General features: G+C 47.8%; 5 protein-coding genes across 15 annotated transcripts; 3 read left to right on the forward strand and 2 right to left on the reverse strand.

The window, feature by feature from the left end:
- Positions 1-4,177: 4,177 nt before the first annotated feature.
- On the forward strand, positions 4,178-15,563 carry CDKN3 (cyclin dependent kinase inhibitor 3). 8 transcript variants are annotated; one of them, XM_083516093.1, is made up of 8 exons: positions 4,178-4,326; positions 8,001-8,068; positions 9,392-9,444; positions 9,689-9,733; positions 10,449-10,671; positions 12,380-12,411; positions 13,683-13,783; positions 15,153-15,563. In XM_083516093.1, exons 1-8 carry the CDS (start codon positions 4,303-4,305, stop codon positions 15,237-15,239), a joined length of 633 nt encoding a protein of 210 aa, XP_083372219.1. In that variant the 5' UTR covers positions 4,178-4,302; the 3' UTR covers positions 15,240-15,563. The 8 variants fall into 8 exon arrangements, with proteins under 8 accessions (XP_083372219.1, XP_083372218.1, XP_083372215.1 ...); XM_083516092.1 differs by having other exon boundaries at positions 4,182-4,326; positions 13,680-13,783; XM_083516089.1 differs by lacking the exon at positions 4,178-4,326 and adding an exon at positions 4,361-4,539.
- A 2,924-nt stretch (positions 15,564-18,487) lies between these two features.
- On the reverse strand, positions 18,488-28,278 carry CNIH1 (cornichon family member 1). 3 transcript variants are annotated; one of them, XM_083516274.1, is made up of 6 exons: positions 28,044-28,234; positions 25,548-25,616; positions 25,258-25,305; positions 21,849-21,961; positions 20,610-20,753; positions 18,488-19,433 (listed from the first exon to the last, which is right to left on the reverse strand). In XM_083516274.1, exons 1-6 carry the CDS (start codon positions 28,122-28,124, stop codon positions 19,406-19,408), a joined length of 483 nt encoding a protein of 160 aa, XP_083372400.1. In that variant the 5' UTR covers positions 28,125-28,234; the 3' UTR covers positions 18,488-19,405. The 3 variants fall into 3 exon arrangements, 2 of the variants coding, with proteins under 2 accessions (XP_083372400.1, XP_083372401.1); XR_014529008.1 differs by lacking the exon at positions 25,258-25,305 and having other exon boundaries at positions 18,488-19,779; positions 20,029-20,753; positions 28,044-28,272; XM_083516275.1 differs by lacking the exon at positions 25,258-25,305 and having other exon boundaries at positions 28,044-28,278.
- Positions 28,279-32,309: 4,031 nt separating this feature from the next.
- GMFB (glia maturation factor beta) lies at positions 32,310-58,957 on the reverse strand. The gene is made up of 7 exons (XM_083516310.1): positions 58,758-58,957; positions 52,931-53,027; positions 48,360-48,409; positions 46,628-46,677; positions 44,360-44,442; positions 42,692-42,765; positions 32,310-35,804 (listed from the first exon to the last, which is right to left on the reverse strand). Exons 1-7 carry the CDS (start codon positions 58,758-58,760, stop codon positions 35,733-35,735), a joined length of 429 nt encoding a protein of 142 aa, XP_083372436.1. The 5' UTR covers positions 58,761-58,957; the 3' UTR covers positions 32,310-35,732.
- Positions 58,958-61,591: 2,634 nt separating this feature from the next.
- On the forward strand, positions 61,592-72,177 carry CGRRF1 (cell growth regulator with ring finger domain 1). Its single transcript, XM_083515947.1, has 6 exons — positions 61,592-61,865; positions 63,560-63,699; positions 65,049-65,226; positions 66,948-67,095; positions 68,897-69,004; positions 70,734-72,177. The coding sequence occupies exons 1-6, from the start codon at positions 61,762-61,764 to the stop codon at positions 71,025-71,027; spliced, it is 972 nt and encodes a 323-aa protein (XP_083372073.1). The 5' UTR covers positions 61,592-61,761; the 3' UTR covers positions 71,028-72,177.
- Positions 72,178-86,351: 14,174 nt separating this feature from the next.
- On the forward strand, positions 86,352-222,057 carry SAMD4A (sterile alpha motif domain containing 4A). Of its 2 annotated transcripts, XM_083515123.1 has the most exons (13): positions 86,352-86,589; positions 88,522-89,304; positions 163,277-163,798; positions 179,986-180,249; positions 187,373-187,482; positions 188,727-188,813; positions 194,379-194,673; positions 197,643-197,728; positions 200,976-201,094; positions 204,103-204,304; positions 209,131-209,257; positions 210,627-210,710; positions 213,720-222,057. In XM_083515123.1, the coding sequence occupies exons 2-13, from the start codon at positions 89,043-89,045 to the stop codon at positions 213,746-213,748; spliced, it is 2,187 nt and encodes a 728-aa protein (XP_083371249.1). In that variant the 5' UTR covers positions 86,352-86,589; positions 88,522-89,042; the 3' UTR covers positions 213,749-222,057. The 2 variants fall into 2 exon arrangements, with proteins under 2 accessions (XP_083371249.1, XP_083371250.1); XM_083515124.1 differs by lacking the exon at positions 179,986-180,249 and having other exon boundaries at positions 86,367-86,589.
- The last annotated feature ends 17,971 nt before the right edge of the window (positions 222,058-240,028 follow it).

Raw genomic sequence — 240,028 nt, forward strand, 5'->3', positions numbered from 1 at the left:
TTGTTAACCATTTCGGTAGCCCAAACTATTTCCATTGGCAACGAAGGCGCCAAAGACATTTGAAGAGAGAGACTGCAGGCAAGTCTTGTTGGTTTTTCTGTTACCTTGAATTTAATGACATGCTCTGCATTTTGTATATTTGCATTTTCAATGTTCTCTCTTTGAATGTTTTGAATGTTTGCAGTAAGTTGCTTTGGACACAACTAGTTCTGGTTATAGCTATGGTTTTCCCAGTAGCGATGTACGGAAGTGAGAGCTTGACCATACAGAAGGCTGATCGCCGAAGAATTGATGCTTTTGAATTATGATGCTGGAGGAGACTCTTGAGAGTCCCATGGACTGCAAGAAGATCCAAACTCTCCATTCTGAAGGAAATCAGCCCTGAGTGCTCCCTGCAAGGACAGATCCTGAAGCTGAGACTCCAAGACTTTGGCCACCTCATGAGAAGAGAAGACTCCCTGGAAAAGACCCTGATGTTGGGAAAGATGGAGGGCGCAAGGAGAAGGGGACGACAGAGGACGAGATGGTGGGACAGTGTTCTCGAAGCTACCAGCATGAGTTTGACTAAACTGTGGGAGGCAGTGGAAGACAGGAGTGCCTGGAGTGTTCTGGTCCAGGGGGTCAGGAAGAGTCGGACACGACTAAACGACTAAACAACAACAACAACAAGTTCTGGAAAAACAGCATATAAGAAAAGCCAGTCAATCAATCAATTAATCAGTCAATCAAGTGTTTATACACTAATGCTAGAAGCCTCTGAACCACCTTTACTGGAGTGCTTGGTTTCAGAAGATGGCATTGATCTAGTAGGCACAACAGAAACTACAACACCCAGAACTGGACACAGTATTCCAGGTGTGGTCTGACCAAGACAGAATAGAGTGGTACTATTATTTCCCTTGATCTGGACACTAGACTTCAGTTGATGCAGCCTAGAATAACATTAGCCTTTTTGCTGCTGCATCACACTGTGCCACCCTGCTCCATCCACCATGACAGAGAAATTATCCCTCCATCGGCAGTAATTTTGGGTGAGATTTTGCCGATTCTGTGTGAGCAGAGGAAGACAGTCAAGATCATGGGTAGGCAAACTAAGGCCCGGGGGCCGCATCCGGCCCAATTGCCTTCTCAATCCAGCTCGCGGACGGTCCAGGAATCAGCGTGTTTCTTCTACATGAGTAGAATGTGCCTTTTTATTTAAAATGCATCTCTGGGTTATTTGTGGGGCATAGGAATTCATTCATTATTTTTTCCAAAATATAGTCCGGCCCCCCACAAGGTGTGAGGGACACTGCTAAAAAAAAGTTTGCTGACCCCTGGTCAAGATGATCAAGGGTCTGGAAACCAAGCCCTATGAGGAACAGTTGAGGGAGCTGGGTATGTTTAACCTGGGGGGGGGGGGGAGACTGAGAATAGATTGAGAGGAGATATGATATCCATCTTCCAATAACTCAAGGACTGTCCCATGGAGGAGGGAGCAAGCTTGTTTTCTCCTGATCTGGAAGGCAGGACTCGAGCCAATGGCTTCAACTGATTCTACAAGTTTTTTTAAATAATTGCAACAGTTCTGACTTTGGATATGGGCTAAGGTGGTGTAGGGCTAGGCGATATCTGGTTTTCAACATTGTGCTATATCACCAGCTAAATGTCGTGATATAAGCCCACGTACCTACAGGACCGCCTCTCCTGGTATGCCCCACGGAGGACCGTAAGGTCCACAAATGACAACACTTTGGAGGTTCCAAGTCGCAAAGTGGTTAGATTGGTCTCAACTAGGGACAGGGCCTTTTCGGTACTGGTCCCAACTTGGTGGAATGCTCTGTCACAAGAGACCAGGGCCCTGCGGGACTTGACATCTTTACAAGTCAGAGCTGTTCCGCCTGGCCTTTGGTTTGGACTCAGTCTGACCCTTATGTTTCCCTCCCCTTACGGTTTTGATTTATGGGCTACTTTTAAAATGAGGCTGCATTTTAAATTGCATTTTAACCTGTATTTTAAATTGGCTCCCCCCCCCCCATTGTGTTTTTACTCTCCTTCCTTGGAGGTTTTTACGCACAAGTTTTTGGATGGCCATCTGTCCTGGACATAGCTGTCAACTTACAGATTTGAAAATAAGGGACCAGCAGCCTTGAAAATAAGGGACCAGCAGCCAAAATAAGGGACCTGCAGCCTCACCTGTTCCAGGCACTCCAGTCTTCCTGTCCTCCTGCAGTCTGGTCAAACTCATGCTGGTAGCTTCGAGAACACTGTCCAACCAACTTTGTAACCAGAGGTTCAACTGACTAGAATCTGAATCACATGCACCACAAGGCCTATGCAGCCTCAACTTAAGATGGCTCCCCGGCCTGGCTTTGCACTGCAAAGTTTGCAGCAGCACGTGCAACAAAATGGCGTCCAGCATTCAAAAACCCGCTCAGCTTGCATTAACTAGCCACACACAAGGCATGCAAGCTCCACCCCCCAGTCGTTCTTAGACTTCTTATTGGATGAGCAACACAGCCAAGCAACACAGTTGGAGCCTCCCTCCTCCCTGGCCGGCAGGGAGGGAGGGAGAGGAGCTGCTTCCTTTGAAATTTAAGGGACATCATTTAAGGGACATTTAAGGGACATCCATCAATAAGGGACAGCAGCAGGACATGATGCTGGAATAAGGGACTGTCCCTTCAAATAAGGGACACTTGACAGCTATGGTCCTGGGTGCTTTAGCTAAGTTTCCTGTATGGCAGACTCTAAGATGCTATGATTCTAGTAACATTTTTTTAACAAAGGAGGAAACAAACAGGCTCCCCAGAATGGCTGGGGAGACTCAGCCAGATGGGCGGGATATAAATTATTATTATTATTATTATTATTATTATTATTATTATTATAGGTATGTATAAACCATTCCAGTTTTTACACCCTGCTGTTCAAGTACATGATGTGCAAAAAAAGGACTGACAATCCCGGGACCGGGGGGAGGGGACGCTGGAAGAAGATTGGATTGTTTTTATTCTCTTTTTTTATCATCAGAAATGTTTTATGAACGTTGCAAAAATGTTGAAATGAAATTACTTGGCTCTTGTAAGAATGTTTAAAGAACTAGGTAAAAAGGTAATGGTTATGAGAAGCTGGTAAAAATAAGATTTAAGTTTTAAGTTTTAAGGTTTTTTATAAGATAAGATGGAAAATAGAGCAAGGTAATGTAATGACAGAATATTATGAATTATGGAAAGGATTTGCTGTGACAATTATTAATCAAGATACAAGAGATGGGAGGAGGAGGAGGTCATGGAAAGAAGGTAATGAAAGTGGAGAATTTGAAAATGATGGTTTTAGTTTTTCTTTTTTCTGTTTTTGTCTTTTTTCTCTGTAATTTTGCCTTTTTTTTCTTTGTGATTTTAAAAATTCTTTTTTCAATAAATATCATTATTAAAAAATACAAGTACATGATGTGCAAAAGGCTCACCGTCAGTGGTGCTTTATCGATCACATTATTATTTTGCAGGTGCATAATGTGATGCTAACAAACATATTTTTAGAAAGCAGATTTTGTAAAGAGCGTTTTGCATTTATAAAGCAAGGGTGCCCTCTACTGCTGCAGTCGTGTTTTACTAAAACTCAATTTTTCCCCCTCACAGCCCTGTACCCACTTACAAGGGAGTAAGCTCTGTTGAACTCAGCGAGACTTACTTCTGAGTAGGCACATATAGGGCTGTGTTGTCCATTGACAAAAGGAAGGGTCACTCCAAGGAATAAATCCCATATTCATAAAAACGTGGAATTAACACAATGCCTTATTTGTATCTTAGATCCTCTGTGCTAGCAAGGGACCTGAAACTGTCTTGTAAAATCATGTGCATTTCACAACAGCAACTGTTTTTGCAACTGAATTATGAGAAATAGAAAAATGACATAATGAAATGTATCTTTTTAATTTTAATGGAATTTTAATGTGATGCTGTGACTACCTTTTTTTAAAAAAAAATCCACTGAGACTTAATGTGAAAAACTGAAATTGTTTCATTGTGGGTTTTAATTATGTGCTGTTATCTTTTCGTTTTTGGTTGTTTTATACTTGTAAACCGCTTTGAGTTAAGAGCAGGCGGGGGCGGGGTCTTCAAAGCCACTGTCCAATAAGAAGCGTCCTTCCAAGAAGCCCTAGCAAGGCGGGAGCTTTGTTTATTCCCCGCCGGCTGATAGGCCGCCGGCAAAGGGGCGGTAGAAAAAAGGGCCAATCCGCGTTCTCGGCTGCGGCGCGAACTCTCTCTTTCGAAACCGTTGGCGGCCGGCGGCGGTTTGTTTGTTTTTTCAGCAGAGAGGATGGCGCGAGTCCGCGCAGCTGTGGTGAGGGGAGGCTGTATCCTAGCAACGCAGGAGAGCGGGAGGGGAACTGCCAATCCTGCGCCGTTTTCTGGATTTTGGGCGGGAAAAGGGGGCTTTGCCGCTACCTCGTTCTCCTGTGACGGACTGAGCGCGGGGCGAATGGGATCCCTTTCTTCTCAGCCTCTCCCCGCCTCCCCTTACCAATCTCGGTTTTCCACGCCGTCCGCTTTAAGGGTGCCTCTGAGCACGTGCAGAGTGAATTTACCTCAGCGTTACCCGACGCATTGGAAATTAAGGGGGATAGGGAGGGAAAGGAGACAGAAGGCAAAAATTGTTCAATGTTAATGCGCCCCTCACAGGCTTGTGGGACCTATATTTATATGTAATAAATAAATAAATAAATAATGTGTGTGTGTGTGTGTATAATATTATTATAAATAAATTATATTTATTATATATATATATATATATATATATATATATATATATATATATTACACACACACACATATATATATAAGCAAGAAACAAAACAAAAACCCTTTGGTAAAGGGATTTATTTCTGCTATAACCATTTCTGCAGGAACTGCTATTATTGTATTATTAATTGTTATTATTGCAGCATTTTCTATTGTGCTCTTGGGTAGAATTCTCCAGGGAGGTTTACATGTAAAAGAGCAAACCCACAAAAAAGCAATTAAAGCGTTTAATATTAAAGTCAGGGTTGGGGTAGTTATATGAAATGCATGATACAATATGTGGGTGCTCAGTTTTATATATCATTAACACAATCCACTCCATGCCTTCAACACAGATTTATGGCTCGTGCAGGAGGAATAATCAGGGAAAATACTCAATCCCTAATAATAATAATAATAATGCATACAAAGGTGGAAAGTGGGAGACCCAAGAGCTTTATTACTTTCAAGGTGAGGGGAAGTGATCTAGCGAAGGTTGGCAGGATAGCTTATTCCATGGTCTTAACCCCATCATCCATTAATTAGCCTTAAGCGTGAAGCTCAACATCAAAAAAACGAAGATCATGGCTACTGGCCCCATCACCTCCTGGCAAATAGAAGTGGAAGAAATGGAGGCAGCGAGAGATTTTACTTTCTTCAGCTCCATGATCACTGCAGATGGCGACAGCAGCCACGAAATTAAGAGACGCCTGCTACTTGGGAGAAAAGCAATGACAAACCTAAACAGCATCTTAAAAAGTAAAGACATCACCTTGCCAACAAAGGTCCGTATAGTAAAAGCCATGGTTTTCCCAGTAGTGATGTATGGAAGTGAGAGCTGGACCATAAAGAAGGCTGGTCGCCGAAGAATTGATGCTTTTGAATTCTGGTGCTGGAGGAGACTCTTAAGAGTCCCATGGACTGCAAGAAGATCAAACCTCTCCATTCTGAAGGAAATCAGCCCTGAGTGCTCCCTGGAAGGACAGATCCTGAAGCTGAGGCTCCAAGACTTTGGCCACCTCATGAGAAGAGAAGACTCCCTGGAAAAGACCCTGATGGTGGGAAAGATGGAGGGCACAAGGAGAAGGGGACGACAGAGGACGAGATGGTGGGACAGTGTTCTCGAAGCTACCAGCATGAGTTTGACCAAACTGCGGGAGGCAGTGGAGGACAGGAGTGCCTGGCGTGCTCTGGTCCAGGGGGTCACGAAGAGTCGGACACGACTAAACAACTAAACAACAACAACAAATTTTGGTTATATGAGACTGGATATATCCCAGCCCTTCGTGGCCTCGTCTCTCTGCTCTTATATCCCGTTGCAACCCCACCAATTACATTTGGAGGGTGGCCACTTACGCAATGCCAAATAAAAATAGGACAAGGGCACGCGTAACATTTGCACATGGCCATTTAAATGCACAATTGCAACATCTGAAAGTCGACAGTATAATTAAATGAAGAAACTGTAACCTTTTATCCTAGTGTGGGGCAAACTGGGTGAGTGACCCAAGGAACCTGTTTGTTCTCCTGTCCAGGTGTCTGCAACTTCAAGGCACATGGTGATCTTCCTTCTTAGGGTTCTTTATCTTTACCAGGCATGGCCAAACTTGGCCCTCCAGCTGTTTTGGGACTACAATTCCCATCATCCCTGACCACTGGTCCTATTAGCTAGGGATGATGGGAGCTGTAGTCCCAAAACAGCTGGAGGGCCAAGTTTGGCCATGCCTGCTTTAAACCAAACAGTGCTTCATATATTATTATTAATTAAATTTCTTAATTGCTTTAGCCCAGGGCAACCCAAAGTAACTTACAACCAAGCAGGCAATAAACCCCACATAGATACATTAAAACCGATATAGAGGACAGTTCTCTGTAAAGTAGACCCCATGGCAGTGGCGTAGCGTGGGTTGTCAGCACCCGGGGCAAGGCAAGTAATTTGCGCCCCCTAACCCATGGAGCGCGGCCCCCCAGATGTTGCGCCCGGTGTGGCCGGCCCAGCCTGCACCCCCCACGCTACGCCACTGTAGCACAGAACACCATCCCTAATCCTGCAACTGCAAAAAGTTCTGCAACACAGCACAACAGACCGTGCAAAAGGATCGTTGTTGATGCTTTTATTAAAAAAATGTAAACAACAGCCATCTTTATTTACACTATGAGCTAACTGTCTGAGATGGGTAAAACCAATCCCAAAGGGCCCTTACAAACAGTAGATTATGCTACATTTTCCTTGTTTAAATCCACAATGTTTTGGTTTTTTTAAATGCGCTCTACCTCCCCACCCTTATACCCTTTCCACCCAAGACGTACACCTGATGCCTTTGTCACACATTACATGCACCCAACCCCTTCCCTGCAGTCAGCTAGATTTCCCTCACAATAAACGTGGGTGGGTAGGTACCGGAGAAGGGAAACCTGAAAAGAGGAAGTTGCTGCTTTCCTGCATTCTACCTCAGGGTCTTACTGCCCACCCTGCTCTGTTTCCTTGCTGGGTTTGCTCAAACGGAACAAAGAGCAGGGAAAGCCCCTCCCCTCCAGGCAGAGAGAGAGAGAGAGGGGCGCCCTCCACGAGGTGTCGAGCTTGGGCAACGGCTGCGCGGCCGACGGCGAGGCGCTAAGGCGCCGGCTCCCCAGGCTGCAGCGCTTGGCCAGGCGCTGCGCTTGCATGCCTGGCCGCGCCCAGCTCGCCTCAGCGCAGCGGAAAACAGAAGCAGTGGCGGAGACGACGACCCCCCACCCCAACCAAGCCTCGATTGCTTGTCCCTTCCCTCTGGACTCGCGCCTCCCCAGGTGTTGCGCCCGGTGCGGCTGGCACCCCCCACGCTACGCCACTGCCCCATGGCCACCCTAAATCTTTGCTCCATCACCCTCTGACGCCTGGAACTGCCTCACCCACCACCCTGTGATGACACTGTGTCCTTATTTTCAGCTTAAATGCTGGAGGACATGTCACTAGACTAAATGTCACAATAAAGGTAGATATGTAAAAAAAAAACCCCACAATTCTGCTCAAGGCATTTAGCTGGACAGGTTGCAATCCTAATTTTAGTGGATGGCAGCCAGTTATCTGGAGCCTTTCATGATACATTTCCTGGCCAGCCAGAATGAACAATAGTCATGAAGCAGCTATACAGGTATTGACAATTTATTAGACGTGTGGGGTGGAGAAGTTGATTTGTACCCCGAGGTGTCGTGTGTGCAGTAAGTGGGCTGATGTTGTAAAATCTTGCAATGCAGGCAAACGAGTTCGACTCATCAGACGAAGAACCCTCGGAGGAAGAACAGGTACCCTTTCAAGTATCCTGGTAGGTCCAAATTTCCTCAGGGGACCCCTTCCAGAATTCCTTTGGAGCAGCTTAGTATTCTGGCCACTAGCCACATTTCACAGCTTGCTTAATTTTCTTCATATGGGGTATCTGAAGAAGTGTGCATGCACACGAAAGCTCATACCAAGAACTAACTTAGTTGGTCTTTAAGGTGCTACTGGAAGGAATTTTTTTATTTTGACTATTTTTTATTTTGACGGCTACCTATCTGTAACTTCATATGGGGTGTTAGGGGAGGGGTAGTTGTGCTCATTCTGGGGCAGTTTGTCCACCTTTGGTCCCCTGCACCCTGCACTCGGCTCTCGCCTGTGGCTCCTGGAAACTGGCAGTATGCAACAGCAGCCACACACCAGGAACAGCTTCGACTGGCCAGCTAAACCAGGTGATGGTAGCCTATGAGTCTCAAACCCACAGTGAGTTGGGGACTTCCCCTGCATGCGAAGACAGGCTCTGGCAGATTGAGCGGACGAGACCAGGAGTGGGTTTCTGCACATGCTGCAGAGGGAAGTGAGGGGCAGATGGGGTTCATTATTCTGTGAAAGTAGCCCATATAAGATAAGGAAAACAGTGATCCTAATCCTCTGCTGCCTTATGGGATATCTTCGGGAGAAGAAAAGGCTAAGGAGTAAACCCTACACAAACCCAGAATGGAGTCCCCAGGAAACCTTGTACGCCTCCTTCCAGCAACTCCTGCAGCCAAGCTGGTACCAAACATTTTGCTCTGTTTTCCTTTGGACCACATCAATGAGTCTGGGATATGTGTCTTGTCATCTGAGCAGCTCAGGACCTCCATACACATTGCCCAGGCCTGCACCTCGGAGAGGACACTTTGGTACTGCTAATGAATTCACCCCGAGGCACACACCATTGTCTCTTGAGACAGACAGATGCCAACAACATCAAGTTGGGATGGGTGTGTTATTCTGCTTTAGCTTGTTCTGTGGTGCTTCCTCATTTTGTTGTTGGTATTCATCTGTCTCGGGAGACAATGGAGGAGTGCGCCTTACAGGATTTCATGTTGTGTGATATGCACTGGCTGTAAATGAAGCAGTGTAACCGTCCCCAGAACTGTTGCAGGCTCAAACAGTGTTGAAAATGGGGTCACATGTAACCACCCCGATAGCATCATGAGCACAAACTATGCATGTGCAATGAAAAGGACATCTAGAGAAGTTGTGAGCTAGATTTGAAACTCCTCTCCTGTCGACGATGTAGCAGACCTGTAGTTGTAAAGAGAGCTTGCTGATTGCAAATTTAAATGCCATTGTAAAGGTTTTTAACTTTCTTTCTTGCTTTCTGTAGGTTAGCCCTATCACCAACCTATTCCCAGTTTCTTGGAATTTGCTCACTACCAGGTATGCAATAACAGCTTAAAAACTGATTTAAAAGCTCATTCATTTGATGGGGGGCGAATCTTAACTTACCCCACCCCACATTAATCTGCCTATGTCACTACATGTGAGGTAAAATGAAACATAGCTGAATAAGGTGGCCTGTTGGTGGTAAATAGACATAGATGTCTTGTATTTAACAAATACTTGTTATATTTCTAGCAGTACTTGATATGTTCTTTCATGTATCCACACTGCATCATTTTAGGTTGCCGATTCAAAAGTATTAGAAGAAGCCTTCAGAAAGATATAGGTAATTATATATCAGTTCCCTGGGGATCTTTCAGCCTTCCTTCAATGCCTGGTTACTCCAAGTTTCCCTTTTCTTATATCTTACAACTGGCATAGGATTCTGGGATAAGCATTTTTGGTGTTCTTATTTTTCCTTATTCCCTTCTTTATGTAACATCTTTCCTGATAAAAGGTTCCAGAAGAGACATTTCCTCTTCCCTCTCACTTGAGAGAATAGCTCTTAAGATGGCATTTACCACCTGCAGTTTGTATAACATTATTGCTTTAAGAATGATTTAAGATTTTTATTTTAAATGAATTGTTTTTACATTTTAATTTTAAAAAATTACAATTAAAAAATGATTTAAGCATTTTAAGAATTTAGTGTCTAATTGGGGGACACCTTTTTACTGATCATTTTTTTAAAAAATAGTTAATCAAAAAATTATTAAATGTTGCTGCTCTCCTTGGAACATTTATTTTCCTTGTATCCTGAGCCAAGCACTAATTCCACCCTGCCAGAGTATCAAATTCCAGGGCAGTACTGCAATTTCAGTTGCTAAAATTAGGCGAGCTTTATTAGGCGAGCAACCGTGGTTTGCCTAATAATCAGGTCATGGAACGCACAAATTCCTTGTTGTAAAGTCAGTTTGAATTGTTTTCTGAATTAGGATTCGCAAGGCTTTTATGGTTTCGTGTAGCCTTTTAACAAGGCGAACAGCTTCGTTCCTTTGCAGATGAACTGAAGAGCTACGGGGTGCAGGATGTCTTTGTCCTCTGTACCAGAGGAGAGCTTTCAAAGTACCGTGTCCCACACCTCCTAGAGGCATATCAGAGCCAAGGGATTGCTGTGCACCATCACCCTATACCTGATGGAGACACTCCAGACATAGCCAAATGCTGCCTGATTCTAAAGGAACTGAGAAGCTGCCTCGAAGGCGACCGGAAAACCTTAATACAGTGAGTTCCAGTGCGCCAGGTCTTTTGTCCTCTCTCCACAAGTGAAGATGGTCACAACCTGTATACACCCACCAAAGTTTCCTGCTAACACCACAGTTCAGAAATTTGCCTCCCAGCTTCTGCCACCCTCTTGAATGCTGCCACCGTTCCCATGTAGGTGGGACAAAATAAAATGCAGATGTGCCCCATCCTAGAGAATCTTCCTAAATCAAGAAAATCCTAAAACTGAATGCTTTAGGGCATGGGTAGGCAAACTAAGGCCTGGGGGCCGGATCCGGCCCAATCGCCTTCTAAATCCGACCCGTGGATGGTCCGGGAATCGGCGTGTTTTTACATGAGTAGAATGTGTCCTTTTATTTAAAATGCATCTCTGGGTTAGTTGTGGGGCATAGGAATTCGTTCATTCCCCCCCCCAAAAAAATAGTCTGGCCCCCCACACGATCTGAGGTACAGTGGACTGGCCCCCTGCTGAAAAGGTTTGCTGACCCCTGCTTTAGGGAAAAGTGCAAGAAGAATTCTCAGGGACGATTCACACCCTGGCCAGCACCTCTTTAATCTTCTATCCTCGGGCAGGAGATATAGAAGTATAATCAGTCGTACCAACAGGCTAAAAAACAGTTTCTATCCGTGGACTGTTAGGCTGCTGAACAGAAAATAATATAGTGCAACTGACTTACGGGGTTGGTGTGTTGTGCGACAAGCACACAGAGTGCAATGAGATTGAGTGGGTGGGAGAGGCTCAGTTTATTTCATTGTACACAGGTTGTACATTGACAATAAAGGTATTATTATTATTATTATTATTATTATTATTATTATTATTATTATTATCAGTGAGCTTGCGAAGTCAGGATGACAAGGAAGATGTGTGCCATTCCCAAGATTTGATTTTAGATTTTTAGTAATTATATTTTATCCTGCCTTTGCTCTAAGAAGCTTCTTCTTCTTTGATGAAATCCAGCATCGCCTGAGCTCTGCGAGTGCGGCTTTCTCCCGATTGAAGCGCAGAGTGTAAGAAGCTGAAAGGCAGCATTCAAAAGATTTCCAGCACTCTCCCATGCGGCACCCAGATTCGCTTAGCTTTAAAAAATGGTGCCACAGAGAAGCTTCTGTCCTATGCAACAATAAGGGTTCATTATAAGAAAACTGGAGAGTCCTTATACACAGTCATCGTAGGCTAGGACTGGGTTTTTGAAGGGGAGCTCAAGAAACATAGAGCTATACGGAGCCCTGAACAACGAGCCTACGTCAGGGCAGCTTTCCCCAACCTGACACTGATGAAAGTCAAATGCCCAAACATCTGAACTGTACCAGGTTTGGGGTGGCTGTGTTAAGGATATTGCCTCTCAATATCAGATTGGAAACCTTTTTCTGGGACAAGACAGAGCTGGTTCGTTGTGACTCTTGATACTATCACAATGTACAGTGGTACCTCGGGTTAAGTACTTAATTCGTTCTGGAGGTCCGTTCTTAACCTGAAACTGTTCTTAACCTGAAGCACCACTTTAGCTAATGGGGCCTCCTGCTGCCGCCCCATGATTTCTGTTCTCATCCTGAAGCAAAGTTCTTAACCTGAAGCACTATTTCTGGGTTAGCGGAGTCTGTAACCTGAAGTGCACGTAACCTGAAGCGTATGTAACCCAAGGTACCACTGTACGTGTTCTGTTTTTGAAAAAAAAATGCCCAATCCTTTTTTCCCCACTTTCAGCTGTTATGGAGGGCTTGGAAGATCCTGTCTCAGTAAGTAAATACTTTTTCTAAAAGCATTAATTAGTTTAATATTGGCATTTTCCTGCATAAATCCATCTGATCGTGAAACTATGTCCTCTAGTATGTTACACAATTTTCTCCACCAGTAGTCTCAGATTCATCTTTGCAGATGTAAAAGGCGGAAGCTCTTTCACAGCTGAGTTGTAGGAATACTCCTTGCCTTCTACTCCCTAGGTATAACAACAACAACTCTGGAAGAAGAGCATCACTGGCAGAGCGCATTTTTTCCCCCGCAAGTTGCGAGAACTATTAATCTTTTATTTTTATTACTGAGGTGCCCATGAAATGCCAAGATGGGCAATAAAAAGAGGAAGGTGGAACTGCCTTGCAAGACCTGTGTCATGGTGAAGAGTATGAGGTTGGAGCTAGAAGTCCTTGCTTTAAAGCTCAAAGATTGTTATGGCACCTGAAATACTCACAGATGTATTATGGCAGATGCTTTCATGACCAGTTATTCTCAGCTCGCAGGTTATATACCCATTGGTGACAAAGGTCATGAAATGCAGAAGGCATAATATGATATTTCTGTGCTGTCCTGTAGCTCAGCTGTGACTTCCCTGGGGTTCCTTAAGCAAGCCACTCTCTTAGCTTCAGCCTCAACAAGTGTAAGGAACGCTTCACAAGAAAATGTGCTCTGAGCATGTATAGCAGGAATGGAGAACTTACAGCTCTCCAGATGTTGGGACTACAACTCCCTCCATTCCTAACAATTGACCACATCTGGACAGCCAGATGTTGCTCATCCTTCACATACAGCATAATCCCTGGCATATATAATCGGAAGTAATCTCCCCTGAGTTCAGTTGGACTTGCTCCCAGGTAAATGCATATAGGATTTGCAATCTTAAAACGTATTAATGTGAAGTTACAGGGAACCAGGCAGAGGGCGCCTGCCCTGTGGAATGCCCTCCCATCAGATGAAAATGAGATAAACAACTACATGACTATTAGAACATATCTGAAGGCAGCCCTGTATAAGGAAGTTTAAAATGTTTGATGTCTCACTGTGTTTTTTATATTTTGGATGCTGCCCAGAGTGGCTGTGGCAACCCAGGCAGATGGACAGGGTACAAATTATAACATCATCATCACTGTTACTATTACTCTTATTATTATTATTATTATTATTATTATTATTATTCACTCAGGCTTTCAAGCAGGTTCTGCCTCCTCACTAAATACAACTGGTTTCCTTAAACAGAAAATCTCTTAGGTTTTTTCTTTTTCTTTTTTTACAGTAGCAGCTTGTCTCCTGCTTCAGATATCTGACACAATAGGCCCACAGCAGGCCATAGACAGCCTGCGAGACTTGAGAGGTTCAGGAGCTATACAAACCATAAAGGTATGAGGGAAGGCCATGATGGGCCGGCTTGGTAGTGGGAGGACAAGTTAAAGGGCAACAGCTGACTAAAGGCAGTGTTTTCTTTGGCACTGAAAATCTTTCCTGGCTTTCTAAGAGTTAAAGAAGGATATCACTGCTGCTGGTTCCAGTTACAGATAGGTAGCCGTGTTGGTCTGCCATAGTCAAAAAAAACTGCTGCTGGTGACAGTATCCATAATTCACCATTTCTGCTCTTGACCACAAGGCCATACCAGAATCCTGCATTGCCCTTACAGAAAACAGGCTTTCTAGACACGAGAAAAGCAAAAGTGTGGATAAGCCCTGAATATTTACAGAGCATTATTATTATTATTATTATTATTGGGTGGAATTCAACATTGTGCTCTTCCAGTCATTCCATCTGCGCAAGCCTTGCAGCTTCCCAGGTGGAACAACCCCCCCCCCTTTCCTATCCTCCCCCATGTGCTGTTCTGTGGGTTGTTCACTGGACCCCCTTGAAGCCAATTCCAAGGTGAGGAGAGGGCAGGAAATCCCTGTTGCACAAGTGGAAGTCCTTGCACCAGGCTTCTGCTGATGGTGCTGGTTTAGTGAATCCTACCCAGCATCTCCCATTGTCCTCTTATTCAGGGAGCTTGCCATTTAATGGACTGCAAAAAATCAAGGACATGTGAGCAGATTAGGAGGGATCCTGCTGGAAGGTGTTTAAAAGATACTTGCAAAATCATATCGAAAAATCAGAACTCCTATTAGAATAAACAAGTTCCGTTTCAAATACTGAAATATCAAATAAGATGGAAAACAATGTGTAATAGAAAAAGAAGTATGAAATTAGGGTAAAGGTGTGTGAAAGAAAGTAATAGAAGTGGAAAGAAATTGTAATTGAGTAGATTGGAAGTCAAGCACAAAGGTGGGGTGAAGGGTTGGTGGATGGTGATGGGGAAAGGAACTATTTGTGGGATTGAGTGTAAGTATGTTTGAACATTTTTAAGGATTGTATGAAATGTATGTTTGTATGCTTGTATATGTGTATTAATGATGAATTTAAATTAAATAAATTAAAAAAAGAGAAGGGGGAAAAAGGAAGGATCCTGGGCCTGATCTCTCTAAGCAAGTTCAGCTGGGAGGGAAGAGAAATTGAAAGATACTCTAGGACCCTGCATTCCCAACAGACAATGCTTTGTAGAACCTGAGAAAGGAAGGGGATCTGCTTGACAGCTAAGAAGTGGATTGGTCGGGAGTCAGGAGTACTTCCTTTGGGCTTTCAGAAATCTGTTCTCACAACCACCTTTCACAACTGTCCTCTACTCATTTTAGCATCTGTGATTAGAGAACAGGTGCTGCAGCTTAGCCACCCTGCTTTCCCTTGCAGCAATACAACTACCTGCATGATTTTCAAGAGACTCTGGCTGTCCATCTAGCAACAGAAGGTGCAACAGCAAGATCAGTATCACGATAAACAGCGGCAGTGGAACTGAGCTGCTTCTTACATGACCATGCTGCCAATTGCCTTTGCTTGGTGCATGCAGGTGAAAATGCACCTGTCTCCAACGTCTCATCGGAACTTAATTAGTCAGGCTATCCTGGCACTGTCTCCCTGGCAAGCTGTCTGATGCAAAATACAACAAATATAAGCTGTGAGGGTTCTCTGTGAGCAAGAGCAATACTAGAATGTTTTCACAGCATAAATTCGCGTTTTAAAGGGTACATTTGTCGATGGATTCCTGAAACATAACATTCTCAATATGTGGTTGAATTCACAATAAATATGATTAGTTTCAAACCTTCTGTTCATATTTTTAACTCTCCATCCCACGTCTTGTTTTCTGTGCTTTGGTGGGACATGTTTGTTCTCTGTTCTTGCATCTCCCTGGTTTGTGGGAAGCCCTACAGAAGAAAACAGCATCTGGCATTTTTAAACTTTAGGGTGCGTCAGAAGGTTTCCTGCTATGTCCTAGGACACACCCGCAACAGCTGGCATTCTGGATGATGTCTTTAACATGGGCTGCCTTTCCAAATGTCTCTCTCCCATGAGGTTTGAACAAATATTGCACAAAATAGTGCCCCTGCAAGCTTGCACCTCACTTTCCTGTTCACTTCTCTAGAAACCTATGGGCTGTTCCCGTAACTGCTAGGAAACAGTGTGTATTAAAAGTGATTGTCCTCCAAGCTTGCATGATTGCCTAATCTGACTTGCCCCCCAGTGGTCGCCTATCCTGAAACAATTTACTGCTATGCAGGCTTTCTAAAAACCAGCTGGTACCTGTCAAACCAGAAGTACCTCCTGTTGCATTTGAATCCCCCCACCCCAGTCTGAAATCATCAAGGGCAATATTGCTCTATTTGATGTAGCCAGCCATATCAAAAGTTAGCTTAGGCAGCAACCCTAGTTGATGTTAGCTTGGATGGGCTGCTTGTTTAGCGCTTTTGGAAGCCTCTGTAGAAGTGGAAGTGCCTTTTTTTTGTTTCAGCCTCAGAGATACCTACATATGCAAGTCATGCTGTATATCCATCTGGTCCATTGCTGTCTACTCTGACTGGCAGTTGATCTCGAGGGTCTCAAGAGTTCTTTCCCATAAACTGCTACCTGATCTTCAAAAAAAACAAAAGCCAACCCAATAAAAAAACCCCAGGAGATATCAGAGCTGAGGAGCCGTTATCGCTATCCCATGTTTATGGGATAGGTAAAGGGACCCCTGACCATTAGGTCCAGTCGTGACCGACTCTGGGGTTGCGGCGCTTATCTCGCTTTATTGGCCAAGGGAGCCGGCGTATAGCTGTGGCCAGCATATAGCTGCGTATAGCTGGCGTATAGCTGTGGCCAGCATGACAAAGCCGCTTCTGGCGAACTAGAGCAGAGCACGGAAACGCCGTTTACCTTCCCGCTGGAGTGGTACCTATTTATCTACTTGCACTTTGACGTGCTTTCGAACTGCTAGGTTGGCAGGAACAGGGACCGAGCAACGGGAGCTCACCCCATCGCGGGGATTCGAACTGCCGATCTTCTGATCTGCAAGTCCTAGGCTCTGTGGTTTAACCCACAGCACCACCCGCGTCCCTTGTTTATGGGATACCTGTATATTTATAGGATACCTGTATATTATAAAGAGATTCACACCTCTGCAGTTTCTTCAGTTTCTCCTGCACTTACACCCTAGTACCTTATACAGTGGTACCTCGGGTTACATACGCTTCAGGTTACAGACTCCGCAAACCTAGAAATAGTTCTTCAGGTTAAAAACTTTGCTTCAAGATGGGAACAGAAATCGTGCTCCGGTGGCAGCAGGAGGCCCCATTAGCTAAAGTGGTGCTTCAGGTTAAGTACGGACCTCCGGAACAAATTAAGTACTTAACCTGAGGTACCACTGTATGTAAAAAAAAAAGGACCACAAAGCAAGCTTTGACTTAAAGCCGACATCATATTTTAAGAGAGGCAAAGGCAGTTTGATGACAGCACCAGTATCTTATACACAAATGTAATGTTTCTCTCCTAGAGAAAGTTGTGGAAATCAAATGCTACACACCCATCGTGGGCAAAAACCTCGTTTGCTGTCTTAAAAGCACACATACTAAAAGAAGCTAATATGGCTGCCAGCTGTATAAAGATGTAAAATATCAGTCACAACACAGAAAGTAATAGGTAATCTTTTTTACGTGAACACGTGAGCCCGGCTTTGGCTGGGGAGGGCGGGATATAAATAAAATTTATTATTATTATTATTATTATTATTATTATTATTATTATTATTATTAACATACTATGGACACTGCATGCCATTAAAGCTATGACAGGCACAATTTCAGATCCTTCAGCAAATACTAAAGCTAGAGATGCAGGATCAAGTGAACATAATCTACCCAAACATGTGACACTCGTCGCCAATAGATAATGATGGTTTTGAATATGCCAAATGAGATGAATACCTATTTTTAAAACTGCACAGCTGTCAGAATAAGGACTTGCAGCTTCTTATTATCCTGATGTACTGAATTCATTTTAAAATCAAGTTTCATAGCTGTACAATGCAATCAGAAAATGTTTTGCAGGATCTTGAAAGCTTGGAATATGAGGTAAGGACTGGCTGAAATTTCTTCATTTCCATTCCTATTTCATCCACCCCATGGACTTAGGTCGGCAATGCTCATAGCTGTCTTCCTTGGACCTATAATAGGTATCAAACCGACCTGTTTGTGAATAAAAAGCAGCTCCGTTGTGCTCTTGAAGTCCTTTGTTCCAAGGAGAATGAACCTCTCAGCAGCTCTTGCGGCAGAGTTGACTTCCACCAGCAATGGGCATAAGATGCTCAACGGGAGTGACCAGTTTCAGTCTGGTGTGATTGACTTCCCCTCTAAAGATCCAAAATGTTTTGCTTTACAAACCAAGATTCCATACTTGGAATCTCTTATAGAGTGAAAGCCTAGCTTGTCCCTGCTCCTGCCTAAGAACAGAGGCAAGTATTTTCCAGGATCAGGCCAGAAGTCTGGCTTTGCAAGAATCCATTTGAAACTGACCTGCTGCCCCCTGAAGGACATTGGTCTAGCTTCTAATCACCTTTGCTCTAAAGGCAGCCCTGCTGTTTAGCAGAAGGTGTCCTTTTTCAAGTTATTGCTTTACCTTTAAAACTGGAACAGTATTACCTAGCAGCGGCTGGCTAAAGTCAGCAGTTCCAAAGCACTTTGAAAAAGCCAAAGCAGTAGAAGAAAATGAAGTTTTATCCGTCTTTGAAGTTTTTATTGTATTGCACTAAGGAACAGCAGGAATATTCACCCAAACTTGTTGAACAAGTGTCTCAAATTGTATGCAATTCTACCTGCAAACTCACAAACTATTTTTATTACCACGCTTGACCCAGGTTGTATGGTAATTTGAGACCGCTACACAAGGTTTTTTTTTTTTAATAGGGTGGTTTTAATATGTACTCTTCACCAGTAATTCCCTCTTCCCCCTACCATATCCACTTAGTGTAGAAAATTAAAGCAAGGGACATTCAATGTTTGCCGTAAATATGGGAAGTTTGAGCCATGCACATTATAGGGAGGTAATATCCAAACGGTAAAAAATAGAACTACAATTCTTCCTGCAGTTGTTGTCATGTATTCATCTATAAGACACACAGAGGTTACCTAAGAGATAACATACAGAAAAGCATTCAGTCTTTCAGGAGCACTTGGTACCTACAGGTGACAGCTAGATGGCAGTCCACAACCCAAATGATCCACTACGAAGTCAATTGAACAAAAACAAAATTCTATTATACTAAGGACAGCAATTAATACTATTATAATTGAGGGAATGGGCTGTTCCTTATGGAGTGCAGGGTCAAAACTGTCCAAAGCCAGAGGTAACCGCTTTACATTAATTTATATGTGATTTTCATCACTTTAAACATCCCAGTAAAATTTAGAAAATGAAACCATCTTTCCATGAGTATTAAAGTATGGGCACAATTTAAAGGGGCAGGAGAAGAAGATGTAGGAGTCGTCTTTCCCCCCACCAGTTGCAACTGTGATCGTCAGATTCCACTGCTAAATCTTGATACTAGATTCTTCTTTGAAAACAATCCTTTCGTCTTGTGGCTTTTCTGCATGCACTTCGCTGGAACCAAGTCTGCTGGATGCCATCTTTTAAGAGCTCACCAAGACATAAATCATGCTGTTGGAAGAAGGATAAACAGAATAATATATACAACTCTTTTAAATTTAGCAGAAATATTTCTGCTTTGTTGCATACTAGGAGTACCTTCTGTGTTCAGCCTTTACCACTGAGCTCATTATGTACCACCATAAGCCAGAGCCAGATACTCACTGGTACAACCACAAGGGAAGTAGATATCTGCACACAGTTGTTACTGCTGCTGGCACTCACTCTTATTATAAACCGAGTGCTTGCAGTGGTTATTTATTGCCTGGTGCCCTCAACACAAAAACATGCATATCCCCCAGCAAAAGCACCACAACCTGGCGCCTCTGGTTGGCAAACCTGTCTCTTTTGCCAAGGCCTAAAGTAAAGGTAAAGGGACCCCTGACCATTAGGTCCAGTCGTGGCCAACTCTGGGGTTGCGGCACTCATCTCGCTTTATTGGCCGAGGGAGCTGGCGTACAGCTTCCAGGTCATGTGGCCAGCATGACTAAGCCGCTTCTGGCGGATCAGAGCAGCACACGGAAATGCCGTTTACCTTCCCGCCGGAGCGGTACCTATTTATCTACTTGCACTTTGACGTGCTTTTGAACTGCTAGGTTGGCAAGGCCTAGCACAGTTCTAATAAACAAACTCAAGTGGCAGTAGCAAAAACTTGCTTTTCTGGCAATTCAAGCAACCGTTGTGCACAACTTTACTTTGCTTACATTTTAAAGCAACAAAATATCTGAAGAGCAGGGCACTTTTTTTAAAGAAAGAAGTTTTGTACAAATTCCACGTCAGATAGCAACTTCAGAAAATGCATCTAAATGGTAGGGATTTGCTTTCTAGTTAAGAGCTGCTTTGCCTTTTAGGATCCAGTGGCAAGGCCCTGTTCCAGGCCGCAGCTTATCAAGAGGCGTCTCTCATGCAGACTCCGGGCAAGGCCTTCTCAGTCACACCAATCCAATTACGGAACTCCACCCGCCCCCTGCTGAAAAGGAGGCAGGTCATGAGACGAATTCTGGGTAACCTTGAGACACGTATGAGATGCCTGGGCTCTTAGTAATTTTTAAAAACCCAACTATTGATACTTAATAACAAATTCTGTAGAATGCTTATCTTACTTTCCTAAATCGTCAACCACCCTGAGTTGCTGGAAAGACAGTATGAAAAGTTCTGCAACAAATAAAAATGAAATTTGTGACTTACCCATATAGGTAGTAAAAAAAAGATAGAAGGTAGAATGCTAGTTTGCACCATCCTTCCTTCTGGCAATATGCTAAAATATCTGCATTCATGATGGTTGTGGGATCATAGAGTCCTGGGCCGCTCATTACAGGCCTGCTCATATACCTGGAAAAACGAATTTGCATTTTTAAAAGGTACAAGAAAAGAAATTTTGGTATTCAGAAATTCAGCAATGAGAAGAAATAAAAATGCAGTTGCATTCATGGAACTGGAAGATCTCTCTTCACCTTCTTCCACCTTTCAAGGTTTCTGACTTATCAAAATGTATTGATTTATTAGACTTGCATTCCACCTTTCCTCCAGTATGGAGCCCAAGGCAGCCTATAAGAAACCTAAGCCTAAAGGAATTGCACCAGTTTAGTGAAGTGCATGACAAAATCCAAGCTAACCAAAACATTCCCTGTGATCCACTGCAACGCTGACATATCTAGATCGCACTGAAGGAGGTGGTGCCAGACATTTCAGCTTTAACAACTAGCTACTGACCTGATTGCTCTGATCTTGACTTGTTTTTGTTATTGGTTTGACAGTGAAAAATAAAATGTCCCTTGCAATGATTTCATGAAGCAAGGTGTTTGGGGCCAAAAAGGCAGAATACTAACAGTATATATACTGCATTCATCAGCAACAGCTCAGTACAACATACCTATGATTACTAGATAGTAGGGACAAGCAGCAGATGGGTTATCTCCATCCTACTCTGCGTCCAACACTGGACAGAGCACTGGACCAGATGAATTCTTGGACAGCTCTTTACACATTTATAAAGGCGAAAGCAGGCTCAGGGCAGAACTACGGAGTTTATCTGTAAGTAAGTATCAGAAAAAGGAATCTCCCTCTACTTTGCAAACAGAAGTCATGGAAATGGCAGAGAACCATGTAGGACACTGAAGATTTAATTTAGATCCAAGCTTGCCTCCTTTTCTGATTTCCTCTCTCCCAACAATAAGAAGTGGAAACTTGTTTTGCTTTAGATTAAGGCCAAGACTTCCAGAGCCCAATCGATGTGCAACATACACACTGAACAGCTTTGGCTGTTGTATTATTCATTCTTCGACAATCCTACGTGAAAAAGGCTTCATCTGCATCGTTAACCCAATTCCTCCGCAGGCTTAATTTCCACAGGAAGTCTACACCAAACTGTACAGTAAGAAGTGCATTTCCATGAATAAATTGAGACTGAACCATGCCCAGCATTACCTCCAAATATGGTAAGCCAACAACGGCATATTGAGACCCAGCGTGAGCCATTCTGTTGCACACAGAAACATAACACAGAAGAAAGCGTGGATGAGGTACTCCGGAAGCACAAGCTGCAAAGGAAGACACACAAGTCAAGGCAGTTCTGCTTCCACATTTAGTGTATTTTACTTGCGTTACAGTGACAGGGGGTGTACTGCGTCAAAAGAAAAAGTAAGGGCCAATAAGCAAAGCCAGCATTAGACAAGAGAAGCCAACATAATAGTTTCAACGTACTGTGTCATGAGTGTGTAAAACGTGCAAACAATACTTGGTACAATTTGCATAAAACTGGCTACTGCTCACATTGAATACCATTTATACAATCTGCGGTATGAGAATAAAAAAGGCAAGTTTGCACATTTTGGAGAGGGTCATCACTCAAACTGAGGACTCGTATATATCTTCCATTTTACAACTTACATCCCAGGGAAAGTTAGATTTTCCATAGGCAATGCCCATCTGTCTTCATATTAGACTGGCAGATGGCCTTACAGCAACCCTCCAAACGATTTTTGCTTACAGTGAGCTACATCCAAACCACAATTTACAGGTGGGATTTCAGCTACCTAACCAGGTGCCCTCAAACTGTTTGAGATAACTCCCATCAACCCAATTGTTGGAAATGGTGGAAACTGTGCAAGTCTACACATACAGCAAAAGAGGAGGATGTTTGGTATTTCTTTTATATTTTATTTGGGGTGGACACAGAGATCTCTGGTCTTGCCCACTGCATTGTTTAATCAAGTAAGGTGGACACTCACTCAACTAACTTTTATTTCCTTGAAATCCATCAATGAACCTCTCCCTTCAAAATCAATTTAGCAGATTTCAAAGCAATTCTGAACTGTGTTTGCTTTCTGCACTCTGTGGTTTTAGAAAATTTCACTTTCAGGTTCACTCAGTTACATCTACAAATTATCAGGACTAGAAACTTACATAAAATCCTGAGAATTTCTGTATTCAAACCAAGACTCAACAACTGCACAATTCCTTGCTAACCTTCTATTGCTCCATTTCTACAAATTTTGGATGTCCCAAACTATTCAGGTGAAGCTGTGTACTACTGGTTGTCTAAATCCTGGAACTCTAAAATGCTGTGTATGTTATAAACCAAATGTTTTCTTTAAAAAGCATTTTTTTTCCTTTACAAATAATTGTGCAGAGATAGGACCAATACTCTAACATAAACAATGTACACAAATATAAACAGCACAAATCCTGCTGTGCAGAAGGGAACAAACAGTGCCTAGAATCAACTTAACAGGAGCCCATTTCTTACGTTCTACGAAAAGCAATTTACATTTCTAATATATTCACTTCTTAACCATCATACTTTCCAGTGAAAACCTACGAAGACAGTGCACCCTGTTTATATGGGAGCCTGTTATCATAGACAGCAGTTTGTAGCCAAGAAAAACTGGAAACCATCAACCACAGATGGTAACAGAAACTGCTGTTGATCTGATATTCCTCACTCTGTCTGAACTTGCAGTCATTGTTGTATCCAGTATGAAAGGAGGAAGAACTGCAGTTAACACAGACTATTCAAATCTGCATGTCCCCAAATACAGGTTGAGATTCCAGCTGTGCGTCTGCTAAGCAATAGGAGACCTAAACACGAAAGTTATTACAAGCATTCAGCCACAAAGCATTAAAAACTAGACCATCTTGTGGCTAAAATTATTGTCAACTTGCTGGCCATTTCCTAATCTTGCACGTTAATCCTGCTTTTAAGAGTCCTGCACTTCTTTTAAACCTATTGCATCCCTATTGGGAGGAAAGCATTTATAAGGACGCTCTTTAGTCACGAGAAAGTCTGCAGACTCTCACCTGTATATTTAAAACATAGTTGTCCAACATGCATATGGTAGAATCTTTTTGATTAAAAGTCTGTGATAAGGGAATGCATACATGTAGTGAACATTTTCTCACCCTCCCAAATCAAATGAGAGATGACCGAGCAGGGTAAACTGTTCCATGCGCAACCACTATCCAAGCTTGCGACATTCTCTCAATTCCACGAATCTGCTTTGTGGAAGCAGCTTCTAGCAGTTGTACCCATACATCCCATGACCTGCTTCTAGCTGATCGGTTTACATTCAGCACTGACACCCACTGGCTCAAAGTTAGCAGGGCAATACTGAAAAATCATCGAGCTGGAGGTGTAAACCCCATTGCCCTCCAGGTGATGCTTGACTTCAGCTCACATCAGGATCCCTGTCCAATGGCCGTTCTGACTGGGGCTGATAGGAGATGGAGCCCAAACACATCTGGAGGACCAGAGGTTCTCCATTCCTGCTCTTGCTGAATTTTGTTTCCCCCCAACTTTCTCAAGCACCCCTGATTAATGGAGTAGCTGAAGGCAAAAGGGAAACACTTCGAGTGAAGGCAGAGGTTAACACCTGAGAAGTTGTTTCATTTATTTTAGCTCTCCAATCTGCTAAACAAGTACATGTACAGTTGAAATGCTACATATATAAAATGAGTGTCTGACATCTTTTGCTCTCTATTTAAACAGTGCAACCTGTTCCAACAGCTAACAGCAGTGTCAGTAACATCTCCTGAGGCTGTGGCAACAATTTTTCCTAAATCACAAAATGTAGGGATTAAATCCCCCACCAGGAAGGGCCACCTCAAATTAGGAGTCCACAGACTGCAGGTTATCCAGCTCTGGTTTAAACTGAAAATCTTTTAAAGAACATGGACTACGCCTCTCACTAAGGTCTGGTGCAAATGTAACAGCAGCTACCTACAAACCCTGGGCTGTATCCGATGCAAGCCTGACTGAGAGGACACCCACTGAACTTAATGGACATAAATTAGTCTTGTCTTAATTTCAGTGGGTTTACTCTGAGGAGGACTGGCACAGGACACAACCCCATGTATAAAAAAATATATATATCAAGGGGCCAGACTTGGAATAGCACACTCCTGTATCCCAGTCCCCCGACTACCCAACATGAATTCCCATAATTATGGTTTTGTGATCTGCACCAACACTAAACAGGGTTCACATCAGAACCAGAGTTTGAAGCCATGTTTTGAACTAGATTTGCAAACTCTGGTTGAGAGGAAACCTGGCATTTTCCTCGTTAAACAACAAGTGTCAAATCTATTGGATTCTTGCCAGCCTAGCTTAGTTATAGAAGAATTTAAGCATGTAACAGTTTTCCCCATCTCTTATTAAGCAAGCCAACTCACAACGCACAAAGTCCATGAAGTTATTACAACCCCTGAATAGACAAAAGACAGGCAAATGAGCAAGCACACCGAACAAAAAGAAGTCAACAGAAATAATACAGATGTTCCTAACAAAATGAAAAGTAGAGAGTGGCATTAAAACATTAAACTAAAAAGCAGTACACACCTTTAATGCAATTTTGACTCTCTTAATCTTTTTAACCTTTTCAACTGTCTTTGTACCGAAAATGTAAAAAGCAGATTGAAAGAATGTTAGTATGACAGCTGACAAGATCACCAGCAGACAAGCAAGTCAGAACTTCAAGCTTAGAGGAAAAGAGAAAGAAATCTGCCAAGAAATCTTAGATCTATTACATATTATCAAGTAACATTTTACTAATGCATCGTAAGTCAATATTAATTACCAAAAACCTGGCTAAGAATGAATGCAAAGAGATCTCTCTCACGTAAACTTACAGGATTGAGTGTATTACACTGGTCTATGGGATTCTTGTAGTCAGTCTTCAGCTCATCAAAAGCTATAATCTAAAATAAAATTAGAACAGTTGGACAGCAGGGTGAGAACAGCTCAAATGGATTGTGTAGCCCTGTTCAAAAGCACCACGCCCTGAAGAGACAAAATCCTAGTTTCAAGTTTACAGGAAACCCTCCCAAGGGTTAGATCCCAGCCAGCTAGTCTCTTAAAATGTATGGAACAGCTAGGCAGAGTCTGGACACAATGTGAAAGAACTCAAAAGACATTTCCTGTCGCCACAAAAACACTCCCTGACCTGCGCAAGACAGCTCAATTCACAGGTTTCTTCATCCGGTTTCTAGGGCTAATGAGGGAAAGCCCAAGCTCTCCTTTAACTTGGAAGCAGGCAACGCTCCTTGACACAATTAGCTAGTCCAGTGAAATACGATAACGACATCTTTTCTATAGGCAAAAGATTGCTAAAAACAGTACGGCTATTTCGTAGCACTCTCATGACCCAGCCACATGGACACATTTTATCCTGATGCTACTTAGTTAACGCTTCCCACTTCTGCACAGTGTAACCCCAGCCAAACATTTGCTGAAGGGAAGCAGATTTTGCAGTCGTGTCAAGTTAAGAAATTGGTAGTAACTGGAAGAAGGGGGGGGGGGGAGAGGTCTGAGAGGAAAGTGCCCTTTGTTCTATCAGGCTCCAACCTCCTGAGCGAGCTCACTTCTGATGGGCAACAAAAATACTCGCCATCTCCCTTTTGCTAATACCTGGGCAAAGTCACATTAATTCACCCCAGGGCTGGAGTATTAGGAGAGAAATAAAACAGCAAGTTGCCGCAAGATTCTGGTTTGGCAACTCCTGGTTGACCCAAATACCTCGAACCCACCACTTCAGTGCCCCACAACAACTCCTTCCTTTACCACCTGCGAACAGGTCCTATTCCCCCCCCCCCAATATGCATCCATCTCTGGCATACTCCCCCCCCCACCCAGAAACCCCCTGAAATCATACGTTCATGCAATCACCCACTTTTCCCTCTCTTATCTCCTCACCCCCAAATACATACCACCCTCCTGGGGAGGAGCACCTATTCGCCCCCACACACGTAGCTCTCCCCTGCTAAGCCCCACAGATTGCCTATGCAATGCCATGGGTAAACCACTAATGCAAACACCCGGAATGCCCTTCCTCCTTCCCACTTCACCCCCAAACCCAAGCTGCATCCCCACCCCGTGTCTCCCTCACCCCATGGATCATAAACCCGTTTATTTCCCCCCAACACACACACCAAGCTCTATCCCATGAGAACCCCACTTTGCTCCTCCTCAACCCCAACACACAGCCCCCTCCCTCCCTTCACGAGGAGCCCCCCTAACCCCATACACCCCCATGCAACCACCCCCACCCCCCATTCCCCATGGCTGCCCCCTAACACAGCCCTCTCCCTCCCCTCATGAGCCCCCTCGACCCATGGACCGCCTCCCATACAAACATCCCCAGCTCCCCTTTCCCCCATGGCTGCCCCCTAACACAGCCCCCTCATGAGGGCCCCCCTCTCCCCACGGACCCCCCTAACCTTCACAGCCCCATTTCCCTGCCCGCATGAGGAGTCCCCCTCACCCCATGGACCCTCATGCCCCCCTCTCTCCCCAGGGACCCCTCCCCAACTTCCCTAACTCCCACAGCCCCATTTCCCTGCCCCCCTCAACCCATAGACCCCCCATGCAAACACCCCCATGGCTGCCCCCTAACACAGCCCCTCCCCCCCACAGACCCCCCTAACCTTCACAGCCCCATTTCCCTGTCCCTCTTGACCCATAGAGCCCCCATGCAACCACCCCAGCCCCCCATTCCCCATGGTTGCCCCCTAACACAGACCCCTCCCCTCATGAGCCCCCTCGACCCATGGACCGCCTCCCATACAAACACCCCCAGCTCCCCTTCCCCCATGGCTGCCCCCTAACACAGCCCCCTCATGAGAAGCCCCCCCTCTCCCCACGGACCTCCCGAATCTTCACAGCCCCATTTCCCTGCCCGCATGAGGAGTCCCCCTCACCCCATGGACCCCTCATGCCCCCCTCTCTCCCCAACTTCCCTAACTTCCACAGCCCCATTTCCCTGCCCCCCTCAACCCATAGGCCCCCCCATGCAAACACCCCCATGGCTGCCCCCTAACACAGCCCCCTCCCTCCCCTCATGAGCCCCCTCGACCCATGGACCGCCTCCCATACAAACACCCCCAGCTCCCCTTTCCCCCATGGCTGCCCCCTAACACAGCTCCCCTTTCCCCCCCTCTCCCCACAGACCCCCCTAACCTTCACAGCCCCATTTCCCTGCCCCCCTCGACCCACAGACCCCCATGCAACCACCGCCACCCCCCATTCCCCATGGCTGCCCCCTCACACAGCCCCTCATGAGGAGTCCCCCCTCTCTCCCCACTGACCCCCCCACCTCCACAGCCCCCTCCCCCCCCCCATCCACTCACATGCCAGATGGCGAAGAAGATGAGCGCGGCGGTGAGGAGCAGCGCCAGCATGTAGCAGAAGGCGGCGAACGTGAAGGCCATGGCGGCGGCGCTGGCGGAAGACGAGGCCCCGGCCGAGCGGCGCGCGGGGGATGCCGGGCCGGATCATTCAGGGCGGCCGCCAAGAGCCCGGGCAGCGACGGCGAGGCCGAGAGGGGAGCGCCACTGCGCACGCGCGGGCCACGGTGACGGCGGCGGCGGGCGCCTTCCCGCCCCTCCCTCGAAGGCGCCCCGCAGCGGCCACTCGCGGCCGGCGCCGGAACTGCAGCGCCGCCCGGACCCGCTTTTGTTCTCCTGTCCCCGTTTCTCACGACCAGGGCCGGATTGAGGTTCAATGCGGACCTAAACTACTGGAAGTAACGGGGCCCTTTTTATGTCCAACTGTCAACAACAAATTGTCGCTGTCTTTTGTGTGGAATATATGCTATATGGTAACTTATGGACCTAATAAGTATCTCAAGCCATTTGCACATGCAGAATGTAGGCACCCTATATATGTTGTTGTTTAGTCGTAGTTACAGATAAAATTCTTATCTCATTATACATGACTTAGCCATTTCTCACCTTCTCACCCCTTGCCTTTTCCTGTAAGACCTATTGCATTCGTTAAGAGTCGTCAACAGGCTCATCTCAGCTACCTGCCAATCTCCCATTCCCACCACCCTTCTGAGTAATACCCCTCCCCACCTTCTCACTATATAGAAGGATCTGGCAACTTCTGTTTCAGTGTATCTGAAGAAGTGTGCATGCACACGAAAGCTCATACCAAGAACTTACTTAGTTGGTCTTTAAGGTACTACTGGAAGTAATTTTTTATTTTGTTTAGTCATGTCCGACTCTTCGTGACCCCCTGGACCAGAGCACGCCAGGCCCTCCTGTCTTCCACTGCCTCCCGCAGTTTGGTCAAACTCATGCTGCTAGCTTCGACAACACTGTCCCACCATCTCGTCCTCTGTCGTCCCCTTCTCCCTGTGCCCTCCATCTTTCCCAACATCAGGGTCTTTTCCAGGGAGTCTTCTCTTCTCATGGGGTTGCCAAAGTCTTGGAGCCTCAGCTTCAGGATCTGTCCTTCCAGTGAGCACTTAAGGTTTGATCTTCTTGCAGTCCATGGGACTCTCAAGAGTCTCCTCCAGCACCAGAATTCAAAAGCATCAATTCTTCGGCGATAAGCCTTCTTTATGGTCCAGCTCTCACTTCCATACATCACTACTGGGAAAACCATAGCTTTTACTATACGGACCTTTGTTGGCAAGGTGATGTCTCTGCTTTTTAAGATGCTGTCTAGGTTTGTCATTGCTTTTCTCCCAAGAAGCAGGCATCTTTTAATTTTGTGGCTGCTGTCACCATCTGCAGTGATCATGGAGCCCAAGAAAGTAAAATCTCTCACTGCCTCCATTTCTTCCCCTTCTATTTGCCAGGAGGTGATGGACCCAGTGCCCATGATCTTCGTTTTTTGAGCAAACCAGTGATCTTTGAGGGAGCAGGCTAGCAGGCGGGGCCCATGACTTACATCATAGGACCCTACACAACACAAAACACTGTTACTGTATGTAGGTTTCATTTTGTTTTTTATCTTATATTTTAGAAATGTACATCCAGGGGGTTTTCCCCCCATCGCATGGCAACATGGGCAAATGGCTTGAGATACCTATTAGGTTTTACCATATTGCATATATTCAATACAAAAAACAGCAACAATTTGATGTTGTTGTTGACATAGGACAGCTGGACATATCAAGGGCCTCATTACCTTCAGTAGCTTAAAAGGTAAAGGGACCCCTGACCCTTAGGTCCAGTCGTGACCAACTCTGGGGTTGCGGCGCTCATCTCGCTTTATTGGCCGAGGGAGCCGGCATACAGCTTCTGGGTCATGTGGCCAGCATGACTAAGCCGCTTCTGGTGAACCAGAGCAGTGCACAGAAACACCATTTACCATCCCACCAGAGCGGTACCTATTTATCTACTTGCACTTTGACGTGCTTTCGAACTGCTAGGTTGGCAGGAGGAGGGACCGAGCAACGGGAGCTCACCCCGTCGCGGGGATTTGAACCGCCGACCTTCTGATCGGCAAGTCCTAGGCTCTGTGGTTTAACCCACAGCGCCACTCATCAAACCTAAATCTGGCCCTGGGTCCAGCATCCTGTTCTTACAGGAGCTGACCAGATGCTTGCAGGAGCACTCCCTGCACTGCCTTTTTCACTCCCCCAGCACACAGGGACGACTTCCCCCCTTCCCAGTGTGACTCCCAAGCTTTCTTTCCTGGGAAAGTGACAGCCAATTTGGACTTCACCTAGAAGTTCTCTAAAGAAAGGACCCAAAGTCTTGACTGCCGCACAGGCCGCTGTGTCAAATTGAGCCCTGGATCAAAGGACTTGCAGATGCCAGGGGAGAAATCAGATGCCAGCCTGAGTCACAGCGGAGATGGCCTCATCCTGGAATCTCAAGGTCTAGGTCTTGTAAAGCGAGAACAGGATGCTTCTGAGCATGCACAGACTTCCATTTTCCATCTCGGTGAGTTACTAGTGTGCCCCACAGGCAGTCTCTCCACATCCTGAGATCATCATGTTGTTTAGTCATTTAGTCGTGTCCGCCTCTTCGTGACCCCCTGGACCAGAGCACGCCAGGCACTCCTGTCTTCCACTGCCTCCCACACTTTGGTCAAAATCATCATCCGAGGCCCCAAACCACCTGCTTCTTCCGCAGGTCCAGAAGGTGGTGATGAGAGAATGAGCCACAGGATGCTGCCTTATACAGAGTCAGACCCTCTGCCAGAGCTATGGCCTCCTCTGCAATAGCCCATTTAAGGAAGACCTGACTGGCACCAGCCCTTACCCTCATTTCAGCACCAATGATATGATTAAATTTTATTTTTGATAACATTCGCGTGTATTTTTATTGACTATTTTATGTTAGTTGTAAATCACTTTATAAATTAAATAACCCCTCTGGGAGAGGAACCCTGCCCCTTTTATGTACATACTTCTGCCAAACCCTAAAAAATATGCTGTGCAATATCCCTAGTATATGAGCTCAAATGCCTGCGCTAAACAGGCTTTCGAAAACTAGCACAACCGCATTGCCAAGTAGCCAGTTTGCGCACCACACTTCGTTTGCAACATGCCAGTAGTTCGATGCTGCCTATTGATCTGCATCACATGCGAGAGCCAACTTTAATGTTTCTAGGTCGAAACGTTTTCTGAGCAGGGTGGGAAACAAGGCAAACGGGGGATCAGTGAACGGGAGGCGGAGGAAGCAATGGAAAACAGCAATTTTAAGTAGGATTCCACACATTCAAACCCAGGTCGAGAATTCAACTTAGCCTTAACTAGGCTCTGGAGGGTAGGACTCGAACCAATAGTTTCAAGTTACAAGGAGATCCCGACTAAAGACCAGGAAGAGCTTTCTGGTGGTAAGAGCTGTTCGGCAGTCTGGGGTGGCAGACTCTGCGTCCTTGGAGGTTTTGTAGGCAGAAGTTGGATGGCCACCTGTCATGGATGATCTAGTTGAGATTCCTGCATCTTGGGGTTGGACTAGATGACCCTTGGGGTCCCTTCCAACTCTACAAGTCTATGATTTTATGGTTTCTTATCATAACAAAACAAAAACGAAAAAACCCCTCACACCTTTCAAACAATGGTTAAGGTTGCACTGGGAATGGATGGAAAGAAATTAATTTAAGGGAAAGAAAAGGTGGACAGGAGGAGACTGCAATCCGCCACATTACTCCTGATCTTAGAAACGGGGTTAATAATAATAATAATTTATACCCCCGCCCTCCCCAGCCAAGACCGGGCTGGCTAACACCAAATATAAAAATAATTGATTAGAATACAGCTTAAAAAAACAGAATTAAAATACAACATTAAAACATTAAAATGCAGTCTCATTTCAGTGGAACTCAATCAAAAACTTTTTTGGGGATAAAAACGTCAAGTCTTCACCCAGGCAAACTATCCAGACTGCTCCTACATGGGCCAGAAAAAAGCCAGGGAATCCACTTGGAAATGGCCATTGTAGCTCCGTGTTTCTGGTACTAAATGTGCTTGTGCGAAGCCCCCAACCTTGGTTTGCTGGGGACGCCTATTTTGCAAATTCCCTCAAGCGGAAGACCCACATGAGAGCCCCACTGACCCACCAATAATTTTGCAGAGGACTTTTGCATTCTGCAAATACAAGCTTATCCATCCTTTGTGTTGGCTTCACGTCATCAAATAAAGAACACACTCCTTCAGAGCATACAAGATTTATTTCAGTTATTTACAGCCTGCTTTTCAATTTGAGAATGAGAACTTCCATGGCACATTTTGTTTTCTCCCCATGGAAATTGCTCTTTATTATTTATTTGCATTTATACCATGCTCTTCCACCAGGGGAACTCAGGGCAGCTTTAGGCAATGCTTCCTCAATAAATCTTTTCCAAGTTTATAAATCGAAATACTGTTAAAAAGTGTAATTTTTGCAGACTCGGTTAATCTCTAGCAAAGAGGAATCCTAAACTACTACCATATTAAAAAGGGCACACTGTCAATAGAAAGGTTACTTTATTTACTCCGTTAGAAAAATTATAGTTTTCTTATGGGAATGTCGACTGTTTTCCCCGCCGTGCCCCAATTGTGTGTTTGTGTGTTGGTCTTTCTTAACACGGTTGATAATAGGTATGCAAAAACTAAAAATCCAAGGCTGGAATGAATATTCCAAATTGAACAAAGTTAGACGATTGTCATTTAGTCTAAAAGTAAAAAAAGAAGGAGGAAAGAAAGATGCTCAGCACAACACTTTAGAATAATGCCACTTACAAAAAGGACAATAAGGTCTCCTAAACGTTAAGAGAAAGGAAAATACCAGGCTTTGTTTTTATCACCAGTGTCAACTGCTCTCTTAAGTGTTTTAACAGCCCAGATGTATCATCAGCTACTGCACAAGCTCAAAAACTTGTAGGATTAGGCAGCCCAGAAGGGGCTCAAAGCCAACAGCAACTAAACTGCCTGATTATCTTGCCAAGCTGGGCAAGGTTCCAGGGAGGTGCAAAAGAAGGGCAGCCCATCCATTCTCCAAGGCAGGAGCAAGCAGTTTTATGGCCCGTGGGCTAAATCCAGGACGATTGAGTTTCCTGCTGCCCCAGGAAACAGAGGAGATTGCTGCCTGGCAACCCCCGACCCAGAGCCATCTACTCGTGGCCCTGCCCGGTTTTAAGCAACACTAGGCAAAAGAGTTTCCTGCCGTCTCAATCCAAAGGTGAAAAGCCAGTTTGCTCCCAAAAGTCAACAAGAGATTTCACATTTTAGTGTCACCAAGAGAGATCTATAGATGCCCTCTGCCATGCAGGAGAATGTTGTTCCAGAAATGGTGCGAAGCGCTTGCTGCGGAATGGAACAGAGATGGCAAACCTGTGGCCATGCAGGTGTCGCCGGGACTCGGCCCCAGCCAATGTGGCCAATGGGCAGGGGATGATGGGAATTGTAGTCAAGGAGTGGGGAACCTCCAGCCGGCAGGGTGACACTGGCTGATGAGCTCATTTTCCCCAAACAGTGCCCAATTCACCCATCCGATGACATAGCTGGTGATGTCAGCTGACGGGCAGGGCTTTCTCCTTTAAGCGAGCAAGAGCGAAAAAGGTTAAAGGAACCTGTACAATGCAGATTCTTTCCCTCCTACCCACCCATTGCTTGCTTCAAAGGGAAGCACTTTAAGCTAGTCCCCAAACGCAGACACGGTAGCGGGGACAGCCTTAAAGCAGGCGCTGTTTTGCGTTCAGCAACACCTGCCCCCAGGTAGAGAGCTGGATCAGCTGGGAGGGAGATGAGCCCAGTAAGTGGCCTGAGAATGGTTGCTCATCCCAGAGCTTAAGAAGAGCAGGTCAAGGCTGTACAGAACAGACAGGGAAAATCCACCGGCAGGCCAGGCCTGTGTTCTCTGTTGCCAACCCCTCCCGCAGGCAGGGCGATTAAAAGTTCAAACACCGAGTCCTGCACCCAGGCAATTCAAGTTGTGCGCCGAGAAAGGTGGGCTGCTGTGACCTGCGCACAACTGACTCAACCCTAGGAGGAAAGGGAGGAAATGTGCAGGGCACCAAAACCCTGCCTCTCCCTCGCTGTTCTCAAAGAGGCAAGCCATAACTGCCCCACATGCTTCTGACATGATCGCCTTTGCAGCTGCAAGGAGCTAGGGGCATTCCTTCCCCAACGTGGTGCCCTCCAAGTGCTGTTGGGGCTGCCACTTCCATCATCCCTGACCGCCGAGCTAGCCGGTTTTAGGCTTAAGGGGAGCAAATAGGCCGAAACAATTGGAGAGCACCAAGGTGGGATTGAGACTAGCTTGAAAGAGGAACAGGTCAGGAATTCTGCAAGCGGAATTTTGAATGTGTGCTACCTGCAGAATCACAGCATGTATTACACAGTCCTGCCCGTGGGTCACAGAGCCCAGAACAGAGCTGTGCTGGACATTCAAAATACTAAGGAGCAGGGTTTGTTTTCGTGGATCTTTTTGGGTTTTCACCAGCCAAAGCACCCCGCTTTAAATCGTGGCAATAGCAGCCGCAGAATCTGCCCCTCCAGATGAAATTGATCAGACACCGTGTGCCCTCATCTTTTAGGCAGAGTCGGCCTGTGTATCAAGTCTAGTGTTTAAAAACTGGCAGCATAAGATTCTCTTACAATCAATGGAGAGATAAAGAAATGTAAAAAAGAAAAGAAAGGCACACAGAGAAGTGCTTGTATAAAAAAGACAAGAGAACAGTTAATAAAAACTGTGTATAAAGACTTAAGGAATGGATGTTCACCAGAGTGTTACTGAGCCCTTACGGATTTTTTGATTATTATTTTTAAGAAATCTACTTCCCTTTGGACTAGTAAAAGAAGAAAGAGGGACTATCTACTACACACAGAGAGAAGAAAAATAGACGGGTCAAACTTTTGACCCGAAATGGAAATATGCTGATGCAAGATCAACTGAGAATATCGTTGGAATTTTAAAGAGGAAAGGAAGCAGTCCATTCTGAAAAACTGAAGAAGCGAGGGTGTGATTAATACTTCAGAAAAATTGCATTTGAGATTGGTTCTAAACCCTTTTATGTCTAGAAGATTCAAGTCACTTAAGAAAATGCTGTTTTCACATACAAGCCATTAAGTGTCCAGTTTCTGTCCAACAAGGATGCCTCTGCAGCTCAGGCGAAGGGGGAAGAAAAGGCTAAACATTTGACTGGCAACATCCTGCAAACAGAGCCCACGGACACAAGCAAGAGCGATACAGAGGGTCCCATTCATCTTAAGCGGGGCTTAAGGGAAACTGTGCCACATTACCTGTCACAGTTACGAGTTCCAGATTAAGCCATATAGAAATATTAGTCACAAGAGGGAGGGGAGGTGGAATCGTCCCTGCAGGAGAGCTGTTCCCTTTTAAAACAGTTAATAAAGAGAGGGAAGGGAAAACGACCCCTTGGGCAAAGTTTGGTTACGCAGGAACTGCCGCATCTCCCCACGCTTGTATAAACTTTGCACGCACAAAAATATATATGTACATACATACACACACTGCAGGAAACGACTATAAATACAGTGCATCCTTTGTGGGTCTAAAAAGGAGGAGTCGGAGGAGGAGGAGTCGCCGTGTCTTGTTCCAGTTCACGCCAGGCTGGAATGCTTAAAGAGTCTTTCAATGGAAGAAGCCAAGTTTCTCATGCAGCCACTCCTCAGTGAGGTCTTCTGTATTCCTGATTTCAAATACCTTTAGTAAAAAAAAAAAGGGGGGGGGGAGAAAAGTATTCTGTTAGCAACTATGGTCTCAGCTGATACAACAACAACAATAATAATAATTTATTTATACCCCGTCCATCTGGCTGGGTTTCCCCAGCCACTCTGGGCGGCTTCCAAAAGAATATTAAAATACTGTGATACATCAAACATTAAAAGCTTCCCTAAACAGGGCTGCCTTCAGATGTCTTCTAAAAGTCTGGTAGTTGTTGTTCTCTTTGACATCTGCTGGGAGGGCGTTCCACAGGGCGGGTGCCACTACCGAGAAGGCCCTCTGCCTGGTTCCCTGTAACTTGGCTTCTTGCAGTGAGGGAACCACCAGAAAGGTTAGGGTTAGGGTCAGCACCAACACTTTGAATTGTGCTCGGAAACGCTTTTCTGCTTGTGTGGTGGCACCTCGGTAAAACCACGTCTTACTGTTTGTAGCAGAGTTTTCCCCGGAGGCAGAGGACAAGAACAGGAGTCATACTCAAATTCACAGTCAAGAGCTTCAACTGCTTGACTGGTTGCACAGGCATTTCTGTTACAGTGGTACCTCGGGTTAAGTACTTAATTCGTTCCGGAGGTCTGTACTTAACCTGAAACTGTTCTTAACCTGAAGCACCACTTTAGCTAATGGGGCCTCCTGCTGCCGCCGCACCGCCGGAGCACAATTTCTGTTCTCATCCTGAAGCAAAATTTCTTAACCTGAAGCACTATTTCTGGGTTAGTGGAGTCTGTAACCTGAAGCGTATGTAACCTGAAGCGTATGTAACCCGAGGTACCACTGTACTATTATATACAGGCTATTTATATTCCCTCTTTATCTCTCCAGCACGGTATAATCTGGAGTCCAGTACAGTGGTGCCTCGCAAGACGAAAAGAATCCGTTCTGTGATTCTCTTCGTCTAGCGGTTTTTTCGTCTTGCGAAGCAAGCCCATTGACGGATTAGCGGATTAGCGCTATTAGTGGCTTTTAGCGGCTTATCGGATCAGCTGATAAGCGGCTTAGCGGCTTAGAAAAAGGGGGGGAAGGGAAAAAAACCCGCAGGAACTCGCAAGACATTGTCGTCTTGCGAAGCAAGCCCATAGGAGATTCGTCTTGCGAAGCACCTCCAAAACGGAAAACTCTTTCGTCTAGCGAGTTTTCCGTCTTGCGAGGCATTCGTCTTGCGGGGCACCACTGTAATTAACAATCCTGACACAGCAAAACTCATAGTATCAGCAGCACACATTGTCTTACTTCCAACCTTGTTGTCAGCATGCGTGCTGAGTGAGTGAGTGTGTGTGTGTGTGTGCTTTCCTCGTGCGGAAATTGCAGCCTGCAACTTCCTCCCTTTATTTGCACCTCCAGCTGACACCAATCAAGCCTAGAGTTGCACTCCTACACACTAAAGAAAAAAATCTGGAACCCTCTTTAAAGCTTCCAGGAACTTTTATCTGTGTCTTAAATAATGTTTTCCAAACAGAGAAACCTTTGCAGAAGTAGAACGCTTTGGTAAGCTGTCAGCATGCGACGACACAACCCAGGAACAGATTTGACTGGCCTGCTAAACCGGGTGAGGGAAGCCAATGGGTCTCAAACCCTTGGTGACTTGGGACTCCGGAGGATTGAGCGGATGAGACCAAGAGTGGGTTGAACGGTCAAGAAGGCAATTCCTGCACATGCTGCAGCGGGAAGTGAGGGACAGGTGGGGTTCATTAACCTGGGAAAGCAGCCCATGTAAGAGAAGGAAAAACTGATCCTAAACCTGGCTTCCCTTCAAGACAATAAAAAGGCTCAGGAGTAAATCTGGAGTAGAGTGCCTCCTCCTGGCAACTCCTGCCAGTGTGGTGTAGTGGTTAAGAGCGGTAGTCTTGTAATCTGGGGAACCGGGTTCGCTTCCTCACTCCTCCACATGCAGCTGCTGGGTGACCTTGGGCTAGTCACACTTCTCTGAAGTCTCTCAGCCCCACTCACCTCACAGAGTGTTTGTTGTGGGGGAGGAAGGGAAAGGAGATTGTTAGCCGCTTTGAGGCTCCTTTGGGTAGTGATAAAGCGGGATATCAAATCCAAACTCCTCCTCCTCTTCTTCTTCGTGTCTTGTTTATGTAGTGACCGCTCTCCACATTAAATGGGGGGCACCCTTTGCATGCGCAGCCCCCTGGACCCTATGCAGCACCATTAGCACAGGCTTGGCTTTGCTTTCCCCAGGTGGAATACCTGGAGGTCTCCGCCTACCTCAGCCAGTTACCCAATCCCGCCATGGGAGGCGTTGCCAAGGTGATCAGGCCAGGTAGGGGGAGGGACTACCTGGCCACACAATAGGGGAGGATCTTACCTGGGAATCATCAGTTGGCTCCCACCCTACCCACCCTCAGTTAAGACTTCTTTTGCAGGTTAACCTTTTCTCCACAGGTACACAGGGGCTGCTATGTCAAGGTAGCTGTCAAAGGGCTGGAAAGGAATCCCTATGCATTGGCAGGTTTGCCTTTCCCATAGCAAAACGTCACAACTTGACAGACAAACATCACAGCTGGTAAAATGTGGTTTTGACTATGCTACCACTCAGTGGATTTGTAACTGGCTGACTGACCGAACCCAAAGGGTGCTCATCAACGGTTCCTCTTCATCCTGGAGAAGAGTGACTAGTGGGGTGCCACAGGGTTCTGTCTTGGGCCCGGTCTTATTCAACATCTTTATCAACGACTTGGATGATGGACTCAAGGGCATCCTGATCAAATTTGCAGATGACACCAAACTGGGAGGGGTGGCTAACACCCCAGAGGACAGGATCACACTTCAAAACGACCTTGACAGATTAGAGAACTGGGCCAAAACAAACAAGATGAATTTTAACAGGGAGAAATGTAAAGTATTGCACCTGGGCAAAAAAAATGAGAGGCACAAATACAAGATGGGTGACACCTGGCTTGAGAGCAGTACATGTGAAAAGGATCTAGGAGTCTTGGTTGACCACAAACTTGACATGAGCCAACAGTGTGACGCGGCAGCTAAAAAAGCCAATGCAATTCTGGGCTGCATCAATAGGAGTATAGCATCTAGATCAAGGGAAGTAATAGTGCCACTGTATTCTGCTCTGGTCAGACCTCACCTGGAGTACTGTGTCCAGTTCTGGGCACCACAATTCAAGGAGGACACTGACAAACTGGAACGTGTCCAGAGGAGGGCAACCAAAATGGTCAAAGGCCTGGAAACGATGCCTTATGAGGAACGGCTAAGGGAGCTGGGCATGTTTAGCCTGGAGAAGAGGAGGTTAAGGGGTGATATGGTAGCCATGTTCAAATATATAAAAGGATGTCACATAGAGGAGGGAGAAAGGTTGTTTTCTGCTGCTCCAGAGAAGCGGACACGGAGCAATGGAGCCAAACTACAAGAAAGAAGATTCCACCTAAACATTCGGAAGAACTTCCTGACAGTAAGAGCTGTTTGACAGTGGAATTTGCTGCCCAGGAGTGTGGTGGAGTCTCCTACTTTGGAGGTCTTTAAGCAGAGGCTTGACAACCATATGTCAGGAGTGCTCTGATGGTGTTTCCTGCTTGGCAGGGGGTTGGACTCGATGGCCCTTGTGGTCTCTTCCAACTCTAGGATTCTATGAACTTTGGCGGTATCAGGCCTTGGGCAGAATCCTTTAGTTTATCTTCCCTAAACTCCTTTGGGTAGTGATAAAGCAGGATATCAAATCCAAACTCTTCTTCTCCTCTTTATCTGGTCAGCCCAGGACCTCCATACACCCTGCCCAGGCTTGTGCCCCAAGATGTCACTTCGGCAGGTTCGACTTCACCCTCGGAGGCACACTCCATTGTCTCCGAGACAGAGGGAGGCCAATGACAAACACTGAGCACATCCCTGATACGTAATCCAGAGACGTCTGCTGTTGGGCAGTGTGGTTTGGAGGATACAGCCTCCCAGGCCAACTTGGACCCTGTGGGTGGGTCAAAACTGGCCCGCTGGCCTGAGAGTCACCCACCCCTGATCTGCAGGATCTCTCAGAGGGGCAGAAAAAGAGGAGCTGCAGCTGCTGCCCTGCCCTAGAAATTGCAAATTGCCTGAGGAACAGGGGAGCAGAAGAGGGGTGCATTAGCCACTGCGGTGTTATTTAATGCTTCCTCTGAATGCAGGCAGAGATGTCAGCTCAGACCGCTATTGATTCATGCATCGATGTAAAACGGAAAGATGGGGGGGAGCGAAGCTCCATCACACAGTACAGATTAGTTACTGCACTCAAAACCACAGTAGGGCGATTATGGAAAACATGGTGGGGTGGAAGGAAGAGTCTCCTCAGGGGAGCGATGGAAGGGCCAGGCAGGAGAACACAACCCTGCTCAGGAAATGCCAGCTAGGAAGTGCTGCTGCTTGCTCAGAGGATTAAGGGCACAGTAGGAAGCTAGTTAAATCAGAGAGCCAATCAGAAGGTTGGCGGTTTGAATCCCCGCAATGGGGTGAGCTCCTGTTGCTCGGTCCCTGCTCCTGCCAACCTAGCAGTTGGAAAGCACAAAAGTGCAAGTAGATAAATAGGTACCGCTCCGGTGGGAAGGTAAACGGCGTTTCCGTGCGCTGCTCTGGTTCGCCAGAAGCGGCTTAGTCATGCTGGCCACATGACCCGGAAGCTGTACGCCGGCTCCCTCGGCCAGTAAAGCGAGATGAGCGCCGCAACCCCAGAGTCGGTCACAACTGGACCTAATGGTCAGGGGTCCCTTTACCTTCACCTAGGAAGCTGAAGGGTACAGTCAGCTGAAAGTCTAGGTTTGCCCTGCCCTAGATGCCTGGGGCAGAGGGGAGCTGTGGTCCAAACCATGTGGATGGCACCAGGTTAGAGAAGGCTGGTCTAATTCTTGTCTCCCTTGGAAGCTGGAGCACACAGCTAGAAATCCAGTTCCCCACAGCAGATTTGCTCTGCAAGACTGTGAGCCAGACAGCTTGCGCTGGTCCCTGTCCACCCTGAATAGGCGTGAAGGCAGGCGAGAGCAGGCGCCCCTCTGTTGCCCGCCTTCCCAACCCATCTGAAACTTACAAGGGTTATCCAGAGGTGAAAGGATGCCATCGGCCAGGGCTGTCCGTGTGCATGCCTGGGTGTCCCCATCCCTCAAACCACAAAGCACACCTGTGAATTCATGCGCATGTAGCTGAGTGACCAGCCCTTATGAAACTGGAAATGGAAAACCAACTTCTTAATTTTTTCCCTCTCTTTCTTCTCCTTCCACTTTCTCTTTTAATTCCTTTTCTATTCCTCCCTCCCTCCTCTCTTTCTTTCTCTCTAGTTCCCCCATCCCTCTTCTCCATCTCTTTTTTGCCTCTGGATCAATGTTTTCTTTTGGACCACACACAAAAAAGGAGATATTTGACAATAATCTTTGTATTTTTCTTTATAAACTCCAATAACTTTTTTTTTTTTTTAAGGAAGTGGAAGCCCAGTGAAGTCTGAAGCTAGCCACAGGATGCCTTTCCCTCCACATGCCAGAGGATCTCTTGCACAAAAAGAGACAGTGACTCAGTGCCAGTTCTCTGCCTCTCTGCACAACTAGCAGAGCAGAGTAATTTTGTCTAATTTATAGGGGCAGATCTGTATACTGCGCACAGAATTTTATGGGCACCACATTACAGTGGTACCTCGGGTTACGAATGCTTCAACTTACTTTTTTTGGGTTACGAACGATTGTAACCCAGAAGTAAGTTGTCCAAACTCTCTGAGGCCTCGCCGCTGCCTGGAGGGTTAGGGTTAGGGTTAAACCTGGACATCGGCGGGGCCTACGGAGCTCTCTGAGGCCTCTGCGAATGCCGGGAGCCAAGCCCCGACATCCACGGGGCCTACAGAGGCTCTGCGACTGGGCTCCAGCCGCAGGAGCTCTCCGAGGCCTCCATGAATGCCGGGAGCCAAGCCGATTGTGATTGTGGAAGAGGACCCTGAGCCCCCTCCAAACAGTGAGTTTGGAAACAATTTTTTTTCATCTAAAATACTGTCTTATTTATTTTATAGTACAGTACATTGATTATTGCCTTCATTTTATGGATCAATGGTCTCGTGAAACAGTAAAATTCGTGTTAAATTGCTGTTTTAGGGGGTGTTTTTTCATCGTCTGGAACGGATCAATCCACTTTCCATTACTTTCAATGGGAAAGTCCGCTTCAGGTTAAGAACGCTTCCGGTTAAGTACAGACTTCCGGAACCAATCAAGTACTTAACCTGAGGTACCACTGTACACACATGCCCTGATAATAGATTTAAAACTGACAGAAGAGTTTAGGCAATGGGGAAAGCATCAAGTTAGCATGACGAATCAGACCATTGGTCCATCTAGCTCTGTGCTGGTTACACCAACCGGCAGCAGCTCTCCGGAGTCGGGAATCTACCCAAGGACCCCTCTGCACGCAAGGCAGATGCTCTAGAACACATACATAATTTCATTTGCACGCCACCTTTCCACAGTTCAGACCATGCTCAATGCATGAAACATGAAAAAAACCACGTCACTGTAACATAACAAAAGTAGTCGTGAACAATAAATCAATCATTTAAAGTATGCAACCAAAAGGAGCAATTTGTGTGTATATATATCACAACAGGATTGAAAATGATACAAAACAACAACAGCACCCGCACCCAAGAAAGAATCCAAAACAACACCCCAGCTCAAGATTCTGCCCAGCAGCCTCAACTTTTGCAGCTGGAGTCAGTCCAAGGTCCTGCCTTCCAGGCCAGGTGAGAAAAGGCCTGCAAGCAGGAAGCAGATCTTCCAGGACTCATAGCTAAGATAGACTTCAGCAGCCTCAGCTTTTGCAGTTGGAGTCAGCCAGCAGCCTCCCCCCCCATTAAGCCACAACCCTTCCCCCCAATGCAGTAAGTTAGTACCCGGCAAATTCTGGGCGCCTTCCACTCTTACCTTTGTGAGTTCCGCCGTCTGTACGAGCTTATTTTTGCTGCCGGCGTACATCATCTGTTGCTCAGGCTTGCACCCTGCAATTATCGGGAGGAAATCGGGATCAGGAGCCAAGCAAGACCAGAATTAAGGCAGTCTTGTTCAGGAGGAACGGGGCAGGGGTACAGATGGAATAGGCCAGCCGTTTTATTGCCTGCCTGCTGCTTCTCCCCACTCGCTACTGGCTCCTTGCTCTGCTAAAGCCTTTGCCAACCTGTCAGATGCTCTGGACTGCAACTCCCATTGGGCCGATGGGAACTGTAGTTCTGGAGGGCACCTGGTTGGCAAAAGCTGCTCTACTAGAGTCTCGTCCCTTGCAAGTCGCCCCTTTCCATTTATTAATTGATTGCATTTCATAGAATCATAGAATCATAGAGTTGGAATAGACCACAAGGGTTATCGAGTCCAACCCCCTGCCAAGCAGGAAACACCATCAGAGCACTCCTGACATATGGTTGTCAAGCCTCTGCTTAAAGACCTCCAAAGTAGGAGACTCCACCACACTCCTGGGCAGCAAATTCCACTGTCAAACAGCTCTTACTGTCAGGAAGTTCTTCCTAATGTTTAGGTGGAATCTTCTTTCTTGTAGTTTGGATCCATTGCTCCGTGTCCGCTTCTCTGGAGCAGCAGAAAACAACCTTTCTCCCTCCTCTATGTGACATCCTTTTATATATTTGAACATGGCTATCATATCACCCCTTAACCTCCTCTTCTCCAGGCTAAACATGCCCAGCTCCCTTAGCCGTTCCTCATAAGGCATCGTTTCCAGGCCTTTGACCATTTTGGTTGCCCTCCTCTGGACACGTTCCAGTTTGTCAGTGTCCTTCTTGAATTGTGGTGCCCAGAACTGGACACAGTACTCCAGGTGAGGTCTGACCAGAGCAGAATACAGTGGCACTATTACTTCCCTTGATCTAGATGCTAGACTCCTAGTGATGCAGCCCAGAATTGCATTTATATCCCACCATTTCCTCTAAGGAGCTCAAGGTGGTGTACGCTGTCCCCCCCCCCCAATTTAATCCCCACGACGACACTGTGAGGTAGGCTGGGCTGAGAGAAGGCAACGACTGGCCTAAGGTCACACCCAATGAGCTTCGTGGCCCAGTAGGGATTTGAAACCAGGTCCTAGCTTGACACTCTTAAGCGTTGTACCTTATGGGCTCCGAAATCTAAGCCTGGCTTTGTCGGCCTGGCTCCCTCCAGAGGGTGTTGGACTACAACTCCCATCAGCCCCTGCCAGTGCACGATGGGAGTTGTAGTCCAACAACAATTTCTGGAGGGGGCCAACGAAGGCGAGTGTCAACACTTAAAATTGAGAGCATGGGGGTCCCGAAAAGGGCAATTCACAAGCTTCACCAACACCACCTCGCCCCCATGTGGGCTGTTCTTAGGGCTATCCTAAGACGTGTTTGTGTCCCGTCCGATCAAAACATGGCTCCCAGCGGAACTTGCTGTCCTTATGGCAATCAGCCGTTTCCATCTTGAAGCCCAGCAGGCGGCTGTGTTTTGCTTCGCAGAACTGTAGAGAGCTGGAAGGGCCCTCAAAAGGTCATCAAGCCCAACCCCCTGCAGAGCAGGAATTTGTACGGGAGAAACTGCCCCCATCATCCATCCAGCCGGAGCTTGACTTACCGACGGGGCTGGAGAAGATGAAGCAGAGCGGGTAAGAGACTCTCCCGTCATCGTGCTGGTACTTGTAGCTGTAGACGATGAACGTTTTCTCAGAGTTAAGGAAAATGGAAGCAGGAGGGGTGGGCAAGAGAGGATCTTGAAACCTGCCCGTTGCAACGTGCTCAGTGTATCTGAGTTTTTAAGCAGAGTTTACAGGTGAGGAGGGCAGTTCATACCTGGGGCTGCTACGTTCGGATCAATGAAACGCTAAAATGGACTAAAGGCAGCCATGATTGTACCAGACAGCTGGAAGCACTTCCCAGGGACTCTTGTTTGGTCTGAGCAGCGCCTCCCCACCCCCACCCCACTCCGCTTTCCACCGCGAGGTCCCATCCGCACTATGCATTTAAAGCAGAATCATCCCACTTTAAAACAGTCACATCTTCACCCTAAGGAACGCTGGGAAATACAGTTTTGTTTGTTAGATTCTTTACAGAAAAATAAGAAGTACAAAATTTTAAGTGCACCAGGTAAACGAAAATGTGAAAATAAAACAAAGTAACACCCGTGTAAAAAACAAAAAAACTATAAACATTATATGATTGTTACGGTAGTTAACCTAAAACTTAACCTAATAAAGGTAAAGGGACCCCTGACCATTAGGTCCAGTCGTGGCCGACTCTGGGGTTGCGCCGCTCATCTCGCTTTATAGGCCGAGGGAGCCGGCGTACAGCTTCCGGGTCATGTGGCCAGCATGACTAAGCCGCTTCTGGTGAACCAGAGCAGCGCATGGAAACGCCGTTTACCTTCCCGCTGGAGCGGTACCTATTTATCTACTTGCACTGGTGTGCTTTCGAACTGCTAGGTTGGCAGGAGCAGGGACCGAGCAACGGGAGCGCACCCCGTTGCGGGGATTCGAACCACCGACCTTCTGATCGGCAAGTCCCAGGCTCTGTGGTTTAACCCAGTGTCACCTGCATCCCCCCCAAAAAAACAAATAAATAAAACAAAAAAACACCCGTTTAAGAAACAAAAAACAAAAAATTATTAACATTACATGATGGTTATGGTAGTTAACCTAAACTTAACCTACTACAGTGCTCATAAAAATGAATTCCAAATATTGTTAAATTTGCCCATGGCGAGTCTACATTTGTAAACGGCTTTTTCATGTGTTTCAGGTTTGTACATATATTCTATCCACTCATTGAAGAGAGCTGCATTTAAATCTTTCCAGTTCATCAATATCTGTCTTTTTGCCTTGGTAAGGGTGTGGACACTCCATTCATATTTTCCCTTTCCTAGGTTCAATGTCCTGCTTATCCATTGAGGCTCCAGCTCTTACCTAGCTTATAATGGGCACTCTACAGACAGCTTCTCACCCCTAGTGGGCAAGAACTGTAAAAAGGGGCCTTGTACCAAGCCAGAACATTGGCCCACCTATCTTAAAATTGTCTACGCCAGTGGCTCCCAAAATATTTGCACCATGGACCACTTGAAAATCGCCGAGGTTCTTGGCAGACCACTTAACTGCTTTTCTGCCTAGTGTAGCAATTGTAATACACCATAGGGACATGGGTGGCGCTGTGGTCTAAACCACTGAACCTCTTGGTCTTGCCGATCAGAAGGTCGGCAGTTCGAATCCCCGCGACAGGGTGAGCTCCTTTTGCTCGGTCCCTACTCCTGCCAACCTAGCAGTCCGAAAGCACACCAGTGCTAGTAGATAAATAGGTACCGCTGCAGCGGGAAGGTAAACGGTGTTTCCGTGCACTCTGGTTTCTGTCATGGTGTCCCGTTGTGCCAGAAGCAGTTTAGTCCTGCTGGCCACATGACCTGGAAAGCTGTCTGTGGACAAACGCCGGCTCCCTTGGATGAAAGTGATATGAGTGCCACAATCCCATAGATGCTTTTGACTGGACTTAACCAACCAAGGGTCCTTTAGCTTTACCTAATGCGCCATGCTAGACGCTGTAGGGTTTTTAATTGCACTTTTACAGACATGCTGCAGACCACCTGAACGAAGCTCGTGGGGCCCCAGTAGTCCATGGAGCACAGTCTACACTATCTGGCAGTAACTCTCCAAGGTTTCAGGCAGGGGCTGTTCCCATGTGGGGATTGAACCTGGAATCGCCACCACTGACCCATTGATTTGTACACCTGTTTGGTGGCCCAACCCACGTGTCCAGGCAGAGCCGAGTGTGCTAGCTTGAGGCTTTTGCAAGCACCAATATGCAGACCAGAAATGGGTTCTTCTAAAGCAAAATATTGCCGCCGCCAAAAAAAGGATATCGAGGTTGCCTCTCGGGCAGCTCGTCTTTTAGCTCATCTGGAGAAATGCCCTGGTAGAATTAAAAATAAAACAAGAGACGGGGTTGTGCACACAGGAATCCCACAGATATATCCAACAGCTGTATAAAATGGTATACATAACAGTAACTAAGTTATCTAAGCTACACTGGCTCCCAGTACGTTTCTGAGCACAGTTCAAAGTGTCGGTGCTGACCTTTAAAGTCCTAAATGGCCTCAAAGGTCCAGTATACCTGAAGGAGCATCTCCACCCCCATTGTTCTGCCCAAACACTGAGGTCCAGTGCCAAGGGCCTTCTGGTGGTTCCCTCACTGTGAGAAGAGAGGTTACAGGGAACCAGGCAGAGGGCCTTCTCGGTAGTGGCGCCTGCCTTGTGGAACGCCCTCCCACCAGATGTCAAAGAGAATAACAACTACCAAACTTTTAGAATACATCTGAAGGCAGCCCTGTTTAGGGAAGCTTTTAATGTTTGATGTATTATTGTATTTTAATATTTGGTTGGAAGCTGCCCAGAGTGGTTGGGGAAGCCCAGCCAGATGGGCGGGGTATAAATAATTTATATATTAATTATTATTATTATTATTATTATTATTATTATTATTATTATTATTATCTGAAGCATGTTCCCTTAAAGAGCCCTTGACCATTTTATTCTGTGAACCACCCTGATATCTTATGATGAAGGCTAGTATATAAATCATCACCACCACCACCAGGTGCTGTTCAGATATCAGCTCCACCCAGCAGGGACGAATCATACTGTGGCTGATGGGAGTTGTAGTCAAAAACATCTGAACAGCACCACCTTGGCAAAAGCTAGGAAATAAAGCCCACTAAACTCAGTGGGGTTTGTTTCTGAACAGACATGCCAAGCGCGACGTTGCTACTTCTGCCAAGACCACCCAGGCGTGGTTTCAGAGCATCCTGCAGGAACCAACTGTGATGGCCTGGGAAACCGATTCAGAGGATGAACCGGAGGAATCCCAGCCTGCACAGGAGTCCCCGCCTCCAGGGCCGGCTGAACTGGGGCAGGGCCTTGATTCTGAAGCGCCTGCACCTGTGCCGGATCCTCAGGAGCAGGCACCAGGTGAATCCACTCTGGCTCCGGAGGTGCTGGAGGACTCAGTGCCTACAGGTGAGTCTCCCCCTGGGCCCAGTAACCCTTCAGCCTCTCCTGAACTGCAGAGGCTCAGGGCAGAGAGGCGAAGGGAACTGGTTTCTCCCGGGAGGAGTGCTCGCCTTAAGGCCAGGAGAGGCGGGTCTCCTGGGGGCCGGGGCCGCCTCTGGCCTCAGAGAAGATAAAGGCCAGTCAGCCCGGTCCCAGGTTGCGGGAGCAACGTTGTTGTTGAGTACCTGTTCCTGCCCGGACCCAGACCTGACCCTCCAGTGTTCCTGTCCCCGCCCGGCTTCCTGCTTCGGACCTCACCTCGCTCCTTGTGAACTGTTTCCAGCCCAGTGACCCAGGACCGGACTTTGACTACGCCAACGGTAACCTTCCCTCCGGGACCAGCACACCAACATTGTAAAGGGCAGAGCTGGTGTGGCGTGGAATACAGACAAAGAAACGATTTTCCAAATGGCGCAACGGTTCACTTTCAAAATCCAGCAATAAGAAAATCTTTGCTGTGAGAAGTTGCAGCCCCAGCTTGGAAGCAGTTTGTAGCTGGAGGCGAAGACACAAAATCCACACCATATAAATAGACCATCCACAAACCTCATGTTCTTCATCCAGAACCACCAGCTGCTTATCCTTGTCGATCTTCACTATAATAAAAGGGAGAAAGAAATTGAAATGAACCCACTGAAATTAATGATCACGACTCAGCTAGGACCACTGATGTCAATGGTTCTACTGCTTCTTTTTTTACAGGGCTGCTCGCCCTGCCCTTACTCTCTGGCTGCAGCCAATTAACAGTAAAAATCTCCAAATGGGTCCAAACTCCAATGTTTAAAATCTCTGGTAGAGGACAAAGATCCAGAGATCACGTTAAAGGTGGCCAAATTCTGTGCGATTGCCATAAAACTTAGGGAACAAGCTGTGATACCACCACGATTAAGGTTTTAAATGACAACTTCAGGTTATATTTTAGTGAGTAAGATGTAATTTATATATTTTAATTGCTGCTGCATCTGTACTGTCCCTGTTATACCGCACTGCAAATTTAAATGCATCCCTATTGTGTTTCGTGACTTCCCTGATTTTGTATGTGAGCTGGAACTGGTCTGTGCCCAAAATAATAAATTAATTCAATTAACAGTAGCACAATTAACGGGCCAATGTTCGGAGCAACTCTCAGCTGACCCACCAAGAGGATTCTGGACACTGTTCCAAGGGCTGAATGCTAGACGTTGGCAGGACCAGAGGCAAAAGGAGGAGGAGGAACGACAGGTACGTATGTTTTCCTTTGTGCAAGAGGATATTTCCTACACCTATTTATGTTCCGCACCCAGTATGTTTCCGAGCACAATTCAAAGTGTTGGTGCTGACCTTTAAAGCCCTAAACGGCCTCGGTCCAGTATATCTGAAGGAGCGTCTCCACCTCCATCGGTCTACCCGGACACTGAGGTCCAGCGCCGAGGGCCTTCTGCCAGTTCCCTCACTGTGAGAAGCCAAGTTACAGGGAACCAGGCACAGGGCCTTCTCAGTAGTGGCACCCTCCCTGTGGAACGCCCTCCCACCAGATGTCAAAGAGAACAACAACTACCAGACTTTTAGAAGACATCTGAAGGCAGCCCTGTTTAGGGAAGCTTTTAATGTTTGATGTATTACAGTATTTTAATTTTTTTTGGAAGCCGCCCAGAGTGGCTGGGGAAGCCCAGCCAGATGGGTGGGGTATAAATTAATTAATTTATTATTATTATTATTATTATTATTATTATTATTTGGAAACCCTTCTCTGTCCTCCATGTAGACAAGCAGGGGAAATTGTCAAAGTTCAAGGGCAAATCCCAGCCAGGCAAAAACACTCAAGGAGGGTGCAAAGCAAGGCTGACGAGGGGTGAGGCCCAGGGAAGAGTTCCAAGGGCCAGAGAGAGAGGTCTAGAGGGCTGAATGTGGCCCCTGAGTCTAAGGTTTCCCATCCCTGCTGTTGAGCATCACCCTCTGCCACAAAGACACTCAGAAAAGGAGTGTCTTTGTGGCAGAGGGTGATTACAGGGTAACACTGACTCCTCACTGGCGACCCACCTGCACGCACTGTGTGCTATTAGCAACATGGGTTGCTATTAACAACATGCTTTAAAAAAAAAAAAAAAGCTTTTATTAAGACCTTGCTCTGTTGTTTTACCACAAGGGAAGGTTTCTCACCATCCTGGAAGAAAGGTGGCAAGTGGGGTGTCACAGGTTCTGTCCTGAGCCCGTTGTGGTTCAACGTCTTTATAAATGACTTGGACGGAGGAAAAGAGGGGATGCTCATCAAATTTGCAGATGACACCAAACCGGGAGGGGGAGCTAATGCCGCAGAAGATAGAATCAGGATTCAATACGTAGCTGTCAACGTTTCCCCTTTTTTTAAGGGGAATTCCCTTATTCTGAATAGAATTCCTCACAAGAAAAGGGAAAATGGTGACAGCTATGATTCAATATGATTCCCTTTCAGGGAAGTTTTTAATATTTAATGCTGTACTGTTTTTAACACTTGATTGGGAGCCGCCCAGAGTGGCTGGGCAAACTCAGCCAGATGGGCGGGGTATAAATAAATTATTATTATTATTATTATTATTATTATTATTATTATTATTATTATTACTGTCAGGGAACTGCCATCGGAGGGACAGGAGGTGGAAGGGCTCACAGAGGTTGGGAGAGACTCAGTAGCTGAAGAGGGAACCAGCAGGGGGAGAGAAGGAGCTCCGAGGGAAAGTGAGCGGGAGGGATGGCTTAGACACACTTCCAGCGAAGGTAGTGGGGAGGTTTCAGGACCTCCTATAGGGACACCCACTCCGCGCCAGAAACTGTCGCGTCGTGAGTCCAGGAGACGCGTTTCCGTCAAGGAGCTTTTATGTTGGAAGAGATTCCGGAAGCAACCACTGTCGGAATCTGCCAGCGACTGACGGAGCCATGCTTAAGGGGCTCCGTTACACACAGAGGTTTGCGGACTTTGTCAAACTCTGAGGGACTAGGATTTTACGCACAAGTAGCTCATCATTCCATCACAATTACCTTAACAGATTGGAGAACTGAGCCCAAGGTTACAAAATGAATTTCAATAGTGACAAATACAAGGTTCTGCACTTAGGCAGGAAGAACCAGGTGCATAAATTTAAGATGAGGGACACCTCAGCAGGGACAGGGCCTTCTCAGCCACAGCCCCCCCAAGTTACAGAACTTGCTTTTTTTCCAGGATGATATTCTTGCTGTTTGGAACCAGACGAAAACTGTGCTTTTAGATGTGTTTTTGCCTGGTGGCTGTTAAGCAATTTTTCTTTTCTTTTCTTTTCTGCTAGCTAGCTTGTAACTTGTGTTTTATTATGGTGGGCTATAAATAGTTCATCCACCTGCACACACACATAAATACTGCCCAACGTCACCAAACCACCCATAGCAAATGCCACGACGGCAGTTTCTTGTAGTTAAGAGACGTCTGCTCAACCAGGGCAGGGAAGGAGAATCAGGAGAAAGAAGAAACATTTGGAAAAGAACATAAGCCGCGATAAATCCACTTATCTTTGTAGCCATGAGGGCAGTAATCTCTTTCGATCTCTTCTTTTTAAAGGGATCCTCAGGATGATAAAAGAGGCTCCACGGAGGAGCCACTGAAGCCGACAAGGTCAGCTCTGGACAGACAGACCCAAAGCTTAATTACGGTGTTGACATAATTTGGGACAACTTGGAGAAGCTGCCTCCAAGACCCTGCTGGCCATTTAATACCCTACTGCTTTGCTACACCAGGAATGGGGAACCCCAGGGCCAGAGGCAACCCTCAGGCCTCCCTCTAAGCCACACCCCCTCTCCTCAAGCCCCTCCCCCTGTCCCCAAACCTATTTGACTGGCTTGTGTCCTCCAACCAAGAATACCTTTTGCTTGCATGGAATGAGGCTTATATACAGTCATACCGCAGGTTAAATATGCTTCAGGTTGAGCATTTTCAGGTTGCGTGCTGCGGCAACCCGGAAGTAACAGAACGGGTTACTTCCGGGTTTTGCCGCTCGCACATGCGCAGATGCTCAAAATAACGTCGTGTGCATGTGCAGAAGAAGTGAATCACACCCGCACACAGGAGCGTTCCGCTCAGGATGCAAACAGGGTTCCGGAACGCATCCCGTTCGCATCCAGAGGTACCACTGTATACACAATGTGTGTTTGTGTGCAGACAAAATGTGAGAGAGCCCCCTTATCTTTGAACGGCTGGAATCTGGCCGACTGAACAAAGGCAATCGAATTGGCCATTGCTCCACCCACTTCTGCCTCTAGCCCGCCCACTACTGGCTCATCTCTCCCCCCCCTTTCCCACCTCAATACTTCTCACCGCCAGCATTCGAAATTAGGCAGGCGCCGGGCTCATTTTGCACCTGGCTATCGGCCACTTGTGACCAAGTGAAGATGACCGGGCGCCAATATAGTGCTTGATCTCTCCACCATCTCAAAGCACCTGCCTGGGGATCACTGGATCTTGGCTGTTTTCACACACTAATACCACGTCCTGTAGAATTTTGTATTTTATCTGCACAACCAGAATGAATTTCAGGGAGCAATTTTGAGCTGCCTGGCCCCAAAATGGCAACTAGGCATTCCGCTTTGGCTATCGTAACCTCGGTTTAAGGAGCCATTTACCGCCTAGCTTATATATATGAGTTTCTAACACTGATCACTACCTTCCAACAACATTTCTCCCGCTATACAAAGTTGGGACTGAGTGCCTGCATCCTGCCTCTTGCCACTCAGCGGACTCACAAATCCACAAGGAGAGCTCTGCTGGATCAGGCCAATGGCCTCCTCTAGTCCATCACCCTGTTCTTACAGTGGCCTGCGGGAAACTAGCAAGCAGAATTCAAGCACAAGAGTTCTCTCCCATCCGGTGGTTTCAACCAACTGGTAACCTGTGGCAGACACAAAGGTTGCCACTCAACCAGCTCTCCAAATTGCCTAGGACAGAGGGTTTTTTGTTCGTTTTTTTGCTGACATCCAAATGCAAAAGTTCTTTCAACTGTGCTCTCAGAAAGCAAAGGGCAAGGAGGCCTCTGGCCAAATGCAGAGTCCGCAATGCCCTCTGCTCTTACTCAGCAGATCCTTCCCCGCCCCAACCCAGCGCAAGGCCTTGAAACCCTGGTGGGCAGACGTCTTACTGATAATCGCAGCATTGTTCGTCTCTTTGCGGAAACGGAATTTTCTCAGCTTCTCCACAAGGTCTTCGGCCACGTCACAAACCACGAGGGATTCACTCTGCGGGGGGGGGGGGGCAGGGAAGGAGAGACAAGGAGGGAGGTGAATAAGACATTCTTATTAAGACATTTAAGTCAGCCACAGCTCTCTGATCCCCAGCTGTTGGAAGGTCTGGCGCAAAGCCCCAGAAACTAATAAGAGGAAACAAGTAACTACAGTGGTACCTCGGGTTACAGACGCTTCAGGTTACAGACTCCGCTAACCCAGAAATAGTACCTCGGCTTAAGAACTTTGCTTCAGGATGAGAACAGAAACCGTGCGGCAGCAGCGGGAGGCCCCATTAGCTAAACTGGTACCTCAGGTTAAGAACAGCTTCAGGTTAAGAACGGACCTCCAGAACGAATTAAGTTCTTAACCCGAGGCACCACTGTATTCTGAAATGCTTTGTGCTCTGTGATCCTGCAGTGAGAACAGAGGAAGCAGCCTTGCACAAAGTCCAACCATTGGTCTATCTGCTCAGTACAGTCATACCTCATGTTACGTTTGCTTCAGGTTGCGCGTTTTCAGGTTGCGTCCCACAGCGACCCGGAAGTAACGGAACGGGTTACTTCCAGGTTTCGCAGGTCTCGCAGACACACAAAATGACGTCACGCACATGCGAAGAAGCGGCAATCCGCAGGCGCGGGTTGCTTTCTTTTCAGGTTGCGAAACGGCCTCCAGAACGGATCCCGTTTGCAACCAGAGGTACCACTGTATTGCCAACGCCAGCCTTCCCCAACGTGGGACCGGGGGCTGATGGGAGTTGTAGCCCCAGTATGAGGAAGGTTACTGCAGACCAGGAATAGGGAACCTGTGCCCCCTCTAGATATTGCCAGGCTGGCTGCAGCTCCCTTTTCCCTTAACCATTGGTCATGCTGGCAGGTGGGAGTTGGGAGTCCAGGCACACCTCCCTATTCCTGCTGCAAGCGGAGAACTTGAGGAAAAGGACTTTTCTGCTCATGCCACTGGGAAAGTCCAGAAATAGAGGTGATCTGGCTGGCCACTGATGGTGGATGAGATAAGCCAGGTATAGGGAACATTTGGCTCTCCAGGTGTTGCTGAAGCACAACTCACAAGGTTTCTACAAGGATAAAATGAGAAGGGGAGAATTGTGTATGCCTCCATGGAAGAAAGTTGGGATATAAAAATAAGCAAATAAAGGGACAAGATGAAGTTATCCCCCCGCCAGGACTTAGACCACACCAGAGAGTTTCTGGATATACATCACTGCCTCAATGTTCATCTTACACTATACAGATAAGACAAAAGAAAACCTATCCTGCAAATTCCTTTGCTCTCTGCAGTGAAATGCATCTCAGATAGTCAGTGGCGTAGCGTGGGTTGTCAGCACCCGGGGCAAGGCAAGTAATTTACGCCCCCTAACCCGTGGATTTGCGCCCCCTAACCCTAACCCCCAGATGTTGCGCCCGGTGCTGCCGGCCCCCCCTGCACCCCCCACGCTACGCCACTGCAGATAGTCATTTCCAGCATGGAAAGGCCAAGCTGATGCAAGTGGAAGGACCGCAAAGAGCAGAAACAGGAGAGAAAAGGCAAATCGTTGCCGCAAAAGACGTCCTTCGTTATTCCAGCCTGAGCTTCTCTGCTCAGACAAGTAGCTTTGTGAAAATGTACTCCTGGCGGTTACACTCACAAATAAATGCAGCTCAGCGATTGTGTCAGGCGGAGGCACAGCCCAGTTCCCTGAATAGGCTGCTTCCAGGTACTTGCACCACCCAGAAATCATTTGCTCATCATAGGAGGCCCTGAGCCAGCAAGGCACCCGTAAGCACCAGAACAGCTTACTGCAGCCCTGTTGCCAAGGAAAAGAGAAGGAAAAGCATTTGCGAGTCTCTAGCTTGCATCTCCCTGCCGTGTGGGGATTTGGAATGACTTCTGTGCAAGGATTTAAACCTGTTTAAATGCCAGAGGGTTTTTTGGGGTGGGGAGCAGATGGACTCCACTTCTGCCGCTGCTGTTTCAATTGTAAGCTGCTTGGGGCAGGGACCATCTCATTGTTTCTTTTGCTGGAACTAAAAATAGTTTTTATTCAGAATCTAGTAGAGGAGCTTCAGCTCCTGTGCAAACCCACAAAGTACCTAATTCCTGGGGTGGGGAGGAGGCAGAAATCTTGACAGTAAAACTGGATTAGGTTTTGCAAGACAGACATGCCCTACTTTTCTCTTCTTCTTTTTTTACTCACAGCCAGACTTAAGGCTAAGAGCTCTCACAAACAAAGAGCTCAAGGCCTCTAAAGTCTAACCGAAGCCTGTTGAAAGAGGCTTTCAGCACACAAGCCAATTTCCTTGAGAACTAGCCTTTTGAGCATCGCAAGGAGTTAAGAATTTAAGAGAGGTTGGGCAGGGCGAGCGAAAAACTTACAAAGGGGATGTGGCCATGGCTCAGCTGGCAGAGAATCTGCTTTGCACACAGAAAGCTCCAGCTTCACTCCCCAGAACATGCAGGTGTAGCTGGGAGAGACCCCTGCCTGAAACCCTGGAGAGCAGCTGCCAGTCAGTGTAGGCAGTGCTGACACACTGGCCTGACACAGGAGAAAGCAGATTCCTTTGCTTCCAAAGTGCCAAGACCAAGACCCAAGGCCATCTAACCGAACTGCCCTCCCTGCACAAGCACCAGCCCCCTCCCACCAGCTGACACTGATTGCTTCCAAAGAATGGTTATTATTATTATTATTATTATTATTATTATTATTATTAATGTGCATACTGGCCTTCTTCGTCCATAGATCTCAGGGCAGTTCACGCCATAAAAATACAGTGGTACCTCAGGTTACATACACTTCAGGTTGCAAACCCTTCAGGTTACATACACTTCAGGTTACACACTCCACTAAACCAGAAATAGTGCTTCAGGTTAAGAACTTTGCTTCAAGATAAGAACAGAAATCACGCTCCGGCAGCACAGTGGCAGCAGGAGGCCCCATTAGCTAAAGTGGTGCTTCAGGTTAAGAACAGTTTGAGGTTAAGTATGGACCTCCGGAATGAATTTACAAAATAAAAACAAAAAATTCATAATAAGAACAGTAACAAAGACGTGATGATGGTTGGAGGGTGAACAGAGAGTTAGACATAAGCAGCAGTGGTGGGTGGGCAGAAAAGGAACAAGAGGATGTTTATACTGGTGTGAACTTCCCCAAGAGACTAGAGGCAGATAGCAGATTCAGCCCTTTCTGGGCTCCATGAGTGGGTTTTGGGAAAGAGGGGAGAGAAGGCAGTCGTGGGTGGGGTGGGCACCCTTACCTCAATGATTTCCCAAAGCAAAAGCATCCCATTTTGGAAAAGTGCAACTGTTCTACTTTAGCTTTCTCCAAGAGAACAATTAGATGGACAGAAGGAGCCAAAAGGGAACTTAAGATGTATGCATACACAACCTTTTACACCAGATTAGCCAAACACAACAGCCAGCCCGGTTCCAATTTACCATTAACGGAAGCAGATTAGAATGACTAGGCAAGGGTGTGCCTTGGAAGAGATACCAAGTAAAAATTCCATCCTCTCACAGCTCTTTATATTTTTTTTTCCAGGGTGGCTAAAGTGCATAATGACACACAGGCAAAAATCACAATTGGTGTTGATGTTGATCCAGATCGTACTTAAAATGAAGGAGTCCCATTGACCGCAAGAGAACTAGCTTCCAAGTATCAATAAAATAATAAATAATAATAATAATAATAATAATAATAATAATAATAATAATTTACTATTTATACCCCACCCATCTGGCTGGGCTTCCACAGCCACTCCGGGTGGTTTCCAGCAGAATATTAAAATACAATGATTCATCAAATATTAAAAGCTTCTCTAAACAGGGCTGCCTTCAGATGTCTTCTAAAAGTCCGATAGTTGTTTATTTCTTTGACATCTGGTGGGAGGGCATTCCACAGGGCGGGCGCCACTACCGAGAAGGCCCTCTGCTTGGTTCCCTGTAATTGGGAGCCAATATAGGTCTTTTGGGACCAGTGTTATGTGGTCTCGGTGGCCGCTCCCAGTCACCAGTCTAGCTGCCGCATTTTGGATTAGTTGTAGTTTCCGTGTCACCTTCAAAGGTAGCCCCACATAGAGTGCATTGCAGTAGTCCAAGCGGGAGATAACCAGAGCATGCACCACTCTGGCGAGACAGTCTGCGGGCAGGGAGGGTCTCATCCTGCGTACCAGATGGAGCAGGTAGACAGCTACCCTGGACACAGAATTGCACTGTGCCTCCATGGACAACTGTGAGTCCATTAGTGGGAACAGGGTTGAAGTATTCTGGGACAATGCAGATTACATGCTCCACTTTAGGAATAAACATTTACAGTGTAACTTCGGGTTAAATTCTTAATTCGTTCCTGAGATCTGTTCTTAACCTGAAACTGTTCTTAACCTGAAGAACCACTTTAGCTAATGGGGCCTCCCGCTGCTGCTGCTGCCACGCCACCGGAGCACGATTTCTGTTCTCATCCTGAAGCAAAGTTCTTAACCCGAGGTACTATTTCTGGGTTAGCGGAGTCTGTAACCTGAAGCGTCTGTAACCCGAGGTACCACTGTATTAAGGGGAAAGAGTCCTAGCATCAACCCCTCCCATCACAAGGACAAGGACCCAGGCTGCGATCCTGGACAGACCTATGTGGGAGTGAGTTCAGTAGGGCTTTCTTCCAAGTAGGCACACACAGGACTGCACTTTCCACATCGCAGAATGTGGATTTATCCCCGGGGGAGCATTTTTCAGCCACTCATCTCCACACCCTCTCCAGTCAGGCTTGCAGTGAGTGAGGAGGGGAAATTTAATCCACATTCCTGGTGTGAGTACAGACATAAAGTATACTCATCCTGGATTAGGGAGTACAGGAAAACACACTTGCACATGGCACTTAAGTGTGGCAAAGAGAAACAAGCCCAGATCACTCTTTGGAATGCACCCCTGATCCTGCCATTTCCAGAGGGAGAGTGGGTCGGGGTGGGGCAGTAAAAATAAGACAAAAAAGAGGGTGCGGGGCAGGGAGGCAGCCTCGCCAGCGCCTTTTCCAAGCACAGTCCCACTAAATGCAAAGTGGGTAAAATAATAATAAGAAATTTTATTTATACCCCGCCCTCCCCAGCCAAGGCCAGGCTCAGGGCGGCTAATAAGTAATAATAAAAACAAGCTGAATGAATACAACTTAAAAACAAGATTAAAATACAACATTAAAACATTAAAATCTGGCCCTTTCCTTGCAACGAAGCATCACAGTTTTGGGGGTTTTTTTTCCTTTGAGGGACAGGAGTCTTCTCTAGCCTTCCCAGAGGTCTGGGGAAATGTATTGTTTTAAGTTTTAACTTGGTGTGTTTGTTTTATTTATTAAATTTGCACACCGCCCTTCCTCCAAAGATCTCAGGGCAGTTCGCAGCATAAAAAACACAAAATAAAGATAATGAGAACAAAAACAAAACAAACCTGTAACAACAACCCCCCCCCCCAAGATACTCACAGTTACATAGGCGGTTTAAACAAATACCAAACCATCCCTGCAGCGGGAGGCCATCGCCACAACTATTTTTTTGTGTGTCAAAAGTCATATTTATTGCTCAAAATGTCATATCTTCCTCTCCCTCCCCCCCCCCCACCGACGACGGAGACCCCCAGCAGGGACATGGGAGGGGTTTTTAGACACCCCACCTCGGACTCTAAGGGCACACACCTTCCCGGGAATGTGGAAGCGGCGAAGGAGGCAGCCGGGGCCTCCCCTCGCCGCCCCAGCGATCCCCCCGCACTCACCATCTTGCTCCCGCAACAGCCTTCCCCTCAAGTCCCTTCAGCAGCGCGGCCCCTTTAAGAGCCCCCGGGTGCCCTCCCCGGATCCCTTTCAATCCGGCCTCAGAACCGCTCAGCGCGCATGTCCGTCCCGGCCGCCGAGCCAATCCGAGGCGCAGCTGGGCAGGGTTCGGAGGCGTCGCCTGAGCTACGGCGAGCGGAAAGGGCCAGTCCTTGTTACCGTTTACTTTTTCTTCCCCCCCCTCCCTCCCACCCTCTCATGTGATTATCCTCCTCCAAGGCAGGCATCCGTCCAGCCGCCCACGCCTAGAGAGGCCCGAGACTGTGAAGGCGCCCCCGCGGCGTCCCCGGCCTCTCTCGGTAGCCCGGGGGCGGGGGCGGGCGGGGATTCTACTTCCTGCCCCCTCCCGCCTTGCCCGCCAGGAAGCGGCGTTCCCATGGCAACCAGAGGGGGGGGCTGAGAGAGAGAGAGAGAGAGAGAGAGAGAGACGTTGATAAATTTAAAACGCGCAGGTGGCTGACAAATAATAAAAGGCATGAGAAACTGAAAAGCGACAGCCGCGTGTTTATTGGCAGCAGGTTTGCTGCAATCGAACAAACAAATTTTATTTTATTTTATTTTTACATACATTCATACATACTGCACATACATTTGTTGTTTAGTCATGTCCGACTCTTCGTGACCCCCTGGACCAGAGCACGCCAGGCACTCCTGTCTTCCACTGCCTCCCGCAGTTTGGTCAGACTCATGTTGGTAGCTTCGAGAACACTGTCCCACCATCTCGTCCTCTGTCGTCCCCTTCTCCTTATGCCCTCCATCTTTCCCAACATCAGGGTCTTTTCCAGGGAGTCTTCTCTTCTCATGAGGTGGCCAAAGTACTGGAGTCTCAGCTTCAGGATCTGTCCTTCCAGTGAGCTCTCAGGGCTGATTACCTTCAGAATGGAGAGGTTTGATCTTCTTGCAGTCCATGGGACTCTCAAGAGTCTCCTCCAGCACCATAATTCAAAAGCATCAATTCTTTGGCGATCAGCCTTCTTTATGGTCCAGCTCTCACTTCCATACATCACTACTGGGAAAACCATAGCTTTTACTATACGGACCTTTGTTGGCAAGGTGATATCTCTGCTTTTTAGAAGCTGTCTAGGTTTGTCATCGCCTTTCTCCCAAGAAGCACGCATCTTTTAATTTCGTGGCTGCTGTCACCATCTGCAGTGATCATGGAGCCCAAGAAAGTAAAATCTCTCACTGCCTCCATTTCTTCCCCTTCTATTTGCCAGGAGGTGATGGGACCAGTGGCCACGATCTTCGTTTTTTTGATGTTGAGCTTCAGACCATATTTTGCACTTATTTTATCTTTAAAAAAATTGTAGTATAAACACCGACAATCGGGAAACACTTGCCTGTGAGTGCTCCAGTTGGAGAACAGCCTTTACCAAAGGTGTCATGGGCTTTGAAGAAGCTCGAACTCAGGATACAAGGGAGAAATGTGGTAAGAGAAAGGCATGTTTGGCAAACCCTCACCATGATCAACTCCCACCTAGAAACCAATGTCCCCACTGTGGAAGGATGTGTGGATGCAGAATTGGCCTCCACAGTCACTTACAGACTCATTGTTAAAACTATGTTTATGGAAGACAATCTTACTTGGCTACAAGTGATCACCAGAAAAGAAGAAAAAGCCAATAACAATGATTACCATTTTATTTACACCACTCCTGCTCCCCTGACACACACACATATGCATACACCCCCCCCCATAAAATGTCAGTTGATAATACTGATTAGGTTAGAGGCTGGTGCTGGTAATGCCAAGGTTGCAGGTTTGATCCCCACACGGGACAGCTGCATATTCCTGCATGGCAGAGGGTTGAACTGGATGATGCTCAGTTCTCCTTCTGAATGATGTCATGGCCTATGGCTAGTGCAATAAAAAGTTTAATTGGTCTAATTGGAAGATGCTCAGGGTCCCTTCCAACTCTACAATTCTACGATTCTATGCTCTCAAGGAAATCAGCCCTGAGCGCTCACTGGAAGGACAGATCCTGAAGCTGAGGCTCCAAGACTTTGGCCACCTCATGAGAAGAGAGGACTCCCTGGAAAAGACCCTGATGTTGGGAAAGATGGAGGGCACAAGGAGAAGGGGATGACAGAGGACAAGATGGTGGGACAGCGTTCTCGAAGCTACAAACGTGAGTTTGACCCAACTGCGGGAGGCAGTGGAAGACAGAAGTGCCTGGCGTGCTCTGGTCCAGGGGGTCACGAAGAGTCGGACATGACTAAACTACTAAACAACAACATGCTTCTCTTCCCTTTCTTTCTTTATTTCTTTCTTTCTCTCATACACAGGACTCAGCTAGACTGCTAAAGAAAAAGCGATTTACGTATATACCTTGTATATGCGATATAACATGGTGCCAACAACTAACAGACTTTTAGAAGACATCTGAAGGCAGCCCTGTTTGGGGAAGCTTTTAATGTTTAATAGACTATTGTGTTTTAATATTCTGTTGAAAGCCGCCCAGAGAGGCTGGGGAAACCCAGCCAGATGTCCAGGCTATTAATAATAATAATAATAATAATAATAATAATAATAATAATAATAATTGCCACCAGATGGCGACGTGGAGTCCCGGGTTTTTCTCTACCTCTTTTCCCTGTTCAAATTTACAGCGCCTTAAAGTGAAACGCTTCTTCGATGTGTCCCGATCTGCGCTATGCATTTCAAGCTCTATATGATGCCCCGGCTTCCCCCTTGGAATTCTGGGAGCTGTAGTTTGTGAAGGGCAAACTACACGCCCCGCCCCCACGCCGAGGCTCCGCCCCCCACGTTCCGCGTAGCGTTTGACGGAGGAGCGGATAACTAAGGGCAAAGAGGAAGGGAAGAAAGGGCATCTGCGGGGGCTTCGCTGGCCCCTGGCGGGCATGCGCGTGGTTCGTTCGCGCAGGCGCTGTGGACCGACAACAAAGAGGGACTGAGGCGGCGGCGGCGGCGCCTCTCCCTCCCCGATGGCTGCCGCGTTTCTGGTGGCGCTGTACGAGTACTCGCCCCTCTTCTACATCTCCGTCGTCTTCATCTGCTTCCTGGTCACCAGCGGCCTGGTCATGGGCTGGTCAGTGGGGAGCGGGGGGGGGGTCAGAGGTCACGGGGGGAGGGGGAGGGGGAGGAAGGAGGAGGGGGTCCAGGGCTTGGCTGGGGGGGGGGAGATATTTATTCCAGTGAATGGAGGGGGGTAAGTGGGAGATGGGGAGCTGTGGAGGGAGGGAGGCATATTATTATTATGACAGTATTATTATTATTATTATTATTATTATTATTATTATTATTATTATCATTATTATTTATTATTTATTTCTCTCCTCCCAGACAGAGACTCAAGGCGGCTTTCAAAAATTGAAAATAAACACAGATTAAAAGGGGGAAAGCCATAAAACACATAGAAAAATAGTCGTTAGAGGCGTAATAAAGCTCTAAGGGGGTGAGGGGGTCTGCATCTGGGAAAGTGGGGGGGGATGCTGCTATAATAATAATTATAATATAATATATTATATTAATAATAAATTTATTTATTATATTTAGCCCACCCTGGCTGGGGTTCCCTAGACTTCCCCAGACTGGGTGGCTTCCAACAAAAGATTAAAAATACATTAAACCATCAGTCATTAAAAACTTCGCTATCCAGCACTGCCTTCAGATCTCTTCTAAATGTTAGGTAGTTGTTTATCTTTTTGACATCTGGTGGGAGGGCGTTCCACAGGGCGGGTGCCACTACCGAGAAGGCCCTCTGCCTGGTTCCCTGTAGCTTTCCTTCTCGCAGTGAGGGAACCGCCAGAAAGCCCTCGGCGCTGGACCTCAGTGTCTGGGCTGAACGATGGGGGTGGAGATGCTCCTTCAGGTATATTATTATTATTATTATTATTATTATTATTATTATTATTACTTCTCTCCTCCCAGACAGAGACTCAAGGCTGCTTTCACAAATTGAAAACAAACACTGATAAAATGAGGAAAGCCATAAAACATGTAGAAAGATAGTCATTAGAAACGTAATAAAGCTCTAAGGGGATAAGGGGCTGCTACATCTGGGAAAGTGGGAAAAGGATGCTAGATTGTGGTAGCATAGATTGTGGTTGTTGTTGTTATTTATTGTTCCGATACCTCCCTTTAGCTGAGGATCATGGGGTGGTTTACAATATAAAAACACAAAAATACATATTTATACCCTGCCTTTCCCAATGACAGGGACTTTCCCCATGCCAGGCAGCTTAGAAGCAAATGTAAGAACAACTGAAAACATGAGAGGGGAAACACTAATTTAAAAGCAATTTGAAAATGATACAATATATCTACACACTGACACAAATATATATAAATCTATGAAATCCATACATTTAGTGCGGACAGAGGGGCATACTGTAACATTTAACATGAACCCCACCTGAAGTGTCCAAGGACCTTGACCCTAGCCCACAATATGCTATTCCAGTCAAACTTAACAACAGTCTTTTGAGTAGGATAATTTTGAGACCCACATAGCTGCAAAACATGGAGGTGCACAATTTTATTTTTCATTACGGGGGGTGAGTGGATTGCATTTTTAACAGGAGGGAGCAAATAAGAGTGGTAGCCCAGCCCTGTGGTAAAATCCACATGCAGAGGGTCCGTTTCATCGAGGAGCAAATACAACAGGGTTGAAGATTGAGTCATTTTGTTTTAAGACAGTTGTTGCTTTTTGGCTGTACCTTCACCAGATTTGACTGTTGTTAATATTAAGCGTTTCTGTTGATTTTATTTCGTGCTGCTTAGGTTTGGGTGGGACGTCCCCGTGATTCTGAGAAATTCAGACGAAGCTGAATCGACTGTGAAAGTGTCCCAGAAACAGATGCGACAAGTGAAAAACCCATTCAGCTTGGAAATAAAAAACCTGGAAACGGCTTCAGTTGCAAGTCAGTAGATTGTGTGTTTTGGTTGCTGTTCAAATTTTCTCCCTCCTCCCCCTTCCCTGCTCTGCCAAGCGCTGGCTATCGATTTAGCAACTATCCCTGTTAGACCCTTTTAACAGAAATGAGCTGACCCAGTTTAAGCTGGCCCCTGCAAAGAGATTATTGCTTCCTTGATCTGCTTGACTATATTTATTTCTTCTAGCATATGGTCATGTAGAGGAGATACACCATGTACTGTGAACTGGCATTCTTGCTCTGAACGTGGCAGCATGAAAACGCCACTAATCTCATGGATACCTGTGCTCTGTGCCAGAGGGATGACAGGATGCAAACCCATTAACAGGGATCAGAGCAAAGGCCCCTTTATTCCAGCATCCTGTTCTCCGGGTCTGTGTGTCACAGCTGCGCAGAAGAGCTCCCCTAGTGAATTGTTAGATAGCTGCCACCAAGTGACAATCGCAACGCATTTTGGGCTTGATCGTTCTTCTCCAGGAGACAAACAATCTAAATGTGCTTCGAACTTAGTCCCACTCAAAGAAGTTGCATGTTTTATGAAGTTAAAAAGGTAAAGGTACCTCTGACCGTTAGGTCCAGTCGCGAACAAATCTGGGGTTACGCGCTCATCTCGCTCTATAGGCCGAGGGAGCCGGCGTTTGTCCGCAGACGGCTTTCCGAGTCACGTGGCCAGCATAACTAAGCTTCTTCTGGCGAACCAGAGCAGTGCACAAAAACGCCGTTTGCCTTCCCGCTGGAGCGGTACCTATTTATCTACTTGCACTTTTGGGCGTGCTTTCAAACTGCTAGGTTGTCAGGAGCTGGGACAGAGCAATGGGAGCTCACCCTATCACAGGGATTCAAACCGCCGACCTTCTGATCGGCAAGCCCTAGGCTCTGTGGTTTAGATCACAGCGCCACCCGCGTCCCCCTTTATGAAGTTAGTTTCTATGAAATAAGATTTTGGGTGCTCCTCACACATGCAAGTTTTCTGTGGTGGTCTCACCAAGTCGCTGGCTTCCAAATGGCAAACTGTTTATTTTTCCCATCTAATCTGGATTTACTGTTTACGGGGGAAATCCAGTAAAAAAAAAAAATTTTTTTTTTAATCCATTGGCATTTCAAAAACCTGGTGGCAAATTCATCCGTTGTCTGGAAAAGCCCTTTCATCGCCTGAAGAATTGCTGTCAAGCATGAAAGATTTAGGGACTTGGTGATTTTCATCAAAAACGATGCTTTTCCTGCTACATAGTTATTTGGAATTGACATAATGGGTTTCCCCCCAACCTTTGGACCTTTCAGTTTTCAAAACTCCTGTTTGTGACTCCATGTTCTTTTCTTTCCCCTCTCTTCATAAGATGGCATAACGCTGGTGCCTGATTGCCTGGAAGACTGCCTCCTTACGTGCTACTGGGGCTGCAGCGTGCAGAAGATCCACGAAGCTCTGCAGAAACATGCTTACTGCTTTCGAATAAAAACGCCACAGGCCTTTGAGGATGCAGTGTATGACGAGTATCTCTACCGCCAGCAGTATTGGTATCCTTTGATCAGAGTCGCGTATCTTTGGCTTTGTAGAGTTGCAGAATCTTGGAACAGCTCTGCTTCTAAGCAAATCATCTAAAGCAGGTTTCTAGCCCCAATGGATCTAGCAAAAAGTTGAGAAAGCCAGGAGAGGAGATTCCAGAGAATGGGTGTCTAGTGCCCTTACTGCCCATCAGTCTTCCTTGTACTTAGTCTATTTAAAATCAACAGCCTCATTATTTAGAATGTAAACCTCATTCTTGAAAGGTTTTGAGGTCCATTTCCCCTTTCACAGGACAAGAGTGGGCTGCAGTTTGGAAGTCTTCCTTTTCGCTGCACATAGAAATGAATGTGTAAATTGGAGAATTAACTTGAATGCAAGAATACCTTTTGGCTCTAGGTACTTAATTCTTTGGAAGCTGCCTGCCATAGCTCTCTTTCCTCTTAACTCGCTGCTTGGCTGCCACTAAACAGCTGATCAGCAGAACGTAAAGCAGCCCCTTTGGCCATATGCCCTGCTACTACATGCACTCCTTCACTATCATGGAAAGCCAATGGACATGTTTAACTATTGTATTCTCTTGGTCTGCTTTGGGGGAGATAACATAGCTCAGTGGTAGAGGGTCTGCTTTGCATGCAAAAAGTCCCAGGTTCAATCCATGGCAGCTGCCAATCATTGTCAACAGTACGGGACTAGATGGACCAATGGTTTGGTTCGATGCAAGACAGCTTCCTTTGTAGCAGTTGCACAATCAAAGGAGCAGGATAACTCCTCAATCTTTTGTCAGCCCTTGGATGCTGATGGTTGTCTGCCATAACAAATGTGGTCTAAACCACTGAGCATCTTGGGCTTGCCGATCAGAAGGTTGGCGGTTCGAATGCCTGCGACAGAGTGAGCTCCCGTTGCTCTGTCCGAGCTCCTGCCAACCTAGCAGTTCAAAAGCACACCAGTACAAGTAGATAAATAGGTACCGCTGCAGCGGGAAGGTAAACAGCATTCTGTGCGCTCTGGCACTCGTCACAGTGTTCCATTGCACCAGAAGCAGTTTAGTCCTGCTGGCCACATGACCCGGAAAGCTAGCTGTGGACCAACGCCGGCTCCCTCGGCCTGAAAACGAGATGAGCGCCGCAACTCCATAGTCGCCTTTGACTGGACTTAACAGTCCCGGGGCTCTTTACCTTTGCCATAACAAATATAAATTCTAGTCCATAGTAACTTAGATCTTGCACTAATAAAAGGCAAATTGTGATTGGGCCCAATTTTGTAAACAAAGCAGATTTGCCTGCATTTGCTAATCTTCCATAATTCATTCTTGGTTTTTGCATAATTTATTCTCTCCACGTTAACCACAGGGAGTGGCAGTCATGCAGAGCACAGAGGCCACCTCCCTGTGGCTACTGGAAATCTTAAAAAGTGTGGCGGGGGGACCCAAACCCTTGAGATTAATCAGGTATAATCTGATCCCTACTCTCCATGCAGCAAGTTTCTCTGAAGTCAGTGAGACTTTGAAATACACATGTGTAGGATTGCCCTGACAGAGGCTGAACTTTGTAACAAATGCTAAATTCCGTGCTTGTAACAGATGGAACGCAACACAGTTCGTCTGTGCCGGGTAAAGCCAAGTTTGATGCTAGATACATGAGTGCATCTTGAGCCTCAGCCTGTCCAAGAACATCTGTGACACAAACATTGCATTTGTCTTTATTTGCGGTTCTGTTCCTTGACACAAACAAAGCATCAAGACATCTGACAAAGCAGGGAAGCACTGCCAGGTACCCGAAGAGACACAAATCATTGACTTTGGCCCCGTGCCCAGATCTCGGTACCCGCTAGTTGCACTGCTGACGCTGGAGGATGAAGGCAACAGAGAAATATATGACATTGTAGGTAACCTCTTTCTTGAGAAAAGGAACTGGGACAGGAGTTTGCTTTGAATTGTCTGTGAAAAATTGCCGTCAAACAGAGTTGGCAGGGGACTTGCTTTTGCTTTTCGTCATAGCTGTTGGTGTGTGCTAATATTATTCCTTCTTTAAAATGACATCTCCTCCTGGATCCTTGGATTAGATAAGGGAAAAAATTAGTTATTAGAGAGCTTGCCACATCCCACAGATTGAGAAGCTAGGTCTGTTTTAGTCTGCTGGAAATAGTCACAAAGTTCATTACCCATCACTTCACATGCATAAGTTTTACCTGGGTGGACCTGAAATTTGGGTAGGCGATTAATGAAATTGAACTGGTTTACTTAATTTGCCTTCGTATAAGGCAGAATTACTACCATCGGGGATTTCACTAGACTCAGAGTAGGAAACCTGATGACTGCAATGATTTCTGTATGAAGTAATAAAATGAAGGTTGTATAGTTCACTTTTAAAATCATCCACTCTGAGGTGCTTTAAAAACAAAACAAACTTTTAGATACAGTTGTATTCTATTTGGAACATTTTTACAGTGGTGCCCCGCAAGACGAATGCCTCGCAAGACGGAAAACCCGCTAGACAAAAGAGTTTTCCGTTTTGGAGGTGCTTCGCAAAACAAATCTCCTATGGGCTTGCTTCGCAAGACGACAATGTCTTGCGAGTTCCTGCTGGTTCCCCCCCCTTTTTCTAAGCCGCTAAGCCGCTTATCAGCTGATCCGATCAGCAGATAAGCCGCTAAAAGCAGCTAAAAGCCGCTAATAGCGCTAAGCCGCTTATCAGCTGATCCGATCAGCAGATAAGCTGCTAAAAGCCGCTAATAGAGCCAGTGTGGTGTAGTGGTTAAGAGCGGTAGTCACGTAATCTGGGGAACCGGGTTCGCATCTCCGCTCCTCCACATGCAGCTGCTGGGTGACCTTGGGCCAGTCACACTTCTTTGAAGTCTCTCAGCCCCACTCACCTCACAGAGTGTTTGTTGTGGGGGAGGAAGGGAAAGGAGAATGTTAGCCGCTTTGAGACTCCTTAAAGGGAGTGAAAGGCGGGATATCAAATCCAAACTCTTCTTCTTCTTCTTCTAATAGCGCTAAGCCGCTTATCAGCTGATCCGATCAGCAGATAAACCGCTAAAAGCCGCTAATAGCACTAATCCGCTAATCCTTCAATGGGCTTGCTTTGCAAGACGAAAAAAACCGCTAGACGAAGAGAATCACAGAACGGATTCTTTTCGTCTTGCGAGGCACCACTGTATAATTGCAATGATTTTATTCGTTTCTGTAACTATTGTATATCATTGTAACCATTTCTGGGACTTCATGTTAAAATCTTTCTAGTGGTTAATAAATCTTTTGAGATTTATCACTAGCCCTTAAAAACAGGCAACCTAAACAAAGACGTGTAGCAGCAAATAAAATCAATAGTTAAGGCAAGCCATTAAAATTGAGGAAGGAATTTTGCCCCTCCGCTTAAAATGATGTAATATGAAAGGCCGCGTATAAATTTCAATGCTCTCGGGGTGGGTTTGTATGCGCTGTGTAATATATTAGTAAAAATCGATGGCTGTGTGGCAGAACGAATATTGGAATATGAACCCAAAGTGATCAAGGCAATTCTAAACAAGATATGGGTATTAGCTCCTTGGAAATGACGATTAAGGACTGTTTGATTATTTCACCATCTACAATGCCTTGTTTTTAAGTTCTTCACAGTCGGGTTGGATGTTGTTTGAATAATAAGCAGCATAGAATTCAAATGTTTTCTTTTCTTTTCATAGATTTCTATGGTATCTATAATTCACGTTACTGATGACAGTTACAGGCTTTCCTGTCGAATCCTGTATCAGTATCTCCTCATGGCCCAGGGTCAATTTCATGATCTAAAGGTAAGCTTTGGGATTTGTGGTGCGTTTTACATCTCAAAAGGGGCTGGAAATAACTGCTTCGGTTTGTATCAGGCCAGTTGCCCATCCTGTCCAATATTAACGCTGTTGAGTATGATAGCCATGTTCAAATATATAAAAGGATGTCACATAGAGGAGGGAGAAAGGTTGTTTTCTGCTGCTCCAGAGAAGCGGACACGGAGCAATGGATCCAAACTACAAGAAAGAAGATTCCACCTAAACATTAGGAAGAACTTCCTGACAGTAAGAGCTGTTCGACAGTGGAATTTGCTGCCAAGGAGTGTGGTGGAGTCTCCTCCTTTGGAGGTCTTTAAGCAGAGGCTTGACAACCATATGTCAGGAGTGCTCTGATGGTGTTTCCTGCTTGGCAGGGGGTTGGACTCGATGGCCCTTGTGGTCTCTTCCAACTCTATGATTCTATGTTTCTATGAGTAGCAGCAGCTCTCCAGAGACTTAGGCAGATCATTTCCTAGGACTGCTAACGCCGTTCTTGGGCTTGGGAGATGCTTGGGCTTGGGTGTAGAGCAGGGTGCCCCTGGGTCACCGATCTGTGCATTTTCCTCTAGTTTACTTCTGCAACCCAGAAATGCCAATTCCGCAACTGTAGAGTGATCAAAACGCATTTTTGCAAATGCAGTTGGTTGCAACCCAGGCATGCAGCAGAACGAGATGAGATAATGGACTGTAGGTGACTCGTCACATTTTTGAATTCTCCCCCTTTGTAAAACACTACCTGCAAGTAAAAAATATAGAATATTCATAATAATTTTATTATTTATACCCCGCCCATCTGGCTGGGTTTCCTCAGCCACTCTGGGAGGCTTCCAGTAAAATAGAAAACCACAATAAAACGTCGAACGTTAAAAACTCCCCGATACAGGAATGCCTTCATGTGTCTTCTGAAAGTTGTGTAGTTCTCTGTCTCCTTGACATCTGATGGGAGGCTGTTTTATTATTAATAAAATAAAATTATAATCTCCTTAGGAAGATTTTAGCCTTGGTCTCCCTTGCTTCCTGTTTGTAGCTTTCCTCTTGCACGATCCTTTCCGCATAGGGGAACACTTAAAAAATAGTATTGCCTACATGCAATCTGAAGTGGTGCAGGCTGTTTCTATTACCTAATCCTACAGTGCATGGAGGCCAAGTTACATTTCTCTTGCTAGAAACCCGGGGAAATTTGGGAAATGTTATATACATGCACGATGCAGTTTTTTAAAGCACAATTTTGTAAGCAATGTGAACTAAATCCTCTTCTGGGACCTCTCTAGGTTAGGGGACCTGAAGCTTAAGTTTCATTAGTTTCAAAGCAGAGTCTCCCCATGGCATATTTTGAAAATATGTAACTTCACAGATAATTCTTAACGAGCAGTTGATAGATTTATAGTCCTTTTATTACAGCGTCATGCTGCAAGCACAAGCACACAGCTCTCCGCAAGGAGGGCAGTTGGCTAGTCTAATCCGACTTCCGCAGCATTTTAGGCACCAACAGGAAGTTCCTTCCTCCCTCTGACTCCTTTGCTTTAGCTAATGGGGCCTCCCGCTGCCACCCCACGATTTCTGTTCTCATCCTGAAGCAAAGTTCTTAAGCCGAGGTACTATTTCTGTGTTAGTGGAGTCTGTAAGCTGAAGCGTCTGTAACCCGAGGTACCACTGTATTGTGCCTAAACGTTTATCTCTTTTCTCCCTGCCTCTTCCCGTTCCCAACCCCTAGCAACTGTTCATGTCTGCCAACAGCAACGCCTCATCTTTAAGCAGCCCTCCCTCGGGTGACAGGACAGAGGACCGCGTCCTCCTTGAGAAAGCCGGGCTGGCTGAGGACGAGGCGGACCTGCCAGATGAAAACAGCAAGGACTGCATCGTCTGCCAGAACAGGGCTGTCAACTGGGTGCTCCTCCCTTGCCGGCACACCTGCCTGTGCGACGAATGCGTGAAATACTTCAAGCAGTGCCCAATGTGCCGGCAGTTTGTTGGGGAGTCCTTTCCCCTGTGCGGCCGAGAAGTGTGAAGAACTGGGGGCAGAAGGACAGAGCGGTGTGTACTTTTATCCAGGCAGAGAGAGAGGAGAAATTCATGTAAAGAGTTGACAAGATGAGTTTGGACCTTCTGGAATAGTACCGAAGACCTTCCCTTCCCTTCCACTTGAACTTTGGTGGCTGGTTGTCTGGCCAGCTCTAAAGCAAGGTTGGCACTGTCAGCATTGCCCTTGAGCCAGTGCCACCAACTGGACTCACACATTTCAGCCCCGAGTGGGCTAGGCGAGCTGGGTAGCACTTCCAGAGACCACCTTCTGCACAGGAACTGGTCAAAGTGCTGTGAATTCACAGCTTAGAGTTGTGAGCACCGAATTCACTCCCACAAGAAGACAGTCGTCGCACAGCAGAGTATAGCAGAGCATAAACGACTCGGAAAGCAGCTCTGTAGTATATCTTCTTTATTCTGTCTACAACTATAATACACAACTATGTGCAGAGCTAAATGAGGTCTAAACGAAAATGCTGCACTGCACTGAGTGTCTGCAGCTGCTCTTAGCAGCAACCTTATCTATACACACGATCTCTCTCTAACACTCAGTCTCTCTCTCTCTCTCTCTCTCTCTCTCTCTCTCTGATGTAAGGCTGGAGCGGAATAAGTAGAGAGCAGAAACCGCCCCCTCCTCTCTGGAGAATCAGCAGAGAACATCAGCAGATTCTTGGATATGGGAGGGGTGAAATCTCCTCAGGCACCTTCCTTTAGCAGTGGATTTGATTTGGAAGCAACGGCGATGCTAAGGCTTGGGTTGCACTGCTGCCTCCACCTCCCGCAACAGTGCAAACAGTGTAATGCCTGTGCGCATTACAGGCAGAAACAGTGCTTTGAACTCTGTAGAAAGGATATCTCTTTGTATGTGCACATAAATTTATTGGGTATTTTCACGACACTTTTCACCGAGAAGTTTCTCTCAACAGACTGATGTGGAGAAAGAGGAAATATCCCCTGACAACACTTAATTTGTATTTATGTTCTTGTGTGTGTGTGTTTTAAATTGCTGTCAGCCTGGTTTTCTACTTGATAGTAATGCTGCTCTTTTCAGTTGCAGCAAGTGGGGAGGGGGGGCAGAAGCAAATAAATAAAATAGAAAAAGAGTTTTTCTTGCAACTCTTCAGTAGGTCCACATATATTTTGTGTACAGTATCTCCTTGTGTCTGGTGTAAGCTGGGCAGTCAAGACTCGGGAGTCACTGGCAGGAATTGCAAAATGCTTGGGAGCACGCAAGACTTCATGTGCAGAGATTTGTTAATGCATGCGTAGTGCCAAACGTGAGTTGTCCCACCAATGATGAAAGTCTCCAAAGGGCAGTAATGACACAAAGGTGACATTGGTTGAAGATGAGATCCCGTTTTTGTTTGTTTTTGAGCATGGGACATTAGGTTGCCTGGACAACTGCAGATCAGTTCTGCTTAAAAGATGAAAGATCTTATGGAGTTCCTGTCCAATATGATTATTGTTTCCCAAGTCACAGTCCCTGCATAGGTCTTTAAAGCAGGTGTGGAAGACTTCTTTTTTTTTTTTTTAAATAAAATTTTTATTGGTTTTACAAAATTTTTTTAAAGAACAAACAAACACTTAAAAAGACAAACATACACGTATAATTTCATAACATATTTTCATAAACCTCTTTTCTTGGACTTCCCCATACCCCCCCCCCCTTTCTGCATCCCAATGTCCATAATTTTATAGCAACTCCCAATTGTTACTTTCCAACCTCTGTCATCTTAGTCCTTTATATTCTGGCCTTATATCCCTGTACCCCTTTGTTTCTAAAAACCACAACACTTTAACATTCATTAAGTTTATAATAGTCCTTAAGATAACTTTTAAATTTTCTCCATTCTTCTTCCACCGTCTCTTTTCGTTGGTCGCGAATTCTGCCTGTCATCTCGGCCAATGTCATATAGTCCATCACTTTCATCTGCCATTCTTCCAGAGTGGGTAGATCTTGTGTCTTCCAATACTTCGCGATAAGTATTCTTGCTGCTGTTGTAGCGTACATAAAAAAAGTTCTACCCCTCTTTGACACCAATTGGCCGACAATGCCCAAGAGAAAGGCCTCTGGCTTTTTAGGAAAAGTACATTTAAGTACCTTTTTCATTTCATTATAGATCATTTCCCAGAAAGCCTTAATCTTCGGGCACGTCCACCAAAGGTGGTAGAAGGTACCTTCAGTCTCTCTGCATTTCCAACATTTATTATCGGGCAGATGATAAATTTTTGCCAGCTTGACTGGGGTCATGTACCACCTGTAAACCATTTTCATAATATTTTCCTTTAAGGCATTACATGCCGTAAATTTGATACCAGTGTTCCATAACCATTCCCAGTCCGCTGACATGATGTTATGCCCAACATCCTGTGCCCACTTAATCATAGCCGATTTGACTGTTTCATCCTGTGTACTCCATTTCAGCAACAAGTTATACATTCTAGATAAATTCTTAGTATTGGGTTCTAACAATTCAATTTCTAGTTTTGATTTTTCCACCTGGAAACCAATTTTCCTGTCCTGTTTGAAAAACTCCATTATTTGACGATATTGAAACCAATTTTGCACTTTATGTTTCAATTTCTCATGACTTTGTAATTTGAACTTATCTCCATCTTGTTCCAAAATTTCCCAATACTTCGGCCATCCGACCTCCATATTGAGTTTCTTCACTGCTTTAGCCTCCACTGGTGACACCCATCTAGGGGTTTTGTTTTCCAACAGATCTTTATATCTTATCCAAACATTAAATAGTGCTTTTCTAACAATGTGGTTTTTGAAGGCACTATTGTCATACCATAGATATGCATGCCAACCGAAAGCATTGTTAAAACCTTCCAGATCCAAAATATCTGTGTTCTCGAGGAGCATCCATTCTTTCAGCCAGCAAAAAGCTGCTGCCTCATAGTACAATTTTAAGTCCGGCAGGGCAAAACCCCCTCTTTCTTTAGCGTCTGTCAATATTTTAAATTTAATTCTGGGCTTTTTGCCCTGCCAGACAAATTTCGAAATGTCTTTCTGCCACCTCTTAAAACATTCCATCTTGTCAAGGTGTGGAAGACTTCTTCCCCAAAAGGGCTGCATTCCCTCGTTGGCCATATTCTTGGTACCACATACTGGGGGTGGGGGCAGTGGCACAATGCCAGTATCTGCAGAACCCCATGGATGTGACTCCAGCCTTTGTATATAGTGGGTTGCAGTCTAACCATGAAGAAGTGGGCAGTTTCCACCCGTGTGCCCCCTTTCCATCTTCCTTGCAAGAGTCATTTTTGCCGTTTGGCTGCCCACCATTTTTAATGTTGCATTTCAAAATGCTGTAAGCTGCCCTGGGACCTTAGTGCCAAAGGCTAAATAGGGGCGCATTTAGTCCCCATGCTTGCAGTTCTTCACCTCTGCTTTCAAGTAATAAAATCAGTACCCTAGAAAACATCCTTTAACCATACTGCCAGATCCCTTAGAACTTAAAACGATGTGCTTCCGGGGGCTTTTTGTAACCTTCAGTCCAGGGCTGCTAGCTCTACACTTTATCCAAGACTTCTATTTCTACTTTAAGCCAAGCTGTTGTGGGCATCCGTCTGCCTCGAGAGACGGTGGAGTGTATCTCTGGGAGTGATGTCAAACAGCTGTGGTAGCACTGAAGTGACCTCCTTGGGGCGCAAGCATGGGTAGTGGGTCTGGAAGTCCTGGGGTGCCCAGACAACGAGATCCCCCTCCTGGCCTTACTGATGTGGTCCAAAGGAAAGCAGAGCAAGACATTTGGCAGCAGCTTGGCGTCAGGAGTTGGCCTTCTGGCGGTTCCCTCACTGCAAGTGATGTGAGGTTACAGGGAACCAGGCAGAGGGCCTTCTCGGTGGTGGCACCCACCCTGTGGAACGCCCTCCCATCAGATGCCAAGGAGATAGACAACTATCTTACTTCTAAAAGACACCTGAAGGCGGCCCTGTTCAGGGAAGTTTTTAATGTTTAATGCTGTATTGTGTTTTTAACATTCGGTTGGGAGCTGCCCAGAATGGCTGGGGGAAATCCAGCCAGATGGGCAGGGTATAAATAATAAAAATTTATTTTTATTTATTTGCATTGTACCACTGCCCACCTCCCCAGTAGGTGGTAGCTGGAAGATTGCCCACAAGGAAATCTGGCAGAAAAGGCTCTCCACACCTGCTTTAAAGACAAAAGCAGAGACTGAATTGGGAGACAATCAGCATATTGGACAGGAACTGCGTAAGACTTCAAGGCGTGCAAAACTGCTATTATGATTCCTCAGTGAGGCAGAAATCATCACCATCATCATCATTGTGTGTGTGTGTGCGTTTGGCTTGTAGTTCCTTGCCCCTGGTAGCATTCCCACATGTCGGGTGTCGCCAGCTGCTGATACAGCCCTATCCGTCTGCTGTTTCGGCAGCCTCTTGGGGCTGCACCTGAGCTGTCGACGTCTAGGCTCAGGAAACGGCTCCTTGCTTGCAACATGGCATGAGAGAATGAGCTGCAGCTCCTCCAACAGATGGCTGCCGTCATGTTGGCAAGGCAAGGTTTCATGTTTGCGTAATTAGTCGCATGTCATATTGAAAGGGAAGGCCTGTTTGCATGCAAGAGACCTTCACGTGGTTCTTGGAGTTAAGAGGCAAACTTGTTTGGGGGAGATGCGGCTTCTTTCCAGTTCCTCCTGAAAAAATGTCGACAGGGCTAAGAATAATAATAATAATTTATTCATTCATTCCCCGCCCATCTGGCTGGGTTTCCCCAGCCACTCTGGGCGGCTTCCAACAAAAGATTAAAAATACATTAAAACATCAGACATTAAAAACTTCCCTAAACATAGCTGCCTTCAGGAAATAAGGTGGCAAGAAGTTGTCAGTCGCGTTCCCATCATGGAGGTTTATATGATAGGCTTCCAATAATAAATAATAATTTTTCTTTATATCCCGCCCTCCCCAGCCGAAGCAGGGCTCAGGGCGGCTAACAACAATAAAATAGTACAACATTCTAAAATCAGTTCATTATAAAATTAATTCAACTCAAATTGATGGCAACCATTAGGCTAAAGTTCTATGAAGATTGCCAAAGGAAGGAGTCAGGCTGTGCCCTGACCAAAGGCCTGGTGGAACAGCTCTGTCTTGCAGGCCCTGCAGAAAGATGTCAAGTCCCGCCGGGCCCCAGTCTCTTGTGACAGAGCGCTCCACCAGATTGGAGCCACAGCCAAAAAAGCCCTGGCTCTAGTTGAGGCCAGCCTAACCCCTCTGTGGCCTGGGACCTTCAGGATGTTCCGGTGACACCTTGCCGTCCCCTCGGAATAAGACAGCACTTGGGGACATGGCTCAGTAGCAGAGCACATGCTTTCCAGGTGCAGTATACTGTCAGATCTTCAGTTAAAAGGGTGAAGCAGAAGACTTCTGCAAGAATGCCTAGATAGCTACTGCCAGCACCTCTCAGGTGGGCGCCATTGCCATTCTAAGAGAGGGAGGCATTCACAGGGGAGTTCTTTTTCTGGGATATGCCACCAAAGCTCGCTTCTTGTGGTTTAGTCATGTCTGACTCTTCATGACCCCCTGACCAGAGCACGCCAGGCACTCCTGTCTTCCACTGCCTCCCACAGTTTGGTCAAACTCATGCTGTAGCTTCGAGAACACTGTCCCACTATCTCGTCCTCTATCATCCCCTTCTCCTTATGCCCTCCATCTTTCCCAACATCAGGGTCTTTTCCAGGGAGTCTTCTCTTCTCATGTGGTGGCCAATGTCTTGGAGCCTCAGCTTCAGGCGATTCAGTCCTTCCAGTGAGCACTCAGGGCTGATTTTCTTCAGAATGGATAGGTTGGATCTTCTTGCAGTCCATGGGACTCTCCAGAGTCTCCTCCAGCACCAGAATTCAAAAGCATCCATTCTCCAGCAATCAGTCTTCTTTATGGTCCAGTTCCCACTTCCATACATCACTACTGTACTGGGAAAACCATAGCTTTAATGATACGGACGGCAAGGTGATGTCTCTGCTTTTTAAGATACTGTCTAGGTTTGTCATTGCTTTTCTCCCAAGAAACCTGTCTTCCCAAGTGATATGTAGCACTTTTCTCAGGCACCATGGATGGAATCTTTCAAGGAGTTGGAGATGGCGTTTGTAAGTGGTCCATGTTTCACAAGCATACAGTAAGGTTGGAAGTAAAATAGCTTTGTAATCAAGCATTTTTGTTTACCTGCAAATCTCATGGGCCTCAAACACTCAGCACTTCAATCGGGAGAAAGCTGCACTCACAGAGCTCAGGCGATGCTGGATTTTGGCATCAATGTTGCCCATTGTGGCAAGATAAATGCCGATCAACACTTCCCAATGCTACTCCATTGAGTTGAATTTTTGTAAGCTCCTGCGAAGATATTTAGGATGGTTTGGAGGTCATCCTCTGAGTGTGCACACGCTACGTTGTCATCAGCATATTGAAGCTCTTTGATAGAATTTACAGTAACCTTACTCTTTGCTTTCAACCTACACTGATTAAAGAGCTTTCCATTTGTTCGATATATGATTTCTACTCCGGTGGGGAGCTTCCCATCGACAAAGTATAGGATCATGGCGATGAAAATAATAGAGTTGGGGCGATAACCCGTCCCTGTTTAACACCTGATCCCGGTGTGAATGGTTCACTTTGAGAGCCATTTTTATCTGGGATTGTTGCTGTCATATCATGGAGGAGCCGAAGGATGTTCACCAATTGATCTGGGCAGCTGATTTTCAGAAGGACAGTCCACAGGGCATTACAATTTACAGTGTCAAAGGCCTTAGTCAGGTCAGCAAATGGTAACAGGGACAGGACCGTGAAATTGGTCCAGTTGCCTCATTACTGTTTACACCAGGGGTTGTCAACCTGGTCCCTACCGCCTACCGTTTCTGTTTTCTAGGTGGGGCGGGAGGGGGTTCTGCGACACAAGCTGGGGGGCGGTAAGGAAATTTTACCATCAAGAAAGATGCATTAGTGGGTGGTGGGTATAAAAAGGTTGACTACCCCTGGATTTCAGACTAGGTAGACTGCAGCCCCATCAGGAGATATCAGAGATGGAACCATGTTCTCTACCACTGAGCCAGTTACCATCTCATTCCACAACCTGCATTTTGCAAGGGCCAAGAGTGCCAGAGAAGGACCAGAGTGACCCAGGTTCAAAGCCCAACTTGGCCATAGAATTTGGCAGGTGAGCTAGAGAAAGTCAGGTCAGCCTAAGCCAGGCATGGCCAAACTTGGCCCTCCAGATGTTTTGGGACTACAACTCCCATCAGCCCTAGCTAACAGGACCAGTGGTCAGGGATGATGGGAATTGTAGTCCCAAAACATCTAGACGGCCAAGTTTGGCCATGCCTGGCCTAAGCTATCCTGCAGGAATTCTCAAATATGGCACTGTGGTTCTGACAGTTACCCACTAGATGGCACTTTCCTCTTTACTTAGGAGAGCAGCTATAGTTTCAAATATGCACTTTCCCCCCAAATGGTGCTCATCTACTGCTGCACTTGACATCTGCAAACAAAAGGGCACAAAGTTTCAAAAAGCTTGATCTGTCTGCTTAGCCTTGTGAGGTTCCTCTAGGCTTTTCCCCGCCTTGCAGCCACCTCCCAATTTAAGACGACCCCATTTAGTTGCTGGCATCCGCCTGTCTTGGGAGACGATGGAGGGTGAAGCCTTTAGGGATGAAGTCGAACTGTTGGAGAGTTACAGCGCCTGCTGTGGCTGCAGAAACCAATGTGGGAGAGACATGCTTTGTTGCAGCTTGGGCAGATGAAGGCGTCCTGTTGGGTTGCTGCAGATGCACTGTAGAATTTATTCTCTGTGCTCTCCTCCCAGCGGTCATTCCTCCTCTGGTCATTGCTGTAGATGCACAACCTGACTGTCCATCTCCAGGCACTGCGGTCATCTGCAAGGGATTCCCACGCAGCGGGGTTAATGTTGCCAACCTTCATGGCAAGTTTGCAGACATCTTTGTAACAAAGTTACAGAATTGATTCTAGAATGTGTTTTAATTAATTGACTGTGCAATTTTATGTACACGGTGCTACTTTTACCTGTTGTTAGCCGCTCTGAGCCTGGCTTTGGCCGGGGAGGGCGGGATACAAATAAAAATAACATTATTTATTATTATTATTATTATTATTATTATTATTATTATTATTATTAAAGTTGGTCTGCCAGTGGGCCTGGTGCCTTAAGCCAGCTCCTTGCAGAGCACATCCTTGGGAATCCTGCCATCTTCCATTCTGTGGACACGACCAATCCAGATATCGCTGAGACAGAAGCGCGAACTCACTGGGAATGTGGGCTTCAAAGAGCACATCTTTTGAGACTCTCCCGTCATGTGATGCCCCAAATCGTCCTGACGCAGAACATATGGAAGGCCTTGAGGCGTTGCTCCTGGAAGCTGCGAGTTGCCCACGACTCACTTCCATTAAAAAATCCTTCCAGTAGCACCTTGTTGTTGCTGTTTAGTCGTGTCCGACTCTTCGTGACCCCCTGGACCAGAGCACGCCAGGCACTTCTGTCTTCCACTGCCTCCCGCAGTTTGGTCAAACTCATGCTGTTAGCTTCGAGAACACTATCCATCCATCTTGTCCTCTGTCGTCCCCTTCTCCTTGTGCCCTCCATCTTTCCCAACATCAGAGGCTTTTCCAGGGAGTCTTCTCTTCTCATGAGGTGGCCAAAGTATTGGAGCCTCAGCTTCAGGATCTGTCCTTCCAGTGAGCACTCAGGGCTGATTTCCTTAAGAATGGAGAGGTTTGATCTTCTTGTAGTCCATGGGACTCTCAAGAGTCTCCTCCAACACCAGAATTCAAAAGCATCCATTCTTCGGCGATCAGCCTTCTTTATGGTCCAGCTCTCACTTCCATACATCACTACTGGGAAAACCATAGCTTTAACTATACAGACCTTTGGTGGCAAGGTGATGTCTCTGCTTTTTGCAGTAGCACCTTAGATACCAAGTAAGTTAGTTATTGGCATGAGCTTTCATGTGCATGGTATCTGAAGAAGTGTGCATGCACAAGAAAGCTCATACCAGTAACAAACTTAGTTGGTCTCTAAGGTGCAATTGGAAGGATTTTTTATTTTGTTTCGACTATGGCAGACCAACACGCCTACCTACTTGTCACTTCCATAAAGCAGCGTTCTCAATGTGCAAGCCTGGTAGACCTTCATCTTGGTATTGGACATTGGCACTGAGCATGCAGGATGCCTGCTTTTGAAGAATCAGCTTTGCTGCAACTGCTACAATCGGGTCACAGTTAACAGCAGCTCTCATTCAAGGAACTGAAGGCTGCATAGCGATGCAAACCATTGGTTTATCTGACTCAGCGCTGTCTGCACTGACTGGCAGCACCTCTCCAGGCTTTCTGGCAAAGGGAGACATTCCCAGCTCTACCTGGAAATTCTGCAAATTGAACCTGGAACCTTCTGCATGCACAGCAACAAGGATAAGGTTAGGTAGCCTACTGGTCTGGACCTTTTAAAGGCAAAATATGATCCACCGAATAAGAGTTAGATGAATCCAACTCTACAGTTCTGGGAACTGAGAAAAACGAAATGTCCACCTAATCAATGGAGTTATGGAATCACAGAATCATAGAGTTGGAAGGGACCCAATGGTCATCTAGTCCAACCCCCTGCAATGCAGGAAACTCAGCTCAAGAATCCATGGCAGGTGGCCATCCAACCTCTGCTTGAAAACCTCCAAGGAAGGAGAGTCCGCCAGCTCCTGAGGAAGACCGTTCCACTGTCCAACAGGTCTTGCTGTCAGAAAGTTCTTCCTCATGTTTAGTCGAACTCTCCTTTCTTGCAACTTGAAGCCATGGGTTCATCCTGGAGAAGAGTGACTAGTGGGGTGCCACAGAGTTCTGTCTTGGGCCCGGTCTTATTCAACATCTTTATCAACGACTTGGATGATGGACTCAAGGGCATCCTGATCAAATTTGCAGATGACACCAAACTGGGAGGGGTGGCTAACACCCCAGAGGACAGGATCACACTTCAAAACGACCTTGACAGATTAGAGAACTGGGCAAAAACAAACAAGATGAATTTTAACAGGGAGAAATGTAAAGTATTGCACTTGGGCAAAAAAAATGAGAGGCACAAATACAAGATGGGTGACACCTGGCTTGAGAGCAGTACATGTGAAAAGGATCTAGGAGTCTTAGTTGACCACAAACTTGACATGAGCCAACAGTGTGACGCGGCAGCTAAAAAAGCCAATGCAATTCTGGGCTGCATCAATAGGAGTATAGCATCTAGATCAAGGGAAGTAATAGTGCCACTGTATTCTGCTCTGGTCAGACCTCACCTGGAGTACTGTGTCCAGTTCTGGGCACCACAGTTCAAGAAGGACACTGACAAACTGGAACGTGTCCAGAGGAGGGAAACCAAAATGGTCAAAGGCCTGGAAACGATGCCTTATGAGGAACGGCTAAGGGAGCTGGGCATGTTTAGCCTGGAGAAGAGGAGGTTAAGGGGTGATATGATAGCCATGTTCAAATATATAAAAGGATGTCACATAGAGGAGGGAGAAAGGTTGTTTTCTGCTGCTCCAGAGAAGCGGACACGGAGCAATGGATCCAAACTTCAAGAAAGAAGATCCCACCTAAACATTAGGAAGAACTTCCTGACAGTAAGAGCTGTTTGACAGTGGAATTTGCTGCCAAGGAGTGTGGTGGAGTCTCCTCCTTTGGAGGTCTTTAAGCAGAGGCTTGACAACCATATGTCAGGAGTGCTCTGATGGTGTTTCCTGCTTGGCAGGGGGTTGGACTCGATGGCCCTTGTGGTCTCTTCCAACTCTATGGTTCTATGATTCTAAGTCCTCCCCTCCAGAGCAGGAGAAAATGAGCTTGTTTCCTCTACCATGTGACAGCCCTTGAGATATTTGAAGATGGCTATCATCTCTCCTCTCAGTCTCCTCTTGTAAAACACACCCAGCTCCTTCAAGCGCTCCTCATAAGGCTTGGTTTCCAGACCCTTGATCATCTTGGTCACCTTCCAGCTTGTCAACATCCTTCTTAAATTGTGGTGCCCAGAACTGGACACAGTATTCCAGGTGTGGTCTGACCAAGGCAGAATAGAGTGGGACTATTACTACTGCTTTGGTTAGGTTATATAAAACAGCGAGCACCATAAAAGAAATACGGTAAGTGGGGAGTGGGAAATGATAGAAGATCAAATATTAGGTTAAATAGAAGTTCCTTAATCCTACTTGTAGAATAGATTGTGTTTTAAAGAAAGGCATTCTGAATCCTAAAATACCGTTTATGGGGGAGGGGGTAATTAATGTATATATTTAAACTGTAATCCGTATCACTTTTGTAATACGGTTTGGAATGAAAGATAAAAATTAGAAAACCAAAGGCTACTTGTTAACAATGGCTCAGTAGGTAGAGCATGAGACTCTTAATCTCAGGGTTGTGGGTTTGAGCCCCACGTTGGGCAAAAAGATCCCTGCCTTGCAGGGGGTTGGACTAGATGACCCTGGTGGTTCCCTTCCAACTCTACTATTCTCACAGTGTAGGAATCACAGATAAATAATCCCTGCTAAAGGGGCATAGAAGCTCTGCTTAGAAATCTCCAAGGAAGGAGAGTCCACCAGATTCCAAGGGAGTCCGTTCCACTGTGTGTATTTTTTGTTTTAATTGAATTCTGATTGTATAGTTTTTCTTATTATTATTAAAGATTTTCTTGTTTTATAGAAGTATGTGTAATGTCTCTCGTATTTTTTTCCATGTAACATTTTTACAAATCAGTTTCATTTGTTGAGACGTTGGGGGGGGAGTTGGGGGGGTCGGGTGGCGATGTCTCTATTTTACTTACTATATGTAGGGTTTGGTGTCAGCGTTGTTTGTGCAGGTTCTTTGCTGTTCGCTTGTGTTCCTTTGGTGGTGAGAGAGGTTGGGGTTGGCCTAGAGTGAGGTTATTCATTTGTGGTTGGCTGTGGTGATCTTTGTTTTCATGTGTGAGTGGGGTGGGTGGTGTTTTGGATCAGGTTAGCCATATTCATTTGTATGCTTTTGGTGGATTATTGTCATTGTCCTGTTGGGCTGTGTATGTGATAAATGGGAGCCATACCATAGGCGCCGACTCCATGGGGCCTGAGGGGGCCCGAGCCCCCTCAAAAATTCGTTTGGGGGGGCTCTGCCCCCCCAATAATTTAAGAAAATTATTAGTTATATTATGCTTTGTAAAATCACAAAATTATGTTGGTATTTTTTATTTTCCTTGTTTGACGATAGTTACCTTTTAAAATACATTCAGTAATGAGTTAAAACAAATAATTATTACGGTAGTAAGCAGGTTAACTGAAAAGAGTGGTGTGAATCATGATAGTGTATCTCGGGCGCCCCTCCAGCAGAGCGCCGCCGCCATCCCCCGCCTCCTCCCCACCTGCTCCCTCGCCAGCCAGCCAGCCAGCCGCGCGCCCTAGCCGGAGAGCCCCGGCCGTCCCCGTCGCGCAATCGGCTGGATCTCCCTTCAGCAGGCCATGCTCACAACTCGGCCCAGGGACCCCCCAGCAGCGGATCTCCGGCCCAGCTGAAGAATCCGGCAACAAGCCCCCTCCTCCCCAATCGCTCCGCCGAAATATGCTCCAAAACCCCCCAGATAGGCCGCCGGCCGCCAAGTCTCGTGGCGCCCTGAGCGAGGGTCTCTCCCCAACACCGCCACCTCGAACTGCGTTCTCCCGGCTACCCGAGCGAACCAGCGGCAGGACCCCGCTATGGGCCCCCCCAATATTTTTTATAAGTCTGCGCCCCTGGCCATACCGGGGTGAAGGCGTCTTCTTCTGTTTGTCCCCGTGTCAGTTTCAGTTTATTGGTTAATTTTTCTAGTAAGGCTGTTTCCCATACTATTTGCTACCATTGGTCCATGCTTACTCCTGACAGGTCTCTCCAGTGTCTGGTTATGGTGTTTCTGGCTGCTGAAAGTTGGTGGGTTATGAGTTCTTTGTGGTGTGAATGGGCCTTGTTGTCTTGGAAGAAGTCCATTCCACTGCTGAACAGCTCTTACTGTCAGAAAGTTCTTCCTGGTGTTTGGTCAGGATCTCATTTCTTATCATTTAAATCCAATGCAGATACGGATTTAGAGGGGCATGAGCTGTTTGGTCGCACTGGGCACAGAGCCTATGGGGCACTGCGACTATGATGCAGAATGGAAGGCGAGAGGCGGGTGGCACCAAATTTTGGCATCGCATAAACAACAGCTGCCAGGGCAGTGACTGCCACTAAATGGAAATCTCAGGACACACCAACAAAGGAAGAGTGGATATGTAAATTAAGTGAGTATATAGAATTGGCAAAATTAACTTCAATTATAAGACATCAATCAAACCAAAAGTTAAGAATGGAGTGGAAGTATTTCGAAGATTATATGTCAAAATGTTGTTCTAAAAATGACACGCTAATAGGCTTAGAATTAAAAAAGTAAGCAATAACAAAACCAGTAAAGAAATAAGGAAAACTCAGAATTTAGCAATAATAATTTATTATAGGATGCAAGGGGGAAAAGGTAGAAAGAAATATAAAGAAGTCGAATTGCTGTGGAAGGAAGTAGAGGGTGGGAGGTGGGTTTTATAATTAAGTGTATAATTATGCAGCTGTTGTAATTTAGATATAATATTTTATGTGAGGGAATCATTGGGAATTTTGGTTATTATGTATATATGTTAAGTTTCAATAAAGATCTTGGGGGGGGGGGCAAACGATTTTGGCGTTGCATAGGTCCGTTCAGGTCCTGCTCTCTGGAGTGGCAGAAAACAAGCTTCCTCCATCTTCCACCGGGCAGCCCTTCAGATATTTGAAGGCATCTATCAGAGCAGGTGAAGAACCATGTGGCCCTCCAGATGTTGATGGATTCCAACCCCCGAAGTCTCTCACCACTGGCTAGGCTGGCTGGCGCTGATGGTTGCCATCCAACCACATCTGAAGGTCCCCCATGGCTGGAGCAAAGAACATCCCTTAATGGCCTGGAATCTCTCTCTCTCAGCCTTTGGAATGCGACCCCCATCAAAGCTAGTGGGAGGGGCAAAAGGGGAAAGTTTGCAGGGAGTCTGCATCTGGGGACTTGGAGAGACCCTGAGAACTAGGCTGAAGGGGGAAGCACCCTGGGGTGCTGTAGTGCCATTCGATGCAGCCATCTGGGTTTGGACAGCTGTTAGAAAGGGGAGAGTAGTGATGTATGGAAGTGAGAGCTGGACCATAAAGAAGGTTGATCACCGGAGAATTGATGCTTTTGAATTCTGGTGCTGGAGGAGACTCTGGAGAGTCCCATGGACTGCAAAAAGATCCAACCTCTCCATTCTGAAGGAAATCAGCCCTGAGTGCTCACTGGAAGGACAGATCGTGAAGCTGAGGCTCCAAGACTTTGGCCACCTCAGAAGAAGAGAAGACTCCCTGGAAAAGACCCCGATGTTGGGAAAGATGGAGGGCACAAGGAGAAGGGGACGACAGAGGACGAGATGGTTGGACAGTGTTCTGGAAGCTACCAGCATGAGTTTGACCAAACTGTGGGAGGCAGTGGAAGACAGGAGTGCCTGGCGTGCTCTGGTCCAGGGGGTCACGAAGAGTCGGACACGACTAAACAACAACAGAAAGGGGAGGCGTTCCCTCCCCTCCTACCGCTGCTCACGAAGTTCCCCTTGCTCGGAGAAGTGGGGAACGACCCTCCGCAGGAGACTCCGCCGCAGGCATTTCCCTGGCGCGCCGTGCCAAAAACCTGGACGGCGTTTGCTCTCCCGGGCGCGCAGGTTGGGGTCCTCGGTTGCAACGCCATTCTTCCCACCTACCCGCCGAGGAGAAGCCTCGATCTGCAATGCAGCAGCGTTAAACGGGCGCGGGGGGGGGGGGGCTGCGCTCGTGCAAGGCTCCTCCAGCGCCTTTCCGCGGACGCGCAGCAAACTCCGGCCGCCAGGTCGCGCCTGCTTGCAAGGCCAGGTCGGTTGCCAAAAAATAAGGAACACCCCACCCGTTTCCAGCTCAGAGACACCCCCCAACCTGTAGGCACGCAGGCAGGGCGGAGATGCCTTTGGAGACGTTGCAAAGGGGCCGCCTTGCTGGCTTATTTTATTGTATTTTTGCACCAGCCCCCCCCTCCCCAAAACCACCCCATTGCATGCATGCAAGCAGGCATCTTTTGCAGCGCGCCCCGTGCGCCTCGCCTGCGGCTGAGTCAGCGGCGGAGGAATGCGAGGGGGAGGGCGAGCAGGAGGCGCCGCCCCCCCCGCCGCTCCTCGGGGGAGGGGGCGTTGCGCCTCTCGGCGGCCATGACGTCATGGCCTATGCAAATGACCCTCCGGTGGGGAGCGGGGGCTCCGCGGGGCGCGCGGCTCAGTCGCGCCGAGGAGGCGAAGCGGGCGCCACGAGGGGACGCAGCGCAGCAGCCGCAGCCGGAGCCGGGGAGGGTGGGCTGGGGGGCGCTGCCGGGGGCGCTGCCGGGGGCGCTGCGCGGGCTGCAAGCCATGGCCCAGCCCGGGCACCGCCAGGCGCCGCCGACGCCACCAGCAGCGGCGCCCCCTCCCGTCCAGCGGGAGCCAAGAGCGGACGGCAGCCAGGTGGGCATCCCCCGGGCAGGGCTGGGACGGGGCGCCCGTGGCGCGAGGGGCGCGGGCTCTTCCGCGAGGGGCGCGGCGTCGGAGGGTGTCCTGAGAGTGTAGCCCGACGTCTTCCCTGGAGTTCCTTTGGAGAGGGTCTCCTGAAGTGGGGGAGACTTTTTTTGGGGGGGGGTCCAAGCCCTGACTCGGGACCCTTCCGAGGCAGTGGCGTAGCGTGGGGGGTGCAGGGGGGCGGCCGCACCGGGCGCAACATCTGGGGGTTAGGGTTAGGGGGCGCAAATTACTTGCCTTGCCCCGGGTGCTGACAACCCACGCTACGCCACTGTTCCGAGGGCGCGGGGTTGTGGGATCTAGTGGAGGGGGACTCCACTTCTCGTGGGATTCAAGGGTGCCAACTTGAATATTTTTTTGGGGGGGACACCATCTCAGTGCCATTGCCCATCAACTTGGGGGCCCTCAAATATTTTATTGGGGCCCCCAAAAGGCCCTCTGCCCCCTAGGAGCTGGCTTCTATGCTGGGATCCCCATCTCAGGTCCCCAGGCGCCCCCCACCCAAGCAACCGCCTGGCCGCAGAGGGGCGGGTGGGCGCAGCCCGTCGCGCCGCTGCGGTTTCTCCGACGGGGTTGGGGGGTCGGGAGCCCAACCCCGGACAGAAAACCCTTCTCCCCTCTCTTTGCCCCCTTTCTAATCCCGAGTTCAGTTCAGGAATCCCACCTGCCTTCGGGAAACTTTTCCTCCCCTTTCCCAGCACCCACAAACGGTGCTTGGATAATTAAAGGCTTTCCCCCCAGTCTAAAATAAAAGTGGGCTGTTTCGTTTCTTGTGAACGCTTCCGCGAGAGAGAGAGCTTGGGCAGGCGGACCCCCCAATATTCGCGTGCGCGCGTTAGTTTGTGCGAAGTGCGAGTTGCGCTTGTTCACGCACACGCAGGGCCCCCCCCTGTGGGCTCGAACAGCTGATCGGAGAAGGAAAGGGGGGGTGGCACGGCGACTGGAGCCTGCTTTTTTTCGGATTTTATTTTAGCAGCCTGGAAAGGGATCCAGGCAGAGCGCCTCCTCCTCTGTTGAACTCTGTGCGCCTGTGGTCTTGGGAAAGGGGAGGGGGGCGCACACTGACTGGCAGAGTTTATTTTTGTCTCCTGCCTGCTGGAGCTGCCAGTGGGGCCTAAATCCAGGAGTGGGGAGGGTCTGGCTGGCTAGCTAGCTGCTTAGGAGATGCTAGGATCTTGTCGGGAGAGCTGCAGTGCTTCTTCCACTGCTTCCTGGTCCAGGAGAGAGGAGAGCAGAGGACCAGGGCTTGGGGCTGGTTTGCACCAGCTCTCTGTAGCCGCAGTGTTAAAGTGTGTGTGCTTTCCTCCCCGCCCCCCTTTCCACTTCCCCCTCTTCTGTCCTCCCTGCCTTGAGTGATGGGATTGCAGTCCCTTGCTCCTCTTCCCCCTCTGGCCCAATCCAGGTAACATTCCTACCTTGGGAGAATCTGCTCATGGGCTATAGAAGCAACAGGGGAAGCTCCCTACTTTCTCCTCCTCCTCCGCACTGTGTGGGAGGGAGGTTCCTTCTAAACCTCTGGAGGATGCAAAACCCTCACCTGCCGCTGTGTGTGGGCTCCATATTTAGTGTCTGCTGTCTCTCCCCGCACCCTCAATTGCCTGACCTGTTATTTTTTGGGAGGGGAAGGATTTTTTCAAAATCATAATAAAAAACCTTGCAAAACATCACACTGCCGCTTCCCCTTGTAAAATGAAGAAGGAGCGCGCTCCCCCTCCCTGCTGGTTATCGCAGATCCCAAATTTTCCCTCTGTCATATTAGGAAGTGAGCCGAGGGTTCTGTCGTGCTGAATCATAGCGCTGCCTTGCAAAGTGTGTCATCGTTACCATCACAGCAAAATTCTTCTTTCTCTCCCTCCCTCCCTCTCTCTCTCTCTCCAACAGTTGTGAATGCTTCTCCTCCTCCTCCTCTTTTTTCTTTTTTCTTTTTTTACCCCTCCTCGGCAAGGAATGTTGCGGCTGTGGATGGTCCAGAAAGCTTTCCCGTGGAAGGAGCCAGGAGCCAGCGACGACTGGGCTAAAATAACCAGACTGGGAAAGGGAGAGTGACGGGTGGCGGCTGTACGGCGCAGGGACCTGCATGATCTCCACACATTGCTGTGCCTTGTTGAGAAGTGGAGCGATAGAAGTCCCCTTGGCTTTCTGCGCTGCATGTCGTCGTCTTGGGAAGAATTAAGAGGCAGCCACCGGCATCTCGGCCTGGAAAGAGAGAGCGAGAGAAAGAGGGAGCCTGGGAGCACCAGGAAAGCAATTGCACGTCAAGATCCGTCCGCAAACATCTGTCTTATTTCTGCAATAACAACACCATCGTAAAGTAGACTTTGGTGGGGGTGGGGGGGGGCAGAGAAGAAGCAGGAAAGACTCCTAAGGAGGATTTTCTTCCTGCAGTTTTTCCGCCCCTGTATATGCACACATTTTCCCCTTCCCCACGCACACAAGCGCATTCACACACACACACAGACACGCCAACCATGATGTTTCGAGACCAGGTCGGAGTGTTGGCAGGCTGGTTCAAGGGCTGGAACGAGTGCGAGCAAACTGTTGCGTTGCTCTCCCTGCTGAAGAGGGTGAGCCGGAGTCAAGCCCGTTTCCTGCAGCTCTGCCTTGAGCATTCCCTGGCGGACTGCACCGAACTCCACATCCTTGAGAACGAGGCCAACAATCCTGGTAAGATCCTTCTCTCTCTCTTTCTCTGTCCCTCCCTCCCTCTCCGCCCTCCCCTTCGCCGCTTGGTGCATCCAATCCGTCTTGAATGCCACATTGTTCTCTTGAGTGACGGCTAGAACAGGCTGGTGCACAGCGCTTGGAGGGAGTTGTGGGGGGCACCCCGTAGAAATCACCCTGGTTCCACACAAGGCGCGGCAGCAAAAACTTAAGCGCTGCTGGGATTTTCTCTCCTCCCCCCCTTTCCTTTCCTCTCTTTTGCTGCAAGCAGAAAAAGCTTTGGTGTAACTCCGGTAGCATGAATGATTGATACTCCTCCTCCCTCCCTCGCACAGAACTTCCTGTCACATAAGTAACTCAGGTCACGTAGAGTCTGGATTTCCTAGGCTCCTTTTGGGCAATGTTGCTTCTTTGCTCTGCCTCTTCAGCAGCATGAAGAAGCAGAAGCAGCCGAGGGGTGGCCTTGCGCAGGTTGCTAGATAATTCTCCCACCCAGCCACCCACTTCCAATTTGGGAGGATCCGGGAGCCAGTGAGAGATATCTTAATTCCATGTGTGTGTGTTAATGGCAATTGCTGTTTTCATATATGCAGTATTCCTAATATAGGTCAATTTTAGCAGTTCGTGCCGCTTCGCAAGAAATCTTTACTGGAAACGTTTCAGAGAGGAAATATGTCATTTTGTTGGAAAGTGCTGTGTTTTGCTTCATAAAATTAGATGTGTGGTTAAATGGGTAGGCTTGGTTTTAATTTTGGGACAGTGGTACCTCGGGTTAAGAACTTAATTCGTTCCGGAGGTCCATTCTTAACCTGAAACTGTTCTTAACCCGAGGTACCACTTTAGCTAATGGGGCCTTCCTCTGCTGCACTATTTCTGTTCTCATCCTGAAGCAAAGTTCTTAACCCGAGGCACTATTTCTGGGTAAGCAGAGTCTGTAACCTGAAGCATATGTAACCTGAGGTACCACTGTATTCTCCCTTGTGTGCTGCATAGTAGCAACTCTCTCGGTGTTGGTGGTAAACTGACAGTGGCATGAAGGAAATGAGTGCAAATATTTCTCATTGCTTGGGTTAGAGCAAGATAAATTCCAGACACCTGGTCTGCCAGGTGCCAGAGAGTTTGCTGCTGGCAGATAGAGACTTTTTTGCATGTTTGTTTCTCGTTTGAAGATCAGCATGCTTCTGGTGGGAAAAAAGATAGTGTAGTTAACAAATGCTCAGTGTTCATTACAATTTCGGATGTTGCAAGGCTAGCTTTTGAGAGGGCATCAGATTGCACAGTAACAACAAGTTGTTGTTTAGTCATTTAGTCGTGTCCGACTCTTCATGACCCCCTGGACCAGAGCACGCCAGGCACTCCTGTCTTCCACTGCCTCCCGCAGTTTGGTCAGACTCATGCTGGTCGCTTCGAGAACACTGTCCCACCATCTCGTCCTCTGTCGTCCCCTTCTCCTTGTGCCCTCCATCTTTCCCAACATCAGGGTCTTTTCCAGGGAGTCTTCTCTTCTCATGAGGTGGCCAAAGTCTTGGAGCCTCAGCTTCAGGATCTGTCCTTCCAGTGAGCACTCAGGGCTGATTTCCTTCAGAATGGAGAGGTTTGATCTTCTTGCAGTCCATGGGACTCTCAAGAGTCTCCTCCAGCACCAGAATTCAAAAGCATTGATTCTTCGGCGATCAGCCTTCTTTATGGTCCAGCTCTCACATCCGTACATCACTACTGGGAAAACCGTAGCTTTAACTATATGGACCTTGGTTGGCAAGGTGATGTCTCTGCTTTTTAAGATGCTGTCTAGGTTTGTCATTGCTTTTCTTCCAAGAAGCAGGTGTCTTTTAATTTCGTGACTGCTGTCATCATCTGCAGTGATCATGGAGCCCAAGAAAGTAAAGATGGTGATGATGATTTATACTGTCCTTTATCAAAAGATCTCAGAGCGGTGTACAACATTAGAAACACATTACAAAACATCAATGATAAAAACATAGTAGAAAGCATTCTGACAGACAGCTTAATACAGTGGTACCTTGATTCTCAAACTTAATCCGTTCCGGAAGTCCATTCCCAAACCAAAGCGTTCCAAAACCAAGGTGTGCTTTCCCACAGAAAATAATGCAAAACGGATTAATGTGTTCCAGACTTTTAAAAACAACCCCTAAAACAGGAATTTAGCAGGAATTTTACTATCTAACGAGACGATTGATCCATAAAATGAAAGAAATAAACAATGTACTGCAGTCACACAAACAATCAATCAATCAATCAATCAGTAGCTGAACTGGGTTCCACACAGTCACAAAAACAAAACAAAAAGAGCCACAGAAACACAAAATGAATAGCAAATACAGACAGACCTCAACACAACACTCAAAGCAGAAGTGTGGCGCTCAAAACGGAGCACGTTCAGCTTCCGATAAAAGTTCGCAAACTGGAACACTTACTTCCGCGTTTGCAGTGTTTGGGTTCCAAGCTGTTTGAGTACCAAGGCATTTGAGAACCAAGGTACCACTGTAGTAAAATAATCAACATAATAACAGTCTGCTTCAAATGCTGAATCTGCCATGAACTCATCAGATGCCCTTAGACAAGCCAGTCTCAGCCTAGTGGCCTACCTTCCTGGGTTGTTGTAATGTATGGAGATAGCGTCTGCAAGGTGCTTTGAACACTGGAAAGAAGAAGAAGAAGAAGAAGAGTTTGGATTTGATATCCCGCCTTTCACTCCCTTTAAGGAGTCTCAAAGCGGCTAACATTCTCCTTTCCCTTCCTCCCCCACAACAAACACTCTGTGAGGTGAGTGGGGCTGAGAGACTTCAGAGAAGTGTGACTGGCCCAAGGTCACCCAGCAGCTGCATGTGGAGGAGCGGGGAAGCGAACCCAGTTCACCAGATTACGAGTCCACCGCTCTTAACCACTACACCACACTGGCTCTCATTCTATATAAATGCTCAGTGGTTTTAGCCACCAGAAAAGGGCACATCTTAGGATCAGCAGCTGCTGGTTTTAAGAATGTCTCATAGTAGCCCTTTAAAAAAAATGCAGCCGAACATGGTGCGTAACAGCTGCTCATGAGTAGTCACGTCACAGGAATGCAAAAGGCAAAGGAGTCTCTTGAGTGGGGAGAAGGGATTGTGGGCTTGTGGTCTCTGCTTTGGCGCTGCGCTGGTTTTGCAGATGCAAGCCCAGGTCCACTTACTGTTCTGTTTGCTTGTTTGTTTGTTTGTTTGTGTATAGGCATTTATAACCCGCCCTTCCCATTGCAATCTCAGGACAGGTTGCATATATCTCCATCCAGTTAAGCCAGGGGTAGGCAACCTAAGGCCCGGGGGCCGGATGCAGCCCAATCGCCTTCTCAATCCGGCCCCCGGACAGTCCGGGAATCAGTGTGTTTTTACATGAGTAGAATGAGTGCTTTTATTTTAAATGCACCTCTGGGTTATTTGTGGGGTCTGCCTGGTGTTTTTACATGAGTAGAACATGTCCTTTTATTTAAAATGCATCTCTGGCTTATTTATGGGGCACAGGAATGCATTCATTTTCCCCCCAAAATATAGTCCGGCCCCCCAAATGGTCTGAGGGACAGTGGACTGGCCCACGGGTGAAAAAGGCTGCTGACCCCTGAGTTAAGCCATGCAAGATCTCCCACCCGCAAAAGTTTTTTGAAAAAAGATGTATTTTGAATTGATATTCGTTCTGGCTTCTCTAGGGACCCCTTGTTGTGCATGCTTGGTCTTGGTTTTGGAGCCAAATCACAGAATTGTAGAGTTGTAAAAGACTCTGAGGACTCTCTTAAGTCCAACCCCCAGCAATGCAGAAATATGTAGGTGTCCCAAATAGGGATCAAGCCCGCAATCTTGGTGTTACCACCCCTGTCCTCTTGACCAACTGAGCTATCCACACAGTTGATTTAACTCCTCTCCCAGATCTAAGGAGTCATGGCTAGCAGCCCGTTGGAAGCAAATGGTGAGAATGAGTGACAAGCTGTCTTGCTAGAGATGCTTTTGTATATGTCACTTGCTAAGTTTTCCTTCTAATATTAGAAGCGTGGAGCTGTTGGGGAAAGGCGCTCTCTGCTTCTGCTCAGAGGCTCTTTGTTCATTGATCTGTACTTAGGTTGAACTCTATCCAGCTTTGGAGTGTGTGTGTGTGTGTTCATCTTCAGATTCTTGTGTTGCAAATTAAATGTGTCTTGGGGGGTAGGGGAAGAAATTCTTTGATCTTAGTTGCCTTGAACATAGATCATAAAACGGTCCAATATATAAGCGATTTTCTATTCCTTTTTTAAATTCTGCACTTACAGTCAGAAGCTGTTGTGTGTTTTATTTTTTTTAAAAGGGAAAAAACACTCGCAATATAAGAGCCAGATGATTAAAAACGACCGCACTTTGTGTATTTGATCCTTGCTTTCAAATTCCTGACCCACGAGGTAAGGACGTTCTACGTATGCTCAGAGGTTAGCGCAGGAGTAAGAGCCGGTGCGTGACATTAAACTGGGAAGTGCCCAGTTTGCAAAACATCTGTGCCACAAACTTGCTAGGTTGGCTCTCAGTGGCAGGCAGCTCACATCCTGACATGGTCATGCACTGCAACATGGGGGAGGTGATACTGCCTTACTGTACATGGTGATGTCTGAAGCTGCTTGCAGAAGTGGAAAACAGCTCAAAGGAGGACTGAGCATGCTCAGAGACTGCAGAATGCCGAATATTTGTTTAGCGGAGTGCGGGGGATGGAAACCCAGGAGAGGATTGGAGTGGTGGTGGAATAGAGTGTCCCAGAGGAAGGGCTGGCTGGCAGGCAAGACCACTGAATAGAAGCACTGTATACAGTACAACATGGGACGCAGGTGGCGCTGTGAGTTAAACCGCAGAGCCTAGGACTTGCCGATCAGAAGGCCGGCAGTTCGAATCCCTGTGACAAGGTGAGCTCCCATTGCTCTGTCCCTGCTCCTGCCAACCTAGCAGTTCGAAAGCACATCAAAGTGCAAGTAGATAAATAGGTACCACTCCAGTGGGAAGGTAAACGGCGTTTCCGTGCGCTGCTCTGGTTCGCCAGAAGCGGCTTAGTCATGCTGGCCACATGACCCAGAAGCTGTATGCCAGCTCCTTCAGCCAGTAAAGCAAGATGAGCGCCGCAACCCCAGAGTCGGTCACGACTGGACCTAATGGTCAGGGGTCCCTTTACCTATATGCAGTACAACAACATTTTACTGCAGGACCCACCTGGGCAGGGAAGTGTCAGGATTTGAGCCTGGCTGGCAGCTCTCCTCCCTGACATAATCCTAAGTGTGTGGCTGTTTATTTGCACTGGAGGCAAGGGCTCTCTGCGTATACTCAGAGGCACTCTTCATCCTATCGCAGGATTCTGCCTGCCTTTTCAGGCACAGCCCTGATACAAATGGATGCTCCGTCAAAGACCATTGCAGTTTCTATCAGCTCTGGGAGTTGCTGCGTGAGGCTGATGGGAGTTGGAGTCCAAAACATCTGAGGACGCCTGGTTGGCGGTTGCACCCGCTGCCTGTTCCTGTTTGGAGATTTCTTGCAGGTATTGAGGGGAGCAAACTTGGCTCTGCTTCTTGGTTCCCTCCTGACTGCTGCCAGGTGAGGGGCGCAATCTAATCTCGTTCCCGCCCTTGTTCACACAGGTGACGCTATTGGGGTGTTTATTTATTTTTTAAAGCCGTCATCAATGCCGTGGTATTCTTAGAATATTTTAATGCGGTCAAACAATAGGCAGGCAGCTGACCAGCATGCCAACCCTGGCGTATGAATGAGATGGGCTTTGTTTCTGGTATGTGTTTATGCTTAAAATACTCTCTGGAAGGAGGGTCTCCCCCCTGCCCCTGGGACAATTCCTTGTCAATGGGGGGTTGCAAACTGTTTCAGCTTTTTTGCAGGAGGGAGGGGGACCCTCTCTTCCCAGCTCTTTCCCTACCTTTGCTGTTTCTTGAAGGAGAAGGAGCCGGACTGATGCTGGCTGAGGATGAAATGTTTGCACCCTGCGGTTTGCACGTGGCTTGTCGTGGGAAGGGGGGGCTGGGGGGCGGAAATGCCTGGGCCGGTCCCCGTTTTGGGGGAGGCCTCTTGCTTTCTGTCCTCCGCTCGCAGGAGTCCCAGCTGCAGCAGGATTCTGAACAGAGCCCCCAGTGTTTACTCAGAGGGAAGAACTCGGCGTGTCCTTCCAGTTCCCGTTGGAACACGGAGCTTGCGAAGTTCCTTTGGCAGCTGTTCCCTCCTGCCCTCCGAGAGCAGCTTCCAGCCGGTTGGCTGCTCAGAGGCTGTGCTGAAGTTTGTGTCTCCCAAACCTATCTGGTGGGCCACCCCAGAGAAGCAGTGGGGTGGGGGGCTGGGGCTGGGTACATTTCCTTTTGGCCGGGGGGGGGGCAGGCATCTGTCTGTCTTGAGCAGGAGTCAGCAAACTTTTTCCGCAGGGGGTCAGTTCACTGTCCTTCAGATCTTGTGGGGGGGCAGAACTACCGTATTTTTTTGCTCTATAAGACTCACTTTTTCCCTCCTAAAAAGTAAGGGGAAATGTGTGTGCGTCTTATGGAGCGAATGCAGGCTGCACAGCTATCCCAGAAGCCACAACAGCAAGAGGGATTGCTACTTTCGCTGCGCAGCAATCCCTCTTGCTGTTCTGGCTTCTGAGATTCAGAATATTTTTTTTCTTGTTTTCCTCCTCCAAAAACTAGGTGCGTCTTGGGGTCTGGTGCATCTTATAGAGCGAAAAATACAGTGTATTTTTTGGGAGGGTGAAATCCCCCCCACAGACTCTCCCTTCCCTTCTCCACGGCACCGAACAAGCCCTGGTGGCTGCTTACCTGTGCCTTGCGAGTGGCGGTGGAGGGACGATGAGCGGCACGAAAGGGCTGGCCCCGGAGAGGGGCTGCTTAAATTGGCACTCAGCCAGCTCAGCCCAGCCCCCCTTCCTCCTCTAGGCAGGGCAGGGAGAAGCCAGGAGGAGGGAGGGAGGGAGGAAGGAGGCGCTGCCACAGTGTATGGGGGGGGCGGGAAATGGCACAGCCTGAACGATCAGAATCCCCACACCGATCCACGCGGTGATTCCCGGACTGTCCGCAGGCCAGATCCAGAAGGCAATTGGGCCAGATCTGGCCCCTGGGCCTTAGTTTGCTGACCCATGGTCTTGAGAGGCAGTGAAGTCAAACCACTACATCAAAATGACCTCCTCAGGGTGCAAGCCTGGGCACTGTGTCTAGAGGTCCTGGGCTGCCCTCTCGGTCTCGCTGATGGGGTCCAAAGGAAAGCAGAGCGAGACGTTTGGCACCAGTTTGGCTGCAGGAGTTGCCGGAAGGAGGCGTACAAGGCACCACCAAACCGCCTTAGGGACTCCGCTCCAGGTCTGCGTAGGGTTTACTCCTGTAGATTTAGTAGCCGAAATTTCAAAGGAAAAAGGCCAGCGCTCTCCGGCAACAGCTGTGCAGCTTCACTCCGTAGAAGTAGCGATCCGCTCTCAGCACCGCGCCACGCACCCCGTCTCACTCCGGAGCTTTTTGCAAAGCTCCTTCCCAAAACGGGGGGAGGGGCAAAGGTGCCCACCGAGTCCCACGGTCACAGGCTTCACCCGCCTGCGATTTTCGATAGGGTCCCCCGCTTCGCTGTAGCAGGAAGACCCGATTCCTGCGGAGCTTCTCCCTCCGACTTAGAGGGATTCCGCCATTGCCGATGGCGCCGCCTCCGGAAGTTCTGCTTAGGGTTTACTCCTGACCCTTTAGTCCTCTCAAAGATGTCTTGCAAGGCAGTGAAGGTTTAGGAGCAGAGTTTCCCTTCTCCAGAATGGGCTCCCTTCCCAGGTTGTCAAGCACCAGGCAAGCCTCCTCCTGCCATGTCATGAAGCACACTGGATGCACATTTAAAGCACACGGTCTCTTTCCCCGCCGCCGCCAAATCATCCTGAGAACTGTAGTTTGAGGATGCTGGGAATTGTAGCTCTCTGGGAGTAAACTACACTTCCCAGGATTACTCGGGAGAAGCCATGTGCTTTCAGTATGTGTTTGAATGAATAGGGTGGGTGTGGCCATAGCTGTTCCACAAATAAAGCTGGCAGCTGTCTTTAACCACAGGTAGGAGTTTTGGCACATAGGACTGTTGGCTGTCTTCTCATGGGCAAATCTCCCCATTTGGCTGAAGAATCCCGACCCTAGCAACCCCGAGATCACTGGATGAAATAATGCTTTTAATGTTAACTGATTTCAAAATGCCTTTTTTCTTAAAGAGAAAACAAAAGAAATTGTTTGCCATCTTTGCCATCCTGGGCTCCTTCGCTCCAAAGGGTGGAATATATATCCTGTCAATCAACTGAACATCTGACCGCTGCTGGCATGCCCTGGACGGTGGAGTCCCGGCTGAGGCTGTGACCCCGTTTGCGCCTGCCTGAGAGTAAGTCCCATTTTGCTGAGGGAGACTTGCAGGTACAGTCATACCTCTGAAGTCAAACAGAATCTGTTCCGGAAGTCTGTTGGAATTCCGAAACGTTCGACTTCCAAAGCTCCTGCAGCCAATCGGAAGCCCCATCGGACATTTGGCTTCCAAAATAACATTCGAAAGCCGGAACACTCACTTCCGGTTTTTGGTTGTTTGGGAGCTGGAACGTTCAACACCCAAGGTGTTCAGGAGCCGAGGTACGACTGTGCAGTGGTACCTCTGGCTAAGAACTTAATTCGTTCTGGAGGTCTTTTCTTAACCTGAAACTGTTCTTAACCTGAAGCACCACTTTAGCTAATGGGGCCTCCCACTGCCGCCACACGATTTCTGTTCTCATCCTGAAGCAAAGTTCTTAACCCGAGGTACTACTTCTGGGTTAGTGGAGTCTGTAACCTGAAGCGTCTGTAACCCGAGGTAGCACTGTATAGCATTGCACTGTCTAGTAGACTGAACCAGTAATGAAGTTGGGTTTCCTAGGAAGATTTGAGACACACAGACTTGGGCTTGCAAAAAGGCTGGCTTGCTCTGTGGGGAAAGCATTCTTCTTTACTCTGTGTGGAGGTGCACAATCTTCGTGTTTATTTGTCCGTTCTGTCCCATATTGGGGATGGATTACTCAGTCTGGGCTTGGCTCCCGTGGCATTTTCTCAGACCATGTCTGTGCCGGACGCCAATGCAAGTGTGGGTAACCTTTCCAGGCCTCTTGATGGTTCATAGAATCCTAGAGTTGGAAGAGACCACAAGGGCCATCGAGTCCAACCCCCTGCCAAGCAGGAAACACCATCAGGGCACTCCTGACATATGGCTGTCAAGCCTCTGCTTAAAGACCTCCAAAGGAGGAGACTCCACCACACTCCTTGGCAGCAAATTCCACTGTCGAACAGCTCTTACTGTCAGGAAGTTCTTCCTAATGTTTAGGTGGAATCTTCTTTCTTGTAGTTTGGATCCATTGCTCCGTGTCCGCTTCTCTGGAGCAGCAGAAAACAACCTTTCTCCCTCCTCTATGTGACATCCTTTTATATATTTGAACATGGCTATCATATATATTTGACATGGCTTTTGTATATTTGAACATGGTTGCTGGACTACATCATCACCACTGGCCCTGCTTGCTGGGGCTGATGGGAGTTGTAGTTCAGCAGCATCTGGAGGACCAAAGATTCCTCACCTGCAGTGCAATGGTTTGCGTCATTAACTCTTGCCTTGCTGAGCCTCGCTATGTCTATCTGTGCATACCTGTGCATGTGTATCGTGAATATCAGGCATCCCCAAACTCGGCCCTCCAAATGTTTTGGGACTGCAATTCCCATCATCCCTGACCACCGGGCCTGTTAGCTAGGGATGATGGGAGTTGTAGTCCCAAAACATCTGGAGGCCTGAGTTTGGGGATGCCTGGTGAATATATATCTTTAAAAATCCACCAACACATTCATTTTGGGCTTTGGGTCACAAGAGCTTCCGTTGCAATTAATTGCTTGTCTTTTGGAGTGTGAGGCTATGCTGCAGCTTTCCTTGGTGAAGTTTCCTCTTCCTTGGTTTTGCTCTGAGTTACGCCCTCTGGGAGCTGACATGTCCTTCAGAAGAAAGCTGCCATCCAGCCAGGGTCCCTGGAGTGATGTATTCTGTCCCTGCTGTTGGAAAATTCAGGACACATAGAAGGAAGAACTTCTTTATGCAGTGCACAGACGGCAGTGCACAGACCAGCAAGCTAGCATGCTTACTTTATTATTATATTCATTCATTATCTGGCCTTTCCCCCAGACAGACAGCTTACAGATAGAATAGGAACAGCTAAAAACATAGAGAATAAAAACCTCAATAATTAAAAAGGAGTTAAACACTGGTTGGAACCTAGCTATGGGATGACTTTAAAAGCCATCAGTGGCAACTAGCTGTGTTCGAAATTAGCCAGGCGCCGGGCGCATTTTGCACCTGGCTGTCCGCCACTTGCGACCAAGTGGAGATGCCCGAGTCTTGGCTCCTGGTGTCTCCACCATCTGGAGTTGTATGCCTGGGGATCCTTGGATCTTGACAGTTTTTAGGGACGCAGGTGGCGCTGTGGGTTGAACCGCAGAGCCTAGGACTTGCCGATCAGAAGGTTGGCAGTTCGAATCCCTGCGACGGGGTGAGCTCCCGTTGCTCAGTCCCTGCTCCTGCCAACCTAGCAGTACGAAAGCACGTCAAAGTGCAAGCAGATAAATAGGTACCGCTCTGGCGGGAAGGTAAACAACGTTTCCGTGCACTGCTCTGGTTCGCCAGAAGCGGCTTAGTCTTGCTAGCCACATGACCCGGAAGCTGTACACCGGCTCCCTCGGCCAGTATAGCGAGATGAACGCTGCAACCACAGAGTCAGGGGTCCCTTTACCTTTAATAATAAATTTTATTTATACCCCGCCCTCCCCGGCCAGAGCCGGGTTCAGGGCGGCTAACACCAATGAAATCACAGTAAAAACATAATGGGGGGAAAGAGAGGGGGGGCCAATTTAAAATACAGGTTAAAATTCAATTTAAAATGCAGCCTCATTTTAAAGTAGCCGATAAATCAAGACCATAAGGGGAGGGAAACATAAGGGTCAGACTGAGTCCAAACCAAAGGCCAGGCGGAACAGCTTTGCAGGCCCTGCGGAAAGATGTCAAGTCCCGCAGGACCCTAGTCTCTTGGGGCAGAGCGTTCCACCAAGTCGGGGCCAGTACTGAAAAGGCCCTGGCCCTAGTTGAGACCAATCTAACCACCTTGCAACTTGGGACCTCCAAAATGTTGTCATTTGTGGACCTTAAGGTCGTCCGCGGGGCATACCAGGAGAGGCGGTCCCGGAGGTACGTGGGTCCTAGCGACATGCCATGTGGAATTCTGCCTGCGATGTTTTATCTGCGCAATCGGAGCGAATTTCAGGAACCGAAAGGTCGCCTTGAAGAAAAAGATGACTTCTGAGCCGCCTGGCCCAAAGATGGCAAGCAGGCGTTGTGTTTTGGCCACTGTAACCCTGGTTTGAGGAGCCATTGGCGGCTGGCTTATATATCTGAGTTTCTAACCCTGGCTACAAGCCCCAATGGCTATGCTGTGCCTTCACAGATGGCGGCAACAATGCTTTTGAATGCTCTTTGCTGAAAACCACAGTGGGGAGAGGGCTCTTATTCTCAGGTTCTGTTTGTGGGTTGCTGGACCAGGTGGGCTGTTTTGGACTTGCTGGACCACCGGCTGGGACTTCTACTGCGTTTCTTGCCTCCCGGTTACAAACTCTGCCTTAATCCCACCCCCAGATTTATTGCCGCCTTCCACAACCTCCCTCCCTGCTATCTTTCGTGGTCCTCCAAGGTGAATTTGACATTTGCTTCCCGCCAGGAATTGCACTGCGTCTTGCAATCAGCCCGAGTAACTGAAATAATAATTAGTCTGAATGCTTTGCTCTATTTTTAGGCCACGTTAGTCAGCGCTTTTGCTTCTCCCGAATCGCACTTGCCAGCTGAAACGCTTCTGTTCCGAAGGGGTGGCGTTTATCGCCCTGCACGGCAGTCGGAGCAGCCCCCAATTCACATCTCACCTGGGCCACAATCTCACCTTGTGGCCTTTACCTGTTTTGATTGCGACACTGTAGTTCCTTAAGAACCGGCCCTGGGCGGCTGCTGCAGTCATCCGTTGCGGTTGTTTTACGGATGCATCAGGTTTTGCAACCTGAGGATGCGGGCAAGATCTCTGCAGAGGTGAGATCCTTCCCAGCGTTTGCGTCTTGGCCCGTCCGGCTCCTTGAATCGGGGCAAAGGGATGGGGGTCTTGCAGAATACAACTGCTGCATTAAGGAAAGATGATTCAGCTCACAAAAGAGGCCGCTCTTTGGGGAGCGGGTGTTTGGTGAGTTGCATAAATGTTACATTTTAGGAGGCAAGGTGTTTTGACTGCTTGTTGGCAAGCTGACTCCAGATCACGTTGGTCGCATTTATTTTATTTACCATATTTTTTGCTCTATAGGACGCACCCGATCATAGGACGCACCTTGTTTTAGAGGGGGAGAACAAGAAAAAAAAATATCCCCCTCTCTGCTCAGCGCCCCTTCAGCGAAGCGGCAGGAGAAACGGAGCCCCTTCCATTTCTCCTTCCGCTTCGCTGAAGGGGCGCTGCGCAGCTCTCCCTCTCTGCTGAAGCCGGGAGAGTCTTGCTCTCCCGGCTTCAGCAAAAGGAACCTGAAGCCTGCGGAGCGCAGCGGGAACTCGCGCTGCGCTCCACAGGCTTCAGGCGGCTATCCCTGAAGCCTGGAGAGCGAGAGGGGTTGGTGCGCACCGACCCCTCTTGCTCTCCAGGCTTCAGCGAAAGCATAGCGAAGCCTCTGGAGTGTGGAGGGAGCGCTCCCTCTGCGCTTTGGAGGCTTCGTGGTGCTATTGCTGAAGCCAAGGAGCCTGTATTCACTCCATAGGACGCACACACATTTCCCCTTAATTTTTGGAGGGGAAAAAGTGCGTCCTATAGAGCGAAAAATACGACATATACTTAGCAAAATTTATACACCTCTTGAACGTAGGCTGCTTACGAGAACCCCCGGACGAAAGTAATTGCGTAGATCAGCGGTTCTGAAATCCATGCATGGTTTGCCATTGTTGCTTTCATGTGGCTCATAGGTTGTCTCTGGATTTGAAGATGGAAGGAGCTGGCACTTCCATCGCACCGAATATCCTTACTGGTTTTTAATTGTGTTTTTGTTGCTGCTTTTATTCCTCATGCTGCATTTGAATTCTGCGGAATTGCAGTTGCTGCAACAGGCAAAGAAAACCATAGTGTGGAAGGGGCCATGAACATCATGTAGTCCAACCCCTTGCAATACAAGAATCTTTTGCCCAACGTGGGAATCGAACCCACGACTCTTGAGATTAAGAGACTCTTGCTCTGCCAATAGAATCGTCCACTGATGGTCCATGGCATGGGGGAAACTACTGGTATAGATGCCTTCAAGGCTCGCTTCTGAACGGAGATTGGGACCAAGATTTTCTTGGTTGTGCTGGCAGATGACCTACATGGTTCTCCTGTGCTTCTGAGCACCTTTCAGTATATTATATCCTTCTGGGTTGGCTAGCTGGGAAGGTATCCTGGTTCATGCTCATCGCCAAGGGAATGTGGTGGCCCCAAGCAAGGGTATCAGCAAGCCCAGGTGTGCTGATCCCCGGGGCAAGGTTCCGTTATCGTAGTCAAAGTTCAGTCCTGAGTCACTAGCCTGGAAACAGTTCACAAGGAGCGAGGCGAGGCCCGAAGCAGGAAGCCGGGCGGGAACAGGAATGCTGGAAGGTCAGAAGCAGGAAGCCGGGCGGGGAACAGGAACACTGGAAGGTCAGGTCTGGGTCCGGGTAGGAGCAGGTACTCAACAACAACGTTGCTTCCGCAACCTGGGACCGGGCTGACTGGCCTTTATCTTCTCTGAGGCCAGGGGCGGTCCCGGCCCCCAGGAGACCCGCCTCTCCTGGCCTTAAGGCGAGCACTCCTCCTGGGAGAAACCAGTTCCCTTCGCCTCTCTGCCCTTCGCCTCTGCAGTTCAGGAGAGGCTGAAGGGTTACTGGGCCCAGGGGGAGACTCACCTGTAGGCACTGAGTCCTCAACCACCTCTAGAGCCGGAATGGATTCACCTGGTGCCTGCTCCTGAGGATCCGGCACAGGTGTAGGCGCCTCAGAATCAAGGCCCTGCCCCAGTTCAGCCGGCCCTGGAGGCGGGGACTCCTGTGCAGGCTGGGATTCCTCCGGTTCAGCCTCTGAATCGGAATCCCAGGCCATCACACCAGGGTTCTTAAAGTGGGATGGAGGTAAGGCAAGGAGAGGTCAGGATATTGACCAAATGGAACGTGGGCAGAGGAGGGAGACCAAGATGATCAAGGGTCTGGAGACCAAGCCTGATGAGGAACGGTTGAAGGAGCTGGGTAGGTTTAGCCTGGAAAAGAAGAGACTGAGAGGAGATAGGAGAGCCGTCTTCAAATATCTCAAGGGCTGTCATATGGAAGAGGGAACAAGCTTGTTTTCTCCTGCTCCAGAGCGGCCATTATTCTCACTTTTACAGCAGCTCTTGCCCTAGAGATTGAGGTTGAGGTTGAATCCTGACAAGACAAAAGTACTGTTTTGGGGGGACAGGGGGCGGGCAGGTGTGAGGGACTCCCTGATCCTGAATGCGGTAACTGTGCCCCTGAAGGACCAGGTGCGCAGCCTGGGAGTCATTTTGGACTCACAGCTGTCCATGGAGGAGCAGGTTAATTCTGTGTCCAGGGCAGCTGTCTACCAGCTCCATCTGGTACGCAGGATGAGACCCTCCCTGCCCACAGACTGTCTCACCAGAGTGGTGCATGCTCTAGTTATCTCTCACTTGGACTACTGCAATGCGCTCTACGTGGGGCTACCTTTGAAGGTGACCCAGAAACTACAACTAATCCAAAATGTGGCAGCTGGACTGGTGACTGGGAGCGGCCACCAGGACCATATAACACCAGTCCTGAAAGGCCTACATTGGCTCCCAGTCTGTTTCTGAGCACAATTCAAAGTGTTGGTGCTGACCTTTAAAGCCCTAAACGGCCTCAGTCCTGTATACCTGAAGGAGCATCTCCACCCCCATCCTTCAGCCTGGACACTGAGATTCAGAGCCAAGGGCCTTCTGACGGTTCCCTCATTGCGAGAAGTGAGGTTACAGGGAACCAGACAGAGGGCCTTCTCGGTAGTGGCGCCCGCCCTGTGGAACGTCCTCCCATCAGATGTGAAGGAAATAAGCAGCTATCTTCTCTTTAAAAGACATCTGAAGGCAGTCCTGTTTAGGGAAGCTTTTAACATTTAACGCTGTATTGTTTTTAACACTTGATTGGGAGCCGCCCCGAGTGTCTGGGGAAACTCAGCCAGATGGGCGGGGTATAAATAAATAAATAAATTATTATTATTATTATTATTATTATTATTATTATTATTATTATTATTTATTAGAGGCCAGAGAACACTGAATGCAGTATAAATCTTTGGTTCCCAAAGTCGGTGGTAACACACCCGGGGGGGGGAGTTACTTAAGGGGGGTAATAATAATAATAATAATAATAATAATAATAATAATAATAATAATAATATGAGCCAGGCTCAGGGCGGCTAACATCATGAAACGAAGACAGTATACAAAGAACATAAGAACTACAAGGCAAGGGGGCGGCAGGGTTGTAAGTGGCTCTCAGATTTCGAAAAATTGGTATCACTGGATCACATTCACAAGCTTTGTTGCACTAATTAAACTGAATAGTTTAAATTGGATTTTGAACAAGTGTGCAATTAATTGTTGCTGTTTTGAATTTTATTGTTCTGTCCTCTTCCTTTGTGGACCATGGAAAACGCTATTCTGAACTATGCTTCCTACAGAACAGGATAGGATAGGGGTAAGGAGGAGTTTCTGGAACTGAGGGGGAGGTTGCCTGAAAAAAATTGGGAGCTACCGATATAAACTAAGCTTAATAATAACCATCGCCTCAGTGCCTCTGTTCTCCCATCTGCAACAGTGCTTTGAAAAGTGGGGAATAGTTCTCTCTCTGCCTCTCTCTGAAAAAAACAGCAAAATATTAGAACTGTCACCAGACTGAAATTGATTTGATTCATCAACTTAATAACGTTAAATCTCTGCATGAATTTGCATAGGAGTGAAAAAAAGCGAAGTTAAAAATAGCAATCTCTTTTTATTTTTAGGTAGCGCAGGCAGGGGTTGCAGCAGACTGTGTTACGGAAGAGGCATTTGTGTGAGTGGCAGGAGATTGCTTTGACAGTGCCTGACATCCGCAGTTTTTAATAAGTAATTCTGTTAATGTACATCATTTTTAAAAGTGTTGCTTGATTACCAGGAGATACCTCTGTACCTTTAGAGACAAAACCCCCCGCTCATGTGGATTTGCTGTCCTACTAAACACAATTCATTTATTAGGGCCTTTGACTTGGTTTTCTCTGACCCTTCCTGCCCCCACTCCCAACAGAACGGCAATTTCCAAGCCTCATCTTGTCAGAGTACATAGAAAAGCATCTTCTGATTCACGGGGAGTAAAAATCTGCAGTTGCGTCTGCTTCCTTTTTATGTAATAATTGATTAGATCACCGAATATTCCCGATGCCAAATTCCAGAGCTCTGACATGGCGAGCTCTTAAGAGAGAAGGCATTTGCTGGACACTTATATAAACTCTTGTGGTTGCGAGCCCAAATGTTTCGGAGCTGAAGTCTTTTGTCTTTTTAATTTCTTCCACGATTCTTTTAATTATAACTGGGCCCATGATGTGACAGTAGGTGGGGGCTCAAGTGGGCAGAACGTTACAAGTTCCCAAATTCACCAGCCTGGGTTGACTTCCTGAGGTTTTGGCTACACATGTGAAGGCGCTAATCAGGGTTTTTTCCTAGATTTTTGAAGTGAGTTTGCAAACCGTGATTGAGGCAGTCAAGCCAGTGAGATGGTCCAGTTGTGCTGAATGTTGGAAAGTTGGCCTTTGATAACAGGGAACCTGGAGAAAGCTCTAGAAAGGTGCTAGAGAAAGACAACCTTCCTGTCCCACCTATATTGCCGTTGGCACATCCCTCTGTCTTGGGAGACAATGGAGGAATGAAGTTAAGCTCAGACCGTTGAGAATTACGGCGCCTGCTGTGGCTGTAGAGACCGATACAGGAGAGACATGTTTTGTTGCAGCCGGGGCAGAGGAAGGCGTCCTTCTGTCTGCTCAAGGAACCGAGTCTCTTAAAGCTGGACAAACCAAAGGTCCAGAAAGTTCATGAATTTGACTCTCCAGGTGCAATTTTTTGCATCTAGAAGCCCCTGGGTAGAGCTCAGGAGACAAGCTTGCTCCACCAACCAGAAATTCTATAGAAATGTACACAAGCTGCTGTTCTTGGCATCCATCTGTCTTGGGAGACAATGGAGGAGTGCGCCTTCAGATGTGAAGTTAAATCGCTGGAGAATTACGGCGCCTGCTGTGGCTGTAGAGACCGATACGGGAGAGACATGTTTTGTTGCAGCCGGGGCAGAGGAAGGCGTCCTTCTGTCTGCTCAAGGAACCGAGTCTCTTAAAGCTGGACAAACCAAAGGTCCAGAAAGTTCATGAATTTGACTCTCCAGGTGCAATTTTTTTGCATCTAGAAGCCCCTGGGTAGAGCTCAGGAGACAAGCTTGTTCCACCAACCAGAAATTCTATAGAAATGTACACAAGCTGCTGTTCTTGGCATCCATCTGCCTCGGGAGACAATGGAGGAGTGCGCCTTCGGATGTGAAGTCAAATCGCTGGAGAATTACGGCGCCTGCTGTGGCTGTAGAGACTGATACGGGAGAGACATGTTTTGTTGCAGCCAGGGCAGAGGAAGGCGTCCTGTTGGGCTGTTGCAGATGCACCAAGACATTTCTTCTTTCTGCTCTCCCCCCAGAGGTCGTTCCTCCTCTGGTCATTGCTATGGACGCACAACCTAATTGCCTGTCCCCAGGTACTGTGGTCCCCTGCAAGGGATTCCCATATGGCGGAGTTGCTGCCTGCAGAGCACGTCCCTGGGGATCCAGCCATCTTCCATTCTGGGGACATGGCCAAGTCACGGACACCTATATATCTCCAGACTTCTATGTGCACAAGAATTCCATGGATAAGAGAGGTCAGTTAGTGTTATCCACACTCAGACGATTCACCTTTGGTGACACCATTAAGATGCGTATGTTGACCACTGAGGAATAACCCTAGTGGGCTGAAATGAGTTCTCAGTATATTATTGCAGGTCACAAGAGCTTGGCTTCTCAGAATTACTGTGCGTTATATGAGCTTGAGGATTGCACTCTAAGATCATATGACCAGCAGGCTGGATCCGGCCATTGGCTCATTTAGTCCAGCACCCTGGTTCTCCTCCTCTGATTCTCTGCCTTTTTATTTGAAAGTAAGATACCTTAGGAGTCTTGCTGTTGTTGTTGTTGTTGATGATGATGATGATGTTGAAATCTGTACACCGCCCTGAACCCGCAGGTCTCAGGGCAGTTATAACATAAAACTGCAATATAAAACCACAAAATACGTAATGAAAATATAAACGAAAACAACCCAATAGAAAGGGATGCGGGTGGCGCTGCGGGTTAAACCACAGAGCCTAGGGCTTGCCAATCAGAAGGTCGGCGGTTCGAATCCCCGTGACGGGGTGAGCTCCCGTTGCTCGGTCCCTGCTCCTGCCAACCTAGCAGTTCGAAAGCATGTCAAAGTGCAAGTAGATAAATAGGTACCGCTCTGGTGGGAAGGTAAACGTTGTTTCTGTGCGCTGCTCTGGTTCGCCAGAAGCGGCTTAGTCATGCTGGCCACATGACCCGGAAGCTGTACGCCGGCTCCCTCAGCCAATAAAGCAAGATGAGCGCCGCAACCCCAGAGTCGGTCACGACTGGACCTAATGGTCAGGGGTCCCTTTACCTTTACCTTTAACCCAATAAACCTTCAGGAAGCAGATTTGTGGATTTCCCTGGAATTGCATCCTGTGTTTTCCCTTGTGCGTGTGTTAAAAACAAAAAACCCTTAATATAACCAGAACTAAAAGTACTTGTAAAAAAATAATCATGCGCTTTAACACCACATCCAAGCACGGAAACTATTCTCCATCCCCACAAAAAAAATCTGCCGCTGGTTCCCTGGTCCGACTGCGCCGTGCAGCTGTCGCATTTTAAAAGGCCGCCCTTTGTTGCCTCCTCATTCCGCGAGAGGGTGGTGAAGGATCCGTCCCTCGGCCAGGGAGGCTTAACCTCGTTCGCCAGTTGTAGGTTGTGCAGAGGACGGGCGCAGGGCAGCTTAAAGGGCTGCTCTGTCCGGGAGCTTCTCAAAGTCCGCTCTGTGCCCCAGGAACAGGTGGCCAGGAGGGAAGAGGCAGGCCGCTGTTCCCCGGGAAGCTTCAACGCAGCATTTGGATGCGAGGAATCGGAAAGAAAACAATGCCTGATGCTTTTAAAAGGCGGCTTTCTTCCCTTCCCCTGTCTGTTCCAACCGGGTTATCCCCGGTTTCCCCGAGGAGTGAGGAGCACACGGGAGGACCGTGTTGTGTGTGGTGAGGGGCAACAGAAATCCCTAGTGGTCTCCCGGGAGGCTAGTGCACAGCAGCTGAAGGAACCAGCTTTCTCGATGGAATTTTATCACAGAGGGGCCATTGTTCCGCTCTGCTGTGCGCTTGGTTTGAGAACTGAATTAACCTTTTCTCTGCTGCATCCGAAATCAAACATAGAGAAGGGAGAAGTGAATGAAATCTTCCCCATAAATGTAGGGGGACAACACACCTTCCCGTTAATTACTGACTCTTTTGTAAATATTGCACATTTATGAAGAAGTAAAATGTTCTGGATATAATTGCAGTACAGGAAGTAGTCTGATGGAAGCTCCTCCCTGCTCTCCTTGCTTTCTTTTCCCAGGCTTAACCATGGTTTACCAAGCCATGGTACTTAACCATGGCCATAACCGTGGTTACAGTGGCCCGGTTTGCACAATATTGCACATTTACGAAGAAGTAAAATGTTCTGGATATAATTGCAGTACAGGAAGTAGTCTGATGGAAGCTCCTTCCTGCTCTCCTTGCTTTCTTTCCCCAGGCTTAACCATGGTTTACCAAGCCGTGGTGCTTAACCATAACCATGGTTACAGTGGCCCGGTTCGCATATTGTTAACATTTCATATAACCTCCCTGATAGCATCTTGAGCACCAATCATGCTGAATGCACAGCCCAAAAGGACATCTGGAAAAGGGACCTCATGTTGCTGCTCCTCTGTATTCCTAAACTCAATCCCCTCAGTGAGGATTGCCTCAGAGTAGACCTGTGTCTACTCTGCGTTGTAAGAAACTGATATTCCAGTTTCTTGCATGGATGTCGAATGCAAGAATTAAAACCCATCCCTAGCATGGAGGATTTAAGGGGATTGGTCTGCTGGATACAAAAAACCTGGACCTGTAGTTTCTTTCTGTGGTGCTTCCCACTTCCTAAAAGAGCACATTAAACTCAGCAGGCAGTGAACAGCATGTGTAAATTGGGCATGAATGAGCATCCTAATATACAGAATTTCAAAACTGATGATTCAGGGTTCCTGGCAGTGGTTTGCAAGGGCTGTGTGCCTGTTTTACTGCATTAACTATTATTATTATTATTATTATTATTATTATTATTATTACTATTATTACTATTACTATTACTATTATAGCATCCATAGTTATAGTTATTTTTTGCTTTCCAATGCTGCAGTGCTTAATAAACCTCATGTTTCACCATGGAAAAATTAATTGCTACTTAAGCTGCATGGTGCTTTCTCCATTTTTCTCAATAGGCCCCCAGCTGCTGAAAAGAATATTTATAAACTTCTTAAAAGCGCTAAATGGCAAAAGCCACTCCAGAAGTCCTCAGGACTTGAAAAGCAACCTTGTTCCATTGTTGCCAGTGGGGGGAAGTTCTAGGGGGCGAAGCTTGCAGCTCCTTTGACCCAGGGATTCGCGGCGTCTTTTCCTGCGCCTGCCTCGCCAAATGTGCGAGCAGAGCATAGCGGAGGCCAATGCGCTCCCGCAAGCAGAGAGCCAAACTACTGACCCAGCGTCGGTTCCCCAAAGCGAACAACTCCGTCCCGCAGGAAACGTCAGCTGCCTCGCAGCTGCGTCTCTGCCACCCTGCTCAAAATCCCAACAGCTGTTTCTCTCGTCCTCTTGGCTGGAGGCGCTTCTCCTTCTCCAAGCGCAGGTGGGTATCGCATTCCAAAAGCTGGAGAGAGGCGCCCGGCTATGAGGAGAAGAAGAACCTGTCACTTGCTCTCCTTGATGCCACATCAGCCTGATGTTTTTCTTGTATCGATAAGGGTTTGTTATTATTGTAGATGTCTGTTAGGAGATCTAAGCCTTTGGTTGCCAGGTTTTTATCTGGAGGTTTTGTGCAGAAGGAATAATGGGTGATGTGCCAGGGGAATTGGTGGGGATGGAGTCAGGGACAGTTTGCCTATTTCTGCTTTCCATGCTTTAAGCATGGTCTGTGTGTACCTGTTTAGTATTGTGGGAATTTTCCTTAGTTTGCTTGGGCGGAATGGGCATGCTGTGCTGCAGTAATTTCAATTGTGTCCCTCTTCAGGTGTACCAGTTGGTTTGTCACATCTTCTACTATATATAGGGACACGGGTGGCGGTGTGGTCTAAACCACAGAGCCTAGGGCTTGCCGATCGGGAGGTTGGCAGTTCGAATCCCCGCGACAGGGTGAGCTCCCGTTGCTTGGTCCCAGCTCCTGTCCACCTAGCAGTTCAAAAGCACGTCAAAGTGCAAGTAGATAAATAGGTACCACTCCGGCGGGAAGGGAAATGTTGTTTCCATGTGCTGCACTGGTTCGCCAGAAGCGGCTTAGTCATGCTGGCCACATGACCCGGAAGCTGTCTGTGGACAAACACCGGCTCCCTCGGCCTATAGTGAGATGAGTGCACAACCCCAGAGTTGTCCGCGACTGGACCTAATGGTGAGGGGTTCCTTTACCTTTACCTACTATATATGGGATTATGTGGCGTACTTGGTTGGCAATGTAATATTCTTCTATGTTGGGGATTCCCCATCCTCCCTCTGAGGAGGGGAGGTGCAGATTTTTCTTGGTTTTGGTTTTTTTGTGTGAGAAGATAAATAATTGTAGTTTTTTTTCTGCAATTTGCGGAGTTCCTGGGGGAATCCAGATTGGGAGGGTTTGGAATAGGTAGGTTAGTTTTGGGAGGACGATCATTTTGATCATGGCTATTTTGTCTGGCAGAGTGAAGTTTTGTGTTGTTCCATCTCTTTAGGTCTTTGTTAATTTGTCGCCACAAGGGGTTGTAGCTGTGGAGGTATAATTTGTTGAGGTTTCTGGTTGTTTGTACCCCTAGGTATCTGACCTTCGTGCGGCAAAGTTTTATCTTGGTGACGTTAGCGAATTCTTTGGGGGGGGGGGACGGAACATGTTGAAGCACATAGCTTCCGACTTTGCAAAATTTACCTGTAGGCCCGACACCATTGCAAATGTGTTGAGTTCTTTGATTAGAGATTTGCTGTGTTTTTGGGGTCTGGTGTTGTGACCACTAGGTCATCTGCAAAGAGGCGTAATTTATAGGTTCTGTTTTTAAGAAGACAGTGAAATCCTAACCGCAGCAGTATGGTGTCTTGCATACAAATCTACCTTTGAGTTACTTACATGGGGGGGGGGGGTTGAGTTACTGACATGATGGTAGCCCTTCATCCCCGGGCCAAAATAAACCACCAAGGCTTATTATATGGCCCCAGTTGGCAACTGGAAGGGGGTCTCTTGTGGCAATAGGAGAAACCGGCAGAGTGTGCAGCCCCTCAGTTAAAACCTGCCAAGGTTTCGCCCTCCCACCAGATGTCAAAGAGATAAACAACTACCTGACATTCAGAAGACATCTTAAGGCAGCCCTGTTCAGGGAAGTTTTTAATGTGTGACATTTTAGTGTATTTTTGGTCTCTGTGGAAGCCGCCCAGAGTGGCTGGGGAAACCCAGCCAGATGGGCAGGGTACAAATAATAAATTATTATTATTATTATTATTATTATTATTATTATTATTATTATTATTATTATTAGTTCAGTTCTCAGCATTTCTGCATCAGTTTGAGAATTTCCCTTAAAAACAAAATCATTATTATTATTTATTTATTGAATTTACTGTATTTTTCCAGGTATAACACCCCCCCTGTATAAGGCGACCCATATTTTGGGGGACTCCAAATTAAGAAAATGGGGGGAGATCACCCAGAGTTGTTAAGCTTTTTTGGGGGGGGGATTTCCCAAAATCGCCCACCCGCCTGACCAATGCTGGCAATCACACGTGTCGCTATAGCCACCAATGGCCGTAGTGGCAGCCAATCAACAGCAGCCTTTGCCGCAGCCACCAATCGCCGCTGACAATCTTCTCGCGCCTGTAACCAATCGCCCGCCCCCCCTCTGCACTATCCCGGTATAAGTCGACCCACATTTTTTAACATTATTTTATAATTAAAAAAACATCGTCTTCTACACGGAAAACTACAGTATATACTGCCCTATACCCAGAAGCCTCTGGGCGGTTCACAGAAAAGATCGCAATATAAAATCAAAATTAAAACAATAACCCAATAACACACACACCCCAAAATGAAAACAAAAAAAAAGAAAGAAAACTAAGCATTTTGATGCATACCCACCCCCAATGTACATAGTTAGTTTTCTTATACACAAGCCCCGCATTCCCCTTTTCTGTAAAATCCCAGGGCAGGTTGCAACAATGATGTATATAATGACAAAACGAATCTGTTACAACTGAAAAAGAAAAGGGCAAAAACAATGGAAAACCATTCCAAATACAGACCAACCAAAATAGTTCCCTATATAAATGTAAAAACAAAACAATTCCACACATAGAAACAGTTAGAAATCGTTCCAGCCCAGATGGCGGACTGTGACACCATTCCAACATGGATATGTATGCAGTCTATGCCTCTTTTTGCAAGTAGCTTTCCGTAATACAATGTATTTTTTGTATGTTGTGCTCACGAATGCTTGCATTTTTATCCACATTTTAATGCCTCTTTTGTATGCGTTAACTTGGCTGGAGAACCGCGCTGTGAAATTTAGAGAAGCAGAGAAGCGTGGTCTTTGGAGGATGGCTGCGTTTTGCGCACTGTTTTCGAAAAGTGTGGGTTGGTGGGTTTGCCCTTAAATGCAAGCAAAATCCATTTCCACCTCCCTGTCCCTGTGCTTGGCGGGGTCGCTGATCTCCTGCTAAAACCAGGGATGTTGAGGGATTCCCCTGGTGGCCTGCCTTGGGGCTCACGAAGGGCTCGTCCCCCTTCCCCACTTGCCCCCAAAACCAGGGGTCCAAGCGGTTTTCCGCTTGTCCCATTGTCTCGCTTTTAGGTCAAGGTCAGCTAGAGTTTGTCCACAGACAGCTTTCCGGGTCATGTGGCCAGCAGGACTAAAACTCTTCTGGCGCAACGGGACACTGTGTGACGGAAACCAGAGCGCACAGAAACGCTGTTTACCTTCCCGCCGCAGTGGTGCCTATTTATCTACTTGCACTGGTGTTCTTTCGAACTGCTAGGTTGGCAGGAGCTGGGACAGAGCAACGGGAGCTCACTCTATCACGGGGATTCGAACCGCCGACCTTCTCATCGGCAAACCCAAGAGGCTCAGTGGTTTAGACCGCAGCGCCACCCGCATCCCTGCTTTTTTAAATATGGCAGCCCTAGTGGGTGGTGCTGTGGGTTAAACCACAGAGCCTAGGGCTTGCCAATCAGAAGGTTGGCGGTTCGAATCCCCGTGACGGGGTGAGCTCCCGTTGCTCGGTCCCTGCTCCTGCCAACCTAGCAGTTCGAAAGCACGTCAAAGTGCAAGTATGATAAATAGGTACCGCTCTGGCGGGAAGGTAAACGGCGTTTCCGTGCGCTGCTCTGGTTCACCAGAAGCGGCTTAGTCATGCTGGCCACATGACCCGGAAGCTGTACACCGGCTCCCTCGGCCAGTAAAGCGAGATGAGCGCTGCAACCCCAGAGTCGGTCACGACTGGACCTAATGGTCAGGGGTCCCTTTACCTTTCCCTTAGTGGTGGTTCATGTTTCTTGCCCCTTCCCCTCTCAGAGATGGCAATGGCTGTGCCACCCTAGGTTTGTTAGCTGGTTAATTTTGAGCAGGCAAAATTTCCCTTTTCCTGGCCGAGGGGGAGCTGGGGGGTGCCTTCCCTCGGTTACACAGAAAGATTCTGGCATGTACCGCAAACAGATCTATTTATGTCCATGAACAATAGGGCCAGACGTTGGAGGGGAAAATTCCTTTTCCAGCGGCTAGTCGGGGCCTCTCCGAAAGAATGTGTGCATTCCTTCGCTTTCCTCTCTTGGCAGTAGGTAGGGCTGGGAGGACGGCAAAGCAAGGAGGGAGCAGACCCACGAAACAAGGAAAACCTCCATGACGAACTTTCTCCCCGCGGAGGAAAGGAAGCGAGAGGTGGATGTGCATGGCTGTGGGCTGTCTGGAAAATTCCTCCCCCTCGGGGCTTTCAATTGATTGATACCTGAATCCCCAAAGGGTCTCTCCTCCTCCCTTGCCGCACAACAAGTGCCAAAAGTACCGTATTTTTCGCTCTATAAGATGCACCAGACCATAAGACGCACTTAGTTTTTGGAGGAGGAAAACAAGGAAAAAAATATTCCGAATCTCAGAAGCCAGAACAGCAAGAGGGATCGCTGCGCAGTGAAAGCAGCAATCCCTCTTGCTGTTCTGGCTTCTGGGATAGCTGTGCAGCCTGCATTCGCTCCATAAGACGCACACACATTTCCCCTTACTTTTTAGGAGGGAAAAAATGAGTCTTATAGAGCAAAAAAGACGGTATTTAGAGTCGCAGAATCGTAGAGTTGGAAGGGACTGCGAGGGTCATCTAGTCCAACCCTCTTGCGATGCAGAAATCTTTTGCCCAGTGTGGGGCTCGAACCGACAACCCAGAGATTAAGAGTCTCGTGCTGTACGGACTGAGCTATAAACACACAGAAACATCGGGTTAGGGGAGGAAGGGTTGATAAAGCAAACATCTATAGCAGGCATCCCCAACCTTCAGCCCTCCAGATGTTTTGGACTACAATTCCCATCATCCCTGACCACTGGTCCTGTTAGCTAGGGATCATGGGAGTTGTAGTCCAAAACATCTGGAGGGCCACAGTTTGGGGATGCCTGATCTATAGAGTACAAACAAGCCTAAAGCTGTGCTTGGAAAATATTCCTGGTTGTAAACTTTGCTGAGATGGTTCGGCGGCTCTTCCGCTATGCAAGCTTGCAAGGCTATACTTGATTACTTCTCAAGCTGTGGCGCTTACCCTTTCTGACCTTAAGGTGGCATATGCACATTCTACTGAAGGGTCTTTGCATTTGTTTATAGCTGTTTGTGCCCATGCTCCTATATACTCCCCCCTCCAAATGCTTTTTATTGAGATTTAAGAATACCAGCACCAACCAACAAAAACATCACATACATATATCCTACTTTATGCTCCATAGAGCCGTTGACTTCCGTCCTTCCCTTCCGCAAGTTTTCTTATTCCAATCTATAATTCACAGTTAAGAATTACACCATGACATAAGATTTAATTCAATCCTGCCAACGTTTTCATATTTCTACAGTTCTCACTTATATAAACCATCAATTTACTCCATTCTTTTTGGTAGTTCGTCTCCTCCTGATTGCGAATTCTGTGTGTCAATTTTGCAATTTCAGCATATTCAACCAGCTTTATCTGCCGTTCCCTTACAGTTGGAATCTCCTGTAACTTTTGGGCTGTCAAAACTCTAGCTGCTGTTGTTTCATACAGATATCATCTTTGGTCTTTCTTCTTAATATCTTCTCCCACCAAACCCATGCTCCTATATACTAATATATTTCAAGGTAACCCAGATTTTGCACTGAGAAGGGGAGAGCGCTCTTGTCTTCAAACCCTGCTTGCCAAGATAAGGTGAAACCTGAAAGCCATTGACCAAGTGTATCTCCAAGAAAGATGCCCCAAACCTACCACCAAAGGGGGACCCTCATTTATTTATTTCTTTTTTTTTTTTTTTGAATTTGCATTTTATTTATTTGTTAACATTCTTATATTACATCGGTAAACGTTGTCATATTACATTACAGGGCTTACTATAATATAATTTCCAACATGTAAACAAAAATTGTATACAAATTTTATATACAGTGGTTCCTCGCAAGACGAAAAGAATCCGTTTTTTCGTCTTGCAAAGCAAGCCCATTGACAGATTAGCGGATTAGCGCTATTAGCGGCTTTTAGCGGCTTGTCGGCTTATCGGATCAGCTGATAAGCGGCTTAGCGGCTTAGAAAAAGGGGGGGAAGGGGAAAAAACCCGCAGGAACTCGCAAGACATTTTCGTCTTGCGAAGCAAGCCCATAGGAGATTCGTTTTGCGAAGCACCTCCAAAACGGAAAACTCTTTCGTCTAGCGAGTTTTCCGTCTTGCGAGGCATTCGTCTTGCGGTGCAAACTGCGGAGGTTTCCTCCCTCCTCCTCTGATCCTACTACTCTGCCTCCCAGCTGGGGTTTCCCTTCCTTCCCTCCTGCCCTTCGCAGAAAGGTCAGGACAGTGGGAAGCTGGCGGGTGAAAGCAGGCAATGGGTACCGGGAGAGCTGTCCCTGCACAGTCCTTCCTGTCCTGCCGTGAACATGAGAAGAGACTCCGCTGGGTCAGGCCAGCGGCCCACCACCCTCTTCTCCCAGGGGCCAGTCGGATGCCTGTAGGAAACCCGGAAGCAGGATGCGAGCACAGGGACCCTCTACCCTCCTGTGGTTTCCAGAAACTGCGACTCGGAAGCGTTGCAGCCACAACAGGGAAGGCAGAGCAAAGCCACCCTAAAATTCAGCTTCATGTCCTGGTGTCTACAAGTTCTGTTGTTGTTGTTTAGTCGTTTAGTCGTGTCCAACTCTTCGTGACCCCCTGGACCAGAGCACGCCAGGCACTCCTGTCTTCCACTGCCTCCTGCAGTTTGGTCAAACTCATGCTGGTAGCTTCGAGAACACTGTCCCACCATCTCGTCCTCTGTCGTCCCCTTCTCCTTGTGCCCTCCATCTTTCCCAACATCAGGGTCTTTTCCAGGGAGTCTTCTCTTCTCATGAGGTGCCCAAAGTATTGGAGCCTCAGCTTCAGGATCTGTCCTTCCAGTGAGCACTCAGGGCTGATTTCCTTCAGAATGGAGAGGTTTGATCTTCTTGCAGTCCATGGGACTCTCCAGAGTCTCCTCCAGCACCAGAATTCAAAAACATCAATTCTTCGGAGATCAGCCTTCTTTATGGTCCAGCTCTCACTTCCATACATCACTACTGGGAAAACCATAGATTTAACTATACAGACCTTTGTTGGCAAGGTGATGTCTCTGCTTTTTAAGATGCTGTCTAGGTTTGTCATTGCTTTTCTCCCAAGAAGCAGGCATCTTTTAATTTCGTGACTGCTGTCACCATCTGCAGTGATCATGGAGCCCAAGAAAGTAAAATCTCTCACTGCCTCCATTTCTTCCCCTTCTATTTGCCAGGAGGTGATGGGACCAGTGGCCATGATCCTCGTTTTTTTGATGTTGAGCTTCAGACCATATTTTGCGCTCTTCTACAAGTTCTCGTGTTAGGAGAAAGGGGTGTACAGTGGTACCTCAGGTTACAGACACTTCAGGTTACAGACGCTTCAGGTTACAGACTCCGCTAACCCAGAAATAGTACCTCGGGTTAAGAACTTTGCTTCAGGATGAGAACAGTAATCATGCTCTGGCGGCGCGGTGGCAGCGGGAGGCCCCATTAGCTAAAGTGGTGCTTCAGGTTAAGAACAGTTTCAGGTTAAGAACGGACTTCCAGAACGAATTAAGTTCTTAACCCGAGGTAGTTAAAGGTAAAGGGACCCCTGACCATTAGGTCCAGTCGTGACCGACTCTGGGGTTGTGCGCTCATCTTGCTCTATAGGCCGAGGGAGCCGGCGTTTGTCCGCAGACAGTTTTTCCAGGTCATGTGGCCAGCATGACTAAGCCGCTTCTGGCGAACCAGAGCAGCGCACGGAAACACCGTTTACCTTCCCGCCGGAGCGGTACCTATTTATCTACTTGCACTTTGACGTGCTTTCGAACTGCCAGGTTGGCAGGAGCAGGGACTGAGCAACGGGAGCTCACCCCATCGCGGGGATTCGAACCGCCGACCTTCTGATCGGCAAGCCCAAGAGGCTCAGTGGTTTAACCCACAGCGCCACCCGAGGTACCACTGTATAATTTTGCCATGTATAATTTTATACACCTTTATCATTTCTCCTCTTACACTCCTTTTCCAGGCCCAACACTCCCCAATGGCTGCAACCTTGGGTGCCCTTTTCTGAACCAGGTATCATTTAAATAGGGCATCATTTAAATAGGTTGCTCCACCCTCTTTTGCCTTTGGCCACGCCCCCAAAAGTGGCCCTCAAAAGGCTGACTTAGAAGAAAATGTGTGTCTCTGATCTAGACCGGTGTTGCCTACACTGACTGGCAGTGGTGCTCCCAAGGTTTCAGGCAGAGTAGAGTGGTTCTCGTCGCCTTTTCTTAATGTGCAGGTACCTAGGATTTGAACTCAGGACCATCTGCATGGAAGGCAAGCAATGGGCCGGCAGTCTGTCTCTCGTTTCCATCTTACTTTGCTGCCATTGGGTAGTGCCTCATGAACACTTCCTAAGCAGTTATTTAGCAATAACGCTCTCTTAACGTCTGAGCGTCCTTCCCCCTACAGTGGTACCTCGGGTTTAGTACCTAATTCGTTCCGGTGGTCTGTTCTTAACCTGAAACTATTCTTAACCTGAAGCACCACTTTAGCTAATGGGGCCTCCCGCTGCCGCCACACCACCATCATGCAATTTCTGTTCTTATCCTGAAGCAAAGTTCTTAACCTGAAGCACTATTTCTGGGTTAGCGGAGTCTGTAACCTGAAGCGTATGTAATCCGAGGTACCACTGTACTGCGATAAAAAGGTGCAGTAGGTGTGGCAGGCGATGTGGATTTCACCCTGCTGAGCCAACGAGGTGCCTTCCAGATGTTTTGGACTACAACTCCCATCAGCCCCCACCCAACACAGTCGGAAGCGCTTGGCCTGATGGGAGTTGTAGTCCAAATGTCGCTCTGCATCTGTCTTCCCTGTGCCCCGCTGTGAAAAGAAAGAGTTTCGATTCAGCCACTCCTTCCACCGGCATTTGTTTAAAGTTGAGATTGCTGGCATCTGCTTCAAAGATTCTGTGTGTCAGCTGTTTTGAATTCAGCCGGCAGCTCACTCCGTTGTCTCTTATCTGGCCTTGCTCTGGAACAGAATCGGAATGTCCATCTTTTGACCTTAGCAGTTACTTTGCCTCTAGTTAGGGCTGAGCTCTATCGGCAGCCGCGTCCCAGATTTCCATCACAGGCGCAAGTAAATGCTTACGTCCTTCTGTCTGCTCAAGGAACTGAGTCTCTTAGAGCTGGACGAACCAAAGGTCACGGAGATCCAGAAAGTTCATGACTTTGACTCTCCAGGTGCAATTTTTTTTTGCATCTAGAAGCCCCTGGGTAGAGCTCAGGAGACAAGGTTGCTCCACCAACCAGAAATTGTATAGAAATGTACACAAACTGCTGTTCTTGGCATCCATCTGTCTTGGGAGACAATGGAGGAGTGCGCCTTCGGGGATGAAGTTAAATCACTGGAGAATTACAGCGCCTGCTGTGGCTGTAGAGACCGATACAGGAGAGACATGTTTTGTTGCAGCTGGGGCAGAGGAAGGCAGCCGGTTGTGCTGCTGTAGATGCACCATGGCGTTTTGTGTCTCTGCTCTCCTCCCAGTTGACATGAGCCAACAGTGTGACGCGGCAGCTAAAAAAGCCAATGCAATTCTGGGCTGCATCAATAGGAGTATAGCATCTAGATCAAGGGAAGTAATAGTGCCACTGTATTCTGCTCTGGTCAGACCTCACCTGGACTACTGTGTCCAGTTCTGGGCACCACAGTTCAAGAAGGACACTGACAAACTGGAACGTGTCCAGAGGAGGGCAACCAAAATGGTCAAAGGCCTGGAAACGATGCCTTATGAGGAACGGCTAAGGGAGCTGGACATGTTTAGCCTGGAGAAGAGGAGGTTAAGGGGTGATATGATAGCCATGTTCAAATATATAAAAGGATGTCATATAGAGGAGGGAGAAAGGTTGTTTTCTGCTGCTCCAGAGAAGCGGACACGGAGCAATGGATCCAAACTACAAGAAAGAAGATTCCACCTAAACATTAGGAAGAACTTCCTGACAGTAAGAGCTGTTTGACAGTGGAATTTGCTGCCAAGGAGTGTGGTGGAGTCTCCTACTTTGGAGGTCTTTAAGCAGAGGCTTGACAACCATATGTCAGGAGTGCTCTGATGGTGTTTCCTGCTTGGCAGGGGGTTGGACTCGATGGCCCTTGTGGTCTCTTCCAACTCTATGATTCTATGATTCTATGATTCAGTGCTCAACACTGCGTTTGCAACACTGAAGTGACCTCTCTAGGGTGCAAGCCTGGGCAGTGGGTCTGGAGGTTTACTCCAGGGGTCAGCAAGCTTTTTCAGCTGTGGGCCGGTCCACCGTCCCTCAGACCATGTGGTGGGCTGGACTATTTTTTTTGGGGGGGGAATGAATTAATTCCTATGTCCCACAAATAACCCAGAGATGCATTTTAAATAAAAGGACACATTGTACTCATGTAAAAAAAACGCTGATTCCCGGACCGTCCATGGGCGGATTTAGAAGGCGATGGGGCCGGATCTGGTCCCCGGGCCTTAGTTTGCCTGCCCCTGGTTTACTCCTTAGCTTTTTCTTCTCCTGAAGACAGATGCAGGAGAGATAAAACAACACCATCTGCTCCCAAGACAGTATGATTCAAGCCACTTGCCATAGTTGTTTTTGGCAGGTAAATCCACAGGTAAAGCTTCCAGAATTTTTACTGTCCTGATCCATTTGGAATTGTTTTACGTACTTGATAATCGTGACACTTTTACCTGTGTATTTTTAATGCATATTATAATGTTGTAGGGACGCAAGTGGCACTGTGGTCTAAAGCACTGAGCCTCTTGGACGTGCCAATCAGAAGGTTGGCGGTTCGAATCCCCACGACGGGGTGAGCTCCCGTTGTTCGGTCCCTTCTCCTGCCCACCTAGCCGTTCTAAAGCACGTCAAAGTGCAAGTAGATAAATAGGTACTACTCCGGCGGGAAGGTAAGCGGCGTTTCCGTGTGCTGCTCTGGTTCGCCAGAAGCGGCTTAGTCATGCTGCCCACACGACCCAGAAAAACTATCTGCGGACAAACGCCGGCTCCCTTGGCCAGTAAAGCGAGATGAGCACCACAACCCCAGAGTTGTTTGTAACTGGACTTAACTGTCAAGGGTTCCTTTACTGTTGTTGTTGTTGAGTCGTTTAGTCGTGTCCAACTCTTCGTGACCCCCTGGACCAGAGCTTGCCAGGCACTCCTGTCTTCCACTGCCTCCCGCAGTTTGGTCAAACTCATGCTGGTAGCTTCGAGAACACTATCCAACCATCTCGTCCTCTGTCATCCCCTTCTCCTTGTGCCCTCCATCTTTCCCAACATCAGGGTCTTTTCCAGGGAGTCTTCTCTTCTCATGAGGTGGCCAAAGTCTTGGAGCCTCAGCTTCACGATCTGTCCTTCCAGTGAGCACTCAGGGCTGATTTCCTTCAGAATGGAGAGGTTTGATCTTCTTGCAGTCCATGGGACTCTCAAGAGTCTCCTCCAGCACCATAATTCAAAAGCATCCATTCTTCAGCGATCAGCCTTCTTTATGGTCCAGCTCTCACTTCCATACATCACTACTGGGAAAACCAGAGCTTTAACTATACGGACCTTTGTTGGCAAGGTGATGTCTCTACTTTTTAAGATGCTGTCTAGGTTTGTCATTGCTTTTCTCCCAAGAAGCAGGCGTCTTTTAATTTCATGACTGCCGTTACCTTTTTATATTGTTGTAGCAGTTTAGCTGTACAAATATACATCAATATACAAACCAGTTAACAGCTGATAAGTCCTAATGTCTGCACACCCTCCCAGGCCAGCCATTGGGGACAGCCAGGCCAGATGGGTAGCATATTATTATTATTATTATTATTATTATTATTATTATTATTATTATTGACTGCATAGACCACCGTTCCCTCCTCTCTCTCTGTTTCTGCCAATGCTTGCTGAGGATTCTGCTTTGGTTTGACTCTCGAACCAGATTGCAAAAGGGGATTGGGAAGGAGTCTTTTGAGTCCAGAGAATATTTGACAGTTGAGACTTATTTTGAAGGCTCTGCGACCTCCAGGCAAAGAAGTCCAGTCCTTTCCAGCTCTTAAGATTTCCTGTTTGGATTTTTAAATAGCAACACTTGAGCTAGATAATCGCAGGGTGGACATCTCTGCGCTGGCTCCTGAGAGCCAATAATATAACCGGCCCAGCCTCTTTGCATTTTTTTAAAAAGCCCCATGCAGAGTTTGAAGTGGGGTTTTCTGTTTCAATTTCTCCGTTTGGAGGCCCAAAGAAAAAGCATCCCTTGCCTTGGCAGGCGTGAAGCGCCTCTTATTTCTCGCTCGCTCGCTCTTCTCCCCATCCAAAGATAATAACGGATCTGGGCTTGTCTTCCTTTCCATAGCCAGCCCTGAACCTCCCAGGGGTCTCTGCTCCTTTTCGCTTTGCGTGTTTTGGGCAGGGACAAAACCGTCCCTTTCGAAAGCGATGGCTCACGGTTCCGAAGGAATGTTCCCCCCTCTGATTCCCTGGTGGAGAATCAAACCCTTTTTAAAGTTGAGGGGAGGCAGAGGAGGGACTTGCCTGGTGCAAGGAGCATCTTTTAAAAAACCAAGCTGTATTTCAGAGTAATAACGGAAACACACTTCTCCTCCTTGGAAGACGCAACTGGAATGAGGTAGTTCCAACAAAAGAATGAAGCAGCTTGTCGAACATTGTTGGAAAAAAACGATGATGTCGCTGTGAGGGGGTGTTCGCTCGCTTGATGCTTGGAGCCGATTTGAATGTTGTAATCTTCCCCTCTATTCCTACCAGTGGTCCAGCTGGCAAGGAACAAAGTAGTTGGCCCAGTGTGGCTGATGCATTCTTAAAAAAAACATTTAGGGACTCAAGACGAGCCCTGCAGGATCAGGCCAAAGCCCATGAGCTTCTTCTTCTATGGCCATCCCTCCTAGCCGAGTAAGATTGTCTTCCATAAACACGGTTTTAACAATGAGTCCGTAAGTGACTGTGGAGGCCAATTCTGGACCCACACGTCCTTCCACAGTGGGGACATTAGTTTCCGTGCGGGAGTTGATCATGGTGTGGATTTGCCAAGCGTGCCTTCCTCCTAGCACGTTTCTCCCTTGCGTCCTGAGTTTGAGTGTCTTCAAAGCCCATGACACCTTTGGTGAAGGCTGTTCTCCAATTGGAGCACTCACAGGCCAGTGTTTCCCAGTTGTCAGTGTCTAGACTACATTTTAAAAGATTTGCCTTGAGACAGTCTTTAAACCTCTTTTGTTGACCACCAGCATTACGCTTTCCATTTTTAAGTTTGGAATAGAGTAGTTGCTTTGGAAGACGATCATCAGGCATCCGCACAACATGACCAGTCCAATGAAGTTGATGTTGAAGAATCATTGCTTCAACACTGGTGATCTTTGCTTCTGCCAGTACACTGGCATTAGTTCACCTGTCTTTCCAAGTGATGTGTAAAATTTTTCGGAGACACCATTGATATATCTTTCAAGGAGCTGGAGATGGCGTTTATAAGTGGTCCATGTTTCACAAGCATACAGTAAGGTTGTTAGTACAGTAGCCTTGTAAGCAAGCATTTTGGTTTCCCTGCAAATGTCCCGGTCCTCAAACACTCTGCGCTTCAATCAGGAGACAGCCCATGAACACAGCAGAACTCTCCCCTCCAAATCATACTGCCTCTTACCCTGGCATCAGGGTTTCTTCTTGCTTCTGTTTCTGGGCCACCTTTAGAGCACATTCTTTCCCTCAAAGAATTCTGGGTACTGTAGTTTGTCTTTTTTTAAAAAAATAAATTTTATTAAGGGTGCTCCAATGTCCCATCGAGTGCTTAGGGGCCCTGTGGGAAGTTTTAAGATGGCGGGTGACTTCTCAGCCACTGGCATCCAGGTGAGCTGTTGGGCAGGTGAGTTGAACAGGCATTGGGGTCCCAGGGCATGGGGGTGCCTTAAGAGTCTGCCCTGCCCTGGGTGCATGTTTCAGTGTGGTGTAGCCAGTGTGGTGTAGTGGTTAAGAGTGGTAGTCTCGTAATCTGGTGAACCGGGTTCGCTTCCCTGCTCTTCCACATGCAGCTGCTGGGTGACCTTGGGCTAGTCACACTTCTCTGAAGTCTCTCAGCCCCACTCACCTCACAGAGTGTTTGTTGTGGGGAAGGAAGGGAAAAGGAGAATGTTAGCCGCTTTGAGACTCCTGAAGGGGAGTGAAAGGTGGGATATCAAATCCAAACTCCTCCTCCTCCTCCTCCTCCTCCTCCTCCTCCTCCTCCTCTTCTTCTTCTTCTTCAGGTTTAGGTGAATCTTAGCTATTTGGAGACACAAACATGTGGCTCATCTCTGGATGATGATGATGATCATCATTTTTAATTTGTATGCCGCCTTTCTATCTTACAATACTCAAGGCGGTTTACAAGCTGAAGAAACAAAATATGTACCGTATTTTTTGCTCTATACGACTCACTTTTTCCCTCCATAAAAGTAAGGGGAAACGTGTGTGCGTCTTATGGCTGCACAGCTATCCCAGAAGCCAGAACAGCAAGAGGGATTGCTGCTTTCACTGCGCAGCGATCCCTCTTGCTGTTCTGGCTTCTGAGATTCAGAATATTTTTTTCCCCTTGTTTACCTCCTACAAAAACTAGGTGCATCTTGTGGTCTGGTGCGTCTTATAGAGCGAAAAATACGGTACGTCTTATAACAATCCAATGCAATACAAAAATGTGATAATAAAACATGACTTTAAAATAGGCAACCTCTATCAAAAAAGTAACATTCAGCAATCATTAGAATAGTATAAAATAATAATATCAACATACAAAAATTAAACAGAAATCCTCTCAACAGTTACAATAATATCTAAACCATAATCAATAAAACAGTGGCAAACCACAGTACATAAAACAATACAATACACATTGAGAAACAGAGACTCGAGGGTGGAGCAAGGCAGGTGGAAGGAGGCCTTGCCTGATGGAGTCCCTCCCCTCATCCCCACATGATGCGCAGCTGAACATGTGAATGGATCTCCACGGGAAAGTTCTGTGTTCACAGTGGAATGCGGGAGTCCCATTCATAGAATTGCCTACGAGAGCCACATTTGCCACATGCCAGTCATGCGCCACCGAGCGACAGCTGTGCATGGGTGACCCCAGCCTATGCATGCAGTTCCTGTGGCCATGGCACCGCGCCGTCCAATCCAGCTTTCCCCCAACCTGGTGCCCTCCAGGACTTCTGGACTACAACTCCCATAAGCCTTAACAAGTGCAGGGATATTGGCAGCTGAGGCTGATGGGAATTGTAGTCCAAAGACCCTGGAGGGCATCGACTTGGCAAAGGTGGACGGGGTTGAATGTCGTGGCGGCAACAATATCTCCAGCTGCATCTTAGCTCCGCTTACTGTTTTCCACGCTTAAATCACCCCCCCCCCCACTATTTAAATAATGGAAACTCACTTTGCTTGCCAAGGTTTTTGGGTTTTGCTGCTGCTTCTGTCGCTCCGAGAGCTAATTCTCTTCCTGCCTCCCCCTGCCCGCCCGCCCCTCTCAAAGGCCTCAAAACACCACACACAGCCACTGTTTATACGGCAGGACGGAAAAGTTCACGTTTTATGCTGCCTCTGATTCATATTTTCCAGATACAACCGTTTCAGGTTGTTAGCCTTCACAATGCTCCAGTAGTTAACATGCAGTGATATATATTTTAAAGCCTTTTAAGGGATTCCTGCTTTTTTTGTGGAATCATAGAATTGGGAGGGTTTTCTAATCCTAGGGAGGAGGGAATTACAATATTTTCCCACCTCTGGCCAGCTTTCAGTAGGTTGATTAAAGGACAATGTCTCAGTGAAGGAGCTCTTCTGAGGAAGGAAGGAAGGAAGGAAGGAAGGAAGGAAGGAAGGAGAGAGGGAGAGAGATCTTCCATACACACATCTAAGGCTCTCCTGTCAGTCAGAGTAGATGAGCTTTTCCCGGGCTGGTATCCTCCAGAGATTTTTATAAAACCGTAGTTTTAAGGGATCTCTAAGGGTCATCTAGTCCAACCCCCAGCAGTGCAGGAATCTCAGCTAAAGCATCCGTGACATTTGGCCCCCCAACCTCTGCTTAAAACCCCCCCAAGGAAGGGGATTCCACCACCTTCTGAGGGAGTCCTTATTTCCATCAGCAAACCCAAAGATTTCATTGATGTATCATCTGACCCAGCCTATAGATCTCTAGAACTATCAGCAACACTGCGCCCAGTGCTTTTCCAACTGCACTGGCTCCCGGTAGAGTACAGGGTCAGGTTTAAAGTGCTGGTTTTGACCTTTAAAGCCCTTCACGGCCTAGGACCCTCGTACCTATGGGACTGCCTCTCCCGGTATGCCACACGGAGAGCCTCAAGGTCCATAAATAGCAACACCCTAGAGGTCCTGTAAGGAAGTCAGATTAGCCTCAACCAGAGCCAGGGCCTTTTCAGCACTGGCCCCGGCTCTGGTGGAACGCTCTGTCTCATGAGACCAGGGCCCTGCAGGATCTGATTTCTTTCCACAGGGCCTGTAAGACAGAGTTGTTCCGCCTGGCCTTTGGCTTGGAATCAACTTGATCCCCTTCCCCTCTTTCCTTTTTCCTTTCTCCTTCTGTGATGGAACTCCTATTTGGGGACTTCTCTGGCTCACGTAAGACCAGTCTGGATAGTTGGCCTTGGTGAAGACTTGACGTTTTCATCCCCAAAGGTTTTGATTTGAGTATCCACTGAAATTGAGGCTGCATTTTAATGTATTTTAATCTTGTTTTTTAAGTTGTATTTCAATCAATTGTTTTCATACCTGGTGTTAGCCGCCCTGAGCCTGGTCTTGGCTGGGGAGGGCGGGGTATAAATTATTATTATTATTATTATTAGGGGCAAATTAAGATGGCGGTCAGCCCCCACGGGTGTGAGCCAAGCTTGGGTCCAATTCAGAAGAGGTGCAGCCACCCACACAAAACTAAAACAGACACCCAGGGTCTCGGCAGGATGGGTGGCAGAGCAGCCGGGTCAGGCCTACGTGGGTCCCTTGACCAGCGCAAGCTAGTTTCTGCACATGCTCAAACATCCCTCTCATCAGAGTCTCCTAGTACCCTAGGAAGCTGCCTTATGAGGACTCAGAATATTGGCCCACCTAGCTCAATATTGTCTACACACACCGGCAGCAACTGGCACTGGTTTCAGGCAGGGGATGTTCCCAGAAACTAGTTGGATATGCCATTCGGGACTGAACCTGGGACATTTTGCATGCCAAGCAGATGCTATTATGGCATAAGCTTCTTTGTCCTAGAGCAGTGGTTCCCAAAGTGGATGGGATCCCCTCCAGAAGACAGTGGGATTACTTAAAAAAGTAAAGGACCCTTGAGGACGCAGGTGGCGCTGTGGTCTAAACCACAGAGCCTAGGGCTTGCCAATCAGAAGGTCAGCGGTTCGAATACCCATGACGGGGTGAGCTCCCGTTCTTCAGTCCCTGCTCCTGCCAACCTAGCAGTTCAAAAGCATGCCAGTGCAAGTAGATAAATAGGTACCACTGAGGCGGGAAGGTAAATGGCGTTTCTGGTTTTGCCAAAAGCGGCTTAGTCATGCTGGCCACATGACCCGGAAGCTGTACACGAGCTCCCATGGCCAATAAAGCGAGATGAGCGCCGCAACCCCAGAGTCATCTGCGACTGGACCTAACGGTCAGGGGTTCCTTTACCTTTAAAGGACCCCTGACCATTAAGTCCAGTCGCAGACGACTCTGGGGTTACGGCGCTCATCTCGCTTTATTGGCCGAGGGAGCCAGCGTTTGTCCGCAGACAGTTTTTCCAGGTCATGTGGCCACTATGACTATGTCACTTCTGGCACAACGGAACACCGAAACCAGAGCAGCGCACGGAAACGCTGTTTACCTTCCCACCGGAGCGGTACCTATTTATCTACTTGCGCTTTGATGTGCTTTCGAACTGCTAGGTTGGCAGGAGCAGGGACCGAGCAACGGGAGCTCACCCCGTCACGGGGATTCGAACCGCCGACCTTCTGATCGGCAAGCCCTAGGCTCTGTGGTTTAGACCACAGCGCCACCCGCGTCCCTAGGGATTACCTAGGGGGGCACTAAGAAGCAAGGGGTGGCGGTGAGGGGAACTGGAGGTGTAAATGACTATCAGAAACGAAAAAGCTGGCGTCACTGAATCAAGTTCATCAGTTTTGTTGAATTTACTAAACTAAACAGTTGCACGGCAAGCCCGTAGTTTGCGCACATTTAACTTATATGCCTTAAGCTTTACACTTTTGGCAGAAAAACATAAAAGAATTAAATAGGGGGTGGAAAGTTTCTGTCTGGGGAAAAAGACTGGCCATCCCACCCGCCATTGAACCCAAAGTGTTTTGACTATACGGTATTTTGGCTTTAGGTGCAATCTCCGAGCGCAACCCCCATGTAAGATGTGGGCTTACTGTACTTGGATTTTGAATTAATGTGCAACTCTCTGTTACTGCTCTGAACTTTATTGCATTATTGCTTTCCTTAATGGGTCTGGATAATGCTTCCTATAGAGTAGGGGGCACCAGGGATGAGTGTATGGATAGGACTGCTAGGAACCATGTGGACCTCAGTTGTGGGCACCAAAACAAAATGTCTAGGCACCTCTCCCTGCCTACCCCCCCCCCCCGCCACAAGACCAGGGAGCCCTGCGGCAGCAGCAACAACAACAACATTGCTGCTGGGTGAATTGGGATCTGCAGGGGAGTGTGGCAGCAGAAGACATGTCTTTTGCTTTCACCCAGCAGCAGCAGCAGCAGCAGCAGCAGCAGCAAAAGAAAAAAAAAAACATGTCTGTGATGGCCTGGGATTCGGACTCGGAGGCTGAACCTGAGGGATCCCAGCCTGCACAGGATTCCCCGCCTCCAGAACCAGCTGAGCTGGGGCTGGGGCCTGAGCCTGAAGGGTCCTCACCTGTGCTGGATCCTCAGGTGCAGGCACCAGCTGAGTCTGCTCTGGCTCCTGAGGTGATGGAGGACCCATTGCCTGCAGGTGCTCCACTCTCAGCCCCGTCAGGGGAAGAGGAGGTTGCCTCTAGGTCTGGTAACCCTCCAGCCTCTCCTGATCTGCAGAGGCTCAGGGCAGAGAGACGGAGGGAACTAAGTTCCCGCAGGAGGAGGGCTCGCCTCCAGGCCAGGAGAGGCCAGTCACCTGTGGACCGGGGCCGCCCTATGCCTCGGGGCAGATAAAAGCCGGCCAGCCCCAGTCCCAAGTTGTGGGAGCAATGTTGCTGCTAGCCTGTTCCTGCCTGCACCCTGTCCTGCTCTTCTGCCAGAGTTCCTGACCTCCCCCGACTCCCTGCCTTGGACCCAGCTACAGCTTTGACGGACAGCCTCTATACCGCACCCCCGACCTCGGACTGGACTCGGACCTCGCCACACGGTTAACCCTCGGGACCAGCACAATGTCTTTTGCTGCTGCGCTGCCAGGCAAATCAGTTGTTTTGCGGGGCAGCAAAAGACGCACACCTTTTGCTGTCGCGGAGCCCGACAGACCAGCTGACTGCAGCCAGGCGGGTAGAGATGCTAGGCATCAAGGAAGACATCTGGGCAGCTCTATCCAGCCACAAAAGGCTGGTTGCCAGTTGCATTTTGGTGCCCGACTAATTCCGAATGCTGGGCAGCGGCCCCCAAAAGTTTGGGAACCATGTCCCTCCCTAGAGTACATGGGAAGCAGCAGATGGACGAGACCGACCTTTTGGTGTGATTGAGCAAGGCGATTCCCATTTTTCCTGACGATGGAGATCAGTCTCCACCAACCAACTCCATTGGTGTGTCCCCAGGTTTGTGGCAGTGGCGAATCGCACTCATTAAATTTGTTGTTGTTTAGTTGTTTAGTCGTGTCCGACTCTTCATGACCCCCTGGACCAGAGCACGCCAGGCACGTCTGTCTTCCACTGCCTCCCGCAGTTTGATCAAACTCATGCTGGTAGCTTCAAGAACACTGTCCCACCATCTCGTCCTCTGTCATCCCCTTCTCCTTGTGCCCTCCATCTTTCCCAACATCAGGGTCTTTTCCAGGGAGCCTTCTCTTCTCATGAGGTGGCCAAAGTATTGGAGCCTCAGCTTCACGATCTGTCCTTCCAGTGAGCACTCAGGACTGATTTCCTTCCGAATGGATAGGTTTGAACTTCTTGCAGTCCATGGGACTCTCAAGAGTCTCCTCCAGCACCAGAATTCAAAAGCATCAATTCTTTGGCGATCAGCCTTCTTTATGGTCCAGCTCTTACTTCCATACATCACTACTGGGAAAACCATAGCTTTTACTATACGGACCTTGGATAATTCCACCTCCTAGCGCCCGGACTGGCTGTAGAAATAGCACTCTCTTTTGGGAGGGGAGGGAATGCTTCACAATCCCCCCCCCCCCAGGCTTTGTGGCCAAGGCTGCCAGAAAAGGCATCTACGATTGCCGTGGGCTTTCTTCTCCAACGAGTTGTTTTGGATGGGGCTGGTTGAGACGTCTCTATTTTGGTTTCATCTGCCAGAGCAGAAAATGGTAACATCTGCACGCAGAGATGATAAAAGGAAGGAAGTCCTTTCTAATTCCCCACTCTGTGGTTCCATTGTGGGCTCCTTCCATAAAACATCCATGGCACATCCGAGCAGTGTGTTCCTTTAAAATGACGGGCACAGCTCAATTTTGTTCTTAAAAAAATAAAATAAAAATGCAGTATGGTTTGAGATCTTTTCCTCCCTTTTTTGCATTCCTTAGCATAGAGCACTGAAAACGTTCTTTTCTTAAAAGCATTTAATCAGACTTGGGCCCAGTTTATATGTTTGCTGTTGCCATGCTTCTGTTGTAAATCGGCATCAAGGAAGGAGAGAGAGAGAGACTGGTGAGCCATTTAAGAGTCAACCCTCCTTCTTAATTCTATTTATTCATTTTTATTTCATAAAATTTGTGCACCACATGACTGCAAAAACAAAAACAGCCTCAAAGCGGTTTACGAAAAAAGATTTAAAAAACATTAAAACTCTCATCAACTCTCTAAGCATCTGGGTAGACTTACTTAAGCAAGAATGGTTTTAGCAGGCGCCGAAAAGAGTAGAGCTATATCTGTATGCTGCCTTTCCTCTGAGGAGCTGAAGAGGGCATACATGGTTCTCCTCCTCTCTGTTTTTATCCTTACAACAACCCTGCGAGGTGGGGTAGGCTGAGAGGCTCTGACTGGCCCAACGTCCCCCAGTGAGCTTCATGGCCGAGTGAAGATTTGAACCCTGGTCTTCTCCAGGTCCTAGTCCAGTACTCTAACCACTGCACCACCTTGCTGAGTTTTGTAATCCCACACATAGCTGTCAACTTACAGATTTGAAAATAAGGGACCAGCAGCCTTGAAAATATGGGATCAGCAGCCAAAATAAGGGATTTTCCAAGCACAGGTATGTTCAGCTTCTGAGCCCCTCCAAGGCAGAAAGCCCAGCCAGCAGCCAAACGAAGCCTCAAGCAGTGGTTCCCACAGCGCAGCAACCCGGCAAAGGGGATGCAGCAAGGGAAACCACCGTCACCTCTCCGCTGGGAAGCGCTGAGCAAAGGCGAGTCCCCAGGCAACGCGGCTGATTTGATTGGCCCAAGGCATGCAAGCTCCACCCCCCAGTCGTTCTTAGACTCCTTATTGGGTGAGCAACGCACCCAAGCAACACAGTTGGAGCCTCCCTCCTCCCTGGCCAGCAGGGAGGGAGGGAGAGGAGCTGCTTCCTTTGAAACCCGGGAAATTTAAGGGACATCATCAATAAGGGACAAGGCGCTGGGATAAGGGTCTGTCCCGCCAAATAAGGGACGGTTGACAGCTATGATTCCACCTAAGCAAATGCTTGGGGTGACTGTATACACCAGCCTTCCCAGACGTGGTGCCCTCCAGTTGTTTGAGCTACCTGTCAGCCCCAACCAGCAGAGGGGCTTGTACACCAGAACAAGGCTGGTTTGCACAGTCCAGGCCTACACAACCTTGTTTCCACCACCTGCGTTTTATTATTCTTTCATAGAATCGTAGAGTTAGAAGGAACCCCAGGGGTCATTTAGTCCAACCCCCTGCAATGCAGGAATCTCAACTGAAGGATCCATGACAGATGCCCATCCAAACTTTGCTTAGAAACCTCCTAGGAAGGAGAGTCCACCACTTCCCTACGGAGACTGTTCCACTGTCGAACAGCTCCTACTGTCGGAAAGTTTTTCTGAGATCTCCTTTCTTGTAATTTGAAGCTGTTTGTTCGAGTCCTACCCTCCAGAAAACAAGCTTGTTCCCTCTTCCATATGACAGCCCTTGAGATATTTGAAGATGGCTCCCCTATCTCCTCTCAGTCTCCTCTTTTCAAGGCTAAGCTTACCCAGCTCCTTCAACTGTTCTTCATCAGGCTTAGTCTCCAGACCCTTGATCATCTTGGTTTCCCTTCTCTGCACACCTTCCTGCCCAGCTGCACCTCTTCTTGCCTTGCTTTCCTTTTCTCTTCTTCTTCTTCTTCTTCTTCTTCCTCTTCCTCCTCTTCTTCCTCTTCTTCTTCTTCCTCTTCTTCTTCTTCTTCTTCCTCCTCCTCTTCTTCTTCCTCTTCCTCCTCTTCTTCCTCTTCTTCTTCCTCTTCCTCCTCCTCCTCTTCTTCTTCTTCTTCTTCTTCTTCTTCTTCTTCTTGCCGTGTGGCTTTTCAAGGCACGGAGATGTTGAGATCTTTCTTCCTCCGCTCCCTCCTCCTCCATCCCTTCTTTCCACTGTCGTGCTTTTCTAAATGGGGATCAGTGATCTCGGGGCAAAAGAATGCAGCTAACTGCTGTCATTTGGGATCCTCTGAAGCTCTGCACTACGGAAACGCCACATTCTTCGAGCTCACTTGTGGTGTGCCAGCACATTCCACTCCTGTGAGGTGGAAGGGAATAAGTGGCCGATGGGATCTGGACACGCTGGGGCGGAGGGAGGGAATGTGATTCTTCCTCTCTTTTTTTAAGTTAAAAAGAAAAAGAAAACCCTCTAAATTCTCTTCTTTCTCTGCAAGAGAGTTTCAGAACCATTTTTAGCTCCTTACGAAGGCGGAGATTCTCCTGTTTTACTTTTTAGAGGAGAACGTTATCTTGCTGACCTCTTTCTCTCCCCTCCCTCTTCAAAACCTTGCTCCCGGGACACTCTTTATTTTTAGACTTTATAAGGAAGAAAAAGAGCAGCAGCAGGCTCTCTTCTCTTCTCCTGGTGGGGTTGAGGTTCCCCACTCACCCCCTCAGAATCGATTCCCTGTCCACTGCTCTCCTTAGAACCCTAGAATTTTAGCGCTGGGAGGGGATCCTAAAGCTCATCGAGTTGATAACTCTTTCAATGCAGGAATCACAGCTTAAAGGATCCCTGGCAGCCATCTAACCCAGGGGTAGGCAAACTAAGGCCCGGGGGCCGGATGCGGCCCCATCGCCTTCTAAATCCGGCCCGCGGACAGTCTGGGAATCAGCGTGTTTTTACATGAGTAGAATGTGCCCTTTTATTTAAAATGCATCTCTGGGTTATTTGTGGGGTGTAGGAATTCATTCATTCCCCCCCCAAAAAAGTATAATCCGGCCCCCAAAAGGTCTGAGGGACAGTGGACCGGCCCCCTGCTGAAAAAGGTTGCTACAATTCATTGATTCTGTAATACCCTTTTCTGTTTGGAACTCTCACCTCCACTGCCTGTTTTTGTTTTTCGTTATTTGCACAGTTTTAGGAACTACTCTAGGTGTTTCTAAACCTTCATTATGACCTCTATATTACTTGTAACCCGTATTCATAAGTAACTTTATTCTTTGTTCCTTTCTCCAGACTATTTTTGTTAATCTGCACAATATCTTTTTTCATTTTTTCCGTGTCGTTAGCACCAAGCCGTTCTGATTGATCGTAATTTGTTTTTGTCGCTCGATAATTCTCCGTAACCAGATAACAATCCTATAACTAATTTACAGTGGTGCCTCGCAAGACGAAATTAATTCGTTCCGCAAGGTTTCCCATAGGAATGCATTGAAAATCAATTAATGCGTTCCTATGGAAACCGACTTCAGACCAGGTCCGGGGACAATCTGTCCCCCGACCTCTTCTGAAGGCTGGGGGGGGGGGCGAAAGTCTTTGCTCCCCTCCCCCACGGCAGCATTTTAAAATCGCCCCGGACAGCGGAGGACTTCTCCGCTGTCCGGGGCGATTTAAAAGCCCTCCCGGGAAGGCAGCCAGGGGGGACAAAGATTTTTGCCCCCCGCCAGCCTTCCCCTCTTTTGAAGCAAGGAGCGGAGGGAAGAAGATCGCTTCTCCCCTTTGCCGCCCCTTGCTTCAAGAGGGGTCCGGGGGGAGAGAGGAAGGCGCACGCCTTTCCCTCTGTCCCCTCTTTTGAAGCAAGGGGCGGCAACGGGGAGAAGATCGCTTCTCCCCTTTGCCGCCCCTTGCTTCAAAAGGGGTCCGGGGGGAGAGAGAGGAAGGCGCACGCTTTTCCCTCTGTCCCCTCTTTTGAAGCAAGGGGCGGCAACGGAGAGAAGATCGCTTCTCCGCGTTGCCGCCCCTTGCTTCAAAAGAGGTCCGGGGAGAAAGGGGAAGACGCCAGCATTTTAAAAAACCTCGGGACAGCGGGGGATTTCTCCGCTGTCCGGGGCGAATTTAAAATGCTGGCGGGCGGCAGCAAAGCCTTCGCTGCCGCCCGCCAGCATTTTAAAAAACCTCGGGACAAAGGAGAAGTCTCCCGCTGTCCCGGGGTTTTTTTTAATGCTGCCGGGCAGCAGCGCTGCCGCCCGGCAGCATTTTAAAATCGCCCCGGACAGCGGAGAAGTCCTCCGCTGTCCCGGGGTTTTTAAAAAACCTCTCTGCCCCCCGCCAGGCTTCGGAGCAGCCTTCCGAAGCCTGGCGGCGGGAGGAGGTCCGAGGACAGTGGGCAAGACGCCCTGTCCCGGAGATTTCCCTATGGGCTTTCGTCTTGCGAAGGAAGCCCATAGGGAAATTCGTTTTGCGAAGCGTCTCCAAAACGGAAAACCCTTTCGTCTAGCGGGTTTTCCGTCTTGCGAGGCGTTCGTCTTGCGGGGTACCACTGTATAAGATATCTCAGGATGAGATACGGACAGTACTGCATCATCTGCCTATAAAGCATTATCTTAGTCCCTAAGGACCCACACTGGACCCCATGAACGCTTGAATTTTCTCATCCTCACTTGTTTAGATTTTTAACCTGCACACTGCACCAATAACTTTTGGTTGTAAAGCGACTTATAAATCTGCAAATAACCCCCCCCCCCCAAAGCTCAAACAAATGTTATTATCACCTGCATGCCAGCAAATGTAGCCCTACTAGGAACTCTCAAATCTTCAGTTCATACCTCGTGCATAGCTGTCAACCGTCCCTTATTTGGTGGGAAACTCCCTTCTCCCAGCGCCGTGTCCCGCTGCTGTCCCGGATTGATGATGTTCCTTAAATTTCCCGGGTTTCAAAGGAAGCAGCTCCTCTCCCTCCCTCCTTGCCGGCCAGGGAGGAGGGAGGCTCCAGCTGTGTTGCTTGGCTGCCTAGTCTGCCCCCCTCCAGCCTCCTCTCACCAGCCTTGGCCCCCGGGAGCCCCTCCCCGCCAGGACTGACAGGAGCCTGGGGCCCTTCCGCCGCCATCCTCCTCGCAGCTGCCAAACTGAGCGTCTCTGCCTGGGGCCTCCCCTCTGCCCATCACCGCTGCCGCTGCCACTAGGTCGTACTGTGGCTGCGCCGGCGAAGGACTCGGATGAGATGGGCAGCCTGGCATGGCCTATGAATTCCTGAGGAGCCTTGAGAGGAGAGCGAGGGCAACCATAGAGAAAGCAGTTCAGAGAGAGGAGGAGGAGGAGGAGGCGGAGGCGTGGGCAGGTGTTCCAAGGGCTACAAGGGAAGGACCGCAAGCGCTTCTCCCATAGATTTGTAGTGGTAGACTAGCATAGATGGTCTGATCCGTGGGTTTACTTCGGGCACTATTCCCCCCCCTTCCTCCCGCACCGCCTGATGGAACTGAGAGCTGCAGATGGAGCACGAGAAAAAAGATACAGAACGGCAGCAGTATCTTCGTAGCTTGGACTTCGTTTTGCGCGAAAAGTGGTTGCTGCTTGTAGTTATTTAATTGCAGTGTTTCATCGGCTGGTGTCTTGAGCAGCAACCTCTGGAAACGAAGGGCCAAAAACCGGTGCTGCTCTCCAAAATTATCTGGTCCCTTTTAACTTCGTATTTCAGCTGGTTGACTAAAATCCCTTATTTTGGCTGCCGATCCCTTATTTTCGAGGCTGCTGGTCCCTTATTTTCAAATCTGTAAGTTGACAGCTATGATCTCGTGCAAAGACCCCAAATGCCCTATGCAAATGCCCAGTGGCTCATTTCTCTTTCCTGGTTCCAGCTCATTTAGTCTTAGGTGGCAGGTATCTAATATCAAGACTGTAGAAGGCTTCCTTTAACAGAACTTTTGGAGGGCACTTGCCAAATTATTTATGTTAATTATTTCTGTTAGCTTTCAGTAAACGTGGAAAACTTTGGGCGTACCTCCATCAGAGACTCGTGTTCGACAGGAAGCAGGTTCCCAGCTACCTGCCTGAACACCTGGAGAGCCAACTGCCAGTCAGAGTAGACAGTACTGAGCTACATGGACCATTGGTCTGACTCTGTATAACGCAGCTTCACTTATTAGATACACGACAGATAGGAACCTGCATGCATTTTCTCCAAGCCTTGTAAAGTTCTGTGTTCTTGGAGCCAACCTTCCACAACCTGATGGTCTCTAGATGTTGTGCACCACAATTCCCATCAGCTCCTGCTAGGACAGCTTTGTCGGCTGCCACTGATAGGATTTGTAGTCCAACAGGAGAACAACAGGTTGACAACCGGTTCACATGCCTCCAGCAAAAATTAAAACGAAATAGTGGCTTCCTCCTTCAGGTTTCCCAAAAACAAAGGTTTTGAATTGTCTTCTGAGAAGGATTCACCCCCAGCCAAACTGACAATTTCCCCGTCTCTCGTAGAAGCTGGCTTGCAAATATTCTGACAGCTGCGCTTTCCAGTGTGGGACGTTTGTGAATGTTCTGTTCCATCCTCCCAGTTTGGGCTGTTGCTTTTTCCAGGGGCTCCGCTGCCACAAGTAGTACAGTTGTTGTAAGCTTTCTTTCTGAGAATCGCAAGCACTAGTGAAATATTAAATGGCAGAAACAGAGCAGCCTTGTTACAAAGGAGTCGGTGTGCCCCGGTTTATTCCTGGCTCTTGGTGAGACCGCAAGTGTATTTTTAGAAACGCAGTCATATGTTTGCTATATCTGGCGTGTCTGTACTTTTTCTCCCCATCTACTCCAGAGGGCTGTGGCCTCCTTTACTAGATAGCCGTTCTTACGGATCGTTTTGCTAATGTATTTAAAACGTCAGTGCTTGGAGGCCGCCCCATAAAGGGATATGACATCCCTGTTTTCTTCAATGAGCCAATTAAAAAAGATGAACCGTCCAACTGCTAAAAACAGCAACGGCCGCATCGCTTTCGATTAATATTTAACACAGTGCTGCCACGATTATGATTTGAATTTCTATCCCATCCTTCTTCCCAAACGTTCCCAGGGAACCAAAGGCTGAAACACCAGGGCAATGCCATTAAAAATAAACTTTAAGAAAGCAAGTGCAATGATTTGAAAATGTTTTAAACCATTAAGAACATTAAAAACCTGTTATATAACCTCGCTGCTAATAATTTCTAGGTTGCCTGGACCAGTATCTAGAATCATAGAATCATAGAATCATAGAGTTGGAAGAGACCACAAGGGCCATCGAGTCCAACCCCCTGCCAAGCAGGAAACACCATCAGAGCACTCCTGACATATGGTTGTCAAGCCTCTGCTTAAAGACCTCCAAAGTAGGAGACTCCGCCACACTCCTTGGCAGCAAATTCCACTGTCAAACAGCTCTTACTGTCAGGAAGTTCTTCCTAATGTTTAGGTGGAATCTTCTTTCTTGTAGTTTGGATCCATTGCTCCGTGTCCGCTTCTCTGGAGCAGCAGAAAACAACCTTTCTCCCTCCTCTATGTGACATCCTTTTATATATTTGAACATGGCTATCATATCACCCCTTAACCTCCTCTTCTCCAGGCTAAACATGCCCAGCTCCCTTAGCCGTTCCTCATAAGGCATCGTTTCCAGGCCTTTGACCATTTTGGTTGCCCTCCTCTGGACACGTTCCAGTTTGTCAGTGTCCTTCTTGAACTGTGGTGCCCAGAACTGGACACAGTACTCCAGGTGAGGTCTGACCAGAGCAGAATACAGCCATCAATGGCTGCTTTTAAATTCCTTCTGAAAAGTAATAATGAGAAAGAAAGGTGAATCTCATTATTGGGAGGGCCGCCCACAAACACAGAACCACCACCACCCAGAGGCCAGAATTGTATGTTCATTAGGTGCAAAGTCCTCTTCCTTTGACCAAAGGTACCATCTATTGAAATTTCCTTCTGGTCGCAATGTACTGAAATGTCTTGTGAGATGTTGTTTTCCTTCCGGTTGTTCGTAAACTATTCTGCAACCGCTACAGGTTGCAGAATCCATTTGGAGTCCCCAAGCCTAGGATATTCTATTGATGCCTTGAGTTTCAGACATTGGGTTGTAAAAGTCTTCTGCGTGCTCAGTGAAACTTCCCCCTCCTCTTTCCTGGAGCCCCCTTCACATTCTTGATCAAGAGGGGCTGGGGGGGGCACTCCAGAGCAGATTTGCAGGGAGGAAGCCTTGTTGCAGGAGTGGAACTGGTCTCGTACATTCCTGGACAGAGTCCTTTAATATTTGTCAGAACCCTGGGCTCAGAATGTGGCCCTGAATTATGGCATCGCAAATTGTTGAGCAGGGTCTTGGAGGCATCTAGTTGATCCTGGTGTGGATTTGCAAAGCATGCCTTCCTCTTGGCACGTTTCTCCCTTGCGTCCTGAGTTCGAGTGTCTTCAAAGCCCATGACACCTTTGGTGAAGGCTGTTCTCCAATTGGAGTGCTCACAGGCCAGTGTTTCCCAGTTGTCAGTGTTTATACTACATTTTTTTAGATTTGCCTTGAGAGTCTTTAAACCTCTTTTGTTGACCACCAGCATTACGCTTTCCATTTTTAAGTTCAGAATAGAGTACAGTGGGACCTCGGGTTAAGTACTTAATTCGTTCTGGAGGTTTGTTCTTAACCTGAAACTGTTCTTAACCTGAAGCACCACTTTAGCTAATGGGGCCTCCTGCTGCTGCCGTGCCGCTGGAGCACAATTTCTGTTCTCATCCTGAAGCAAAGTTCTTAACCTGAAGCACTATTTCTGGGTTAGCGGAGTCTGTAACCTGAAGCGTATGTAACCTGAGGTACCACTGTACAGTCATACCTCGGGATAAATATGCTTCAGGTTGAGCGCTTTTGGGTTACGCTGTGCGGCAACCCAGAAGTAACGGAGCATGTTACTTCCAGGTTTGCCGCTCGCGCATGCGCAGTTGGTCAAAATGACGTCACGCGCATGCACAGAAGTGGCGAAACACGACCCGCACACGCGCAGGCGCGCTGTTGCATCTTACGTTCTGTTTGGGATGCAAACAGGGCTCCGGAACGGATCTCGTTTTCATCCTGAGGTACCATTGTAATTTAAAGGGGGGGGAATCTCAAAGCAGTTTAAAATGCATGAAAACAGCAAATACAGTGGTACCTCGCAAGACGAAAAACGCGCAAGACGAAAAACGCGCAAGACAAAAGAGTTTTCCGTTTTTTGAGTCGTTCCGCAAGACGAATTTCCCTATGGGCTTGCTTCGCAACACGAAACGTCTTGCGAGTTCTTGCGAGTTTGTTGCCTTTTTCTTAAAGCCACTAAGTCGTTAATAGCCGCTAAGCCGCTAATAGCCGCTAAGCGCCGTGCTTCGCAAGAAAGACGAAAAAACCGCAAGACGAAGAGACTCACGGAACGGATTAATTTCGTCTTGCGAGGCACCACTGTAAAACAGACCAGAAGAAAACAGATTCAGGGTTCATGGAAAATATGTCAGATCCATTTCTAAGTGTCATTTTGCTTTCCCCATATTTATTCACCTACTTAATTTATAGGGCTGCCCCATAGCAGAAGCCAGTGGGGTGTAGTGGTTAGAGGGCCAGACTAGTGACTGGGAGATCAGGGTTCAAATCTCTACTCGTGAATCTCTTGGGTGACCTCTTAGCCCACCTCACAGGGTCGGTGTAGGGATTAACTAAGGAGGCAGGTGAACCACATACTCCTTGAAGGAAAGGGTGGGAGATAATTGCAATAAATAGGCTCTTCTGCTTAAGAAAGCTGGAGGGGCCAGCCGTACGGAGATGTCCATCATCACCCTGGCCTCCATAGATCTCCAAGTGGTCGCAATTGGACCCGCACCAAACACAAAATGTGCCTGGCAAATTTCTGGCACTTGGTGTGAGTGTGTGCCTACTGTTGTTGTTGTTTAGTCGTTTAGTCGTGTCCGACTCTTCGTGACCCCATGGACCAGACCACACCAGGCACTCCTGTCTTCCACTGCCTCCCGCAGTTTGGTCAAACTCATGCCAGTAGCTTCGAGAACACTGTCCCACCATCTTGTCCTCTGTCGTCCCCTTCTCCTTGTGCCCTCCATCTTTCCCAACATCAGGGTCTTTTCCAGGGAGTCTTCTCTTCTCATGAGGTGGCCAAAGTCTTGGAGCCTCAGCTTCAGGATCTGTCCTTCCAGTGAGAACTCAGGGCTGATTTCCTTCAGAATGGATAGGTTTGATCTTCTTGCAGTCCATGGGACTCTCCAGAGTCTCCTCCAGCACCAGAATTCAAAAGCATCCATTCTTCGGTGATCAGCCTTCTTTATGGTCCAGCTCTCACTTCCATACATCACTACTGGGAAAACCATAGCTTTGACTATATGGATCTTTGTTGGCAAGGTGATGTCTCTGCTTTTTAAGACGCTGTCTAGGTTTGTCATTGCTTTTCTCCCAAGAAGCAGGCGTCTTTTAATTTTGTGGCTGCTGTCACCATCTGCAGTGATCATGGAGCCCAAGAAAGTAAAATCTCTCACTGCCTCAATTTCTTCCCCTTCTATTTGCCAGGAGGTGATGGGACCAGTGGCCATGATCTTTGTTTTTTTGATGTTGAGCTTCTGACCATATTTTGCGCTCTCTCCTTTCACCCTCATTCAAAGGTTCTTTAATTCCTCCTCACTTTCTGCCATCAAGGTTGTGTCATCTGCATATCTGAGGTTGTTGATATTTCTTCCGGCAATCTTAATTCCGGCTAGGGATAATACAAAAGGTCAAATTCGCATTCACCGCTTTGTCTACTTTGCCTCTGGCCATGCCTGTCAGGGCCATGTGGCCCCTGGAACGTTGCCCGGAAGAGAATCTGGCCCTTGCTGTTTCCGCTCATATTGCATCTTGCCTTGCTCTCTGTCTTGCGCCGTCTCCCACCGGGTGCAGAATTCCCAGCTCTCCTCCCTGCTGTGTTTCCGTGGGTGAAAAACAAAGCAAAAAAAGCTTAACAGAACAAGATTAACTCGTGAGAGAGAGAGAAGGAGGAGTTTTCCTCCTCTTAAGTGGTAAAACACACACACATACAAATCTCGCAAGAGAGAGGCTGGTAACCATTTAAAAACCCAAAGGCTGCTGCATTCCCTTCAGAGAACAGAGCCTTTGCAGAAAAGCAGTCGGCTCTTGCAAAGCAGAACATGTCAATAAGCGCAGCCATAAAACAGATTGTAGCTGCACACCCACTGATGGAAAATCGTTCATTAATCACCTGAGAATAACTCATATTCCAAAAACAGCTGCCTTGCGCAGGAGTCTCTAGGTGCCCTCGTCAGATAGATGGCTCTGTAACGTTTGCTCGGGAATAAGGCGCAGAATAAAATAAAAGTCTTGCTACATCATCTTAAGAGCAGTGTTTCTAAATTATACTAAATTAGCCCCATGAACTGTGTCCCGCTGATTAACTCCAAAATTTGTCCAGCTAGCTAGCCATTATTCTTTCAGAAAACGGGGTTTTCCAGACCTACGTCTATTGCTCTATTGCACAAGCAAATAACCATTCCCCCGAAACAGTGTTTCCCTAACTTGGGTCTCCAGCTGTTTTTGGACTACAATTCCCATCACCCCTAGCTAGCAGGACCAGTGGTCAGGGATGATGGGAATTGTAGTCCCAAAACAGCTGGAGACCCCTGTTCGGGAAACCCTGGTTTAGAGAATGTGGCCTCCTTGCACTGCTTCTAGGTTTCGTGAAGGCATCTGATTGGCTGCTACAGGATGATGGACAGCTGGACCTTTGGTCTGGTCCAACCAGGCTCCCTCCTGTGACTGCAGGATTGTTGTGAATAATAGGGCAAATCTCCCTCCTCTAAACTGCCCCTGATTCCTTGGAGGAAACAAGGTGGATACCCTGTGGGGGGGAAAGCAAATATACAGCCAAACATCCCTTTGCACCTCCTTTGAACTTGCCTATCCCACCCTCAACTTAAATGCAAAGTATTTAAGTTAACTCAGAGGGGCAACTGTATTAGCTGGGAATTGCAAAGGAGTCCTGGACGTTCCATGATGTGATTGGCAGCTTAGAGCTTCTGCATGCATCATGCGGCTATTTTTATATTCAACTCCTAACGCCTCGGGTTCAAAGAGTCACTGCCGGGTTTAGCCCGTCTGCTGCGCCGTTTTAGACGTCGTGCCAGGTGGCTCCACCGTGAAACGAAAAGCGACTTGCAGAGGGTGTGCAGAGTCTCTCTCCTGAAATGGCAAATGGTGTGAAAAGGAAGGCTGTTAAAACTGCCAGAAGCAGGGGCTGCAGGTTCGAAAGCCAACTCAGACAGGGAGCTAAGATTTCACCTCCAATATGTACACTGTCCGTCATCCTGCCATGTGCCCACAGAGGCAGAGATGCACACCTAGCAGTGCTTAAGCGAGATATTTGCATATCGTATCAAATGCGTTAGCAGTAGGTGAGTGGGGCACTCTTAGTATGTTTCGGGGAGATCTGAGCTAGGAACGGGCGAATCTGCCAAGTTAAGTTTTTCTCACTTTCTTGTTTTCCCAAAATAACAGGTGCCACATAATGCAGTGGTACCTCTGGATGCGAACGGGATCCGTTCCGGAGCATAGCTGTCAACTTACGGATTTGAAAATAAGGGACCAGCAGCCTCGGAAATAAGGGACCAGCAGCCAAAATAAGGGATTTTCCGAACACAACTTCTGAGCCCCTCCGAGCCAAAGGCAGAAAGCCCAGCCAGCAGCCAAACGAAGCCTCAAGCAGTGGTTCCCACAGCGCAGCAACCCAGCAAAGGGGATGCAGCAAGGAAAACCACCGTCACCTCTTTGCTGGGAAGCGCTGAGCAAAGGCGAGTCCCCAGCAACGCGGCCGATTTGATCGGCACAAGGCATGCAAGCTCCACCCCCCCAGTCGTTCTTAGACTCTTTATTGGGTGAGCAACGCAGCCAAGCAACACAGTTGGAGCCTCCCTCCTCCCTGGCCGGCAAGGAGGGAGGGAGAGGAGCTGCTTCCTTTGAAACCCGGGAAATTTAAGGGACATCATCAATAAGGGACAGCAGCGGGACACAGCGCTGGGATAAGGGACTTTCCCGCCAAATAAGGGACAGTTGACAGCTATGTTCTGGAGCCCCGTTCGCATCCTGGGTAGAAAGCAACCTGCAACTGTGCGGGTCGCGATTCGCCGCTTCTGCGCATGCACGCGACTTCATTTTCAGCGCATGCTCGAGCGGCGAAACCCGGAAGTAACACGTTTCGTTACTTCCGGGTCGCCGCAGAGCGTAACCTGAAAATGCTCAACCTGAAGCATATTTAACTTGAGGTATGACTGTACACATATCTATTCCACACGTGCCTGGCTAGCTCAGCCTGGTGCTGATAATGCCAAGGTTGCAGGTTTGATCCCCATATGGGACACCTGCGTATTCCTGGGGTTGGGCTAGATCAGGAGTTAGCAACCTTTTTCAGCCGTGGGCCGGTCCGCCATCCCTCAGAGCATGTGGGGGGCTGGACTATATTTTTTTTTGGAGGGGAATCAACAAATTCCTATGCCTCACAAATAACCCAGAGATGCATTTTCAATAAAAGGACACATTCTACTCATGTAAAACCACACTGATTCCTGGACCATCCGCATTTAGAAGGCGATTGGGCCACATCCGGCCCACGGGCCTTAGGTTGCCTACCCCTGGACTAGATGCTCCTCAGGGTCTCCCTTCCAACTCTACAATTCTCTGATTCTATAAGAACACACATTAATGGCCAAAGATTGCAAGAATTCATTTTACCCAGAGTTTACTCCAGAAAAGTACTCCTGCGGGATGCCCTTACTCATTTTGGGAGATTGCTATGCGAGCAACAGTTAGAGCTCAGGCACTGTGCCTTGTGTCGGTCACCTGCGCTTTTTGACCCAGAGTTCTGAAAAGCTCTTTCCAGAAATCCAGGCCAGGTGACCTAAATGCAGCTCAGATGCCAGCCTTCGCTCACCTTCTTTGCATGTAAACTGTAGCTGCATTGTTGTTTAGTCGTGTCCGACTCTTCGTGACCCCCTGGACCAGAGCATGCCAGGCACTCCTGTCTTCCACTGCCTCCCGCAGTTTGGTCAGACTCATGCTGGTAGCTTCGAGAACACTGTCCAACCATCTCGTCCTCTGTCGTCCCCTTCTCCTTGTGCCCTCCATCTTTCCCAACTTCAGGGTCTTTCCCAGGGAGTCTTCTCTTCTCATGAGGTGGCCAAAGTCTTGGAGCCTCAGCTTCAGGATCTGTCCTTCCAGGGAGCATTCAGGGCTGATTTCCTTCAGAATGGAGAGGTTTGATCTTCTTGTAGTCTATGGGACTCTCCAGAGTCTCCTCCAGCACCATAATTCAAAAGCATCAATTGTTCAGTGACCAGCCTTCTTTATGGTCCAGCTCTCACTTCCATACATCACTACTGGGAAAACCATAGCTTTAACTATAACTATAGCTGCATTAGGGGGACGCGGGTGGTGCTGTGGGTAAAAGCCTCAGCGCCTAGGGCTTACCGATCGAAAGGTCAGCGGTTCGAATCCCCGCGGCGGGGTGCGCTCCCGTTGCTTGGTCCCAGCGCCTGCCAACCTAGCAGTTCGAAAGCACCTCCGGGTTCAAGTAGATAAATAGGGACCGCTTACTGGGAGGAAGGTAAACGGCGTTTCCGTGTGCTGCGCTCCGGACAGCGCTGGCCCCCGGCCTCTTAAGTGAGATGGGCGCACAACCCTAGAGTCTGTCAAGACTGGTACCTTTACCTTTACCTTTACCTTTTTTTATAGCTTCATTAGAGGCTCGAAACCTACACTTGCCTTTGAATTGGTGACTTCGCCAAGTTGCAGCATTGGCTTCACTCTGCTCTTTAAAACAGCCGCCGCCAGACCTCTGTTGTTTCTTGGAACTTGGCCTGCAATTCAGAGGGACCCATGCCATCACTTGGGCGTTTGAGCATTCGTTCCCCTTCCCCTGCAGGTCCGGTGATCTGAACACCCACTTCTTTATTTAAAAAAATGCACCGGATATAAACATTTACATTCTCTGTTCATGCTTTGCCTTCTTAAAAAAGGAGTGAGAACACAATTTTAGGACTTGCACATCTGCTCGAAGGATTGGAGAGGGAGGAGTCTCTTGACGGCGTTCCAGGCACTAGCCAATTGGTCTCATCCACAGATGGCTTTTCCTTCAGAGTTGCAGACCTGTTTTTGTCAGAGATCATTCTAGAGGTGAAAAAGTACATTGGGATCAAATGTCAGGAGGGACGCTCCACTCACACCCCGTCCGTCTCCACCCTACGGGGAGAACATTTATTCTGGCTTTTGAAAGCATCTCTTTCTGCTGGTGTGAATCAGCTACAGTCATGCGAAAGAGAACATTCGCGTCCAATGCCAGCTGAAGATTGGGGCTATTGTCCCAAGCAGAGCCTTGAGACATTGTCAGGGTCGGATTTAGGTTTGATGAGGCCCTCAGCTACTGAAGGTAATGGGGCCCTTTATACGTCCAACTGTCCTTTGTCAACAACAAATTGTCGCTGTTTTTTGTGTTGAATATATGCTATATATGGTAATTTATGGACCTAATAGGTATCTAAAGCCATTTGCCCATGTTGCCGTGCAACCAGTCCATGCAGAATGTAAGGTAAAGGTAAAGGCAAAGGGACCCTGGACCATTAGGTCCAGTTGTGGCCGACTCTGGGGTTGCGATGCTCATCTCGCTTTATTGGCCAAGGGAACCGGCGTACAGCTTCTGGATCATGTGGCCAGCATGACTAAGCCACTTCTGGCGAAACAGAGCAGTGTACAGAAACGCCGTTTACCTTCCCGCAGGAGTGGTACCTATTTATCTACTTGCACTTTGACGTGCTTTCGAACTGCTAGGTTGGCAGGAGCAAGGACTGAGCAACAGGAGCTCACCCCGTTGCGGGGATTCGAACCGCTGACCTTCTGATCGGCAAGTCCTAGGCTCTGTGGTTTAACCCACAGCGTCACCCGCGTCACTATGCAGAATGTAGGCACCCTATATATAGAAAGGAGCAAACCAGTGATATTTTAGGGAGCAGGCTAGCTGGCCTTACATCATAGGAGTCTACACAACACAAAACACGGTTGCTGTATGTAGGTTTTATTTTATTTGTTTTTTATCTTATATTTTGGAAATGTACATCCAGGGTTTTTTCCTTTAATTTTTTTGGGGGCCCCCAAGAGAGTGGAGCCCTAAGCTATAGCTTGTTTAGCTTATATGTAAATACTGCTAACCACCATGCCACCAAGGGCTCTCCACCAGAGTTGCCAGGTCAAGGCCCAAACCTTAGACCTTGGGGCAGCCCCTAGTGATGTTACAGGGCTGGGCCTTGGAGACGGAGGTTAATTGGGAAAGCGGAGGATGCCGGGCAGGGAACACACACTCCAGCACAATAGAGTGGGGCCCTAATCCAGTGGCGTAGCGTGGGGGTGCCAGGGGTGCCGGCCGCACCGGGCGCAACATTGGGGGGGCGCGTTTGGCCGGCCCTTCGCAAGACGAAAGTCCATAGGGAACTCTCCGGGACAGCGGGGAAGCGCAGCGCGTCTTCCCCACTGTCCTCGGACCTCCTCCGAAGGCTGGCGGTGGGGCGGAGAGACCTTCTCCCCGCGCCAGCCTTCGGATGGCTGTCCTGAAGACTTGTGGTGCGAGCAGTGGTGTAGCGTGGGGGGTGCACCTGGCGCAACATCGGGGGGGGGCGCGGAAGAGACTCGAGTGCTAAAATCCACGGGTTAGGGGGCGCAAATTACTTGCCTTGCCCCGGGTGCTGAGAACCCACGCTACACCACTGTCCTAATCTATAGCTTGTTTAGTTTATACGTAAATCCGGCACTGGACATTGTCATGATATTTGCCTACGGTAATTAAGATACAAGTGTTGCAATGGCCTGTTGGATTGTTTGTGCTCTACTCTTAATAAACAGGGCTTTTGGTGGGCAAAATTTGCCCCCCCCCCTCTCTCTCTTGCTTGACTGCAGGGAAAGAATAAGCCCAGTCATTTCTGACTCAGCTCTCCTCCTCTGGAGCTGCAAATTTTGTTTGCAGCAGAACCAGTGGGGGGCAGCAGGGAAGGAACAGGGAGTTAATGTTCTAGCATGTGCCACTGATTCGTGGCTGGCTTTTGGCGAGTGCAAACGTTGTAGTGAGCAACACATTTCCACTTCCCATGGCACATGGCAGCCAAAGATTGACCCGGCATCTCCCACCTCCTTACGATCACACTAGGAATCCATTCTCTGTTCGGCAACCCCCTTCTGGCAGTCGTTCACCTAGAAACCACCACAGCAGATTCCACTACCTTATTATTTTTTGCCACTGCAAAATGCTTTTGCTCTTCTTAGAGGGAAACCCTGAAATACTGTTGTTCATATCAGCTGTGCTGCATTCTTCTTGTTGTTGTTGTTGTTTAGTCGTTTAGTCGTGTCCGCCTCTTCGTGACCCCCTGGACCAGAGCACGCCAGGCACTCCTGTCTTCCACTGCCTCCCGCAGTTTGGTCAAACTCATGCTGGTAGCTTCGAGAACACTGTCCCACCATCTCGTCCTCTGTCGTCCCCTTCTCCTTGTGCCCTTCATCTTTCCCAACATCAGGGTCTTTTCCAGGGAGTCTTCTCTTCTCATGAGGTGGCCAAAGTATTGGAGCCTCAGCTTCAGGATCCGTCCTTCCAGTGAGCACTCAGGGCTGATTTCCTTCAGAATGGATAGGTTTGATCTTCTTGCAGTCCATGGGACTCTCAAGAGTCTCCTCCAGCACCAGAATTCAGAAGCATCAATTCTTCGGCGATCAGCCTTCTTTATGGTCCAGCTCTCACTTCCATACATCACTACTGGGAAAACCATGGCTTTAACTGTATGGACCTTTGTCGGCAAGGTGATGTCTCTGCTTTTTAAGATGCTGTCTAGGTTTGTCATTGCTTTTCTCCCAAGAAGCCGGCGTCTTTTAATTCCGTGACTGCTGTCACCATCTGCAGTGATCATGGAGCGCAAGAAAGTAAAATCTCTCACTGCCTCCATTTCTTCGCCTTCTGTTTGCCAGGAGGTGATGGGACCAGTGGCCATGATCTTTGTTTTTTGATGTTGAGCTTCAGACCATATTTTGCACTCTCCTCTTTCACCCTCTTCATACCTCACCTAGCATATTTCCAAACCTGTTTATTACGCATTCATTCTGATCAGTATGCAGGGAGGTTAGACGACATTGCCCCAAAGCAGGTATCACTCCACACTTTTCCGTGCATCTTCCTTTCACTTTCCTCATTGCAAAACGACAACAACAATCTTTTTGGAAAGTGGGTTTGTTCTGTAGGAGCTCCAGATCGGATATAATTGCGCAATCTGAATTTGCTGATATGTGGTTGAATCTTACCCGAAAATAACCATCTGGAAGTTCCCTTGCAGATCTCCATGTGTTTCTTAGAACTGCCTACCATGGGGGGGGGGGCCTGACATTTCCCCGGGGGGGGGGCAGTTCCAGAATTAGAGGCCAATGCCCTGGTTTGTGTCACCACCCTTTTAGCATCTCATGGGGGTTGGACCACAAACAGAGCCTCTGCAATTGACCTCAAAGTAGGGTTGTCAGAGAATTGTGACATGAACGGACTCCAGATGAGCTTAACAGATTGGAGAAGTTGGCTCAAGCTACCAAAATGAATTTCAGAAGAGACAAATGTAAGGTTCTGCACTTAGTCAGGAAGAATCAGATACATAAATATAATATGGGGGACACCTGGCTTACTAGCAGTATATGTGAATAGGACCTAGGGGTCTTAGTGGACCACAAGCTTAACATGAGTCCACAGTGTGATGCAACAAAAAAAAGCTAATGCTATTCTAGGCTGCATCGACAGAAGTCTAGTGTCCAGATCAAGGGAAGTAATAGTCCCACTCTCTTCTGCCTTGGTCAGACAACACCTGGAATACTGTGTCCTGTTCTGGGCACCACAATTTAAGGATATTGACAAAGCTGGAAGGTGTTTAGCAGAAGAAGAAGAGGAAGAAGAGTTTTGGATTTGATATCCCGCTTTATCACTCTCCTTAAGGAGTCTCAAAGCAGCAAACATTCTCCTTTCCCTTCCTCACCCACAACAAACACTCTGTGAGGTGAGTGGGGCTGAGAGACTTCAGAGAAGTGTGACTGGCCCAAGGTCACCCAGCAGCTGCATGTGGAGGAGTGGGGAAGCGAACCCGGTTCACCAGATTGCGAGTCCACCGCTCTAAACCACTACACCACACTGGCTCTCAAGATGACCAAGAAGGCAACCAAGATGACCAAGGGTCTGGAAACCAAGCCTTGTGAGGAACGGTTGAGGGAGTTGGGGATGCTTAGCTCTGCTCTAACCACACCAACCAACTTGCTTGGTATGAAAACAAGCAACCTGGAAACGCCAGCGTTGATCTCCGGCATGCCGCAAGCCTTCCGTCCTTCTTCCTCGGAAGACTTCTGGCTCTTCAAAATGGGGTAGAGAGAGATGCAGCAGCCCAGGGGAGAGGCAGAGAGGAAATTCGGGCGTCCTAAGCCTTGCTTCTCTCTCTCTCTCTCTCTCTCCTTCCTTTCCTTTCCTTTTTAAATTTCCAGTTGGCCATGGCGATCGCAGCCGGTGGCGTTCCATTTGGCTGGCCGCCTTTCCAGTCTGGCTCTTGCGCTGCGATGATTTCACCCTCTTCTCCCACCCCTTCCTTAAATGTGGAAGTCATCGTCGCTTTGCGTCATATGGCAGGGAATCCAGGCTCATTTTTATTGGCCTGCATGAGTCATTGTTGCTTGTCCAGCTTCCCTGTCACTCGCTTGGAATTTGTGTTTGATCGGTTCCCCCTCTGCTCTGTTTGTTCTGGCTTATTCTCTCTCTCCCCCCCCTTTTTTGGGGGGGTCGATGATGCTTCTTTGCTTTGCCCGTTTATCTCTTAGTGTGGTTTCCTGTCCTTCTCCTCTTCTGGTCCCAAGAAAAAAACCGAGACCAAAGGAAAATCCAGTTTAGGGTTAGGGATGCCAGTTCCTTATGCGTTCATTCATAAATCTGTTCCAGCCTTTGCCAAGCTGGTGCCGTGGCTGTTGTAGTTCAAAACATCTGGAGGCTGCCAGCCGGGGCTGCAGGGGAGTTGTAGTTCAAAACATCTGCAGGGAGCCAGCTGTGGCTGTATAAGAGTTATAGTTCAAAACATCTGGAGGATTCCAGCTTGCCGGAGGCTTGTATGTTTTGTCCCATTCCCACAAGTCGTTGTGATTTATTTACTTATTTTACAAATGGAAATTCGCTTCATATTTTTCACAGTTAAAAACCATTTTATGTATTTTACATACTCGTATATATAAGTACACTTTGGGGGTTTGAAAACTCTGTGGCGAAATTCAGCATGAAGCAGAAGGTTCGCTGCAACCTGTGCATTAGCCCAAGAAAAGGGTAAATCAAGCCAGTTTGCTGGAAAATGTGGATAGAATGGAATCCTCAAATCTTCCTAATTAGGATTAAAAGTTCCACACACACCCAATCAATTACATTTCCATCCTTTTAATTGGAGAGGCACATTTATTGCTGGACCACCTTCACACAAACCCATATTTGAGGTGTGTTTGTGTTGGGGATTGTATCCAGGAAGCTTTGACAGTCTCCCCGCCCCCAGGTGATACATTCAGATGATCATGCTTTCGTTCAGGTACAGGTGCAGCCCCTCTGCCCAGGTTTTTGGGGAGGGTGAAAACCTTGGTGATCCCTTATTTTAGCTTTTACGGCCTGTTTTATTTGTGATAGTTATTAATCTTATAAGACGCTGTCCGGTTTATTTTGTTTTAAGTTTTTATCGGTGTTAATTGTGTGCCACTCTGGAAACCTCCGATGGACGAATGAATGATTTAACGAATGAATGATTTAACTCCCCACAAGCAGATCAGGATGAATGCTGAACGAATGTACATTATTGTGCCCTGTGGAACTCACTCCCATCAGAGATAAATAACTATATAAGTTTTAGTACATTCGTTCTTTAGATACACTGAAACAGAAGTTGCCAGATCCTTCTATATAGTGAGAAGGTGGGGAGGGGTATTACTCAGAAGGGTGGTGGGAATGGGAGATTGGCAGATAGCTGAGATGAGCCTGTTGATGACTCTTAACGACTCTTACTCGTAAGACCTATTGCAGTCGTTAAGAGTCGTCAACAGGCTCATCTCAGCTATCTGCCAATCTCCCATTCCCACCACCCTTCTGAGTAATACCCCTCCCCACCTTCTCACTATATAGAAGGGTCTGGCAACTTCTGTTTCAGTGTATCTGAAGAAGTGTGCATGCACACGAAAGCTCATACCAAGAACTAACTTAGTTGGTCTTTAAGGTGCTACTGGAAGGAATCTCTTTATTTTGACTATGGCAGACTAACACGGCTACCTATCTATATAAGTTTTAGAAGACATCTGAAGGCAGCCCTGTTTAGGGAGGGTTTTTAATTATCGGTGCCTTACTATGTTTTTATATCTGTTGCAAGCTGCCCAGAGTGGGGCGACCCAGTCACATGGGCGGGGTGCAAATAATAAAATTAGCACCACCATTAAATAGATCAGAACAAATGCTAAATATAAAGACCTGATGCAACCTAACCTCCGACTCCACTTTCTGCAAGCAGATCAGGGTGAATGCTCAGTAAACAGAGCGGCCTGAGGGTTAAAACACCCTATTCTGCCTGGAACCAGAACTAGACCAAATAAATAAATAGATCTGCAAAGCGAATTCTATCAGGACAGCTTTTCTCCCCCTAATTTGCTGGATGGACCTGAAATAACAGAGTGTATCTCCAGTCATTGCTAAATCGTAAGAACATGAGAAAAGTCAGCTGGATCAAGCCACCGTTCTCACATTGGCCACCCAGATGCTTCTATGGAAAACTCTGAAAGTTGGCCACAGTGGTACCTTGGTTCTCAAACGCCTTGGTACTCAAACACCTTGGAACCCAAACACTGCAAACCCGGAAGTAAGTGTTCTGGTTTGCGAACTTTTTTCGGAAGCCAAACGTGCTCCGTTTTGAGTGTTACTCTTCCGATTTGAGTGCCACATTTCCATTTTGAGTGTTATGCTGAGGTCTGTCTGTTTTTGCTATTTAATTTGTATTTTTGTGGTTCTTTTTTTGTTTTTGTGACTGTGTGGAACCCTGTTCAGCTATTAATTGATTGTGCGACTGCAGTACATTGTTTATTGCTTTCATTTTATGGATCAATGGTCTCGTTAGATAGTAAAATAGTAAAATTCCAGTTAAATTGCTGTTTTAGGGCAGGCATGTCTAAATCCGGCCCGCCGGTCGGTTTAATCCAATCCTAAAAAAGCTCAGCAACTTTGGTTGGCCCCCGTGGCCCTTCACTTCATCAAATCTGGCCCTCTTTGAAAAAAGTTTGGAAACCACTGGTTTTAGGGGTTGTGTTTAAAAGTCTGGAATGGATTAGTCCGTTTTGCATTACTTTCTATGGGAAAGCACGCCTTGGTTTTGGAACGCTTTGGTTTTGGAATGGACTTCCGGAACGGATTAAGTTTGAGAACCAAGGTACCACTGCATTGGGAAGCCATTGCTCCAGAGCGCCACCTGCAGAATGGACAAGCATGGGACAGAAAACTCCTCTCGTTCCGCTTGGCAGGGACCGAGTGAAACCGTGTGCGCTCTAATTTTAGACCGGTGTTATTACAGGTCACGAGAGAGCCAGCTTGGAGCTCAAGCCGAGTGGCCGGTCACACGCGGAAGCTGCAAAAATAAAATTGGGGGAAGGGGGGGGGGAGAAAGAGAAGACCAGCGGTCACATGACAGCGTCACTTGAAGAGGAGGCTTGCGCAAGGAACGATCTGTTTTGTTTTCAGTTTGGTCGAGAGCACTAAAATAGTTTGTGCACCCTACTTTGACAAAAAAGCGAAACCAATGCATTGCTTTAGTGTTTCCTTCCTTTCGGCACCTCACACACACCCCCGGTGTCAACTGCCAGCTGATTGTTGGTGCTAGTGTTGTTGTTGTTTAGCCGTTTAGTCGTGTCCGACTCTTCGTGACCCCCTGGACCAGAGCACGCCAGGCACTCCTGTCTTCCACTGCCTCCCGCAGTTTGGTCAGACTCATGTTTGTAGCTTCGAGAACACTGTCCAGCTATCTCGTCCTCTGTCATTCCCTCCTCCTTGTGCCCTCCATCTTTCCCAACATCAGGGTCTTTTCCAGGGAGTCTTCTCTTCTCATGAGGTGGCCAAAGTATTGGAGCCTCAGCTTCAGGATCTATCCTTCCAGTGAGCACTCAGGGCTCATTTCCTTCAGAATGGAGAGATTGGATCCCCTTGCAGTCCATGGGACTCTCAAGAGTCTCCTCCAGCACCAGAATTCAAAAGCATCAATTCTTCGGCGATCAGCCTTCTTGATGGTCCAGCTCTCACTTCCATACATCACTACTGGGAAAACCATAGCTTTCACTATACGGACCTTTGTTGGCCAGGTGATGTCTCTGCTTTTTAAGATGCTGTCTAGGTTTGTCATTGCTTTTCTCCCAAGAATTCCTAATGCTACACTGCTGCTACTGGGAGCTTTCTCCTGCTGTAAAGTGTGCAAAGCCCCGCGTTTTGAATCCAGGCAACCAGCCAATTCCTTCGTTATTTACCCCACACACATGGGTCACAGGGATTCATGTTTTCCTCCCACAAAATCTGCTCATCATGGCTAGTAGCGCCGATAGCCCTTTACTCCATGACTGTGTGATGGTGATTACAGGCACAAGCCGATAAGGACCTTCTGCTGTCATCTGTTACCCAGCTCAGATTGAGCTGTGTCAAAAGTCTGCAAGATTTTTCTTAGCTTCAGTATAAAAACTTCTCTGTGTGCCTTGGAAAGCAAGGGTGGTGCCTTCCCATCCCCTCCACTAGCCCTGAGATGTTGCATAATTTACCCTCAGGTTAGGACGGCTAAAAAAGGCATCCTGGAGCGATGCTGCCAATTTATTTCTAGACAGACCATCGGTCTGACTCCCTCTTCATTCTTGTTGACTTCTCTTAACAGGATTTGAAGATGAGCAACCGAGGTGGTTTAGTTTGCTGGGGCTATGTTTTCCAGAAAGTGTATGTGTGTGTTATTTTTCCCTTTTCTCCCTTAAACTGCCTCTTCTTAGACTACCATCGCCTTCCAGCCTTCCCCAACAGCGTGCCCTTCCAGATGTGTTGGGAACACACCTCTGAAGCTGAAAACAAGAGCATAACAAAACAGCAATTTTAAGGCCTGTCTGCTAACAAGCAGAGCTCTTAAATGCGCCTCGGTAACGGTGCGTAGGAATAAGACCTCATTTGCTGCTGCTGTGATATTCTTGGATTCCTAGCACTGTGTTTTCCTTCTTCATTCTTACCAAAATAATCCTCGTGGTCTTTAATTATACTCCTGGCTCCTTGTTATAAATTGCTGTCTTGTTTACAAATGGCAAAAAAAGACGAAGAAATCACTGGGGGGTTTTCTGTGTGCGCGCTCATTGATTCTCCCACCTGCCACATTTCTTTGCATTGCTCATTTACATTCTTACAAAAGCTAAAAGTCTGTCAAGGGCAGCCGCCACCTTCCTGTGAAACTTCCAACTCTCAAGGCAGCGGTGGCGGCATTTTGGTTATTTTGGAGCACCTAGAATCATAGAATCATAGAGTTGGAAGAGACCACAAGGGCCATCGAGTCCAACCCCCTGCCAAGCAGGAAACACCATCAGAGCACTCCTGACATATGGTTGTCAAGCCTCTGCTTAAAGACCTCCAAAGTAGGAGACTCCACCACACTCCTTGGCAGCAAATTCCACTGTCAAACAGCTCTTACTGTCAGGAAGTTCTTCCTAATGTTTAGGTGGAATCTTCTTTCTTGTAGTTTGGATCCATTGCTCCGTGTCCGCTTCTTTGGAGCAGCAGAAAACAACCTTTCTCCCTCCTCTATGTGACATCCTTTATATATTTGAACATGGCTATCATATCACCCCTTAACCTCCTCTTCTCCAGGCTAAACATGCCCAGCTCCCTTAGCCGTTCCTCAGAAGGCATCCTTTCCAGGCCTTTGACCATTTTGGTTGCCCTCCTCTGGACCTGACTCGCAAGAGATCTTCCCACCGGTATGGGGTGTCTTTTGATCAGTGGTCCCCAAATGTTCCGTACCTGGGGCACATCAGCTTTCCTGGATTTTAGTTCTGCATTCAAAGAGAGAGGGAGCCTGATAATATTGCTAAGCCACTATGCAGAACTGGATAAATTAACTGGAAGGATTCGAAACCTGTGGGATCAGAGATTCTTAGAAGACTGGAGTAAACATACAAACTATTTGAAAAGTAATAGAAGTGAACGGGTTACGCTAGTAGGACTGCAAGAAGTTTTGTAAGGAGAATTATATGAAATATTACAAGAAAGACTATGAGGAGAATTATTAGTTGATGACAATTAAGAGTGATAGATGTATTAAGAAATGCAGAATAAGTGATAAAAGATGGGAAATCATCAGAGGTGTTGACGGAAGTCTAAAATAATGTATAAGAAAAGAAGTTATGTTATGTGATTGTTGGAAATGATATGTTAAGAAAACATATATATATATATATATATATATATATATATATATATATATATATAATAATTAATCAATAAAAATAAATAAATAAATAATACACACACTGTATTTTTTGCTCTATAAGACTCACTTTTTCCCTCTTGCTGTTCTGGCTTCTGAGATTCAGAATATTTTTTTTTCTTGTTTTCCTCCTCCAAAAACTAGGTGCATCTAATGGTCTGGTGTGTCTTATAGAGCAAAAAATATGGTATATATAAAATATTGCTAAGCCACTCTTTCCCAGAGTGGTTCAACAATCAGTCCTCGTTCACCAGGAACTTATGTGACGAGAAACAGGGATGTCCTAACAGCTCTCTGCACCCTTAGCAAACTACAGCTCCCAGAATACCTTGGGGGAAGAAGCCATGGCTGTTTAAAGTGGTTTCATGGTGCTTTTCAGTGTGTGGTATGAATGCGGCCTTAGTCAGGGAGCAAGCTGATGTTGTGACTTTATACTGTGGTTCCCTTGATCAGAGGGGCTTCAGCTTGTGTCTTGCACCTGAGTGTGAATGTCTGGTTGTGAACACACTCCTAGCCATGCTTACAGCTTCTGCCATAACCTGCACCCATCCTGCCTATAAGTGATTTGTGTAGATCACTTAAGTGCTGGAATTTTGCTGACCATGTTGAGATGCTTAGACGTTAAAGCCAAAGGTGTCGATTATATACAGCTGACAGGAACTGCCTTTACGTTGAGAGGAAATTTCTGCTGGGCTTTTACCAAAACTGTATGTGAAGTCTGCCGAAAGCACAATGACCAACCTGCTGCCGTTCAGGTTTATCACCTGCACCAAGCAAGGTCAAAGGTTAGGTGAGACAGGAGCTGGACTCCATCAGCATCTGGTGGGCACCAGGTTGGGAAAGATTACAATGAATGGTAAAGTTCAAGTTAGTATCAATGGACATTTGAGGCTTCTGAGATGCAGCTGATTGGTGGAGAGGAATTTCAGAAGTGCTGCCATTGTCCTGAAAGCCAAGATCCATCCCTGAGCCTTGACTTAACTGGAGAAAATGAGAGAAAGGAGGTGTTGAGAAATGAGTGAATATATTATTTTAAGAGGGGCTTGGTGTGGATGATGCCTTTGGGTGACATCCAAGCCTGTCATTTTATATCTATACGTTGGGAGCCAGCAGTTGAAGGAACTTCTGGAGTGGTCAAGGCAATTTCTTTAATGCCCCTAGACCAGGGGTCTGCAACCTTTAAGACAAAAAGAGCCACTTGGACCCGTTTCCGAAGAAAAAACAACAGCTGGGAGCCGCAAAACCATTGCGACATTTAAAACAAATATATCTCCGGAGCCACGATCTGACAGCGGGCAGGAAGGTGACGTCGGGACGGTGCGTGACTAACGCACGCACCGCCCCCATGCGACGTCACAGCCAGTACAGCGCCTGCCACAGTGAGGAGTGTCAGGGCGCACAATGCGCCTCCTCCCCTCACTAGTATCCGCCCCGGAGCCGCAGCAAAGATGTAAAAGAGCCACATGCGGCTCCGGAGCCGCGGGTTGCAGACCCCTGCCCTAGACCATGGGTAGGCAAACTAAGGCCCGGGGGCCAGATTTGGCCCAATCGCCTTCTCAATCCGGCTTGCAGACAGTCCGGGAATCAGCATGTTTTTACATGAGTAGAATGTGTGCTTTTATTGAAAATACATCTCTGGGTTATTTGTGGGGCATAGGAATTCGTTCATTTCCCTCCCCAAAATATAGTCTGGCCCCCCACAAGTTCTGAGGGACGGTGGACCGGCCCCCTGCTGAAAAAGTTTGCTGACCCCTGCCCAAGACAAACCTGTTAAGCATCCTTTTTACATGTTTAAAGGGTTGGTCAGGTACAGGCATGTTGTCGTAGAAACAACTCAATAATAGTGCCTTCAGAAAGAGGCGGAAAGCCTCCCTCTCCCATACCTGGCTGGATGCCACTCATCCTAGGGCAGTGATGGCGAACCTTTTAGAGACAGAGTGCCCAAACTGCAACCCAAAACCCACTTATTTATTGCAAAGTGCCAACGCAGCAATTTAACCTGAATACTGAGGTTTTAGTTTAGAAAAAACAACTCATCCATTAAGATCTTCTGCCTTAAAAGAAAAATACAATAACAGAGCTTTCAACGACGCAAACAGCTTTTTATTGAAAGGCAAAAGCTTGCATTTGGCATGCTTTTGAACAATTCATGTGATTTTTTTGCTGTTGTGCGCATGCTGATAATTTGTCTAACCTTGCTGAACTCAAGGCGGCTTACTCCCGAGTAGGAACAACAGACTGGCGGGAGGCCCTGGCACATCAAAAGTCCACGCCTGCTCAGCCAGGGTTAGGTAAAGGTAAAGGGACTCCTGACCATTAGGTCCAGTCGTGGTCGACTCTGGGGTTGCGGCGCTCATCTCACTTTATTGGCCAAGGGAGCCGGCGTACAGCTTCCTGGTCATGTGGCCAGCATGACTAAGCCGCTTCTGGCAAACCAGAGCAGCGCATGGATACGCCGTTTACCTTCCCGCCGGAGCGGTACCTATTTATCTACTTGCACTTTGACGTGCTTTCGAAGCAGGAGCAGGGACCGAGCAACGGGAGCTCACCCCGTCGCGGGGATTCGAACCGCCGACCTTCTGATCGGCAAGTCCTAAGCTCTGTGGTTTAACCCACAGCACCACCCGCGTCCCCTTGTATGTATAAATGTAAATACAACTGTATATCATAAAGGCAGCACAGCCTCCAGTGATCTCACCCTATACTGAGACCAAGGTAGTCACTGCCCCCCCTCCCCGAAGTCTCTCACAGCTTTGAGATGAGGATGCAGGTAACATTGCATTTTGAGGTGTGCCTCCAGTTTCAATCTAGAAAGCATCGTGCTCAGGTATAAAAAATCTAGGAAGTCCTAAAGCAGTGTTTCTCAAAGTGACCAGTGCCACCCCCTGGGGGGCAGTGGGATCACCTGGGGGGGGTGCTAAGAGGCAAGGAGGCTCCAGGGGGAGGTGCAAAAGACTATTAGACCTTGAAAAGCTGGTAGCACTGAATCATCAAGTTCATCAGTTTTGTTGAATTAATTAAGCTACATAGTCTTACCGTATTTTTCGCTCCATAAGACGCACCTGACCATAAGACGCATCTAGTTTTTAAAGGGGGAATGCAAGGAAAAAAATATTCTTTAAACACTGACAGTTTGCTCTGTGTGGCTCTTGGGGGCTTTTGCGGGAGGAAGGGACAGTGATCTCTCTCGCTGTTCTGGCTTCTGGGATAGCTGCGCAGCCTGCATTCGCTCCATAAGATCCCCTTACTTTTTAGGAGGGGAAAAGTGCGTCTTATAGAGCAAAAAATACGGTAATTGGATTTTGAATAAACGCACCGTTGCTGTTAATTGTGCTAATATCTTCCTGGGTGGGCCGTGCAAACAGCTGTTTATGAATAATGCTTTTTGTACGGGGGGGCACTGGCGTGAATTTACGGAACCAAGGGAGCGGTGCCCCAAAAGAAATTCAGGAACCACTGTCTGAAAGACTTCTTGAAGGCTGTGTGTGTGTGTTAGATCTGATTAGAAGCTACCCTGAACTGGCCAGTTGGATTTTCAGCTTGCGGTGTTTTGTGCCGGGGGGGGGGCGTTGTCGGCCATGAAACATGAGGAGAGAGCTCTGTGTATTTGGGTCATGCCTGTGATGTCGGAGGCGGTTCCATGACCGCCATAGGACTGTGTGGGTTTGGGCGATTTAAGCACAAATGTGCCGCTGGACCGAGATGCTTCCCATTCTTTTTCTCCTACACGTCTTTCCGCTTCCTTCCTTTCTTCCTTCTGCAGCAGCTCCTTGCCTTTCTGCCCCCACTTTTATCTGTGAACCTGCCATAACCCCCATGCAGAGACATTTGGCTCTCTGTCGGCTTTCCAAGTGGAATTTGCACAATGTTAGGATAAGAGCAGCGATGGTGGGTGTAAACCTGGACAACCCAGAATGGCAACGAGAATTGTGGATGGTTCTGGGGACGCGGGTGGCGCTGTGGGTTAAACCACAGAGCCTAGGACTTGCCGATCAGAAGGTCAGCGGTTCGAATCCCCGCGACGGAGTGAACTCCCGTTGCTCGGTCCCTGCTCCTGCCCACCTAGCAGTTCGAAAGCACGTCAAAAGTGCAAGTAGATAAATAGGTACCGCTCCAGCGGGAAGGTAAACGGCACTTCCGTGCGCTGCTCTGGTTCGCCAGAAGCGGCTTAGTCATGCTGGCCACATGACCCGGAAGCTGTACGCCAGCTCCCTCAGCCGATAAAGCGAGATGAGTGCCGCAACCCCAGAGTCGGCCACAATTGGACCTAATGGTCAGGGGTCCTTTACCTTTACCTGGGGAAGTTGCATAAGAAGCCTTTCTTATGTCAGAATGGATTCACTTAACAGTAAGGCAGATAGTGATGGGAAGTAGGGGGAGGAGAGAGAGGTGGGGAAATATTGTTAAAAAAGGTGTAGTCATAGGTGTATCAGTGTATTCAAATCTGAATTGTTAAATTGTGTTATTATTGTCGTTATGGTTTTTGTTGTATATGTCTTTTGCGGTTGATGTTTGTATCAAAAAAATGATTAATTAAATTTTAAAAAAGAATGGATTTGCGTAAGTCACCAAATGAGATCATCACTGTGTTAAAAGCAAGCTTTCTGTTTCTACCTCAGATATTTTCTAAGCAAGAGTGAATAAATTACACCAGTACAATCCTAAATATGTTTACTCAAGAGTAAGGCCCTCTGATTTCAGTGGGACTTGGTGCCTGTGTAAGTAAAGATTGGATTGCAACCTTGCCCATTAAAACAGTGAAAGACAGTAGGAAATTTTGCCTAGCAGAATTCAAAAAGAAGTTTGTCTGCCTTTTCCAGTCAAACCAAGTGTGGTACTGTTTCATTGATTCTGTTTTGACTACTTATTTGTGCTTTCATCTTGAATCTTTATCTTGTGAATGGCCCTGAGATCTTTTGAAATAAGCAACTATCCTACTTTTAAAAGACATCTGAAAGCAGCCCTGTTTAGGGACGTTTTTAATGTTTAATGCTGTATTGTGTTTTTAATATTCGATTGGGAGCCTCCCAGAGTGGCTGGGGAAACCCAGCCAGATGGGCGGGGTATAAATAATAAATTGTTATTATTATATTATCATTATTTTGATGATGGCTGGTAAATAAATCTAATAAATAAATAAGAATAAGCCACAGATAAATGCTTGGCTACAGTCACTGCTCTCTCTTCTCTGGAAGTTCATGGTAAGACATATTTTGGGTTTGTGTTGCATGTGAACTGGGTCTGTGTGGAAAGTACTGCTATTCTTTTTGATTCTGAATTTGTTATATCCACCATAAAAAACCCAAATATAAATTAATCAGGGTGTGTAACAGGTAAGTAGTTACAGATAGGTAGCCGTGTTGGTCTGCCATAGTCTAAATAAAGAAATTCCTTCTAGTAGCACCTTAAAGACCAACTAAGTTAGTTCTTGGTATGAGCTTTCGTGTGCATGCACACTTCTTCAGATACACTGAAACAGAAGTTGCCAGATCCAGAAATAGACTGGAAAGAGAAGCTGCTGAATTGCAACTCATTACCAAACTTAAAACCATGGAGAGACCTGGTCTGAACAAAGACATTGGATTCTTATCTCATTATACATGACTAAGCCATTTTTCACCTTCTCACCCCTTGTCTTTTCCTGTAAGACCTATTGCAGTCGTTAAGAGTCGTCAACAGGCTCATCTCAGCTATCTGCCAATCTCCCATTCCCACCACCCTTCTGAGTAATACCCCTCCCCACCTTCTCACTATATAGAAGGATCTGGCAACTTCTGTTTCAGTGTATCTGAAGAAGTGTGCATGCACACGAAAGCTCATACCAAGAACTAACTTAGTTGGTCTTTAAGGTGCTACTGGAAGGAATTTCTTTATTTTAACAGGTAAGTATTTTCTTCCCCTGGTCCACAAATGATCAGTACAGGTCTGTGTGGATCAGTGACCCTCGCATATCTTTTCTGACTGTATCTTGTGCCAGTGGCAACAGGGCAGCTGACCCAGGTGTGATTTCTTTATTTTATTCGTTATTTTTATTTTACTTATTAATTTGGTATACTGTCCTATGCCCGTAGACCTCAGGCAACACAAAACTGCAATATAAAAAACACAGAATACATAATAAAAACCAAAAACAACCCAATACAGTGGACACTTGGGTTGCAAACGTGATCCGTGTGGGAAGCATGTTTGCAACCCGCAGCATCCGCAACCCACAGCACTGCGTCTGCACACAAGCGGATCGCAATTCGGCACTTCTGCGCATGCGCAAAGCACAATCTAGCGCTTGTGCGCATGCACAAGTGCCGAAACCCGGAAGTAACTCGTTCCGGTACTTCCGGGTTCGGCGCAGTGCGCAACCCAAAATCGCGCAACCTGACACGTCTGTAACCCGAGGTATGACTGTAATCCCGCCTCCCCCAACCTATTATTCTGTTTATTAAATTTTTATGTCATCTATTAAATTTCTTTAATCTTCCTGATTGCAATAACAGGCTGAGAAAATCAGCGCCTGGGCGTTCTGTGTGACTCAGAAGTCTGCACACTCCCAGCAGAGAGATCAAGTCACCTCTTTGGTTTGGTTTTGCACTCCCTTTTCTTCTTCCGCTTTGTGGGAGGAGGAGAAAAGAACTAGACTGCGTCGTTGCTTGTTCTGCGGGGATCGGCCTCGCAATGGCGCCTTGGTGCGTCTGAATCTCCTTATTTGCTCGCTCGGGCAGTTTGCTGATTTCACAACTCTCTTTCTCCTGCCCCTTTCCTTCCCTGGCGCAACAGGAATCATTAACCAGTGGCAGCAGGAATCAAAGGACAAGGTGATTTCCCTCTTGCTAACCCACCTGCCTCTGCTGAAGCCGGGGAACATCGAGGCGAAAGTGGAGTACATGAAGCTCCTTCCCAAAATCCTGGCTCACTCCATCGAACACAACCAGCACATAGAGGAGAGCAGGCAGCTCCTGTCTTACGCCCTCATCCACCCCGCCACGTCCCTGGAGGACAGGAGTGCCCTGGCCATGTGGCTGAACCACCTGGAGGACCGCACATCGCTGGGCACCTACGGGAGCCAGGGCAGGGGCCGGTCCGACTCGGTCGATTACGGGCCCTCGCACTACTATCACCAAAGACAGAACTCGGACGATAAGCTCAACGGGTGGCAGAGTTCGCGGGACTCCGGCATCTGCGTCAACGCCTCCAGCTGGCAGGATAAGAACCTGGGCTGCGAGAACGGCCACCTCCCTCTCTATTCCTCCTCTTCCGTCCCCGCGACAATCAACACGATCGGAACGGGCACGGGCACAAGTAAGTCGCGGATGGCGGTCTCGGGGGGCGTGCGGGAGGGCTCTTTCCTTTCCCCCTAGTAGCACCGCACTGAGCAAACTTGAACAAAACAGCGTATAATTCGAGGGGAAAGAAGCTGTGCCTAAATTAGGGTCTGGGCTGGTGGAGAACAGGGTCAGGTTCAGTTAGGCAGCTGGAGGAATGTCACAGCTACGCAGCCAATCAGAGCACGTGTTGCCTCTGTCAAGCATCCCTGGTTGCTAAGCAACCCCTCCACCACCATCCCTTGGCTAAGTGGGCTTACCTAGTGTTGTATTAACCCTTTAAGTTACAAGCCGAATGATCCCAGCTGTGGCCCTTCCGGCAGGTTTGCATGTCCCGTCTCACTTCCTATTCCTAAATAAATATTGTTATTCAAAGGTTTTCAAAACGTGGCAACAGCCATGGTAACAAACATCCATTAGGGTTCCAAGCAAGGAAGGAGGGAGTGGAATTGTGTAGGTCTCCTGTGTTGCACCAAGTTGTTGCAAAGATCTAAATGCAGCAGCGACTTCTCCTGGAGAAGGCTAGTTGAAATACGTGAGAGTTGTCTGAGGACTTCAGGGTGCTCGTTCATTTCAGTGGGGATGCGGGTGGCGGTGTGGTCTAAACCGCTGAGCCTCTGGGGCTTGCCGATCAGAAGGTCGGCAGTTCAAATCCCCCGTTGCTCTGGCCCAGCTCTTGCCAACCCCAGCAGTTTGAAAGCACGCCAGCGCAAGTAGATAAATAGGTACTGCTCCAGCGGGAAGGTAAACAGCGTTTCCATGCATTCTGGCACTCATCACAGTGTCCCATTGTGCCAGAAGCGGTTTAGTCCTGCTGGCCACATGACCCAGAAAGCTGTCTGTGGACAAACGCCGGCTGCCTCGCCTGAAAGCAAGATGAGTGCCGCAACCCCATAGTTGCCTTTAACTGGACCTAACGGTCAGGGTTCCCTTTACCTTTACCTATAACACTTTAGAGTGTTCAGAGTGCTTCTTGCCATAGCTGTCAACGTTTCCCTTTTTTTAAGGGAAATTCCCTTATTCTGAATAGGATTCCACACAAGAAAAGGGAAAAGTTGACAGCTATGCTTCTTGCCGATCAGAAGGTCGGTGCTTCGAATCCCCGCGACAGGGTGAGCTCCCGTTGCTCTGTCCCAGCTCCTGCCAACCTAGCAGTTCGAAAGCACACCAGTGCAAGTAGATAAATAGGTACCACTGCGACGGGAAGGTAAACGGCCTTTCCATGCGCTCTGGCTTCTGTCACTGTGTTCTGTTGCACCAGAAGCGGCGTAGTCCTGCTGGCCACATGACCCAGAAAGCTGTCTGCGGACAAACGCCAGCTCCCTTGGCCTGAAAAGCGAGATGAGCGCCACAACTCCATAGTCGCCTTTGACTGGACATCTTTCCGCAGGGCCTGCAAGACAGAGTTGTTCCACTAGGCCTTTGGTTAGGGCGCAGCCTGACCCCCTCCTCTGGCAACCTGCCGGAATTTTGCTTAACGGTTGCCATCAATTTGATTTTAATTAATTTTTATAATGAAATGTTTTTAAAATGTTGGATTATTTGATTGTTTGATTATTTGATTGTTGTTAGCCGCCCTGAGCCCAGCTTCGGCTGGGGAGGGCGGGATATAAATAAAATTTATTATTATTGTTATTATTACTATTATTATTATTATTATTATTAACCCTTCGGGGCTCTTTTACCTACCCAATGGTTAGGCATGGGAGCTGGTATTGAACAACAATCAGAGACCCACAGCTGCCCCACTCCTGATTTAAATTGGCACTGTTTGTTCTGCTTCCAGAGGAGTCGCCATGTTTGGCGACTGCAACAAAAACAAAGGAATATTGTAACTTCACCAGTTCATTGCAGTGTATATTTCCAATCCAGTGGCTTTTTGTTTTGTGTTTTGCATGACATAATCATAAAATCATAGAGTTGTAAAGTTAGAAGGTACCCCAAGGGTCATCTAGTCCAACCCCCTGCAAGGCAGGAATCTCAGCCAAAGCATCCATGACAGATGTCCATCAAACCTCTTCTTAAAAACCCCCAAGGAAGGAGAGTCCACAACCTCCCAAGGGGGATCTTTCCTCTGCTGAGCAGCTCTTACCATCAGAAAGTTCTTCCTGCTATTTAGTTTGAACCTCCTTTCTTGCAACTTTACAATGAATGAATGAATTTCATAGAATCGTAGGATTTCTTTTTTTAAATAATAATCATCTTTACAGTGGTGCCTCGCAAGACGAAAAGAATCCGTTCTGTGATTCTCTTCGTCTAGCGGTTTTTTCCGTCTTGCGAAGCAAGCCCATTGACGGATTAGCGGATTAGTGCTATTAGCGGCTTATCTGCTTATCGGATCAGCTGATAAGCGGCTTAGCGGCTTAGAAAAAGGGGGGGGGAACCCCGCAGGAACTCGCAAGACATTGTCGTCTTGCGAAGCAAGCCCATAGGAGATTCATTTTGCGAAGCACCTCCAAAACGGAAAACCCTTTCGTCTAGCGAGTTTTCCGTCTTGCGAGGCATTCGTCTTGCGGAGCATCGCTGTATTACTTTTCAATTAGATACTCCACATACACATATTGTATTACATTTTACATTTATACTTGCTCTTCAGAGCTGACTTCCCTCCTTCCTTCTTCTGGTTCTTTTTATATCACATATAATTTCATCGCATTATTTTCTTCCATTTTGTATATTGTTATATTGCATGATTTTTTTGGTGCAGGCTGTAGCCATGGACATGCTATGTGATCTGATGGTGAATTTGGGGTGACCCAATGTAAAAATCCTGAGGAGCCATGGGCTTTTACTTCCCCCCTCCCAGGCAGCCTCCTTTATCGCTAGCCTCCCTTATCTCTCTCCCGATCACTTACCGATCAGCTGCTTCCTTTCAACACCCCCTTCCCTCTTGTTTGCCTTAGTGTCTTTTCCTTGATGGCAATTAAACTGAGTAGGAAGTTGAGATGGTGCTTTGGGTTGAGGTGACCTGAAAACTACCTAAAGCTATTTTCCAATCTGGACTTTCTCCCCCCCCCCCCCAAGCAACCTGCCTCCATATCTGGCCTGGGGTAGTGATTGAGGGCAGGTGCCATTATCTTTTTAAAGGGGCTCTTTAAGAGTACCTTTGAAGCAGGAATGGGTTCGAAGTGCTCATGTAGTGCATTGACCCAAATTCCCAAGTCGGACCAGGGTTCGAATCCCCTTCTGGGTTTTTATTTTGAATTAAAATCCTAGGGCACCGCACCCAAGCTGTTCCACAGACGACTGAAATTTTAAAGGGCACACAAATTAGAAAATAAAACCCTGTCCTTAGCTTGGCTGACTTCAGGAGAAGTGCAGCAGAGGTGCTTGGAAAATCAGGCGTGTTTTCTGCCAGGTGGATCTGTCAGGGCGAAGGGAGGTGTTGCGGGAACCCTAGGGTGCCATCTTCGCCCCTCACGCAGCTACAGTTCCTGGAGTTCCCTGGGAAGAGGGACTGCCTGTCGGAAATGCGTCTCTAACAACTGTTATACGTAGGGTTGCCTCTGAAGACAGTTCGGAAACTTCAGCTAGTGCAGAATTCAGTGGTCCGGTTGCTCACCAGAGCAAGATGGTTACACCGATCCTGGTCCAACTGCACTGGCTACCAGTTAGTTTCCGGGCCCAATTCCAAGTGCTGGTTTTGACCTATAAAGCCTTGAAACGGCTCAGGACCCCAATACCTCAAGGACGGGCTCTTTCCATATGAACCTACCCGGACCCTGAGATCATCTTCTGAGGCCCTTCTTCATGTGCCCCCTCATCGAGAGGTCCGGAGGGTGGCAACACGAGAACGGGGCCTTTTCTGCAGTGGCTCCCTGTCTGTGGGATGCTGTCTCTAGGGAAGTTCACCTGGCGCCTTCATTATACACCTTTAGGCACCAGGCAAAAACGTTCCTTTTTAACCAGCCCTTTGCTTGACCTGATCAACATCCTATGCCCTTTTAAAATGTGGCTCCTTTTGGGGGGGATGTTATTGTTATTGTTTTTATTTTATATATTGTGATCTTTTCTGTGAACCACCCTGAGACCTTCGGGTATAGGACGGTACATAAATTCTAATAATAATAATAATAATAATAATAATAATAATAATAATAATATCAACAATATTTTTTTGTTTCAAACTGGCCGGTCCCCTTTTTTGCAATTATATTTATTGATTTTCATATTATATATTTATACATTCTTACAATATTAGCAACCTAAAACTCTTACAGCTCTTAGTACCCTTTGCAAACTGGATTCTCTGGGGGAAGCCATGGCTGTTTAAAGATGTTCTGGGCAGTTTTTTCGTTCTGAAATCCAAACGTTCACAGTCCGCCCTGGGACCTGCTGGCAAAGTTCGTCACTGTCATCCGGGTTCCTTTCGGGTGCCCCCTGCCCCATCTGAGCCTGCCTCCCACCCGCCCCCCTCTGCACAAACGTCCTTCTGTTCCGCCTCTCTCCTGGCACGGGGCAGCCTTTCCCACCGAAGGAGCCTGCTGTGAGAGTTTTTCCTCTTTCGCTCCGCGTTCTCTCCAGGCTGCCTCCCCTGCACAAACAGCCCTTATCCCAGCCCCAAGGCACTTCCTGGCTCCGTACAATGAGGGCGTTCTGCTCCTGGCCCAGTTCACTGGGGCCAACACGCAGCTCTCAGTCCCACCGAGGGGTTTGCAGAGTCTCCCCCTTTCAGAGCAGGGTTTCGTGGCACGAAGCGTGCGCTTAAGGAAGCCGCTCTGGAAAAGGGAGTTTTTCTGCACGCTCGGCTCGCAGGGAGGTCCTGCACAAGGCAAGACTCCTTCGCTGGATCTTACTGAGCTTTTGTTTACTTCCTTTTATATATATATAGGGACGCAGGTAGCGCTGTGGGTTAAACCACAGAGCCTAGGACTTGCTGATCAGAAGGTCGGCGGTCCGAATCCCTGTGACGGGGTGAGCTCCTGTTGCTCAGTCCCGGCTCCTGCCAACCTAGCAGTTTGAGAATTGTGGGATCCCAGAGCGGGTAATCTTCATAAAAATGGGGGAGGAAAGGAAGGGGAATAAAAGATCAGGCTAAGTTCAAATTGAAAGCCAGGTGGAATAGCTCTGTCTTACAGGCGGAAGGAAGTTAAATCCTGCAGGGCCCTGGTCTCCTGGGACAGAGCATTCCACCAGGTTGGAGCCACTGAGAAGGCCCTGGCCCTGGTGGAGAATAGTCTGACTTCCTCAGGACCCAGGACCTCTAAACCATGGACCTTAAGGTCCTCTGTGGGGCAGACCAGGAGAGGTGGTCCCGTAAATACGAGGGCCCTAAGCCACAAAGCGAGATGAGCGCTGCAACCCCAGAGTCATCTGTGACTGGACTTAACTGTTAGGGGTCCTTTACCTTTACCTTGGGTTGGTGCCCCGTCTCTTGTGGGAGTGAGTTCCACAGTCAGACTATGCACTGTGTGAATATGTACTTTTATGTGTATATATCTGACCTGAATCTCCAACATTCAACTTCACTGGGTTCCCCTGACATCTAGTGTTAACTTAGTGGTGGAAACCTGGTGGCAAAACACAGGATTTGCCAACTTGTCCCCAGAGCAGCACACAGAAAAGCCTTTCACAGGAAGCATCCCTGACGTGCTCCAGCTTAGAACCAGACATATTTAGTATGTTTTGACTGTGGCTTCCTACTTTCACAAAGGCCACCTCTTCTCTCTCCCTGCCTGCAGGAACACAGTTTCTTTCGAAGCTATTAATACATCATTTCAGTATTTCGCCTAGCACGAGGCAGTGGGATGAGAGAGAGAGAGTATTTTTGAAACTGAATTGCAATAAAGCCAGCATAAATCTTTGGCACTTCCTGTTGTGATCTGCCGCACAGCAGAGGAGAGAAGGAAGCAAAACATTTCAGGCCACCAGTTTATTATATATTCATATTCTCTCTCTCTCTCAGTCTCCTCTGTTCCATATATAAATGGTTCTCTTCGAAATATATCTTGTTGCTCCTGGGATCATTACTACATCTTCATTTGTCAAGTGAAGATGTAGTAACGATCAGCTCCTCGCTGGAAGGTGTGGTCCTCCTCCAGGGATCTTGTAAAATCAGAGCTGGCATCTTGTCAAAAAGCTCAACTTAAAACGAATCCCCCAGGAATCTCGGGCCAGACCGAGACTTCTGAGTGCGCCCCTCTCTCAGCGAAGGTTCCCTTCCACCTGCCAAGCCCAGTTGCCCACTCCTGGCCACTCGGAGTAGGCATTAATAAAAAGGAAACTTAAAGAGGTCACGCAAGCAAAAAGGTTGTTTCCTTATTGTACATCTCACTGGATTCAGCTTGGCTGAAAGGCAGAGTTGGTTATGAAAGGCCTATTTAAAAGGAATAGCAAACGGCAGGGAACCTCTCCGTTAAGCCTGTTTGCACTGGAGCAAAAATGTACCGTATTTTTCGCTCTATAAGATGCACCAGACCACAAGACGCACCCAGTTTTTGTAGGAGGAAAACAAGAAAAAAAATATTCTGAATCTCAGAAGCCAGAACAGCAATCCCTCTTGCTGTTCTGTCTTCTGGGATAGCTGTGCAGCCTGCATTCACTCCATAAGACGCACACACATTTCCCCTTACTTTTTAGGAGGGATAAAGTGAGTCTTATAGAGCAAAATATACGGTAACTTTGGATTCCTTGATTTTCATAAATACGTCTCTCGCATTAGGTAAGTTCTTGCAGGATAAGGCTACTAGCCACAATACAGTGGACGCTCGGGTTGCGGACATGATCCGTGCGGGATGCACGTTCGCAACCCGCAGTGTTCGCAACCTGCATCTGCGCACGCGTGGGTTGCGATTCGGCACTTCTGCGCATGCACGACCACCGAAACCCGGAAGTAACCCGTTCCGGTACTTCCAGGTTTTGGCGGTCTGTAACCTGAAAAAACGCAACCTGAAGCGTCTGTAACCCGAGGTATGGCTGTAGCTGTTTTCTACCTCTTTACTGTTGGAGGCAGTAAATGCTGGAGTTGGGAATCACAAATAGGAAGAGGCGCAATTATGCTCAGCTCCTGCATGTATTTGCTGGGAACCTAAATATATGTAACAGTGGTGCCAGGCGAGCCACACCGGGGAGCGCATTCCACAAGTGGGGAGCCACTGCGGAAAAGGCCTCGTGTTGCCGCCTCCCAGGGCTGGAATAATGATCGCAGGGTCTGGGCCGGTTCATATGGGGAGAGACAGTCCCAGAGATGCTGTGTAATGTAGCACTTGGAAAATAGAACGAGTTAAGAATGGCGTAAGAGCAGCATTATAATTTTAAGAATGGCTGAAGAGCAGCCTTGGAAATTGTCAATTTAGAACCATTTGTGAACCACTTAATCAACGAGCTCTCGGAGCTGTGTACATAATAATTGCATTGACAAAGCAATCAGAGTAATTAAAACGAGAACCATCAGCTTGCTGTTTCCTACCCTAGCTGAAGATTCGGCGCCCTCCTGCCAACTTCCAGCCCACCTGGCTTTCAAAAGGAATTTCTTGGGTTTCCTAGCGTTTTGCCCTTTCCATTTAAGATTTTACCAGTCCCACGGGAAGCCTCCTTGCCAACCCGATTCTGATATCCGTTTATCTCCTGCGGAGAGCGATAAACAGATTGCCATGAAGGCAGCCTTTTCCCTCACATGCTGTAAGCTGCTGTTCTCAAATCCCGTCCAAAGGGGAGAGAGAGAGATCTGTTGGGTATGCATATGGAGCAGTAACTGAGCAGTTCAGAAATTGGCAGCGGCGATGCCGTTACGAAGCGAGCATTTGGGGTGGGTTAGGGGGCTGTTTTTCCTTTGCCTAGTTCTGTCAGATGCTTCAGTCGTTCGTTCACAAGCAAACACAACGGCTAGCCAGCAGTTGGAGAGCGTTTTGCGGAAACGTCATTCTCTTGTTTTGTGCCACGGAGAGGTTTGTTGATGAAACCAAGGCCACATTCGCACCGTGCGTTTAAAGCACTGTCGCATCATTTTGACAGTCAGGGCTTCCCCCCGAAGGATTCTGGGAACTGTAGTTTGTTACAGGCGCTGAGGGTCGTGAGGAGATCCTCTATCCCCCTCCCAGAGCTAGAATTCCCAGATTCGATTAACAGCTAATGGAGGATGGATGGCAGCTAACAGATTGAGATTGAATCCTGACAAGACAGAAGTACGGTTTTTGGGGGACAGGAGGCGGGCAGGTGTGGAGGATTCCCTGGTCCTGAACGGGGCAACTGAAGGACCAGGTGCGCAGCCAGGTGCGCAGCCTGGGAGTCATTGTGGACTCACCGCTGTCCATGGAGGCACAGGTCAAATCCGTGTCCAGGGCAGCTGTTTACCAGCTCCATCTGGTACGCAGGATGAGACCCTATCTGCCGCCGAGATCATATAACACCGGTCTTGAAAGACCTACATTGGCTCCCAGTACGTTTCCGAGCACAATTCAAAGTGTTGGTGCTGACCTTTAAAGCCCTAAACGGCCTCGGCCCAGTATATCTGAAGGAGCATCTCCACCCCCATCGTTCAGCCCGGACACTGAGGTCCAGCTCCGAGGGCCTTCTGGCGGTTCCCTCACTGCGAGAAGCCAAGTTACAGGGAACCAGGCAGAGGGCCTTCTCGGTAGTGGCGCCTGCCCTGTGGAACGCCCTCCCACCAGATGTCAAAGAGAACAACAACTACCAGACTTTTAGAAGACATCTGAAGGCAGCCCTGTTTAGGGAAGCTTTTAATGTTTGATGTATTACAGTATTTTAATATTCTTTTGGAAGCTGCCCAGAGTGGCTGGGGAAGCCCAGCCAGATGGGTGGGGTATAAATAAATTATTATTATTATTATTATTATTATTATTATTATTATTATTATTATTATTCTGGGTATTGTAGTTCTCTGGGGGCAATAGGTGTCTCCTAGCAACTCTCAGCAATCTTAACAGACTCCTGTTCCCCTCATGGAGCTACAGTTCCCAGAATGGGTTAACAACTGATCCTTCTTCCCAGGGAACTCTGGGAATTTTAGCTCTGGGAGGGGCAAGGGGTGCCGGCTGGCTGGTGCTCATGGGAGTTGTAGTCCAAAACATCTAAAAGGCAGCCCTAGCATGCAATATTCTTACCGCCTTCTCAAAACTACAACTCTCTTGTTTTGCAGGAGTAAACCATGGCAGTAAGAACATTAACAAATTGGTTAAACTTCATCTCTAGGTTCTGCTGTGATCTTTAAGACCTCCGAGTATAGGGCAGTATATAAATTCTAACAACCACCACCACCCAGATTTATTTCTTGCAACACTAATATGCACACCAAGTTCCTGTTGAGAGAGAATCATTTTTTTAAGGCTGCCCCACAATTGGGAAACCCATTGTAGGTGGGAATGCTGGAGGTTTGGCAAAGGCTGAGCTACTATTATTTAAAAAAAAAAATTGCAGATGACCTGGGATTTCTGGCAAATAGTCCAAATTTTCCCCCAGAAACCCCAGCTTTCTGCACCCAAAGCAACGGTGCTATACGACTGTTGAAAGTGGTCTGGTTCTTACAAGAGCTCCTGCTACAGCAAGCCAATTACTCCTGAAGAGGTAGCTATATTTTCTGCAATGCACTACTAACCAATTTCCCTTTGGGGAATGATGTGATGGTTAGGTGAGATAAGTCTTGGTAGGCAATGGGTGGTAGTCATATATGCAGGGATGGCGTGCATCGCTTCGCCACAGGGTCCTGCGAGATTTCGGCAAGATTTCAGCAAGATCTCGCCAGAAATTAGCACTGATTTCAGTGTGCCTTCTTCATAATAATAATAATAATAATAATTTATTATTTATACCCCGCCCATCTGGCTGAGTTTCCCCAGCCACTCTGGGCAGCTCCCAATCAGTCTTCACCTGCGAGGGGGGCTTCAGATTACAGGGGAATGAATGGCAAGGCCAGAAGCCCCACCCCAAAATACTGCAGCCTTTTGAAGATTTTTTTCAGATACCTAGACAACAGCAAGGACCAGAATCAGGCCACAGGTGCATAATCCAAATCTGGCAGCGGATTCTCACTGCCTGGTTTGCACATATCAACAAACCATGGTTTATTAAAGCATGGCTTAGGGTTATGTGTGAACCTACAGTACATTGTTTGCTTACAAACCTTGGTTTGTTTCAACTATGGCTTGGCATTCCGTGGGAACCTAGCCGCCTTCCTTAAAACTATGGTTTGTTTGGCCACCCCAACCCAGATGCTCGCCAGGCTATAATGGCAAGAGCAACTGGAAAACACAAGTCTCAGTTTGTAGGACAACCTGTGGTTTGTGAAACCTACTGCTGTACCTCCACCGTAACTGGCGGCATTGCAAGAAGAAGAAGAAGAAGAAGAAGAAGAAGAAGAAGAAGAAGAAGAAGAGGAGGAGTTTGGATTTGATATCCCGCCTTTCACTCCCTTTAAGGAGTCTCAAAGCGGCTAACAATCTCCTTTCCCTTCCTCCCCCCCCCCCACAAACACTCTGTGAGGTGAGTGGGGCTGAGAGACTTCAGAGAAGTGTGACTGGCCCAAGGTCACCCAGCAGCTGCATGTGGAGGAGCGGAGACGCGAACCCGGTTCCCCAGATTGCGAGACTACCGCTCTTAACCACTACACCACACTGGCTCTCCATGCATGAAACCCGTTGCGTATTAAAACATCGGTTTCTAAAATTGCCTGCTGCGTTTTCTTGGCAACCGGCATTTCCTCCCCAATTACTCAGTTCAAAAGCAATATTGTCCTTTTGGTTTTATTTGTTTTTCCCTTTTAGAGTACACAGCTGCAGAATGATAAATTTAACTGAGGAACCGCTCAGTATACACACATATGCATACATCTCCTACTGTTGGCATGTATATTTCGGAGAGGTTGGAATTTGCATATTTGATTCCACTGGAATAATGTATCAGCCAAAACAGGGGTTTAAAGAGCAGGCCGGGAAGAGACAAGAGGTGGGCTGGAGTTTGCCAGCCTGGTTGTTTCAAGGTTGCCAGCAGGGAGGGACAGGTGAGCCCCACATTGCGTGGGGGCGGGGGGCTTGTTCAGAGGGGCTGCCACAGAGCCAGGAAGTGTTGTGCACACTCACACACCCCAGTTTCCCAATTTCGCGGGGTGGTTAATGCTTCTCTCTGTGAGGGAGCCTTCCCAGACCCGCTGAAAGAGGCGGTTATCAAACCGCTTCTTAAAAAACCATCTGTAGATGCTGCCAATATGGCCAACTATCACCCAGTCTCAAATCTTCCTTTCTTGGGCAAGGTGATTGAGTGAGTGGTTGCTCCAGGCACGCCTGGAAGAAGCGGACCATTGGGATCCCTTCCATCATCGCACTGGTCGATGATCTCTGGCAGGCTAGGGACAAAGGTGAGAGCTGTTTCCTAGTTCTGCTGGATCTCTCAGCGGCCTTTGATACCATCAACCATACCATCTTTCTGGACCATCTAGAGGGGCTGGGAGCTGGGGGCACTGTTATACAGAACCAGTGAAGGTGGTGAAGGTCCTGTGTGAGTGTCTGGAGGCGGTTGGAGGGTGGATAGCGGCTAACAGATTGAGGTTGAATCCTGGCAAGACAGAAGTACTGTTCCTGGGGGACAGGAGGCTGGCGGGTGTGGAGGACTCCCTGGTCCTGAATGGGGTAACTGTGCCCCTGAAGGACCAGGAGTGCAGCCTGGGAGTCATTTTGGATTCACAGCTGTCCATGGAGGCACAGGTCAATTCTGTTCCAGGGCAGCTGTTTACCAGCTCCATCTGGTACGCAGGATGAGACCCTACCTGCCCATGGACTGTCTCGCCAGAGTGGTGCATGCTCTAGTTATCTCTCGCTTGGACTACTGCAATGCGCTCTACGTGGGGCTACCTTTGAAGGTGACCCGGAAACTACAACGAATCCAGAATGCGGCAGCTAGACTGGTGACTGGGAGCGGCCGCTGAGACCAAATAACACTGGTCTTGAAAGACTTACACTGGCTCCCAGTACGTTTCCGAGCACAATTCAAAGTGTTGGTGCTGACCATTAAAGCCCTAAATGGCCTTAAAGGCCCAGTATACCAGAAGGAGCGTCTCCACCGCCATCGTTCTGCCCAGACACTGAGGTCCAGCGCCGAGGGCCTTCTGGCATTTCCCTAGCTGCGAGAAGCCAAGTTACAGGGAACCAGGCAGAGGGCCTTCTCCGTAGTGGCGCCCACCCTGTGGAACGCCCTCCCACCAGATGTCAAAGAGAACAACTACCAGACTTTTAGAAGATATCAAGGCAGCCCTGTTTAGGGAAGCTTTTAATGTAAAAGCATTCTACTCATGTAAAAACACGCTGATTCTTGGACCGTCCGTGGGCCGGATTGGGAAGGCGATTGGGCCAGATCCAGCCCCTGGCCTTAGTTTGCCTACCCATGGTCTACAATTAAAGCACAGACGGATGTCTTCATGTGACTTCCAAAACAGGATTGATACTGCGGTTTTCAACCTGTAGGTCCCCAGATGTTGTTAGACTAGGCCAGAGCTCAGGGATGATGGGAGTTGTAGTCCAACAACATCTGGGGCCCACAGGTTGAGAACTGCTGGATTAATAGTTTCTCTCTTTGGGGATGGCATTGCTGGCATCTCCGCAAGAACGTGGAACCTTTTTCCCCTAAAAATAAAATAATCATAAATGACCAGACCCGGGAAATCCTATCAGTAGCCCTGAGAAATAAGTCAAACCACTTACCTTAAAGCTACTTCACTGGAGTAAACGGCTGGTGGGTTTCTTTATTTTCATTCCTTACAGCATAGAATCATAGAATCCTAGAGTTGGAAGAGACCACAAGGGCCATCGAGTCCAACCCCCTGCCAAGCAGGAAACACCATCAGAGCACTCCTGACATATGGTTGTCAAGCCTCTGCTTAAAGACCTCCAAAGGAGGAGACTCCACCACACTCCTTGGCAGCAAATTCCACTGTCAAACAGCTCTTACTGTCAGGAAGTTCTTCCTAATGTTTAGGTGGAATCTTCTTTCTTGTAGTTTGGATCCATTGCTCCGTGTCCGCTTCTCTGGAGCAGCAGAAAACAACCTTTCTCCCTCCTCTATGTGACATCCTTTTATATATTTGAACATGGCTATCATATCACCCCTTAACCTCCTCTTCTCCAGGCTAAACATGCCCAGCTCCCTTAGCCGTTCCTCATAAGGCATCGTTTCCAGGCCTTTGACCATTTTGGTTGCCCTCCTCTGGACACGTTCCAGTTTGTCAGTGTCCCTCTTGAACTGTGGTGCCCAGAACTGGACACAGTACTCCAGGTGAGGTCTGACCAGAGCAGAATACAGTGACACTATTACTTCCCTCGATCTAGATGCTATACTCCTATTGATGCAGCCCAGAATTGCATTGGCTTTTTTAGCTGCCGCGTCACACTGTTGGCTCATGTCAAGTTTGTGGTCAACCAAGACTCCTAGATCCTTTTCACATGTACTGCTCTCAAGCCAGGTGTCACCCATCTTGTATTTGTGCCTCTCATTTTTTTTGCCCAAGTGCAATACTTTACATTTCTCCCTGTTAAAATGCATCTTGTTTGTTTTTGCCCAGATCTCTAATCTGTCAAGGTCGTTTTGAAGTGTGATCCTGTCCTCTGGGGTGTTAGCCACCCCTCCCAGTTATTTATTTATTTAGTTTTTCAAATGAAGGTTTTACAATCACATATCCAACATACATCATAAAAACAAGTTTCCAAAGAATCTCCTGGACTACTTTCCTCATTTTTGTGCGTCTTATGCCTTCACCCTTGTTATGTACTGAGTTGAATAGGATCAAAAATGCAGCAGTCTGATCGGTCCTAGAACAATAGGATCCAAAATATAGCAGTCTGATTGGTCCTAGAACAATAGGATTCAGAATGCAGCAGTCTGATTGGTCCACAGGAGCCACCCAATCCAGCTCCAGGTGGAAGGGAATCCGCAACCTGATTGGCCTACAGGAGAATCCCGGAATTAGCCAATCACGTGCAGCACATTGTGTAAATAATGTATATAAAGCAGACATTCTGGGGGAACTTCCATTCCTCCTCACTACTATGAGCTGAATGAAGAGCATGAAATCCACTCTCAACTACAAGTATATTTCAACCCTCTTATGCCATCACTTCAAGACTGTATTCTCTCATTCCTTCTGTTGCTCATATTTCGAATCCTGCTTGCGACTTCACCATACTATAACATTCCCTTAAATAGCCCGGGAGGGGCTTCTATTCTTCCCCAAAGATAATCCTGACTTTTGCACTGTAGGTGGTGTTCCATCCATATGCGAGAGGCATTCTCGCAACCCAAAGACATGTTCCGGGCAGGGAAAAGCACTTGAGGAAGATGTGGATTGGGGCCAGGCAGAGTTGGGTGGCCAGGACAGGGGCATGGCGTGGGCAGAGACCCCAGGGCCATAGAGAGAGGCTTCGAGGGCCACATTGGGCCCCTGAACCAGAGGGTCCCCGTCCTCAGTACGCAAGAACCTTACCACTAGGCCTTGTTGATTTCAGTTGCAGGGGAAACTTAGCGAGTGGCGGATTTTTGCACCCGCATGATTGCTCTTTTCTATTATTCCCCGTCGTTTTATTTTAGCAACTGCTGTGGCACCGGCCATCTGTCTGCACTCTGGGAGCTTTACGTCTTCCGTGGAAAGAGTAGCACTGCCGGAACAGCTCTTAACGCCAGAAAGTTCTTCCTGATGTTGAGTCGGAATCTACTTCCTTGTAATTTGAATCCATCGTTTCGGGTCCTGGCAGTTTACTCCATCTTCCAGCCCTTTAGATCAGGCATAGGCAAACGCGGCCCTCCAGATGTTTTGGGACTACAACTCCCATCATTCCTAGCTAACAGGACCAGTGGTCAAGGATGATGGGAATTGTAGTCTCAAACCATCTGGAGGGCCTAGTTTGGGGATGCCTGCTACAAATACTTGAAGATGACTCTCACGTCGCCTCTCAGTCTTCTCTTTCGTCGTCTCCTTCAACCGTTCCTCATAAGGATTGGGCAAGGATCTTACAGACAGGGGTGGGCCAAGGAAAGGATGGAGATGGGGTCAGGGGCTGAGGCGAAGATCCCAAGAGAGCAGATGGTGGAGGAAACCAGGGACAAGGGCAAGCGAAGTGGAGTGGGCCCACTCAGTCACTGGCTCTTCTACAGGTTACCGTATTTTTTGCTCTATAAGACTCACTTTTTCCCTCCTAAAAAGTAAGGGGAAATGTGTGTGCGTCTTATGGAGTGAATGCAGGCTGCGCAGCTATCCCAGAAGCCAGAACAGCAAGAGGGATTGCTGTTTTCACTGCGTAGCGATCCCTCTTGCTGTTCTGGCTTCTGGGATTCAGAATATTTTTTTCTTGTTTTCCTCCTCCAAAAACTAGGTGTGTCTTGTGGTCTGGTGCGTCTTATAGAGTGAAAAATACGGTATATTTCCATCTCCTCCTCAAAGTGCCTATCAGTACAGCAAGCTTTTGAGTTTAACAGAACTCCTCCTCAGACAAAATGAGTATTTGGAGCACCAAGAGGAATTGAGTAAGCCAATTCTAGGGCCCGTTTTTCCTTTCCTTCCAGAGACAAATTCCACACCAGACACCGAAAGCCCTATTAATTCTGTTTTCAACCGCAATGGCTCTTCCCCCACCCGCACAAGAATCCTGGGAGCTGTAGTTTGCTGAAGGTGCCGAGACTCGTTAGGAGAAAGCTACAATTCCCAGAGTTCCCTGGGAAGAGGGGTTGCTTGTTAGACCACTTTAGGAATCGTAAGTCTGTGAGGGCAAAGGGATATGAGTCCCTTAAGGTTGCGGAGAGTTGCTAGGAGACCCCTGTTCCCCTCAGAGAGCTGCAATTCCCTCGGAAGAGGCGCTGATTGTTAAACCACTCTGGGATAAGATAAAACTTTATTCGCATTAGCCAGTGGCCACAGCAACAGTAAAACATCACAGTATACGCAGAAAAGGAAATTTGAGATTAGAGCACAATTTAAAGTCTTGAATCAGCTGCCAGTTAGTGGCCCTTATTCTGAACCGCTCTGGGAATTGTAGCTCCAGCGGGCGTCTCCTAACACCTCAAACTACAATTCCCAGAATTCACTGGGCGAAGCCGCAGTGGTCCACCAGTTGCTCCATCTTGCGCCTCTGGGTCTGGCAGAGCGACCGAAGCGTCTGGGGCGGAGGGGGTGGCGGTGGTGAGCAAATACCTTGTTTTAATTTTCTGTTCCCTGCTTTTTGTTTGTTTCAGTTCTCTCGAGCCAGACCCACCACAGCCCTTTGAAACGGTCTGTGTCCCTTACCCCGCCCATGACCGTCCCCAACCAGCCCCTAGGACACGGGTGGCTGTCACATGAGGACTTGCGAGCTAGAGGACCGCAAGGCATCCCTTCCGATCACGCCCCCCTGTCTCCTCAAAGCAGTGTAGCCTCTTCGGGAAGTGGTGGGAGCGAACACTTAGAAGATCAGAACTCTGCGCGTAACACATTCCAGGAAGAAGGGAGTGGTATGAAAGGTGAGTGGCGAGAAAACCAGGTTACCCCGTCCTCCTCCTGTTCGCGTAATATTCAGCCACTTATTATTGAGGGGAAGTGCGTGGAACACATAGCTGTCAACTTACAGATTTGAAAATAAGGGACCAGCAGCCTTGAAAATAAGGGACCAGCAGCCAAAATAAGGTACCTGCAGCCTCACCTGTTCCAGGTACTCCAGTCTTCTTGTCCTCCTGCAGTCTGGTCAAACTCATGCTGGTAGCTTCGAGAACACTGTCCAACCAACTTTGTAACCAGAGGTTCAACTGACTAGAATCTGAATCACATGCACCACAAGGCCTATGCAGCCTCAACTTAAGATGGCTCCCCGGCCTGGCTTTGCACTGCAAAGTTTGCAGCAGCAGGTGCAAGAAAATGGCGTCCAGCATTCAGAAACCTCCTCAGCTTGCATTAACTAGCCACACACAAGGCATGCAAGCTCCACCCCCCAGTCGTTCTTAGACTCCTTATTGGGTGAGCAACGCAGCTAAGCAACACGGTTGGAGCCTCCCTCCTCCCTGGCCGGCAGGGAGGGAGGGAGAGGGGCTGCTCCTTTGAAATTTAAGGGACATCATTTAAGGGACATCCATCAATAAGGGACAGCAGCGGGACATGACGCTGGTATAAGGGACTGTCCCTTCAAATAAGGGACAATTGACAGCTATGGTGGAACAGGTCTCGGTGTTTCAATTTCTGGGAATGGAGTTGAGAGACGACCTAACCTGGGGAGAAAACAGCAGAGACCTGATGAAGAGAGCACAGCAGAGGTTATATTTTCTGAGAATCCTCCGGGAAAACAATCTCTCAAAGGACCTGTTGATGGCATTTTACCATTGCACTGTGGAGAGTGTGTGGTTTGGGAGCTGCACGGTCAGGGGAAAAACAATGCTATCCAGGGTTGTAAAGACTGCGGAGAGAATAATTAGGTGCACTCTTCCCACCTTAGATCAAATCTATGCTTCCAGGTGCCATAAGAAAGCTGCAGAGATAGCGCAGGATAGTGCGCACCCTGGAAATGATCTCTTTCAGCTTCTGCCTTCTGGAAGAAGGTACGGGGTTATAAAGACTAGGACTAGCCGCCTGAGAAACAGTTTCTACACAAATGCGATTTTGGTTCTAAACGCAGCATAAGGGGTCTCTATTGTATAGTGTATTTTAAAATGAGGTTTCGGAATTTTTAGGGGGTTTTATGTAGTTTTTCAATTTCATTGTTCTGCATGGGACAATGACAATAAAGATATCGTATAACAACATAAAGCAGAGCGTACTGGATCAGGCCAGAGTCCCGCAATCAGGACCCCAGCGCTCTCTCGCTCTCCCCTCCTGTGGTTTTCAGAAACTGGTATTCAGAACTCAGCCAGGTGGGCGGGGTATAAATAATAAAAATTATGACGGTCATTTGCTTCCACCAGCGGCGGAGTCAGGGCTCAGCCATCAAGACTTGTGGCCACGCATAGCCTTCGACGACAAAATTTCGTTAAAGTGGAATCACCAAAAAAGAAAGTCTGCAGGAGAGCTGAGAGTTTTAAAACTCCGGTTTCACTTCGTTTCGCTTTTAATTTGTACGCTCCTTTTCTATAGACGAGGCGGTTGGCAAGTTAATCTTTCTTTATGTTAGGGTTGCCTAACAGCCAAATGATGGGTATTGTAGTCCAAAAACAGCTGGGGACCCCGGTTTGAGAAATCCCGGTATGGAAATAATAATAATAATAATAATAATAATAATAATAATAATAATAATAATAATAATAATAATAATAATTATTTATACCACGCCCATCTGGCTGGGTTTCCCCAGCCATTCTGGTTAGCTCTCAACAGAATATTAAAAACACAATAGAGCATCAACCATCAAAAACTGCCTTCAGATGTCTTCTAAACGTCAGATAGTTGTTTATTTCCTTAACATTCCTTGATGGGAGGGTGTTCCACAGGGCGGGCGCCACCACCAAGGAGGCCCTCTGCCTGGTTCCCTGTAACCTCACTTCTCGCAGGGAGGGAACAGCCAGAAGGCCCTTGGAGCTGGACCTTAGTGTCCAGGCTGAACGATGGGGGTGGAGACGCTCCTTTGTGTATACAGTGGTACCCCAGGCTACATACGCTTCAGGTTACAGACTCTGCTAACCCAGAAATAGTAACTCGGGTTAAGAACTTTGCTTCAGGATGAGAACAGAAAGTGTTCAGCAGCAGCGCAGCAGCAGGAGGCCCCATTAGCTAAAGTGGTGCTTCAGGTTAAGAACAGTTTCAGGTTAAGAATGGACCTCCAGAACGAATTAAGTACTTAACCCGAGGTAAAAGTGTACTGGGCTGAGGTCATTTATTTCCTTGACATCTGATGCGAGGGCGTTCCACAGGGCGGGCACCACCACCGAGAAGGCCCTCTGCCTGGTTCCCTGTAACCTCACTTCTCGCAGTGAGGGAACCGCCAGAAGGGCCTCAGCGCTGGACCTCAGTGTCCGGGCTGAACGATGGGAGTGGAGATGCTCCTTCAGGTATACAGGACAGAGGCTGTTGAGGGCTTTAAAGGTCAGCACCAACACTTTGAATTGTGCTCGGAAACGTACTGGGAGCCAATGTAGGTCTTTCAGGACTGTTGTTGCCTCCTTCTCCTGCTTCCAGGTTTCATGAAGGCATCTGATTGGCCGCTACGGGATGATGGAACAGCTAGACCTTTGATCTGGTCCAACAAGCCTCCTTCATGTGACTTGTCTGCATAACTTGCAAGGGTGCAGATTTTCCCCCCCTTGGCATATGCATATGAATAGGCCTCCCTCTGTTAGAAATACTTACAGGCTTTCTTAACGGCCTTCCATGTGTTCATCAATCTGTGCTGCCTCAATGGCACGCTCCATGGAGGTTTTAACCATTCCCATCTGCTGCCTCTTGTCACCAGCCTAGCTTGAAACGGACACGCTCCCTTCTATTCCGTTGTTTTGTGTTTTCACGAGAGAAGCGGCCTTTTTTGGACTTGCGCTTTTTTCCTCGTGGCGTCGTTTAAAAGTGGATTAAATTAATTCCCCTAGGAAGCTAGCTGCGTGTGGCTGTTCTCTTTTTAATTTCAACTAAGCAATGCCAGGGTGGACCAGAGATTCTTTTCCAGAAAGGCACCAGAAAGGGGATGTTCAGTACCGAAGACGACACAGCAGGCCTCATAAACCAATCAGTGGACAGCTGCTCATTTGCATTTTATAATTAGCAAAGTTGATGCCACCGAGTGAGTGTTTGTGGACTGTATCCCAGGATGCTTTGTGCCCAGGATGGTCCCTACAGCGACTAAGAAGGAGCAGGGCCAACTGTTATTAACTAGTTAAATTGTTTTATTTATTCATTTGTTTTCTTTATTTTATTTATCTCACCCTTTAATCTTCCTGGAAACCATATGAGGGAAGTTAGGCTGCTGTGAGAGTGACTGGGTCTGGCGCATGTAGTTAGCATTGTGGCTGAGATGGAATTCATCTCACCCAGAGTGTGTCTTTCCTGTAGTTCGGAGTCAAATTCTCACAAATTCAAGCAGTGGCTCTTACAGCACAAAGCATACATCTTTAGCTTCTCTCGGACCTCTCTGCCTTCTTCCTGTCTGTCAGTCAGTCAGTCAGTAACACTGCTACCTTTACATTTTAATTACCGTATTTTTTGCTCTATAAGACTCACTTTTTCCCTCCTAAAAAGTAAGGGGAAATGTGTGTGCGTCTTATGGAGCGAATGCAGGCTGCGCAGCTATCCCAGAAGCCAGAACGGAAAGAGGGATTGCTGCTTTCACTGCGCAGCGATCCCTCTTGTTGTTCTGACTTCTGAGATTCAGAATATTTATTTTCTTGTTTTCCTCCTCCAAAAACTAGGTGCGTCTTATGGAGCGAAAAATACGGTATCCATGTTTTGAGAGTAGCTCAAAGAGTCTGGTTGCCAGTGGTGGTGATGGCAGTGCTCAACGGCCCTCCCAACATCTGGGTCGCTGCTGTTTACCAGCAAGGAGAGACCGGAGGCAGCAGGAAGGTCAGCACAGTACAATTGCTCTTCTGGAGCCCTTTGGTGCAGCGGTTCTCAACCTGTGGGTCCCCAGATGTTGTTGGACTACAACTCCCATCATCCCTGAGCTCTGGCCTTGCTAGCTAGGGGTGATGGGAGTTGTAGTTCAACAACATCTGGGTCCCACAGGTTGAGAAAGGCTGCTCCATAGCATCTCATGTTGTTCCTGGGAGCTGTCCCAGGTCCTGCAGTGCCTAGATATCACCAGGTGCAATGAAGCCCTCTTGGTGGATCAGGGGAATGCAGTGGACATAGTGTATCTTGACTTCAATAAGGCTTTTGATAAAGTCCCCTGTGATATTCTTGCGAAGAAGCTGGTAAGATCTGGGCTGAACAAGGTAACTGTTAGTTGGATGTGCAGCTGGATGACTGACTGAACCCAAAGACTAATTAACGGTTGTGGGTTAAACCACAGAGCCTAGGACTTGCCGATCAGAAGGTCGGCGGTTCAAATCCCCGTGACGGGGTGAGCTCCCGTTGCTCGGTCCCTGCTCCTGCCAACCTAGCAGTTCGAAAGCACACCAAAGTGCAAGTAGATAAATAGGTACCGCTCCGGCGGGAAGGTAAACGGCGTTTCCGTGCGCTGCTCTGGTTCACCAGAAGCGGCTTTGTCATGCTGGCCACATGACCCGGAAGCTGTACGCCGGCTCCCTCGGCCAATAAAGCGAGATGAGCGCCGCAACCCCAGAGTCGGTCACGACTGGACCTAATGGTCAGGGGTCCCTTTACCCTTTACAGCACCCTGGGAAAAAAGTGACAAGTGGGGTGCCCCACTGGTTCTCGGCCCATGGTTGTTCAGCATATTTATAAAGGACTTGGATGGAGGAATTGAGGGGATGCTCATTAAATCTGCAGACGACACCAAACTAGGAGGGGGAGCTAACGCCGCAGAATGAGGACTAACAAAATGAATTTCAATAGGGACAAATGTAAGGTTCTGCACTTAGGCAGGAAGAACCAGCTGCACCCATATAAGATGGGGGACACTTGGCTTATATGGGGAAAGGATCTTGGGGGAATGCAATCGGAACATGAGGCCACAGTGTGACGCAGCAGCAAAAAAATCTAAGGCTGTTCTAGGCTGCACCAAGAGACGTACAGTGTCCAGATCAAGGAACGTAAAAGTCCCATTCTATTCTTCTTTGGTGTGAGAACCCCACTTGGAGTTCTGCGTCCAGATCTGGGCACTACAATTAAGAAGGACGTTGACAAGCTGGAAGGTGGGCAGTGGAGGCTGACCAGGATGGTGAAGGGTCTAGAAACCAAGCCTTATGAGGAACGGTTGAGGGAGCTGGCAATGTTTAGCCTGGAAAAGAGGAGACTGAGAGGAGAGTGGAGAGCCATCTTCAGATATCTCAAGGATTGTCACATGGAAGAGGGAACAAGCTTGTTCTCTCCTGCTCTGGAGGGTAGGACTCGAACCCATGACTTCAAGTTACCAGAAGGAGATTCTGACTAAACATCAGGAAGAACTTTCTGATAGCAAGAGCTGTTCAACAGTGGAGCGGTCTTTCTCAGGAGGTTGCGGCCTGGAGGTTTTTAAGCAGTGGTTGGATGCCCACCTGACATGGATGCTTTAGTTGAGATTCCTGCATTGCAGGGGGTCAGACTAGATGACCCCTGGGGTCCCTTCCAACTCTACAGATCTATTATTCTTTCCCCCCTGGGCTCTTCTTCCTTGCTGTCCCCTAGTGGCTGACCTCTGCCCTATACGGTCATACCTTGGATCCCAAACGCCTTGGTACTCGGACGTTTTGGCTCCTGAACTCCACAAACCCGGAAGTGAGTGTTCCGGTTTGCGGACGTTCTTTGGAAGCCGAACGTCTGACGGGGCTTCCACAGCTTCCGATTGGCTACAGGAGCTTCCTGCAACCAATCAGAAGCCGTGCTTTGGTTTCTGAACGTTTTGGAAGTTGAACGGACTTCCGGAACGGATTCCGTTTGACTTCCAAGGAAAAACTGTATTTGGGTTCTGATTGGATGAGGAGAGAAAGCCGCCACCTACACAATGGGTGTTCAACAAGCAGTGCTAAGTAGCAGGAATAGGAACAGTATTAAATTTATTATCCACCCACCCTCCCACAGATCCCAGGATGGGTTGAAAACAATCCAAAATCCATAACTTAAATCAGCTAAAACATTCTGTTTATTCATTTGTTTCCTAACAGTCATATTTATTCATTTTGTGATCATTTAGTTATTTATTCATTCCGTGATATTTGTATTTCTTTCTATATTTTTATAAACTTTGAGCACCGCTGAATTGCAGAAAAGAAAACCCTCCGAGCTGTTTACAAAAAGAAAAAATTACCGCTGAAAAATTCACAACCCTAACTTAAAACGTGCAGAAAGTTAAAACCACAACAGAATAGACCAAAGCTAATTAAAACTCATACAAACTTCTAAACATCTGGGTAGACTTGTCTAAATAAGAATGTCTTCAGCAGACGCCGAAAAGAGTTGCAGTGAAGGCGCTTGTCTGGTATCAATAAGCGGGAAGTTCCAAAGTGTTACCGCCACACGAAGTAATCGAGTTCTTACAGAATGCACTGCTTGATTTTTTAAAAAACACACACATAACGAAATTATCATTGAAAGCAACTAGCTGAAACAGTCAAAAGATTAAAATCAGTGATAAATTGAAAACAGAATGCACACCAACATTCTACCTGTCTGGATTTTGTCTGAACAACACCACCAAAAATGCTTTTATCAGACACCGAAAAGCGTGCAGTGAAGTGCCGTCCATAGGCAGGGAGTTTCAAAGATTACTAAAAAGACCGGTTTCGTACAACCGCAGAACGTCTATTATGATTTGACACTCGTAGCAGTGCTAGTTCCGCAGATCAATGCGGTAGAGAAGGGCATACAATCTTACAAAGAGACTAGTCCTACAGAATAATAATAATTTATTTATACTCCAGCCCACCCAACTGGCTGGGTTTCCCCAGATTAAAGTTGTTAAGGGCTTTATATAGTAAAAGGAACGTCTTGAACATGTAGTCCTCTGTAGCTTTCCATGCTTGTTGTGCAACCCTATAAGATCTAACGTGGGCATTCCTCTCCGTCTCCAACTTGCAGATGTTCCTGCCTGGCTGAAGAGTCTCCGCCTCCACAAGTACGCTGCCCTTTTCTCCCAGATGACGTATGACGACATGATGTCGCTGACCGAGTGTCAGCTGGAGGCACAAGTATGTGAGGTCACACGGCAAATTCATGAAAACTGTTTTACAGTGGTGCCTTGGTTTACGAACTTAATCCGTTCCAGAAGTCCGTTCTTACACCAAAGCGATCTTAAAACAAGGCATGCTTTCCCATAGCAGCGGGGGACTCAATTTACAAATGGAACGCACTCAACAGGAAGCGGAACATGTTCTTATTCCAAGGCAAAGTTCACAAACCAAAACACCTACAGCATTCTTAATCCAAGTTGTTCATAAACTAAGCTGTTCTTCAACCAAGGTACCACTGTATATATGTATTTACATACATACAGCGGATGCTCGGGTTGCGAATGTGATCCATGCAGGTTGCGATTCGGCGCTTCTGCACATGTGCAACTGCCAAAACCTGAGAGTAACCCGTTCCGGTACTTCCGGGTTTCGGCGGTCCGTAACCCAAAAAACGCAACCTGAAGTGTCTGTAAGCCGAAGTATGACTGTACATACATACCCCATCCATCTGGCTAGGTTTCCCCAGCCACTCTGGGCAGCTCCCAACAGAATATTATTATTATTATTAATAACAACGATGATGATGAGCTAAAACATCAAGCATTGAAAACTTCCCTAAACAGGACCGCCTTCAGATGTCTTCTAAAATCAAATAGTTGTTTATTTCCTTGACATCTGATGGGAGGGCATTCCACAGGGCAGGTGCCACCATCGAGAAGGCCCTCTGCCTGGTTCCCTGTGACCTCACTTCCTGCAGTGAGGCAACCACCAGGAGGCCCTTGGAGCTGGACCTCAGTGTCCAGGCTGAACGATGGGGGTGGAGATGCTCCTTCAGATATACTGGACCGAGGTTGTTTAGGGCTTTAAAGGTCAGCACCAACACTTTGAATTGTGTTCAGAAATGTACAATTAAAATTAAATAGTTTCAATTGTATAATGAATACAATTAATAGTTACTGTTTCAGATTTTATTGCATTTTTATATCTTCCTTACCGGGTTGTGCAAACTGCTATTTTGAATAATGCTTTTTTATAGGGTAGGGGTCTACTGGGGGTGAGTTTTATGGAACCGAGGGGACAGTGGCTCCGAAAACTTGGGGAACCACTGATCTGATTAATGGACTGAAGATTTCAGGTTCTCTTGGGGTCTTCTACTTGTTGCTGAGCACCGCCCTGAATTATATCTTGTAGCCCCCTGTCTGCAGTTGGTGGCCCACATGTGTGTGCATATACTAACACAGAGATCTACATTGTTGTTGCAGAACGTTACCAAAGGCGCAAGGCACAAAATTGTGATCAGCATCCAAAAGCTAAAAGAGAGGCAGAACCTTCTCAAGTCCCTGGAAAGGGTGAGTTGACTCAGCTTATCCCTCAAAACTGTAGAGGTTTCGGCCGTCAACGTCAATTAAGTGTGTTAGTAATGAAGGTTCTCAATCTTCTTGTTTTTTGCTCCTACATATGTCTCCTCTCTGTCATGTGTGACAATGATTTCCTGTATGAGCTGCCTTGAAGCATTTTTGCTTCCTCTCCGCCCACCTGCGTTGCAATTGGCTGAGCTGCTCTGATGTCACAGTATGTTCTCATTCCGCAGGAAAGAAGGGGACATAAGGAGAGATGGGCCAGAAGTCAAGTAGAAAATGAAGAGTTGAGAACTGAGGGGTTGGGCAAGGAGGGAAAAAGGAAGAGGTCTGATGCCTCAGGCCACATGATGGGACTTGTAGTCCAAAGGTTGTGGAGGGCACCAGGCTAGCAAAGGAAGCTCTACAGAACAGTGTCTATAAGCAAGGACTAGAAGGGAGAATGGTACTCATGAGTAAAGGAAGAAGGAGAAAACGAAACTGAATATTGGAGAGATTATTGCAATACAAGTCTTTCTGAGAAGTCTTATTAAGCATCCCATCCCGTTATATATTTTGTAAAGCTTTCAGCTTGCTTTCAGCTTGTTTGCTATGCATTCAGACACCTCTTAAGATGTTGTTGTTGTTTAGTCGTGTCCAACTCTTTGTGACCCCATAGACCAGAGCACGCCAGGCACTCCTGTCTTCCACTGCCTCCCGCAGTTTGATCAGACTCATGTTAGTAGCTTCGAGAACACTGTCCAACCATCTCGTCCTCTGTTGTCCCCTTCTCCTTGTGCCCTCCATCTTTCCCAACATCAGGGTCTTTTCCAGGGAGTCTTCTCTTCTCATGAGGTGGCCAAAGTCTTGGAGCCTCAGCTTCAGGATCTGTCCTTCCAGTGAGCACTCAGGGCTGATTTCCTTCAGAATGGAGAGGTTTGATCTTTTTGCAGTCCATGGGACTCTCAAGAGTCTCCTCCAGGACCATAATTCAAAAGCATCAATTCTTCGGCAACCAGCCTTGTTTATGGTCCAGCTCTCATTTCCATACATCACTACTGGGAAAACCATAGCTTTAACTATACGGACCTTTGTTGGCCAGGTGATGTCTCTGCTTTTTAAGATGCTGTCTAGGTTTGTCATTGCTTTTACCCCAAGAAGCAGGTGTCTTTTAATTTTGTGGCTGCTGTCACCATCTGCAGTGATCATGGAGCCCAAGAAAGTAAAATCTCTCACTGCCTCCATTTCTTCCCCTTCTATTTGCCAGGAGGTGATGGGACCAGTGTCCATGATCTTAGTTTTTTGGTGTTGAGCTTCAGACCATATTTTGTGCTCTCCTCTTTCGCCCTCATGAAAATGTTCTTTCATTCCTCCTCACTTTCTGCCATCAAGGTTGTGTCATCTGCATATCTGAGGTTAAGATTGCTGGGAGAAATATCAACAACCTCTTAAGATACTGTGACCTAATTTTGCATGATCAAGGCATTTGTCTGTTTTGATACAGTTGGGTGCCATTTTGAATCAAGATGGCGGACCGAATCTTTCAAAACTGCTTTGATTATAACCACTGGTTTCAAAACTGCACTAATAGTTTGGTTTCTCGGAATTCCTTAGGAGTGCCGGGCACAAGGCTACTAGTAAATAATTTTGAGGAATATGATAGGTCTATAGTTAGCTCACTACCCACCTATGTTTGGGCCTTTTCAGTAGCTCGGCAGGGTGTCTGTCTGCGTTGGGTTAGCTCACGGCTCTGCTCCCCTCGTTTATAGTACACGACTTATTTAGGAATCCTGCACAAGATAATGAAGCCGTAATAGATCCTTCTCCCAGTTAAAACAGGCTCTTAAAGGCCAAGAAGAGGGAGGAAAAGCCTGCATGATTCATGTGTGATTTCTGAGCAGTTTCATGGTCTCTTCCCCCCGCTGCTTCCCTGCCCCTGTTGCGTCTGAAATATTGATATATTGATTTGGCTGTCATGAATACGCAAACGCAACCACAGTCTCGCTGCTACGTTCTCTGTAAAACAGAAGGCGATGAATCAAAGCTTAGTTGTTGGCGTTTTTCCTCTGAGGCTGCAATCCTGAAATGTATTTACTAGTGGGCAAGCTCCAAGGAAGATAATGAGAGTCATAAGTAAACACGCATTGGGCAGATCCTGAAATTGTAAGGGTGTTGTTGCTCTTTTGAGTGGGATTCAATCACATACCACCTGGGGAATTTAGGGCATTTGGGGGATAAGGAAAGCAACAGAAAAATCAACTGGAAAGTTTGAGTTAACACTCCCTTGATGCAGTATCATCTAAGTAACCACTACCCGCGAAAAAAAGCAAGAAACAGGGTGGTCTGGAAGTGGCATGAGCAAGAAGAATTTCAGAGTCGGATGGGACTAGCCCGCTAACAAGTTGCTTTTACAGTTGTACCTTGGTTCTCAAACTTAATTCGTTCCGGAAGTCCGTTCCAAAACCAAAGCGTTCCAAAACCAAGGTGCGCTTTCCCATAGAAAGTAATGCAAAATGGATTAATCCTTTCCAGACTTTTAAAAATTACCCCTAAAACAGCAATTTGACATGAATTTTATTATCTAACGAGACCCTTGATCCATAAAATGAAAGCAATAATCAATGTAAAGGTGAAGGTAAAGGGTCCCCTAACTATTAGGTCCAGTCGTGGTCGACTCTGGGGTTGCAGCGCTCATCTCGCTTTACTGGCCGAGGGAGCCAGCATACAGCTTCCGGGTCATTTGGCCAGCATGACAAAGCCGCTTCTGGCGAACCAGAGCAGCGCATGGAAATGCCGTTTACCTTCCCACTGGAGCGGTACCTATTTATCTACTTGCACTTTGACGTGCTTTCGAAGCAGGAGCAGGGACCGAGCAACAGGAGCTCACCCGGTCGCGGGGATTCGAACCGCCAACCTTCTGATCGGCAAGTCCTAGGCTCTGTGGTTTAACCCACAGCGCCACCCGCGTCCCAATCAATGTACTATACTATAAAATAAATAAGACAGTATTGTAGATGATAAAAATTAAAATTGCCTCCCCCCCTTATCTGCACTAATGATAGTCATTGTTTGGATGGGGGGCTTTTATCCATTTCTGCAGTCACACAATCAATCAGTCAGTAGCTGAACTGGGTTCCACACAGTCAAAAAACCAAATTAACCAAAAAAGCCTCAAAAACAAAAACACAAAAACCAAAGCACCAAAGTTAGTCCGTTCCGGAAGTCCGTTTCACTTCTGAAATGTTCCAAAACCAAGGCGCAGCTTCTCATTGGTGCAGGCACCCTGGAAACAATAGCCGGCAGCCGCATCGGGCGTTCGGCTTCCGAAAATTCGCTCAAAAACAGGAACACTTACTTCTGGGTTTTCAGTGTATGATAACAAAGAGAAAGCCAGTTTTAGAAAACCTTTCAGGGCACACACCAAGGTTGTTGGGAGAGAAATCTGGCATGAAATTAATTCGCAGAATGTGTGCATTTGCTGCGGGGAAAGCCGATTTCTTTTTCATCCAGAAACCAGATAAGAATCAGCAGCTACAAAATGCTACAGCCTTTGAAGCCTCCTGACTGCAGAGAGTTCTGGCCTTGGCGTATTGAGATGAGCGTTCTTCCGTTTTCTTCGCCGCCCTTGCTCACGGTCAGGGGTCCCTCTACCTTTACCTTTACCAAACTTAAAACCATGGAGAGACCTGGTCTGAATAGAGACATTGGATTCTTGTTTTTCCCTGTAAGACCAATTGCAGTCATTAGCAGTCGTCAACAGGTTTACCACACCTATCAGCCAATCATCCATTCCCACCACCCTTCTGAGTAATACCTCTCCCCACCCTCTCACTATATATAAGGGTCCGGTGACTTCTGTTTCAGTGTATCTGAAGAAGTGTGCGTGCACACGAAAGCTCATACCAATAACTAACTTAGTTGGTCTCTAAGGTGCTACTGAAACGCGGGTGGCGCTGTGGGTTAAACCACAGAGCCTAGGGCTTGCCGATCAGAAGGTCGCGGTTTGAATCCCCGTGACGGGGTGAGCTCCCGTTGCTCGGTCCCTGCTCCTGCCAACCTAGCAGCTTGAAAGCACGTCAAGGTGCAAGTAGATCAATAGGTACTGCTCCGGCGGGAAGGTAAATGGCGTTTCCGTGCGCTGCTCTGGTTTGCCAGAAGCAGCTTAGTCATGCTGGCCACATGACCCGGAAGCTGTACGCCGGCTCCCTTGGCCAGTAAAGTGAGATGAGCGCCGCAGCCCCAGAGTCGGTCAAATCTGGACCTAATGATCAGGGGTCCCTTTACCTTTAAGGTGCTAGTGGAAGGATTTTTTTTATTTTGTTCCCATCATAGGAAGTCATAGTGCCACTCTATTCTGCCTTGGTCAGACAACACCTGGAATACCGTGTCCAATTCTGGGCATCACAATTTAGGAAGGAGTTTGACAACTGGAAGGTGTGCAGAGAAGGGCGACCAAAATGATCAGGGGTTTGGAAACTGAGCCTTATGAAGGAGCTGGGCATGTTTAGCATGGAAAAGAGGAGACTGAGAGGAGATAGGGGAGCCATCTTCAGATATCTCAAGGGCTGTCACATGGAAGACGGAGCAAGCTTATTTTCTCCTGCTCCAGGGGGGTAGGCCTCGAACCCATGGCTTCAAGTTGCAAGAAAGGAGATTGCGACTGAGCCTTAGGAATACCTTTCTGAAGGTAAGATCCATTTGACAGTGGAACAGACTCCCCCGGGAAGTGGTGAACTCTCTTTCCTTGCAGGTTTTTAAGCAGCAGTTACGTTAGACTGCCATCTCTCAAGGATGCTTTAGTTGAGATTCTTGCATTTTTTAGTTGAGATTCTGCGTATTTTTCGCTGTATAGGACGCACTTTTCCCCCTCCAAAAATGAAGGGGAAATGTGTGTGTGTCCTATGGCGCGAATGCAGGCTTTCGCTGAAGCCTGGAGAGCGAGAGGGGTCGGTGCGCACCGACCCCTCTCACTCTCCAGGCTTCAGGCAGCTATCCGGGCTACTCCCAGGAGGCAGGAGTTCCCGCCGGGCTCCAAAGGCTTGCGGATAGCAGCCGGAAGCCGGAAGCCCGGGGAGCTTGCAGATAGCAGCTTGCAGCCTGAAGCAGATAGCAACCTAAAGCCTGAAGCCCGGGGAACGCAGCGCCAACTCCCGCTGTGCAACCCGGGCTTCAGGCAGCTATCCGCAAACCTTCTGAGCGCGGCGGGAGTTCCCGCTGGGCTCCGAAGGCTTGCGGATAGCAGCCTGTTCTGGGGGCTGGGGTCGGGGAAAGCTCAGGCTTCCCCCGTCCCCAGCCCCGCAAGCTCTGGGAGCGGCGGCGAGGTTGCACGCAATCTTGCCGCCGCTCCTGGACCTGTTCTGGGGGCTGGGGGGGAATTTTTTTTCTTTATTTCCCCCCTAAAAACTAGGTGCGCCCTAGGGTCCGATGTGCCCTATGGAGCGAAAAATAGGGTAATTTGAGGTCCCTTCCAACTCTACGATTCTGTGTGGCTAAACCAAAGCAGTAGGCTAAGCACAGGTACTTAGGCGAGGCTAAGAAGCCAAGGCATTAATGTCCAGGGGGTGTTGTTTTCCACAGGACATCCTCGAAGGGGGCAACCTGCGGGTGCCCCTGCAGGAACTTCACCAAATGATCCTCACCCCCATCAAAGCTTACTCTTCTCGGAACCTGACGGCGGACGACCGCGGCCGGGATCCTGAGCCCCATCGCACGGCTTCCCTGATTGGCTCCGACGGCCAGGGGCCCGACTGCAAGGACTCCGCTGCGGGGGGGATACCCCACCACCACCTGCCAGGCTGCGAGGGGGAATCCGGAGGGGCTCCCTTGCCCGAAGGGGACATCCCAGGGCAGTTTACTAAGGTGATGGGCAAAGGTAAGGAGCCGTGATTGGGGAAGGTCTTGCTCCCAAGGGAGAGACGGGAGCAGGTGGTGGCCCTGGTGGGGTGGGGCGGGAGCTCACCTGGCTCCCAGGTAAGGGCTGGGATGCTGGGGACCCTGTGACTGCACGTAAGCAGTGGGGTGTGGTTTGTCCATTTTGCCATTTTATGTGGCTCTCATTCATTGATTGGAGGGACACGGGTGGCGCTGTGGGTCAAACTACAGAGCCTAGGACTTGCTGATCAGAAGGTCGGCGGTTCGAATCCCCGCGACAGGGTGAGCTCCCGTTGCTCGATCCCTGCTCCTGCCAACCTAGCAGTTCAAAAGCACATCAGATAGATAAATAGGTACCGCTCTGGCGGGAAGGTAAACGGCATTTCCATGCGCTGCTCTGGTTCGCCAGAAGCGGCTTAGTCATGCTGGCCACATGACCCGGAAGCTGTACGCCGGCTCCCTCGGCCAGTAAAGCGAGATGAGCGCCACAACCCCAGAGTTGGCCATGACTGGACCTAATGGTCAGGGGTCCCTTTACCTTTACATTCATTAATTGCACTTGTATTGTGCTTTCGCTTTTGTATTAATGTTCTGCTCACCTCTTTGGCTCCATAAGTGTTTTGGATTTGATATCTCAAAGCAGCTAACATTCTCCTTTCCCTCCCTCCCCCACAACAAACACTCTGTGAGGTGAGTGAGGCTGAGAGACTTCAAAGAAGTGTGACTAGCCTAAGATCACCCAGCAGCTGCATGTGGAGGAGCGGACACACAAACCCGGTTCACCAGATTACAAGTCCACCACTCTTAACCACTGCACCACACTGGCACATATGCCACCATAAGTGCCATAGAAAACGATCCATGGCAAACAAAACTGTTAGCATTCCTTTCTCGTCGCTCTCCAGCCTCGTCTGGTGTTGTAAAAGTGCCTCGGTGTTGTTGTCGTCGTTACCGCTGTGTGTCAGTCAGTCTAATCTGGACAAAGAGCGATCCGTTAGCTCAGGCACAGGCAAACTCCGGCCCTCCAGATGTTTGGGACTACAGTTCCCATCATCCCTGACCACTGGTCCTGTTAGCTAGGGATGATGGGAACTGTAGTCCCAAACATCTGGAGGGCCGGAGTTTGCCTAGGCCTGCGTTAGCGTTTGTCCGGGGGACAAATGGGTGGCAAGAATAAAATAGAATTAGGTTCCAGGGCTTTTCACATGCAGAAAGCACCTTCCACTGCAATCTGAAATGTGGGGCCCTTTTTAAAAATTAGTTTTTATAAGAGATTTCCTTGTCATCCGAAACAAACAGATAAATGGAGGGGAGCGAGTACATCTTTCATCTCCACTTTCAAGAAAAAGGTTGTCTTGTGCATAACGTTCAGGCATATTCCATGTGCCCGTGTCTATGTGTTTTTTTAGATCTGTGCACTGCTGTTTCTCTTCCTCAATTCTCTCTGACCATTTTTTAAATTAAATATTAATTTAATAATAAAATAAAATAATAACAGCAATTTAATGTTATATACTGAAAAGCAGGGAAACGACAAACTGAACATCCCTCTACCTGCCTTTACCCATCCTGAAGGCAGAGTTCAGAATTATTATTATTATTATTATTATTATTATTATTATTATTATTATTATTATTGAAACGTGTGAAACTTTAGCGCTCAATTCTGTGCTAATTGTTTCCAGAAAACATCCTATTTGTGCAACCTCATTGACTCGGAAATGAGAGTTTTGCGTTGCCCTTTCAGGTGACAAGATTTGGGGAGGTATCCAGTTCTTTTCTGCCCTTTGAAAGTTAGCGCAGCACGGCTGTATATCGGCCCCAATTCCACGCACCAGGTGCTGAAAAGAGCATTAGAAATCAGAACGGAAGCACTAATATTATAACCGGCAGAATTAACAACAACCCCCAACATCTGGACGCAGCCAGCGTCTAACCCCTGCACAAGTTTTGTGCAAGCAAATTGGGGCGATTGCTCAGTAAACACAAACTGTCTAGTGGGGACCTGGGAGCGCAGAGCTGGAAAAGTGACTCTTTTGCGGAAGTGTCTACCTGTCAAAGATAACAATGGGCCCGTGGTCTGCATTGCCGAATGACTGTTTGTGCCCCCTTGTGGCTAGTGAGAGCCTTTCCTCCTCGAAGGCTCTGCATCTGACCTGTCCATTCAGGCAGAGGACCCCAGCTGCTTCTCCCTTTTTATAAATAGACTTAAATGGAGTAATTGCAGATTGACGCCATAGTAACGAGGAGCAAAATAAGGAGCCTAAGGGAGAAAGGCATTAATGGAATCCGGCTTGTGTGTGTGTGAACATTCTTCGTGGAGGGCTCTTCGCTCTTCCGCGCAAGTCGCTGTAACAGGGCCGGTTCAAATCCTTCATTAACGTGAAAACAAGTCTAAAGCAGGTTCAAACTTCCCCAAGCGAAGGATAGACTTCTTTCTGCTTTTCTCCCTCCATTCCACCAGGGCCAGGGCCTTCTCAGTGATGGCTCCGACCTGGTGGAATGCTCTGTCCCAGGAGACCAGGGCCCTGCAGGATTTAACTTCCTTCCGCAGGGCCTGTAAGACAGAGCTATTCCGCCTGGCTTTCAATCTGAATTCAGCCTGATCTTTTATTTCCCTTCCTTCCCCTTTTTATGACGATTACCCACTCTGGGATCCCACAGCTAATTCTCCCCTGGTTTCCTTGCTGGCCCAAATAGGACTAATTTAGCCAGCTAGCCCTAGTGATCATCTAATGTTTATTGGATGGATTTCCCCCCTAAATTGATTTTTGAATTCTGAATTTATTGTTATTCACGTTTTATACTGTATTTTATGCTTTTTGTTGTTGTTGCATCAATTAAGTGTTAAATTTGTTGTTAGCTGCCCTGAGCCCGGTTTTCTGAACCGGGAAGTGCAGGGTATAAATAAAAAATTACTATTATTATTATTATTATTATTTATCTATATATATATTTATCGCTTTGCAGTATGCACCCAGCTCCTTGTTTCCAGGCCGGATGAGGAGAATATCAGCTCCTATCTCCAGCTGATCGACAAATGCCTAATTCATGAGGTGAGTGGGTCTCTTCTTAGCTTTCGTTCTTTTCTAGGGACGCGGGGGAAACTGGTATTCAGCTGAATACCAGCTCAGGCATCTTAGACTACATCTCCCTGGGGCTGCTGGGAGTTGTAGGCCAGAACGCCTGGTATTGCAGAGGTGGGGAATCGTTTTCTTCCTGAGGGGATTCTGCTGTCCTACGGGGAATCTTCCAGGGGCCTCATGCTGCTCATGGCAGGAGCAGAAGCATAGCTGTCAAGCGTCCCTTATTTGGCGGGACAGTCCCTTATCCCAGCGCCATGTCCCACTGCTGTCCCTTATTTATGATGTCCCTTAAATAAGCTACTGAAGGTAATGGGGCCCTTTCTATGTCCAGCTGTCCTTTGTCATCAACAAATTGTTGCTGTTTTTTTGTGTTGAATATATGCTATATCGTAATTTATGGACCTAATAGGTATCTAAAGCCATTTGCATGCAACAAAATATGTATTTTATCGAAGTAATTGTTGATCCCTTATTTTGGCTGCTGATCCCTTATTTTCGAGGCTGCTGGTCCCTTATTTTCAAATCTGTAAGTTGACAGCTATGAGGAGAAGTCAGTCACATGGGTGCCAACTAGAATAAAATGGGGGGGCACGTATACAGTCATACCTTGGGTTGAAGTAGCTTCGGGATGAATATTTTCAGGTTGCGCTCTGCGGCGACCCGGAAGTTACTTCTGGGTTTTGCCACTCGCGCATGCGCAGACGCTTAAAATGATGTCATGTGCATGCGCGGAAGCGGCAAAACACGACCCGCACAGGCGCAGACGCATCTTACGTTCGCTTCAGGATGCAAACAGGGCTCCGGAACGGATCCCGCTCGCATCCAGAGGTACCACTGTAATCAGTCACATGGCTCGATGCATGCACACCATTTGAATGACAGTGTCCATCAACTTTGAGGAGCACCCTGTCCCTCAGATATTTTAGAGGGGGGAAGACTGAAGGGACGTCGGCCCCTAGAAGTTGACTCCTTTGAGTGGCTGTCCAGTACAGTGGTACCTTGCTTCTCAAACTTAATCCGTTCCAGAAGTCCGTTCCAAAACCAAGGCGCGCTTTCCCATAGAAAGGAATGCAAAACGGATTCATCCGTTCCAGACTTTTAAAAACAACCCCCAAAACAGCAATCTAACACGAATTTTGCTATCTGAGACCAATGATCCGTAAAATGAAAGCGATAATCAATGTACTGTACTATAAAATAAGTAAGACAGTATTGTAGATGTTACAAATTAAAATGAAACCATTTTCTTACCTGCACTGATGATAGTCATTGTTTGGATGGGTGGGGCCTTTATCCATTTCTGCAGTCGTACAATCAATCAGTCAGTAGCAGAACTGGGTTCCACACAGTCACAAAAACAAATTAACCGAAAAAGCCTCAAAAACAAAACCACAAAATACAGTGGTAACTCGGGTTACAGATGCTTCAGGTTACAGACTCCACTAACCCAGGAATAGTGCTTCAGGTTAAGAACTTTGCTTCAGGATGAGAACAGAAATTGTGTTCCGGCAGTGCGGCGGCAGCAGGAGGCCCCACTAGCTAAAGTGGTGCTTCAGATTAAGAACAGTTTCAGGTTAAGAATGGACCTCTAGAACGAATTAAGGACTTAACCCGAGGTACCACTGCAAATAGCAAAAACCAAAGCGCCAAATTTAGTATGTTCCGGAAGTCCGTTTGACTTCCGAAATGTTCGACAACCAAGGCGCAGCTTCTGATTGGTGCAGGTGCTCCAGAAACAATAGCCGACAGCCACATCGGACGTTCGGTTTCCGAAAAACGTTCGAAAACCAGAACACTTCTGGGTTTTCAGTGTTTGAGAGCCAAGGCGTTTGAGAACCAAGGCACCACTGTATAGGAATCAGGACCTAGAAATTGGTGTCTGTGTTTTATTTATCTCTTCTGTCCTTGCCCTTAGTGTTGTATTTTTATTCATTTGTTCATTCCTTCATTAGAATGTAAGCCCGTGTGTAGGGAATGCCTTCTTTTTTGATTTCATGTAAGCCTTTCCGACTGAAGGGGGGCGGGTACAAATACTCTAAATAAACAAATACAGATTTCACACGATTCCTGATTGTGGAGATTATTCTCCCCACATTCAAATGGAAGTGTCTGGAGCCCCTCGTCAGACTTCCCCACTGAACCGGGCACCGTCCTCCGATGTTCATGGGAAGACCATTAGATGTTGACGGGTTTTACTGCTTCCACCCAATATCCCCAAGAGAGTGTAATCAGGGCCACAATATCCAAATAATAAGAAGAAGAATAATAATAAGAAGAATAATTCATTATTTATACCCAGCCTGTCTGGCTGGGTTTCCCCAGCCACTCTGGGCGGCTTCCAACAGAATATTAACATACAATAGTCTATTAAACATTAAGGGACACAGATGGCGCTGTGGTCTAAACCACTGAGCCTTGGGCTTGCCAATCGGAAGGTTGGTGGTTCGAATCCCTGTGACGGGGTGAGCTCCCGTTGCTCGGTCCCTGCTCCTGCCAACCTAGCAGTTCGAAAGCATGTCAAAGTGCAAGTAGATAAATAGGTACCGTTCTGGTGGGAAGGTAAACGTTGTTTCTGTGCGCTGCTCTGGTTCACCAGAAGCGGCTTAGTCATGCTGGCCACATGACCCGGAAGCTGTATGCCGGCTCCCTCGGCCAGTAAAGCAAGATGAGCGCCGCAACCCCATAGTCGGTCACGACTGGACCTAATGGTCAGGGGTCCCTTTACCTTTACCTTTTATTAAACATTAAAAGCTTCCCTAAACAGGGCTGCCTTCAGATATCTTCTAAAAGTCTGGTAGTTGTTGTTCTCTTTGACATCTGATGGGAGGGCGTTCCACAGGGTGGGTGCCACTACCAAGAAGGCCCTCTACCTGGTTCCCTGTAACTTGGCTTCTCGCAGCGAGGGAACCGCCAGACAACTCGCATGCAGCAAATCGCCCAGGGCTCAAACCCTCTTTCTCCAAAGGTTGCCTCAAGCGTATTAGGCATTAAAATCGTAAAGATCCCCCTTCATTACTATATATTTTTATTACCGGCCCTTCCCCAACAGGTCCCAGGGAAAGGTCCTCCCATTTTAGAATTCCGTATTTGCGAAGACATTTTTTTATTCACAACTTGGGTGCATCCTATTATTATTATTATTATTATTATTATTATTATTATTATTATTTCTGATGTTGCCTCCTCTCTTCTCCCCCCCCCCCTTTCTTTTGGGCAGGCGTTCACAGAGACGCAGAAGAAAAGGTTGTTGTCATGGAAACAGCAGGTGCAAAAACTCTTCAGGGCTTTCCCTCGGAAATCCATCCTCGATCTCTCGGGGTACCGGCAGCAGAGAACGTAGGTTTGGGGCCTTTTCTCTTCCCAATTCGGGGCCTGGGAGAGTAGCTGGGGCGCGTGGCAGTGTCCCTTCTGTGGCGCAGGGAGCCACGCTGATGTTTCGATCCCGGTGCGTGTGGGTGGGAGGCAGGAGGTCAAGGCTTGAGTGTCGCCCTGCAAAAAGTGCAGGCCAGCCTGACCCAGAAGTCTTTAGGGTGACACTAGGGTTGAGGGGGAGGGAGCCAATGAGCGGAGTCACCTTGGAGGAAGCAGGGAGTACAGCAGCAATTAAAAATATCAGGGAAACTGGGTAAATGAAGGCAACTATGGACAACCCTCACCCAGAGCAGGTTAAGCAGTCGAGACCAAAACCCTTGGAATGCCCATGCAAACGAATAAGTTCGACTTCCAAAACGTTCAGAAACCAAGCCGCAGAAGCCGCGTTGGACGGTCGGCTTCCAAAGAACGTTCACAAACCGGAACACTACTCACTTCCGGGTTTGCGGTGTTCAGGAGCCAAAACGTTCGACATTCCCAGCCCCCTAGGGATTTTTTTTTTTTTTTAATAACTTTTTATTCAAAATTAAAACAAAACATATTATCCAGAAACATATCATCCTTATCCCCCCCCATTTTTCCTATCTCCCCCCGCCCTCCCACACAAAACCCACCCACCCCCCAACTTCCCTCAGTTCCAGTCTTTGATTTCTCTAAAAATGCTGTTTTCCTCATGTTACACAGTTGTATAGATCCTCAAACTATTTAGCTGATTATTATCAGTAAAAAGTTTGTGAATGCTTATTCAAAACCAGCCCAGGAGTCCAGTTCGCTTTGTTGCGTCTTCAAATACTTTGTAAAGGGTTCCCATTCATCTTTAAAGTCAGTTATCCTTGTCCCGTAGCTTGTATGTTAGTTTTGCCAGTTCTGCATAGTCCATCAATTTTTCTTGCCATGATTCTTTTAGTTGGGGTTTCTTCAGTCTTCTATCCTTGTGCTATTAAAACTCTCGCGGCCGTTGTCGCATACATGATGTTTTTCAGCTTTTTCAGCAGATCTTTCCCTACAATCCCTAATAAAAATGCTTCAGGTTTTTAAACAAATGTTAAATGGAACATTTTCTTCAATTCGTTGTATATCATTTCCCAAATTTTTTTAATTACCTTGCAGTCCCACCACATATGATAAAATGTCCCCTCCTTTTCCTTACACTTCCAACATATATTTGAACTAGTTTTGTACAGTTTACCTAACTGCACTGGTGTTGTGCACCATCTGTACATCATCTTCATGTAATAACCCCCTGGGGATTGAACCTGTTAAAACCGTGTTTATGGGAGACAATCTTACTCGGCTACGAGTGATCGCCAAAGAAGAAGAAGAAGAAGAAGACCCTGGGACATTCTGCAAGCCAAGCAGATGCCTTGCCTCTGAGCTGCGCCCCTTCCCCATAGTTCAGTGATGGCCAAGCTTGGCCCTACAGCTGTTTTGGGACTACAACTCCCATCATCCCTAGCTAGCAGGACCAGTGGTCAGGGATGGTGGGAATTGTAATCCCAAAACTGCTGGAGGGCGGAGTTTGGCCATCACTGCCGTAGTTGGTATCGATGCAAACGCTTGCCAATGCGTAAATGGATTATTAATTCGCAATGATTTAATCACTCATTAATAATAATAATAATAATAATAATAATAATAATTCATTTATACCCCGCCCAGCTAGCTGGGTTGTCCAAGCCACTCTGGGTGGTTTCCAAGGCATAAAAACATAATAAAACATCAAACATTAATAGTAACAATCTGATCCAATATAGAAGTCACAATAACTTTAAAATGCGCAACTTATATCAAACAAAGCAACGTTCAACAATTCATCAGAATCTAATAGTAAACAGTAAAATTAAACATCAGCAAATAATAAAACAGATCAACCACAATCAGGGGCGTATGAAAGGGGGGTGCGGGGGTGCGGTTCACCCCGGGTGACATCCTGACAGGGGGTGACAAAATGGCGGGTGGCACTCGCCACGGGGCCTGCAGTGCGCATGAACCTTGCATCTCGGCGCCTGCAGACTCCTCGCTGTCCTCCCACTGCCTCCCCCCCCCAGCTGTAGGGTGGCTGAGGTTCCACGGTGCGCCCTATCCCTATGGGCGCCATGCTCCCCATGTGGAATGGGGCGCTGTGCACCCATAGGGACAGGGGTCACAGCGCTCATAGGGACAGGCGATTCACCCTGCCCCTGGGCACACCGTCCCAGGAGTCTGAGAGGCTTCCTCCATCAATGACCACAATAAAGAATTACCAACCTATAATCAATAAAAGTAACAGCAAATCACAATGCATTCTTGTTGTTTAGTCGTTTAGTCGTGTCCGACTCTTCGTGACCCCATGGACCAGAGCACTCCAGGCACTCCTGTCTTCCACTGCCTCCCGCAGTTTGGTCAAACTCATGCTGGTAGCTTCGAGAACACTGTCCAACCAACTCGTCCTCTGTCGTCCCCTTCTCCTTGTGCCCTCCATCTTTCCCAACATCAGGGTCTGTTCCAGGGAGTCTTCTCTTCTCATGAGGTGGCCAAAGTCTTGGAGCCTCAGCTTCAGGATCTGTCCTTCCAGTGAGCACTCAGGGCTGATTTCCTTCAGAATGGAGAGGTTGGATCTTCTTGCACTCCATGGGACTCTCAAGAGTCTCCTTCAGCACCAGAATTCAAAAGCATCAATTCTTCGGCCATCAGCCTTCTTTACGGTCCAGCTCTCACTTCCATACATCACTACTGGGAAAACCATAAATACCACAAAACATACAAATCATAGTCTGGGAAAGGCAAGGTGAGGCAAGGCAGGTGGAAACACCACTGTCTGATGAAGAGCAGAAAGTGCAAACGTAAAGCCGTTAAACCAAAAACCACTGCAATTTATATTTTGAATTAAGGAATCCTTCGTTTTAAGCAGCGGCACCGGGCGGCTGAATGTTTGGTTCCAAATAACGCCCCTGGGGTAGCAGAGGTAAGCCGGTGTGTTTGTTCTTTTCCAGCCGAGGTTTTGGCCAGTCGAACTCCCTGCCAACAGCTGGATCTGTAGGTGCAGGAATGGGCCGCCGGAACCCGCGCCAGTTCCAGATCCCCTCCCGGAACCTGCCTACCACACGGCTGGGCCTCCTGGGCTCCAGCGGCCTTCTGGGAGCCAGCCAGCGCAGCACGGCCGCCAACCCCACCATCCTGAAGCAAGGGAGACAGGTGGGTACCTGCGCCATGGCAGCCAGCTACTTCAGAACATAAGGGGACCCCTGTTGCATCAGGCCAAGGTCCCATCTAGATAACTGACGGCATTACCCTGATGCCAAGGACGGCCGCCAGTTTAGATGTCTTCAGAAGAGAAAGGTGCAAACAGGACGAGGAGCAGAAACCTGTCCGTGGCTTGCTAGCTCAGTGGAGCCTCCAGTCTATCTCGTGAGCTCTGCAAGCAAACAGCAGGGGATAACCCTCAATTTCTGCTATTGTGGTTATGACTGAGGTCCCAGGGTGGGTTGTGGGCGTCGAGAGTGGGCCATTGGTAAGCAGAATGATATATTTGGTAGTAGCTTGGCTATAGGAGTTGTTGGAAGGAGGCGTACAATTATTATTATTTATGTTACCGTATTTTTTGCTCTATAGGACGCACCCGACCATAGGACACAACTTGTTTTAGAGGGGGAGAACAAGAAAAAAAATTCTCCCCCTCTCTGCTCAGCGCCCCTTCAACGAAGCCGCAGGAGAAACAGAGCCCATCCATTTCTCTTCTCGCTTGGCTGAAGGGGCGCTGCGCAGCTCTCCCTCTCTGCTGAAGCCAGGAGAGTCTTGCTCTCCCAGCTTCAGCAAAAGGAACCCGAAGCCTGTGGAGCACAGCGGGAACTCGCACTGCGCTCTGCAGGCTTCAGGTGGCTATCCCTGAAGCCCGGAGAGCGAGAGGGGTCAGTGCGCACTGACCCCTCTCACTCTCCGGGCTTCAGCGAAAGCAACGCGAAGCCTCCGGAGCACGGAGGGAGTGCTCCCTCTGCGCTTTGGAGGCTTCGCGTTGCTATCGCTGAAGCCAAGGAGCCTGCATTCGCTCCATAGGACGCACACACATTTCCCCTTAATTTGGGGGGGGGTGCGTCCTATAGAGCGAAAAATACAGTATTTATTTATTTATTCATACCCCGCCCATCTGGCGTCATCCAACCACCCCAGAGACCCCACTCCAGATTTGGGTTTACTCCTCATCCCTTTCTTCTCCCGAAGATCTCCTGCAAGGCAGCGAAGATTTAGGATCAGAGTTTTCCTTCTCCCAGGTGGACGAGCCCAAGATACAATACTGAAACACTATCTGAGATAGCTGTTATAAATAAATAAGGAAGGAACCATTTAAATTGTTTATTATTATTATTATCATGATCGTCTTTGACGGATGAGTTGCCTCCTAAAGCACCGTCGCAAGGCGATTTATACCAAAGATAATTAAAAGCAGTTAAGAACCCGGAAACGACAAATGCATTTAAAGAAGACTGATACCCTAACGAGTGGACGCTCTTTTGGTAAAGACCCCCTTTTGCCAGCTGAGAGAAACCTCTAGGAATGAAACCGTCTTCAGCTGTTTCTGGAAAGTGCAGGTAGCAGGCACCTGTTGCATCTCGACAGGGATGCTGTTCCACAGGGCAGAAGCCGCCACACTAAAAGCCCTGGTCTGAGTTACTGCAGAGCAGGAGAAATTGGATATTTGCAGGAGAAGCTCTCCCGCAGACAGCAGAAATGGCCTCCAGGAGCATCTTGCTGGCTGTTGCTGAAAAACCAGATGGGTCTTGATCTGAACCAGTGGTCAGCAAACTTTTTCAGCAGGGGGCTGGTCCACTGTCCCTCAGACCTTGTGGGGGGCCGGACTATATTGGGGTTAGGAATGAACGAATTCCTATGCCCCACAAATAATCCAGAGATGCATTTTAAATAAAAGCACACATTCTACTCACGTGAAAACACTAGGAAGGCCCCACAAATAACCCAGAGATGCATTTTACATAAAAGGGCACATTCTACTCATGTAAAAACATGCTGATTCCCGGACCGTCTGCGGGCTGGATTTAGAAGGTGATTGGGCCAGATCCGGCCCCTGGGCCTTAGTTTGCCTACCCATGAACTGAACCAACAAGGTGATCCGTACAAACAAATTTTTAACAAGCCCATGGGGAGAAAGGGGGGCTATTGCGAACAAGTATTTAAACTGGAATTGGAGGGGTGGGGTGAGGTGAGGTGAGGTGGGGAAGGTGTCTCCCCTTCCCCATAAACACACAAAAAGCCAGTTGTGGCATTCCTATCCTGGAAAGATATCTTCTCCGAGCCCAATAGTCCACTCCCCAAACCAGGAGAAGAAGTCAAGTTGTTCAGTTGCCAAAGGTTGCTTTGTCACTAGTTTCCTTCGTTGGACTGAAACCAGGTCTTTGATTTAAAAGAAAGGGAGCCACAATGATCTGTAGGCATTTCCTGTTTTCACTCTCTTCCTTGCTGCAAAAAGAGGTCCTGTAAGGGGGAGGAAGAGGAGATCAGGCGGGGGGAGGGAGGGAATGCTTTGAGGAAAGGACTGGGGGGGGGGTGGAGTTGCATATTCAGGCGCATGTATACGCCTTCTTCTTAAAATAAAAACAAGTGCGGCATTTAGAAAGTTAAATAAAACCTTGCACAAGATGTAAGATGTGAGGGGGAATTGTGAGCAGGGTCTGCAGCCGTTTAGGTTAGAGAAGAGGAGAGAGAGACAGAGGGCAACATGATAGAAATTTATGATATTGAGCATGGCGAGAGAAGAGTTGTTCTCCCACTCTTGTAACCCCAGAACTCCTGCAGGTCCAGTGACGCTGAATGCTGGGAGAGTCAGGATAGAGGGGAGGGGAAAGGTACCGTATTTTTCGTCCCATAGGACGCTCCGTCCCATAGGATGCACCTAGTTTTTTGGGGGGGAAATAAAGGGAAAAAAGTTTCCCTTTATTTCCCCCCCCAAAACCAGGTCGGGGAAACCGAAACAGGTTGAGGAACAGTGGGATGGCGGCGCTGCGCCTCCCTGCTGTCCCCCAAGCTTGTGGGGCTGGCCGATGTCTGCCCGGCGCATGGGGCGCTCTGCGCCTCGCGCATCGGGTGGCAGGCTGCTATCCGCACCGTGGGGAGCCCTGCAAGGAACTCCTGCAGGGCTCCCCACGCTGTGGATGTTTGCCCGGCACTAGGGGCGCTCTGCTTCAGGGCGCCCCTCGCGCCGGGCGGCAGGCTGCTATCCGCAGCCTAGACAGCCCTGCGGGACCTCCCGCAGGGCTGCCTAGGCTGCGGATGTCTTCCTGAAGCCTGGAGAGCGAGAGGTGTCGGTGCGCACCGACCCCTCTCGCTCTCCAAGCTTCAGCGAAAGCCTGCATTCGCCCCATAGGACGCACCCAGATTTCCCCTTCATTTTTGGAGGGGGAAAAGTGCGTCCTATAGGGTGAAAAATACGGTATGGTGCTTAGTTAAACTGCGGAACTCATTGCCACATGAGGCAGGGATGGGTGGCTTTGAAAGAGAATTGGACAAATGTTTCTGGAATACCAGTTGCTGGAAACCGCAGGACCGGGGAGAGGGCTTTTGTGATCGGATCCTGCGTGCTAGTTTCCCATATGGCTGGCCTCTGTGAGAACAGGGTGCTGGGCTAGATGGGCCATGGGCCTGATCCAGCCGGCTATTCTTACGTTCTTAATCTGCTCCTACACCAGTTGATCAAGACTATGTGAGTCAGATACAAAAAGAATCTGGCGGGAAGCTCTGCACAATGAGGCCAGCCTTGGAGGGAGACTGGCCATTTAACAAAACTCGAGGGCTCAGGAGTTGGATTTGCTGCTTGGGTTAAACCACAGAGCCTAGGACTTGCCGATCAGAAGGTCGGCGGTTCGAATCCCTGTCACGGGGTGAGCTCCCGTTGCTCGGTCCCAGCTCCTGCCAACCTAGCAGTTCAAAAGCACGTCAAAGTGCAAGTAGATAAATAGGTACCACTCCAGCGGGAAGGTAAATGGCGTTTCCATGTGCTGCTCTGGCTCACCAGAAGTGGCTTAGTCATGCTGGCCACATGACCCGGAAGCTGTACGCCGGCTCCCTCGGCCAATAAAGCGAGATGAGCGCCGCAACCCCAGAGTCGTCCACGACTGGACCTAATGGTCAGGGGTCCCTTTACCTTTACCTAATGTATGCAACACATTCACAATCTTCCCAGCGTTGCCCAGTGTGCCCGGCCATGGCGATCATTTCCCTTGTGCCTTCCTGCTTCTGCAGCACGATAGGTCCTAGAGTGGAAAGCAGGGGTCAGCAGGGGGCCGGTCCACTGTCCTTCAGACCTTGTGGGGGGCCGGACTATATTTTGGGGTGGGGGGTGGGGTGGGAAATGAACGAATTCCTGTGCCCCACAAATAACTCAGAGATGCATTTTAAATAAAAGCACACATTCTACTCATGTAAAAACACACTGATTCCCGGACCATCCGTAGGCCGGATTTAGAAGGCGATTGGGCCGGATCCAACCCCCGGGCCTTAGTTTGCCTACACATGGTGTAAGGTAAAAGGTAAAGGACCCCTGGATGGTTACGTCCAGTCAAAGGCAACTATGGGGTTGCGGCGCTCATCTCGCTTTCAGGCCAAGGGAGCAGGCGATTGTCCACAGACAGTTTTCCGGGTCATGTGGCCAGCAGGACTAAACAGCTTCTGGCGCAACGGGACACTGTGACAGAAGCCATAGCGCATGGAAACGCCTTTTACCTTCCCGCCAGAGCAGTACCTATTTATCTACTTGCAGTGGCATGCTTTCGAACTGCTAGGTTGGTAGGAGTTGGGACAGAGCAACGGGAGATTACTCCATTGCGGAGATTCGAACTGCCAGCCTTCTGATCGGCAAGCTCAAGAGGCTCAGTGATTGAGACCACAGCGCCACCTGCATCCCTGTAGGTCCTAGAGTGTAGACAGCCAACGTGGGTAGGGCATCTTGTAGCTGCCTCTCCCATTGGCCTCTCCATTTGCAGCTTGACGGTGCATGTTCTTCTCCCTTACAGAACCTTTGGTTTGCAAACCCTGGAGGGAGCAACAGCATGCCCAGCCGGACTCACAGCTCTGTGCAGAGGACGCGCTCGCTGCCAGTGCACACCTCTCCGCAAACCATGCTTATGTTTCAGCAGCCAGGTAGGCCAAAGACGTCTTGCTCCTTTGCCAGTCCTCACCCTCTTCTTATCTCTGTTAGAATATTCCCTTCCACCTTAAAAGAGATGTGTGGATAGTTGTATGTCGCATGTCTGTTTACACTCCAGCACAGCTTGCTGGGAACTTCCGTTTGTGTGTATAGCTTTTGCTTTTGCTTCTTGCTCTTGGACACGAAAGGGAGAAGACATGTTTTTCCTTTGTCCTGATGTATGCCGAATAAACTGCCTGTAAATATGCTCTCACACCGTCTCCTGCCACTTCTGTTGCGTGTTATTAACTCTGCTGATTAGAGCGTGCTCCAGCTTCTGAAGACTTCTGAAGCTGCGGCTTGCTGTTTCATGCTGAGCCAAGGCCCGGAGATTGCTTGGCTACCAGCCGGTGGGCTGGAGCTAGCTGGGGCCTGCCAAATTGCCCCCGTTTCCTTGGAAGCATCTCCACAGCCTGCCTAAGCGACACAGTGGACATTTGGCAAGCTTGCAATCTCCCTTCACCAGTGCCACCACACTCCAAAGTCTTTTAAGACTATTTTTAGGTGGTGCTTTTAAACCGTCAGGTTAGGAGGGGGATTAAATATATGGATCCCTGTGGACCCAGGTGTGTGGGTGAGCAGTGAAAGAAAACGGCTGCATGCCTGGTTTCAAAACGTCATGCTCCTGTACGGAGAGAGCCCCAGTAGCAGAGATTAAACTCACAAAGGTTAAGCAACAGTAAAGCATTAGGAATATAGGTTCTTAAGCCTTTATATCCCATTCAGCTGCACACAGCAGGTGACCTCTTTCTACCGCTCTTGAAATGAGCAGACCACACACTGTTAAGTAAGTTTAAAATGCTTTACTTACAGATTCAAGGTCTGAGTCATGCATTGCTGCGTGCAGCAGCAAGGATAATACAGGCACAATACTATTGGGTAGAGAATACAGAATGTAGTTCCAAATATGTGCTGTAAGCTCGGGAGCTCAGGAGCAAACTTACACACGTCCTCCTTGGTTGCAGAGAGAGAGAAAGGAAGTAGAAAGGCCTTACTTCCTTTGCAGAGTAGACTATGGCGTATCCTGGCTGAGACTATCTAGCAATACAGCTCTGTGGTCCTCTACCCCTTCATGCACTAACTAGTTGTATTTGACTGCAATCTCCCAGACGAAAAGAGGTGGGCAAGTTCCCCACTCGGCCCAGAATGGAGAATAATAATAATAATAATAATAATAATAATAATAATAATTCTCCAGAAGGAAAAACTTTTGTCTTAACCAGATTTGCAGCCTGGATTTCCTTCCACATGCAGGAAGTGCCTCCAGCTACGCTGCAGATATTTCCTATTCTCATGGAAACACACTTTCTGTTTTTTCTGCAGAGTTCCAGGTCCCAGTGACAGAACCTGACATCAATAATAGGCTGGAGTCGTTGTGCCTCAGTATGACAGAACATGCACTTGGAGGTAAGCGCTTCTCTTGTTTCCAACCTCTTATCTGTGTCAGAAATGTCCTGAGATCCCATCCACTCATGACACACAGGAAGACGGTAGAATTCCGGACTGAGCCATTTCAAGCTGCAGTTTAAGGGATTGAGATGTTTTTTGGGGGGAGAAAGGCACACAGAGAGAGACAGAAGCCCTTTGGGGAAGGGCCAGAGCTTGGGATACAAGGAGACAGCAATTTCTGTCCTGTCCTGCTTTCGTTGCAATGCACACTGTTTCCATTCAGCTACAGTTCGGTTTCTGCTAAAACCATTTTGCTACCTACTGAAGTTACCATAATGAATTGTGTAGGGAAAGTCAACCAAGCCTTATGAGGAACGGTTGAAGGAGTGAGGTACGCTTAGCCTGGACAAGAGAAGACGGGGAAGCGATAGAATAGCCATCTTCAAATATCTGAAGTTTGTATGATTCTAGGAACTCTTGTAAGATAAATGTGTTGTCTTGCTAAATTTCATCTCTGTTGTCTCCCTCTTGGCCGTTCCTACGTCTTAGTTCAGGGGGAATTATTACGAGTCAGTTTGGTTTGTCAGGATGGACCAAGAATAGCCAGCCAAGGTGGGACTCTCTAGATGCTCTTAGACTACATCTCCCATCACTCCCTGACCTTTGACCCCACTGGAGTTGTGCACCAAGAACACCTGGGGCCCACCATGCTGGCTACCCCTGCAATGAGCAGTAGATAAAGTAAAGGGTAAAGGGACCCCTGACCATTAGGTCCAGTCATGACCGACTCTGGGGTTGCGGCGCTCATCTCGCTTTATTGGCCGAGGGAGCCAGCGTACAGCTTCTGGGTCATGTGGCCAGCATGACTAAGCCAAGTCTGGTGAACCAGAGCAGCGCACGGAAATGCCGTTTACCTTCCCACCGGAGCGGTACCTATTTATCTACCTATTTGACGTGCTTTCGAACTGCTAGGATGGCAGGAGCAGGGACCGAGCAACGGGAGCTCACCCCGGGGATTCGAACTGCCGACCTTCTGATCGGCAAGTCCTAGGCTCTGTGGTTTAACCCACAGTGCCACCAGCGTCCCATGAGCTGTAGATGCTCAGCTGCAAAATCAGAATAACACAATTCTAGTGTTAATTAACAGCTCTGGAGTTCCCAAGCTGTAGCCCATGGACCACTGCCGATTCACAAACTTCATCCACATGGTCTGTAGTGTATCTGTGGGTTTGTGGCTGAAGATGAGAGACGTCACAGTATTCTTCTTCTTCTTCTTCTTCTTCTTCTTCTTATTATTATTATTATTATTATTTATTTGTACCCCTCCCACCTGGCTGGGTTTCGGCCCCCGAAGTTCCCAACCCCTGCCACAAACCAATTGCACTGTTAGTCGTCAAATGCAGCGGCCGCTAAATTCATTAAAAACTGGCTTGCTTGTCTACAGTCCTATACCCACAGGTCTCGGGATAAAATAAAAATTCTAGCTGAGAGGGCAAAGAGGAAGGGGAAAGGCCATGTTTTCCACTTCCATTACTCACCAACTTAAGCCTGAGATCTTCCTGGCTACTGAAAGTGGATCAGCTACGTTAGTAAGGAACAGGGGCAGCAGGGTGGGGGTGGGGGGAGGAATTCCTATTTTTTCCTGCAGCTGCTTTGAAAGGAATCTTGCCGAGACATTCCAAGGATCTTGTTCCTCGCTGGTTGTTTTCATTCAGCAATGCTAGACCAAGGACGGCCCGCCGAGCAGCGCTATAAATAACGTTTTAAAGAAAGGGGTCGTTGAGTTTTGAGCTCAGGTGGTTTTGCTGTTTGTTTGCTTTTCTGAAAGGAGACCCTTCTTTCATCATTTCCCTTTCTCTCCCCCCCCCCCATAAGTCTGAAAAGCCCCCAGGGGGATGAATCTGAGCATTGGGGCAGTTTCCACAATTATTTAGCGGGGAGAGCTGCAATAGTTGGCAGTAGACCTTAGGCTGAGTTGCCGGTGGACAAAACATGGCAGTGTCTGTATGTGTCTCCCTCCTTACCCCTATCTGTGCCCGCGTGTAACTTTGAAGCCGCAGCCCCCGCCCCCAGAAGCATCTCCTCCGTCTCGCTCATGTGCTAAATGGAGAGCATCTTTGGGGGCTGAAGTTTGAAAGGGCAGACTCTTCGCCCTTCCTCCCACCCCATCTCCCTGTGCCCTCCTCCTGGTTTGCCTCCTTCGTAGAGGGAAACTGCAGAGAAAGGTTCACAAAAGGGCGACCCAAGCAGCCGAAGGGATGGGGCAACTCCTGTGCGAGACGTCTTAGCTTAGAAAACGTCAAGTAAGAGGAGATGCGGCAGAACTGTATAACCAGGCAGAGGGCCTTCTCGGTGGTGGCAACCGCCCTGTGGCAGGCCCTCCCATCAGATGCCAAGGAAATAAGTAACTCTGCAACCTTTAGAAGACACCCGAAGGCAGCCCTGCATATTATTATTATTATTATTATTATTATTATTATTATTATTATTTATTATTATTATTATTATTATTATTATTATTATTATTATTATTTCCCCAGCCACTCTGGGTGGCTCCCAGCAGAAATTTAATAATAACGAAAAAGCGATAAAACGTCAAATATTAAAAACTGATCATGTCGTGTAAGTAATAATGATAATAATTATTTATTTTGAGCCACTCTGGGTGGCTCCCAATAGAATAGTAAAAGCACGATAAAACATCAAACATTAAAAACTTCCCTAAACGGCTGCCTTCAGATGTCTTCTAAAAGTCAGATAGTTGCTTATTTCCTTGACATCTGGTGGGAGGGTGTTCCACAGGGTGGGCGCCACCACCAAGAAGGCCCTCTGCCTGGTTCCCTGTAACCTCACTTCTTGCAGGGAGGGAACTGCCAGAAAGCCCTCGGAGCTGGACCTTAATGTCCAGGCTGAACAATGGGGGTGGAGGCTCTCCTTTAGGTATACTGGACCGAGGCCGCTTAGGGCTTTAAAGGTCAGCGCCAACACTTTGAATTGTGCTCTTAACGGTGAACCTCACCCTTTCAGATGGTGTCGACAGAACCTCGACGATCTAGAAGACGGAGGTGTCTGCAGTGAGAACGCTGGCCGTCGGCAAATTGGGCTGCTGGACCAGCGGCAAAGTTGGCAGCGAGTCCCCGGATGTGTCAAGGATCCCTGGAGATAATTTGCAACCTTTCCGTTGCCGTTTTCCTCTCTCTCTGTCTCTCTGTCTGTCTGTCTCTTGTCTCCTCCTCTCTCCATCTCTGTTTACATTTTGTAAAAGGGTCACACTTATATTGCTGTTACGCATCGTCAAGAAACAGGACTGGGCTCCGCCAGGTTTATGATTATGCACAAAACAGAGAAACGACATTGGGTGGGGAGCGAAAGATGTCGGAGGGCTTCCTCAGAGGAGCAGGCCTCCCCGACCGTGGCTAAGGGCAAGCCTCTTAGCAGCCAAATAATAACATACGGAGCAACCGTTGAGAACGGGCAGCGGGGGTGGCAGCCGGAACCGCTCCTCGCGAAGAAAGAGACTTTCTGAAAAAACGTCACCGAAGCATGAAGACGACGACGCAGAGAGCAACGCGTCGGCCATCTGTAAATAGGAGCTGTGTTTCACTGACATTCACCGTTTTGAGCTGCAGTTGTTGTGGGGGGCGGCGGCGGAAAGGAAATTAAAAAGGCCAAACTAATTTCCCTCCGTTGGCGTCGAAAAGAGCGGCTTTGGGTTCTGCGCATTGTTTACACGAAGGCGGGTGGAAAAGAGCGCGGCAGGTGTGCAGAGCACGCGCCCCCCCAACGCCTCTTCCTCCTCCTCTCACAGTGTTAAGTTGATGAGCCGACGGGGTGGGCCAGTCCCAGCCCCCTGGCCTGCCACTTGGGGGGGGACGTCTAGCGTGGCCCAGACTCCCTTGCCAGCACCCCAATCTCGCCTGCCACGTTCTCTCCAGGATCAAGGGTGCTAGCACCAGGCAGAACAGGGAAACCGCAGGCACAGCGAGAGAGGGGAGCGGAACAAGGCCCTTCGGTCTTGCCAGAATAATTTTGCCGCCGCCTGCAAGGACTCGTCTCGCTGACGTAAAGGATCTTTTGCATGGCATTTTTGTGTGTGTGTGTTTGTGTGTGTGTGTCTTATAGCAGCAGGTTTGCCTTTGAAAATAACTGCCAAGCTATTGCTTCTCTAGAGGGGGCCGCGGGAGGCACTTGCGTGACTTTTTTCTTGACTTTCCGAGCCGGGGGCGGAGCGGGGCGCCGAAGGAAGGAATGAGATTTGTGGCAGGGCAGGCAGGAGGAGCTGTGTCTGGAGGTGCCGCAGAGAAGCCTCCGCTCCTTAGATTGCGTCTGTGTGCATATATTTGTATGTATGTGTGAGAGAGAGAGAAAACAGAAAAGATGTTGCACATGGACTCGTGAGCCCGTGCCCTAGGAGGAAGAGAACATCTCAGAGATGTTTCTCTGGGAGAACGAGAGAGCCATGTCCACTCAGAGACTCATCTTGCTTTTGGCTTGGTACCTGAAGTGTAGGGTGGCAATGGGACTTGGCTCATTGAGCAACACAGGCACAGCCATCTTGTGTCAGACTGAAAGCTGCCGATTGGGTGGCAGCACCCATGAGGGCAGGGAGTCCATTTGGACCACCCCGTTCTAGGGCCCAAGCCCTGTCTGCTTGGCATTGCTTGCCACTCAAGTGGACGGGTCCAGTTGGGAACCAGAAGTGTTGGTGTGGGAAAGGGTCAGGTCGCCTAAACCAGGCATCCCCAACCTGCGGCCCTGCAGATGTTTTTGGCCTACAACTCCCACAATCCCTAGCTAACAGGACCAGTGGTCAGGGATGATGGGAATTGTAGTCCAAAACATCTGGAGGGCCGAAGGTTGGGGACACCATGCATGAGATCAGTAGTACATCAGATTTCTCCCCAATGAAGCCATATAACAAGCTGCGAGACCTACCGAGACCTGGGTCAAATCCTACAATGCAGCGTTAGCGACCGGTGCCCGTTGGGAATGACAGGGCGGGCATCATGGAGCCCAACAGCAGGTGGCGCCAGAGCCAGTGAAAGATTGAGATGTCCCCATCTACTCCCTGCAGAGTTCTCCACTAAGGGGGGGAGTTGGCAGCCAATGCCACCCCCTGGACAGGTTGTACGCAAGAAGGCAGGCAGCTGGTGGCTGACTGAGGCTGGCAAGGCAGTGCCCCCTTCGCACCAAATGGACGAGCCTCCATTGGTGGCAGGGAGCAGTTGGTGTAGCCCTTTGCCAACCCAGATGTTTTGGCTGGCAGTTCCTGTCAGCCCTAGCCAACACTGCGCTGTTGGCAGGAGTTGGGGCCCCAAAACATCTGGGGAACCCCAGATTGTCAAAGGATGGCATAGTCAGCCTCCCACGTGGCATCCGAGTTCCTACCTGCCCCTGACATAACTTTAGAAGGTAGCCCTGACTTCCAAGTAAGCCTGCTTCCAATCTGGGTACACTTGGAAGACCCTTGGAAATACCAGCAGGGCCTGACGTCCACACCGACGTGTCTGAGGTGCCGGAGTGCTGCTCATTCAATCCCACTTTCTTTTCCCGGCCTGTGAGGTAATCGGAGGAGAGGGTGCCGAGGCGTCTTCTCAGGAGAGTAAGAACGTGCCTTTCCTGTGCCGAAGATCTGCGCAGGAGGGAAGGGTAAACAGAGCGGCTGGAGGCAGCAGTCTCCCCGTCTAAATGGGGCGTCTGTTCCCCGGCGTGTTTGTGCTGGAAGGCAGACACTGGTGCCTTTCTCCGAGCCTGGCGAACGGGGATCCGTGCGCCAGGCCAGGAGGGGAAGGAAGCAGGGCAAGGCCTGTCTCCTGCACAGGCAGGCGAGGTCAGTGCATGGATGGGTCGAGGGGGGAGCAAGGCTTCAAAAGAAAACAGCTCTGGCCGAGCACGGCTTCCCAAACAAGTAGGCTCATGCGCCTACTTTTTCCACTGACGCTCCCATCGCAGACCTGGCCAGATTTCATCCAAGAGGGCTGTCTACGAAGCCTTTGAAGGCAGCCTCTGTGCAAACCTACGAGAGATGTGAGGTCACCTCGGAAACTTGGTTTGCGTGGCATCGGTACGGTTTGCTCTGTCTAAACAAGAGCCGCACCGTCCTCAAGTGTGATTTGCCCGTTTCTTGTGGCCCAGAAAAAGGGCAGCGCAGAGTTCCTCCTGATGCCATCCTCCTCCGCCACCTCCCCAGAAAACTTGGCTGCTGGAGAAGGAGTGTGACTTGCAGACTCCCAAACGCCCAATCCTTGCTCCCTTGTCTTTGCAATGGCGTGCTGTTGCCACCTGCAGGAAGATATAGCTTTAAAAATAAAAAAACAAGTGTGCGCAGCTGAAATATACGTCACGTTTTGGTGCATCACATCATACCAGCATATTGCGTAATACCTGATTCTAAGGGCTCACCAAGTCAGCGCTTGCTTAGGGGGGTCTGTGCAGATTGGTGCATCATTTCAGCATTTCTGGACGCAGCAGGGCAGGAGCGCAGCCCGTTCAGCCACGCTGGCACTAGCCAACCCCTCAGGGCTGGCAGCAGCGGAGACAGGAGTGCCGTTTCTGCACCTTCTCGTTCCTGTTCCTGCCACGCTGGCTTCAGTGGGGGGGGAAGGAAACACCTCTGCCTCCCCCCCCCCCCCGACGCTTCCTTCGTTCTCAGAAATGTGCCACAATGCCAAGGAATGGGCATCTCCATGCTGCGAATCATAAATTGATTTGAAACCAGTTTCATCGTCATGGCTCCCCTTGGAAGAACCTCCATAGAATCCCGAAACTGCAGAGTGGAAAGGGAACCCAGGTGGTCATCCATTCCAACCCCCTGCAATGGAGGGAATGCCCTACCAGCTCACCTTGGGAAATGTAGTTTTGAGAGGGTCTCTCAGGAATATTGCGATGGAGTAGATCCTGCAGATTTATATGGGCTTGAGACCAGTTTCAAGTGGATGTGGCCCCCTTGAACCCCCTTACTGGACTTGTGGGGACATCCTGGGCATCCTCAGCTCCATCACTGAACTGCAGCTGGCAGGGCCCCCGGGTGGAAGCCATCCTCATTTAAGCCAGGTGTGCGCTACCTTTGGCCCTCCAGACGTTGCTGAACTTAAAACTCTCATTATCCCTGGCCCCTGGCGTTGCTTTCTGCAGCTGATGGAGGTGGAAGTTAAGCAACATCTGGTGGGCCAGAGTTTCCCCACTCCTTGTTTACACCAAAATGAAACAGGTTGGCATGTTACAGGTGTGTTGGTCTGCCGTAGTCGAAACAAAATTAAAAAATTCATTCCAGTGGCACCTTAGAGACCAACTAAGTTCTTGCTATGATCTTTCGTGGGCATGCACACTTCTTCAGATACCTTGCACATGAAAGCTCATAGCAATAACAAACTTAGTTGGTCTCTAAGGTGCTACTGGAAAGGAATTTTTTTTAATTTTGTTTCAGGGTTGGCATGTGGTTGAGCCTAAGGAGTGCTACAGGAAGCCCCTGTCCCGACACATCTATCCCGTATGAGTCAATTGCCTTTCCCCCAGAGAGTCTCTCATGGCTCAGTTCTATTCGGGAAGAATAGTTTTCTTTCTCCACCTGATCGAGGTTTAACTTAGTGCCAAACACTTGCTGCGACTTTCTTTTCCAGTCAGCGGAGGGGAGAGGAAGGGGCAGAGCTGTGCCTCAGCCTTCGGGCAGAGAGATCTATGTAAGTGCATTCGATATGCCATATTTTGAAGGCGTGCGTTGTTGTTTTTCGTTTTCCTCCTCCTTAAAACAAAAGGTGCCAAAATACAGTTTTCGTTTCTGTGTTTCTAGCGGGAACGCGTGATGCTAAAGGGCGGTGTGGGTGTGTTTTGTGTTTTGATCGTAGCAAAGAAGGAACGCAGTCCTGGAGGGGAAGGTTTCAGAAAGTGGTTTGTTTCAAGGCACCCAGGAAGAGGGGGCACAACCTGCCCCGGGTCCACTCCCTCGCGGGGGGCGAGTTTCTCTAGAGGGCGGCCTGACCAGTTTTGCTCAGGTTATTAGTTGCGAGGGGCGAGGGATAAGAAGGGGGTGAAGAAAAGAGTGGGGGAAGCAGATTGGACACTGAAGGGGGACAGAATGACTGTCCTGAGTGTGGAGAGAGGGGTTTTTTGGGGGGGTGTCCTACAAAACTTGAGTGGCGTTGCTTGTGCAGGGAAACGGGGGGTTGGGTAGAAAAGGAAGAAGTTCCTGAAAAGTATTTAGAAATCTGGGGGGGGACCCTTTTATTTATTCATTTGCTGAATATAGGAAAACAGAGGTTATCTGATTATTAAGAGATATTATTTTGGATAAATATATGAATTATAACTTGCTATGGCTGGTAACCATGATAGAAATTCTGAGAATAACCATATGCTTGCTCTTTCTTTCTTTCTTTCTTTCTTTCTTTCTTTCTTTCTTTCTTTCTTTCTTTCTTTCTTTCTTTTGCTTGGAATAAGAGAGCTTATTTTCCATTCGCAGTGTGTTGAGACATTGTCTTAGGTTTTGTGTGTGTGTGTGTGTTTGTGTGTTTCTTGTTTAATCAAAAGAGGCTTTAGATACATTTCAGAAAGCCCCCCCCCAGGTTCCCTCTTAGTTCCTGTATTGACTGCAGGAAAAAGGGGGTGGGGTGGGGGGACACCCCATAAGTATCTAAACTAAAAATTAAATCTATTTATAAAAAAAGTGGAGAAGTTGCATGCAAAAGGCCATGGAAGTCAGATGTTTAGTATTTTAAAACAAAACAAAAAAAAAGTGGCAGTGCCTTTCATTTTTCTATTTACTCATTTATCACCAAATGCAACCGTTTTATAATAAGCAATTATAGGATAGCGTCAGAAATTGCGAAATATTTCACTATGTAGAAATGTGTGGAGTTCTGTTATTGTTATTATTATTATTATTATTTTGTCCTCCCCCTTCTCCTTGCTCTCATTTACAAGAGTGCATTAAGCTGGTTGTGTCGGCTGCCAGAGACAACTTGTTACTATGCGATTTTATCACCTATGAAATTTATATTGCTGCTTTTCCTTTTAGCGGTTTGAGGGGGAAATGCAAACGAGATTTCACATATCCAGATTGCGGCCGCGGGGGGTTTCTGGGAAGGGGCTTCTTGTCGCCGTCCCCCACCTGCCACAGATTTCATTTAGTGGGCAGCAGCTGGCCGGGGTTGGAACCAAGAAGAACGAAGCACGGGGGGCGTTTGGGGGGGGCACCGTCGCTTTTACTTCCTGCACTGTGATACCGTCTATACTGCAACGTGAAGCAACCCTAGTATACCTCCAAGTGCCCTTGGCTGTGTTGCGCGCTGCGGAAACAAACTGTGCAGGCCGCCGGGTGACGCAGGTCTCTGCCCCATTCTGTAGGCCCATCAGCTGGAAGGGAAACTGCCCGAGGGGACGCAAGGCTTGCAGCGGTTTGAGGCGCCTCTGTGACCTTGTGCGACAAGGTCCCCGTTGGTTCCCAGGAGACTTGCGAAAGGGGAGTCTCCCAGCAGACCTTGAGGCGTGTTCCTCAGCCAAGGATGGGCACCAAACAAGGTGGTCTTTGCTGCGTGAAGAACAAACCCACCTACCTGGATTTGGGGCCTACCTGGATTTGGGGCCTGGATTCGGCGAGGTTTGGGCCAGAGCTCTGTGCCTGGCAAAACAGGGCCCAGAAATCTTCCTCCCTGCCCCATGGCAAGCTTGTCTGTTGAATTCAAGTCTTGCAATCGCTTGTAACTCCACCTGGATGACCAAAATGACCACCTGCACAGCTGTTGTCAAGCAGTTTGCTTTTACCGCAGTGAGAGACACATACACACGCCGCAGCCTCCTTAGACTCCCCAAATTCTGGGCCACGGCAGTGCCTTTTTTTCTCTCTCCCCCCCCCTTTATTTTTCCCGGGTGGGGCCAAGGACGAATGACGCTGAGGAAACCCAGCCTTTCTTTTGAGGCGTCATTCGATGCTCCCTTTTTGTGCAGCTTCCTCCGACGCAGTCCAGGCATCTTCCCCTCGTTGTCCTGAGATCACAGAGTGGAGAGGGGGGGTTTCACAGCCCTGCTCCCCGAAGCAGCGCTTATGAAGATAGATGTAGAGACCTGCAGGCAGTTCAGATTGCTGCAGAATTGGCACTCTGCATATGGCACCAGCCTCCCACGTTTAAAAGCAGAACTTGGCTATTTCGTCTCATCAGCATCCTCTCTCTCCCTCTCTGGGTTTCTCAGGGCTGATCTGGATATTACTTCTCCCTCCTCTTTCTGCACCGAAGGCAGGCAGTGTGTGGCATGTGGTATTTCCCCCGGGTCAGTCTCTGCCAACCTGGCCCTCCTCACTTGCTTTTGGACTTCAGCTTCCATCAAAGCCAGCTGGCATAGCTGCCCAGAAAGCAACAGGTTGGCAAAGACTGGCAGAGACCTTTGCAGGAAGAGAGGGGCAAAGATACGCCCAGAACAGCTGCAACTCCATGTCCCATAACATCTGGCAAAGCCTGTCCGCCTAGCCCTCTTGCCGTCCCCCGTTTTGCCCTTCCCGCCCCCAAACTCCCCGGTCTTTCGAAGTTTTTCTGGATGTGCCTGATTTGAAGCAGGAAGGAAAGAGTAGACCTTGTAGAAAGTATAATTTGCACACAGCTATGATAACACTAAAGTTGATTTTATACAAGTCATCAAGAGTTTGCAAAGTGAGTTTTATTTTTTGTATTCCTTTAATCTTTACTTAAAAAAATAAAAATAAACGGTGAATGTGTATTCCTCTGGGAGGAATTGCAAGAAAACGGGAATGTTAATAAATGTTGAAGAAGAAGAAAAAAAAAGCAAAATACTTCCTCCCTTATTAATATATAACTCTTGTGTATTTATGCCTCCTGTAAGCAAATGAAAACGAAAACGAAAAAAGCTTGGGTTTCTGTTCTTCTGCATGCCTGCTTTTGGCACTGAAACACACCTTCTGTTGTTTTGCATGCATTTTAGTCTTGACCTCTTCTTTTCATTTTCTTTGGTGGGGGGAAGGATGTATTTCCCCTGTATAAAATTAGTGCACAAAGAAATATTTTTGCCTAGTTAATGTTGCCAAGCAATGCATATTTTTTAAGAAAGGAAATTTGTCATATATGGAAATAGCATGTTTGTTTACACGTTTCACCTTCCTGATTATACAGAAGAAGAAAAAGAAGAGGGGGGGCGGAAACAAAACACACTATAAACGTTTGGGGATGCTGTAATTTCTTTGCAAGTGTACAGTTTTCAATTTGTTGTTATTACTGGTGAAACACCCTCGTGGTTTCAACTTGCTACGATATATATTTATTATTCGTCCTCCTCCCATGTAACTAGGAATCATGCCTATGTTTCATATCAACGTTATATTGGAAGTGAAGGGAGATGATTAATACAAGATTTTGTAACACTGGCGAGTGTCGGCTGTTTATGTGGGCGCTTGGTTTTGCTGTGATTTAGAGTGGGGAGGAAAATTATCCTTTCTCGTCGTTATCTGCTGGTACATTTCCCCTACACAAACCCTCTGGAAGTGAGCAGAATAATCTAACTGAAAGTATTTGGCAATGATTTTTAATTACCGTATTTTTCACTCCGTAAGACGCACCCGACCATAAGACGCACCTAGTTTTTAGAGGGGGAATGCAAGAAAAAAAATATTCTTTAAAGGGAGCGCTGAGTAGAGCCTCCCACCTGCATTCACTCCATAAGACGCGCACACATTTCCCCTTACTTTTTAGGAGGGAAAGGGTGTGTCTTATGGAGCGAAAAATGTTGGGAAACTGCCAGGGAGATAGTGTCCATCATGAGCCCCCAAGCCGGAGTTCTGGACGATCCATCGGCCTCCCGTAGACAGGCAGATCCAGCAGTTAGCGACACGAAGCCTCTGGAAATTCCTAGCCACATTCCAGGGCTGGGTGTACACTGTTTATCAGCAGAAACACAGCCAAAAGCTTGCACCGCAGAAGAGCATAATTTTCAGACTTTATTAGCGTTTAACAGAACAAAAGAAAACGTGACCGTTCTGTGTCAGCATCTTCGGCCAACTGAGAAAACGAAAGGAATCTCAGCAAGAACATAAACATCCTGTGACTAGGACATGCGCAGACTCTGTTATTCACAAAGCCTGCTCTCTTTAAGGTGGAACGGAAATATCCTAACATCCTCCCCCTTTCCGTGTAACCTGTTGTACCTGTGGTTCACTCAATTGCAACCTTTGTACATAAACCTTATGTTGTTCTTTGTTAACAACCTTAGACAACAGATCAGCAGGAATTTCATTTCCTGCCATGTAGGACACCTGAATCAGTCCTTTCTGGATACACTCTCTTGCACGATGTAGCTTAATCTGCAAGTACTTGGTTCTCTGCTTGCAACTCTCGGAGTTCAGCAAAGCCAAACACGATCTATTGTCTTGATACACTTGTATAGGACATTTCACAGACACTCTGATGTCCTTAAACAGTTGCATCAACCATTCACAATCCATGAGTGAAAATGACAGAGCATTGAGTTCTGCTTCACAGGAACTTAGGCTCACTGTTGTCTGCTTCTTGCACAACCAGTCAAACAGGCAGTGGTTGTACATGTAGCATACTCCAGAAGTGCTTGTACCATCCGTGGTGTCACTTCCAAAACTTGCATCAGCAAAGATTTCAAGACCTCCAGTCTTCTGACTGGTGAACCTCAGCCTGTAGTGCATAGTCCCTTTCAAATAGCGGGCTATGCGCTTCAGAGCTTTCCAATCCTGAACCGTAGGATTGTTGGCATGTCTGCTAAGCAGATTACAGCTTACAGCTATGTCAGGTCTTGAACATCTGGCAATGAAATTCAGCTTGCCTAGAATGCATCTGTATAGCGTTGTGTCAGAAAACGCTTCAGCAGTACTGTCTACCTGGTAACCTGTCACCATCGGTGTGTCTGCTGGGTTTGCATCAACCAAATTCAACCTGGTTAATACATCAGCAATTTTCTGTGTTTGGTGTACCAGAAAATTACCTGCTTGGTCCTTCTCCACCTGCAGAGAAAGATAGTTGGATACCTCACCAAGATCCTTCATGTCAAAGTGCTCCTTCAGTTGAGCTAGGGTGCTTTGGTAAAAAGCCTGATTCTTCCAAAACATCAGAAGATCATCAACAAAACATAAACAATACAGTTTGTTTTGCCCCTCCTCCTTGACAAACACACATGGATCAGCTTTGCCCTGGTGAAAACCTAGAGAAAGCAATGTCTCAGTGAGTTTTGTGTTCCAACACCTGGCACTCTGCTTGAGACCATATAAGGATTTCCGCAGTTTACAGACCATACCCTTCTGTATCTCCATCCCATCAGGTGGAAGCATGAACAGCTGTTCATTCAAAATCCCGTACAAAAAAGCTGTATTAATGTCGTGGTGGGAAACATGCAGTTTCTCCTCCGCAGCGACCTTGAGCATCAGCCGAATGCTCTCATATTTGACTGTGGGTGAGTAGGTCTCGTGGTAATCCTGTCCTGGTACCTGTGAAAAACCTCTGGCAACCAATCTGGCTTTGTGTCTGACTACCTTGCCATTCTGGTCTGTCTTGGCCTTGAAGACCCATTTGCTGCCAACCAGTCTCATTCCTGGGACTACCGGTACCAATTCCCAAGTTTGGTTCCTGTTCAAGGAATCAACTTCAGCCTTCATGGCATTAAGCCAAGGCTCAGCATCTTTAGAGGTTAACTCCTGAACCTCTTTGAAGCTTGAAGGTTCCCACACCTTCTCTGAGCTACTAAGTACAGCAGTTGCTGTCTTAGCAAACTCATCAGCATACCTCTTTGGAGGTCTGCCTTTGGTCGCCCTTTCAGATCTGCGTACTAGACGCAAGTCTTCTGGACTCATCTCCTCTTTCTTAGGAGAAAAGTGACCAATGGTGAACAGTGGTTCTTCCAGTTCATTGTCAGACGCATCAGATGGTCTGACTGAGGCCTTTGCGCTCTGGTAGTCTGCTGTGTCATCACTGTCACTGACACCAGCAGCCGCGCCGCCCACTGAACTGGAATCCGAACTCTGATCATCATCATCATCCTCATCATCATCATCCTCATCCTCACCCTCATCAGCAGCAGCTTTCTCATCTTTAGCTGCTTGCTTGACATCACCTTCATCCTCCTCTGGGTAACTCTGGAAAATTCCCACATTTTCCCCCCACTTAGGATTGTACTCAACACTCCTTGTGAACTTTATGGACTTAGAGTCAGTCATCCATACCCTGTATGCACCTTTTTCGTACCCCATGAACAAACCATGTGCCCCACGCTTCCCAAGCTTGTTGGTTTGTTGTGTGCGTACCCACATGTCCGAACCAAAAATTCTCATGTGTTTGGTGTTGGGTTTCTTGCCAAACATCTTCTCATAGGGGGTACAACCAATGGGTGATGACAATCTGCGATTAACGGTATAAACCAAATTCCCCAGAGCCTCCCCCCAAAACTTATCAGGGAGATTGGCATCATGCAACAAGGTCTTGATTCCTTGCAGCAATGTTTGATTTGCTCTCTCCGCAAGCCCATTCATCCATGGCGATCTGGGCGTTGACATGTCATGCTGGATTCCCTTCTCAGTCAGGAAAGCTTCAAACTGCTGAGAAGTAAACTCCCCGCCCCGATCAGTAAACAAACAAGAAATACGTTTACTGTGCACATTCTCCAACCAAGCACAGAATTCCTTAAACTTCGGAAACGCTTGCGATTTCTGTTCGAGCAAATACACATGAATGTACCTGGAAAAAGAATCAATCAGAATCATGAAGTACCTTGCTCCTCCTATAGAGGGCGCTAGTGGACCAACCAGGTCCGCATGCACTAGCTGGTAGGGCTTGGAAGCCTGCCTGCTAGACTCCTTGCCTTTTGGAGCAACCTTCACCTTGTTCTCTGCACAAGATACACATTTCATGTGAAATTTACAAGGTTTGATGTTCAAACCTTCAACCACCTCTGGCATCTTGGCCAGTGCCTTCCAAGAGAGGTGACCAAACCTTCGATGCGCATCGTGAATGCAACCTGCATGAAGAACTTTGTTAGTTTGTGCAACACAACAAGAATCAGCATTAGATACAACAGCAGTGTCCTCATAAGTTATATGGAACAAACCATCCATAAACTTTGCATGCAAATAGTCCTCTTTGCCTTTACTGATGACACAGACGCTCCTCTTGAAGGAAATCTGAAAACCACGCCCAGTAAGCTGTGGGACGCTCAACAAGTTGCTCGCCGCTCCTGGAACAAAAAGTACACCGCTGATGGTTGTGTGCAGACTTGCAAGTTTCACAGTCCCTTCTCCTGCAATTTGCAACGTCCTTCCATCAGCCAGGTGGATCTCACCTTCCTGGGGCTTGAAGGAGATAAAGAGATGCCTGTCCTTGGAGATGTGGCGCGTGCAGCCTGAATCCACAACAAAGTCGCCTTTGGCTGTTGGAGCAGTCTTTACAGCAAGCAAACCCTTGTTTTCCAGCGGTTTGGGCTTTTGCAGCTTGCCCCCCTGCTGCTCCTGGCCAGCAGACGTCTGCCTGTGGCTCTGTTTACCTTTGCCTTTCCGGCCTCTGCAAAGGCGATGGCCTTGGTTCCCATGAGAACCAGAGCTCTCAGCTGCCGACTCCTTGGCTCCCCCTGGAGGCTGGAATGCTGCCTGGGATGACGTGACGGTCAGCTCCCCCTGCAGCTTGCAACCGGTGCCCTCAGCATCCCTGCACTCAATCACATTCTGGGAAACAGCTAGGACCTCCGATGCAGTCAAACTCTGGGCTGGGATTATTTGTTTGTGAGCTCTCATTAAAGCAGACCACATTCCACGTGCAGTGGTGTTGCCAGCCAGCGTCTTAATTTCCTCAAGAGATACGGATAGGACTATTACGTCAATCGCTTTCGAATTCTGCGATTTCCATCTCTCTGTCAGAGGAACTGGGGGGGCTTCAGAAACAACATGCCAGACCCCAAACTGACGCAGCAAAGATTCACACCATTTTGCCCAGGGTTCATAATTCTGCCCATCCAACTTAGGGGATTCAGCATTTCCAGAAGCTTGGAAAAACTCCATTCCAGCTTTTACTTTAGCCGTGAGCCCTATGCCTTCAAAGACCCCTTATCTTGGCAGCTCATTAATCACGAACTCTTTGGCTCAGCTCCCAGGCCAATTTAGCCTTGCCGGAGATCAAAGGCTCTTTGCCGAGGTATAACAGAAAAAGCGTCCCTTTTGCTTTTCCCCCCTTCATACCTCTCAAACGCAGTCTGTTGCAGCTTTACTCTCCTGTAGGTGCCGTGAATCTGGGCCCGAAACCTTGTTGTTGGGAAACTGCCAGGGAGATAGTGTCCATCATGAGCCCCCAAGCCGGAGTTCTGGACGATCCATCGGCCTCCCGTAGACAGGCAGATCCAGCAGTTAGCGACACGAAGCCTCTGGAAATTCCTAGCCACATTCCAGGGCTGGGTGTACACTGTTTATCAGCAGAAACACAGCCAAAAGCTTGCACCGCAGAAGAGCATAATTTTCAGACTTTATTAGCGTTTAACAGAACAAAAGAAAACGTGACCGTTCTGTGTCAGCATCTTCGGCCAACTGAGAAAACGAAAGGAATCTCAGCAAGAACATAAACATCCTGTGACTAGGACATGCGCAGACTCTGTTATTCACAAAGCCTGCTCTCTTTAAGGTGGAACGGAAATATCCTAACAAAAAATACGGTATTTCTACGCAATCTTCACACTTTACCTTCCAAGCCAAACAGAATTATATCAATTGAACCAGAATAGCTTTTGAATTCCTAAGTCATGCAACAACTTTTTAGCACCCCTCATTTGGGGAATTTGAAAAATTCGGCACATCCTGTTGTGCCACACATACCTTCACTAGACACCACTGGGGCTAGGTAGGGAAGCAAATCAGCCCAGCAGTATCAACAGACCCCATAAAGTCTAAGCGTGCCCTCAGCCTTTCCTTGGCAGCCCCTTGGATTGTCCAAGCAGTGACATAGCGTGGGTTGCCAGAGCCCGGGACTGTGCGGGAGGGAAATGGACAGAGTATGCATGCACAAACAGCTGCCTGACGGCATCCGCGTCACCCAAGCGATCGCAGCCGTAGAGATAAGACAAGATGAGTCGTTCTGTTGTCTGGAGAGGTCACTTCCTGGCTCGCATGGAGAAGCTGTTTTCAACGGAGCCCAGCAACAAAAGCACACTGCTGTATTGAGGCAGCACCGGGTGTTGAAATCTTGCGCCCCTAACAAATATTGCATCCGGGGCAACCACCCCGTGCCCCCCCCCCACACATGCTATACCACCGTGTACAATTAGCTAAGCCAGGTGGATTTGGACCTCAAAACTCCCAGGTTGGTTCAGCTTCTGGGGCTGCCTTTGCCAACCTGATGCCAGCTGCCCTGTAACGGTAGTCAAAAGCATCACAAGGGCACCAGCTTGGAGACAGCTGCTGCAGGTAAATATTCGCTGTCGCTCATTTGCTTCAAGTCGCTATGCAACCAGCCTCCCAAATGCTGGAGAAAATGCCTCTTACAACATGCCAGGATTTTCCATGGACATGGGCCTGCTATTTGGATTTCAAATGCCTTTTTGATGCCCTGAGTGTGCGTCTGTGTGTTTAGCCACCTTGGTGGAAAACTAACGTGTTCCAGATTTGGGGGAAGCATGATCCAAATGGCACATGGAGGCCCTTGTGAAGAGGGGGGGGTGTTTCAATTTCAATTCAATTTCCTTTATTCGACCGATAGTCAGAATTAAACATTACACAATAATTATAAACTATAACATCATAGGGGGTACATAAATAAGGTAGGGCCACAGTACTAGACCTCTCACAGATAACCCACGTCAAAGCATTCAGTTATACGTTTCCGACACTTGAGTGCCAGGAAAAGAAATTTAGCCACTGACAAGGTGGTTTTCCCAGAAGACTTATTTAGCAGATATGCTGTCTGCTTTCCTCTTTGTTGGGAACTGAGCTGGGGTAAGTATGGAGTTATAAGATACTGTCTTAAATCGTTGTAGAAGGGACAGCTCAATAAAATGTGCTCTGTGGATTCTACCTCACCCAATGCACAGTGGCATAATCTCTGGTCATATGGAACTCCTCCATATCTTCCCTTCAGGACCGCCGAGTCAAGAACATTCAGCCTAGCCACAGTAAATAGTCTGCGGTATTCCACGTAGTGGATATCCGCCAGGTAGCGAGCTGGAGCAGCCCGATACAACTGCTCCCCCAGAAACAACCCAGGTTTCACACGGGCTATGTCCTCCTGTCTGGCAATATCCCTTCATCTTTGAGCGATCACCGCCTTTGCGTGGCTATACGTCATGGACTCTATATAAAGGGAGGACAACCCACACTTCTGCACTTCCTCCACTATCTCCCCTTCCCATGGAGATTTAAAGTTATCCCTCAGAATCAAGGGGGCCAAACCCACCGGTCTGAAACAGAGCTTGAGCCATAGCCATAGCTTCGCTTTCAGGGGGGGGGGGGGAGTGTTTCCATGTCACCAACCGCAACTAGAACCCCGCAAACATTGGATAGATTAATGTGAGTGATTAGGTAACTTCCTGTTCTTCAAGCAACCCTTCGTGTCACTGTATTTTTCTTTTTCTTTTCTTTTCTTTTTTGTTCCCCCCCCCAAAGATCCTTATTGAAACTTAACATATATACATAATAACCAAAATTCCCAATGATTCCCTCACATAAAATATAACATCTAAATTACAGCAGCTGCATAATTATACAGTTAATTATAAAACCCACCTCCCACCCTCTACTTCCTTCCACAGCAATTCAACTTCTTCATATTTCTTTCTACCTTTCCCCCCTTGCATCCTATAATAAATTATTTTTGTTAAATTCTGATTTTTCCTTCTTTCTTTTTTGGTTTTGTTATTGCTTATTCCAAGCCTCTTAGCATGTCATTTTTAGAACAATATTTTGACATATAATCTTCAAAATACTTTGTAAATTAAAGTGAGTAGATAAAATTGGCAAAATTATAAGATACCAATCAAATCAAAAGTTAAGAATGGAGTGGAAGCACTGTATTTTTCTAAATGTCTGCATCTCCCATTAACCAGGCAAGCCTGACCCTAAACATACACGCTCAGAGCTAGTGCTTGAAACTGCAGTGTGCTTATTGGCAGGAATACGACGAGACTTGTAAAGTAACACCAACTTTGGACACTATGGATGTATAACAGATAAAGGTAAAGGGACCCCTGACCATTAGGTCCAGTCGTGACCGACTCTGGGGTTGCGGCGCTCATCTCGCTTTATTGGCCGCTTCCTCAGCTCTGAATCTACTTGTACTTGTCCTCCGCTCTTCCTCAGTAGCATGTTGGACACCTTCCGACCTGAGGGGCTCATCTTCCAGCGTCATAACTTTTATATGCCTGTTGTCTTTGTCCATGGAGTTTTCTTGGCAGGGATACTGGAGTGGTTCCTCCTCCAGGTGGATCACGTTTGGTCAAAACTCTCCACTATGACCTGTCCATCTTGGGTGGCCCTGCACGGCATAGCTCATAGCTTCTCTGAGTTATTCAAGCCCCTTTGCCATGGCAAGGCAGTGATCCATGAAGGGGTAGCATACATAAATAATGTCCGATTTTCTTTTGGCAGGTTCCCCACACACCCTTCCATGTCCTTTAAGATGGCTGGCAGGACTGGGCAGCTGAATCTCATTTCCACACCCATGTTCAAACAGCTCCCTCCACCATACCTGAGCATGGCCACACCTGGAGTACTGTGTCCAGTTCTGGGCACCACAGTTCAAGAAGGACACTGACAAACTGGAACGTGTCCAGAGGAGGGCAACCAAAATGGTCAAAGGCCTGGAAACGATGCCTTATGAGGAACGGCTAAGGGAGCTGGGCATGTTTAGCCTGGAGAAGAGGAGGTTAAGGGGTGATATGATAGCCATGTTCAAATATATAAAAGGATGTCACATAGAGGAGGGAGAAAGGTTGTTTTCTGCTGCTCCAGAGAAGCGGACATGGAGCAATGGATCCAAACTACAAGAAAGAAGATTCCACCTAAACATTAGGAAGAACTTCCTGACAGTAAGAGCTGTTCGACAGTGGAATTTGCTGGTGGTGGAGTCTCCTCCTTTGGAGGTCTTTAAGCAGAGGCTTGACAACCATATGTCAGGAGTGCTCTGATGGTGTTTCCTGCTTGGCAGGGGGTTGGACTCGATGGCCCTTGTGGTCTATTCCAACTCTATGATTCTATGATTCTATCTTAAAGGATGCTGGGCAGGCCGTGTGGCACCTGCCCACCCACTGCATCACCCGCCCGAGCTGGGCGTCTCCCTCTACCTAACAGTAGAGCCGGCCCTGCTCTTCCCCTCCCTCTGGGACCTTATTTGTGTCCAAACGGCAACCCGTTCCCCCCGCCCGCCATCAAATCACAGCTCAACATGACACACAATAGCCGAGCTTCTCCCGGACCGAGCGAAATCTTTATTAAAATCTCCTCTGTCTCTCCCGGAAGCAGGATCCTTATCGCAGGCCTTATCAGCCTTCGAGGCCGGGCAAGCATGTCTGCCACAAAAGGGAGCCTTGATGCACACTGTGGGTGGGATGGAGGGAGGCGGGAACGGAACAAGCACCCTTCATCACAATAACGAATATTGCAAGCGATAGCTGCCCCCTGGGACTGCCTCGCTTTCCCCATATCCGCTGAGGCAAGACAGGAGGCCCTATTGTCTGATGCTCTTAGAGAGACTGTGCTTTTATAGCTGCGGTCACATTTGGAGAGTATTCTCATCGTTTCAGGAGAGCAGGATTTGTGCCAACCTCCTCAGGGCAGGGACCTCATCTCCTCCTTTGTAGAGAACCGTGCCCACTAATGGCCTGGTTCAGAATGCATGTAATAAATCATTAGCCACAACCCAGAGGGTTGTCAGAAGGTGGTGTGGCCTCGCAGGAGACTTTTGGGTTTTTGTCGCTGGAAAAATAACGCCTCCCTTTGCGGACGATGGTGCTTCCACCTGCAGATGGCGATGCAGACTCATTTATGACAGCTCAGCGGAAGGATGGCAGCACTCGCTGCTCCTGGTGTTTCCAGCAACTGGTATTCAGAGGCATTTACTATATGTTACAGATAGGTAGCCGTGTTGGTCTGCCATAGTCAAAATAAAAAAATTCCTTACAGTAGCACCTATAGCTGAATGAGCCTCTTAACGACTGCAATAGGTCTTACAGGAAAAGGCAAGGGGTGAGAAGGTGAAAAATGGCTTAGTCATGTATAATGAGATAAGAATCCAATGTCTCTGTTCAGACCAGGTTTCTCCATGGTTTAAACTCCATGGTTCTCCATGGTTTAAACTTAAAACCATGGAGAAACCTGGTCTGAACAGAGACATTGGATTCTTATCTCATTATACATGACTAAGACATTTTTCACCTTCTCACCCCTTGCCTTTTCCTGTAAGACCTATTGCAGTCGTTAAGAGTCGTCAACAGGCTCATCTCAGCTATCTGCCAATCACCCATTCCCACCACCCTCCTGAGTAATACCCCTCCCCACCTTCTCACTATATAGAAGGATCTGGCAACTTCTGTTTCAGTGTATCTGAAGAAGTGTGCATGCACACGAAAGCTCATACCAAGAACTAACTTAGTTGGTCTTTAAGGTGCTACTGGAAGGAATTTTTTTATATTTACTATATGGTTACCAGATTTTTTTCAATGAATCTGGGGACACTTTTTTTTTGGGAAGCTGAATAGCAACAGGGAGTCAGTAGTGGGGATGGTGAGGCAAAAGACCCTGGGCCCAAGCACACATGCATATTGTATAAAGGTGCAAAGCCCTTCTTTAGCCCACTGTGAAACATAAATGCACAGAGTTTTTAAAAACCTGGGCAATGACCGCCCGCTTGCAACTCCCGAGCCTCCCCTGATCAGTCAAAACAAAGGGGGGAGGGGGCAGGAAATCACACAAGACACATCCTATGCGCACAAGACACATCATATGGGGACTTCCGGCGAGGAAAAATGGCGGGCGCCACGGCAGCGAGCAGCTCCTGAAGCCAGCCAGAGCCAACTGCGCTACCAGGCTGGCTCTGGGCTGCTGAGGGTGCCCGTTGCCATGTTTCCCAGGGACAGATTTGCAAATCTGGGGACTGTCCCTGGGAACCGGGAACGTCTGGTAACCCTAATTTACTGGCTCCAACAGTGGAGGGAGATTATAGCCATTGTGGCAAGCAAACATTGATAGTCTTCTCATCCATGAATTTGTCTAACTCTTTTTTTTTTTTTTTAAAGACAGCTAAGTTGGTGGCCAACTTGGGCTTCTGTGGCAAGGAGTTCCAAAATGATTAAGTCCTTTCCTTTGTCGGTCCTGAATCTTCCAACATCCAGCTTCACTGGATGCCCATGGCGTCCAGGGTTAGGGGTTTTATGTTGCAAATAGGTCATTCAGATCTGATTGTAGGGGGTTGAACTGAAATAATAATATAATAATAATTTATTATTCATACCCCACCCATCTGGCTGGGTTTCCCCAGCCACTCTGGGTGGCTTCCAATAAAATATTGAAATACAATAGTCTATTAAACATTAACAGCTGCCCTAAACAGGGCTGCCTTCAGGTGTCTTCTAAAAGTTTGGTAGTTATTTTTCTCTTTGATATCTGATGGGAGGGCGTTCCACAGGGCGGGCGCCACTACCGAGAAGGCCCTCTGCCTGGTTCCCTGTAACTTGGCTTCTCACAATGAGAGAACGGCCAGAAGGCCCTTGGCGCTGGACCTCAGTGTCCGGGCAGAACGATGGGGGTGGAGACGCTCCTTCAGGTATACTGGACCGAGGCCGTTTAGGGCTTTAAAGGTCAGCACCAACACTCTGAATTGTGCTCGGAAATGTACTGGGAGCCAGTGTAGGTCTTTCAAGACCAGTGTTATGTGGTCTCGGTAGCCGCCCCCAGTCACCAGTCTAGCTGCCGCATTCTGGATTAGTTGCAGTTTCCAGGTCACCTTCAAAGGTAGCCCCATGGAGAGCACGTTGCAGTAGTCCAAGTAGACTAGAGGACCCTTTGGTTCCCCTTCAATGCTATGATTCTATTACAGGATTTGACAGTACAGTGGTGCCTCGCAAGACGAAAAGAATCCGTTCGTCTAGCGGTTTTTTCGTCTTGCGAAGCAAGCCCATTGACGGATTAGCGGATTAGCGCTATTAGCGGCTTTTAGAGGCTTTTAGCGGCTTATCTGCTGATCAGATCAGCTTATAAGCAGCTTAGCGCTATTAGCGGCTTTTAGCGGCTTATCTGCTGATCGGATCAGCTGATAAGCGGCTTAGCGGCTTAGAAAAAAGGGGGGGAGGAAAAAAAACCAGCAGGAACTCACAAGACATTGTCGTCTTGCAAAGCAAGCCCATAGGAAATTTGTTTTGCGAAGCACCTCCAAAACGGAAAACTCTTTTGTCTAGCGAGTTTTCCGTCTTGCGAGGCATTCGTCTTGCGGGGCACCACTGTACTGACCAGTCGTCTGTCTTGGGCCCCATCTGCACTGTGCATTTAAAGCAGTATCACGTCACTTTAAACAGTTCTGGGTTCCCCCCAAAGAATCCTGGGAACTAGTTTCCTAAGGGACCCTGCAATAGTCATTTGAGGCCCTTCTTTGTGTGCCTCCCCCATGTGAGGTCCAGAGGGTGGCAACTTGAGAACGGGGCCTTCTCTGTAGTGGCTCCCCGTTTGCGGAATGCTCTCCCCAGGGAGGTTCACATGGCACCTTCATTATATATATTTTAGGCAACAGGCCTTTGGCCGATTAATATTCTATGGCCTTTTATATGTGTCTGCAGGAAGGAGGGGTTTATTCTTTTCCTGTTTTGTTTCAATTATCTACTTGTTTTTATCCTGTATTTTAGTCTGCGAACCGCCCTGAGAGGTTATGATGAAGGGCAGTATATAAATTTTCTTCCTCTTCTTCTTGTTAACAACCACCACCACAACAACAACAAACATAAGCAATGTTTATACACATCCGGGTCCAGCTTTGTCATTTTTTTGGTGATAGGTTGTCTTCCAGGACAAACATGCGTGCAGATGTTGAGTTTTGTATGCAGTCATCTACATGGCATCCAAACAGACTTGGGAAAATTATTTATTTATTTATTTATTTATTTATTTATTTATTTATTTATACCCCGCCCATCTGGCTGAGTTTCCCCAGCCACTCTGAGCAGCTCCCAATCAAGTGTTAAAAACAATACAGCATTAAATATTAAAAACTTCCCTAAACAGGGCTGCCTTCAGATGTCTTCTTAAAATCTGGTAGTTGTTTATCTCTTTGACATCTGATGGGAGGGCGTTCCACAAGGTGGGTGCCACTACCGAGCAGGCCCTCTGCCTGATTCCCTGTAGCTTTGCTTCTCGCAGCGAGGGAACCGCCAGAAGGCCCTCAGAGTTGGACCTGAGTGTCCGGGCTGAACGATGGGGGTGGAGACGCTCCTTCAGTTATACAGGACCGAGGCTGTTTAGAGCTTTAAAGGTCAGCACCAACACTTTGAATTGTGCTCAGAAACGTACTGGGAGCCAATGAAGATCCCTCAGGACCAGTGTTATGTGGTCCTGGTGGCCGCTCCCAGTCACCAGTCTAGCTGCCGCATTAACCAAGGGACTGCCATACGTCTGGGAATCGGGCTGTCAAAACGGCTTCCGGGTTGATTTTCGCTGAATCAGCAAAATGTCCAGGAAAACCCAGACAAGTAGAGCAAGTAGGGCGATTTTTAAAAAATGCTTTACAAATCCAAAAAAAACCCCAATAATTTTGTCCGGATTTTCACTTTTGGGAATATGACAACCCTAATTAACCTGTTTAACTTGATTATACGCATGGAGAAGGAAGAAGGGTAGCAAATTGTGCAACAGCCTAAACGAATTGCTTTGGGACCTGTTTCTTGTGAGACGTGATTAATAAATTTAATAAGCTAATTGCACTATGTTACCCAGGTCTTCCCAAGCAAACCACTGCATGCTAACGGCTGCGCCATCCTTTCGGTTTGCACTTAGTGGAAACTTACCAGCAGTTTTAACTGGTGAGGGCAGAAAGTTCCTAGTGTTTGAATAAGGGCACAAAGCTTTCGAAATAGCTCCTCACTATGTCCTCACAACTTCAAAAGCTTTCGCAAAAGGGCAAATGGACGGGGGGGGGGGAGAGGGAGAGACTCGCAGCCCAAGGGGCTGTACCAGCTCACCCAACGAATGACAGAGCCAGTGACAAAAAACTGACCCTCTTTCTGCCTCCTGTGCTGCCGGCGGAAAGTACATCTTTCCAGAGTTACATCATTGTCCAGAAGAACAACAGCTCATCAATAGCTTTACTGATAATAATTAACTGCTTCGTACCAGGGCAGCGCTAGGGTTTGAGAAGCGAAAAAGGAAAACACACAAACATACCCGTCCTTTGAAGGCTCTATTTTGGAAGAAGATTTGTTTTTCTTAGTGGGATGCAGGTGCCGCTGTGGGTTAAACCACAGAGCCTAGGACTTGCCAATCAGAAGGTCGGCGGTTCGGATCCCCGTGACGGTGTGAGCTCCCGTTTCTTGGTCCCTGCTCCTGCCAACCTAGCAGTTCAAAAGCACATCAAAGTGCAAGTAGATAAATAGATACCACTCCAGCGGGAAGGTAAAGGGCGTTTCCATGCGCTGACACCCTGAAACCGTTCTTAACCTGAGGTACCACTTTAGCTAATGGGGCCTCCCGTTACCACCACGGGATTTCTGTTCTTATCCTGAAGCAAAGTTCTTAACCCGAGGTACTATTTCTGGGTTAGTGGAGTCTGTAGCCTGAAGCGTCTGTAACCCGAGGTACCACTGTACAGTTTGCTATCAGAAGAGGTAGTGATGCCCTTCAGTTTATCAGAGGACCAGGAAAATTAATGGCGGACAGGGATGGTGATGGCTGGCAGCCATGATTGCTATACTCTGCCTCCACAATTAGAAGCATCAATGCTTCTGAATACCAGATGCTGGAAACCACAGAAGGGGAGAGATGCTCTTGTGTTCGAATCCTGCTTGTGGGTTTTCCCGACAGGCACCTGGTCGGCCACTGAGAGAACAGGATGCTGGACTCAGTGGCGTAGCTAGGTGTTCCGGCACCCGGAGTGGCAGACTGTCGGATTCTCAGGCCGCAGTCAGAGGTAACTGGCCACACTCCAGGCATTCGGCTTGAGATCCTTGTTGACCTCCCCGTCTGCGTCTCCCAGCAGGATACAGGCAAGGTCACTATCAGCGATCCCACTCAGCGTGAGAGGGACACACCTCTCCTCCCTCCTCCCTGCTTCCCTCAGGGAGGGGGAAAGAGACAGACAGAAATCTATTTACATGTCTTTATTTCTGTCATTGCAGCAGTACAGAGAAACACGTCTGCACTCTCCAGTCTCCAACAGTAGAGAGATAAACTCCACCCCTGTACTTCCAGTACAGGTCAGATGACACTCTGGGCTAATATCCGGTGCTCAGTACAGTGAATAGACTGCTCCTTTGTTCCCATGGTACAGTCCCAAACATCAACATCCTGTTTTGCATTCCAGCAACTTGCAGCTCGCTCCCGCATTGCTGCTTTTTCCTGACACAGACATGCTGTGCACCTGGGGGCGGGGACGATCCGCCCACAGGGCCAATCTGCACGGCTGCGCAGCCCTCCCTGGGGGCCGATCTCGGCGCAGGGGGTGGGCGCTGGATGTCAGCCCCCTTCAGGATGACACCCGCGCCCCGCTTCCCGCACCCCCCTTCCTAGCAGGCAGAGGGCCTTCTCGGTAGTGGCACCTGCCCTGTGGAACGCCCTCCCACCAGATGTCAAAGAGAACAACAACTACCAGATTTTTAGAAGACATCTGAAGGCAGCCCTGTTTAGGGAAGCTTTTAATGTTTAACAGACTACTGTATTTTAATACTTTGTTGGAAGCCGCCCAGAGTGGCTGGGGAAACCCAGCCAGATGGGCGGGGTATAAATAATAAATTCTATTCTATTCCTATGCCGCCGGCTGGACTCGATGGGCCATTGGCCTGATCCAGGAAGCTTTTCTTATGATCTTATTGGCTATCACCCGTTAACCCTCAAAGCAACCCCACTGCAAGGGAACGCAGTAATTTTTTATCCACATATTACTTAATTGGGGAATGGCAGAGGAATAGCAATTTCCCAAAGGCCACCCAGTGAGTAAATGGCTGGAGCGAGATTTAAACACTGACCCTGAAGCTCAGTCATGTCACGACATCACGGACACCGGCCAGGAATCAAGCCAGTGAGCACTGTCTAGCGATTTATTGACTGCTGGGAGACGTGCAGGAAGTGACATGTTTTCAGTGCCGTTATTAGCATCAGACGCGAGAGACCGTTCCCTCCAGCAGCCTCTTACACCTGGGGTAGCTATGCCAGTGGCCCCATCAGGGCAGGACTTCAAGGCAGAAGGACCCTACCTTGGAGGGTAGAACTCGAACCCAGGGCTTCAAGTTACAAGGAGATTCTGACTCAACATCAGGAAAAACCTTCTGACAGTAAAGAGCTGTTTGACAGTGGAACAGTCTCCCTCGGGAGCTGGCGGACTCTCCTCCCCTGGAGGCTTTTAAGCAGAGCTTGGATGGCCATCTGTCAGGGATGCTTTAGCTGAGATTCCTGCATTGCAGGGGGTTGGAATGGATGACCCCAGGGGGTCCCGTTCCAGCTCTACAATTCTATGATTCTAACTGTCTAGGAGGGCTCTCAATCCCAGCATGGCTGGTTTGTTTAACTTGCAGGATTTATGCTGGTTGTCGAATCCGGGTGCTGAATCTGAAGAGCAGAAACGATTAAGAAAAACAAATTTTGGTCCAAAATAGAGCCTTCAAAGGACAGGTGCGTGTGTGTTTTCCTTTTTCGCTTCTCAAACCCTAGCGCTGCCCTGGTAGGTAAAGGTAAAAGGACCCCTGACCATTTAGGTCCAGTCGTGACCGACTCTGGGGTTGCGGCGCTCATCTCACTTTATTGGCCGAGGGAGCTGGCGTACAGCTTCTGGGTCATGTGGCCAGCATGACTATGCCACTTCTGGCGAACCAGAGCAGCGCACGGAAACGCCGTTTACCTTCCCACCAGAGCGGTACCTATTTACCTACTTGCACAGGTGTGCTTCCGAAGTGCTAGGTTGGCAGGAGCAGGGACAGAGCAACGGGAGCTCACCCCCGTCGTGGGGATTCAAACTGCCGACCTTCTGATTGGCAAGTCGTAGGCTCAGTGGTTAACCCACAGCGCCACCCACAGTAAATATCGGCAAATTGTGGACTGAAAGGCAAGATGCATGTGTGTGTGTCAGGGGGTGGAAGTGTAAAGTTTTGCTTTTCCTTCGCTCATGAGAAACACCTGCTACAAAATCCAGGCTCTTGAGGGAATTAAAGGTCAGCATTTGTGGATTCAAGAAATCTGAACAAAGAACAAAAGCAAGGAGGTAGAGGGTAATCTCAAGAGTATGAGATGCCTCGGCTAGGCCAAACAGCGGTGTTTGAGTACCCTAATGTTGACACTGCTTTTTTATGTTTTTGAACCTCTGTTACTTTGCGGCTTTCTGAAGCAGTTGCGTCCGTTCTTCCTGGATGAACAAAACGAGCCATTTCCTGCCTCTGGGGGTGCTTCTTCACTTCAAATGAAATTAAAAAGATGGTCTGGTTTTGGGAAAAGATTCAAACAGAGAGAAAATAACCCAGTGAACTGGAAGAAGTGTAGGCATAGTATTGGGGGGAGGGGAGACAATGTGCATCTTCCAGGCCTTTTCTGTGAAAAGATCCAACTGCTACAACCTTTGAGTCGCTCCATCCCCTTTTGTGAACCTTCTCCAAGTCCATATTGAGATGGCGCACCCACTTCATCTCACACCTGGAGGCTGCTGCACAACTTTCTACCCCAAAGACCAGAGCTTTCCTGACTATTCGTGCTGGTGACGCACTTCATAGAATCATAGAGTTGGAAGAGACCACAAGGGCCATCGAGTCCAACCCCCTGCCAAGCAGGAAACACCATCAGAGCACTCCTGGCATATGGTTGTCAAGCCTCTGCTTAAAGACCTCCAAAGTAGGAGACTCCACCACACTCCTTGGCAGCAAATTCCACTGGCGAACAGCTCTTACTGTCAGGAAGTTCTTCCTAATGTTTAGGTGGAATCTTCTTTCTTGTAGTTTGGATCCATTGCTCCGTGTCCGCTTCTCTGGAGCAGCAGAAAACAACCTTTCTCCCTCCTCTATGTGACATCCTTTTATATATTTGAACATGGCTATCATATCACCCCTTAACCTCCTCTTCTCCAGGCTAAACATGCCCAGCTCCCTTAGCCGTTCCTCATAAGGCATCGTTTCCAGGCCTTTGACCATTTTGGTTGCCCTCCTCTGGACACGTTCCAGTTTGTCAGTGTCCTTCT

The sequence above is a fragment of the Podarcis liolepis genome (assembly GCF_965112155.1).
Source record: "Podarcis liolepis genome assembly, chromosome: 1".
NCBI classification, from domain to species: domain Eukaryota; kingdom Metazoa; phylum Chordata; class Lepidosauria; order Squamata; family Lacertidae; genus Podarcis; species Podarcis liolepis.

Excerpts from the sequence above, each read along its gene's own strand:
- CDKN3 (XM_083516088.1), top strand. The coding sequence starts at position 4,465 with ATGGGATCCCTTTCTTCTCAGCCTCTCCCCGCCTCCCCTTACCAATCT. Across the intron at positions 8,069-9,391 it reads GTACCCTTTCAAGTATCCTG|GTTAGCCCTATCACCAACCT; the intron begins GTAGGTCCAAAT and ends TGCTTTCTGTAG. Across the intron at positions 9,734-10,448 it reads AAGCCTTCAGAAAGATATAG|ATGAACTGAAGAGCTACGGG; the intron begins GTAATTATATAT and ends GTTCCTTTGCAG.
- CNIH1 (XM_083516274.1), bottom strand. The coding sequence starts at position 28,124 with ATGGCCTTCACGTTCGCCGCCTTCTGCTACATGCTGGCGCTGCTCCTC. Across the intron at positions 25,306-25,547 it reads AGTGTAATACACTCAATCCT|ACAGTTGAAAAGGTTAAAAA; the intron begins GTAAGTTTACGT and ends TTCGGTACAAAG. Across the intron at positions 21,962-25,257 it reads GAGTCAAAATTGCATTAAAG|CTTGTGCTTCCGGAGTACCT; the intron begins GTGTGTACTGCT and ends CTTCCTTTGCAG.
- GMFB (XM_083516310.1), bottom strand. Across the intron at positions 46,678-48,359 it reads TTCTGGATGAAGAACATGAG|GGCATTTCTCCAGATGAGCT; the intron begins GTTTGTGGATGG and ends TAATTCTACCAG. Across the intron at positions 35,805-42,691 it reads AGACGGCGGAACTCACAAAG|GTATTTGAAATCAGGAATAC; the intron begins GTAAGAGTGGAA and ends TTTTTACTAAAG.
- CGRRF1 (XM_083515947.1), top strand. The coding sequence starts at position 61,762 with ATGGCTGCCGCGTTTCTGGTGGCGCTGTACGAGTACTCGCCCCTCTTC. Across the intron at positions 61,866-63,559 it reads AGCGGCCTGGTCATGGGCTG|GTTTGGGTGGGACGTCCCCG; the intron begins GTCAGTGGGGAG and ends CGTGCTGCTTAG. Across the intron at positions 69,005-70,733 it reads GTCAATTTCATGATCTAAAG|CAACTGTTCATGTCTGCCAA; the intron begins GTAAGCTTTGGG and ends CCCAACCCCTAG.
- SAMD4A (XM_083515123.1), top strand. The coding sequence starts at position 89,043 with ATGCACACATTTTCCCCTTCCCCACGCACACAAGCGCATTCACACACA. Across the intron at positions 188,814-194,378 it reads TTCTCAAGTCCCTGGAAAGG|GACATCCTCGAAGGGGGCAA; the intron begins GTGAGTTGACTC and ends TGTTTTCCACAG. Across the intron at positions 210,711-213,719 it reads GACAGAACATGCACTTGGAG|ATGGTGTCGACAGAACCTCG; the intron begins GTAAGCGCTTCT and ends TCACCCTTTCAG.